Source organism: Heterodontus francisci, chromosome 9 (genome assembly GCF_036365525.1).
Source record: "Heterodontus francisci isolate sHetFra1 chromosome 9, sHetFra1.hap1, whole genome shotgun sequence".
Lineage (NCBI taxonomy): Eukaryota > Metazoa > Chordata > Chondrichthyes > Heterodontiformes > Heterodontidae > Heterodontus > Heterodontus francisci.
In genome coordinates, this window is record NC_090379.1 from 6260471 (window position 1) to 6548828 (window position 288358).

A 288358-nucleotide genomic window follows, 5' to 3' on the forward strand; every position below is an offset into this window, starting at 1 on the left:
CAAAAAATACAGACACACTGTGGGCTGAAATAGAGTCTGTTCCGGCAGTGCCAAAGAGGATGTCCTGGAGTTTCCTCCGTGCTTGCACCCAGAGAGAGACCCGTAATCTTGGCACAAGCCAACAATTACGTGGCTTAGATGATCATGGAGTTTGGGGGCAAAGTGATTTATCTGCATTACTACAGTATGCCTGAGACTCCTCAATCTTTCACATCCATCTATCAAACCCTTCGCCTGAACGATCAGGTTGATTTTTTTAATCAGTTCTTGGGATATGCACATCACTAGCAAGGTCAGTATTTATTGCTCATCCCTAATTGCCCTTGAGGAGATGGTGGTGAGACCTGGAAGATCAAGGTCAGCAGATACATGGGAACACGACCACCTGCAAGTTCTCATCCAAGTCACACACCATCTACAAGGCACAAGTCAGGAGTGTGATGGAATACTCTCCACTTGCCTGGATGGGTGCAGCTCCAACAACACTCAATAAGCTCGACACCATCCAGAACAAAGCAGCCCGCTTGATTTGCACCCCATCTACAAACATTCACTCCCTCCACCACCAATGCACAGTTGCAGCAGTGTGTCCCATCTACAAGATGCACTGCAGCAATGCGCCAAGGCTCCTTCGACAGCACCTTCCAAACCTGCGACCTTTACCACCTAAAAGGACAAGGGCAGTAGATGCATGGGAACACCACCACCTGCAAGTTCCCCTCCAAGTCACACACCATCCTGACTTGGAACTATATCGCCATTCCTTCGCTGTCGCTGGGTCAAAATCCTGGAACTCCCTTCCTAACAGCACTGTGGGTGTACCTACCTCACATGGACTGCAGCGGTTCAAAAAAGCAGCTCACCACCTTCTCAAGGGCAATTAGGGATGGTTAAAAATGGCAGCCTTGAAAAGATTACCTATTGAAAGAAAAACTGTCACCCATGTAACTAGTACCCGACCAAATTCACGGCCATGAAATCTGTGTCACGGACCGTGAAATCCCGGGCGCTCCATGAAGTCAGTCATTTTGCGAACATTGTGCATTTTACTGGTTGACACAAGGCTGAACGCGCTGATTGCTGGACATGTTGCAAACATCAAGTGTTTTAGTGATTGACACACGTCTCAACTTGCTGATTGCTAGATGATGGGGGGCTACCAGTGCAGTTTTAAGAGGAGTGGTCTGAAGTATTAGCAGACAAGTGAGAATTTCAGAATGAGTAAAATCAAAAACGTCCATAACTATTACTGCAGCACTTCAAGTGAAAGAATTTGGAAGCCACATTCTGCGTGCCGATGGTTTGTACAAGCTGAAATGTTTCGTTGGATCACACATGGCGGGCAACGGTTCACCAGCACCTAGAGTTTGAAAGCCATCGTGGCAGAACGTGAGCAACTAACACTGTACTACGAAAACAAACATGCAAAAAGCAAGCAATGATTTCATCTCTTCTTAAGAAGTTGACAGAGAGTTTAGAAAATCGTCAGTTGGTTACAATGGAACTTGTGAATGCTTTTGCAATCACAACAAACCATTGGAAAAACTTGATCACCCAAGGCTGTGGGTATCCATTCAACATAATGTGCAAAATGCTGTTGCTTGCCAAGTGCAAATGAACTAGGACAGGACTACCTACTGAAGGTTTTAGCGACACATTGTGAGGAGATGAAGTCTCAGATTGACGCATGTGAATCTTTTGTAATTATTTGTGATGGGTTCACCGATGAGCAAGACAGGGAATGAAGAAAGAGACAATTGAAGATTGCTCCATGCTCACATTCAACCACTAACTTCAGTGAGTAAAGAATGTGACCTGTTTATAGTCATCTTTTTAAAATCGTTTTTGAGTATACATTAAATGCCATTTGAAACCAGAAATCCCCTTTGTCTTTTTTTTTGTTTTAAATAGATAATTTTCTTGGTTTGTTGCAACACCGTGAAATTTATGATTTAAATATGTGAAATTCATGATTCTTAAAATGCTGTGAGCGTGAAATCTGTAAAATTTGACCATGAATTTAATAGGGTCTTACTTATGACTGTAGCCCAGTGATTCAGAATAAGAAAGGAGAAAAACAGAGGAAAGGCAGCGACAGACACAATGGAGTATTTCCTGGGACTCTTCCCCATTCATCCGCTGTAACCCATCCTGCCCCCAGTACAGGTGGTGTAAGCTGGGGGAATGTACTCCAGCTGTTAACACTGTTACTATATACCGTTACACTGCACCTTCCTCCTCATCCCAGTGACATTCTTGTTACCGGAACCTATGTACAAATGGCTTCTGGGAGACACAGAGGTTTTATTAAAATTGCCAATTTTTTAAAAATTCAAACAAAAAAGTTTTTGTTTTAAAAAAAGCGGTTGATACAATTAGCATTAAACTGTTTGTACAAAGAACTACTGCGAATTACGTCACATGAGCTCCCTCACACAGAATTGCGTCAGTTTTACAGCACAGAAACAGGCCATTCAACCCAACTGATCTATGCTGGTGTTTATTCTTTATACGGGCCTCCTCCCACCCTCTTCATCTAACCCTACCGGCACAACCATCTATTCCTTTGTCCATCATTTATTTAGTTAGTTTCCCCCTGAAATGCATCTATGCTATTCGCCTCAGTTACTCTTTGTAGTTAATTCTGCATTCTCAGCACTCTCTGGTGAAAGAAGTTTCTCCTAAATTCCCGATTGGATTTATTAATGACTGTCTTATATTTATGGCCCCTTGTTTTGTTCTCCCCCACAAGAGAAAACATCTTCCCTAGGTCTAATGCTATCAAACCCCTTCATAATCTTAAAGACCTCTATCAGTTCAGCCCTCAGCCTTCTCTCTTCTTCAGCAAACAGGCCCAGCCTTTAACCTTTAATCTTTCCTGACAGTTAAAACCTTTCAGTTCTGGTATCATCCTCGTAAATCTCTTCTGCACCTTCTTTGGAGAGGTAATATTCACTGTAGACTCACTCCCACATGCTGTCCTTTGATGAAATTTGCCATAACCCCACCACGTTCTCTCTCCCTCTAATGGGTAAATGCCCTTTGCATACTGAGTCACATGCACCAGCTAGATCCCAGGGTTGATGCCCGGTATGTGTTGAGGTAGCTATACTCAATTGTCCTCAATTCCCTGGGCTGAAGGAGGGGGCGGTCAGTCAGGATTCCAGCCGCTGACCCTGTTGAACATGTGGGTGTCAGTTGAGGTGAGGACATGGTTCAGCTGGGATCCACAGTCCAACAGTCTCACTGGTTGGGCAAAGGTAGAGAATTCAGACATGTTACACAAACTGATTGATTTCTTTCAGAAAATAACATTTTGGGACACTATGTGAGTAATTTGAGACATGATGTGTGGTGAGGGTCACAGACTCGGGAGGAGCAGGTGAGTTTCAACCTATGGTTCCCAAACAAAAACAAGAAATGCTGGATTCACTCAGCAGGTCTGGCAGCATCTGTGGAAAGAGAAGCAGAGTTAACGTTTCGGGTCAGTGACCCTTCTTCGGAACCCGAAACGTTAACTCTGCTTCTCTTTCCACAGATGCTGCCAGACCTGCTGAGTGAATCCAGCATTTCTTGTTTTTGTTTCAGATTTCCAGCATCCGCAGTATTTTGCTTTTATTTATGGTTCCCAAAGCTCTCCACCACTGGGGGTTTTCCTCACTGTATGTCTGGGTCTGTTATAAACTCATTGATAGAGATTGTGATTAGTCAATAACTCCATTATCATTGTAGCATGTAATACCAGGAGGGTCGAAGGCAAACTTTATGGACCTTAGTCTTTTATCATTAGCAATTCCTATATTAACAAGCACTCACTGAAACAGTCGCAAAAATGAGCGCACATGTGACGCACATAGACATGCACTTATGCAGAGAGACACTTGTGCATGGACACATACGTCAGGGGAGTGACTGGAGGGGAAGATTTGGGGTATAGAGGTGTGAACCACGTTGTGAAGATATTCACTGGGCAGCCCTGCTGTAATTCCTGAGTGGAGAGCTGGGTTGAGACCTGCGCTGGTCCCAGTCGGGAGGAGGGCTGTGTGATGGCCAGGATCCCACATATCTGACCCCAAATCCATTGGCAATCCCTTGCTGCAAGCTGTCTGAGTGAAGTGCTGTCGGGCTGCGGCTTCGCTGAGTCTGCACGAGGCCCTTCAACTGAAGGTAGATCCTCTCATCAGGAACTGCCATGCTGTTTGTGTCGAATCCCAGAGCTCTTGTTACAAACTCGCGGAAATGCACCAACTGCAAAAACAAACATTGACATCAGTCTTGGTCGAAGGACCGCAGACATCATAACTGTTTATAACTCATTCTCGGGATGTGGGCATTGCTGACAAGGACAACATTTATTAAAATACAAAATTGGCTGGCCCATAGAAGACAGAGGGTGGTAGTAGATGGAAAGTATTCAGCCTGGAGCTCGGTGACCAGTGGTGTTCCGCAGGGATCTGTTCTGGGACCTCTGCTCTTTGTGATTTTTATAAATGACTTGGATGAGGAAGTGGAAGGCTGGGTTAGCAAGTTTGCTGATGACACGAAGGTTGCTGGAGTTGTGGATAGTGTGGAAGGCTGTTGTAGGTTGCAGCGGGACATTGACAGGATGCAGAGCTGGGCTGAGAAGTGGCAGATGGAGTTCAACCTGGAAAAGTGTGAAGTGATTCATTTTGGAAGGTCGAATTTGAATGCAGAATACAAGCTTAAAGACAGGATTCTTGGTAGTGTGGAGGAACAGAGGGATCTTGGGGTCCACGTCCATAGATCCCTCAAAGTTGCCACCCAAGTTGATAGGGTTGTTAAGAAGGCGTATGGAGTGTTGGCTTTCATTAACAGGGGGATTGAGTTTAAGAGCCGCGAGGTTATGCTGCAGCTCTATAAGGCCCTGGTTCGACCACACTTGGAATATTGTGTTCAGTTCTGGTCGCCTCATTATAGGAAGGATGTGGACGCTTTAGAGAGGGTGCAGAGGAGATTTACCAGGATGCTGCCTGGACTGGAGGGCATGTCCTACGAAGAAAGATTGAGGGAGCTAGGGCTTTTCTCATTGGAGCGAAGAAGGATGAGAGGTGACTTGATAGAGGGGTACAAGATGATGAGAGGCATAGATAGAGTGGATAGTCAGAGACTTTTTCCCAGGGTGGAAAGGGCTATCACCAGGGGGCATAATTTTAAGGTGATTGGAGGAAGGTTTCGGGGAGATGTCAGAGGTAGGTTCTTTACACAGAGAGTGGTGGGTGCGTGGAATGCACTGCCAGCGGTGGTAGTAGAAGCAGATACATTAGGGGCATTTAAGCGACTCTCAGATAGGTACATGGATGATAGTAGAATGAAGGGTAGGTAGTTAGTTTGATCTTAGAGTAGGTTAAAGGTTCGGCACAACATCATGGGCCAAAGGGACTGTACTGTGCTGTACTGTTCTATGTTCCATGTTCTATGTTCTAAAAGGAGGTGGCGGTGGGCCTTCATCTTGAACTGTGCAGCTTATGTGATCTTGTTATTCTGTGAAGCGTTTCTTTTGATACAACTGTGTGGCCACTTCACAGGGGAATTAAGTCAACCACATTGCTCCAGACCATAGGTCTGGAGTTACATACAGGGCCATACCAGGTAAGGGCAGCAGATTTACTTCCCTAAAGGACATTGGTGAACCAGTTGGGTTTTTACGACAATCCGACAGATTAATGGTCACCATTACTGTCACCAGCAGCTCGTTGAAAAGCCTCAGCAAAATCCAACCCTTTGACATCTGGGCTCTAACAACAACAACTTGTATTTATATAACGCCTTTAACATAGTAAAGCATCTCAAGGCGCTTCACAGGAGCGATTTCAAACAATATTTGACAGGGAGCCACTTAGGGAGCAAATGGACAGATGACCTGAAGCTGGGTCAAAGAAGTCAGTTTTAAGGAGAATCTTAAAGCAGGAAAGAGAGGTAGAGAGGTGGAGAGATGATGACTTGGTGTGTGTTAATGTAGGTCAGTGAGTACAGGGGTGATAGGGGAACAGGACTTGGTGTGTGTTAATGTAGGTCAGTGAGTACCGAGGTGATAGGGGAATGGGACTTGGTGTGTGTTAATGTAGGTCAGTGAGTACAGGGGGGTGATAGAGGAACGGGACTTGGTGTGTATTAATGCAGGTCAGTGAGTACAGGGGTGATAGGAGAATGGGACTTGGTGTGTGTTAATGTAGGTCAGTGAATACAGGGGTGATAGGAGAATGGGACTTGGTGTGTGTTAATGTAGGTCGGTGAGTACCGAGGTGATAGGGGAATGGGACTTGGTGTGTGTTAATGTAGGTCAGTGAGTACAGGGGTGATAGGGGAACAGGACTTGGTGTGTGTTAATGTAGGTCAGTGAGTACAGGGGTGATAGGGGAACAGGACTTGGTGTGTGTTAATGTAGGTCAGTGAGTACAGGGGTGATAGGGGAACAGGACTTGGTGTGTGTTAATGTAGGTCAGTGAGTACCGAGGTGATGTGGGAATGGGACTTGGTGTGTGTTAATGTAGGTCAGTGAGTACAGGGGGGTGATAGAGGAACGGGACTTGGTGTGTGTTAATGTAGGTCAGTGAGTACAGGGGGGTGATAGAGGAACGGGACTTGGTGTGTGTTAATGTAGGTCAGTGAGTACAGGGGTGATAGAGGAACGGGACTTGGTGTGTGTTAATGTAGGTCAGTGAGTACAGGGGGGTGATAGAGGAACGGGACTTGGTGTGTGTTAATGTAGGTCAGTGAGTACAGGGGTGATAGGGGAACGGGACTTGGTGTGTGTTAATGTAGGTCAGTGAGTACAGGGGTGATAGGGGAACAGGACTTGGTGTGTGTTAATGTAGGTCAGTGATTAAAGGGGTGATAGGGAAACAGGACTTGGTGTGTGTTAATGTAGGTCAGTGAGTACAGGGGTGATAGGAGAAGAGGACTTGGTGTGTGTTAATGTAGGTCAGTGAGTAAAGGGGTGATAGGGGAACGGGACTTGGTGCATGTTAATGTAGGTCAGTGAGTACAGGGGTGATAGGGGAACACGACTTGGTGTGTGTTCATGTAGGTCGGTGAGTACAGGGGTGAGAGGGGAACACGACTTGGTGTGTGTTAATGTAGGTCAGTGAGTACAGGGGTGATAGGGGAACACGACTTGGTGTGTGTTCATGTAGGTCGGTGAGTACAGGGGTGAGAGGGGAACACGACTTGGTGTGTGCTAATGTAGGTCAGTGAGTACAGGGGTGATAGGGGAACGGGACTTGGTGTGTGTTAATGTAGGTCAGTGAGTACAGGGGTGAGAGGGGAACGGGACTTGGTGTGTGTTAATGTAGGACAGTGAGTACAGGGGTGATAGAGGAACGGGACCTGGTGTGTGTTAATGGAGGTCAGTGAGTACAGGGGTGATAGAGGAACGGGACTTGGTGTGTGTTAATGTAGGTCAGTGAGTACAGGGGTGATAGAGGAACGGGACTTGGTGTGTGTTGATGTAGGTCAGTGAGTACAAGGGTGATAGAGAAACGGAACTTGGTGTGTGTTGATGTAGGTCAGTGAGTACAGGGGTGATAGAGGAACGGGACTTGGTGTATATGAATGTAGGTCAGTGGGTACAGGGTGATAGGGGAATGGGACTTGGTGTGTGTTAATGTAGGTCAGTGGGTACAGGGTGATAGGGGAATGGGACTTGGTGTGTGTTAATGTAGGTCAGTGGGTACAGGGTGATAGGGGAATGGGACTTGGTGTGTGTTAATGTAGGTCAGTGGGTACAGGGGTGATAGGGGAACGGGACTTGGTGTGTGTTAATGTAGGTCAGTGGGTACAGGGTGATAGGGGAATGGGACTTGGTGTGTGTTAATGTAGGTCAGTGGGTACAGGGTGATAGGGGAACGGGACTTGGTGTGTGTTAATGTAGGTCAGTGAGTACAGGGGTGATAGGGGAACGGGACTTGGGGTGTGTTAATGTAGGTCAGTGGGTACAGGGTGATAGGGGAATGGGACTTGGTGTGTGTTAATGTAGATCAGTGAGTACAGGGGTGATAGGGAATGGGACTTGGTGTGTGTTAATGTAGGTCAGTGAGTACAGGGGTGATAGGGGAATGGGACTTGGTGTGTGTTAATGTAGATCAGTGAGTACAGGGGTGATAGGGGAATGGGACTTGGTGTGTGTTAATGTAGGTCAGTGAGTACAGAGGTGATACGGGAACTCGGATTGTTTTCATAAACTCGGATTCTTTTCACTGGAACGACGGAGGTGGAGGGGTGACATGATAGAGGTTTACAAAGTTATGAGCAGCCTGGACAGAGTGGATAGTCAGAAGCTTTTTCCCAGGGCCGAAAGGTCAGTTTCATGGGGACATAGGTTTAAGATGAGAGGGGCAAAGTTTAGAGGGGATGTGCGAGGCAAGTTCTTTACACAGAGGGTGGTGAGTGCCTGGACTTGCTGCCGGGGAAGTGGTGGAAGCAGGTACGATAATGACATTTAACAGGCATCTTGACAAATACATGAATAGAATTAGAACATTACAGCGCAGTAAAGGCCCTTCGGCCCTCGATGTTGCGCCGACCTGTGAAACCATCTGACCTACACTATTCCATTTTCATCCATATGTCTATCCAATGACCACTTAAATGCCCTTAAAGTTGGCGAGTCTACTACTGTTGCAGGCAGGGCGTTCCACGTCCCTACTACTCTCTGAGTAAAGAAACTACCTCTGACATATGTCCTATATCTATCACCCCTCAACTTAAAGCTATGTCCACTCGTGTTTGCCATCACCATCCGAGGAAAAAGACTCTCACTATCCACCCTATCTAACCCTCTGATTATCTTATATGTCTCTATTAAGTCACCTCTCCTCCTCCTTCTCTCCAACGAAAACAACTTCAAGTCCCTCAGCCTTTCCTCGTAAGACCTTCCCTCCAGACCAGGCAACATCCTAGTAAATCTCCTCTTCACCCTTTCCATAGCTTCCACATCCTTCCTTTAATGCGGTGACCAGAACTGCACGCAATACTCCAGGTGCGGTCTCACCAGAGTTTTGTACAGCTGCAGCATTACCTCGTGGCTCCGAAACTCGATCCCCCTACTAATAAAAGCTAACACACCATATGCCTTCTTAACAGCCCTATTAACCTGGGTAGCAACCTTCAGGGATTTATGCACCTGGACACCAAGATCTCTCTGTTCATCTACACTACCAAGAATCTTCCCATTAGCCCAGTACTCTGCATTCCTGTTACTCCTTCCAAAGTGAATCACCTCACACTTTTCCGCATTAAACTCCATTTGCCATCTCTCAGCCCAGCTCTGCAGCCTATCTATGTCCCTCTGTAACCTACAACATCCTTCGGCACTATCCACAACTCCACCGACCTTAGTGTCATCCGCAAATTTACTAACCCACCCTTCTACACCCTCTTCCAGGTCATTTATAAAAATGACAAACAGCAGTGGCCCCAAAACAGATCCTTGCGGTACACCACTAGTAACTAAACTCCAGGATGAATATTTGCCATCAACCACCACCCTCTGTCTTCTTTCAGCTAGCCAATTTCTGATCCAAAGCTCTAAATCACCTTCAACCCCATACTTCCGTATTTTCTGCAATAGCCTACCATGGGGAACCTTATCAAACGCCTTACTGAAATCCATATACACCACATCCACTGCTTTACCCTCATCCACCTGTTTGGTCACCTTCTCGAAAAACTCAATAAGGTTTGTGAGGCACGACCTACCCGTCACAAAACCGTGCTGACTATCGCTAATGAACTTATTCTTTTCAAGATGATTATAAATCCTGTCTCTTATAACCTTTTCCAACATTTTACCCACAACCGAAGTAAGGCTCACAGGTCTATAATTACCAGGGCTGTCTCTACTCCCCTTCTTGTCAAGGGGACAACATTTGCTATCCTCCAGTCTTCCGGCACTATTCCTGTCGACAATGACGACATAAAGATCAAGGACAAAGGCTCTGCAATCTCCTCCCTAGCTTCCCAGAGAATCCTAGGATAAATCCCATCTGGCCCAGGGGACTTATCTATTTTCACACTTTCCAAAATTGATAACACCTCCTCCTTGTGAACCTCAATCCCATCTAGCCTAGTAGCCTGAATCTCAGTATTCTCCTCGACAACATTTTCTTTCTCTACTGTAAATACTGACGCAAAATATTCATTTAACACTTCCCCTACCTCCTCTGATTCCACACACAACTTCCCACTACTATCCTTGACTGGCCCTAATCTAACTCTAGTCATTCTTTTATTCCTGATATACCTATAGAAAGCCTTAGGGTTTTTCCCTGATCCTATCCGCCAATGACTTCTCGTGTCCTCTCCTTGCTCTTCTTAGCTCTCCCTTTCGATCCTTCCTGGCTAGCTTGTAACTCTCAGGTGCCCTAACTGAGCCTTCATGTCTCATCCTAACATAAGCCTTCTTCTTCCTCTTGACAAGCGCTTCAACTTCTTTAGTAAACCACGGCTCCCTCGCTCGACAACTTCCTCCCTGCCTCACAGGTACATACTTATCAAGGACACGCAGTAGCTGCTCCTTGAATAAGCTCCACATTTCGATTGTTCCCATCCCCTGCAGTTTCCTTCCCCATCCTACGCATCCTAAATCTTGCCTAATCGCATCATAATTTCCTTTCCCCCAGCTATAATTTTTGCCCTGCGGAATAGGATGGGAATAGAGGGATACGGTCCCCAGAAGTGCAGAAGGATTTAGTTTAGGCAGGCATCAAGATTGGCGCAGGCTTGGAGGGCCGAGTGGCCTGTTCCTGTGCTGTAATGTTCTTTGTTCTTTGTTCCAGGACTTGGTGTGTGATAATGTAGGTCAGTGAGTACAGGGGTGATAGGGAAATGGGATTTGGTGTGTGTTAATGTCGGTCAGTGAGTACCGAGGTGATAGGGGAATGGGACTTAGTGTGTGTTAATGTAGATCAGTGAGTACAGGGGGTGATAGGGGAACGGGACTTGGTGTGTGTTAATGCAGGTCAGTGAGTCGAGGGGTGATAGGGTAACAGGACTTGGTGTCTGTTAATGTACTTCAGTGAGTACAGGGGGGTGATAGGGGAACGGGACTTGGTGTGTGTTAATGTACGTCAGTGAGTACAGGGGTGATAGGGGAACGGGACTTGGTGTGTGTTAATGTAGGTCACTGAGTACAAGGGGGTGATAGGGGAACGGGACTTGGTGTGTGTTAATGTACGTCAGTGAGTACAGGAGTGATAGGGGAACGGGACTTGGTGTGTGTTAATGTACGTCAGTGAGTACAGGAGTGATAGGGGAACGGGACTTGGTGTGTGTTAATGTAGTTCAGTGAGTACAGGAGTGATAGGGGAACGGGACTTGGTGTGTGTTAATGTAGGTCAGTGAGTACAGGAGTGATAGGGGAACGGGACTTGGTGTGTGTTAATGTACGTCAGTGAGTACAGGAGTGATAGGGGAACGGGACTTGGTGTGTGTTAATGTAGGTCAGTGAGTACAGGGGTGATAGGGGAACGGGACTTGGTGTGTGTTAATGTAGGTCAGTGAGTACAGGAGTGATAGAGGAACGGGACTTGGTGTGTGTTAATGTAGGTCAGTGAGTACAGGAGTGATAGAGGAACGGGACTTGGTGTGTGTTAATGTACGTCAGTGAGCACAGGGGGTGATAGGGGAACAGGACTTGGTGTCTGTTAATGTACTTTAGTGAGTACAGTGGGGTGATAGGGGAACGGGACTTGGTGTGCGTTAATGTAGATCAGTGAGCACAGGGGTGATAGGGGAACGGGAGTGGTGTGTGTTAATATAGGTCAATGAGTACAGGGGTGATAGGGGAACGGGAGTGGTGTGTGTTAATATAGGTCAATGAGTACAGGGGTGATAGGGGAACGGGATTGGTGTGTGTTAATATAGGTCAATGAGTACAGGGGTGATAGGGGAACGGGATTGGTGTGTGTTAATGTAGGTCAATGAGTACAGGGGTGATAGGGGAAAGGGACTTGGTGTGCGTTAATGTAGATCTGTGAGTACAGGGGTGATTGGGGAACGGGACTTGGTGTCTGTTAATGTAGTTCAGTGAGCACAGGGGTGATAGGGGAACAGGACTTGGTGTGTGATAATGTAGGTCAGTGAGTACAGGGGTGATAGGGGAACGGGATTGGTGTGTGTTAATATAGGTCAATGAGTACAGGGGTGATAGGGGAAAGGGACTTGGTGTGTGTTAATGTAGGTCACTGAGTACAGGGGTGATAGGGGAACGGGATTGGTGTGTGTTAATATAGGTCAGTGAGTACAGGTGTGATAGGGGAACAGGACTTGGAGTGAGTAAATGTAGATCCATTCGTACAGGGGGTGACAGGGGAATGGGACTTGGTGTGTGTTAATGCAGGTCAGTGAGTACAGCGGTGATAGGGGAACAGGACTTGGGGTGTGTTGATGTAGATCTGTGAGTACAGGGGTGATAGGGGAACAGGACTTGGTGTGTGTTAATGTAGGTCAGTGAGTACAGGGGTGATAGGGGAACAGGACTTGGTGTGTTTTAATGTAGGTCAGTGAGCACAGGGGTGATAGGGGAATGGGACTTGGTGTGTGTTGATGTAGGTCAGTGAGCGCAGGGGGGTGAAACGGGAACGGGACTTGGTGTGCGTTAATGTAGATCTGTGAGTACAGGGGTGATAGGGGAACAGGACTTGGTGTGTGTTAATGTAGGTCAGTGAGTACAGGGGTGATAGGGGAACGGGACTTGATGTGTGTTAATGTACATCAGTGAGCACAGGGGTGATAGGGGAACGGGTGTAGGTTTGTGTTAATGTAGGTTAGTGGGCACAGGAGTGATAGGGGAACGGGACTTGGTGTGTGTTAATGTAGGTCAGTGAGTACAGGGGTGATAGGGGAACGGGACTTGATGTGTGTTAATGTACATCAGTGAGTACAGGGGTGATAGGGGAATGGGACTTGGTGTGTGTTAATGTAGTTCAGTGAGTACAGGGGTGATAGGGGAACAGGACGTGGTGTGTGTTAATGTAGGCCAGTGAGCACAGGGGTGATAGGGGAACAGCACTTTATGTCTGTTAATGTAGGTCAGTGAGCACAGGGGTGATAGGGGAACGGGACTTGGTGTGTGTTAATGTAGGTCAGTGAGTACAAGGGTGATAGGGGAATGGGACTTGATGTGTGTTAATGTAGGTCAGTGAGTACAAGGGTGATAGGGGAATGGGACTTGGTGTGTGTTATTGTAGGTCAGTGAGTACAAGGGTGATAGGGGAATGGGACTTGGTGTGTGTTAATGTAGGTCAGTGAGTACAGGGGTAAAAGGGGAATGGGACTTGGTGTGTGTTAATGCAGGTCAATGTGTACAGGGGTGATAGGGGAACAGGACTTGATGTGTGTTAATGTAGGTCATTGAGTACAGGGGTGATAGTTGAATGGGACTTGGTGTGTTAATGGGACAGTGCGTGTTAAGATTGGACAGCTGGGTTTTGGATGATGTGAAGTTTACAGAGGGCTGAAGGTGGGAGGTACGTTGGCCAGGAGAATATTGGAAAAGTTAAATCTGGAGGTAATGAAGATAACAGAAACTCCCCCTCGCAGACCCACCTGTCTCTCTCTCCGTGCCACCTCCTGTAGCACTCTCTTTGTGGAGCAGAGCTCATTACTAAGAGCTGTCAGCGTGTCCTGTGTCTGCTCATTCCTCTCCCAAGCCCCATGCTCTGCCTGGTCCAGCTCTGATTTCAGGGTCACCACCTTCTGAGCTGCTTTCTCCTTTATTGTTTCCAGTTTCTCCAGGGATTCGCTCAACTTCTCGATCGTCCTGTTCTGTTCCTTGGTCTTCGCCTTTGGGAAGATTACCAGTTGTAAGGAATTATTTGGAAACCAGCTTCCCTCCAGTGGTGCAGTGGGTTAATGTCCCTCGCCTGCCCAGCTCGGTACTGAATGATACAGCTTACAAAGGCTGCAGATTCACAGTGGCAGCACAGTCTATGCCATGTTAACCGGACATAGTTGGGCAGCATTTGATGATCCCCTCTGACCCCTGGTATGTGTTTCCGTGTGTGTATACACACATCTGTATGCATGCATGTACGTGTACATGTGTATGTTCTTATACTTGTGTGTGTGTGTGTGTGTATGTATATAAAAGAAATGTTTGCATTTCTTTGGCACCTTTCACAACTCCAGGAGGTCCCAAAGCACCAGTCAATCAAGTACATTTTGAAGTGTATTCATTGTTGTAATGTAGGAAACGGGGCTGCTCCCATATAAAGAAATGTGATAATGATCAGATCAGCTGTTTTTAGTGATATTGATTGATGGGTAAATATTGGCCAATCCACTGGGGAGAACTCGCCTGCTCCTCTTCAAAATAGCGGCTGTGGGCTCTTTTATGTCTTGAGAGGGAAGACTGGTTCTCGGTTTAACACCTCATTGGAAAGATGGCACCTCCAAGATTGCAGTACTCCCTCTGTACTGCACTGGAAGTATCAATCTGGATTTTTGTGCTCAAGTCTCTGGAATGGGACTAGACCTTCTGACTTGTGTGTGAGTGAATGTGTGTGAGATCATGGAGAGAAGCCAGACCCAGGGAATCCTATACAGGCCCCTCTCCCTGTAGGATTCCCTTTCCTGTATAGTTCCCTTTCCCTATGGGATCTCTTCTCCCTGTAGGATCCCATCTCCCTGTAGGGTCCCCTTTCCTTGTGGGCTCCCCGCTCCCTGTTGGATCCCTTCTCCCTCTAGGATCCCCCCCTCCCGGAAGGGTCGCCACTCCCTGAAGGCTCCCCACATCCCGTTGAATCCCTTCTCCCCATAGGATCCCATTTCCCTGTAGGGTCGCCTTTCCTGTCGGCTCTCCTGTCCCTGGAGGGGCCCCTAACCCCACACAGATGACACTCACTTTAAGAGTGATGATTTCTGCACACTTCGCTCTCAGACTCTGGTTGGTGATCTTCGTCTCACTCAGCTCCTCCTGCAACCTCTGCATTTTCTGCTGTAGTTTTGAAAGTGCCTTGTCCTTTTCCCTGTGTCCAGCCATCGTGTCCCAGGCTGGTGTCCTTGCTTCCAGCTGGCCCAGTTTGGCGGTCAGCAGCTCGATCTGTCGTTTGCTGCTCTTCAGCTTCTCCCTCTGAGATGTCACCTGTCAAAGAGAAAGGTGATGATGCAACTGAACCAGGCACAATATACTCAAAAAAATGACAACACGGCCATTTGCCATCTGGCATAACCAGTCCATGTTGGCATTTACCCTCCACACAAACAAATAGTCACAATCACGTCTACCCACCCTGATTCCAACTTTTTTTATTCATTCATGGGATATGGGCATCACTGGCTAGCCCAGCAATTATTGTCCATTCCTAATTTCCCCTGAGAAGGTGGTGGTGAGCTGCCTTCTTGAACCGCTGCAGTCCATGTGGGGTAGGTACACCCGCAGTGCTGTTAGGAAGGGAGTTCCAGGATTTTGACCCAGCGACAGTGAAGGAACGGCGATATAGTTCCAAGTCAGGATGGTGTGTGACTTGGAGGGGAACTTGCAGGTGGTGGTGTTCCCATGTATCTGCTGCCCTTGTCCTTCTAGTTGGTAGAGGTCGTGCGTTTGGAAGGTGCTGTTGAAGGAGGCTTGGCGAGTTGAAGTGCATCTTGTACATACTGCTGCCATTGTGCACTGGTTGTGGAGGGAGTGAATGTTTCAGGTGGGCTGCTTTGCCTTGGATGGTGTTGAACTTCTTGAGTGTTGTTGGAACTGCACCGATTCAGGCAAGTTCATCACACTCCTGACTTGTGCTTTTTAGATCATGGACATGCTTTGGGGAGTCAGGAGGTGACTTACCCGCCTCAGAATTCCCAGCTTCTGATCTGCTATAGGCACAATATTTATGTGGCTGATCCAGTTAAGTTCTGGTCAATGGTAACCCCAAGGATGTTGGTGGTGGGGATTCAGTGATGGTAATACCGTTGATTGTCAAGGGTCAAGGGGAGATGGTTAGGTTCACTCTTGTTGGAGATGGTCATTGCCTAGCACTTGTATGGCACAAAAGTTACTTGCCACTTATCAGCCTGAGCCTGAATGTTGCCCAGATCTTGCAGCATGTGGACACAGACTGCTTCAGTATCTGAGGAGAAACGAATGGTGCTGAACATTGTGCAATCATCAGCGAACATCTCCACTTCTGACCTTATGATGCAGGGAAGGTCATTGATGAAACAGCTGAAGATGGTTGGGCCGAGGACACTACCCAGAGGAACTCCTGCAGTGATGTACTGGGCTGAGATGAGCGGCCTCCAACAACCACAACCATCTTCCTTCGTGCTAGCTATAACTCCAACCAGTGGAGAGTTTTCCCCCTGATTCCCATTGATTTTAATTTTCTGAGTGCTTCTTGATGCCATACTTGGTAAAATGTTTTCTTGGAGTCAAGAGCAATCACTCTCATCTCACCTCTGGAATTCAGCTGGTTGGTCCATGTTTGTACCTAGGTTTTAATGAGGCCTGGAGCTGAGCATTTCTGGTGGAATCAAAATTGGGCATTGGTAATCAGGTTATTGCTGAGTAAGGGCTCCTCGATAGCACTGTCAATGGCATCTTCCATCACTTTACTGAAGGGTCAATAATTGGCCGAATTGGATTTTTCCTGCTTTTTGTGGACAGGACTTACCTTGGCAATTTTCCACCCTGTTGGGTAGATGCCAGTTTAGCTGGGGACGCAGCTAGTTCTGAAACACAAGTCTTCAACAGTACAGCCAGGATGTTGTCATAACCCATAGCCTTTACTGTAACCAGTGCCTTCAGCCGTTTCTTAATATCACATGGAGAGAATTGAATTGTCTGAAGACTGGCATCTGTGATGCTGGGGACTTCAGGAGGAGGCCGAGATGGATCATCCACTCAGCACTTCTGGCTGAAGATCACTGCAAACCTTGTCTTTTGCACTGATTGCTGCACTCCACCATCGTTGAGGATGGGGATATTCGTGAAGCCTCCTCCTCCTGTCAGTACATACATACATGTAGCATGTATACATGTATGCATGTACCTCCATACATGTAGCGTCACCAGGTTGGCACCTTATTTTTAGCTATGACTGGTGCTGCTCCTGACATGCTCTCCTACATTTCTCATTAAACTAGAATTGGTCCCGTGGTTTGATGGTAATAGGAACATAGGAGCAACGGTAGGCCATTCAGCCCATCAGGCCTGCTCTGCCATTCTATGATCATGGCTGATCATCCACATCAATGCCTTTTTCCCACAGTATCCCCATATCCCCTTAGGTCATTTGAATTTAGAAATCTGTCAATCTCTGCTTTAAACATACTCAATGACTGAGCTTCCACAGCCCTCTGGGGTAGAGAATTCCAAAGTTTCACAACCCTCTGAGAGTAAAGAAATTTCTCCTCATCTCGGTCCTAAGTGGCTTCCCCCTTATTTTGAAATTGTGTCCCCTGGATCTAGACTCCCCAACCAGGGGAAACATCTTAGCTGCATCTACCCTATAAGTATTTTGTATGTTTCAATGAGATCACCTCTCATTCTTTGAAACTCTACAGAATACAGGCCCAGTTTCCCCAAGCTTTCTCCCGCCATCCCGGGAACAAGTCTAGTGAACTTTCGCTGCACTCCCTCTTTGGCAATCATATCCTTCCTAAGGTAAGGGGACCAAAACTGCACACAGTACTCCAGGTGTGGTCTAACCAAGGTTTTATACAATTGAAGCAAGACTTCACTACTCCTGTACTCAAATCCTCTTGCGATAAAGGCTAACATACCATTAGCCTTCTTAATTGCTTGCTGCACCTGCATGTTAGTTTTCGATGACATATTGACAAGGACTTCCAGGTCCCTTTGTACTTCTGCACTTTCTAATCTCTTAGCATTTAAGAAATACTCTGCACATCAATTCCTCCTACCAAAGTGGATAACCTCACATTTTTCCACATTACATTCCATCTGTAATGTTCTTGCCCACTCACTAAGTCTGTCCAAATCCCCTTGAAGCCACTTTGCATCTTCCTCACAACACGCATTCCACCTAGTTTTTTGTCATCCACGAACTTGGAAATATTACATACGAACAAACGAATTAAGAGCAGAAGTAGGCTATTCGGCCCCTCGAGCCTGCTCTATCATTCAATAAGATCATGGCTGATCTGTTTGTGTCTCAAATTCCACACTCCCATCTACCCCCCATAACCTTTGATTTCCTTGCCTAATGAGAATCCATCTACCTCCACCTTAAAAATATTCAATGACCCTGCCTCTACTACCTTCTGAAGCAGAGTTCCAAAGTCACATAACACTCTGAGAGAAAAAATTTCTCCTCATCTTTGTCCTAAAACGCTCCCCCACTAATTTTAAAATAGTGCCCCCTAGTTCTGGACTCACCCACAAGAGGAAACATCCCTTCCACATCCACCTTGTCAAGACCATTCAGGATCTTATATACTTCAATCAAGTCTCCCCTCACTCTTCTAAACTTCAGTGAAAACAAGCCCAGTCTGTCCAACCTTTCCTCATAAGACAACCCGCTCATTCCAGGTATCAATCTAATAAACCTTCTCTGAACCGCCTCCAACGTATTTACTTCCTTCCTTAAATATGGAGACCAAAACTGCACACAGTATTCGAGATGTGGTCTCACCGATGCCCTGTATAACTGAAGCATAACATCCTTACTTTTATTTTCAATTCCTCTGGTAATAAAGGATAGCATTCCATTAGCCTTCTTTATTACTTGCTGTACCTGCATACTGTGACTCATGCACTATTTTATCTAGATCTCTCTGCACTCAGAATTCTGCACTTGTTCTCTGTTTATTCTTTTTTATTCTTCCTGCAAAAGTGAACAACTTCACATTTTCCTACATTGTACTCCATCTGCCAGATTTTTGCCCACTCACTGAACCTATCTATATCAGTCTGCAATCTCCTTATGTCCTCTTCACAACATACTTTCCTACCTATCTTTGTTTCATCTGTAAATTTAGCTACCACGCCATCGCTCCCCTCATCTAAGTCATTGATATAAATTGTAAAAAGTTGAGGCCGCAGCACAGACCCCTGCGGGACTCCACCCGCCACATCCTGCTACTCAGTAAAGGACCCATTTATGCATACTCTCTGTTTTCTGCCAGCCAGCCAATCTTCTATCCATGCTAATATGTTATCCCCTATACCCTGAGCTCCTACTTTGCACAATAACCTTTTATCTGGCACCTTGTCAAATGCCTTCTGGAAATCCAAGTACTGTACGTCAACAGGCTCCCCTTTATCCACAGCGCATGTTACTCCTTCAAAGAACTCCAATAAATTAGTTAAACATGATTTCCCTTTCACAAAACCATGCTGACTATTCGCAATTACCTTGAGTTTTCTAAGTGCCCAGCTATAGCCCCCTTAATGATCAATTCTAACACCTTCCCCACAACAGACATCGAGCTAACTGGCCTATAATGACTTGTTTTCTTTCTCCCCCCCGCCCTCCACTTCTTGAATAGAGGGGTTATATTTGCTACTTTCCAGTCTGATTGAACCTTTCGAGAATCCAGCGAATTTTGAAAAACTAACACCAACGCATCTACTACCTCATTATGTCAGCCCACAGCTCCATCAGTTCGCTCAGCACTGTATCCCTGGTATTTGTAATTTCACCAAGTTCCTCTCTTCTTTCCACCTCCTGATTTACAGTTATTCCTGGAATGTTTTTTGTATCCTCTATAGTGAAGACAGAAGCAAAATATCTATGCATTTCATTCGCCATTTCCTTATTATCTACTATTAACTCTTCATGCTCACTCTCTAGAGGACCAACACTCTCTTTACTTACTCTTTTCCTTTTTAAATACCTGTAGAAACTCTTGCTATCTGTTTTGAACATTTCTAGCTAGCTTCCTCTCATACTCTAATTTCTTTCTCCTAATTAATCTTTTAGTCATTCTCTGCTGCTCTTTACATTCTGACCAATCATCAGAACTGCCACTCATCTTTGTGCAGTTATTAGAATTTTTTTTTTTTTAGAATTAGAATATTACAGCGCAGTACAGGCCCTTCGGCCCTCGATGTTGCGCCGATCATCTGACCTACACTATTCCATTTACATCCATATGTCTATCCAATGACCACTTAAATGCCCTTAAAGTTGGCGAGTCTACTACTGTTGCAGGCAGGGCGTTCCACGCCCCTACTACTCTCTGCGTAAAGAAACTACCTCTGACATCTGTCCTATATCTTTCACCCCTCAACTTAAAGCTATGTCCCCTCGTGTTTGCCATCCTCATCCGAGGAAAAAGACTCTCACTATCCACCCTATCTAACCCACTGATTATCTTATATGTCTCTATTAAGTCACCTCTCCTCCTCCTTCTCTCTAACGAAAACAACCCCAAGTCCCTCAGCCTTTCCTCGTAAGACCTTCCTTCCATACCAGGCAACATCCTAGTAAATCTCCTCTGCACCCTTTCCAAAGCTTCCACATCCTTCCTATAATGTGGTGACCAGAACTGCACGCAATACTCAAGGTGCGGCGTCACCAGAGTTTTGTACAGCTGCATGATGACCTCGTGGCTCCGAAACTCGATCCCCCTACTAATAAAAGCTAACACACCATATGCCTTCTTAACAGCCCTATTAACCTGGGTAGCAACTTTCAGGGATTTATGTACCTGGATACCAAGATCTCTCTGCTCATCTACACTACCAAGAATCTTCCCATGAGCCCAGTACTCTGCATTGCTGTTACTCCTTCCAAAGTGAATCACCTCACACTTCTCCGCATTAAACTCCATTTGCCATCTCTCAGCCCAGCTCTGCAGCCTATCTATGTCCCTCTGTACCCTACAACACCCTTCGACACTATCCACAACTCCACCGACCTTCGTGTCATCCGCAAATTTACTAACCCACCCTTCTACACCCTCATCCAGGTCATTGATAAAAATGACAAACAGCAGTGGCCCCAAAACAGAACATTGCGGTACACCACTAGTAACTAAACTCCAGGATGAACATTTGCCATCAACCACCACCCTCTGTCTTCTTTCAGCTAGCCAATTTCTGATCCAAAGCTCTAAATCACCTTCAACCCCATACTTCCGTATTTTCTGCAATAGCCTACCGTGGGGAACCTTATCAAACGCCTTACTGAAATCCATATACACCACATCCACGGCTTTACCCTCATCCACCTGTTTGGTCACCTTCTCGAAAAACTCAATAAGGTTTGTGAGGCACGACCTACCTTTCACAAAACCGTGCTGACTATCGCAAATGAACTTATTCTTTTCAAGATGATTATAAATCCTGTCTCTTATAACCTTTTCCAACATTTTACCCACAACCGAAGTAAGGCTCACAGGTCTATAATTACCAGGGCTGTCTCTACTCCCCTTCTTGAACAAGGGGACAACATTTGCTATCCTCCAGTCCTCCGGCACTACTCCTGTCGACAATGACGACATAAAGATCAACAACAACGGCTCTGCAATCTCCTCCCTGGCTTCCCAGAGAATCCTAGGATAAATCCCATCTGGCCCAGGGGACTTATCTATTTTCACTCTTTCCAAAATTGCTAACACCTCCTCCTTGTGAATCTCAATCCCATCTAGCCTAGTAGGCTGTATCTCAGTAATCTCCTCAGCAACATTTTCTTTTTCTACTGTAAATACTGACGAAAAATATTCATTTAACGTTTCCCCTATCTCCTCTGATTCCGCACACAACTTCCCACTACTATCCTTGATTGGCCCTGTTCTAACTCTTATCATTCGTTTATTCCTGATATACCTATAGAAAGCCTTAGGGTTTTCTTTGATCCTATCCGCCAATGACTTCTCGTGTCCTCTCCTTGCTCTTCTTAGCCCTCCCTTTAGATCCTTCCTGGCTAGCTTGTAACTCTCAAGCGCCCTAACTGAGCCTTCACGTCTCATCCTAACATAAGCCGCCCTCTTCCTCTTGACAAGCGCTTCAACTTCTTGAGTAAACCACGGCTCCCTCGCTCGACAACTTCCTCCCTGCCTGACAGGTACATACTTATCAAGGACACGCATTAGCTGCTCCTTGAATAAGCTCCACATTTCGTTTGTGCCCATCCCCTGCAGTTTCCTTCCCCATCCTACACATCCTAAATCTTGCCTAATCGCGTCATAATTTCCTTTCCCCCAGCTATAATTCTTGCCCTGCGGTATATACCTGTCCCTGCCCATCGCTAAGGTAAACCTAACCGAATTGTGATCACTATCGCCAAAGTGCTCACCTACATCTAAATTGAACACCTGGCCGGGTTCATTACCCAGTACCAAATCCAATGTGGCATCGCCCCTGGTTGGCCTGTCCACATACTGTGTCAGAAAACCCTCCTGCACACACTGGACAAAAACAGACCCATCTAAAGTACTCGAACTATAGTATTTCCAGTCAATATTTGGAAAGTTAAAGTCCCCCATAACCACTACCCTGTTACTCTCGCTCCTGTCGAGAATCATCTTCGCTATCCTTTCCTCTACATCTCTGGAACTATTTGGAGGTCTATAAAAGACTCCCAACAGGGTGACCTCACCTCTCCTGTTTCTAACCTCGGCCCATACTACCTCAGTGGACGAGTCCTCAAACGTCCTTTCTGCCGCTGTAATACTTTCCTTGATTAACAATGCCACACCCCCCCCCTCTTTTACCCTCTTCTCTGTTCTTACTGAAACATCTAAATCCCGGAACCTGCAACATCCATTCCTGCCCCTGCTCTACCCATGTCTCTGAAATGGCCACAACATCAGGATCCCAGGTACCAACCCATGCTGCAAGCTCACCCACCTTATTCCGGATGCTCCTGGCGTTGAAGTAGACACACTTTAAACCAAGTTCTTGCTTGCCAGTGCCCTCTTGCGTCCCTGTAACCTTATCCCCTACCTCACTACTCTCAACAGCCTGTACACTGGAACTACAATTTAGGTTCCCATTCCCCTGCTGATTTAGTTTAAACCCCCCCGAAGAGCACTAACAAATCTCCCCCCCAGGATATTGGTACCCCTCTGGTTCAGGTGAAGACCATCCTGTTTGTAGAGGTCCCACCTACCCCAGAAAGAGCCCAATTATCCAGGAAACCAAAACCCTCCCTCCTACACCATCCCTGCAGCCACGTGTTCAACTCCTCTCTCTCCCTATTCCTCTCTTCGCTAGCACGTGGCACAGGCAACAACCCAGAGATAACAACTCTGGTTGTTCTCGCTCTAAGCTTCCACCCTAGCTCCCTGAATTTCTGCCTTAAATCCCCATCTCTCTTCCTACCTATGTCGTTGGTGCCTATGTGGACCACGACTTGGGGGGAAGTTATATGCCTTTTCCTTAAGTTTGATGCTTTCCTTAACTTCTTTAGTTAACCATGGATGGTGGGTCCTCCCCTTAGAATTTTTCTTCATAGTAGGAATATACTTTTCTGAGTATTCTGAAATATCCCCTTAAATGTCTGCCACTGCTTCTCTATTGATCTATCTCCGAGCCTAGTAACCCAGTTCACTTCAGTTAGCTCAGCTTTCATGCCCACATAGTTGCCCTTATTGAAGTTTAAAATACTAGTCTTAGACCCACTCTTTTCTCTTTCAAACTGGATGTAAAATTCAATCGTATTGTTGTCGCTGCTACCTACAGGTCATTAATTAATCCTGTCAACATTACACAATACCAAAATAAAAGCAAAATACTGCGGATGCTGGAAATCTGAAATAAAAACAAGAAATGCTGGAACCACTCAGCAGGTCTGGCAGCATCTGTGGAAAGAGAAGCAGAGTTAACGTTTCGGGTCAGTGACCCTTCTTCGGAACTAGCAAATATTAGAAATGTCAAAGGTTATAAGCAAGTGAACCGGGGGTGGGGCAAGAGATAACAAAGGAGAAGGTGTAGATTGGACAAGGTCACATAGCTGACCAAGGGGGTCATGGAGCAAAGGCAAACAATATGTTAATGGTGTGTTGAAAGACAATTAGTACAGGTAGGATGTTAACGAACTGAAGAATGAGCAGCAGCAAGTACAAACATGAAAAAAAACGGTGGGTAAGCAAACTGAACAAACTACAATGAAATGAAATAAACAAAAGAAAAAAAATTGTAAAAAATGTAAAAAAGAAAAAATAACTAAAAATAAAAGTAAAATGGGGGGCCCGTCATGCTCTGAAATTATTGAACTCAATGTTCAGTCCGGCAGGCTGTAGTGTGCCTAATCGGAAAATGAGATGCTGTTCCTCGAGCTTGCGTTGATGTTCACTGGAACACTGCAGCAAGCCCAGGATAGAGATGTGAGCATGAGAGCAGGGGGGAGTGTTGAAATGGCAAGCAACCGGAAGCTCAGGGTCCTGCTTGCTGACTGAGCGGAGGTGTTCCGCAAAGCGTTCACCCAGTCTGCGTTTGGTCTCCCCAATGTAGAGGAGACCACATTGTGAGCAGCGAATACAGTATACTATATTGAAAGAAGTACAAGTAAATCACTGCTTCACCTGAAAGGGGTGTTTGGGGCCTGGGATAGTGAGGAGAGAGGAGGTAAATATGCAGGTATTACACCTCCTGCGATTGCAGGGGAAGGTGCCATGGGACGGGGATGAGGTGGTGGGAGTAATGGAGGAGTGGACCAGGGTTTCACGGAGGGAATGATCCCTTCGGAATGCTGACAGGGGAAGGGAGGGGAAGATGTGTTTGGTAGTGGCATCATGCTGGAGGTGGCGGAAATGGCGGAGGATGGTCCTTTGGATATGGAGGCTGATGGGGTGGAAAGTGAGGACAAGGGGAACCCTGTCACGGTTCTGGGAGGGATGGGAAGGGGTGAGGGTAGAGGTGCGGGAAATGGGCCGGACACGGTTGAGGGCCCTGTCAACAACAGTGGGGGGGAGTCCTCGGTTGAGGAAAAAGGAGGTCATATCAGAAGCACCGTCATGGAAGGTAGCATCATCAGAGCAGATGCGTCAGAGATGGAGAAACTGGGAGAATGGAATGGAGTCCTTACAGGAGGTAGGGTGTGAAGAAGTGTAGTCGAGGTAGCTGTGGGAGTCGGTGGGCTTATAATGGATATTAGTAGACAACCTATCCCCAGAGATCGAGACAGAGAAGTCGAAGAAGGGAAGGGAAGTGTCAGAGATGGACCAATACCAAGTTACACAATACCAAGTCTAATATAACCTGTGCTTTGGTTGGTTCCAGAACGTGCTGCTCTAAGAAACTATCTTGAAAGCATTATATGAACTCCTCATCCAGGCTATTATTGCCAGTCTGATTTTTCCAGTTTATATGTAGATTAAGATCACCCATGATTACTGCCATCCCTTTATCACAAGCATCCAATATTTCTTGATGTATACTTCGTCCTACATTATGGTTACTGTTAGCGGGCCTGTAGACCACTCCCACTAGTGACTTCTTTCTCCTACTATTCCTCATCTCTGAACTGATTCTACATCCTGATCTCCTGAACCAAGGTCATCTCTAACTATTGCACCAATGCCATTCTAGATTAGCAGTGCTACCCCTCTACCTTTATCTAGCTTTCTATCCTTCTTGAATGTCATAAACCTCTCAATATTCAGGACCCAATCCTTGTCATCGTGCAGCCACGTCTCCGTAATGGCTATCAGATCATATTTACTTACTTCAATGTCCGCTATCAGTTCATCTACTTTGTTATGAATACTACGTGCATTCAGATACAGAGCCTTTAGTTTTGTCTTTTTGTTATCTTTGTAACATCTAGTCTTGACTACATTTGGTCCCCATATCCAAATCATTGATATATATTGTGAACAGCTGGGCCCCAAGTACTGATCCTTGCGGTACCCCACTAGTCACAGCTTGCCAACGCGAGAATGGCCCGTTTATTCCGACTCCCTATTTTCTGCCTGTTAACGAATCCTTAATCCATGCCAGTATTTTACCTCCTTAATGGTAGAGTGAGGGATATGCCAGGCCATGAGGTTACAGATTGTGAGTGAATACAATGCTGCTGCTGCTGCTGCTGATGACCCACAGCGCATCATGGATGCCCAGTTTTCAGCTTCTAGATCTGTTCTGACCCTATCCCATTGAGCACAGTGGTAGTGCCACACAACTCAATGGAGGGTATCCTCAGTGTGAAGACGGGACTTCGTCGCAATTACCTTGTGGTGCGGTGGTCACTCCGACCAATACTGTCATGGACAAATGCATCTCTGACAGGTAGCTCGGTGAGGACGAGGTCATGTAGGTTTTTACCTTGTGTTGCTTCCCTCACCACCTGCTGCAGACCCAGCCTGGCAGATATGTCCTTCAGGATTCGGCCAGCTCGGTCAGTAGTGGTGCTACTGAGCCATTCTTGGTGATGGACATTGAAGTCTCCCACACAGAGTACATTTTTCTGTGCCCTTGCTACCCCAGTGCTTCTTTCAAGTGCTGTTCAACATGGAGGAGTACTGATTCATCAACTGAGGGTGGGCGGTAGGTGGTAATCAGCAGGAGGTTTCCCTGGCCATGTTTGACCTGATGCCATGAGACTTCATGAGTCAATGACTTCACCCTCTCGACTGTGTACCACTGTGCCTGCCTCTACTAGTTCTGTCCAGGATGTACCCAAGAATGATGATAGAGGAGCCTGGGACATTGTCGGTAAGATATGATTTGGTGAGTATGACTATGTCAGGCTGTTGCTTGATGAGTCTGTGAGACAGCTCTCCCAATTTTGGCACAAGTCTGCAGATATTAGTGAGGAAGACTTTGCAGGGTTGACTGGGCAGGGCGTGCCTTTATTATGTCCTGTGTCTAGGTCAATGCCGGGTGGTCCATCCTGTTTTATTCTTATTAGACTTTTTCAGTACTAGGTCTTCAACTTTTTACAATTTATATAAATGACTTGGATGAAGGGACGGAAGGTATGGTTGCTAAATTTGTTGATGACACAAAGATAGGATGGAAAGTAAGTCATGAAGTGGACATAAGGGGGCTACAAAGGGAAATAGATAGGTTAACTGAGTGGGCAAAGACCTGGCAAATGGAGTATAATGTGGGAAAATGGGAAATTGTCCACTTTCACAGGAAGAATAAAAAAGAAGCATATTATCGAAATGGTGAGAGATTGCAGAGCTCTGATGCAGAGGGATCTGGCTGTCCCAGTGCATGAATCGCAAAAGGTTAGTATGAAGATACAGCAAGTAATTAGGAAAGCTAATAAAATGTTATTGTTTGCTGCAAGGGAAATTGAATACAAAAGTCGGGAGGTTATGCTTCAGTTATACAGAGCATTGGTGAGATCACATCTGGAGTACTGTGTACAGTATTTAAGGAAAGATGGAAATGCGTTGGAAGCAGTTCAGGGAAGGTTTACTAGACTAATACCTGGAATGGGCGGGTTGTCTTATGAGGAAAGATTGGACAGGATAGGCTTGTATCCGCTGGAGTTTAAAAGAGTAAGAGGCGACTTGATTGAAACATATAAGATTCTGAGGGGTCTCGACATGGTGGATGTGGAAAGAATGTTTCCTCTTGTGGGAGAATGTCGAACTAGGGGTCACTGTTTAAAAATAAGGAGTCGCCCATTTAAGACAGAGATGAGGAGAAATTTTTTCTCTCAGAGGTTCGTGAGTCTTTGGAATTCTCTTCCTCAAAAGGCAGTGGAAGCAGAGACTTTGAATATTTTTAAGGCAGAGGTAGATAGATTCTTGATAAGCAAAGGGGTGAAAAGTTACCGGGGGTAGGCGGTAATGTGGAGTCGAAGTTACAATCAGATCAGGGGCCGAGTAGCCTACTCCTGCTACGTATGTTCATATGTTTGTTCGTATGGCTTGCAAGGCCGTTTCAGAGAGCAGTTAAGAGTCAACCACATTGTTCTGGGCCTGGAGTCACATGTAGGCCAGACTGGGTAAGGAAAATAGATTTCCTTCCCTAAAGGATGTTAGTGAATCAGATGGGTTCACACTCAGCACCTCATACTTTGGTACAGGTACAAATCAGTCTTTTAAAGTAAATTTTTATCTTTAAGCGAGGAAAACCAGTAATTCCCGGTTGGTTTTTCGAATCTTGATGCCTGGCTCATCCCCAAAGGCAGGAGACCTCAGAACCTCAGCAACAGCAAAATTTAAATGTGTTATTTGCTTCACATCAACCAGTGACTTGATAGACCTGAACACTATGGATATAGAAACCAGAGACCAGAGACCTTTATCAGTGATATCTATCCTCTGCCCACCAATTACTCAGAAAATGCAATGATATTTTCATTCTGTGGTCAATAGAGTGTATTAAATGTCACACCTGCAGCTGTCGCACTGTATGTGACCTTTTCAGGAAGGAATAACACTGCCCCCACCCTCGATACAGACTGTGGACCAGACAGGCTAAAAGGAATCAACTCAGATCAGGAATAATCCTGTTCAAACTACACAGCAAGAATTGAAAATGAGACATAGTAATGAGGTACATGAAGGGGAAAATAATTATTTTTAAAAGTACTCAATGTTCTTGTGCCCATTGTGAGCCCACTGTCTGTAGAAAATGAGAAAAGTATTTCATTCTTCACAGGCCAGCTAACTGCTGTAAATTGGATTGTCCTGGTGAAACCTCTGCTCAGGTATTTTGTGTTGCTAATTGCCCAAACTGACACATCCTGCAGTCAAGTGGAGAGTTAATAGTGAGAGAGGTTTCTGGATCTGAGCAGAAAGTTGTTAATCTGTATGGCTGATATCGCCAAGAGAATCACACTCCCTGCTACGAGCCAAATTTTGCGGCCAATGTTTTCAGTGTGGATCCTTCATCAGAAGTTATAACTTGTTCTAATGTTTGAAGAGAACATTTGAAGCACATCAGGAGACTTTCTGAGACACATTGTCAAGACTTTACCAACACTCAATCAACATCTACTCTGGAAATTCTCTGAGGACTTCACCTAAAACGAACGAACCTCGCCAGTGTCACTGCCCCTGCTGGAGTTCGGAACACATCCCGTGCTGAAGGTACCATTGCCAGATGGCGAAGATGTATCATCAATAAGTCTTCCTTTCATCAAGATGGAACACCTATGACTAGATTCGCTGTTTGTACCCCTCATGGTGTTAGGTGGCACAAGTGTACCCCCTCGTTCTGCTCAGTATGCTGCTTGGTCGAACAGCTGTGAAGGATGTGACCCACCAGCCTGTCAATAGCTGGTCAGATAGTGCCCACACTGTTAATAACATATTGTCTCTGCCGCTGTACCATGAAGATAATTTTAAAACATCCAACAGGAAAGATGTAATAAACTCATCAATAAAAAAAAACGGGGTTAGGTACAAAGTAAAGCTCCCTCTACACTGTCCCCGTCAAATACTCCTAGGGCAGATACAGCACGAGTTAGATACACAGTAGAGTTCCTTCTACACTGTCCCCATCAAACACTCCCAAGACAGGTACAGCACGGGGTTAAATACAGAGTAAAGCTCCCTCTACACTGTCCCCATCAAACACTCCCAGGACAGGTACAGCACGGGGTTAAATACAGAGTAAAGCTCCCTCTACACTGTCCCCATCAAACACTCCCAGGACAGGTACAGCATGGGTTCGCGCCCGGGTGTCCCTGGAAAAGGAGCATGCGGTGTCCGCCGGTACACTTGAGGCCTTCCGTGACCGGAGGGCACCGCAGGGACTGAAGTGCATTGTCGACGCCGAGAATGGCATTTTAATTTGAGTCTTTGTTTATTTCTGTTTTTAATAAAGTTATTTTAAAAATATAAGTATGTATATAAAGGGGGCCTGAGCAATAAAGGCCCCCTCGACATGAAAAATATAAAAGGGGCCTGGGGTATAAAGGCCACCTTAAAAACAAACCGGGGTTAGATACAAAGTAAAGCTCCGTCTATACTGTCCCCATCAAACACTCCCAGGACAGGTACAGCACAGGTGTTAGATACAGAGTAAAGCTCCCTCTACACTGTCCCCCAGCAAACACTCCCAGGACAGGTACAGTACAGGTTAGATCCAGAGTAAAGCTCCCTCTACACTGTCCCCATCAAACTCTCCCAGGACAGGTACAGCACAGGTGTTAGATACAGAGTAAAGCTCCCTCTACACTGTCCCCATCAAACTCTCCCAGGACAGGTACAACACAGGTGTTAGATCCAGAGTAAAGCTCCCTCTACACTGTCCCCATCAAACTCTCCCAGGACAGGTACAGCACAGGTGTTAGATACAGAGTAAAGCTCCCTCTACACTGTCCCATCAAACACTCCCAGGACAGATACAGTACAGGTGTTAGATACAGAGTAAAGCTCCCTCTACACTGTCCCCATCAAAAACTCCCAGGACAGGTACAGTACAGGTTAGATCCAGAGTAAAGCTCCCTCTACACTGTCCCCATCAAACTCTCCCAGGACAGGTACAGCACAGGTGTTAGATACAGAGTAAAGCTCCCTCTACACTGTCCCATCAAACACTCCCAGGACAGATACAGTACAGGTGTTAGATACAGAGTAAAGCTCCCTCTACACTGTCCCCATCAAAAACTCCCAGGACAGGTACAGTACAGGTTAGATCCAGAGTAAAGCTCCCTCTACACTGTCCCCATCAAACTCTCCCAGGACAGGTACAGCACAGGTGTTAGATACAGATTAAAGCTCCCTCTACACTGTCCCATCAAACACTCCCAGGACAGATACAGTACAGGTGTTAGATACAGAGTAAAGCTCCCTCTACACTGTCCCCATCAAAAACTCCCAGGACAGGTACAGTACAGGTTAGATCCAGAGTAAAGCTCCCTCTACACTGTCCCCATCAAACTCTCCCAGGACAGGTACAGCACAGGTGTTAGATACAGATTAAAGCTCCCTCTACACTGTCCCCATCAAACTCTCCCAGGACAGGTACAGCACAGGTGTTAGATACAGAGTAAAGCTCCCTCTACACTGTCCCCCATCAAACTCTCCCAGGACAGGTACAGTACAGGTTAGATCCAGAGTAAAGCTCCCTCTACACTGTAAAGAAAAAAGAAAAAAAAATGGGTTAGATACAGAGTAAAGCTCTTGCTGAATCAGTCTAAATCTATGAATAAAGTTTATTCCCTATTGGGATCACTTTTATGACATGATTCTCAATGGAGTTCAGATGCTCATTTCATGTAGAGCTCTTAGAGTGCGGGATATTCTGTGACCTCTTAAGTCCTTACGATGTCCTAGTGCATTCTAAAGCTGCACTTTACAGTGCCACACCATCAGTGAAACTCCAGGTAGTGCGTTACGACCAACACAGACCTTGTTTTGTAAAGTGTGCAGGAGCTCCTGGTTGCCACTGAGCCCCTCGACTTCCAACCCTGTGAGCTGCTGAGCCCTTGCCAACAGCCTCTGGCTCTGAGACTCCCAGTCATCTGCCAACGTGTCCTGCTCAACCTTCATACTCTCTGCCAGCTGTTGCAGGAAATTCACGTGCTGAAACAAAACAAAGTAAAAAAGGAAATAAAAACAGAAAGTGCTGGAAATACTCAGCAGGTCTGGCAGCATCTGCAGAGAGTGAAACAGAGTTAATGTTTCAGATCGATAGCCTTTCATCAGTTCCAACATTTTTTGTTTTTGTTTCAGATTTCCAGCATCTGTGGTATTTTGCTTTTGTACAGGACAAAGTAAAACATGTCTGAGGTTTCAGGCAAAGAGCATAGAAAAATAAATAATGAGGAGAGCCAACGGACAGTGGCTCAGTCTGATGTGGTATTAGAAAATACAGCACAGTAACAGGCCATTTGGCCCAACTGGTCTATGCCAATGTTTATGATCTCCATGAACCTCCTCCCACCCTACTTCATCTCATCCTATCAATATATCCTTCTGTTCCTTTCTCCCTCATGTGATTATCTACCTTACCCTAAAATGCATCTGTGCTATTCGCCTCCACAGAGACTACCACACTCTAAACACACTCTGGGTAAAGAAGTTTCTCCTGAATTTCCGATTGGATTTATGAGTAACTGTCTTACATTTATGACCCCTAGTTCTGGTCTCCCCCACAAGTGGAAACATATTCTCTATGTCTGCCCGATCAAACACTTTTATAAGAGTAAAGCTCTCACTACACTGTCCCATCAAACACTCCCAGGGCAGATGGCACAGGATAGATACAGAGTAAAGTGTCTTACCAGAAGCTTGACCAATTCACCACACCAACTGAGTGTCCCAATCGAGAAGGGCGGCCAGTCGCTGGTGTGATTCTCCGCCTTCGGACCCTGCAGAGATACCCGTACGTCAAGCGTCCTCCCATCCTCCAAGATGGTGTGCGCTGGTGACATATTTTTTCCACCAGTTTCACAGCCTTCAAGACGACACTCAGCTCCTGGCGGAGACCGTTAGCCGTGCCTCTCTGAGGGAGTTGCCTGTCCTTTACCGGGATCTATTCAGAGTCTAGAACATGGTCACCTCCAGTCAGGGCACTCCCCCGCCGGCAGAGGAGAACGCCTCAGTTGTCCAGGCAGCCGGCTCCGGGGATGGACCGGCGGGCGGTGGAGTAGCCGAAGCCCCTCACTGACCCCCCGCTCGACCGGAACTGCTCATTGGACCCAGGCCCCGAAACCCTCCTTGGGAGCCGGTCCCGCACAATCCAAGCCGCATCTCGGAAATGCCCTCTGTGCCATTCCAATCAGCATGGAACGATTTCCTGTAAGGGCTGCTCCTGTACATTCTGCACTTTCTCGCCCTCGTCAGCCGGCCGGACACGCCCTGGCGTTCCGCGTTGCCATCTGGCGGCAAGGGGAAACCCCAGTGGAGATCTCTCTACGTGGAAGTCCTCCCCCTTTACATCGGGGACTTGGGGTGGAAGGTGTTGCACAGGGCAGTCCCGTGCAATAGACTTTTAAGTAGGTTCACAGAGTCCCAGGCCGCCAGTAATTTCTGTGGCCTGGACGAGTCCGTGTTCCACGTGTATACAGAGTATGTGAGGTTGCAGTCCCTGTTTACATATTTAAAAGGGCTGCTCCTCAGGTTTTGGCTGCACTTCAGCCCCACGCTCCTGATCTTTGGGCACCCGATGCAGATGGTCATGGGCCGGGAGGAGGATCTCCTCATCGGTCTGTTCCTGGGCCTTGCCAAGGTGGCAATTCACAGGTCCAGGATGTGGGCCGTCGGGAGGTCCGTGCTCCCTGATTGCCTGCCCCTCTTCTGCGATTACATTCGTGCCCGGGTGTCCCTGGAGAAGGAGCATGCGGTGTCTGCCGGTACGCTTGAGGCCTTCTGCGACCGGTGGACACCGCAGGGACTGGAGTGCATCGTTGACACCGAGAATGGCATTTTAATTTGAATTTTTTGTTTATTTTTTGGATTTTAATAAAGTTATTTTAAAAATGTACACAAAGGGGGCCTGAGGAATAAAGGCCCCCTCGACATAAAATACATAAAAGGGGCCTGGGGTATAAAGGCCACAACAAAAAGAGAAAAAAAAGAAAAAGAAAACAAAAACAACAACTGAGTGAGTAAAAAAACACCATCACAACAATAATTCTGTCCCTGTACATGAATGCTTTACCTTCAGATGGGGGAGATGGTGGTGCAGTGGTAATGTTATTGAACTAGTAATCCAGAGACCTAGACCAATGCCCTGGGAGCATGGGTTCAAATCCCACCACAGAAGCTGGTGGAATTTAAATTCAATTGATTAATTTAAAAAATCTGGAATTGAAGGCTATTCTCAGTCATAGTGCCTTAAAACTATCATAGGTTGTTGTAAAAACTCATCTGGTTCACTAATGCCCTTCAGGGAAGGAAATCTGCTGTCCTTACCTGGTCTGGCCTACCTGTGACTCCAGACCCACAGCAATGTGGTTGGCTCTGAATTGGCCTAGCAAGCTATTCATTTGTCAAGGGCAATTAGGGATGGGCAACAAATGCTGGCCTTGCCAGTGACACCCACATCCCATGTAAGAATTAAAAAACAGAATCCATTGTTCTCTCATCTTACCTATTAGGATCATTTCTCTTTCAATTTGCTAAAACACAGTCTGTATGAGCTTTGTTTATGGAAATACAGGGTACACAATGTGACAAAGTTAAGTTCCAAGTTACTACAATAGAAATTGCCCAGATAAATTTTAGGGTTGAGGGAGTGGTGTCGGATGGGGAAGAAGATTTGATCTACAAAAGTCTGGTCAGTTAGTTTATGAAAATGTTCAAAGCAGCAGAGGGACTAGGGGGCTGGATTTAACCAAGCCCATGACTTTGGGCTCCGTGGCGGGGGGGTGCTGGGGGTGGTGGTGAGCAGAAGATGGTTGCGGCAGAGGCCCGCCATGGAGCTCAACGCCTGGAGGGCCCAGCCCGATCCTCCTGGCAGCGGCAAGGCTCTGTGGCGCACCCCCCACCTCCGCCACCGCCGCTGGGCGATGGGACCTGCATTTACATATTTCAACCAATGAAATTAATAAATTTAAATGAACTTACACGCAATCTTCTGGGCTCGCCGCGATCTTCAGTGCAGCGGTCGGCACTCCCGCGCCTTCAATTCCCCGTCCAGGAAAGCCGGCGTGACACTGGTGGGGAGGGGGGGGAGGAGTGAAGATTTCCACTGCGGGAGGGGGGAACGGGATCAAATAAACGTAATGAGTGTAGGGGATGGTGGGAAGGGGTGACCTTTAAACTTTGTGCAGTCTGGAGGGGAGGCGGGGGCGAAGGTCAGATTTAAAAGGTGAATGTTTTGTGGGGGGAAGGACAAATAGTTAATGTAATTGTTAGTGGGGGGTGGGAAAGGAACGTTAGAATTTTATTTGATAAATTTGGGGGGGTGTATCTTTAAAAATTTGAATATGCCGCAGGGCTGGCTGCACTTTAAAAATGGCGCCTGATTTCATACAGGCAGCTGATTTCATTGCGGGCATTGGACAGCCCACACCTCCATGTGACTGGGGGGTGGGTGGTGCTGGCCCGCACGTGCAGGCTGCCATTTTCGATCTCGCCGGAAGTGAAGGCGGGCTCTTAAAATCCAGCCCTAGATGTCTCAAAGTCACCATCTAAATTTTCTGCCATGTTTGGGTTGACATAGCCCTAACTTAACATTTAGGTTTTGGACATGGCTCAGTGGGTAAGTCTCTCACCTCTGAATTAGAAGCTTGTGGGTTCAAATCCCACTGCAGAGACTTGAGCACAAAATCATCGTCTTTCTGATGAAATCTTAAACTAAGGTCCCCTTAGGTGCTCATAAAAGATATTGTGGAACTATTTCAAAGAAGAGCAAGGGAGTTCTCCCCAGTGTTCAGGCCACCAGGCTCACTACCACCTTTTCAAGGGCAATTAGGGATCAGCAACAAATGTTGGCCTTGCCAACGATGCCCACATCCCATGAAAAAAAAAACTTATCCCTCTAAACCCAGATTGCTAAAAACAGATTATCTGGTCATTTGCTGTTTGTGGGATCTTGCTGTGCACACATTAGCTGCCACTTTTTTTGCATTACAACACTGACTACACTCCAAAAGTACTTCATTGGCTGTAAAGTGCTTTGGGACATCCTGAAGTCAAGAAAGGTGCTACATAAATGCAAGTCGTTCCTTCTATCTTTTCTCATTTTAACCCCTTCATATTCTTAAAGACCTCTATTAGCCTTTTCTTTTCTAGAGAAAAGAGCCCCAGCCTGTTCAGCCTTTCCTGGTACTTATAAACTCTCACTTCCTGTATCAACCTTGTACATCTTTTTTGCACCTTCTTCAGTGACTCTATATCCTTTCGATAAGAACTATGCACGGTACTCCAAGTATGGTCTAACCAAGGTTCTGTACAAGTTGAAAATAAATTCTCTGTTTTTCATTTATATTGCTCTAGAAATGTACCCCAGTTACTGAGACACACAGAGCAGAGGGTATAGGACAGGGGTTGGCAACCTGTGGCTCATTATGGACTCGTATGGCACCCGACCTTAAGCAATCGAACTCATTTTTTTCATTATCAATTTTTAGAAAATAGTTATCTCAATGTGTTTCTAATTTTAAAAATTATCAGATATCTAATTAATGATACATTAATGATTTAGACGTGAATATAGGAGGTATGATCAGCAAGTTCACAAATGACACCAAAATTGGTGGTGTCATAAATAGTAAGGAGGAAAGCCTTAGATTACAGGAGGATATAGATGGGCTGGTAAGATGGGCGGAACAGTGGCAAATGGAATTTAATCCTGAGAAGTGTGAGGTGATGCATTTTGGGAGGACGAACAAGGCAAGGGAATATACAATGGATGGTAGGACCCTAGGAAGTACAGAGGGTCAGAGGGACCTTGGTGTACTTGTCCATAGATTACTGAGGGCAGCAGCATAGGCAGATAAGGTGGTTAGGAAGGTATATGGGATACTTGCCTTTATTAGCCGAGGCATAGAATATAAGAGCAGGGAGGTTATGATGGAGCTGTATAAAACACTAGTTAGGCCACAGCTGGAGTACTGTGTACAGTTCTGGTCGCCACACTATAGGAAGGATGTGACTGCACTGGAGAGAGTGCAGAGAAGATTCACCAGGATGTTGCCTGGGCTGGAGCATTTCAGCTGTGAAGAGAGACTGAAAAGGCTAGGGTTGTTTTCCTTAGAGCAGAGAAGGCTGAGTGGGGTCTGATTGAGGTATACAAAATTATGAGGGGCATAGATAGGGTAGATAGGAAGAAACTTTTTCCCTTAGCGGAGGTGTCAATAACCAGGGGGCATAGATTTAAGGTAAGGGGCAGGAGGTTTAGAGGGGATTTGAGGAAATTCTTTTTCACCCAGAGGGTGGTTGGAATCTGGAACACACTGTCTGAAGGGGTGGTAGAGGCAGGAACCTTCACAACATTTAAGTAGTATTTAGATGAGCACTTGAAACACCATAGCATACAAGGCTATGGGCCAAGTGCTGGAAAATGGGATTAGAATAGATAGGCTTGACAGCCGGCGCGGACATGGTGGGCCGAAGGGCCTGTTTCTGTGCTGTATAACTCTATGACTCTATGACTCCTTAGCAATGGATATTTTGAAAGATAAAGTCTGGAACTTGTGACATATTTAATCATAAAAATCAGAAATTCTATCAAAAACCTGCTTGCATCAAAAATCTTAACAAGTTACAGTTGCACGGTTTTGCCAAGCAAAATGACGTCATGTACCATTGCGTTAATGACTTACGTATCATCCACTAGCTGATCACACGAGTCTCTCACAGACGTATACATTCATAAAGAAACTAACTGTGGCCTTTGTTTTGAGGCTGTTCTGCTAAAGTTTAATTTATTATAAGCAGAAGTTTGCGACATTCATCAGTAGTACTGTGTGGATTATTTAGGTCACCAGACATTTTTTTAAACTGATAAGTGTTTTACTTTAATTTGAAAAAAGATGGCATAATTAGAGGCTGAAATGGCGACAAGTAAGAGAAAAATCATAGTTGAAAATTGAGAATTTCAAAAGGTGTTGCATAGAAATCCATTAGTGTGTCTCTGTCTTGTTTGTCATTATTATTGGCAAGTGAGTAACAGCATTACAGCACTTAAGATATTACTTTTTTGACTAAATTTTAAAAATGGCTCTTCTTGTGATTAAGGTTGTCGACCCCTTGTCCTGTCCAGTATGTAGTTACGAGGAATGCCCTTACACCCTTTCTTGAATAAGGGTGTTGCATTTGCAACTCTATAATCCTTTGCCACCCCCCCCATATCTCGGGAAGATTGGAAGATTATGACAAGCCCTTCCACTATCTCACCTCCACTTCCTTTAGCAACCTGGGATGCAAACTATCTGGACCAGTTGACTTATCCAGTCACTCTAAGCATAGCCAGTCTTTCCAGTACACCATCATTACCTCTACCATCTCCGCCTCTACCGATATTTTGTCAGCATCCTTTTCCTTAGTAAACACCGATACAAAGTACTCATGATGTATTTTAGCCTTGCCCTGCACCTTTAAGCATATATCACCTTTGTTGTCCTGAATACGCCCCACCTCACCTCTTACTATCCACTTACTATTTACATGCCAGTAGAAGATTTTTGGGTTCTCTTTTATGTTAGCTGCCATTCTATTCTCATTTTCCCTTTGCCAGTCTTATTTTCCTCTTCAGCTCACCTCTCAACTTATTGTATTTGACTGGTTCTCACTTGGAAGAATTCACCTGACATGCAACATGCACTCTTTTTTCAGTTTCATCATTTTCTCTATTTCCTTGTCATCCAAGGAGCCCTGGCTTTGGTTCCCTTATCTTTCATTCTTGTTGAAATATCACCTCCTTAAAGATCACCCATTATTCCATACTGTTTTTCCGATCAGTCTTTGGTTCCATTTTACTCTGGTGAGATCCCTTCTCATCCCATTGAAGTTAGCCTTCCAATTTAGAAGTTCTACTTTAGATTGTTCCTTACTCTTCTCCATAACTAATCTAAACCTTATGATACTATGATCACTGTTACCCAATTGATCCCCACAGACACTTGGTCCATTTGGCCCACCTCATTCCCCAGCACCAGATGCAGAAATGCCTGCTTTCTAGTTAGACTGAAAACATACTGGTCAAGGGAACTTCCCCTGAATAGGCAGAAAAAGGCAGCATTTTACCAAGTATGGCATCAAAAAGCCCTAGCAAAATTGGAGTCAATGGGAATCAGGGAAAACTCTCCGCTGGTTGGAGTCGTACCTAGCGCAAAGGTAGATGGTTGTGGTTGTTGGAGGTCAATCATCTCAGCTTCAGGACATCACTGCAGGAGTTCCGCAGGGCAGTGTCCTAGGCTCAACCATCTTCAGCTGCTTCATCAATGACCTTCCTTCAATCATAAGGTCAGAAGTGGGGATGTTCACTGATGATTGCACAATGTTCAGTACCATTCGCAACTCCTCAGATACTGAAGCAGTCCGTGTAGAAATGCAGCAAGACCTGGACAATATGCAGGCTTGGGCTGATAGGTGACAAGTAACATTTGCACCGCACACGTGCCAGGCAATGACCATTTCCCCTTGACGTTCAATGGCATCAATTGGGATCAAGGGATATGGGAAGAAAGCGGGAACAGGGTACTGAATTAGCAATCAGCCATGCTATTTTTTGAATGGTGGAGCAGGCCCGAAGGACTGAATGGCCTACTCCTGCTCCTATTTTTCTATGTTTCTATTACCATCGCTGAATCGCCCATTATCAACATCCATTGACCAGAAACTGAACTGGAGTAGCCATATAAATACCATGGCTACAAGAGCTGTTCAGAGGCTAGGAATCCTGCGGCGAGTAACTCACCTCCTGACTCCCAAAGCCTGTCCATCATCTACAAGGCACAAGTCAGGAGTGTGATGGAATACTCTACACTTGTCTGGATGTCTTCCAACAACACTCAAGAAGCTCGACACCATCCAGGACAAAGCAGCCCACTTGATTGGCACCCCATTCACAAACATTCACTCCCTCTCCCACCGACGCACAGTAGCAGCACTGTACAAGATGCACTGCAGCAACTCACCAAGGCTCCTTCGACAGCACCTTCCAAACCCGCGGCCTCTACCACCTAGAATGACAAGGGCAGCAGATGCATGGGAACACCACTACCTGCAAGTTCCCCTCCAAGCCACACACCATCCTGCTTTGGAACCATATCGCCATTCCTTCACTGTTGCTGGGTCAAAATCTTGGAATTCCCGTCCTAACAGCACTGTGGGTGTACCTACCCCCATGGACTGCAGCAGTTCAAGAAGGCAGCTCATCACCACTTTCTCAAGGGCAATTAGGGATGGGCAATAAATGCTGGCCTGGCCAGTGACACCCACATCCCAGGAATGAATAAAAAACAACACATTTCAGAAATTCCTTCCTCTCCTTTCCCTTTACTCTAATATTATCCAAATCAATAATTAAAGTCCCCCAATATCATCACTCTACAGTTCTTGCACATCTCATGATTTCCCTGCAGATTTGCTCCTCTATCTCTCTCTCACTATTTGCAGGCCTATAGAATACTCCCAGTAGCATGATCATATCCTTTTTGCTTCTCAACTCTAACCAAATGGATTCTGTCTTTGCCCCCTCAAGGACATCCTCTCTTTCCAACACTACAATGTCATCCCTAATCAGTACTGCCAAACCAGCTCCCTTTTTTTCCTTCCCAATCTTTTCTGAACACTTGGCATCCTTGAATATTAAGCATCCAGTCCTCACCGTTTTTAAGTCACGTTTCCATTATTGCCACATCATATTCCCATAAAGTTATTTATTTTATTCTTTCATGGGGTGTGGGCATCGCTGGTAGGCCAGCAGTTGTTGCCCATCCCTAATTGCCCTTGAACTGAGTGGCTTGCTAGGCCATTTCAGAGGGCAGTTAAGGGTCAATGACATTGCTGTGGATCTGGAGTCACATATGGACCAGACCAAGAAAGGATGGTAGATTTTCTTCCCTAAAGGATATTAGTGAACCAGATGGGTTTGTGCTTGTAGCTCACCAACTTTATTTACCATACTTTGTGCATTTACATACATGCAGTGTAAACTTGCCTTTGTATTGTACCGTTGTTCAAAAAAAAATGTAAAGAGTGTCATAATCCTATCTTTTTTTTCTTCCAGGAAATATGCTGTGTGCCTTTAAGGCTGGAAAAGAGCTGTACTGCTTTAAGGCAGCAAGCTGTAAAGACTGAGTCAAAGAATGCATTCTCGTTGCCTTGGATACAGCCATTCGAAAACCGCAATTCAAAGGGTGCATTCTCATTACCTTGGATACAACCACTTGGACTGAGCATCGAAAGATACATTTGTTACAATTTAATTCTGAACTGGCTTATAGTGCAAACAGACAGTTATAACAGAGGACACAGACAGGCAGCTGTGTGTTAGCACCTGAAAGAAGAGCTCAGACCATTAAAACTGAAGGAAGAGAATTTAGTCTGTTTATTTATTATTCTCTCTCAAAATTCTAAAAAGGTCAAGCCAAAACAGAGATCTCTGATAATTTAAACTGAAGGAAGGGAAGTTAGACTGACAATCTTTTATCCCTCAAAACTTCTAAAGCCAAATTGATTCATTTAAAAACTGTTTGCAAGTTGTTAATTGTTGAAATTCATCGCTGGAGAAGGAAAGCATCACTTACTGCTGGACTGTTCTACTGTGAAGATCCTTTTTTCCCCATCAGACAGCTGTGTGGACTTCGAGCAATATTGGGCTGTAAATTTGCAAGGACTCTAATTTTTTCTATTTTAAATGTTGTTTATATCTTAGTAGTGTTTTAAGAATTTAGTTTTTCTAATTAAATAGCTAATTTGTTGATTTAAAGACACCTGGTTTGGTTAGCCTCATTCGTGGGTTAATAGATGGTACAATTTGGCTGAGTGACAGGAAACAGAGAGTAGTAGTTAATGGATATTCTTCGGGCTAGAGGAAGGTTTGTAGTGGAGTTTGCCAGGGGTCGGTGTTGGCACCCTAGCTCTTCCTGATATATATTAATGACCTAGATCTTGATGTACAGGGCACAATTTCAAAATTTACAGATGATACAAAATTTGGAACAATTGTGAACTGTGAGGAGTGTCATGCAGGCCCCCACCTGCCAAGAATGAGGCACATATATTTCGCCACATGGACATTAAATTTTAAAATTGTTGCTGGAAAGAAAAGAAGATCTATTACAAGAGGTTGCCAAGCCCCTGTCTGGAAAGACTTTTTTTGCATACTAGCAGACAGTGTTGGAACAAAGGAACCAGTCCCTGTCCCAACACATAAAAGAGACCTGGTCAAACCAGTCAGTCACGTGACCACCTGCTGGCCAACTAGGAGAGCTTTAAATTGAAGAAACAGTGTTTGAAGACAGAAAGCTGTTTGCTCCTGGACTAACAGGACCTCTCATGGCTGGCATGCTGCAGCATCTCTCCTGTCTGCTCTCATCTCTCTCACCAGCTTCGGAAACCATTGAAGACATATGAATCCCAAGAGAGAAATGTCTCCTACAGTGAACAAGGTTTAAGAAGAATACTGGGCCCCAACGAAAAGCAAGACCTATCGACAAGCAAGGACTACAGCGAGCTCAAAGCACAGTAACAAACACCCGTCTTCAGAGATTGTCTCAAATCTCTCCACTTTATTTCTTTCAGCTCTATTTGCATGTGCATATTGCATATGTATGCTAACGTGGGGTGAGGCGTTAACCGAATTAGTTTAAGTTTTAATAAATTTCACTTTTCTTCTTTAAACCTGAGAAAGCCTGTTTGTGCTGGTTTCTTTGCCTTATAATTGGAAAGCGGTGAACAAGGATTCACCAAGGGGCAGCTAAAAACACAGTGTGTTTAAAAACAAAAACTCTGTTACAATAAGACCAGGTGAAGCCTGAAAGAAGACCCCTAGACACCTTTCTCACCCAGTCGTAACAGGAGGATAGTGTAGAACCTCAAAAGGACAAAGACATGTTGGTGGAAACGCTCATTCTCTCTGATGCAGAAATCCTGAGCTCGAGCTCAAGCAGCTGGAGACACGTCCTACACACGTGGTTCCCAAAGAAAAATTAAGTGTTCTGAAGTTCCCACATGGCATAGGAATTGCAAGCAACTGGTCTCAGCTCTCCATCTATGATCTAAGAAAAAAAATCTCAATTTTTCTTTTACAATCTAATTAATACCTTGTATAAATTGGCGCAGTGCTAATATTCTTAATACTAAGTCCCTTACTGATATACAATTGAAATGTTATTAATTAGTTTAATTAGTTAAGCTCTAAATTTAATACAGTTGTTACAACCAGGTGAGAAAGGGGTCTAGGGGTCCCTTTCAGCCTTCCCCTGGTCTTACTGTAACAGGGTTTAATTTTAAACACACCATGTTTTTAGCCCCCCTTGGTGAATCCTTGTTCACCGCTTTCCAATTATAAGGCACAAACAGGCTTGCTCAGGTTTAAAGAACAAAAGTTGAAATTGATTAAACTTAAACTCTAATTCGGTTAATGCCTAAGGATACACAACGCGCCCCACGCTAGTATGCATACGTGATACGCACATGCAGATAGAGACAGAACAGAGCAGATGAAATAAAGTGGAAATGTTTGCTGTTACAGTTCTTCGAGCTCACTGTAAAGTCCTTGACTGTAGGTAGATCTTGCTTTTCATTGGGGCCCAGTGTTCTTCTTAAACCTTGTTCATTGTAGGAGGCTTTTCTCTCTTGGGGTTCATGTGTCTTCAGTGTATTCAAAGGCGTGTGAGAAAGAGATGGGAGCAGACAGGAGAGAGATCTTCTCAGTCCAAGAGCAAACAGCTTTCTGCCCAAACTCTTTGTACAATTCGGGCTGCCCAGCAGGTTAGTTATGTGGCTAGCTGATTTGACCATGTACGTTTGTGTATTTGGCCATCTTTGGAATGCGAGCTCCCCCAGCTTCAACGTCTGGTGATCAGAAGTCCATTGTGGGTTGAATGTGTCAGGGAATGGCTGCTTTGTCCTTCCAAACACTGTCTGTTAATATGCAGATGTCTTTTCAAGCCACGGCTGATCTGTTTAACAAGTCTTCTTCACTCCGTCACAGATTAAAATCAATGTTCATGACAAAATTAATGTGCCTTGTTCTTGGCAAGTGGGGCCTAACATGACACAGTACTATATAGTTTCCCGGTCCCAGTTTAAACCACTGCCCTAGTTTGTAAAAATAGCCAATACTTACCAACCAGTACTTATCTGCTGCCCTCTGATGTCTCACTTTTGCTTTTTTGGAAATACACTGATCAGGTCTATGCTGTTACTAACCCCGCCCCTCTTTTATCCTCCTCCGCCGCTGCTGGTGCCTCCAATTAGGTATTTTGACATCAGATTTTTCCTTGTCCTTTTCCATAACTATTTTAAACCTGATGATATTATGATCACTGTTGGAAATACGGCAGAAAATTTGCACAATTACAGCATGGGTTAGATACAAAGTAAAGCGCCCTCTACACTGTCCCATCAAACACTCCCAGGACAGGTATAGCACGGGGTTAGATACAGTGTAAATCTCCCTCTACACTGTCCCATCAAACACTCCCAGGACAGGTATAGCACGGGGTTAGATACAGTGTAAATCTCCCTCTACACTGTCCCCATCAAACACTCCCAGGACAGGCACAGCATGGGGTTAGATACCCTTCCGCAACCGGTGGGCATCGCAGGGACTGGAGTGCATCGTCAACGCCGAGAATGGCATTTTAATTTGAGTTTTTTGTTTATTTGATTTTCATAAAGTTATTTTAAAAGTATGTATATAAAGAGGGCCTGAGGAATAAAGGCCCCCTCGACATAAAATATATAAAAGGGGCCTGGAGTATAAAGGCCACCTTAAAAAGAAAAAAAAAACGGGGTTAGATACAGAGTAAAAGTTTGCTCTACACTGTTCCATTATTTTAGTTTCAAGTCCCACCCCAGACATGTCAGCACATAATCAAGGCTGACACTCTAGTGCAGTACTGAAGGAGTATTGCACTGTTTTGGAGGAGACATTAAACTGAGTCCCTATCTTCCTTCTCAGGTAGATGTAAAATATTCCACTATTTTAAGAAGAACAGGTGAGTTCTCACCGGTGTCCTGGGCCAATATTTATCCTTCAACCAACATGAGTCAAACCAGATTAATTGGTCATTATCTGGCTGATGTTGGTGGGCCCTTAATGTTGTGTTTGCATTATAAATACCAAGGTGACTGTGCTTTGGGATGCTGTACAATTGCTTTGAGATGTCCAATGAGTGTGAATGGAACTCATTCTCATTCTTTATCAAATTCGGCAAAGCACAGTATTCAGACTACCTCAGAAACCCCCGGAAGCGCTTGTAGATTTCGAGAATCTCCCCACAGACATCCTTGGCTGAATTTAATGGCTCTGCCTCTGGTCCCAGCAGTGGGCCTGAAACAGGCGTCATTCCCATCCATCATGTGAGCGACCACCCACCGCGATCACGCAGAGGGCGGCCATTTTCCATATGGGAGGTGCGGGTCCCACCCAATCAGGGTATTGGGGGTGGGAAGTGAATCACTGATTACAATGTCAGATGACTGGAGCAGGTGCTAGTGCCATATTTAAAGGCTTGCCAGCCCTGCACCTTCTCCTGCCTTAGAGTCACTGGGAGCTATCATTCGAATGGTGAAAACGTTGTGAAACTGATTCATGGACCCCCCCCCCAAAACCCTCAAGGAGGACAGCAAAGGTTGGCCGAGGCAAGACACAGGGTGGCCCATGGTTCAGTGATGCCTCCCTGCAGATTCTCCTGCAGGCTGCAAGAGAAAGGCAGGTAGTTCTCTTCCCCGGCGGTGGCAAGAAAAGGTCCTCCCACCTGACCAAGAAAGGCTGTGTGGAGATTGCAGAAGAGCTCAGCAGCCATGGGGCCACCTGCCAAACTGAGTGCAGTGCTGAAAGAGGGTCACCAACCTCCTGCGTTCAGCCAAGGTGAGTGCTCCATACCATTCTCCTTTTTGGAGATTGCATGTGACTGTGTGGGAGGGTGTGTGACATGGGCAGGGTGACCCTACCATGCCGATGGCAGAGAGGCTAAGGCATCACCTCATCCTGACAGTTGCATGGCTGTATATCTCAGCCACAGACAATCTTCCTTCATAGCTCAACCCCCATTAACTCCCCTGACAGTCTGTGTCAGCATGATATGTATTAGAACCCCCAGTAGGGGACAAGGGGCTGTCATTACCAGAGCTGTCATTTTGATCTCTCTGCAAATTTTTACTATCTCCATCCTTCCTCTTTCAGGACAAGAGGGCCCACAACAGCAGGAAGACATCCCGAATAGGCTGAGGACTCCCGGATGAGCATCCTCTCATCCCTGCCGGTGAAGAGGCCTTGGGAGTGGCAGGGACACAGGGTGGCTGCGTAATTTCAGATGAAGAGACTGGAGTCTCTGTGCAAGAGAGTGAGGATTGGCTTCCATCGACATATACATCACTTCTGGAGACCCACATCACGTACGGTTGCCACGAGGAGATCTGCACAGCCTAACCCATACATTTGTATTCTTTCATTCAGGTTGTCGTGCGCAGGAGACTGCAGATGAAAGGGGGACACCCATCCACGTCTATAGAGGAGGACCACTCAGAGAATGCACATTCAATGACTCATCTGTGCCTTTCACCAAAGCAGATACTTTCACCTTGGTGGGTAACCACTTGGCTTTAGAGTCAGGGTCACAAGCTGGTGACAGTGACGCACATGCACCCGAGCAGCTGGCTGAGGCTGAGACAGTTGGAGGACGGTGGGTGGCCAAGCCCATGCTGAGTCCCAAGCTGATGACGAGCATCTGGTGTCGACAGCACAGGGCATGCTGGAGTTGCAGCAGGGTAAGGCAATATCTGGCAGAGGCGTCAGAGGTCATGTGCAGCCAAGAGTGTATGATGAAGGAATCCATCCATTGCTTGGCAACCTGGGGGTTTCTGAATTGTACAGCTTAAACTGAGAGCCTGCAGAAAGCAGGGCGTCTGTTTTCTCCTGGACGGAGAAGAACTCTCCTGTCTGCTCCCATCTCTTTCTCACAAGCCTCTGAATCCACTGAAGACACATGAACCCCAAGAGAGAAAAGTCTCCAACAGTGAACAAGGTTGAAGAAGAATACTGGGCCTCAACGAAAAGCAAGATCTACCTTCAATCAAGAACTCTACAGTGAGCTCGAAGACCCGTAACAACAACTCTTCAGATATTGCCTCAAACCTTTCCACTTTATTTTTTTTTTTTAGATTAGAGATTAGAGATACAACACTGAAACAGGCCCTTCGGCCCACCGAGTCTGTGCCGAACATCAACCACCCATTTATACTAATCCTACACTAATCCCATATTCCTACCAAACATCCCCACCTGTCCCTATATTTCCCTACCACCTACCTATACTAGTGACAATTTATACTGGCCAATTTACCTATCAACCTGCAAGTCTTTTGGCTTGTGGGAGGAAACCGGAGCACCCGGAGGAAACCCACGCAGACACAGGGAGAACTTGCAAACTCCACACAGGCAGTACCCGGAATCGAACCCGGGTCCCTGGAGCTGTGAGGCTGCGGTGCTAACCACTGCGCTCTTTTCTGTCTCTATTTGCATGTGTGTATCGCATATGCATGCTAGCGTGTGCTGCGTCATGTATCCGTAGGCGTTAACCGAATTATAGTTTAAGTTTAATAAATTTCAACTTTTGTTCTTTAAACCTAAGAAAGCCTGTTTGTGCTGGTTTCTTTGCCTTATAATTGGAAAGCAGTGAACGAGGATTCACCAAGGGGGAGCTAAAAACACGGTGTGTTTAAAATTAAACCCTGTTACAGTAAGACCAGGTGAAGGCTGAAAGGGAACCCTAGACCTCTTTCTCACCTGGTCGTAACAGACTTGTTTACACTGGAAGCAATTAAAAGGCATGAAGGTTCAACACGGTAAAAGAGCAAGTGGATTAGCTTATTTTTAAAAACAGGATTTCAATATGATATTCCTGGAACTCATTTAAAAAGAAAAACACTGCTTACTGCGTGTAGGCAGTCAATGGAAACTGTGCCTGACAGCCAGCACTGTAATGCTGTCGTGATCGGAATCAGACAGTTACTACATTTGTGTTGGGATCAATTTCACAGTCTGCAACAAAATGATGGTTCCCTAATTCACCCAGCATTCAGAGAATCTTTCGGCACAGATGAGGCCATTTTGCCCATGTTGCCTGTGCCAGCTCTTTGAAAGAGCCATCAATTGGTCCCACTACCCTCGTACTCTTATCCCATAGGCCTGCAAATTGTTCCTGTTGAGAATCGAAACTCACCTTTCAAAGAAACTCGCACCATCCACAATCCGCTTAAGAAGCAAGTCTCTCCACCCTACTCCCTTTCTTAAAGAAGATTCTCTCCTTCACAACTTCTTTTAAACATGGAAGGTTGCCATTAATCCCACTTTTAGCAAAGGGGCAACAAATGTCATTTTTTTTCAACTAAGTCACGAGGAGTCACATTTAAGCAACCTGGTGTGACTTTCCATTAAATTTTGCTGTAGTTCAATGGGTAGCACTCTTGCCTCGGAGCCAGAAGACCATGGGTTCAAGTCCCACTCCAGAGACTTGAGCCCAGAATCCAGGCTGACACTCCATTGCAGTACTGAGGAGTGTTGCACTGTCAGAGGTGCCGTTTTTTGGATGAGGCGTTGAACCAATGTTCCATCTGTTCCCGCAAATGGATGTAAAAGAGCCCACCGCACTATTGGAAGAAGAGCAGGAGAGTTCTCTCTAGTGTCCTGGTCAATATTTATCTCATAACAATCAGTAACAGTGATTATCTGATCATTATCACTGTTTGGGAGAGCTTGCTGTGTGCAAATTGGCTTCTGTGTTTCCTGTATTACAACAGTGACCACATGTCAAAAGTACTTCATTGACTGTAAAGCGCTTTGAGATGTCCTGAGGTTGTAAAGGCTCTATAGAAATGCAAAATCTTTCTTGAAAGTTAAGGGGAGATTTAATAGAGGCATTCAAAATTATGAGGGTAGGGAGAAACTGTTTCCAAAGACAGGAGAATAGATAACTAGAGATAAAAGGTATTTGGCAAAAGAACCAAGAGGGGAGACGAGGAGATTTGGGAATTGGATAAATACATGAAAAGGAAGTATTTTCAGGGCTATGGGGAAAGAACAGGGGAGTGGGTCTAATTGGATAGACCATTCAAAAACCCAGCACAGAAACAACGGGCTGAATGGCCTCTTTCTTCACTGTAAGAATCTATGATTCTATAGGACAGTGCCAAGCTTGACTTCAACTCCTGGGGAATTTAAATTCAGTTAATTAAATAAATCTGGAATAAAAAAGCTAGTTTCAGTAACGGTGACCATGAAACCACTGGATTGTCGTTCAAACTGATTTGTTTCACTAATGTCCTTTAGGGAAGGTATCTGCTGTGTGACCCCAGACCCACAGCAATGTGGTTGCCTCTTAGTTGCCCTCTGAAATGGCCTGGCAAGCCACTGAGTTGTATTAAAAGAACTATGACCCACACAGACTGCAGCAGTTCAAGAAAGTGGTTCACCAACACCTTCCCAAGCACAAGTAGGGATGGAAATAAATGCTGGGCTTGTCAGCAATGCCCACATCTCAAGTCTGAATAAAAAAAAACTTCCCACCAGCAGAAATAGCTTCTCTCTATCTACCCTATCCAATCCTTTAATCATCTTAATCACCTCAATTAGATTACCCCTTCATCTTCTATATTCGAAGGAATACAAGCCTCTTTTATGCAACCTGTCCTCTTTTAACCCCGGGATTCATTCTGGTGAATCTGCACTGCATCCCCTCCAAGGCCAATATATCTTTCATGAGGTGCGGTGCCCAGAACTGAAGAGACTTTGATCAGTAAAGCCTCACACAAGCTTACCTTCTGCCGTTCGAACTGGCGGCCACCTTTCAGTAGGTCCTCAGCAGCGAGCTGTCCTTCAAGGTGCCTGAGGGCCTCTTCCCGTTCATTTAGCTTTTCCTCCGCCCTCCGAGCACGGCCCAGCATCCGGTGGTACAGCTCACCCTGATGCTCCAACTGTTCATTCACCTTTGTGATCTGCTCCTCGAGCTCCTTCACTTTCTTTCAACAAAAATAACCTGTATTTATATAGCTCCTTGAACATAGTAAAATGTTCCATGGCACTTCACAAGAGCGTTATCAAATAAAGTTTGAGATCAATCGAGCACATAAGGAGATATTAGGACAGGTGACCAAAAGCTTAGTCAAGGAGGTAGGTTTTAAGGAGCATCTTAAAGGAGGAGAGAGAGGTAGCGAAGCAGTGAGGTCTAGAGAGGGAATTCCAGAGCTTAGGGCCCAGGTAGCTGACGGCAGGGCCACCAATGGGGATGCTCAAGAGGCCAGATTGGAGGAGCGTAGCTATCTCCATGGGGCTGGAGGAGATAACAGCGATAGGGAGGGGTGAGGCCCCAGAGAGATTTAAGTCTGTGAAAGAACAATTTTAATTTGAGTCATTTGGAGACCGGAGACAAGTGTAGGTTGCATGTGATGAGAAAGCAGGACATGGTGCGGGATAGGATAAAGACGGCAGCTTTAAAGAAAGCCCTCAGAACTCCTTAATTAGGTACCAGCCTATAATTTACTCCCAGGTGTCTGTTATCCTATACATAAACTCCTCCCAAACCCCTCAATTAGATTCCAGTCTGTAACTCACTCCCGGCTGCCTGTTACTCTATATATAAACCACCCAAGCCCCTTAATTAGATTCCAGTCTGAAATTCACTCCCACGTACCTGTTATTCTATTTTTAAAGTACCTGAACCCCTCGATTAGATTCCAGCCTGTAACTCACTTCCAGGTATCTGTTATTCCATATATAAACACCCGTGAATACCTTGATTAGATTCTAGACTGTAAGAAACTCCTGGGTATCTGTTATTTTACATATAAACCCCCCAAACCCCTTTATTAGATTCCAGTCTGTAACTCACTCCTGGGAATCTGTCATTCTATATATAAACTCCCTGAACCCCTCAATTTGATTCCAGTCTGTAATTCACTCCTGGGTATCTGTCATTCTATGTATAAATGCCCCCGATCCCCTAGATTAGATTCCAGCCTGTAACTCACTCCCGGGTATCCGATGTACTGTATAAAACCACCTAAGTCTCTCGATTGGGCTCCAGCCTGTAAATTACTAATCAATGAAAGTATTAGTTTGATTTTTAATCCCACATTATTATTGTATGAATGATGTTAGACTCAGGAGGTGATTGAGTCACTCGATACTAAATTTGCAGTATTTGTAGGAAAGATCCATTACAGTTTTGTTGCAGAGCTGTTTCCTTGGTTACTTGCCAATCTGCCTCCTGCAGTCATTAAACTGGGAGTTAGACACCAACCACCTTTTGGTCTTTCTAAGACTTTTTAACAATGCTAAAGCTGGGACCCCAGGGTTGCACCAGCATTGCTATCACTTAACATGTTCGTTAAGTGGCATCAGAAGACTCTGGTTGGATCAGTGTGTACTCTCAGTGTTTGGAGGGCATCCCATAATTTTGAGTTTGAAAAGAGAAAAAGGGGAAAGTGCTTATTCACAAAGACCTGATAGAAAAATGATTTGGTTAATACTTCACTGGAGACCACGCAGCCTACGCTGATCGCTTTACTATACATTATCAGCATCCTCTGCTTTTATTGAGGGAGATGATCATGCTGCCTATTCCTCCATTGTGCCGCCTTGTGTTTAGTGAGACACCTGACAGTGCTGTCTTGAGATTGCTATCTGCAGAGTGCTCCTTGCTGGTAGGACCCAGCCCACTGAAGCACAGGCAGGCAGTTTCTGCAGCGACAAAGTTCACCTTGGAGTATTTATTTTGGATTGGTACAGACTAACGTGATTGAATAGTTCATGAGACACGGTGTCTATTGTGGAGGGCAGCAAATATTGTTGGAGAGTAGAGATGTGAAAATGGAGGAATATTCTGGAGTTCCCTTCAAACCCCTTTGGATATAAGGAAGTATTCCATGGTGAATATCAATGGGTGGGGAGAATGTACGTGGGCTGAGGAAGGAGATTGAAAGGCCATGAATTCCTGATTTGAACCCAATACAACAGTGAACAATTTGGATCAAATTTGTAAATCCTCGTCAGTCACATTACCTTGAAGTTTTCTCTTTTTCAAAGAAAACAAACCAATCTTCCTTAATCCTTCCTCAGAACTGAAAGTCCTGATAACTGGAATCAGCTCCTCTCTTGTACAACTTGAGACAATAATATAATTCTGAAGATTATCTGACCTGAATGGTCCATAGTTCTCTGAATGGGACACCCAAAATGGGGGTTCATGAGCCTTTGAGAGCCTGATGGAGGTTTCTATATTACAGATGGTGGCAGGGGAGTGCAGAGAACGATACCTGCACTTAAATCATCAGACCTGATAGGCTACCAAAATTGGGCCTTGGGCCAATCAGCTGCAGACAGTAACAGGCAGCTCCCTTTCGAAGCAAAATTGAAGCCTGGGCCATGCGTAGCAGTTAAAGGGAGACTATAATAGTTAAAGGATGAAAATTGGGCTCAGAGTTAGCAGTGGTGCGGGTGGGTGTAGTGGCAGCGACAAGGAAGAGGGGCACAGAGGCTGTTGACAGTTAAAGAGGTGGAGGTGAATGGGTACGGAGGTAGTGTTGACTGGGGTGGGGGAAGTGGGATTGGGAGTGGGATGGCAGTGTGGATCAATGGAAGTTGGGGGAGGGAGTGAGGAGCACAAAGATTGCTAATGTGGAGTAATCAGTTCAGCCATGACCTTATTGAACGGCGGAGCAGGCTCGAAGGGCCGAGTAGCCTACTCCTCCTAATTTGTATGTTCATATGTTCAGTAGCGGCCCACAAAGTTTTAATGTGGAGCCGGTTGGGAGGGGCACTCCTGCTCCTGCCCATTCCACATTCAGGTAGGTCTGCATTAAACGCTTAGCTTATTGGTTCTGGCCTGCACCGTCCCTCTAAGGACCACCTTTCAGGCCATAAGTAGACCTGGTTTCCTGGAGTGTAGCCCATGGTATCTACCTCTGGGAAAACCATGCAGTCGTGGCTGATTGAAGCATAAGGCTCCTTATTTCCAAATGAAAAGGGTGTAATGCCTGCTTCGGGCCTGGTCACTGCATGTCGATTTTGTGACCTATATCAATATGGCAGGTGCACTTCTCGTAATGATTATGCGCTTCCTGCCTGCCATATTGGGGGCTGAGGAGGCCAGATTTTGAGACCAATTACTTTTGATCTGGAATGCGCTGCTTGAAAGTGGTGAAAGCAGTTTCAAATAGGAATTGGACGAATACTAGAAGGGGAAAAATTTGCAGGGCTACGGGAAAAGCACAGGGCAGTGGGACTAATTGGATAGCTCTGCCAAAGAGTCGACACATGCATAATGGGTCGAATGGCCTGCTCTTGTTATATTATTCCCTGATTCTATGTATCCTGGGAGCACTTTACGTTGACCTTTTGGTACTCACAGCTATATGGGTCCGGTCATTGCCGCAGATTTCCTTCACTTTATTTTTGATAGCTTCCTCTGTGGCAGGTACGCTGATATACCCATTACTCAGCAGTGCAGCCAGCTGGTCAATGAAACTCTGGTGCAGCACATTGGAAGCTCTGGTTTGATACGTGCTGCTGCGCAAACGGTCATCCAAATCGCTCACATGTTTCTCATTGAAGGCCTGTGCCTGGCAAGCAGTGCCCAAAGCTCGCTGGCAGTCCTCCAGCCTCTCATGGAGGAGTTTGTTCTCCTGCTCCACACTCTTCTTCAGAAGCAAAGCTTCATTCCTCTCCTGGGCACAGAGAACAAAGAACAAGTGACAGTCATGGCTCAGTGCAGAGCACTTCATGTAAATGTTTTCTTTCTGAATATCAACTGCATCACATTTTGGGAAAGCTTGGTTTGGTTTGGGGTGGCACAGTGGCGCAGTGGTTAGCACCGCAGCCTCACAGCTCCAGCAACCCGGGTTCAGTTCTGGGTACTGCCTGTGCGGAGTTTGCAAGTTCTCCCTGTGATCGTGTGGGTTTCCGCCGGGTGCTCCGGTTTCCTCCCACAGCCAAAGACTTGCAGGTTGATAGGTAAATTGGCCATTGTAAATTGCCCCTAGTATAGGTAGGTGGTAGGGGAATTGAGGGAAGTTGGGGATGTGGTAGGAATATGGGATTAATGTAGGATTAGTATAAATGGGTGGTTGATGGTCAGCACAGACTCAGTGGGCCGAAGGGCCTGTTTCAGTGCTGTATCTCTAAATAAAATTTTAAAAAATTTTAAAAGGCCAATAGTAGAGTGTAACTTCAAGATTCGAAAGAACCCACCTATCCACCCCTGGGTTCCAAGTATTATTCTCTCAGTATCTTATGGCTCACTGTATGAATTTTCAAACTATGAATAAATCTGACTGGGGAAAAAGACGAGGTAAATCAAAATAAAGAACAAAAATGATTTTCATAAATAAATGACCCAAAGTATTTCACAAATAAATGAAGGGAATGGATGCTGATTCATGTCAGGGCTGGTAGTCAGAGGGATGGGTTTTGAGAAGGCTGCTAAATATGGAGACAGAAGAGAAGAGGCAACATAATGTAAATGGTCTCTTTTACCTTGTTCACCTTCATTGCTTTCTATTTCCCTCCTGGTGTTTGATAAGGTATCTACCAAAACTCGATATTCACACCTAATCTGTACTAATGCTTTGTCTTTCAAAACACCATTAACATATTGTTTGCCTTTGCTCCGTGACCTTTTGGTCAGCTATGTGGCCTGGTCCAATCTGCACCTTCTCCTTTGTTATCTCTTGCCCAACCCCCACCTCACTTGTTTATAATCTGTGACTTTTCTAATATTTGTCAGTTCCGAAGAAGGGTCACTGACCCGAAACGTTAACTCTGCTTCTCTTTCCACAGATGCTGCCAGACCTGCTGAGTGAATCCAGCATTTCTTGTTTTTGTTTCAGATTTCCAGCATCCGCAGTATTTTGCTTTTATTTTAGTGTTTAATTCACTGCCACTTCTCTTCCAGGAATGCCTACCTTGAAGAAGTTCTGCTCTTCTCTCCGACGGGATTTTCGTTTGTCTCTTTTACCTTGTTCACCTTCATTGCTTTCTATTTCCCTCCTGGTGTTTGATAAGGTATCTACCAAAACTCGATATTCACACCTAATCTGTACTAATGCTTTGTCTTTCAAAACACCACTAACATATTGTTTGCCTTTGCTCCGTGACCTTTTGGTCAGCTATGTGGCCTGGTCCAATCTGCACCTTCTCCTTTGTTATCTCTTGCCCAACCCCCACCTCACTTGTTTATAATCTGTGACTTTTCTAATATTTGTCAGTTCCGAAGAAGGGTCACTGACCCGAAACGTTAACTCTGCTTCTCTTTCCACAGATGCTGCCAGACCTGCTGAGTGAATCCAGCATTTCTTGTTTTTGTTTCAGATTTCCAGCATCCGCAGTATTTTGCTTTTATTTTAGTGTTTAATTCACTGCCACTTCTCTTCCAGGAATGCCTACCTTGAAGAAGTTCTGCTCTTCTCTCCGACGGGATTTTCGTTTGTCTCTTTTACCTTGTTCACCTTCATTGCTTTCTATTTCCCTCCTGGTGTTTGATAAGGTATCTACCAAAACTCGATATTCACACCTAATCTGTACTAATGCTTTGTCTTTCAAAACACCATTAACATATTGTTTGCCTTTGCTCCGTGACCTTTTGGTCAGCTATGTGGCCTGGTCCAATCTGCACCTTCTCCTTTGTTATCTCTTGCCCAACCCCCACCTCACTTGTTTATAATCTGTGACTTTTCTAATATTTGTCAGTTCCGAAGAAGGGTCACTGACCCGAAACGTTAACTCTGCTTCTCTTTCCACAGATGCTGCCAGACCTGCTGAGTGAATCCAGCATTTCTTGTTTTTGTTTCAGATTTCCAGCATCCGCAGTATTTTGCTTTTATTTTAGTGTTTAATTCACTGCCACTTCTCTTCCAGGAATGCCTACCTTGAAGAAGTTCTGCTCTTCTCTCCGACGGGATTTTCGTTTGTCTCTTTTACCTTGTTCACCTTCATTGCTTTCTATTTCCCTCCTGGTGTTTGATAAGGTATCTACCAAAACTCGATATTCACACCTAATCTGTACTAATGCTTTGTCTTTCAAAACACCATTAACATATTGTTTGCCTTTGCTCCGTGACCTTTTGGTCAGCTATGTGACAGAGGCGCAAGGGGAGAGCCAACTGTGCAACAGCCCCAACAAACAAATTTCTCTGCAGCACCTGTGGAAGAGCCTGTCACTCCAGAATTGGCCTTTATAGCCACTCCAGGCGCTGCTTCACAAACCACTGACCACCTCCAGGCGCGTATCCATTGTCTCTCGAGATAAGGAGGCCCAAAAGAAGATGTGGCCTGGTCCAATCTGCACCTTCTCCTTTGTTATCTCTTGCCCAACCCCCACCTCACTTGTTTATAATCTGTGACTTTTCTAATATTTGTCAGTTCCGAAGAAGGGTCACTGACCCGAAACGTTAACTCTGCTTCTCTTTCCACAGATGCTGCCAGACCTGCTGAGTGAATCCAGCATTTCTTGTTTTTGTTTCAGATTTCCAGCATCCGCAGTATTTTGCTTTTATTATAATGTAAATGGTACTATGTTGAGGAGGATGCAAGAGCAGAGGGATCCGAGGAAGTGTATTCACAAATCTTTGAAGGTGACAGGGCAAGATGAAAAGGCAGTTAAGAAAGTGTATGAGATACTTGACTGTGGAACTAGGGGAATTCAATATAAATTTAGGGATGGCCAATAAATTCTGGCCTTGCCAGTGATGCACACCCCACCGGAATGAATTTAAAAGAACAAGGAAGTCAAGCTAAATCTTTACAAATCTCTGGTTAGGCCTCAACTGGAGCATTGTGTAAAATTCAGGGAACCAAACATTAGGAAGGATGTCAAGGCCTTGGAGAGGGTGCAGAGGTAGATTTGCCAGGATGATACCTGGGATCAGGGACTTCAATTATGATGAGAGACACTACCTGAAAGGCTTGTGGAATCAGATTCCAGAGGAACTTTCAAACAACAATTGGAAATGTACTTAAAGAAGACTAATTTGCAAGTTTTGGCAAAGTAACTGGGGAGTGGGACTAAACTGGACTGCTCTTTCAAAAAGCTGACATGGGTTGAAGGGTTATGGAGAACGAGCAGGAAAGTGGAGTTTTTTGATTTGATTTTGAGTTAGAGATACGGCACTGAAACAGGCCCTTCGGCCCACCGAGTCTGTGCCGACCATTAACCACCCATTTATACCAATCCTACACTAATCCCAAGTCAATATCTACCCCTCAACCAACATCACTAAAACAGATCATCAGCTCAGTTATTTCATTGCTGCCTGTGGGACCTTGCTTTTCATGAATTGGCTGCCGCATTTCTGTCGATGACCACACTGACTATATTTCAAGTCTACTTAACTGATTGTAAAGTGCTTTGAGACATCGGAGGTTGTGAAAGGCACTATACCCTTTTCTATTCACAAATATCAGAATTTGGATCCATGTCTGTTTCCAATCCCTCATTGTCACTATTACTATTACTGACCTCACTGGAAAAGAAGTTAAAAAGAGAGACGTCGGTTATGAGGAGAAACTAGAAAAACTGGAACTCTCTTCATTAGAACAGAGAAGGATAAGAAGGAAGCCGATGAAGGTGTTCAAAATTATAGAGGGCTTTGATAAATAGGCAAAGCTATTTCTGTTGGTCAGTGAGTTGATAACGCTAAGTTGATAAGTGCCAGGTGTGGCTCAGAAGGTTGTGGGGTTTAGGTCCTACTCTGGAGACTCGAGCACAAAATCCAGGCTGACACTCCCAAGACAGGATTGAGGGTGAACTGCGCTGCGGCAGGTGCCGACTTTCGAATGAGACATTAACCCAAAGTCCCTCTCAGGTGGGCATATTCGAAGAAGGGCAGGGAGTTACCCCAGTGAACTGGCCAATATCTATCCCTCAATCCACATTCACTAAAAAAAAAACACACATATTACCTGGACCTTATCACATTGCTATTTGTGAGGGCTTGCTGTGTGCTGTGTGCAAATTGGCTAATGTGTTTCCTGCATTACACCGGTGACTACATTAATTTCGGTAGCTGTAAAGGTCCTGAGGTTGTGAAAGGTGCTACATAAATGCAAGTCTTTCTTTCTTTATAAAGGTAAGATTATAAGCAAAAGAACAAATGGAGAGGTTGGAAGAATTTACATAGAATATATAGCATAGGAACAGGTCATTTGGTTCAACTATTTCTTACACAGAGGGCTGTTGAGACATGGAATGTGCAAGCAGGAACAGTGACAGATGCAGAATCCACAACAGTTTTTTTTTTAAATGTAGAAGGGAAGGGGACGAATTGGATAATTCTTTCAGAGAGCCAGCACAGGTGCGATGGGCCGAAGAGCCTTCTACCATGCTGTGAATGTCTATTAATGTATGAAATTTGAGTGGACAGCTATTCAAGAAGGAGCAAGTCCCAGTAACATCTCTCTTGGATGTGACTGGATCACTCTGCTCTGTTTGAATCAGAAAGACAATTTGACAATCTCTGAGAGAAGGAATCAGTCAGTTTACACTCGAAGAGATAATTATCCTTCTCCTCTATCTGCCCTGTGCATTGATAAGAATTTTAAGCAAAGAAAGACTGGCTAATATAAAAGTTACTTCGAAAAGGTTAGCTTATTTCTGTTGCAGTTATTTTCATTTTGATCCTGTTTGGAAGGATTTCTATTGGAAATATATAACTATTTGACAGAGCTCAGTTGCCTTCAATTAAATAAATGTGCTTCACAGTTTTGAACAGGCTTCAAAGATGCAATGCAGTATTAACTCATCAAAGAGATGAAAAGTCCTACGCAGATATAAGTCCAGTAGCTAAACGTAATGAGCAGACAGCATTTGTTATTTCTTATCCCAGGCGCTTTATGAAGTAGATCCCAAAGCTAGGTTACACTCTCTCAAAGGTATGCCCAGGACAGTGCTCCAACATACAAGAGTGAAAATAAAATAGGGTCAGAAGATTAGAAAAGTCCAAAAACATGACACCTGTAGATGATGTCCCAGTGGTGGGGTTGGTGCGGAGAGGGAGGTGGGAGGGGGTGGGTGGGGGTGATGTTGTGGGGTGGTAGCGTATAGATTAGAAAGAAAGAGTGAGGTCCAGAATAAATTAATCTCCGGAAGCCAGTGATGATTTATTAAAGGAAAGTTGTGTTTGATAGGCTTGATAGAATTTTCTAAAGAAGTGACCAATCAGATTGATAAAGGGAATGCAGTAGATGTCATGTGTAAAGATGTTAATAAGGTGTCTCACAAGAGGCATTTTTTAAATATGCAGGGTTATGGTATACGGAGAAATTTGTAAAGATGGAGAGAAAGTTAGGCGGGTTGAATTGAGAACAAAGAACAAAGAGAACAAAGAACAGTACAGCACAGGAACAGGCCATTCGGCCCTCCAAGCCTGCGCCGATCTTGATGTCTGTCTAAACTAAAACCTTCTGCACTTCCAGGGACCGTATCCCTCTATTCCCTTCCTATTCATGTATTTGTCAAGATGCATCTTAAGCGTCGCTATCGGACCTGCTTCCACCACCTCCCCCGGCAGCAAGTTCCAGGCACTCACCACCCTCTGTGTAAAGAACTTGCCTCGCACATCTCTAAAACTTGCCCCTCGCACCTTAAACCTATGTCCCCTAGTAACTGACTCTTCCACCCTGGGAAAAAGCTTCTGACTATCCACTCTGTCCATGCCACTAATAACTTTGTAAACCTCTATCATGTCGCCCCTCCACCTCCGTCGTTCCAGTGAAAACAATCCGAGTTTATCCAACCTCTCCTCATAGCTAATGCCCTCCAGACCAGGCAACATCCTGGTAAACCTCTTCTGTACCCTCTCCAAAGCCTCCACGTCCTTCTAGTAGTGTGGCGACCAGAATTGCACGCAATATTCTAAGTGTGGCCTAACTAAGATTCTGTACAGCTGTGCAGCATGACTTGCCAATTTTTATACTCTATGCCCCGACCGATGAAGGCAAGCATGCCGTATGCCTTCTTGACTACCTTATCTACCTGCGTTGCCACTTTCAGTGACCTGTGGACCTGTACGCCCAGATCTCTCTGCCTGTCAATACTCCTCAGGGTTCTGCCACTTACTGTATACTTCCCACCTGCATTAGACCTTCCAAAATGCATTACCTCACATTTGTCCGGATTAAACTCCATCTGCCATTTCTCCGCCCAAGTCTCCAACCGATCTATATCCTGCTGTATCCTCTGACAATCCTCATCACTATCCACAACTACTCCAACCTTTGTGTCGTCCGCAAACTTACTAATCAGACCAGCTACATTTTCCTCCAAATCATTTATATATACTACAAAGAGTAAAGGTCCCAGCACTGATCCCTGCGGAACACCACTAGTCACAGCCCTCAATTCAGAAAAGCACCCATCCACTGATACACTCTGTCTTCTGTGACAGAGCCAGTTCTGTATCCATCTTTCCAGCTCACCTCTGATCCCGTGTGACTTCACCTTTTGTACCAGTCTGCCATGAGGGACCTTTTCAAAGGCAGATCGGAGGGGTTGGGAGTACCCCAGGGATCAGGGCTGGGTCCACTTTTGCCCTTGGAATATATGGATGATTTGGATTTGTGCACAGGGAATATAACATCGAAATTTGCTGATGTTACTTAAAAAAGAAAGAACTTTGCATTTCTATAGCACCTTTCACAACCCCAAAGCGCTTTACAGCCAATGAAGTATTTTTGATGTGTAGTCACTTGTTGTAATGTCGGAAAGGGCAGATAATTTTCATACAGGAAGAACTCACAAACAGCAATGTAATAAATGTTTGGAAAATAATGAGGAGGACTATAAAAGATTTCAAGAAGACAGACAGGTTAGATCAGGGTCTGCAACCTGCAGCTCCAGAGCAGCACGGGGCTCATTATGGACTCATGTGCTGCTCCTGACCTTGAATGATCAAACCCATTTTGATGGCAATTAAATAGCTTTTTTTGTTTTTTAAACTTTTAACATATTTATGAGAAATCATAATTCAATTCACAACTTGTTGTAAAAACCTTTAAAATGTATTTGCCTTGTTTTTTAGTATTATTTGGTAACAGCATTGCAGCTCTTAAGATATTGCATTTTTGACTACATTTTTTTAAAAGGCTCTTTTTGTTATTAAAGTTGCCGACTGCTGGGTTAGATTGTGCAAAATGGCTGCCCTTTATTTTGTCTTGATAATAAGTCATTGCCTTTCAAAGTAATTCATTGTGTGAAATGCTTTGGAACATGTTTTAAAGACTAAGATTACTTCCTAGGCCCAGGATCTCTACCACTGCAAAGGACAAGAGCAACAATGTCAAGGGAACACCACCACCTTTGAGATCACTTCTCAGTCACACAACAACTTGGCTAGGACACATATCATCCATTCCTTGATCACTGTTGGATCCCTAATGACACCTTCACCACACGGACTGCAGCAGATAAAAGGAGAATGCCCGCCACCATCTTCTCAAGGCAACGAAGGATGGGAATAAATGCTGGCCTTGCCAGTGGCATCAGCATCCCAATAATAAAGAACACAAGCTGATATAAACAATGGGTCATTGTTGTGTAGACTGCCATAACACAAGAACTTGTGAAAATTCTGCTGGATTCAATAAAGACTTTAACACACAAGAGTGGTAATGCAGTGTAGCAATTCTGCTCCTGCATTGGAAATCCAACTTCTTGGACTAATAATCCAGGGAACGTGAGTCCAAATCCCACCATGGGCAGTTTAAGAATTTCAATTCAATTAAAAATCTGGAAGCAAAGAACTGGCATTGGTAAGAGTGATCATGAAGCTGTCAGATTGACGTGAAAATCCAGCCGATTCACTATTGTCCTTTCGGGAAAGAAACCTGCCGTCCTTACCCAGTTTGGGCCTATATATGAGCCCAGTTGCACAGCAAAGAGGTTGACTCTTAACTGCCTTCTGAAGTAACCTAACAAGTCACTCAGTTGTATCAAAACCATTATGAAAAATGTCAAGAATGAATAAACGCAAGTTAATAAGGCCATTAAAAAAGCAAGCAAAGCACAGGAGTTCATTTCTCGAGGAATAGAATTGCATTGCAGAGAAGTTATGTATAAAACTGAGTGAACATTTCTGGTCTCCTTCCATATTGGAGGCACTGGAGAAGGTGCAAAAAGGATTGATAAGGATGATAACAGAACTGAGAGGTTATACCTATCAGGGAAGATTGAACAGGCTGGGGCTTTATTTCTCTAGAAATGAGAAGACTGAGGCTGAAATAATAGAGATCTGTATGATAATAAAAGGCTTTGTTAAGATGTTCCCACTTGTGGGGGTGTCCAGAACTAGAGGTCATAAAAAATGAAAGACTTGCATTTATATAGCACTTTTCATGCCCACCAGACGCCTCAAAGTGCTTTACAGACAAGGACATACTTTTGATGCGCAGTCACTGTTGTAATGTCGGAAATGCAGCAGCCAATTTGTGCACAGCAAGCTCCCACAAACAGCAATGTGATAATGACCAAATAACCTGTTTTTGTGATGTTGATTAAGGAATAGATATTGCCAGGACACCAGGGAGAACTCCCCTGCTCTTCTTTGAAATAGTGGCCATTGGACTTTTACATCCACCTGAGCAGGCAGATGGGGCCTCGATTTAACGTCCCATCCAAAAAATGGCACCGCCAACAGTTCAGCACTCCTTCAGTACTGTACTGGAGTGTTCAGCTTGATCTTTGTGCTCAAGCCCTGGAGTGGGACTTGAACCCAGAACCTTGTAACACAGAGGTGAGCGTGCACCCAACTGAACCACAGCTGACAACGATATATTGATACATCTGATACAAACATAAGATAGTCAAAAATAAATCCAACAGGGAATTCAAGAGAAAATTCTTTAACCAGAGTGGTGAGAATGTGGAACTTGCTTCCTCAAGGAGTAGTTGAGGCAAATAGCAAAGATGCATTTAAAGGGAAGCTGGATAAACACATGAGGGAGATGGGAATAGCAGGATATGTTGAAAGGGTGAGCTAAGGTAAGGTGAGAGGAAACTTATTTGGAGCATAAACCCTGGCATACACCTGTTGGGCCCAATGGCCAGTTATTTTTAATTCATTCATGGGATGTGGGCGTCGCTGGCCAGGCCAGCATTTATTGCCCATCCCTAATTGCCCTTGAGAAGGTGGTGGTGAGCTGCCTTCTTGAACCGCTGCAGTCCATGTGGGGTAGGTACTCCCACAGTGCTGTTAGGAAGGGATGCAGACTCCATTTAATTCTACGTAAAAAAAAAGTTAAAAAGACTCAGTCTTTTACCTTTCTGATAGAATTCATGTCCTCACTGTATGAGGCTGCCATCTGCTGTGCCTTCCCCGCATCAGAGACTAGCTTCATTAGTGTTTGGCGACTGGCCTTGAACTCCAGCTCCTGATTGGCCAATGTTTCCTCCAGCGTCACCATCTTCGTCTCCCATAGAAGGTGCTCCTGGAACAGCTTGGAAGCCTGGATCCAAAGAACATCCACACCATTTATTAAAAACATGAAAGGTACAGCACAGAAACAAGCCCTTCAGGCTCAGAATCTGGAAAGTGTCATCGGCAAAGTATTGAAGCCAGTTGGGACCAGAGACGCCACAACTCATAATGTGTGTGGTCCCATTCAAATTGAGTTATAGCAACAAATGTGAAGTGCCTTGGGACGTTTTACTTTGTTGAAGGTGCGATATAAATACAAGTTGTTGTAAGACAATTAAAATCTGACAAATTACTTTTATTGTGTTTGACCAAGTCTTTGACACACACCATGGCCCCAATATTAGCAGGGGCAGGTTTCCTGATAGGGGCCGGGAGGAGGTGGAATGCGGCAGAGTTAAACTCCACACAGTGCATATATTCTCTGACAGGATCCCCGCACAAAAGGCAGACTGCAGTCCCAAGTAAGGAGCCTACAGCTGCTAGTGAGAGTGTGTTACATTCCTGACCTCAGGGGGTCTTTGGATTTTTTTTTATTCATTCATGGGATGTGAGCGTCGCTGGATAGCCCAGCATTTATTGCCCATCCTTAATTGCCTTTGAGAAGGTGGTGATGAGCTGCCTTCTTGAACCGCTGCAGTCCATGGGGGGAGGTACACCCACAGTGCTGTTAGGAAGGGAGTTCCAGGATTTTGACCCAGCGACAGTGAAGGAATGGCGATATAGTTCCAGGTCAGGATAATGTGTGATTTGGAGGATTGGGAGGGTCTTGGGGGAGGCGTAGGGGGTAGGTGGGGGGCGGGGGGGGGGAATGGAATCCCAATCCCAGGAAGCAGCAGGTAAGCTTGGGGATCCAGGAGGAAGCACTCCTGCTCCTCCTGGCCCAAAGCTGTCATCGCCTCCCTTCAGCTGCCGGGTTTCCTGAAGCTAGAGTTAAATCTGTAAGACCGGTTAAATGTGAGGCAGTGAACCTCATCACATTATTTAAATAGCCAAGTTGCCTCCTGAGAGTGGGCTGGTTGCCCACTCCTTGTCCCTACTTCGGTTAAACCTGCAAGTGGGTGGTTTGCGGCCGGGTTTGACATTTTTAAAACTTTTACATTTCACCCGATCCCAACTCATGCATTTTTGGGGATTAAAATTACCCGCACCTCCCAGCCCCCACGTCTCTAAGCATTAGACAAATGGAGAAATAAAAACAACAACTCAATTTTCCCCCAGATAGAAATGTGACCTTGGTTGGTCGTTTTGGTTCTCAGTTCCTCTACAAATTCACAGAACCATAAAATGGTTACAGCACAGAAAGAGGCCATTCGGCCAGTCGTGTCCATGCCAGCTATCTGCAAGAGTAACTGACCTAGTCCCATTCCCCTGCCTTTTTCCAGTAGGCCTGCATATTTTTTCTCTTCAGATAGCTATGCAGTTTTCTTCTGAAGGCCTCAATTGAATCTGCCTCCACCACACTCTCAGGCAGTGCATTCCAGATCCAAACCTCTCGCTGCGTAAAAAAGTTTTTCCTCATGTCACTGTTGCTTCTTTTACCAATCATCTTAAATCGGTGTTCTCTGGTTCTGGATCCTTCAGCCAATGGGAACAGTTTCACCCTGTCTGCTCTGTCCAGACCCCTCACGATTTTGAACACCTCTATCAAATCTGCTCTCAAGTTTCTCTAAGGAGAACAGCCCTTGCTTCGCCAATCGTTCTATGTAACTGAATTCCCTTATTCCTGGAACCATTCTCGTAAATCTTTTCTGAATTCTATCCAATGCCTTCACGTCTTTCCTAAATTGTGGTGCCCAGAATTGGACCCAACATTCCAGTTGAGGCTGAACCAGGGTATTTTAAAGGTTTATCATAACTTCCTTGCTTTTGTATGCTATGCCCCTATTTGTAAAGCCCAGGGTCTCCCAGCCTTACAACAACTTTCTCAACCTGCCCTGTCACCTTCAATGATTTATGCACATACACCCCCATGTCCTCTGCTCTTACACTGCCTTTAGAATTGTACCTTTTGATTTATATATGCCTCTTGTTATGATCCTGTAGTTTTTTTGGGGAAGAATGCGGTGTGCCTTTAAGGCTAGGAAAAGGAACCATACTGCTTTAAGGCAGCAGGCTCCAGAAGCTCCAAAGAATGCATTTTTGTTGCCCCGGGATACAGCCATTCGGAGACTGCGATTCAAAGGGTGCATTCTCGTTACCTTGGATATAGCCACTCAGACTGAGGATCGAGAGATTCATTTGTTACAATTTAATTTTGAACTGGCTTATAGTGCAAACAGAACAGGAGAAACAGACAGACAGCTGTACGTTAGCACCTGAAAGGAGTGCTCTCAGACCATTTAAACTGAAGGAAGAGAATTTAGTCTGTTTATTTATTATTCTCTCTCAAAATTTTAAAAGGTCAAGCCAAAAAAGAGATCTCTGATAATTTAAAGTGAAGGAAGGGAAGTTACACTGTGACAATCTTTTATCCCTCAAAAATTCTAAAGCCAAATTGATTCATTAAAAAATGTGTTTGCATGTTATTAATTGTTAATACCAAAGGGATCAAGGGATATGGGGGAAAGCGGGAACAGGGTACTGAATTAGACCATCAGCCATGTTCCTTTTTGAATGGCGGAGCAGGCCCAAAGGGCCGAATGGCCTACTCCTGCTCCTATTTTCTATGTTTCCATGTTGAAATTCATCGCTGGAGAAGGAAAGCAACAATTTTGACTTCTGGATTAGACTACGGACTGTTCTACTGTTGAAGAACCTTTTTTCCCCATTGGATAGCTCCAGCAGGTTTGGTTAGCCTCATTCAGGGGTTTGGTTAGCCTCATTCAGGGGTTAATAGATGGTACAATTTGTTTGGGTCTTTCTTTAATTTGGAAAGTTTAAAATGATATGTTAGGTGATTTGTGGAGGGATGGGATTGAATTAACAGTGTGTTTCTCGAACCACAATCAGAATCGTATATTTTGATTGGTAGCTTTGACTGCAGTGGTCAGTCGTAACACTCTCCCCATTCTTCCTATCAAAATGAATCACTTCACACTTTTCTGCATTAAATTTCATCTGTCACTTGTCCACCCATTCCGCCAGCCTGTCTATGTCCTCTTGAAATTGCCAAGGAAAGCTCAAGTTCTTTATGGCTGTCTAGCCATGCACACTGTCCTTGCTGATTCATTACACCATGACAAGTGTTATTGAGATAGTTCCTAGAAAACACCAGATGCCAATTTGTTTACCATCCTGGCCTATTGTCCCACTTCCTATCTCAAGATGTCTTGGCTATCTCCTTTAACAATGTGGCGACAAAAAGTAGTCAGTAGGCACGGATCATACATTCTACACTTTCAGCAGAAGTTAGACAGCATTGTCAGTTAAATTGTACCCTGACACCTTAAACCCCAAACCATCCTGGGAATAAACAACATTAACCATTCCATTATTGCTAGATACTGTGCCAATCCATAATCCATTTACCAGTAAAATGAAAGCAAAAACCTTAATCATGAGATTAAATCAAATCCTAATGCTATGCACTTATGTATGCATGACTAGGGTATCTTATACAAGTTATAATGAATTTCAATTACAGGGATCAAGCGTGTTTACATAGGGTGTACCACAGAGGCAGTGCACAGAATTCCTTGGAATGTTTGATCGCTAATGCTGGAACTATTGGAATAAAATGTTAGAATTCTAGACATTGGTTGCAAAATCATAAAATCTTACAGTACATTAGGAAGCCATTCTGCCCATCGTGACTGTGCCGGCTCTTTGAATCAGCCATTCAATTAGGTCCACTCCCCTATAGCCCGGTAGATTAGTTCCCTTCAAATACATGTCCAATTGCCTTTTGAAAGTTGCTATAGAATCTGATTCCACCACCCTTTCAGGTAGTGTGATCCAGGTCACAACAAGCCTATGTTTAGAAATTTCTCTTCATTTCCCTGAATGGAATTTTGCTACAATTGGTGCCTCCCAAAAGCTGATTAGATAATATTGATGGATTGGAAGCACAAGAATATGGTATAGCTTTATTTGTAAAAGAGGACTTGGCTGCAATTGAGAAGCAGGAAACTGGTCAAGAGGTGGGGGGGATGTGAAATGGTTTGGGAGCCTGGCACTGGCGTATAGTTGTTTCTTGGCTCATGTCAATTTTTATCTGGTTTTGGCCAACTAAACATTGCAAAGCTTGAAAACATTATCTTCATTATCCCTGCTACAATCCATCTCCACTCCATCCCTTTCCCTGGCAACTTTCAGAGGCTGAACTGTCCACACCTTGCTCACCTCGCACTACATAACCGCGCCATCACTAAGGCCTCCTATTTCACCTCCGTAACATCATCCAACTCCATCCCTGCATCAGATCATCTGCTTCTGAAACCCTCATCCATGCCTCTGTTGCCTCTAGACTTGACTATTCCAACGCACTCTTGGCTGGCTCCCACATTCTACCCTGGCCTGGCATATCTCTCACTCTACCGTTATCATCAAGCCAGGTCACCAACCCTGGTTCAATGGAGAGTGTAGGGGGGCATGCCAGGAGCAACATCAGGCATACCTAAAAATGAGGTGCAACCTGGTGAAGTTACAGCACAGGACTACATGCATGCCAAACAGCAAAAGCAGCATGCTAGACAGAGTTAAGTGATCCCAGAATCAACAGTTCAGATCAAAATGCTGCAGTCCTGCCACATCCAGTCATGAACGATGGTGAGCAATTAAACAACTAACCAGAGGAGGAGGTTCCAAAAACATTCCCTTCCTCAATGATGGGGGAGCCCAGCACCGCAGTACAAAAGACAAAGCTGAAGCATTTGCATCCATCTTCAGCCAGAAGTGCCAAGTGGATGATCCATCTCGGCCTCCTCAGGTTCCCAGCATCACAGATGCCAGTCTTCAGACAGTCCGATTTACTCCATATGATATCAAAAAAATGGCTGAAGGCACTGGATACAGCAAAGGCTATGGGCCCTGACAGCATCCCAGCTGCAGTTCCAAAGATTTGTGCTCCAGAACGAGACATGCACTTAACTGAGCTGTTCCAGTACAGCTATAATACTGGCATCTACCTGACAATGCGGAAAATATTGCAAGTATGTCCTGTCCACAAAGACAGGACAAATCCGATCTGGCCAATTACCACCCCATCAGTCTACTCTCGATCATCAGCAAAGTGATGGAAGGCGTTGATGACAGTGCTATCAAGTGGCACATACTCAGCAACAACCTGCTCACTGACGCTCAGTTTGTAATCTACCAGGGCCACTCAGCTCCTGACCTCATGACAGCCTTGGTCCAAACATGGACAAAAGAGCTGAACTCCAGAGGTGAGGTGAGAGTGACCGCTCTTGATACCAAGGCAGCATTTGATCAGCTGTGACATCAAGGAGCCCTAGCAAAACTGGAGTCAATGGGAATCGGGCAAAACTCTCTGCTGGATGGAGTCATACCTAGCACAAAGGAAGATGGTTGTGATTGTTGGAGGTCAATCATCTCAGTCCCAGGACTTAACTGCAGGAGTTCTTCGGGGTAGTGTCCGAGGCCCAACAATCTTCAGCTCCTTCATCAATGACCTTCCCTCCATTATAAAGTCAGAAGTGGGGATGTTTGCTGATGATTGCACAATGTTCAGCACCATTCGTGACTCCTCAGATTCTGAAGCAGCCCGTGTCCATATGCAGCAAGACCTGGACAATATCCAGGATTGGTCTGATAAGTGGCAAGTAACATTTGTGCCACACAAGTGCCAGGCAATGACCATCTCCAACAAAGGAGAATCTAGCCGTCTCCTCTTAACACTCAGTGGCATTGCCATCGCTGAATCCCCCCACTATCAACACCATTGACCAGAAACTGGACCAGCCACATAAATGCTGTGGCTACAAGAGCAGGTCAGAGATTGAGAATTCTGCGGCGAGTAACTCACCTCCTGACTCCCCAGTGCCTGTCCACCATCTACAAGGCACAAGTCAGGAGTGTGATGGAATACTCTCCACTTGCCTGGATGGGTGCAGCTCCAACAACATTCAAGAGGCTCGACACCATCCAGGATAAAGCAGCCCGCTTGACTGGCACCCCATCTACAAACATTCACTCCCTCCACCACCGGCGCACAGTGGCAGCAGTGTGTACCATCTACAAGATGCAATGCAGCAACTCGCCAAGGCTCCTTTGACAACACCTTCTAAACCCACGACCTCTACCACCTACAAGGACAAGGGCAGCAGACGCATGGGAATATCACCACCTCCAGATACCCCTCCAAGCCACACACCATCCTGACTTGGAATTATATCGCCATTCCTTCACCGCCACTGGATCAAAATCCTGGATCTCCCTCTCTAACAGCACTGTTGGTGAACCTATATCACATGGACTGCAGCAGTTCAAGAAGGCAGCTCACTACCACCTTCGCAAGGGCAATTAAGGATGGGCAATAAATGCTGGCATAGCCAGCGATGTGCACATCCCATGAACGAAGAAAAGAAAACCTCCTTAAACCTGAGGTCATGTAAAACTCTGCTGCCTGTACCAAGTCCCATTCACCCATCAGCCCTGTGCTTGCTGAACTATACTGGCTCCTAGTTACATATTCCAGTTTTCAAATCCCTCCATGGCATTACCTCTTCCTATCTCTGTAACCTCCTCTAGCCCCACACTGAGACATCTGCGGTCATCTAATTCTGGCCTCTTGAGCATCTGGATTTTAATCACTGGATCAAATGCAGCCGTGCCTTCAGCTGCCTGTGCCCTAAGTTCTGGAATTTTCTCCTTAAACTTCTCCACCTCTCTTACCTCCTTTAAGATGCCCATTAAAACCTATCGCTCACCTGCCGTCATAGCAACTTATGTGGCTCAGTGTCAAATTTTGTTTGATAATGCTCCTGTGAAGCATTTGGGACATTTTTTACTTCGTTAAAGGTGCTACAGTAATACAAATTTTGTTGTGTGTGTCTGTATCTGTGTGTGTGTGTATGTGTGGTTGTGTGTGTGTGCGTGTGCGTAGATGTGTGTGTGTGTGTGTGTCTGTATCTGTGTGTGTGTGTCTGTGTGGTTGTGTGTGTGTGTGTGTGTGTGTGCGTGTGTGTGTGTGTAGATGTGTGTCTGTCTGTGTTTGTTTGTGTGGCTCTGGGGTGTGCATTTTTAAGTGTGTGTGTGTGTGTAGATGTGTGTGTGTGTCTGTGTGGTTGTGCGTGTGTGTGTCTGCGTGTGTGTGTGTGTAGATGTGTGTCTGTCTGTGTTTGTTTGTGTGGCTCTGGGGTGTGCATTTCTAAGTGTGTGTGTGTGTGTGTGTATCTGCATCTTTGTGTGGGTGTGTGCTTCTGTAAATGTGGGCAGCTGGGCATTCAGGCTTAGCTGTGAGGTTCACGTAGTCGGATAGCTGGAAATACCCTGTCAGTGCAGTCAGGCAGATAGATGACTCCAGGGTGGAGGTGCCAGAGGTCAGGCACAATATCCCGTGTGTCTCCAGCAGATGGAGGGAAGTGCCAGAATGCTGAAGCAATGACCTGGAACGCTGGACTTGTGAAGTTTAAGAAGAAGTGAACTTCCTTACTCCACTCATTGCTGAATTTCCTGCTGCCCTCACCTCTACCATCTTGCTTACAGGAAAGGGTTAAATTACAGGGATGGGCTACACAAACGAGGCTTATTATATTCCCATGAATAATGAAGATTAATGAATGATCGAATGGAGATGATTAAAAGGGTTTGATGGGGTAGATAGAGAGAAGCTATGTCTTCTGGTGAAGGAGTCCAGAACAAAGGGGCATAACCTTAAAATTCAAGCCAGGCCATTCAGGGGTGATGTCAGGAAACACTTCTTCACTGAAAGGATAGTTGGAACTCTCTCCCAAAAAGCTGTTGAGACTGGGGGACAATACAAAATGTCAAGAATGAGAATGATAGATTTTTCTGGGCAAGGGTATCAAGGATATGGAAACAAGGTGGGTAGATAGAGTTAAGATACAGATCAGCCACAATCTAGTTGCATGGCAGAACACGTTCGAGGGGCTGAATGGCCTCCTCCCGTTCCTGTAGGTAAAGACTCTGTCTGAGGCTGCAGTACGTTTATCATTTCACTGCAGTGACTGTCTCACCTTGCTAGTCAGGTAGTCAAGCGGATCACGCTGCCCCTTGGGGTCAATATTCAGGCTGTGGGCGAGTTTCTCGATGCCAGTGGTCAGTCTCCTCTCAATACACACTGCCTTCTGCTCACTCTGCTCTCTCTCTCTCAGGTGCAGCCTGTGTGGGTAATCAGCAACAGTGTCACATTGGCAGGATACACACTGGCACAAGAGACAAGAGTCCACATCCACCTGCCCCTTCCTTCTCAAACTACAGTGTTCCAATTCTTATCCCATGCAGCAATCCTACTGATTCCCAGAAACCCTGGACACAATATTAAACCCCTCATGACTGTCAGGAGAGAGTCTGGGGGAAGGAGAAAAGGCTTAAAAGAAGTTAATCAGGCTCCCACATGGCTCAGGTAGCACAGCAATGAAAGGGATGTGGGACCTGCCAGCTCCAGAGGGTAATTGTCTTTTCCAGCACTCCAAGTGGAGCAGGTGTTCTCCCACACCTACCGAGCCCCTCACGCAAAGGTCTGGCCTCCTCCTCTGCCGATTGTGGACTCTCTCTCTCCCCACTCCAGCCCCCATCTCACACTCCTTCCTGATTGCCAAGAAACGTCCCTAAAGGTCCCCGGAATGGAGCCTTCTGCCGCAGTTTCCAAGCTCGCCGGCTCATGGATGGGAAATGGAGGAAAGAAATTATAATAAAATCCTGCCATTACATTTGGCCGGTCCTCTGTGCACCCTCCCCACACCCCCATGAGAGTCAGCACCTTCAGGAGAGGAGAGGACCCGTACCCCCATTAGAGTCAGCACCTTCAGGAAAGGAGGGGACCCGTACCCCAGTGAGAGTCAGCACCTTCAGGAGAGGAGGGGACCCATACCCCAGTGAGAGTCAGCACTTTCAGGAGAGGAGGGGACCCGTACCCCACTGAGAGTCAGCACCTTCACGAGAGGAGGGGGACCCGTATCCCAGTGAGAGTCAGCACTTTCAGGAGAGGAGGGGACCCATACCCCAGTGAGAGTCAGAACCTTCAGGAGAGGAGGGGACCCACATCCCAGTGAGAGTCAGCACTTTCAGGAGAGGAGGGGACCTGTACCCCAGTGAGAGTCAGCACCTTCAGGAGAGGAGGGGACCCGTACCCCAGTGAGAGTCAGCACTTTCAGGAGAGGAGGGGACCCGTACCCCAGTGAGAGTCAGCACTTTCAGGAGAGGAGGGGACCCGTACCCCAGTGAGAGTCAGCACCTTCAGGAGAGGAGGGGACCCGTACCCCAGTGAGAGTCAGCACCTTCAGGAGAGGAGGGGATCCGTACCCCAATGAGAGTCAGCACCTTCAGGAGAGGAGGGGACCCGTACCCCAGTGAGAGTCAGCACTTTCAGGAGAGGAGGGGACCCGCACCCCAGTGAGAGTCAGCACTTTCAGGAGAGGAGGGGACCCGTACCCCAGTGAGAGTCAGCACCTTCAGGAGAGGAGGGGACCCGCACCCCAGTGAGAGTCAGCACCTTCAGGAGAGGAGGGGACCTGTACCCCAGTGAGAGACAGCACCTTCAGGAGAGGAGGGGACCCGTACCCCAGTGAGAGTCAGCACCTTCAGGAGAGGAGGGGACCCGTACCCCAGTGAGAGTCAGCACCTTCAGGAGTGAATAAATTTGAAATTCCTTTGACCTTCGGTGTGTACCTGAGTCGTTCCTCCAGTTCGGATATTCTCTCTCTCAGCTCCTGGTTCTCGCCCTGCAGGCTGCGGATGCTGCAGTTTTCCTGGGTCTTCACACTCGCCACAGTGTCTGACAATTCCTGGGTGTGTCTCATGCGATCATTCAGAGACTGGATGAGCGAGGCTTGTCGAGCATTGTTCTCCTTGTACCTCTCCAGCTCTCCCTTCAGTTGCAGCAATGAAACCTCTTTGGCTGACAGCCTATCTCGAAGCTCCGTGACCTGCACCGAACATTGAATAGGAGTCAACACCGGCCCGACAGTCATCCGGTATCCTATATTACAGCTGACCTTATACTTTACAACATACTTCATTGGCTGTGAAGCACAACTAGAGTATTGTGTCCCGTTCTGGTCACCACACTTTAGGAACGTTGTGAGGGTCCTTGAGAGGGTGCAGAGGAGATTAACCAGAATGTTTCCAGGGATGGGGGATTTTAGTTACAAGATTAGGTTGGAGAAGCTGGGGTTGTTTTCCTTGGAGCAAAGGAGATTGAGAGGAGATTTGATAGAGGTGTACGAGATTATGACAGGTTTCGATAAGGTAGACAAAGAAAAGCTGTTCCCATTAGCTGATGGTTACAAGGACTACAGGACACAGATTGAAGGTTTTGGGTGAGAGATGCAGAGGGGGATGGGAGGAAGAACGTTTTTAGGCAGTGAGTGGCAATGACCTGGAATTTGCTGCTTACGAAGATGGTGGAAGCGGAGACAATGAATGATTGCAAAAGGAAGCTGGATGAGCACTTGAGGGAAAGAAACTTGCAGGGCTACGGGATAGAATGTGGGACTGGGACTGACAGGCTCTACGGAGAGCCAGCATAGACTCGATGGGCTGAATGGCCTCATTCTCTGCCTTGATGACTCTACAACTTTGGGACTTCCAGAGGTCGTGCAAGGGAGTAAAGAAAGGCAAGTTCTTATTTTTGTAAATTTCAAAGGGGGAAGGATCCTGTACCCCAGTGAGAGTCAGCACCTTCAGGAGAGGAGGGGACCCGTACTCCAGTGAGAGTCAGCACCTTTAGGAGAGGAGGGGACCCGTACCCCAGTGAGAGTCAGCACCTTCAGGAGAGGAGTGGACCCGTACCCCAGTGAGAGTCAGCACCTTCAGGAGAGGAAGGGACCCGTACCCCAGTGAGAGTCAGCACCTTCAGGAGAGGAGGGGACCCGTACCCCAGTGAGAGTCAGCACCTTCAGGAGAGGAGGGGATCCGTACCCCAGTGAGAGTCAGCACCTTCAGGAGAGGAGGGGACCCGTACCCCAGTGAGAGTGAGCACCTTCAGGAGAGGAGGGGACCTGTACCCCAGTGAGAGTCGGCACCTTCAGAAGAGGAGGGGACCCATACCCCAGTGAGAGTCAGCAACTTCGGGAGAGGAGGGGACCCGTACCCCAGTGAGAGTCAGCACCTTCAGGAGAGGAGGGGATCTGTACCCCAGTGAGAGTCAGCACCTTCAGGAGAGGAGGGGATCCGTACCCCAGTGAGAGTCAGCACCTTCAGGAGAGGAGGGGACCTGTACCCCAGTGAGAGTCAGCACCTTCAGAAGAGGAGGGGACCCGTACCCCAGTGAGAGTCAGCACCTTCAGGAGAGGAGGGGACCTGTACCCCAGTGACAGTGAGCACCTTCAGGAGAGGAGGGGACCTGTACCCCAGTGAGAGTCGGCACCTTCAGAAGAGGAGGGGACCCATACCCCAGTGAGAGTCAGCAACTTCGGGAGAGGAGGGGACCCGTACCCCAGTGAGAGTCAGCACCTTCAGGAGAGGAGGGGACCTGTACCCCAGTGAGAGTCAGCACCTTCAGGAGAGGAGGGGACCCGTACCCCACTGAGAGTCAGCACCTTCACGAGAGGAGGGGACCAGTACCCCACTGAGAGTCAGCACCTTCAGAAGAGGAGGGGACCCATACCCCAGTGAAAGTCAGCAACTTCAGGAGAGGAGGGGACCCGTACCCCAGTGAGAGTCAGCACCTTCAGGAGAGGAGGGGACCCGTACCCCAGTGAGAGTCAGCACCTTCACGAGAGGAGGGGACCCGTACCCCACTGAGAGTCAGCACCTTCACGAGTGGAGGGGACTGGAAAAAGAAGGGAAGGGAAGGGAAATGAGATGATCTCCCCTGTAGGATTACTCTTCCCTCTGAGCCTTAACTGCTGTTTTATTCTAAATCGAATAGAACAATGCAGGGAATGCTGTAAGGTTCCTGATAGTGTCTGCCAGTGTGCTTCAGCTTCTATTTGAAATTTCAGATTCTGTTGCAGAGTTGGTATCAAAAATATTGGTGCTCGATTGATTCAGTCAATGTACACAGTGGATATGAGCCAAGGGAGGCCTCTCTCTCCACTGCAGCCTCTCCAGTCCAAGCTTTGTCTGTATTAAAAACAGAAAGTGCTGGAAATACACAGCTGGTCAGGCAGCATCTGTGGAGAGAGAAACAGGGTTAACGTTTCAGGTGCGTAACCTTGCATCAGGACTGGCGACGTTTCGCTGGCACTCCACTCTGCTGGTGTTCTGTGCAAGACAGCAACAGGCAATAAAGAACTCAATGTAAGGCTGGGACAGTGATCCTGTTTGACTGCAATCAGCTAGAGGTTTGCACCCTCTCCTTATAGCCGGACAGAAACTCGTTCAGAAAGAAACGTTTAGTCAACCGTGTTCAGTGTTGTGGAAACTTTACTCTGCATCTTACCCAGGCTGTACCTGCCGTCGGAGTTTTTTGATGGGACACTGTAGAAGAAGCTTTGCTCTGTATCAGAATGTTTCTGTCAATGATGGTGCGATTAAAATCAGGATGTGCAACAGGCCAGCTTTGGAGAAGTGCAGGGATCTCGTCGGGTTGTTGGGTTGGAGCAAGTTACAGAGATAGGAAGGGGGTAAGGTCATGGAGGGATTTGAACATTTTAAAATCAGCTGTTGCCAGATCAGGAGGCAATATGCTGAGCACAGAGGTGATGGATGAATGGGACTTGGCGGGAGTGTTTTATGATGATACTGGATGTGTTCCATTCTGCAGCATTGCTATTCCTAACCTTGATTAAATGCAATATTCAGCAAGAAAATATAATATGTTAAGTAAAACATGTTTCCTCTCAACCACAAAAGCAGTACAACTAAACCATGGAGACACAGAGAATGTGAAGGGACAGAGAGAGTTTGTTACCTCATTCTCCGAATCCTTGTACTTTACCAGCAGAGCAGTGTACTCAGAGTGTAGCGTATCCACTGACTGGCCATAGTACGGCAGCGGGTCTCTGGGGGGAGATGCCCCCAGCACAGGAGGGACAAAGGTCACCTGCAAGAGATGCGGTTCTCATCAGTGACTGGTCAGTCAGCTGCAGTGTGTCAATATAAATGTGTCAGCAAACTTTCACCTGCACTAAACCAAGTTACCAATTATGTTACCTTCAAAAGCTCACCAGTTCAGATCGCTTTGCAGACGTGCATATACTGACTGAAAGGTGCGCTACACCACAATCATTTATTATTCTAACCCACTCACCCTCACCACTGGTTCAAGTATCTGAACCATTACTGAAGCACCCGAAAAGCCTCCCCAAAGGTTGGAATTCACCAATATGCCTCGTTCGCACGCCAGAAATTTGAGTTCAGAATCCAGGCTGACTCTCCCAGTGCAGTACTGAGGGACTGCTGCACTGTCAGAGGTGCTGTCTTTTGGATGAGACATTAAACCGAGGCACTGTGTACCCTCTCAGGTGGACGTAAAAGATCCCACGGCACTATTCGAAGAAGAGCAGGGGAGTTCTCCCCAGTGCCCTGGCCAATATTTATCCCTCAGTGAACATCACTATTTGATCATTATCACATTGCCTCTGTGGGAGCTTGCTGTGCACAGATTGGCTGCTGTGTTTCCTACATTACAACAGTGACGACACTTCGAAAAGTACTTCACTTGCTGGAAAGTGCTTTGGGATATCCTGAGGCTGCTCACCATCTCAAGGGCAAGTACGGATGGGCAATAAATGCTGCCTTTGCCAGCGACAGTCACATCCCATGAAGGAGTAAATTAAAAAAAGGAAAGGCGCTCCAGAAATGCAAGTCTTTTTTGTGTTACTTTTGATTGCATCAGAACTGAAACATCATGAACACCTATTGACATTGGTCACATGGTGGCCCTCCAGTTTAAGCACTGCCACAGAGATCTCAATAGTCACATGGCACCTTGCACTATGGGGAAACTGGCCCATGTGTTGAGGCAAAAGGGGAGGTACACTGAAGATCAGAGTTAGGGGACTGAAGGGTGCAAGAAGAAGTCACTTATTTATTTAGAGATACAGCACTGAAACAGGCCCTTCGGCCCACCGAGTCTGTGCCGACCAACAACCACCCATTTATACTAACCCTACAGTAATCCCATATTCCCTACCACCTACCTACACTAGGGGCAATTTACTATGGCCAATTTACCTATCACCTGCAAGTCTTTGGCAGTGGGAGGAAACCGGAGCACCCGGAGAAAAACCACCCGGTCACAGGGCGATTTTGCAAACTCTGCACAGGCAGTACCCAGAACTGAACCCGGGTCCCTGGAGATGTGAGGCTGCGGTGCTAATCACTGCGCCGCTGTGCCGCCCCATGCACCACTGTGCCGGGAGGCAGGGAGCCAGATTACTGCCTGTGTTTGTCTGAAGAGGTAAGTGAATGGGTAAATGGGCTGAGATATAAAGATTTTAAAATTGGTAATTTTACACCCAACATTTAAAGAAATCTTTGCAAACTGCAAGAAGCCAGCCACACTTTGATTAGCTTCCCAAAACTTTCTCTCACAACTCCTGAGAGGAATGAGGATCTGTCTTGACATTAACAGTGCACAAATTCATGACGTGAAAGACAGGGAGACAGACACAAAAACAAAGAAAGAAATAGTGATCCAAAATGTGAGAGAAAGAGAGAGCAGAGTGAAAGAGATAGAGCAAGGTAGAGAGAGATAGAGATAGAGTGAGAGATGGAGAGAGACAGAGAGACTGACAGAGAGAGAGAGAAGGACAGAAAAAACGAGAAAATACAGAGCAAGGAGACAGAAATCCAGACTGATCAAGAGAGACAGAGAAACTGTGTTTGATGGGACAGAGCTTTACTCTGTATCTAACCCCATTTTTCTTCTTTTCTTTTGACAGTGTAGAGGGAGCTTTAATCTGTATCTAATCCTGTGCCGTCTTCGCTGCCTCCGGAGAATACTTGGCATCAGGTGGCAGGACCGTATCTCCAACACAGAAGTCCTCCAGGCGACCAACATCCCCAGCTTATACACACTACTGAGTCAGCGGCGCTTGAGATGGCTTGGCCATGTGATCCGCATGGAAGATGGCAGGATCCCCAAAGACACATTGTACAGCGAGCTCGCCACTGGTATCAGACCCACCGGCCATCCATGTCTCCGCTTTAAAGACGTCTGCAAACGCGACATGAAATCCTGTGACATTGATAACAGGTCGTGGGAGTCAGTTGCCAGCGTTCGCCAGAGTTGGTGGGCAGCCATAAAGACAGGGCTAAAGTGTGGCGAGTCGAAGAGACTTAGCAGTTGGCAGGAAAAAAGACAGAGGCGCAAGGGGAGAGCCAACTGTGTAACAGCCCCGACAAACAAATTTCTCTGCAGCACCTGTGGAAGAGCCTGTCACTCTAGAATTGGCCTTTATAGCCACTGCTCCACACATCACTGACCACCTCCAGGCACTTACCCATTGTCTCTCGAGATAAGGAGGCCAAAGAAGAAGAAGAATCCTGTGCCGTACCTGCCCTGGGAGTGTTTGATGGGATAGTGTAGAGGGAACTTTATTCTGCATCTAACCCCGTGCTGAACCTGCCCTGGGGGGTGTTTAATGGGACAGTGTAGAGGGAGCTTTACTGTGTATTTAACCCCGTGCTGTATCTGGCCTGGGAGTGTTTGATGGGATAGTGTAGAGGGAACTTTATTCTGTATCTAACCCCGTGCTGAACCTGCCCTGGGGGGTGTTTAATGGGACAGTGTAGAGGGAGCTTTACTCTATCTAACCTTGTGTTTTATCTGCCCTAGGAATGTTTAACAGGACAGTGTGGAAAAGTGCAATTTTAACAAAATATAATGAAAAATGATTAGCATCAGGTGAGCAGAGTATGGACCCTCTAAATCTGGAAAATTTAGCCTGGAGAGAAAGTGAAGCAATTTGTATAAGTGCTGTGTTAAGAGCGCAATGATGCACTTCATGTTGAGTCTGCTACATGTGTGGATCTACTTATGATGAAACAGTGTCTCCTGGTGGTTAAAGTGGAAAACAACTGCTCAAATTTGGGATTTCAGCTGAAATTTCACCCTTCCTGTTTCTGATCTACCCACTATTACAGATGTCTCCCAGTTTTACTCTCATTTTCCCTTGTTTTTGCTTGTGAACAGCAGCTGTTCATCTTTCTGCAATTTCAACCTCCTCCAGACACATCTTTTGTTTCTTTGATTGTCCCATTACCACTCCCTTTGGCCCTACACCACCAACTCTTTTGTCATTTAATCTTGTCTGTTTTACACCCTATCACAGACCTTTCCCTTTGTTCTTATTCTACCCTCCCCCATTTTCCTTGCTTAAGAGCTATTACATTTCTAACTTTTCTCAGTTCTGATGAAAGGTCACTGACCTGAAGCAGTAACTCTGCTTCTCTCTCCACAGATGCTGCCATCCCTGCCGAGCATTTCATAGAATCATACAGCGGCACAGAAGGAGGCCATTCGACCCATCATATCTGTGTTAACTCTCTGTAAGAGTAATTCAGCTTGTCCCACACCCCTGCCTTTTCCCTGTAGCCCTGCAATCTTTTTTCTCTTCCAGTGTTTACCCAATTCCATTTTGAAAGCCATGATTGAATCTGTCTCTAACACGCTCTCAGGCAGTGCATTCCAGATCCTAACCCGTCACTGTGTAAAAAGGTTTTTCCTCATGTCGCCTTTGGTTCTTTTGCTAATCACTTTAAATCAGTGTCGTCCGGTTCTTGACCCTTCCAATGGGAACAGTTTCTCTCTATCTACTCTGTCCAGACACCTCATGATTTTGAAAACTTCTATCAAATCTCCTCTCAACCCTCTTTAAGGATAGGCAAAGAATCGATGGAAAAGGAGGTGGGGTATCTATGATTTCCAACATTTTCTGCCTTAATGCTCAAAATTGGGGTCCATTTTAGTCCAGCTTGTCTGTTTTTGCTTTAAACTGCATTGCATTCCAGCTATCTCTTCAAGTTTGCATTTGCCTCCAGCCAGGGAAAACGTGTTCTAATCATACAGAATGAGCAGTGGATCCCTGAGGCACATTCTTAGGAACTGTGTTAGATCAGGTGAGAATCTCTCAGCTGGCATTTACATTCAACGGAATTCATCGTAGGAATTCCCTTTATGGGTAGTTTATTCACAGCAAGCTGTTCCACTTACGGAAACAAGAGAGGCTGGACTTAATGGGGAGCACAGCAATAGCAGGAACTCTTTTCATAGAATCATAGAATGGTTACAGCACAGAAGGAGGCTAATCAGCCCATTGTGTCTATGCTGGCTCTCTGCAAGAGCAAATCAGCTACTCCCACTCCCCTGTCTTTTCCCTGTCGCCCTGAAAATTTATCTCTTCAGATAATTATCCAATTATTCCAGATCCTAACTACTTGCTGCGTATCTAAAATTTTTCCTCATGTCACCTTTGGTTCCTTTGCCATTCAAATTAATTGGTGTCTTCTGGTTCTCAACCCTTCCATTAATGGGAACAGTTTTCTCCCTATCCACTTTGTCCAGACCCCTCATGATTTTGAACACCTCTATCATATCTCCTCTCAACCTAGTCTTCTAAGAAGGACAGCCCTAGCTTCGCTAATCTATCCATGTGACTGAATTCCTTCATTCCTAAAATTATTCTCGTGAATCTTTTCTGCACCTTCTCCAATGCCTTCACATCCTTCCTAAAGTGTAGTGCCCAAAATTGGAAACAATACTCCAGTTGAGGCTGAACCAGTGTTTTGAAAAGGTTCACTATAACTTCCTTGCTTTTGTACTCTATGCCTCTCTTTATAAAGCCCAGGATCTCGAATGCCTTATTAGCCACTTCCTCAACTCACCCTGCAACTTTCAACAATTTGTGCACATATACCCCCAGGTCCCTCTGCTCTTGAACCCCTTTTAGAATTGTACCCTTTATTTTTTATTACCTCTCCTTGTTCTTCCTAACAAAATATATCACTTCACACTTCCCTGCACTAAATTTCATCTGCCTGGTGGTATTGCACTGTTGATCAAGGAGTCAATTACTGCAAATAAGGAGGGATGATATCTTAGAAGGTTCCTCAAATGAGGCCATATGGGTAGAACTTTAAAAAAAAGGGGGCAATCACTTGGTTGGGAGTGTACTACAGGCCTCCAAACAGGAAGTAATAAAGGAGCAAATATGTAGGCAAATCTCAGAGAGGTGTAAAAATAATAAGGTAATAATAGTAGGGAATTTCAACTTCCCCAATATCAACTGGGATAGTCTTAGTGCAAAAGGCTTAAAGGGGGCGGAATTCTTAAAATGCATACAGGAGAGCTTTTTGAGCCAGTATGTAGAAAGTCCTACTAGAGAAGGGGCAGTACTGGACCTAATCCTCGGGAATGAAGCTGGACAAGTGGTGGGAGTGTCAGTGGGGGAGCATTTCGGGGATAGTGACCATAACGCTGTAAGATTTAAGGTAGTTATGGAAAAGAACAAAGATGGACTGGAAATAAAGGTACTGAATTGGGGGAAGGCCGATTTCAATATGATAAAATAGGATCTGGCCAAAGTGGACTGGGAGCAGCTACTTGTAGGAAAGTCCAGTGGGAGTCATTCAAAGAGGAAATAGTGAGAGTTCAGAGCCAACATGTACCCGTTAAGGTGAAGGGAACCCTGGATGTCAAGTGATAGAGGATTGGATCAGGAAAAAAAAAGGAGGCTTATGGCAGATTCAGAGTGCTGAAAACAGCAGAGGCCCTAGAGGAATATAGAAAGTGTAGGGGGGTACTTAAAAAAGTAATTAGGAGAGCGACGAAGGGGCATGAAAAAACACTGGCAGGCAAGATAAAGGATTGAATTTTGATTGAATTTTTCGAGGCAGTGACTAGATATGTCGATGAGGGTAAAGCAGTTGATGTAGTCTACATGGACTTCAGTAAGGCTTTGATAACTTCCCGCATGGGAGATTGGTTAAGAAGGTAAGAGCCCATGGGATCCAGTGCAATTTGGCAAATTGGATCCAAAATTGGCTTAGTGGCAGGAGGCAGAGGGTGATGGTCGAGGTTTGTTTTTGTGAGTGGAAGCCTGTGACCAGTGCTGTACCACAGGAATTGGTGCTGGGACCCTTGCTGTTTGTAGTGTACATTAATGATTTAGACGTGAATATAGGAGGTATGATCAGTAAGTTCGCAGATGACACATAATTTGCTGGTGTCGTAAATAGTGAGGAGGAAAGCCTTAAATTACAGGCGGATATAGATGGGCTGGTAAGGTGGGCGGAGCAGTGGCAAATGGAATTTAATCCTGGGAATTGTGAGGTGATGCATTTTGGGAGGACTAACAAGGCAAGGGAACATACAATGGATGGTAGGACACGAGGAAGTACAGAAGGTCAGAGGAACCTTGGTCTACTTGTCCATAGATCACTGAAGGCAGCAGCACAGGTAGATAAGGTGGTTAGGAAGACATATGGGATACTTGCTTTTATTAGCCGAGGCATAGAATATAAGAGCAGGGAGGTTATGATGGAGCTATATAAAACGCAAGTTAGGCCACTGCTGGAGTACTGTGTACAGTTCTGGTCACCACACTATAGAAAGGATGTGATTGCACTGGAGAGGGTGCAGAGGAGATTCACCAGGATGTTGCCTGGGCTGGAGCATTTCAGCTATGAAGAGAAATTGAAACGGCTAGGGTTGTTTTCCTTGGAGCAGGGAAGGCTGAGGGGGGATATGATTGAGGTATACAAAATTATGAGGGGCATTGATAGGTTAGATAGGAAGAAACTTTTTCCCTTAGCGGAGGGGTTAATAACCAGAGGGCATAGAAGGTAAGGGGCAGGAGGTTTAGAGGGGATTTGAGGAAAAATGTTTTCGCCCAGAGGGTGGTTGGAATCTGGAACACACTGCCTGAAGAGGTGGTAGAGGCAGGAACCCTCACAACATTCAAGAAGTATTTAGATGAGCACTTGAAATGCCGTAGCATACAAGGCTACGGGCCAAGTGCTGGAAAATGGGATTAGAATAGTTCGGTGCTTGATGGCCTGCACAGACACGATGGGCCGAAGGGCCTGTTTCTGTGCTGTATAACTCTATGACTCTATGACTAGGTGTCCGTCCATTCCACCAACCTCTCTATGTCCTATTGAAGTCTATCACCATCCTCCTCACAGTTCACAATACTTCCAAGGTTTGTGCCATCAGCAAGTTTTGAAATTGTGCCCTGTACACCCAAGTCTAGGTCATTACTGTAGATCAAGAAAAACATTCGTCTTAGTACCTGGGGAACCCCACTATATAATAAAAACAAAATACTGCGGATGCTGGAAATCTGAAATAAAAACAAGAAATGCTGGAACCACTCAGCAGGTCTGGCAGCATCTATGGAAAGAGAAACAGAGTTAACGTTTCGGGTCAGTGACCCTTCATCAGAACCCCACTATATACCTTCCTCCAGACCGAAAAACAACCGTTCATCATTACTCTCGGTTTCCTGTCACTCAGCCAACTTCGTATCTATGCTGCCACTGTCCCTTTTATTCAATAGCCTTTAACTTTGCTGACAAGCCTGTTAGGTGGCACTTTATCAAATGCTTTTGTAAGTCCATGTACCCCACATCAACCACATTACCCTGATCAACCCATTATGTTACCTCATCAAAAAGCTCAATCAAATTAGCTAAACATGATTTACCTTTGCTGACTTTCCTTTCTCCAGTCCTCTGCCATCACCTTTGTATCTGAGGAGGATTGGAAGATTATGGCCAGTGCCTCCACAATTTCCACCCTTACTTCCCTCAGTATCCTGGGATGCATTTCATCTGGTCCTGGTGACTTATCAACTTTAAGTACAGCCAGACTTTCTAATATCTCCTCTTTTTCAATTTTTAGCCCATCCGGTGCCTCAACTACCTCTTCTTTCACTATGACTTTGGCAGCATCTTCTTCCTTGGTAAAGGCAGATGCAAAATACTCATTTAGTACCTCAGCCATTCCCTCTGCCTCCATGTGTAAATCCCGTTTTTGGTCCCCAGTAAGCCTCACCCCTCCTTTTACTATTACCACCCTTTTACTATTTATACGCCTATAGAAGACTTTTGAATTCCCTTTTATATTAGCTGCCAGTCTCTTCTCAAACTCCTTCTTTGTGCTTCTCTTACTAGTTTTTTTCCCTCTGAACCTTCTATATTCAGCCTGATTCTCACTTGCATTATCAACCTGACATCTGTCATTGGCAACCTTTTCCTGCTTCATCTTATTCTCTATCTCTTTCAGGGAGATCTGGCTCTCTTTGTCTTACCTTTCCCCTTCGTGGGAATGTGCCTTGATTCTACCTGAACTATATCCTCTTAAAAGGCAGCACATTGTTCCATTACAGTTTTACCTGCTGATCTATATCATTCCACTTTACTTGGGACAGATTCCATTCTCACCCGATTGAAATTGGCTCTCTCCCAATTAATTATTTTTTACTCTGGATTGCTCCTTGTCCTTTTACATTACTAACTGTCCCTTAAATGTTCCCCTACTGACACTTGATCCACTTGACCCACCTCATTACCCAAGAGCCAGATCCAGCAATGCCTCATTGCACCAGAAACATACTGATCAAGAACATTCTCCTGACCACACTGCAGAAACTCTTCCCCCTCTCTGCCCTCTACACTATTACTATCCCAGTCTATATTAGGATAACTAAAGTCTCCTATTATAACTATTCTATAGTGTTGCACCTCTCTGGAATTTCCTTACAAATTTATTCCTCGATATCTTTCTCACTAGTTGGTGGCCTATCGGATACATCCAGCAGTGCAATGATAGCTCTACTTTTTCTTAGCACTAACCCTTGCTGTCCAGCATTATATATTCTCCAGAAATCAATGCTGCTACCCCTCCTCCTTTCTTTCCTTCCCTATCTTTCCTGAAGCTGATTCAGTAGAACTCAGGCCTCTTAGTCAGAAGATCCCACTCCAGAGCCTTCAGCCCTATAATCTAGGCTGACACTCCAGCATCAGTACTGAAGGAGTGACACACTGTCGGAGGGGCAGTACTGAGGAAGAGCTGCACTGTCGGAGGAGTAGTACTAAGTCTTTCAGATACAACGTTAAACCAAACTCCCATCTGCCCTCTCAGGTGGAAGTAAAAGATCCCGTGGCATTATTTTGAAGAAAAGCAGGGGAGTTCACCAAGTGTCCTGGTCAATATTTATCCATGAACAACATGATTAAAAACATAGATGATCTGGTCTTATCACAGTGCTGTTTATGGTAGCTCACTGTGTGCTGATTGGCTGCCAGGTCTCCTACATTACAACTGACTTCAAAAGTATTTTATTGGCTGTGAAAAGCCAATGGGACATCCTGAGGTGGTGAAAGGTGGTCAGAGCTAAGTGAGGGAGACCAATCAGTGAGGGAGAAATGTGAGGCAAAGGATTTGGGGAGGGAAAACAAGACAATAATTGGTAGGATATTGAGAGTATAAAGGAATAGAGGGATCTCGGAGTGCATGTCCACAGATCCCTGAAGGTAGCAGGACAGGTAGATAAAGTGGTTAAGAGGGCATACAGGATACTATCCTTTATTAGCCAAGGTATAGAACATAAGAGCAAGGAGGTTATATGAGAACTGTATAAAACACCAGATAGGCCACAGCTAGAGTTATGCATACAGTTCTGGTCACCGTATTACAGGAAGGAAGGGATCGAACAAAAGAGGGTACAGAGAAGATTTACGAGGATGTTGCCAGGAATGGAGAATTTTAGCTGTGAGGAAAATTGGATAGTCTGTTTGTTTCCTTTGGAACAGAGGAAGTTGACAGGAGATTTAGTTGAAGTGAATAAAATTATGAGAGGCCTAGGTAGAGTGGATAGGAAGGACCTATTTCTGTTAGCAGAGAGGCCAATAACCAGGGGGCAAAGATTTAAAGTAATTGCAGAAGGATTAGAGGGGAGTTGAGGAGAATTATTTCCACCCAGAGGGTGGTGGTTTCTTGCCTGAAAGGGTGGTAGAGCCAGGAATCTTCATCGCATTTAAAAAACACTTGCATGTGCACTTGAAATGCTGTAAACTACAAGACTACAGACCAAGAGTTGGAAAGTAGGATTAGCTGGATGACTCTTTTTCCAGGTGCATGCACACGATGGGCCAAGTTGCCTCCTTCTGTGATTCTATGTTACTGGTGGGAATGTGCTACATCCATCAACTACCATTCAGGGGAGGCAGAGAAGCACCCAGCAGAGCAATTGTTTTGATGAGCGGGCATTTTACCCACTGGCTGGGATCCTCACCTTATTGGAACTGATCCAACAGGATGGGCCTTCCCCACATCCCGCCATGATCCGTCCTGACCCCATCCCGTTTTCTGGATCACCAGTATGTGTGCACAGTGGGATTCATGGCTGTCAAGAAGGGAGCCTGCCAGTGCAGTGTGGAGCCTCCCAGCAACAATATACGGGGAAGGGGAGGGGGTGGGGGAAAGATGTCCCCCCAACGTCAGATTCATGACTCGCACCGAGAGTTGAGAATTTATGCAGAGAGGAGGAAAAGAACATAATAAACAGGAGCAGGAGTAGGCCATATAGTTCCTCACATCTGCTCTGCCATTCAGCAAGATCATGGCTGAACTTTTAAATCTACTCCACTTTCCCACCCTATCCTCATATCCATCAATTCCCAAAAATCTATCGATCTCTGTCTTGAATATATTCAACAATGAAGCATCCACAGCCCTCTGGGGTAGAGAATTCCAAAGATTCACAACTGTCTCAGTGAAGAAATTCCTCCTCATCTCAGTCCTAAATGATCGGCTCGCCAACAAAGGGAACCGGCCTTTCAGCATCTACCCTGTCAAGCCCCCTGTAGGATTATGATAAATTGCAATGAGATTTAACCCTTCTAAACTCCAGAGAATATAGGCTGATATAGGGTGGAAGGATAACGCTAGAGGAATAAAGTCTGGAAGACATGGATAATTAATTTCGCAGCAGCAGGAATGAGGAGGCTGAGCCAAAGGACTGAGGGGCCCAATGTTGGAGATCTTTGCGAGGGATTCAAGGCCCAGCTCGGGTTGAATGGGCCTCCCAGTCAGGAAGAGCAATCAATTGCAAGGGAGTGGAATTTGTGACAGGATCAGAAGAGCACGGCTTTAGTCGTCCCAATGCTAAGCTGGAGAAAGACCATGCTTAGGGATTGTGTGCGACACGCACACAAGGGGAGGAGCCTCAGAGTGGTATGGGATGTGATGCCACAGGGGAGGAGGCTCAGACTAAGGGTGGGCTTTGCTCCTGTGACGCTATAACGATATGACGATATACACCTACCTTCGATAGGCCTGGGTTACTTGTAATGCCTGATGTTGTATCATTAGTTCCCCTGTGAATAGATACAGACAAATCATTAATGCTGACACCTGGAGAACATTGGAGAATAATCTCTGGGTCATGGGATTTATCCTCTGCAGTGACTATATCAGTATGGGCTATTCCACTATTCATTCTCCTCCTTCCAAGACACTGATTCTTTTCTGGGGAATCAGAATCCACAGGCACTGATCAGCCTCCAGCATCTCACCCAATGAGTGAGACTTGAAGACAATAGGAATCGAGGGGGGAAACTCTCCACTGGTTTGAGGTGATACCTAGCATAAAGGAATATGGTTGTGGTTATTAGAGGCCAATCATCTCAGCCCCAGAACATTGCTGCAGGAGTTCCTCAGGGTAGTATCCTAGCCCAACCATCTTCAGCTGCTTCATCAATGATTTCAATACAAAAGCAAAATACTGCAGATGCTGGATATCTGAAATAAACACAGAAAATGCCAGACGTACTCAGCATGTCTGGCAGCATCTGTGGAGAAAGAAACAAAGTTAACATTTATGGTCTGTGACGTTTCATTTCTGTATCAGCTGTGGCTCAGTTGGTAGCACGCTCAACTGAGTCACAAGGTTCTGAATTCAAGCTCCACTCCAGAATTTGAGCACAAAAATCAAGGCTGACACTCCAGTGCAGTACTGAGGGAGCGCTACACTGTTGGAGGTGCTGTTTTTCAGATGAGATCTAAACTGAGGCCCCATCTGTCTGTTCGGGTGAATATAAAAGATCCCATAGCACTATTTCGAAGAAGAGCAGGGGAGTTATTCTGGGTTGCCCGGCCAAAATTCATCCCTCAATCAACATTACAAAAACAGATAATCTGGTCATTATCACATTGCTGTTTATGGGAGCTTCCTGTGTGGAAATCAGCTGCTGCACGTCCTACCTTTCAACAGTGGCTACACTTCAAAAATACTTCATTGGCTATAAAGCATTTCGAGACATCTGGTGGGTCGTGAAAGGTGCTATAGAAATGCAAGTCTTTTCTTTCTTTCATCAGGATATCTGATGAAAAGTCACAGACCTGAAACGTCACCTCTGTTTCTCTCTCCACAGATGCTGCCAGAGCTGCTGGGTATTTCCAGCACTTTCCGCTTTTATTTCATCAATGACCTTCGTTCCAACCTAAGGTCAGAAGTGGGGATGTTCATGATGATTGCACAGCATTCAGTACCATTCACAACTCCTCAGATACTGAATCAGTCCATGCCCGTAAGCAGCAAGACCTGGACAATATTCAGGCTTGGGCCAATAAGTAGCAAGTGACACCCGGGCCACACAAGTGCCAGGCAATGACCATCTCCAACACGAGAGAATCTAACCATCTCCCCTTGATGTTCAACGGCATTACCATCACTGAATCTCCCATCATCAACATCCTGGGGAGGGTCACATTGAACAGAAACTTAACTGGACCAGCCATATAAATACTGTGGCTACAAGAGCAAAGGAGAGGCTGGAATTCTGCGGCAAACAAATCACCTCCTGACTCCCTAAAGCCTGTCCACCATCTAGGAGCTTAGCCTGGGTGAGCCATGGACACTTGCAGTGTCACGGCTGAGAATCGCCAACTCAGCATGGGCCAGGTATGGAACCTGGGCCCTCCCAGCTCTGAAAGCTCAGTTCCACACCAGGAATCACACCCTCTGCCTGGAGGACTGGGCAGAGAGTGAGGAAGTTGGGTGGGCTGGGAATGCTGCCTGAGAGGTTTTTTTTGGACAATGGCTCACTCACTGGCAGTTCTCCAACTCTCACCTCAGCCGGGTCAGTGTTCTGATCACCTCATCCTTCTTCGCCAGTTCCCTCTGATTGATCTTCAGTTGTTCTTCTAGCTGTGAATGGAAGAAAGATAAATTCAACTGTTAACATCTGACATGTAATGCAAAGGGCAACATTGCCTGCTGGGATCTCTCCATGCAGCACACTGCATGCTGCAGCCCACCCAGGCATCGCATTGTGGGTAACACAGCACTCTGGAGTCCCCGTGCATTACACCATGTGTAACTCTGCATGTTGGGGTCTCCAATAGGCCAGTTGCATTGCATCAATAAGAGACTTGAAGGTGTTGATGGAGACAGAGGTTGCAGAGAAAGCTTGTTACGTGCCTGATAAACTTACTGTCAACACTTACATCCATTAGTTTTGCACTGGTTGAATAATCCAATGATCTATAGCTGTTCAACATTTTGAGGTTTCACCTTTGTAAGTAGAAAATATATATCAAAATATCAAAACTGCATTTCAATGTGGGGGTCACCACGGTCTGTACTTGCACTCCCTAGCAACTGAGCTCCAATACTACAAAGTACCTGCGGCCTTCAGATACATCATCCTGCCCCGCCCCGTCCTGACTCCCACTTCCTCCCAAGCTTGCTTTTGTGTTCAGGGAAAACAAGTGGCTGTCTGTGATGCCAGTCAAAGAGTCTCTATGCAGAGGTTTGCTGAAGGTGTTGTGACAAGTGTTGCTGAGACAGAGAGGTGGAGTGTTTTGTCATGTCACTACAGAAACTGCACAAACAGACTGTCACCGGAGAGCTAGGCAATTATACTGACAATGGCCAGGCTCCATTCTGTGCACAGTCACCACCCTCGTCCTGAAACCTTGGTAGTTAATTACACTTCAGTGATATTTAATTCAGTTACGTTGCACCTGGACACTCCTGACCTCAAAGGGTGAGGACAATTGGACCTTACTGTGTGGAGTTTGCAAGTTCTCCCTGTGTCTGCATGGGTTTCCTCCGGGTGTTCCGGTTTCCTCCCACATGCCAAAGACTTGCAGGTTGATAGGTAAATTGGCCATTAGCAATTGCCCCTAGTATAGGTAGGTGGTATGGAAATATAGGGACAGGTGGGGATGTGGTAGGAATATGGAATTAGTGTAGGATTATGGTGGTTGATGGTCGGCACAGACTCGGTGGGCCGAAGGGCCTGTTTCAGTGCTGTATCTCTAAACTAAACTAAACTAAACGTGACTCCATCCCTAGTTTAAAGTCATGCATTCGTTATTTTTATCATCATAAATTTCTCTTCATGTATCATGGACAGTTGCCACATTGTAGCCCCTCCACTGGCGGGATGACATAATGGCAGTGTGATTTGTTTACATAGGTAGTTATTATAGATGTGAATGCAGGAACAAAGAACAAAGAACAAAGATAATTACAGCACAGGAACAGGCCCTTCGGCCCTCCAAGCCTGCGCCGATCCAGATCCTCTCTCTAAACATGTCGCCTATTTTCTAAGGTTCTGTATCTCTTTTCTTCCTGCCCATTCATGTATCTGTCTAGATACATCTTAAAAGACGCCATCGTGCCCGCATCTACCACCTCCGCTGGCAACGCGTTCCAGGCACCCACCACCCTCTCCGTAAAGAACTTTCCACGCATATCCCCCCTAAACTTTTCTCCTTTCACTTTGAACTCGTGTCCTCTAGTAATTGAATCCCCCACTCTGGGAAAAAGCCTCTTGCTATCCACCCTGTCTATACCTCTCATGATTTTGTACACCTCAATCAGGTCCCCCCTCAACCTCCGTCTTTCTAATTATAAAGGAAATTATAAAGGAAAATATGTTGACAGGAAGTGTGCTTAGATATAAGTTTTTTTTAACATATAACGAGTCAATCTGCTCTGCTGTTGAACATAGTAAGTCAGAGAATATAGTCTCTCTTTTACCTGCCTCTACTGTGTTCATTTCATTCCTGCGTAGGTCTTTGTTAGCATCTCATATTTTCCCTTCTTTCCTTTCAGGTGGGTGGGAGGGTGCAGAGTGGCAGGGAAAGGAGTCACTAATGGCTTCAGCTGCATTTGGGGTGGGGGTTGGGGGAGAGGCTTTCCTATCCCTCCGCAAATCGCATTTCCCCCACCCACCTCGCACTCATTGTATCTCCTACCTCTTCCTGCCATCACCTGACTTGTATTACTGCCGCTATAGATTTTCCTTTGAGCAACCCACTCAAATCCCACTCCTTGTTCTGCTGTCACTCACCTCACCCTTAATCCATTATTCACCCTAAACCTCGACAACCTAGAATAACAAGGGCAGTGGATGCATGGGAACACCACCACCTGCAAGTTCCCCCCCAAGTCACACACCATCCTGACTTGGAACTATATCGCCGTTCCTTCACTGTCGCTGGGTCAAAATCCTGGAACTCCCTTCCTAACAGCACTGTGTGTATACCTACCCGAAATGGACTGCAGCGGTTCAAGAAGGCAGCTCACCACCACCTTCTCAAGGGCAATAAATACTGGCTAAGCGAGCAACATTCACATCTCATAAACAAATGAAAAAAAGGCCTTTTCCCAAAGGCAGGGGACAGGTGACATGAGCCCAGAAACTTTCCTGCCTTCAACCAGTTTCCCTCCTGCTCCACATCTCCACCTTCCTTTTTGATCCATTTCCCTTCAAAAAACTTTGAAATTTCAACTCCTTTATTTAAACAGAAAAATCAGAAAATGGGGAATGAAATTTTCTGTCTGCCTTTCTCTCTATTTGTATCTTTCTCTCTATCTCTCTTTCTCTCCCATTAGAAATTGGAACCTCAATCTCCGTTTAAAACTGTTAGCATTGATCTTTTCTGTTAACAGCAAGTGGAGATAATCCTACATTGCAACAACAACTTGCATTTATATAGTGCCTTTAATATAGTAAAATGTCTCAAAGCACTACACAGGAATGTAATCAAACAAAAATTTAACACTGAGCAACAACCGTGACTACACTTCAAAAGTACTTAATTGGCTTAATTGGTCATGAAAGGTGCTATAGAAAGGCAAGTCTTTCTTTATAGAAGCAAAATACAGCAGATGCTGGAAATCTGAAATAAAAACAGGAAGTGTTGGAAATACTCAGCAAGTCTGGCAGCCTTTCTTTACAGAATCAGATAGCACAGAAGGAGGCCATTTGGCCCCAGTGCCTGTGCTGCCTTCTTTGGTAGATCTATCCAATTAGTTCCATCTTTTGTTCCTTCCTCATATTCCTGCAAATCTTTTCCCTTAAGTATATATCCAATCCCTTTTGAAAGCTACTATTGAATCTGCTTCCAGCACCCTTTCAGGCAGCGCATTCCAAATCATAACAACTCACTGTGTAAAAAAATTTCTGCTCATGTCACCTCTGGTTCTTTTGCCAACCACCTTAAATCTGTGTCACCCTTGATTACAAAGAATCACAGAATTGTTACAGTGCAGAAGGAGGCCATTCAGTCCATCGTGTCCACACTGGCTCTCTGAAAGAGCAATTCACTCAGTTCCATTCCCCTGCCTTCTCCCCATAACCCTGCACATTCTTCCTTTTCATATAACTGTCTAATTCCCTTTTGAATGCTTCGATTGAACCTGCCTCCACCACGTTCTCAGGCAGCGCATTCCAGACCTTAACCACTCGCTGCAGGAAAAAGTTTTTCCTCATGTCACTTTTGCTTCTCTTACCAAATACTTTAAATCTGTGCCCTCTCATTCTCGATCCTTTCACGAGTGGGAACAATTTCTCTCTATCTACTCTCTCCAGACCCCTCATGATTTTGAATACCTCTATCAAATCACCTCTCAGCCTTCTCTTCTCTAAGGAAAACAGTCCTAATTTCTCCAATCTATCTTCATAACTGAAGTTGCTCATCCCTGGAACCATTCTCGTGAATCTTTTCTGCACTCTCTCCAATGCCCTCACATCTTTCCTAAAGTGCAGTGCCCAGAACTGGACGCAATACTCCAGCTGAGGCCAAACTAGTGTCTTATACAAGTTCAAAATAACTTTCTTGCTCTTGTACTCTATGTCCCTATTAATAAAGCCCAGGATACTGTATGCTTTATTAACCACTCTCTCAACCTGTCCTGCCACCTTCAAGGACTTATGTAAATATACACCCAGATCCCTCTGCTCCTGCACCCCCTTTAGAATTGTACCCTTTATTTTATGTTGTCTCTCCACGTTCTTCCTACCAAAATGAATCACTTCACATTTCTCTGCATTGAACTTCATCTGCCACCTGTCTGCCCATTCCACCAACTTGTCTATGTCATTTTGGAGTTCTACACTATTCTCATCACAGTTCACAATGCTTCCAAGTTTCATAGCATCTGCAAACTTTGAAATTGTGCCCTGTACACCAAGGTCTAGGTCATTAATATATATCAGGAAAAGTAAGGGTCCCAACTCTGACAAAGAAAGGAAACTCAGCAGGGAATGTTTACATAATGAGTGATACTAATCAAACAAATGCAGCAATACTAGGCTTTGTCTACAAAGAGCAGCGTCAAATTTATAGCAAAAACATACATTTATACAGCGCCTTCAACATAATAAAACATCCCAAGGTGCTTCACAGGAGCATTATAAAACAAAGTATGACACTGAGCCACAAAAGGAGATATTAGGTCAGGTGACCAAAAGCTTGGTCGAACAGGTAGGTTTAAGGAGTGTCTTAAAGGAAGAAAGCAAGGCAGAGAAGTGGAGAGGTTTAGGGAGGGAATTCCAGAGCTTGGGGCCTAGGCAACTGAAGGCACGGCCACCAATGGTGGAGCGATTAAATTCGGGGATGCTCAAAAGGCCAGGATTAGAGGAGCGCAGATATCTTGGAGGGTTGTGGGGCTGGAGGAGATTACAGATATTTACGAGCACTGCAGTTAATTAACCAGTCAACTTCATGAGCTGTGTATATGTTATCAATATAAGTATTATGCATTGTGCTTATTGTACTTGTCTCAAATGATCTTTCATTACATATACTATAATGCTACAATGGACTGCAAATTGAAAATATATTTGCACTGTCCACAATAAGAGCTTTAGAAGTTAAATCCTTGGGAAATTAACTTTCTTATTTTCCAATTTGGCTTCAAAGTTCCGAAATTACCACAGTGACTACACTTCAAAAAGTACTTCATTGGCTGCAAAAAAAATTTTTTATTCATTCATGGGATGTGGGCATCACTGGCCAGCATTTATTGCCCATCCCTAATTGCCCTTGAGAATGTGGTGCTGCGCTGCCTTCTTGAACCACTGCAGTCCATGTGGGGTAGGTACACCCACAGTGCTAGCGGTTAGATACAACTGAGTGGCTTGCTCGGCCACTTCAGAGGGCATGTAAGAGTCAACCACATTGCTGTGGATCTGGAGTCACATGTAGGCCTGACCAGGTAAGGACAGCAGATTTCCTTCCCTAAAGGACATTAGTGAATCAGATGGGTTTTTACAACAACCGACAATGGTTTCATGGCCATCATTAGACTAGTTTTTTAATTCCAGCTTTATTAATTGAATTCAAATTCCACCTTCTTCTGTGGTGGGATTTGAACCCATGTCCCCAGAGCAATACCCTGGGCCTCTGGGTTACTAGTCCAGTGACAATACCACTACGCCACCGCCTCCCCAAATCATTTTGGGAGTCTGGTGGTCATGCAAAGTGCTCCATAAATGCAAGTCTTTCTTTTTAATTGTAAAATTGGGCAGGCTTTCTGTTAAATTTGGAATTCACATGAAATATAATTCCTTCCAAAGTCTGGACTATGCCACTGACTTCAATTTTCTGACTTACAGCAAGTCAATTGGTGCATTTTATGGTATTTTGGAATCTACCTTAATTCTGCCTTTCAAGCAAACAACTGTGCCTCTTGGAAAGGTTACAGATTTTTTTTTTAAACTTAAGTACAGTTAAGTTGTTGGAGGCACTTCAATTCAACATTCCTGGGGCTTTTATTGGGTATCTAACCACAGACACAGCATGTTAATTTGAGAAAATACAAGATAATACTGTCTCATATCAGATCTGGCCTTATCTCAAATTATATGGGAGCCCAGAGACACACGAAGAATTATCAAGATGGAGATGTACTGAATTAACCATTCTCAAGAAACAAGTTTTATTTTTATAGCCTTCAGAAGGACAAAGAGTGAGGCAATACCATCACAAAGGACTCAAGGATCAAGGTCCAGTGCATACCACTCCCTAAAGTTTAGACATTCACTAACCTAAATATACAATCATAGAAATTTACAGCACAGTAGGAGGCCATTCTACCCATCGAATCTGTGTCAGCCAAATAACAGCGATCCAGCCTAATATCACTTCCCAGCCCTTGGGCCATAACCTTGTTGGTTACAACAATTCAAGTGCATATCTAAATACTTCTTAAATGCAATGAGGGTTTTTGCCTCTACCTCTGAGTTCCAGAAACCATCACCCTCTGGGTAAAATAATCTATCCTAAACTCCCCTCTAATCCGTCTACCAAATACATTAAATCTATTCCCCCAGGAAATAGGTCCTTCCTATCCACTCTATCTAGGCCCCTCATAATTTTGCACACATCAATTAACCCTCCTTTCAGCCTCCTCTGTTCCAAAGAAAAAAATCCAGCCTATCCAATCTTTCCTATAGCTAAAATTCTCCAGTTCTGGCAACACCTTCATAAATCTCCTCTGTACCCTCTCTAGTGCAATCACATCTTTCCTGTAATGTAGGAACCAGAATTTTACACAGTACTCTAGCAGTGGCATAATTAGCATTTAAGGGGAAGTGGTGGCACAGTGGTAATAAGCCCATGACAGATGGTAAAAGTTGAATTCCATTAATAAATCTGGAATTGAAAAGTTAGTCTAATGGTGACCATGAAACCATTGTCGATTGTTGTAAAAACCCATTTGGTTCACTAATGTCCTTTAGGGAAGGAAATCTGCCATCCTTACCTAGTCTGGCCTACATGTGACTGCAGAGCCACAACAATGTGATTGATTCTTAAAAAGCCACTCAGGTCAAGGGCAATTAGGGATGGGCAATAAATGCTGGCCGAGCCAGTGATGCCCACGTCCCACGAACAAATAAAAAAAAATACAGTTCTAGCATAACCTCCCTGCTCTTATATTCAATGCCGCAGCTAATAAAGAAAAGTATCCCGTTTACCTCCTTAACTGCCTTATCTACTTGTCCTGCTACCTTCAGCGATCTGTGGACATGAACTCCAAAGTTCCTCTGCACCTCCCTGGATCCTACCATTTATTGCGCATACCCTTGCCTTCCTTTCCTGCTTCAAATGCATTAACTTATAATTCCAAAGATTGAATTCCATTTGCAACTTTTCAGTCCACCTGACTGGTCCATTGATATCTTCTTGCAGCCTACAGTTTTATTCCTCACTATCAACAACATGGTGAATTTTCATATCATCTGCAAACTTCTCAATCATGTTCCCTACATTTAATTCTAAACCAATGATATCTATAAGGGCCCAATACTGAGCCCTGCGGAACCCCAGTAGAAACAGCCTTCCAGTCACAAAACAACTGTCGACCATTACCCTTTGCTTCCTGCAACTGAGCCAATTTTGGTTCCAAATTGCACTTTCCCTTGCATCCCATGGGGTTTTACTTTTTTGACTGGTCTGCCATGTGAGACCTTGTCAAATGCTTTGCCAAAATCCACGTAAACTAGTCATTACAGCACAGAATGAGGCCATTCAGCCCATCTAGTCCATGCCAGTTCTCCGTAGAGCAACGAGGTCAGTTCCATTACTCCACTCTATCCCTGTAATGCTGCAAGTTTATTGCCCATCCAATTCCCTGATGTAATTATTCATCATCTCCGCTTTCACCTCTTTCATAGGCAGCAAGTTCCAGGTCATTATCACTCACTGCATAAAAAAAGTTCTTCCTAACATCCCCCTCTGCATCTCTTGTCCAAAACCTTAAACATGTGTCCCCAAGTTGTTGTATCATCAGCTAATGGGAATATCTTTTCCTTGTCGACCTTATAAACTTGTCATAATCTTGTACACCCCTATCAGATCTCCCCTCAATCTCCTCTACTTCAAGGAATCAACTCCAGCTTCTCCAACCTAACCTTGTAGCTAAAATCCCCCATCCCTGGAATCATTCTGGTAAATCTCCTCTGCACCCTCTCAAGGACCCTCACATCCTTCCTAAAGTGTTATGACAAGAACTGGCCACGATACTCTAGTTGCAGTCTAACCAGAGCTTTATAAAGGTTCAGCATAGGCTCCCTCTTTTGTTATTAATTCTGTTCTGTTCTGATGAAAGGTCACTGACCTGAAACGTTAACTCTGCTTCTCTCTCCACAGATGCTGCCAGACCTGCTGAGTATTTCCAGCATTTCTTGTTTTTCTTTCATATTTCCAGCATCTGAGGTATTTTGCTTTTATATTTGTTATTAATACCTCTATTTATGAAGCTCAAGATCACATATGCTTTGCTAATTACTCTCTCAATATGTCTTGCCATCTTCAAAGATCTATGCACATGAGCCCCAGGTCCCTCTGTCCCTGCACACTCTTTAGAATTGTGCCATTACGTCTCTATCACCTCTCCTCATCCCTTCTGCCAAAATGCATCACCTCTTACTTCTCTCTATTAAATTCCATCTGCCACTTGTCTGCCCACTCTGCTAGCTTATCTATGCCCTTTTGAAGTTGATTTGTATGGTCCTCACAGTTTACCACACCTCCAAGTTTGGTATCATTGGCAAAGTTTGAAATTTTACTCTGTATTCCAATAGCCAAGTCACTGGACCTGGCACTGACCCTTGGAGAACACCACTGTCTACCATCCTCCAGTCTGAAAAATAACCATTTACCACAACTTGCTGGTTTCTGCCCTCAAGCCAATTTTTTATCCAAGCTGACACTGACCCTCCTATTCCGTGAGCCGAAATTTTGCTAACCAGCCTTTTATGTGGTAATTTGTCTAAATGCTTTCTTAAAATCCATATACACAACATCCATTGCATTGCCTTCATCAAAAATTTCAATTGGATTAGTCAAGCACGATCTGCCTTTACAAATCCATGCTGGTTCTCCTTAAGTAACTCAAACCTCTCCAAGTGCCTGTAGATTTTTTCCCTGCATAGTGCTTCTAAAACCTTAAACCACTGATGTTAAACTGACTGGACTGTAGCTACTAGGAATCTCCTTCCACTCTTTCTTGAATAAGAGTGTCACATTTGCCACTCTCCAATCCTCTGGCACTTCCCCCATATCTAGGGAAGATTGGAAGAATATGAGAAGCCTGTCCGCTATCTCCACCCCAACTTCCTTTAGTAACCTGGGATGTAAATCATCCAGACCAGGCAACTTATCCACTCTAAGCATAGCTGCCTTTCCAGTACATTCTGCCCATCAATTTTCACACCATCCATTCCCTCTTCCATCTCTGCCTCTACCGATATTTTGTCAGCATCCTCTTCCTTAGTAAATACTGATACAAAGTACTCATTAAGTATTCTAACCTTGCCCTTCGCTTCTAAGCATATATCACCCTCTTTGTCCTTAGTAGGCCCCACCTTGTCTTTCACAACCTGTTTACAATTTACATACCAGTAGAAAATTTTTGGGCTCTCTTTTATGTTAACAGTCATTCTATTCTCATATTCCCTCTATGCCAGTTTTATTTTCCTCTTCACTTCCCCTCACAACTTATTGTATTTGGCCTGGTTCTCAGTTGAAGAATTCAGCTGGCATGTTTCATACACCCTCTTTTTGCCTTTCATTGTATACTCTATCTCTCTCATCATCCAAGGAGTCCTGGTTTTGCTTCAGGCACCTTCTGCCCTTGTTGGAATGTACCTAGTGTCATGATACCTGTGGAGGTCAACAAACCAACAAAACGAATTTACCGAACAACCCCAAGTAGAAAAAAATGGCTCAGTTTTATCCCCTTACGTCCCCATCTCAATGAATTTCGTGCTCGGCATGATGTTGAGCTCTTCTTCCATCAGTTTCACCTCCGGGCCCACTTCTTTGGCCAGGAGTCCTCCCCTCCGACCAGCGAAGTCATTCACCCTCCTCCAGTATTCCACCTCCACCTGGACCCTTCCCTCTAGTCTCTTACCTGCTCTTGATCTTTTTATTGAGAACTGTCGGCGTCACATCGGCCGTCTTAATTTCTCTGATGCCCTCACTCACTCTAACCTGTCGCCCTCTGAACTTGCTGCACTCCATTCTCTCCAGTCTAACCCTGCCATTGTGATCAAACCTGATGACAAGGGTTGTTGTCTGGCATACCGAGCTCTACCTTGCAGAGGCTGAGCGCCAGTTCTCAGACATTTCTTCCAACCTCCCTCTGGACCAAGACCCCAGCACCGAACAGCAAGCCACAGTCTCTAGGACTGTCACTGACCTCATCTCCTCTGGAGATCTTCCCTCGACAGCTTCCAACCTCATAGTCCCGCAACCTCGGACAGCCCGCTTCCACCTCCTTCCCAAAATCCACAAACATAACTGTCCTGATACACCCATCATTTCAGCCTGTTCCTGCCCCACTGAAATTATTTCTTCCTATCTTGACTCTATCTTTTTTGCACTGGTCCAGTCTCTTCCCACCTACATCCGTGACCTTTCGGACACCCTACGCCATTTTGACAATTTCCAGTTTCCTGGCCCTAACTGCCTCTTCTCCACTATGGACGTCCAATCTCTCTACACCTCTATCCCCCACCAGGATGGTCTGAGGGCTCTCCACTTCTTGCTTGAACAGAGGCCCAACTAGTCCCCATCCACCACCACCCTCCTCCACCTGGCTGAACTTGTTCTCACATTGAACAACTTCTCCTTCAACTCCACTTCCTCCAACTAAAAGATGTTTCTATGGGTACCCACATGGGTCCAATTAAGCCTGTCTTTTTGTGGAGTATGTCAAACATTCCTTGTTCCAGTCCTACTCAGGCCACCTCCCCCAACTCTTTTTCCCGTAAATTTATGACTATATTGGTGCCATTTCCTGCTCTCACCCCGAACTGGAAAACTTTATCAACTTTGCTTCCAATTTCCACCCGTCTCTCACCTTCATATGGTCCATCTCCGACACTTCCCTTCCTCAACTACTCTGTCTCCATCTCTGGGGATAGGCTGTCTACTAATATTCATTATAAGCCAACCGACGCTCATAGCTACCTCGACTACACTTCATCACACCCTGCCTCCTGTAAGGACTCCATTCCATTCTCCAGTTTCTCGGTCACATCTGTTCTGATGATGCAACCTTCCACACAGCACTTCTATGTCTTCCTTTTTCTGAACCGATTCCCCCGCTGCATTGTGGTTTACAGGGCCCTCGACCAGGTTTGACCCATTTCCCACACTTCTGCTTTCACCTGTTCCCTTCCCTCTCAGAACCTCGACAGGGTTCCTTTTGTTTAAAAGCAAAATACTGCAGATGCTGGAAATCTGAAATAAAAACAAAAAGTGCTGGAAATACTCAGCAGGTCTTGGATAAGAGAGAAGCAGAGTTAACGTTTCAGGTCAGTTCAGATGAAAGGTCACTGACCTGAAACGTTAACTCTGCTTTTCGCTCCACAGATGCTGCCAGACCTGCTGAATATTTCCAGCAATTTTTGTTTTAATTTCAGGGTTCCTCTTGTCCTCATTTTTCACCCCATCAGCCTCCACATCCAAAGGATCATTGTCCACCATTTCCACCACGTCCAGCGTGATGCCACCAAATACATCTTCCCTTCCCCTCCTGTCAGCATTCCAAAAAGACCGTCCCCTCTGTGAGAACTTGGTCCACTCCTCCATCTTGACACCTCGTCCTCTTCCCACGGCACCATCCCGTGCAATTGCAGGAGGTGTGACACCGGCCCTTTTACCTCCTCTCTCCTCACTCCCAGGCCCTAAACACTCCTTCCGGGTGAAAAGCAGCAACTTACTTGTACTTCTTTCAATTTAGTATACTGTATTTGCTGCTCACAATGCAGTCTCTTCTACACTGAGGAGACCAATGCAGACGGGCTGACCGCTTTGTGGAATACCTCCGCTCAGTCCATAAGCATGGCCCCAAGCTTCCGGTTGCTCGCCATTTTAATTCATCACCCTGCTCCCACGCCCACAAATCTGTCCTTCGCCTGCTGTAGTGTTCAACACAAGCTCGAGGAACAACACTTCTTCTGAATTAACACTTCACTTCTGGACTCAACATTGAGTTCAACAAACTCAGACAATGACAGCATTTTGATTGTTTTTTTTTATCATGTCTGAAACTTGTTTTTCATGTTTTTGCTTTTGGACAGAGCTGTTCATTATTCTGCCATTAACACTCTGGACAAATGCTTTGTCTTTTACTAACATACGAATTAAGAGCAGAAGTAGGCCATTCGGCCCCTCAAGCCTGCTCTACCATTCAATAAGATCATGGCTGATGTTTGTGTCTCGAATTTCACACTCCCATCGACCCCGATAACCTTTGATTCCCTTGCCTAACAAAAATGTATCTCCGCCTTAAAAATATTCAATGACCCTGCCTCCACCACCTTCTGAAGCAGAGAGTTCCAAAGTCGCACAACCCTCTGAGAGAAAAAATTTCTCCTCATCTGTCCTAAAAGGGCGACCCCTAATTTTAAACAGTGCCCTCTAGTTCTGGACTCAACCAGAAGAGGAAACATCCTTTCCATATCCACCTTGTCAAGACCATTCAGGATCTTATATACTTCAAACAAGTCTCCCCTCACTCTTCTAAACGTCAGTGAAAACAAGCCCAGTCTGTCCAATCTTTCCTCCTAAGACAACCTGCTCATTCCAGGTATCAATCTATTAAACCTCCTCTGAACCGCCTCCAACGCATTTACATCCTTCCTTAAATAAGGAGACCAAAACTGCACACAGTATTCGAGATGTGGTCTCACCAATGCCCTGTATAACTGAAGCATAACATCCTTACTTTTATTTTCAATTCCTCTGGTAATAAAGGATGGCATTCCATTAGCCTTCTTTATTACTCGCCGTACCTGCATACTAACTTTTGGTGACTCATGCACTAGATCCCTCTACACCTCAGAATTCTGCAGTCGTTCTCCATTTAAGTAATACTCTACTTTTTTATTCTTCCTGTCAAAGTGAACAACTTCCCATTTTCCTATATTATACTCCATCTGCCAGACTTTTGTCCATTTACTCAACCTATCTATATCAGTCAGCAACCTCCCTATGTCCTCTTCACAACATACTTTCCTACCTATCTTTGTGCCATCTGCAAATTTATGCATAAGCTCTGCTTTCTACCAGCAATCCAAACTTCTATCCATGCTAATATGTTACCATGAGCTCCTACTATGTGCAATAACCTTTTATGTGGCACCTTGTCAAACGCCTTCTGGAAATCCAAGTACAGTATGTCAATGGGCTCCCCTTTATCCACAACGCATGTTACTGCTTCAAAGAACTCCAAAAAATTGGTTAAACGTGATTTCTCTTTCACAAAACCATGTTGACCATTCCCAATTACCTCGAGTTTTTCCAGCTGCCCAGCTAAAACCTCCTTAATGATCGATTCTAACACTTACCCCATGACAGACATCAAGCTAACTGGCCTATCGTTACCTGGTTTCTGCCTCGGCTATTACAACTCCTTTTGCCTTTTGTTCCATGACATCTTTGTCATTTAATCTCTGCTGCCCTCCGCCCCATCACAGACCTTCCCTTTGGTTCTTCTTCCCACCCTCCCTTTCATTTGCTTAAAGCCTATTACATTTCTAACATTTGTCAGTTCTGATGAAAGGTCACAGACCTGAAACGTTAACTCTGTTTCTCACTCCACAAATGCTGCCAGACCTGCTGAGTATTTCCAGCGCTTTCTGTTTTTATTTCAGATTACCAGCACTGCAGTATTTTGTTTCCATGCACATAAAAAAAGGGACAAAATTTCATTTTTATAACTTATACTTTATCAAACCAAAATCAACATAAATTAAACAGGAATTAACAGACAAATCAGTCAATATATATATTCCAAATTACAAAGTAACTATCAGATACAACAAAGATAGATTTAATGGATTTACTGGGCAGTCGCTCAGTATATATGACACAAATTACAGTCATAAAACACCTTCAAAGCTCTGAACTTCCTCGGGTAGATCTCCAGCCTCTTTCTTCCAAGATGCAGCCATCAATTCCCATCAGACAGCAGTTCCCCCTTTAACCCAAACCCCACGGGTACTGTCTTCACTCAAAACGGTGCACTTCTCCAGGACTTCTCGGCTCTGCTCCCGATAGGCATATGGCGTGGATCCACCAGTTCTACCTTTATCCGAGCCCTTCAGTGACAACTCTGTGCACTGTATGGCCTGGTTTGACTAATCAGTTACTCTAAGTAACAGAAACAGCTCCTGGATCCAGCCTTCACTTTCTTCAACCTGCGTGAACCGCACACTCCTGCTATCTGAACTCTGATGGCTCTGTGTTTCTTTTTTATCTGGCTTCAACCAATTTCAGTTTCCCCAGAAACCATAGGTTTTTGTTTCAGTTTCGCTTAGGACAGTCTTTCCCACTTCCTCAGACTGTTCCAGTACCTCACAGTCTGCCTCAAAAAAAAAGAGACAAGCTTTTCAGCAAGTGTCAGTGCACCCAGAAAAGAACATTTGATAAGTCATCTGTTCAGGCAATACCTCGCACACACTCCCCCATGGGTCCCGCTGACCGCAGATTTCATGAAACTAGCCTGTACCTGAAACAGCGCCTTCTTAAAGATCACCCGTTGTTCCATTACAGTTTTTTTTGCCAGTCTTTGGTTCCATTCTACCCTGGCTAGATCCCCTCTCATTCCACTGAAGTTAGCCCTCTTCCAATTTAGATGTTCTACTTTAGATTGTTCCTTACTCTGTGCTGGTCTACGGTGGTGTAGTGGTAATGTCCACTGAACTAGTAATCCAGAGTCCCAGGCTAATATCCTAGGAACACGGGTTCAAATCCCACCACAGCAGCTGCTGGAATTCAAATTCAATCAATAATTAATTAATAAAAATCTGGAATTGAAAGTTAGTCTCCGTAATGATGCCATGAAACTATCAATTGTTGTAAAAACCCATCTGGTTCACTAATTTCCTTCAGGGAAGGAAATCTGCCGTCCTTACCTGGTCCAGCCTCTATGTGACTCCAGACCCACAGCAATGTGATTGACTCTTAACTGCCCTCTGAAATGGCCGAGCAGCCAAGCAGTTATCAAGGGCAATTAGGGATGAGCAACAAATGCTAACCTTGCCAGCAATGTCCACATCCCATGAAAAAATGAAAAAAATTATGACTCCAAATTATGATATGATGATCACTTGCACCCAAGTGTTCCCCCACAGACACCTGGCCCACCTCATTCCCCACCACCAGATTCCTGCAATGCCTCCTTCCTAGTCGGACCGAGAACATACTGATCAAGGAAGTTCTCCTGAACACATTTCAGAAATTCCTCCCTCTTCTTACCCTTTACTGTAACATTATCCCAATCAATATTTGGGTAATAAAGTCCCTAATATCACCACTCTATAGTTCTTGCACATCTCTGTGATTTCCCTGCAGATTTGCTCCTCTATCTCTCTTTTACTCACTATTTGGAGGCCTATAAAATACCCGCAGCAGTGTGATCATACCCTTTTTGCTTCTCAACTCTAACCAAATTGATTCTATCTTTTCCTCCTCAAGGACATCATTTCTTTGCAACACTACAATGTCTTCCCTAATCAGTACTGCCACCCTTTTTTCCTGTCCTATCTTTTCTGAATACTTTGTACCCTTGAAAATTAAGAGCCCAGTACCCACCATTTTTAAGCCACGTTTCCATTATTACATCATATTCCCACAAGGTTATTTGAGCTTGTAGCTCACCAACCCTATTCACCATGCTTTGTGCGTTTACAACCATGCATTCTTATCTAGACCTTGTATTCCTCGTAGTCCTTCTTACTGTGCTCCTATCTAACTGGTACTATTTCCTTCTCTAGGACTATCAGACTTCCCTGCCAGTTTAGTTTAAACCCTCCCCAACCACACTAGTGAACCTCCCCATGAGGATATTGGTTCCAATCCTGTTGACATGCAACCCATCCCTTTTGAATAGGTGCCTCCTGCCACAGAACTGGTCCTAATGCCCCAAGAATCTGCAGCCCTCCCTCCTGCACCATGCCTCAAGCCATGCACTGACTACCTTTGACATCCTACTTTTTAACTTCCTCCCTAGCTCCTGAATATTTGACCGTAGGGCCTCAATACCTGCCCTCTCCATGTTGTTGGTACCAACATGTAGCACAACTCCTGGCTCACTCCCTTCCCCCTGCAGAATACTTCACACTCTCTCTGTGATGTCCCTTACCCTGGCACCAGGGAGGCAACACTCCATGCGGGACTCACAATGATGGTTATAGAAATGCCTGTCTGTCCCTCTAACTATGGAATCTCCTATAATGACTGCATTTCTACTCTTTGCTGTTCCATCCTGCGCAATCTCTTGCCCATTAGTGTTATGGTCTGGACATCACTCCTTCAAGGTTTCGTCACTCCCAGCAGTCTCCAATATTGAGAACCGGTTTGAAAGTGGCACACACCCCGAAGACTCCTGCAGTTCCTGCCTCTTCCTACTCTTTCAGATGGCCATCCACCTACTATCCTGAACTCTCACTTCCTGCCTCTTTCTACTCTTCAGGCAGGACATCCATCTATATGCTGAACTCTCACTGCCTGTGAGGTGGCCACCTTCTGGAACACACGTTCCAGGAAACGCTCATCCTCCCTGATGCTCCGCATTGACTCCAGCTGCCCCTCATGCTCAGAAATCCTGAGTTTGAGCTCAACAGCTGGAGACGCTTCCAACACACATGGTGCCCCAGGACACATGAAGGGCTGCATTTTGTATTCCCGCCACTGAGAGTGGCGGCATGGCACGGAACATGGCGGCCGTCCCCCACGGGACCCACGCCACCGCGATTACGTGGCGGGTGGTCATTTTACATAATCACGGCAGCCGTACCCCCCACCCCCAATTACGTGGCAGGGACATCAGCGGTCTCGGCAACACCGTGAACAGTGTCACATGATGCAGGAGCAGGAGCCATCTTTAAAAGGTTGCCAGTCCTGCATTTCCTCTCTGCATTCTTTCAGCATCAGGTTCTTGAGGCTAAAAGTCTGTGCTCTTAAAAAACATTATTTTATCTTCAAGCAGCGCCCCCTCCCCACCACCCCGGGCATCGTTACAACAATGGCAGATGGACGATCGACGGTGGCCCCACAGTTCAGTGATGCCTCCCTGCTTATTCTCCTCCAGGCTGCAAGTGAACATCGGGAGGTCCTTTTCTCCAGTGATGAGAAGAAGAGGTCCTCCCGCCTGACCAAGCAAGTCTGGACGGAGATTGCAGAGGAAGCGAGCAGCCGTGGGGGGGGGGTCACCTGACAAGACTGGGTGCTGTGTTGTAAGAGGGTGAATGACCTCCTTTGTTCAGCCAAGGTAAGTGGCACGTTTCCAAATTGCTCGGTGTGATTCGATTACCTGGTATGCCACATGGGTGCCATTGCCATTTCAGAGGCAGGGAGATCAGGGAGGACTGATGGCATGACTGGCTGCAGGTATGAATCATGTCTCCCTCATTAGTACCTCACAGCATGTCAGACCAATGGCAGGATGAGTCTGTATGTCAGACCAAGCATCCCCTAGATGCTGATGAAGGGCCCATGTTAGTACAACTGTGATGTTGATGTTTGCCAATGTTCAATATCAGCATCCTTGCTCTTCCAGGTGAAGAGGGCCCACAGCAGCAGGGAGGTGTCCAGGACCAGAGGCGGGGTGCCCGCCCTGAGGCCACTATCACAGGCTGAAGAGGCACTGGAGCTAGCTGGGAGACAAGGGGCATGTGTCATTTTGGACAGGGCGCTCAGGGTCCCAGTTGATGAGAATGATTGTTGCCAAACACAGAATGATTCAAAATTTCATCTCCTATGCTGTCATCATTGTGACATGTGTACCATAACACCTAAATGTCTGTTCTGCTCATTGTATCTTTCACGGCAATGCTCGCCAACGTTCCCAGGGACCGAGGGAATGAGGATCACCTCTGAGGACGACACAACACTTAGAGGATGCACCGTCCTGCACTTTCCACCAGCGCAGATACTCTCACCTTGGTGAGTATCCAATCAGCAATAGAATTAGGGTCACAAGCTGGTGAGAGCACCACACATGTGCCCGAGCAGCTGGCTGAGGCTGAGACAGCCCAGGCCTCTGAGGATTGTCTGTGTCCAGGCCCATGCTGAGCCTCAGGCTGATGGATGAGCCTCTGGTGTGGGCAGCACAAGGTATGCTGGAGTTGCACAGAGGGGTAAGGCAACATCTAGCAAAGATGCCAGAGGCCATGCGCAACCTTGAGCGGACGGTAGGGAAGTCCATCCATGCCATGAGTGCTTCCGTGTCCCAGATGTATGAGCGCATGGCTTCCTCCATGGAGAGGATGGTAACCCTCATGGAAAGTCACGTTCCACAGATGCTCAATCACCTCCAAACCCTCATGTCAGGCATGACTGCAATGCAGCAGTAGCTGGGCAAGAGAAGGACCAAGAGCATGGAGAGTGTTCCTGCTCCTGGTCCTTTTCCAGAGTTTCAACGAGACTTGAGTGGGAGGAGCAGAGGCTGCGCACCACATCTGGGGTCTCCCCTTAGGGCGATCAGAGTGTGGACACTGGCTCCTCAGTCCCTCTGCCAGTGAGTCCAGCTCCAGCGGCTGTGATGCCCGAGGACAGCCCTGCACTGCTGCAGAAGGCCCTTAGGTCAGCCCTTCCAGGCCTCAGGCTCACAGAGGACCACCACCCAAGTCATCCCAGGCCAAGGGGCAGCCTGATCAGCAGCCTGCCTCCAGTCCAGCCACCAGCACAGGGGTTACACCACAAAACAGCACCCGCAAACGTTTTAGAAAGACACCTTGACATGTATGAGTATTCACGTGTGAGACGAATATGTCATTTGTAGTTTAACTAAATGCATTGTCCCAACAATCATCAGCCTTCATTGCCTGAATAACACACGCCACAATGGATTATGTGTTTTTCCATTACATTATGAGCCTGACTGTCTTCTTTGGCCTCCATGTCTCGGAAGACAATTGGTAAGCGCCTGGAGGTGGTCAGTGGTTTGTGGAGCAGCGCCTGGAGTGGCTATAAAGGCCAATTCTGGAGTGACAGACTCTTCCACAGGTGCTGCAGATAAAATTGATTGTCGGGGCTGTTACACAGTTGGCTCTCCCCTTGCGCTTCTGTCTTTTTTCCTGCCAACTGCTAAGTCTCTTCGACTCGCCACACTTTAGCCCCGCCTTTATGACTGCCCGCCAGCTCTGGCGACTGTACTGCCATTGTAAGCTATATCATCGCTATGCCAACTGCACGATGTGACACTGCACAGATGAAGTCACATGGGCAATGGCTCAGTTAGCTGCTGCCAGTCATGCTGGAGAGATGGACATTACAGAGTCAGAAGACTTCAGATGAGATGTGGGATGGTGCTTTGTGCTCTGCAGAACATGTGTGGAACTTCAGGGTTTGTGGAAGTGCTCAGTTATCAGTCGTTGCCTTGCCTCCCTTGCTCGTTGCTCACCATGTTAGCCCTCCATCACTGCTCTGTGCTCCTATGAGTGGTTGTCTTTGGTTGCCCTCTGTGTCCTCAGCGTTGGAGGATGTGTCCTGCTCCTGCTCTTCATCCTGCAAAGCCTCCCCCCTCTGTACTGCGATGTTGTGCAGAACGCAGCAGACTTCAACGATGCACCCAATCCTGTCTAGTGCTTATTATAGGGCTCCACCAGATCTATCGAGGCAGCGGAAGCACATCTTCAGCATACTGATGGCCTGCTCGATGGTAGCTCAGGTGGAGCTGTGGCAGGCTTTATAAAAACAAAAGAACAAGGAGCAGGGAGTAGGCAATTCAGCCCCTCGAGCCTGCTCCGCCATTCAATACGATCATGGCTGATCTCATCTCGGCCTCAATTCCATTTTCCTGCCCGTTCTCGATAACCCTTCAACCCATTTCTAATTAAAAAATCTATCTCCTCCTTAAATTTACTCAATGTCCCGGCATCCACCGCACTCTGGGGTACTGAATTCCACAGATTCACGACCCTTTGAGAGAAGTAATTTCTCATCATCTCTGTCTTAAATCTGCTACCCCTTATCCTAAAACTATGACCTCTCATTCTAGATTGTTCCACCAGAGGAAACATTCTCTCTACGTCTACTTTGTCAATCCCCTTAATCATCTTATATACCTCAATTAAATCTCCTCCAATTCTTCTAAACTCTAGACAGTAAAGGCCTAAACTGCTCAATCTCTCTTCATAAGACAAACCCCTCATCTCTGGAATCAATCTAGTGAACCTCCTCTGAACTGCCTCCAATGCAACTACATCCCTCCTCAGGTAAGGGCACCAAAACTATACGCAATACTCCAGGTGCAGTCTCACTAATGCCTCGTACAGTTGCAGCAACACTTCCCTACTTTTATACTCTATTCCTTCAGCAATAAATGCCAAAATTCCATTTGCCTTCCTTATTACCTGCTGTACCTGCATACTAGTTTTCTGCGACTCATGCACGAGGCCACCCAGATCCCTCTGCACCGAAGCACTCTGAAGTTTCTCTCTGAAGCATTGTAGCACTCTTCAGCATCATTGCTGGGGTTCCTCACCGGCGTCAGAAGCTATGTCATTAAGGGGTAGCCCTTATCCCCAAGAAGCCATCCCTCAGCGGCACCTGAGACTGGTGCAGTATGAACGAGTCATGGCAGCTGCCTGGGAAGCGGGCACACACTTGCAGGAAGTGCTTCCTGTGGTCACACACGAGTTGGACATTGAGGAGCGATAGCCCTTTCTGAAGGCAACTGGTTGTTCAGTGGGAGCCTTGATGGCCACATGCGTGCAGTCAATGACACCCTGCACCCTGTGGAGAACCCCACAATGGCCTCAAATCCACCAGCCATCTCAGCCTGAGTCTCAGGGTCCGTCCCGAAGCGGACATAGTCGGCGGCCCTCCTGTATGAAGCATCAGTGACCTCCTTTATGCAGCTCTGTAGTGCGGATCGAGAGACCCCACACATTGTCGGTTGATTCCTGGAATGAGACACAGGCATAGATGTTTAGGGCCAGTCACTTTGAGGATCACAGGCATAGGGTGACCACCAAAGCCCATTGGTTGAAGGTCATTATTCAGCAGTGCGCATAGCTGTGTGACGGTCTCTCTTCTCATCCGCAGTCCTATAGACTCGCTGGTGTGTGTGGGCTACTCTGAGCCTTGGTGGCTGCTGCTGCTCACATCTGGGAGGTTCCTCGTGGGCCACAACTATCTCTTGGGCCTGCCTCCAACAGAGATGCCTCATCATGGCAAGGGGATCTCGGAAGATAGGATGGATCATATCCATCTCTATGCTCTTAGTCACTTCAGGTTCCTTCAAAAGGTCACTCTCACCAATCTGGGCAGAGATTTGCGTTAATTCCTGCTTCAGCAGTGCTCCAGCATGAGGTGAATCTGATGGCATGACACTTCATGATCAAACTTCAGATAAATGTGAGCCAATCATTTCATGTGCCTGCACTGGAACACCGACAACAGCAAACTGAACAGTTTCCCAGCTGTCCCCCTCCAAACCTTTTACCCCTCCCCGTCCCGACAGACAATTGCAGAGTGGACCCTTCCCCTTCACCCTCCCGACAGACAAATGCAGAGTGGACCCTTCCCCTTCACCCTCCCGACAGACAAATGCAGAGTGGACCCTTCCCCTTCACCCTCCCGACAGACAGATGCAGAGTGGACCCTTTCCCCCCCTCCCCTTGCTGATACACGAAAAACAGAGGCAGAGTTCCAACCCCCTCATGTCTGGCAATTTAGCTTCACTGCAAGTGCCTGAGTTCGCTACAGGAAAGAATATGAGCAGGGCATTACTTACCCACTTTTACTGGCACCGAGGACTCTTATCTTGGTGGCGCAGCTTTGCAAGGACGGGAAAGTGAAGACACGTGAGAGCCGCACATCAAGCTCAAGATTGGAAACGGATGGTAGGATCACGGGGAATTCCATTTAATGAATGAAGAAAGATAATTTAAATATACTAAGTCGGGTCCCGTCCCAGAGGGGCCCGTCACGAAGATCGGTTCCGGCAATCCCGGCATCGGGTTCCATGGCAGTTGCTGCAGCTCTGATTTTCCGCCCCATACCCACCCCCAGCCATGGAACCCAACATTGGCCTGGAACAAAATCCAGCCTGAAGTGTGCTAAGGTTTGCACATTGCAAGCAACAGATATGAGCTTGCCATGCATGATATAAAGAAATCTCTATTCCTTCTGTTAGAGTGTAGTTGGTACCTTGTTTAAACTGTGCTAGTATTCTTATTAATTCACTTACTGTTATAGTTAAACGAACTGAAATTTTTAATTTCCCAGCTCCTACTTTAACCGAATGCCCTAATTTACAGAGGGAAAAAGAGAAATACTCACCAACCAATTGCTTACCTACTTTCCTGTGACGCCACACTTTGATTTTTTTGTTCTTTTTTTGAACACACATGCTCTGACTCCCAGCCACCACTTTTACACTATGGGCCTCCGGCACTGTTCTCTCTCACACTTACTCTCCTCTGACTCCCACAAACTCCCCGTTGCCGCTTTTAACTCTGGGTCTCTGGCACTGCTCTCTCTCAGGCACACTCTCTCTGACTCCCCGCTGATGCTTTTAACTCTGGGTCCTCGGCACTCTTTTCTCTCAGGCTCGCTCTCTCGGTCTCCTGCTGACTCCCCCACAACCGCTTTTAACTCTGGGTCTCCGGCGCTGTTCTCTCTCAGGCTTGCTCTCTTTCTCTCTTTCTCAGGTGTTTATGCTTTCACCCTACTTCATCTCATTCTATCAGCATATCCTTCTATTCCTTTCTCTCTCATGTGCTTATCTAGATTCCCCTTAAATATATCTATGCTATTCACCTCAACCACTCCCTGTCGTAGTGAGTTCCACATTCTCACCACTCTGTCGGCGAGGAATTTCTCCTGAACTCCCCATTTTTATCAGTGACTATCTCATATTTATGGCCCCCAGTTTTGGGCTCCCCCGCAAGTGGAACCATCTTTTCTACTCTATCAAACCCTTTCATAATCTTGAAGACCCCTATCAGGTCACTCTCAGACTTTTTTTTAAAGAGAAAAGAGCCCCAGCCCATTCAACCTTTCCTTTTTAAATTCATTCATAGGATGTGTTGCTGGCAAGGCCAGCTTTTATTGCTCATCCTTCATTTTCCTTGAGAAGGTGGTGCAGAGCTGCCTTCTTGTACCGCTGTAGTCCATGTGAGGTAGGTACACCCACAGTGCTGTTAGGGAGTTCCAGGATTTTGACCGACAGTGAAGGAACGGCGATACAGTTCCAAATCAGGATGGTGTGTAACTTGGAGGGGAACTTGCAGGTGGTGGTGTTCCCATGCATTTGCTACCCTTGTCCTTCTAGTTGGTAGTGGTCACGCGTTTGGATTTGCTGTCCAAGGAGTCTTGGTGTGTTGCTGCAGTGCATCTTGTAGATGGTGCACACTGCTGCCACTGTGCTTGATCTTGGATGGTGTTGAGCTTCTTGTGTTGTTGGAGCTGCACCCATCCAGACAAGTGGAGAGTATTCCATCACTCTCCTGACTTGTGCCTTGTAGATGGTGGAAAGGCTTTGGAAAGACAGGAGGTGAGCTAATTGTTGCAGAATTCCCAGCCTCTGTCCTGCTCTTGTAGCCACAGTATTTATATGGCTGGTCCAGTTCAGTTTCTAATCAATATTGACCCCCAGGAATGTTAATCGTCTGGGATTCAGCTACGGTAATGCTGTTGAATGGCAGAGTGGTGATTAGACATTCTCTTCCAAGCCTGCTATACTCTCAGCACTACATGAACTGCTTTGCCTGTGCTGGGACGATGGAGCAGTACCTCAGGACATGCGCGATGCCAATATCATCACCCTCTATAAAAACAAAGGTGACCGCGGTGACTGCAACAACTACCGTGGAATCTCCCTGCTCAGCATAGTGGGGAAAGTCTTTGCTCGAGTCGCTTTAAACAGGCTCCAGAAGCTGGCCGAGCGCGTCTACCCTGAGGCACAGTGTGGCTTTCATGCAGAGAATTCGACCATTGACATGCTGTTCTCCCTTCGTCAGATACAGGAGAAATGCTGCGAACAACAGATGCCCCTCTACATTGCTTTTACTGATCTCACCAAAGCCTCTGACCTCGTCAGCAGACGTGGTGTCTTCAGACTACTAGATAAGATTGGATGTCCACCAAAGCTACTAAGTATCATCACCTCATTCCATGACAATATGAAAGGCACAATTCAACATAGCGGCACCTCATTTTCTATCCTGACCCCTTTCCTATCCTGAGTGGCGTGAAACAGGGTTGTGTTCTCGCACCCACACTTTTTGGGATTTTCTTCTCCCTGCTGCTCTCACACGCGTTCAAGTCTTCAGAAGAAGGAATTTTCCTCCACACAAGATCAGGGGGCAGGTTGTTCAACCTTGCCCGTCTAAGAGCGAAGTCCAAAGTACGGAAAGTCCTCATCAGGGAACTTCTCTTTGCTGACGATGCTGCTTTAACATCTCACACTGAAGAGTGTCTGCAGAGTCTCATCGACAGGTTTGCGGCTGCCTGCAACGAATTTGGCCTAACCATCAGCGTCAAGAAAACGAACATCATGGGACAGGACGTCAGAAATGCTCCATCCATCAATATCGCCGACCACGTTCTGGAAGTGGTTGAAGAGTTCACCTACCTAGGCTCAACTATCACCAGTAACTTGTCTCTCGATGCAGAAATCAATAAGCGCATGGGAAAGGCTTCCACTGCTATGTCCAGACTGGCCAAGAGAGTGTGGGAAAATGGCGCACTGACAGGGAACACAAAAGTCCGAGTGTATCAAGCCTGTGTCCTCAGTACCTTGCTCTATGGCAGCGAGGCCTGGACAACGTATGTCAGCCAAGAGTGACGTCTCAATTCATTCCATCTTTGCTGCCTCCGGAGAATACTTGGCATCAGGTGGCAGGACCGTATCTCCAACACAGAAGTCCTCGAGGCGGCCAACACCCCCAGCTTATACACACTACTGAGTCAGCGGCGCTTGAGATGGCTTGGCCATGTGAGCCGCATGGAAGATGGCAGGATCCCCAAAGATACATTGTACAGCGAGCTCGCCACTGGTATCAGACCCACCGGCCGTCCATGTCTCCGCTTTAAAGACGTCTGAAAACGCGACATGAAGTCCTGTGACATTGTTCACAAGTCGTGGGAGTCAGTCGCCAGCGTTCGCCAGAGCTGGCGGGCAGCCATAAAGGTGGGGCTAAAGTGTGGCGAGTCGAAGAGACTTAGCAGTTGGCAGGAAAAAAGACAGAAACGCAAGGGGAGAGCCAACTGTGTAACAGCCCCGACAAACAAATTTTTCTGCAGCACCTGTGGAAGAGCCTGTCACTCTAGAATTGGCCTTTATAGCCACTCCAGGCACTGCTCCACACACCACTGACCACCTCCAGGCGCTTACCCATTGTCTCTCGAGATAAGGAGGCCAAAGAAGTAGAAGAAGTATGTTAGAGATGACCTTTACCTGATAGGTATAACCTCACAGTTCCGATATTATTCTAGAAAACATATTTTCACCTTTCCCGATGCCTCTATATTCTTTTTAGAATATTGTTTGTCCACAGAGTTTTAGAATTCAATGAGATTGCACAGACCATTACTGGTCCTTATTATATAGAGTAATGAAGAGACTGTGCACCTTTTTTGGGCGATATAAGACTCACGAGATATGGGGTTAGGAATGAAAAGTGGAAGTAAGTTAGAAGATCAGCCAAGATCTTACTGAATGACAGAGCAGGCTTGACGGGTCATATGGCCTCTCCTGCCCCTATCTTTTTTTTTTGCACTGACCATTGCTGGACCCTATAATACACGGAGACTGTGTAGTCTTGGAGATTACATAATAACGTATGAGGGCAAGTGGAGCCTCAATTTAATGCCTCAGCCAAAAGATGGAACCTCTAACAATGCAGCACTCCCCCAGTATTGCACCATGAATGTCACCCTAAATCGTGTGTTCAAGTGTCTGGAGTGGGACCTGACAGAGGTAAAGGTCAGGAAGGTCTTGCGACAGTGAAAAGTGAGGACTACACTCCCAAGATGGTATAAAGTACAGACAGCTAAAGGCACTATAACACAGGAACTGGACAGATGGACAATTCATCCGTTTTGAGTTCAGAGGAAAATGGGGACAGGCCAAGATTTGCAGGAGTGATGTACCATTAATACCAGGTAAATTAGAGTCTAAAGATACCACCGTTCAGGTGTCATTTACGATCCAGTTGTACTGGTAACAACAGCAGAAGCAGCAAAACCTGAAATGGCAAAGCTACTAATGGCGGGAGTGTGTTGAAAAACAATTCATTAAAAAGACGAGTGACAGAAAACTGCCACAGAGGTAGAATAATCTCTTGGTGTGTTGTCAGAGCTAAAGTAATTTACCTGAAGCCCAGTTAGTTTGTGTTAGCTTCCCTAGTTCAAAAGAAGGGAAATGTAATTCCACTTTAAGAGGTCACATGGCGACAACAGACAACAGACTGTTTACACAAGAAGTTGCACAATTCTGGCGACTTGCTGCTACAACAAATACAAGTCAAATGCTGTAAACAAGAAGCTTTAGTTTAGCCATATGATGCCCACACACCCCAGTGCACCCCATTGTCTGTCTCCCTCAGACCCTTCTTGAAGGCCTGTAGCCTTAAAGATGGGACATCAAACCGAAGCCCTGTTTGTCCTTTCAGGTGAATGTAACAAATCCCAGGGCACAATTTCAAAGAGCAGCAGGGGAGTTATTTACAGAAGCAAAATACTGGGGTTGCGAGAAATCTGAAATAAATGCAGAAATGCTGGAAATACACAACAGGTTTGGAAGAATCGGTGGAGAAAGAAAAAGAGTTAACATTTCAGGTTTCAGGAAACTGTTTCTCTCTCCAGGGGATTTATTTAGTTATGGCCAATAGTAACCCCTTAACCAATATCACTAAAAAACAGATTATCTGGTCATTTATCACATTGCTGTTTGTGGGAGCTTGCTGTGCACAAATTAGCTGTCGTGTTTCCGACATTGCAACATTGACTTCACTTCAAAAGTACTTCATTGGTTGTAAAATACATTGGGACATACTACATTGAAACATAGAAAATAGGAGCAGGAGTAGACCATTCGAGCCTGCTCCGCCATTCATTACGATCATGGTTGATCATCTAACTCAGTAACCTGTTCCCACTTTCGCCCTATATCCTTTGATCCCTTTAAACCCAAGAGCTATATCTAACATAAATAAAAAAAAAGAAATGCTGGAACCACTCAGCAGGTCTGGCAGCATCTGTGGAAAGAGAAGCAGAGTTAAGGTTTCGGGTCAGTGACCCTTCTTCAGAACTGTCTCCAGCTATATCTATCTCCTTCTTGAAAACTAACAATGTTTTGGCCTCAACTACTTTCTGTGGTAGTGAATTCCACAGGTCCACCACACTCTGGGTGAAGAAATTTCTTCTCATCTCAGTCCTGAATGGTTTACCCCGTATCCTCAGACTATGACCCCTGGTTCTGGACTCCCCCACCATCGGGAACATCCTTCCTGCATCCACCCTGTCAAGTTCTGTTAGAATTTTATAACTTTCTATGAGATCCCCCCTCACTCTTCTGAACTCAAGCGAATATAATGCTAACCGACTCAATCTCTCCTCATACGTCAGTCCCGCCATCCCAGGAATCAGTCTGGTAAACCTTCGCTGCACTCCCTCTGTAGCAAGAACATCCTTCCTCAGATAAGGAGACAAAAACTGCACACAATATTCCAGGTATGGCCTCACCAAGGCCCTGTATAATTGCAGCAAGACATCCCTGCTCCTGTACTCGAATCCTTTCGAAGGCCAACGTACCATTTGCCCTTTTTACCGCCTGTTGCACTGTATGCTTACCTTCAGCGACTGCTGTACGAGAACACCCAGGTCTCGTTGCATATTCCCGTCTCTCAGTTTATAGCCGTTCAGATAATAATCTGCCTTCCTGTTTTTGCTACCTCACATTTATCCACATTATACTGCATCTGCCATGCATTTGCCCACTCACTCAACTTGTCCAAATCACCCTGAAGCCTCTCTGCATCCTCCTCACAACTCACCCTCCCATCCAGTTCTGTGTCATCTGCAAATTTGGAGATATTACATTTAGTTCCCTCATCTAAATCATTAATATATATTGTGACTAGCTGGGGTCCTAGCACCGATCGCTGCGATACCCAACTAGTCACAGCCTGCCATTCGGAAAAAGAACCATTTATCAATACTCTTTGTTTCCTGTCCGCCAACCAATTTTCTGTCCATCGCAATACACTCCCCCCCAATCCCATGCGCTTTAATTTTACACGGTAATCTCTTATGTGGGACTTTGTCAAAAGTCCAAATAAACCACATCCACTGGCTCCCCCTCATCAACTCTACTAGTTACATCCTCGAAGAATTCTAGTAGATTTGTCAAGCATGATTTCCCTTTTGTAAATCCATGCTGACTCTGTCCGATTCTACCACTGTTCTCTAAGTGCTCTGAGGTCATGAAAGGCGCTAGATAAACGCAAGTTTCTCCTTCCTTGTGTAACCATCCCATACTTACCATGACCCACCGTTCCAAAGGTGGATAACCCTCCGACAATCTATAAACTTCCTGGAATCCAACTTCACTGCTCATGTTTTTCCAGGCACGTCCTTTAGTCCTGATAATCACTGCCAATTGGATTATGGCCACGAAATTAGACTCTGTAGCATAGCTGGTGATAGCGCTATGGAAACCCCGTAGTGAAATAATGGAAGCTGGAATACATCTGGCCACCTCCAGCACAGCCCACATGGCACACCACAACTGACAGGACACTGGCACGGCATTGCTATGAGTGCACCGGAAACATGTAGAGTGGGTGGATTGTGCCGTCAATCAGCCATTTTGTACCGTATAGGTCCAGTTAACACCCTCTCATAATCACTCCCAGCTGAATATGTGTTCAGCTGCACAAGGGATTCCCCCATTGCCCACTAATGCTATTTAAAAGGATAACCAACCAAGTTACAGATGAGGTGCTTTTGACTGGTGGCCTAGCAAGCCACTCAGTTCAAGGGCAATTAGGGATGGGCAACAAATGTTGGCTCTGCCAGTGATGCTCACATCCCATGAAAGAGTAAAAGGTTAGTGGAAGTTCCATGTTCTGTGTTATTGGAGGAATTTTGCAAATGTATTGGATTTTCCAAGGAGTGGATCTGGATCAGAGGAGTTTTCTGAAGTCAGGAGAAAGTCTGCTTTAGTAATGGGGGCGAGAATTGCTATAGCATGACATGGAAATGGAGCTCAGCTCAGGGAGGGGAAGCTATGTGCAGAGGGAAGAACAGGAGGGCTCTCAAAAGGAGGCCCTACCCACCAAGAGTCTTCAGGGAGCACTTCTCCTACCTCCACCTCAGCTTGAAGCAGGTTGTGAGGCGCCTGCATTTCAACAAGCAGGTGGTCACTGAACTCTGCCATCTTCTATAACCAGACATGCAGCTACAAAGCATGGCGAGAATGGCTCTGACTGTGGCCACGAGATCACTGTCATCCTCAATTTCTATGCCAGTGGATCCTTCCATGCGGGAGCAGGCAACATCTCAGTTTGCCATCCATTGCTGCATCAAGGAGGTGATAGACACACTGTATAGAAGGAGAGGGGACTTCATCATCTTCTCACTGACCAGAGAAGTAGGAGGAGAGAGCATGTGGATTTGTCAAGTTGATGGGACTCCCGTGGTGCAGGGTGCAATGTGGCTCTGTGGGCTTCACACATTAACAGGGCGATGTTCCATAATTGCAAGGGCTACCACACTACTAACATTTAGTTGGTGCATGACCATGAGCGGAGGATGCTCTCAGTCGATGCCTGCATTGCTGGCAGCAGCCACAACGCCTTCATTCTGCGCCAGTCAGCCATACCTGCCATAGTTGGGCCACCACGATGAATCAGATATGGTTACTGGGAAACAAGGACACTCTTGGCTGATGACTCCCCTCTGTTACCCAACGATGCGAGGATTCCGCACCTATAATGAAAGCCATGCAGCAACATGGAACATCGTGGAGCAAACCACTGATGCCCTGAAGCAGCGCTTCCGCTGCCTGGACCACTCACAGGGGGCCCTCCAGAACTCACCAGAGCATGCATCAATATTTATGATGGTCTGTTGCATCTTCCATAACCCAGTTATCATGAGGACATAGCCCTTGACAGCAGGGATTCTGAGGCTACCTTGGGATGAGGACCCCTTCGCTCCGCACGGGCTGTCCATGAGCAGGTACCGGGATTCCAGTTCCCTAAGATCCTACCTTTCAATCCATCTGCTGCACACCAAAGCAACATCCTCTTGAACAAAATCCTGAAATAAAAATCCACCAACAAAAACCATTCCAACTTTAGCCAACAACACTGAACTATTCACCCTTGAGCCTTCCCTTAGTGCCTGTCTTGTGGGTGTCTTTGCCTGACCCAGTGGATGGAGAATGTCTGGTGGAAGGCTGCTGACTTTCATTGGGAGAGACTGCAGATGGCCTGGCAGCATAACCTCAAGCCACTCTCCGCCTGGAGGGCTCGGCTTTTGCACTGCTCCACCTTCGCATGGGAGGCAGCAGTCTAAGCTGGCCGGCAGAAAGGTAGCAGCAGGGCTACTGTCAGACAGCGGTTGGAGGATGAATGCTGTCATCCTGAGAGAGGACATCAGGTTCGTGCACCACGGAGCCACTGCCATTCCCTTGAGGCAGCACCTCTGTAATCCTAATAATCTGTTGGAGGATAGATTTCTGGACTGCTGTGAAAGCCTGAATGCCCCTTTGAACACTGGGATCCACAGCCATGATGGCCGCAGACTGTGCCTGCGTGGTACCAAGCTGGGTTTGCATAGCAACAAACTGAGATTTCATGACCTCAGTCTGAGCTTCCATTGTAGCAATCAGATGTTGTGTGACTTCTGCTGGTGTTGCAATGGAAGCTGCGAAATCGGCCACCAGATGCTGCATCACAGGTGTGTCCACAACTGTTTTATGGAGTTGGCCACCACTTCCACACTGGAAAGGTTGGGCTCCAAACTCTGCATGAAACTCTCTGCCAAGTTGGAGCTGGTGTCCTCATGCTCCTGTCAACAGCTTGTCTGGCAGGCCTGCAAATGCACCAAGTATCTCGGTATGCTTGCCCAATCGCCTTCTCCTTTATGCCACCTTATCATAGTGCTTATCTGAGTCCCCTGCAACAGACCCTTTATGCAACCTCACCCTCCAATGAGCTGGCATACAAATTATCCTTTCCCCCAGCCTTGCTGATGCCCACTCACACCTGGTGACTCACCACGAGCTGATCCCAACTCGATACTAGCCTCTACAGTTCATGCAGTGCCAGTATCTGAGCTGCTGGCTGCGATTATCAGGTCAAGTGACAATGCTTCTTCATCAGAGGTCAGGTGTAGATGTCAGCCTTCCTCGGGAGGCTGCAGTAGCTGGCCAGGCGGCAGTTGTTGGGTATCTGAAAGCATAAAAGCAGAAGGGGAGGGTTGGGTGAGGGAAAGGGGGTTGGATGGAAAATAAAAGATCCATGGTCACACCATGCCAGAGAGCAAGATGAGGGGGAGGTGGAATTTGAGAAGCATAAGGCCGGAACATACCTATCGGTAAGTAAAAAGGAAATATTTGGCTAAGACAAATGTGGGTCCATTACAGGCAGTGTCAGGAGAATTTATAATGGGAATAGAGAAATGGCAAAGAAGCTAAATGATTACTTTGTGCCTATCTTCACTGAAGAAGATACAAGAAATCTCCAGAATTAGAGATCCAAGGGACCAGGGGGAAAATGAGGAATTGAAGGAAATTAGTATTAGTAAGAAGGTTGTATTGGAAAAATTAATGGGGCTGAAGGTTGATAAGTCCTCAGGACCTGATATTCTACATCCCAGAGTGTTGAAAGAGGTAGCTGTGGAGATAGTGTATGCATTGGTGATCATCTTCCAAACTTTTGTAGATTCTGGAATGGGGAAGCCACTGAGGACAGAGATGAGGAGAAATTTCTTTACTGTGAATGTTTGGAATTCTCTACCCCAGAGGGCTGTGGAAGCTCAGTCATTGAGTATGTTTAAAGCAGAGATTGACAGATTTCTAAATACCAATGACATAAAGGGATATGGAGATATGGGGAAAAAGGTATTGAAGTGGATGATCAGCCATGATCATATTGAGTGGCAGTGCAGGCTCGATGGGCTGAATGGCCTACTCCTGCTCCTACATTCCTACCATTGTTATGAATATTCTTGGTGACGTTGGATGCAACGGCCTCAGTCATTGGATGATAGCCCAGGATGCGGAGCACCATTTGCTCCAGTGCTCAGGTGCCTGTTCTCTGCTGGTTCTGCTCTGCTAAATGCGGTTATGGGTCACCTGATCCTGCAAGACAGGAAAGAATGTCAGTGAGTGTATCACAGTTTGTGTTTGGGTGATGTGCTTGCCATCATTGAATATACATGGAAGCAATGAGAGGTGTGTGAGTTTGGCAGCATGGTATGTGTGTGAGGGTGAGATGGAGTATCTGGAGGTTAGGCATGAGTTCTGATTGCTAGAGATTGTTGATGGGTTGTGATAACTCTGTATTGCATTGAGCAATCCTTGGGACCATGTTCTGGGTGTTGACCTCCCTGGCCACCTGCTCCTACGCTCTTCTCACGAGGTACCTGGAGGACCTCCTGGCATTTCCTCCTTTTCACCTCCTGCACTAAAGCCTCCAGCGTCACATCTGATAACCTGGGAGCCTGCTCTCTTTGCCAGTTGCTCCATTTGGTGTGTTTCTCCTTCTATCCAGGATCCACGTCTTCCACGGACAGTTTGAACCAGCTTCTGTCTATCGATGAAGCTCCCACTTAGGAGGGGAAGACTAGACTGTCGTGCTAGCCACGGGCAATGCTTGTTGAGCGTGCAGCCTGTTCCACACTGGGCTCCATGCTGAAATCATTGGAATGAAGAGCTAAGTGGAATGGATTTCAAACAGATCTAGCAACTCAAAACTAGGCATCAGCAGAAAAACTGTGGTCAACCACAATCTGTAACCGCATGGTCCAGCATATCCCCCACTCTACCATTACCACCAACCCGGAGAAACCAATCCTGGCTCAATGAACAGTGCAGGTGGGTAGCCAGGAGCAGCAGCAGGCATACCTAAAAATGAAATGTCAGCCTGGTGAAGCTACAACACAGGACTATTTGCATGTCAAACAGCAGAAGCAGCAAGCAATGGTCAGGGCTAAGTGATCCCACAATCAACGGATCAGATCTAAGCTCTGCAGTGATGCAACATCAAGTCATGAATGGTGGTCGATTATTAAACAACTGATAGGAGGAGGCTCCACAAATTTCCCCATTCTCTATAATGGGGGAGCCCAGCACATCAGTGCAAAAGACAAGGTTAAAGCATTTGCAACCATCTTCAGCCTGAAGTGCCAAGTGGATGACCCAACTCGGCCTCTTCCTGAGGTCCCCAGCATCACAGATGCCAGTCTTCAGCCAATCTGATTCACTCCACGTGAATCAAGAAACGACTAAAGGCATTGGATACTGCAAAGGCTATGGGTCCTGACAACATTCTGGCAATAGTACTGAAGACTTGTGCTGCTCCAGAACTAGCCACGCCCCTAGCCAAGCTGTTCCAGTGCAGCTACAACAATGGCATATACCCGGCAATATGGAAAATTGCCCAGGTATGTCCTGTGCACAAAAAGCAGGACAAGTCCAACCCGGCCAATTACCGCCCTATCAGTCTATTCTCAATCATCAGCAAAGTGATGGAGGGGTCTGCTTGGAGCCCTCGACCAATCATAAGGTCAGATACTGCTATCAAGCAGCACGTGCTCAGCAATAACCTGCTCAATGATGCTCAGTTTGGGTTCTGCCAGGATCACTCAGCTCCTGACCTCATTACAGCCTTGGTTCAAACATGGACAAAAGAGCTGAACTCAAGAGGTGAGATGAGAGTGACTGCTCTTGACATCAAGGCAGTATTTGACCGAGTATGGCATCAAGGAGCCCTAGAAAAACTGGAATCGGGGGAATCGACACCAATGGTTGGAGTCATACCGAGCACAAAGGAAGATGGTTGTGGTTGCTGAAGGTCAATCATCTCAGCTCCAGGACATCACTGCAGGAGTTTCTCAGGGTAGTGTCCTGGGCCCAACCATCTTCAGCTGCTTCATCAATGATCTTCCTTTAATCATAAGGTCAGAAGTGGGGATGTTCACTGATTATTGTAGAATGTTCAGTACCATTCGCGACTGCTCAGATACTGAAGCAGTCTGTGTAAAAATGAAGGAAGACAAGGACAATATCCAGGCTTGGGCTGAGAAGTGGCAAGTAACATTCGTGCCACACAAGTGCCACAAATGACCATCTCCAACAAAAGAGAATCTAACCTTCTGCCCTCGACATTCAACGGCGTTACGATCGCTGAATCCCCCACTTTCAGGTCAGAGGCTAGGAATTCTGTGGCGAATAACTCACCTCCTGACTCCCCAAAGCCTGTCCATCATCTACAAGGCACAAGTCAGGAGCGTGATGGAGTACTCTCAACTTTCCTGGATGGGTGCAGCTCCGACAACATTCAAGAAACTTGACACCTTCCAGGACAAAGCAGCCCGCTTGATTGGCATCCCATCCACAAACATTCACTCCCTCCACCACCGACGCACAGTGGCAGCAGTGTGTACCATCTACAAGATGCACCGCAGTAACGCACCAAGGCTCCTTAGACAGCACCTTCCAAACCCGCGACCTCTACCAACTAGAAGGACAAGGGCAGCAGATGCATGGGAACACCACCACCTGCAAGTTCCCCTCCAAGTCACACACCATCCTGACTTGGAACTATATCGCCGTTCCTTCACGGTCGCTGGGTCAAAATCCTGGAACTCCCTTCCTAACAGCACTGTGGGTTTACCTACCCCACATGGACTGCAGCGGTTCAAGAAGGCAGCTCACCACCACCTTCTCGAGGGCAATTATGGATGGGCAATAAATGCTGGCCTGGCCAGCGATGCCAACATCCCATGAATGAATAAAAAAAGCACAAAGTTTACATGCTGCTTGCCCCATATTTGCAAGACAAATATTTCCCATCTCTTCTCCAAATGGGACTTTTAAAATCCCCCCAATTATATCGACCCTTCCCCACCCGGGGCAGTGTTTTTCCATCCTGAGAGGCTTTAATTGCACCCCTGCCCGTGACTCTGCAAAACTATTGGCGAGGTATTGTGAAATAAAAGTTAGTCAGCATCTGAAAAGGTGATTTACTGGTCAAGACTATTGACCTTTCACTGAAGACAGAGATGAACTGCCAAGTGATCAGAAGAGGGGGCGGACATGGGAGGAGCGAGTAGCCAAGGTACGACAAAAGTTGGGCATGTGGGGGCAGCGATCTCTCTCCATTGTGGGTAAGAACCTAGTCATCAGGTGCGAGGCGCTCACGTTGTTGCTCTACGTGGCGCAGGTCTGGCCCATACCCCACTCCTGCGCCGTGGCAGTCACCCGAGCCATTTTCCGCTTCGTCTGGGGATCTAAAATGGACCGGGTCCAGAGGGACACGATGTTCAAATCTCTGGACATGGGCGGGAAAAATGTACCCAACGTGGCCCTCATCCTGATGACCACCTTCGTGTGCGGCTGCATCAAGCTATGTGTAGATCCCCAGTACGCAAACTCCAAGTGTCACTACGTGCTGAGGTTCTATCTGTCCCCGGTGTTGCGAAGGATGGGCCTGGTCACATTGCCGCGGAACGCACCATGCAGTTGGGCGGCGCCGTACCACCTATCCTTCGTGGAGCAGTTTCTGCGGAAAAACACCTTTGACCACCGGTCCATCAGGCAGTGGTCTGCACGGAATGTCCTCAAGGCCCTACGGGAAAAGGAAACGGTGGATCCTGTCGGATGGTTCCCCGAGCAGACCGTCAAAGTCATTTGGCGGAATGCCTCATCACCAGAACTTTCAAACAAGCACCAAGACGTAGCTTGGCTGGTGGTGAGAAGGGCCCTCCCCGTCAGATCCTTCATGCACACCCGAAGTCTCGCCCCCTCCGCACAGTGCCCCCGCGTTGGCTGTGGTGGGGAAGAGACGGTCGCCCACCTCCTCCTGGAATGTGCCTTTGCAAAGCAGGTGTGGAAAGAGATGCAGTGGTTTTTGTCGAGGTTCATCCCAAGCAGCTCTGTAACACAGGAGTCTGTGCTCTACGGGCTGTTCCCAGGGACGCACACCGAGACAAACATCAACTGCTGCTGGAGGGCTATCAATTCGGTGAAAGACGCCCTTTGGTCTGCCCGAAACCTGCTGGTCTTCCAGCACAAAGAGTTGTCCACCACTGAATGTTGCAGACTGGCACATTCCAAGGTCCAGGACTACGTGCTGAGGGACGCACTAAAGCTTGGGGCAGCCGCAGCAAAGGCTCAATGGGGAAAGACCACAGTGTAAGGTTCCCCCACCAAGCTGGACTGAGGGGCTGGATCCATGGAAACCCCTCGAACTGTATCGTTAATATTCTCAATTGCTGTAAATGTAAAACAGTAATTGACATGACAATTGTGAAACGGAAGGGTTGGGAAGAAACTCATGACAGAATTGAAGGAAACTGATCTCCCTTGCAATGTTTGTATTTTTTGGTGCTGTTTGGAAACTGTTTGGCAATGTAATTTTTACAGATTTTTATGAATAAAGTATATTTTGGAAATTAAAAAAAAATCGGGAGAGGGGGCGGGGCCCACAGGCGGAGGGGGCGGGGTTTCATCACAGGCTGGACAGGGATTGGGCGCGGGGGGGGGCGGTTTACTGCTCTCTGGGCATCGATTGGTGGAGAGCAGAGTGGGCGGGGTTGAGTTGCGTGCAGGCCGTTGGCGCCTCTCGCGTGCTGGTTGCTGCTCAGTCTCAGCGGCAGCGCAATCCGACATGGAGGCGACGGTCCTGAGGGGCAAGGATCTGGCGGCGTAAGTGCGCACTGAGGGAAGCGGGGGAGCAATAAAGAGCGCGTGATGTGCCTGGGCTTTCCCCCTCCCCATCAATATAACTGCATTTAATGTCGAGTTTTACCTCGGCGGGAAAATTGAAGTCGCGCAAGAGCTGTGCTTTTACTGCTTCAGTCGCTTCTTCTCCTTCCCGGCCATATGCGGCGCTTTGCCGACAATATCGCGCTCCAAGCGTGTGACTGACAGTGACTGGACCTCGCGCCCGAGACTGGCCCCGCCTCCTTTTTCCGCGCGTGGACGCTGGCTCCTCCCCTGCCTTGAGCGGGCACTGGCCCCGCCCCCTGTCACCGTCAATGGACTAACCCCGCCCCCTTCCCCGAAGGTGCTTCCGAATCACTGGCCACGCACATGTCATGTGGGTGTAGCAGCTACATTGGAAAGAAAACATTTGCATTTAGTTAGTGTTTTTCTCATCCCCAGGAGGTAACAACGCGCTCTGCATTCTCAAATGAATTGCATTTTAAATGTTAGGTAAAACCAGAAACTGCTGGAGATACTCAGCAGGTCTGGCAGTATCTGTGGAGAGAGAAGCAGTTAACGTTTCAGGTTTGTGACATTTCATCAGTGAGCTGAAACATTAACTTTTTATTTCTCCCTCCACAGATGCTGAGTATTTCCAGCACTTTGTGTTTTTATTTCAGATTTCCACCACCCACAGTATTTTGCTTGTATTTTATTGCTTTTTAAATGCAGCTAAGTATTGTGTTGTAGTCTGCCACGTTATGCATAGCAAGATCTCACAAACAGCAAATGAGGAGTTGGTCTGTTTTTGCTGGTGTTGGTTGAGGGAGGAATGTTGTCCAGGAGGACCTGGTGAATGGTGCCGCAGGAAACCTTTGCCTCTTGCTGTACAGGCAGAACTTTGGTCTAAAGACGCTGCAGGCATTGCAGCACCCTCCTCAGTTCTGCAGTGAGGAAATCAGCCTAGATTCTGGAGTGAGACTTAACCCCATGGTGTTCAGATGCAGAGGTGAGCAAGTGACTGTTGATTCTAGCTGACGTGTGTTCGGAGTGGTTGCAGCTCAAATTTTGCTCCCATAAGTATTGGGTAGAGATAGAATAATTTATTACTGCTCAGAATCCAGGCTTGAGTTAGTTTGAAGTTGACACTCTTATTTTTGATGTAAATTGGCTGAGTGGCCCTTGTTCATCTGTCCGATGACTGACTGACCTTTTGTATGTGAGGCATTGGCCTGTTCAGCCATACTCATCCCTTTACTTTCTCTGAGCTGAGAGATATTGAAGTAGGTCCATCGTGCAGGGCACTACTAAAATTAAACAGACCAAATAAATACAAAAACAACAAGCATTTTTATAGTGCCTTTATCATAGAAAAAAGGCCTAAAGTGCTTAGCAAACAAAATCTGATACCAAACCACATGAATTTAGGACAGGTAACCAAAACCTTGGTCAGAGACCTGGGTTTAAGGAGCATCATAAAGTCAGGGTGGGGGGATGTGGGGAGGGAAGAGAGAGATATTTAGGGAGAAAGTTCTAGAACTGAGGGCCCAGGCAGCTGAAGGCATGACCGTCAATGCTGGAGCGATTAAAATTGGGGATGTGCAAGAGACCAGAATTGGAGAAATGCAGAGATCTAGGAGAGTTGTGGGGCTGGAGAAGATTAGAGGTAGGGAGGGCTGAGACCATAGAAATATTTATAAACAAGGATGAGATTTTTAGCTCTGATGATGCTACCTTCCATGACAGCGCTTCTGATATGTCTTCCTTTTTCCTCAACCGAGGATTCCCCCCCCACTGTGGTTGACACGGCCCTCGACTGTGTCCGGCCCATTTCCCGCACCTCTACCCTCACCCCTGCCCCTCCCTCCCAGAACCGCGACAGGGTTCCCCTTGCCCTCACTTTTCACCCCATCGGTCTCCATATCCAAAGGATCATCCTCCGCCACCTCCAGCGTGATGCCACTACCAAACACATCTTCCCCTCCCTTCCCCTGTCAGCATTATGAAGGGATCGTTCCCTCCGTGACACCCTGGTCCACTCCTCCATTACTCCCACCACTTTGTCCCCTTCCCATGGCACCTTCCCCTGCAATCGCAGGAGGTGTAATACCTGCCCATTTACCTCCTCACTCCTCACTATCCCAGGCCCCAAACACTCCTTTCAGGTGAAGCAGCGATTTACTTGTACTTCTTTCAATATAGTATACTGTATTCGCTGCTCACAATGTGGTCTCCTCTACATTGGGGACGCCAAACGCAGACTGGGTGACCGCTTTGTAGAACACCTCCGCTCAGTCCGCAAGCAGGACCCCGAGCTTCCGGTTGCTTGCCATTTCAACACTCCCCCCTGCTCTCATGCTCACATCTCTGTCCTGGGATTGCTGCAGTGTTCTAGTGAACATCAACGCAAGCTCGAGGAACAGCATCTCATTTACCGATTAGGCACACTACAGCCTGCCGGACTGAACATTGAGTTCAATAATTTCAGAGCGTGACGGGGCCCCCCCATTTTACTTTTATTTTTAGTTATTTTTTTCTTTTTCCTTTTTAAAATATTTTTTTCTGTGTTTAAAATGTTTTTTTCTGTTTGTTTTATTTCATCTTAGTTTGTTCAGTTTGCTTACCCACTGTTTGTTTTCATGTTGTACTTGCGGCTGTTCAATTTTCAGTCCATTAACACCCTATCTGTACTAATGCTTTGTCTTTCAACACACCATTAGCATATTGTTTGCCTTTGCTCCATGACCTTCTGGTGAGCTATTCTGTGACCTTGACCTATTTACACCTTCTCGTTTGTTATCTCTTGCCCCACCCCCGCTTTACTTGCTTATAAGCTTTTACATTTCTAATATTTGCTAGTTCTGAAGAAGGGTCACTGACCGGAAACGTTAACTCTGCTTCTCTTTCCACAGATGCTGCCAGACCTGCTGGGTGGTTCCAGCATTTCTTGTTTTTATTTTAGATTTCCAGCATCCGCAGTATTTTGCTTTTATTATTCTGCAGTATTTTGCTTTTACTTATGAGAATTTTAGAATTGAGGTGTTACCTGACCAGAAGCCAATTAAGTTAGTGAGCACAGGGATGATGGGTGAATTGGACTTGTTTTGGGTAAGGTCACAGGGAGCACAGTTTAAGATAAACTCAAGTTTGCCGAAGGTGAAGATGCGAGGCTAATCGGGAGAGCATTGGGATATTCAATTCTAGAAGGGATGGATGAAGGTTTCAGCAGCAGAAGAGCATAGGCAGGGATTAAGATGGGTAATATTACAGAGGAGGAAGTAAGTGGATTTGTTGATGAAATTTTGCTGATTACACCAAACTTTGAGGTGTGGAAAATAGTGATGATGATATCATTATGTGAGGCAAGGGAGGAGATTGCAGGGGCTTTAATACAAATTTTCAAATCCTCTCTGGCCACAGGAGTGGTACCAGAGGACTGGAGGACAGCGAATGTGGTACTATTATTCAAGAAGGGTAGCAGGGATAAACCAGGTAATTACAGGCCGGTGAGTCTAACATCAGTAGTAGGGAAAATATTGGAAAAAATTCTGAGGGACAGGATTAATTTCCACTTGGAGAGGCAGAGATTAATCAGGTATAGTCAGCATGGCTTTGTCAGGGGGAGATCGTGTCTAACTAATTTGATTGAATTTTTTGAGGAGGTGACTAGATGTGTAGATGAGGGTAAAGCAGTAGATATAGTATACATGGATTTCATTAAGACTTTTGATAAGGTCCCGCATAGGAGATTGGTTAAGAAGGTAAAAGCCCATGGGATCCAGGGCAATTTGGCAAATTGGATCCAAAATTGGCTTAGTGGCAGGAGGCACAGGGCAATGGTCAGGGCTGCTTTTGCAATTGGAAGCCTGTGACCAGTGGTGTACCACAGGGATCGGTGCTGGGACCCTTGCTGTTTTTAGTGTACATTAATGATTTAGACGTGAATATAGGAGGTATGATCGGTAAGTTCGCAGATGACGTGAAAATTTGTGGTGTTGTAAATAGTGAGGAGGAAATCCTTAGATTACAGGGAGATATCGATGGGCTGGTAAGATGGACGGTGAAGAGGACGGTGTGAAACAGACTGGTAAGCTCGAGGAAGTGCTCGTTAGGAGGGAGGATGTGTTGGGGTTTTTGAATAACTTGAAGATAGACAAGTCTCCCGGGCCTGACGGGGTATATCCAAGGATGTTATGGGAAGCAAGGGATGAAATTGCAGAGCCGCTGGCAATGATCTTTTCATCTTCTCTGCTGACGGGGGTGGTACCAGGTGATTGGAGGGTGGCAAATGTTGTGCCCCTGTTCAAGAAAGGGAATAGGAACAACCCTGGGAATTACAGGCCAGTTAGTCTTACTTCGGTGGTAGGCAAGTTGATGGAAAAGGTGCTGAGGGATAGGATTTCTGAGCATCTGGAAAGACACTGCTTGATTCGGGACAGTCAGCACGGTTTTGTGAGGGGTAGGTCTTGCCTCACAAGCCTGATTGAATTCTTTGAGCAGGTGACCAAGCAAGTGGATGAGGGTAAACCAGTGGATGTGGTGTACATGGATTTTAGTAAGGCATTTGATAAGGTCCCCCATGGTAGACTTATGGAGAAAGTCAGGAGGCATGGGATAGTGGGGAATGTGGCCAGTTGGATTAAGAATTGGCTAACTGATAGAAGGCAGAGAGTGGTCTTAGATGGTAAATACTCAGCCTGGAGCCCAGTTACCAGTGGCGTGCCGCAGGGATCAGTTCTGGGTCCTCTCCTGTTTGTGATTTTTATTAACGACTTGGATGAGGAAGTCGAAGGGTGGGTCAGTAAATTTGCAGATGATACAAAGGTTGGTGGAGTTGTGGATACCGAGGAGGGCTATTGTCGTCTGCAAAGGGACTTGGATAGGTTGCAGTGCTGGGCTGAAAAGTGGCAGATGGAGTTTAACCCTGAAAAGTGTGAGGTCGTCCATTTTGGAAGGACAAACACGAATGCAAAATACTGGGTTAACGGTAGGGTTCTTGGGCATGTGGAGGAGCAGAGAGACCTTGGGGTCTATGTGCATAGATCATTGAAAGTTGCAACTCAAGTGGATAGGGCTGTGAAGAAGGCATATGGGGTGTTAGCGTTCATTAGCAGAGGGATTGAATTTAAGAGCCGTGAGGTGATGATGCAGCTGTACAGGACCTTGGTAAGGCCTCATTTGGAGTACTGTGTGCAGTTCTGGTCGCCTCATTTTAGGAAGGATGTGGAAGCCTTGGAGAGGGTGCAGAGGAGATTTACCAGGATGTTGCCTGGAATGGAGAATAAGTCTTACGAGGAAAGGCTGAACATTCTAGGCCTCTTCTCATTAGAAAGGAGAAGGATGAGGGGTGACATGATAGAGGTTTATAAGATGATCAGGGGAATAGATAGGGTAGACAGTCAGAAACTTTTTCCCCGGGTGGAGCAAAGCGTTACAAGGGGTCATAAATTTAAGGTGAAGGGTGGGAGATATAAGGGGGATGTCAGGGGAAGGTTCTTTACCCAGAGAGTGGTCGAGGCATGGAATGCCTTGCCCGGGGAAGTTGTTGAGTCAGAAACTTTAGGGACTTTCAAAAGGCTTTTGGATAGGTATATGGATAAAGGAGAATGATGGGGTATAGATTAAATTGTCCTTGACAGAGGACAAAGGATCGGCACAACATTGTGGGCCGAAGGGCCTGTTCTGTGCTGTATGTTCTATGTTCTATGTTCTATGGGCAGAGCAGTGGCAAATGGAATTTAATCCTGAAAAGTGTGAGGTGATGCATTTTGGGAGGACTAACAAGACCAGGGAATATACAATGGATGGTAGGACCTAAGGAAGTACAGAGGGACCTTGGTGCACTTGTCCATAGATCACAGAAGACAGCAGCACAGGTAGATAAGGTGGTTAGGAAGGCATGTGGGATACTTGCCTTTATTAGCTGAGGCATAGAATATAGCACAGCACCTTTCAAGCCCGCAACCTCTACCACCTAGAAGGACAAGGGCAACAGGTACGTGGGAATACCACCACCTGCAAGTTCTCTTCCAAGTCACACCATCCTTACATGAAACTAAGTCACTGGGTCAAAATCCTGGAGCACCCTCCCTATCAACACTGTGGGTATACCTACTGCACATGGACTGCAGTGGTTCAAGGCAACAGCTCATCACCACCTTTTCCAGGGCAATTAGGGATGGGCAATAATTTCTGGCCTAGCTAGTGACATCCACATCCTGTGAAAGAATAAAAAAAAGAGTGTATAAGGGCAGATGGCCAAATGCTTGGTCAAGGAGGTAGGTTATAAGGATCATCTTTAAAGGAGGAGAGATAGATGGAGAGGTTTAGGGAGGAATTCCAGAAAGACAGCTGCATCTTACAATTTAGTCCAGTGGGGAAGCATTATCTTAACATCCAGGAATTTGGAAGTCAAATTTGAGCATAGATTCTGTGCTCACTGATGGACATAGATGTTTAACAGATGGACAGTGGGCCCAGCTAACATTAAACTTGCAGCTTGAACTTGTAGTTCAGGATGCACCCACTATTTGAGCCGGGGAACTTCACAGGGTGGAAGCGAAGAGACTGTGGGAGAAAGGACAATGGATGGTCAAGGACAGAGGTGCACAGCAAAGGAACTTATTCGGGAACTGCCAGCATAGGAGCCATCTTGTAATTCAGGTGTACTGACAAGCAACTCCACAGTGCATCTGTTGTGCCTCCCTTCACTCTACCGTTAGCACCCTTGCTTTGAGAAATGCAAGTTACGCTCTCTGTAAAATACATCTCTTGGACCAAGCCAAATTAACCACTGGTTAATTTACGAGGAGAGCTTATACAAACTCGGGCTGTATTTCTTGGAATTTAGAAGGTTAAGGGGTGATTTGATTGAAGCTTTCAAGATATTAAGGGGAAAAGATAGGGTAGATGGATAGAAATTATTTCCGCTGGTTGGGATGTCTAGGACTAGGGGGCAGAATCTAAAAATTAGAGCCAGACCTTTCAGGAGTGAAATTACACAAAGGGTGGTAGAAGTTTTTAATTCTCTTCTACAATGGCAATTGTTGCTAGATCAATTAATTTTAAATCTGAGATTGATAGATTTTTGTGAAAAGATATTAAGGGATATGGGCAAAGGTGAGTATGGAGTTAGATTACATATCAGCTCTGATCTGATTGAATGGTGGAACGGGCTCGAGGGGCTAAATTCTGTTCCGTTCCTCAGCCACTTGCTCCTCATCTCTCATGTTTTCTCCAGCCCTCTGAGGTACCTTAGGATATTTTCCCATGTTTTATAAATGCAACTTATTCAACTGGACATTGTGGAATACCCTCTATTTAACTTCTCATCTGAAGGATAGTATAGTCTGCACCACTTGCTCTGTGTCTATATCAGGAAAATGATGCTGAGCTTTTGCTGTTATCATAGGCATCAATTATAAAGACACTGCTTAAACCACGTTAAGCATACCAACTATTTCAGGCAGTTCAAGTGACAGGTCAGGGTAACCCCCCCTACCCCTCCCCAATCCACCACTGTCTGCTGCTGTGTGCCTTGCAGCACTGTTCACAGTTCAGAGGATAGGGTTGGACATGGAGAGTCTGGGGGCAAGAAAAGCATAAATGATGGTTTCATCAGTGATTTAACAAGGTAAAGTTAAGTTGGGAGTGCATCCAGCCAGGTTCTGATTAGAGATACAGCACTGAAACAGGCCCTTCGGCCCACCGAGTCTGTGCCGAACATCAACCACCCATTTATACTAATCCTACACTAATCCCATATTCCTACCAAACATCCCCACCTGTCCCTACACTTCCCTACCACCTACCTATACTAGTGACAATTTATAATGGCCAATTTACCTATCAACCTGCAAGTCTTTTGGATTGTGGGAGGAAACCGGAGCACCCGGAGAAAACCCACGCAGACACAGGGAGAACTTGCAAACTCCACACAGGCAGTACCCGGAATCGAACCCGGGTCCCTGGAGCTGTGAGGCTGCGGTGCTAACCACTGCGCCGCCCTATTCTCTTACACTTCAGGTTATCACTAGGTTTTGGATCATGTTTAATGGTCGGATTGAGTCACTAGCTAGTTTGTTAAATAATTTTTTTTAACTTCAGGATTTTTAGTTATGCCAGTTTGGTAATGATGGAGGAGCAGCTTAACCATAGTACTTAGCAAGAGTGAATCTGCTCTCCTGTGAGTATAGGTGAACTCTGCCATCAGTAAGACAGAACTCTTCTTGAACTTGCACCTGTAGCAGGAATACCACATGGCTGCAGATGTGTGTCGATGATGCACTCTCCATGTCCATCCCCATTCTCCATTCTATTTAGGCCCATGCTCTGGAATTCTATCCCTAAACCCAGCAGCCTGTCCAATTCTGTCTGGCAGCATCTGTGGAGAGAGAAACAGAGTTAATGTTTCAGGTCAGTGACCTTTCATCAGAATGTTCTGATGAAAGAATACAGACCTGAAACGTTAACCGCTTCTCTTTCTCCACAGATGCTGCCAGACCTACTGAGTATTTCCAGCACTTTCTGTTTTTATTTCAGATTTCCAGCATCTGCAGTATTTTGCTTTTATCTCCAATTCTGTCTACATCTTTTAGACCTTCCAGAAAACAATGGCGAGCCAAATAATCCACCCATTGCTGTTCTCTCTCTCACACTGCTTTCTCAACTCATCCATCATCTTCCCCTCTTCAAATAGTCAAAATAGTCACAAAAGACTAGTGTGTTTTGCCTGATATATGTTGGTATATAGGTTTCAATCTCACTTTGAAGAGCTGGAACCTGTTATAGCCACTAATCGCATTGCACTGCTGAACTACAAGAAAGCCCCCAGCAAGTTAACATCCGTAGCACTTAAAGCAGCCAGAAGCGCTGCACAAAGAACAGCCAGGCGCTGCGCAAATGACTACTGGCAACACCTATGCAGTCATATTCAGCTGGCCTCTGACACCGGAAACATCAGAGGAATGTATGATGGCATTAAGAGAGCTTTTGGGCCAACCATCAAGAAGATCGCCCCCCCCCCCCCAAATCTAAATCAGGGGACACAATCACTGACCAACGCAAGAAAATGGACCGCTGGGTGGAACACTACCTAGAACTGTACTCCAGGGAAAATGTTGTTACTGAGACCGCCCTCAATGCAGCCCAGTCTCTGCCAGTCATGGATAAGCTGGACGAACAGCCAACAAAATCGGAACTCAGTGATGCCATTGATTCTCTAGATAGCGGAAAAGCCCCTGGGAAGGCCAGCATTAACCCTGAAATAATCAAGAGTGCCAAGCCTGCTATACTCTCAGCACTGTACGAACTGCTTTGCCTGTGCTGGGACAAGGGAGCAGTACCACAGGACATGCGCAATGCCAATATCATCACCCTCTATAAGAACAAGGGGGACCGCGGTGACTGCAACAACTACCGTGGAATCTCCCTGCTGAGCATCGTGGGGAAAGTCTTTGCTCGAGTCGTTTTAAACAGGCTCCAGAAGCTGGCTGAGCGTGTCTACCCTAAGGCACAGCGTGGCTTTCGAGCAGAGAGATCCACCATTGACATGCTGTTCTCCCTATGCCAGGGAGAAATGCTGCGAACAACAGATGCCCCTCTACGTTGCTTTCATTGATCTCACCAATACGATGAGCTTTTCTGCCTCTGCCACCCTTTCCGCAGCGGGTTCCAGTCACACCATGGCTGGAAACAAAACTTTGCAACTCTCCCTAATGTTTCTACAAATTACATTAAATCTATGCCCCTGATCACCTTGCAACCACTTTATACTTATTTATTTCTATTTGTGCCATCAATTCATCTATCTTGTTATGATGGTTGTATGTATTCAGATAAAAACCTTTAATTCTGCTTTTTTACCATTTTCCATATCCTGACCTTGTTTGCTGGTGCAGTTACATTTGTCAGCTCTGTCCCTTCCTGTCACACCCTGGTTATCATTGTCCATATTGCAATGCTCCACTATTGCCTTATGCTTTCTCTTTAACTTTCCAAATCTCCCCTCACATGGACCCTCCAGCTCCCCACCCCCCACCATGTAGTTTAAAGCCCTAGTTATACTGTTTGCCAGGACATTGGTCCCACTGTGGTTCAGGTGAAGGCTGTCACAAAGGCACAGATCTCTCATTTCCCATTACTGGTGCCAGTGCCCCCTGAATCATAACCCATTTCTCTCAATATTTGAGCCATGCATTCAACTCTGACCTTATTTACTCAGAATCACAGAATTGTTGCAGTGCAGAAGGCCATTCAGCTCATCATATCTGCACCAGCTCTCCGAAAGAGCAATTCACTCAGTTCCATTCCCCCACCTTCTCCCCATAACCCTGCACATTCTTCCTTTTCATATAACAGTCTAATTCTCTTTTGAATGCTTCAATTGAACCTGCCTCCACCACGCTTTCTGGCAGTGCATTCCAGACCTTAACCCCACGCTGTGTGAAAAGATTTTCCCCATGTCGTCGTTGCTTCTTTTGCCAATTACCTTATATCTGTGCCCTTTTGTTCTCCATCCTTCCAACAATCTACTTTGTCCAGACCCCTCATGATTTTGAATACCTCTATCAAATCTCCACTCAGCCTTCTCTTCAAGAGAAACAGTCCCAAGTTTTCCAATCCATCTTCGTAAATTAAGTTCCTTATCCCTAGAACCATTCCCATGAATCTTTTCTGCATTCTCTCCAATACCTTCACATCTTTCCTAAATTGTGGTGCCTAGAACTGGGCACAATACTGCAATTGAGGCCAGACCAGTTCTTTATGCAAGTTTAACATAACCTTGCTGTTGTATTCAAGGCCCCATTAATAAAGCCTAGGGTACTGTATGCTTTGTTAACCGCTCTCTCAACCTGTCCTGCCACCTTCAATGACTTATGCACATATACACACACCAGGGTCCCTCTGCTCTGTTTTTTTATTCTATCATGGGATGTGGGCGTCACTGGCTAGGCCAGCATTTATTGCCCATCCCTAATTGCCATTGAGAAGGTAGTGGTGAGCTGCCTTCTTGAACCGCTGTAGTCCATCTGGTGCAGGTACACCCACAGTGCTGTTAGGGAGGGAGTTCCAGGAGTTTGACCGAGTGACAGTGAAGGAACAGTGATATAGTTCCAAGTCAGGATGGTATGTGACTTGGAGGAGAACTTGCAGGTGGTGGTGTTCCATGCTCTCCTTTAGAAATAAATAAACAACCACAACCATCTTCCTTTGCACTAGGTATGACTCCCAATTTTACCCAATTCTCAGATTTCAATTTTGCTCCGGCTTCTTGATGCTACCTTCGGTAAAATGCTGCCTTGATGTCACTCTCACCTTACCTCTGGAATTCAGCTGTTTTGTCCATGTTTAGACCACGGCTATAATGAGGTCAGGAGCCAAGTGCCCCTGGCAGAACTTGCTATCTGCCCTTGGATCCCATGGGCTTGCACTTTTCAAATCAGCCTGCCATGTGAGATCTTGTCAAAAGCTTGTGCTAAAATCCATATCGACTATATCAAACACGCTACCCTCATGGATCCTCCTTGTTACCCTCTCAAAAATTTGATCCAAGTTAGTCAGACACGACCTTCCTTTAACAAATCCATGCAGACTGTCCTTGATTAATCCATGCCTTTCTAAATGGTGATTTTGTGTCTCAAAATTTTTTTCCAATAATTTTCCGACCACCAAGGTCAGGCTGACTGTCATGTAAATATTCGGTCTATCCTTTCCTCCCTTTTTAAACAACGGTATAAGATTAGCTGTCCACCAGTCCTCTGGCACTATGCTTGTCGCCAGAGAGGATTGGAAAATGATGTAGATATGGGATTAGGATGCAACTTGAATACCATGTTTTAAGGTGCATTCTCTGAGTGAGCGGGTGTGGGTGGGGTTGTGGTAGTAATGCGTTAACAGTGCTCACGTCAGTACCAGTGAGGGCGATGAGAGCACTAGAGAGGGTACAGAGGAGATTTACAAGGATGTTGCCAGGACTGGAAAAATGCAGCTATGAGGAAAGATTGGATAGGCTGGGGTTGTTCTCCTTGGAACAGAGAAGGCTGAGGGGAGATCTGATACAAATGTACAAAGTTTTGATGGGCCTGGATAGAGTGGAGGTGAAGGGTATGATTCACCTTAGCAGAGAGTTCCTTGACGAGGGGGCATAGATTTAAAGTGATTGGTAGAAAGGTTAGCGCGGAGATAAGGAAAAGAATTTTCACCCAGCGGGTGGTGGGGGTCTGGAACCCACTGCCTGAAAGGGTAGTTGAGGCAGAAACCCTCAACTCATTCAAAAGGAGTCTGGATATGCACCTCAAGTGCCGTAATCTGCAGGACTATGGACCAAATGCTGGAAGGTGGGATTTGACTGGGTGGATCGTTTTCCGGCCGGCACAGACACGATGGGCCAAGTGGCCTCTTTCTGTGCCTTAAACTTTCTGTGCTTCTATGATACAGATCTAACTGCCAGGACTATCCATTCAAGGCTAGTTAGATTTAGATTTTTTAGATTTAGAGATACAGCACTGAAACAGGCCCTTCGGCCCACCGAGTCTGTGCCGACCATTAAACACCCTTTTATACTAATCCTACACTAATCCCATATTCCTACCACATCCTCACCTGTCCCTATATTCCCCTACCACCTACCTATACTAGTGGCAATTTATAATAGCAAATTAACCTATCAACCTGCAAGTCTTTTGGTTGTGGGAGGAAACCGGAGCACCCGGAGGAAACCCACGCAGACACAGGGAGAACTTGCAAACTCCACACAGGCAGTACCCAGAATTGAACCCGGGTCGCTGGAGCTGTGAGGCTGCAGTGCTAACCACTGCGTCACTGTGCCGCCCTGTGCACTGTGAGCCTCTATTCTACAGAAGATGCATTTCTATGTTGGGAAAAGCCAAGTAGGAGCAATTTTGTTGAGCTCGAAGTTGTTTGGCAGCTCAGATTTTCTTGTGACCTGACGACATGGTGATTGCTTAATGCGTGTTTAGGCTCACCTGACTTGTGATCAGATGAGTATGGTGTGACCTTACTCTATTTCTCAAAAGTCCCTACAGATAAGGAATTAAATATTCAAGTATGTGTGTGTGTGTGTGTGTGTGTGCCTTGATCACAGTAGGGCTACAGCATAAATCTCTTGTTTTGAAAAGATGTGGGGATTGTCCATAGAAGTCATTAAGCTTCTATGTGTGAAGTATACAATCATAATATTAGTGCAATGAGTGCTCGGCTATGGGGTGCATGTGGGTGAATAACTTTGCTGAATAACGATCGAGTGCTGCCCTGGAGGGGTTGCTGTGCAGAAATGCCGTCCTCTGAAATTATAACACCCCAGGGCAGCTGCTGCTCAAAGTCAGTGGCATATCACACGGACTTTCAAAAGGATGACCTTGAGTTGATCAGTGGTATGAAGGAGATTGGGAGCAGTCATGAAGCAGGCTCGAGTCCCAGAGAGACCACGAGAGACAAAGTCTACACTCTGTACGTGGGGGTGGGTGCACGGTGCCAGACAGCCTGCTCCTTGTTTTCCAGCAATTTAACTATAAAATAGTCGCATGATGGTTATAAAATTATATCAGCAAATTTAATCACATGATGTGTTTATTTACGGATCACAAGAGTAGGCACGTTCTATGAATTTTTCATTTCATTTAAAAGTGTTTTAAATTCCTAATTTTTAATATTCTTTGTTCCCCTTCTTCAAAGACCATGGAGACCAAGCACCCTTTCTCCATCTCTAGTTTTCTCCTTACTGATCTTGAAGGTATTGACTCTTGCTGGGGTACAGTTCCATGGCAGTAGCCAATTCTCTGGCGTTTCACCCATCTGTGACCATGCACATGAGAGTGGAGACAGTGCAGCTCCTGACTGAGATCAGCCAGTGTGGCATAAAGCAGCAATAAGGCCCCTGCAACCTTCTTGGGCTGTTTGCTACCACACTAGTGAATTGAAATGTGGCCTTGGACATTTTTAATAGGAAGAGTGTCTTACATTTTTATAGCACCTTTCACAATCTCAGGACATTTCAAAGTGCTTTACAGCCAATGAAGTACTTCTGAAGTGAAATCACTATTGTAATGTAGGAAACACAGCAGCCAATTTGTGCACAGCAAGCTCCCACAAACAGCAATTTGATAATCACCAGATAATCTGTTTTAATGATGTTGGTTGAGGGATAAATATTGGGCAGGTCGCCGGGGAGAGCTCCCCTGCTCTTCAAACTCTTTATGTTTATCTGAGAGGGCAGAAGGAGCCTCGGTTCAACGACTCATCCAAAAGATAGCACCTCTGACAGATCAGCCTTCCTCAGTACTGCATTGGATTGTCAGCCTGGATTATTGGCTCAAGTCTTTGGAGTGTGACTTAAACCCACGACACAAGAACACAACACAAAAACTCACTATGTTCTGGTTCAGTGTCTCTATTCAAGCAGAATTGCCTAAAATAAATGCTTTTATTTGTGATCCTATTAGGCTTTTACAGTGTTTAGAATTATGGTAAAAGGGGAAATGAACTGCCCTGCAGTTTCTGAATGTTACAGTGGACATTCCTGTAGCCTTTTTCACCTTTCGGTACCGCATTGGTCAGAAGCCAAATGTGTGGGAGCAGACAGATGTGTAGAATTTCATCTGTGTGGTAAAGTGAGTGGAGAGTGCAGCCCTTTGATCCTCTTCGTCTGAAAAGAGAGGGAGTTCAGCATGAAATACCCTGTTTCTAACCAACAGTTAAACTCTAGGGTAACTACAGGTAACAACCAGATGAATAAGCAGATTATCCTTCCTGCTGCCTTCAGAGGAAGGGATCAGGTGAGAGAAGTAAATATCACTTTATGAAATTCTCCTCCTCTTGTTCCCTTTTCCTCTGTTTGTTTAATTGCTCGTCTGTTAACGTTCAACCATAAGTACAGCTGTAATAGGGGAATTTGGACCTATTCCTGGTTGTGTGGCCTTGACTGTGCAAAACCTTCATTAAAAGACAGAAAGTAATTCTAATACGTGCAGGATTCCAGCCTATACTTAAGTATTCCTTGTACCCTAATCAATGGTGCGATAGGCGGCTGAAGGATTTGTGTGGGAGGGAGGTGGGGGACTAGGGGCAAGCCAGAGAGGAACACATCTGAAAATTGTAACTGAATTCACAGGCAATGACCAAGCAAACAAGTAATGCTATCACTATTCCAACAAGCACGACGTTCCAGTATACTCCGGTTTTTTGGGCTCAATTTTGGCACTTGTAGCTGTTTTACTCCACCGTTTCCTTTGGAAATGCACAGGGCAACTCTCTCTCTCACTGCCCGGCGTTGCTTGGGCTCCAGGCCGACTGGCATGTTTTCCTATCTCGTAAACCCATTGAAGAATTTGGGTACAGTGAGAACTTTAGCAAGTGTTGTGTCCGGAGTTAAAACTTCAGTGTAAGAACTGCAATGTTTATACAAGCTTTTTGTTTTGCTTTGAATCCTGTCTGAAGGAATCAGTGCTTAAACCTCCAGTGAACAAGTGAGTGATCCTCCTCCTCTTCTCCACAGACAAGTCAGGGAACGATTGAAGAATGAAGTGATTCAGATGAAGGAACAGGTTCCTGGCTTTCGGCCTGGGTTGGCTATTCTGCAGGTCAGTATCAAATCTTGATTGCTTGGAGAGAGATATGGAGAAACAGTTTGACTCATGTCTGTTTCAGTATTCCAGATGTCTTTTGAATTCATTTTACATGTATAGCAGAGTACAGCAGATGCGCCAGTCAGCTTTAAAGTTGTACTGTAAAACGCAAAACAGCTGCTAACATATCCTTTGCCAGTAAAACTGTCAAAAGTTCTACCTGAGGAAAGAAATCTTTGGAAAAGTAGCAAAGCTTCCAGACTGGGAGCATGTTGGTGGGAGAGGGAGCAACAGTGATCAAACGCACAAGTCTTCTTCAAGGAGAAAATGAGCCTGGCTGACAGGGAGGAGGAGGTGTGTTACTGTAATATTGAAATTGAGCCCGCAGCCCAAACAGCGAATTGAGCTGCAGTTCCCCACCATTGGGCAGCTGTGTGGGAGTGTTTATACGGTCATTGGCACATTTGATGTAACCTGCAAGCATTAATTTGATGTAATGCTGTTGTGAATAAAGCAGTGAGTTGTGTGTGCAAAAAATGGGAGATCAGCTAGGTCCCAGTTCCATTAGTTCCAAAGTGCCAGGTTAAGGAAAGGATGATTTGCATTGATAGTATGTCTCAAACCACCCCAAAGTATATCACACAGTAAATGGCATCGTGCCGTCGCTGTTGCTATCTGGGTAAAATGCTAGCAACCATATTGCACACAAATTGTAAATGAAATGAACAAGCAGTTACCATTTTTCTTTTGATGTTGGTGGGGGGGATGTTGTCAAGGACACCACAACAGCTTGCACTGAGCTGCTTATGATATAGTAACTTCCCCTCTATCCCTACAGTAAATAAAATAGGCAGACATCTGCAGGAGGGCCTGGCTGAAAGCATTGAGACACAATCTATTCATGGATATTGTGTGTTTGCAGCATTATCTGTCCTGGTGCAGATGCCTGACTGGTGTTCTGATGGGCCAGTTAGATTGCCCCGCAGTCCAAGTTAACCATGTAGGATGTTTGCATACCGGATAGCAGAATCAGTGGTTGGCTGCCTCTTGGGATGCAATGTTTAAACATTTACTGACATTTTTGTTTGTGAACTGTGTGCCCGAGGTGTGGAGATGCCATTCTGAGGACACTCACGAACCAGAACCAAACAGTTCCAGCTCTGGTGTAGTATGGTTAGATGCTGTGGGCACAAACCTGCTTGTTAACTGACTTGAGACACCAAATCTTCTTTCACAAGGGACTTAACAAGCAACAGATGGGGAAAGTTTCATCCCATCAATCTGGCCTTGATTTGAACCCAGGTCCTGAAAGGTGAAGAACCAGTGGTATCAATGCGTCCCATCGCCCTATTCTTTAAATTTGTTTTATTTTCAGGTTCTAATTAATATTTCTATTGCTCCTTTTCAATTCTTTCTCACATCCCCCCCTCCCCGCTCTCTGTGCCTCTCGCACTCTGCCCCATCCCCCAACCCTCTCTGTATTCTCCCTCTAGGTTGGAGACAGGGATGATTCTAACCTGTACATCAGTATGAAGCTGAAGGCTGCAGCTGAGGTATGAATCCATATTAACTATTATACATTCTACATATAACTAGCTTTAATTACAGTGTGTTTGCTGTTTAATGAAACCAAAAGCAACTGACATAAATATTGATTCTAGTGTCAATGATCTGCCTCTGTATATGAATCCCTCTTTTTCCACCTCTCTTCTGCTACCACATAATCCAATTCCCTTTCCTGTAACTCTAACTTGAATAGCAGAGATAAAACCTTTATAGAATCTTGGTTAGACTACACTTAGAGTACTGTCCAATTCTGGTCTGCATATTCTAAAAAGGATATAGAGGCACTGGAGCAGATGCAAAAAGAAGAATGATACCTGAACTGAGAGATTATAACTATCAGGAAAGGCTGAAAAGACCGGGGCATTTTTCTCTAGAAAAGAGAAAGCTGACGGGTGACCTGATAGATGTCTTCACAACTATGAATGGGTTTGATAGGGTAGATGTAGAGGAGATGTTGCCACTCACAGGGGGCACCAAAACTAAAGGTCATAAATATTGATCACTAATAAATCCATTCAGGAATTCAGGAGAGACTTCTTTACCTAGAGAGAGATGAGAATTTGGAATAAAAACAGGAAATGTGGAAATACTCAGCAGGTCTGGCAGCATCTGTGGAGAGAGAAGCAGAGTTAACATTTCAGGTCAGTGACCCTTCTTTAGAACTGGCAAATATTAGAAATGTGAAAGGTTTTAAGCAAGTAAAGCTGGGGTGGGGCAAGAGATAACAAAGGAGAAGGTGTAGATAGGACAAGATCACAGAGAATAACTGACCAGAAGGTCCTAGAGCAAAGGCAGACAATATGTTAATGGTGTGCTGAAAGACAAAGCATTAGTACAGAGAGGGTGTTAATGGACTGAAAACTGAACAGCCACAAATACAAACATGAAAAAAACAGTGGGTAGGCAAACTGAGCAAACTAAGATAAAACAAAATAAACACAAAAAATTTATAAAAAAGAAAAAAATAACTAAAAATAAAAGTAAAATGGGGGACTCATCATGCTCTGAAATTATTGAACTCAATGTTCAGTCCGATGGGTTGTAGTGTGCCTAATCGGTAAATGAGATGCTGTTCCTCGAGCTTGTGTTCATGTTCACTGGAACACTGCAGCATCCCAGGACAGAGATGAGAGCAGGGGGGAGTGTTGAAATGGCAAGCAACCGGAAGCTCGGGATCATGCTTTTGGACGAAGCGAAGGTGTTCCGCAAAGCGTTCACCTAGTCTGCGTTTGGCCTCCCCATTGTAGAGGGACCACATTGTGAGCAGCGAATACAGTATACTACACTGAAAGAAGTACAAGTACATCGCTGCTTCACCTGAAAGGAGTGTTTGGGGCCTGGGATAGTGAGGAGAGAGGAGGTAAATGGGCAGGTATTCCACCTCCTGCGATTGCAGGGGAAGGTGCCGTGGGAAGGGGACGAGGTGGTGGGAGTAATGGGGGAGTGGACCAGAGTGTCACGGAGGGAACGATCCCTTCGGAATGCTCACAGGGAAGGGGAGGGGAAGATGCGTTTGGTAGTGGCATCACGCTGGAGGTGGCGGAAATGGAGGAGGATGATCCTTTGGATGTGGAGACTGATGGGGTGGAAAGTGAGGACAAGGAGAACCCTGTCATGGTTCTGGGAGGGAGAGGAAGGGTTGAGGGCAGAGGTACGGGAAATGGGCCGGACACGGTTGAGGGCCCTGTCAACCACAGTGGGGGGAAATCCTTGGTTCAGGAAGAAGAAAGACATATCAGAAGTGCTGTCATGGAAGGTAGCATCATCAGAGCAGATGCGTCGGAGACAGAGAAACTGGGAGCATGGAATGGAGTCCTTACAGGAGGCAGGGTGTGAAGAAGTGTAGTTGAGGTAGCTGTGGGAGACAGTGGTCTTATAATGGATATTAGTAGACAGTCTATCCCCAGAGATGGAGACAGAGAAGTCGAGGAAGGGCAAAGATGTGTCAGAGATGGACCATGTAAAGGTGAGAGAAGGGTGGAAATTAGAAGCAAAGTTGATAAAGTTTTCTAGTTCCGGACAGGAGCAGGAAACGGCACCGATATAGTCATCAATGTACCGGAAAAAGAGTTGGGGGAGGGGGCCTGAGTAGGACTGGAACAAGAATGTTTGCCATATCCCACAAAAAAGCAGGCGTAACTAGGACCCATGCGGGTACCCATAGCAGCACCTTTTACTTGAAGGAGGTGAGTGGAGTTGAAGGACAAGTTGTTCAATGTGAGATCAAGTTCAGCCAGGCGGAGGAGAGCAGCGGTGGATGGGGACTGGTTGGGCCTCTGTTCCAGGATGAAGTGGAGAGCCCTCAAACCATCCTGGTGGGGGATGGAGGTGTAGAGAGATTGGACGTCCATAGTGAAGAGGAGGCGGTTGGGACCAGGAAACTGGAAATTGTCAAAATGACATAGGGCGTCAGAAGAGTCACAGATGTAGATGGGAAGAGACTGGACCAGCGGAGAAAAGATAGAGTCAAGATAGGAAGAAATAAGTTCAGTGGGGCAGGAGCAGGCTGATACAATGGGTCTGCCAGGACAGTCCTGTTTGTGAATTTTGGGAAGGACGTGAGAGTGGGCTGTCCGGGGTTGCAGGACTATGAGGTTGGAAGCTGTGGAGGGAAGATCTCTAGAGGAGATGAGGTCAGTGACAGTCCTGTGGACAATCGCTTGATGTTCGGTGGTGGGGTCATGGTCCAGGGGGAGGTAGGAAAAAGTGTCTGAAAGTTGGCGCTGAGCCTCTACAACAACGGCACCACCCTTGTCTGCAGATTTGATGACGATGTCAGGGTTAGACCTGAGAGAACAGAGTGCCTCAAGTTCAGAGGGGGACAGGTTAGAGTGAGTGAGGGGGGCAGAGAAATTGAGATGACCAATGTCTCGCCGACAGTTTTCAATGAAAAGATCAAGAGCGGGTAAGAGGCCAGGGGGAGGGGTCCAGGTAGAGGGAGAATGCTGGAGGCGGATGAATGGGTCTGCTGATCGGGGGGGAGGACTCCTGGTCAACTAAGTGAGCCCGGAGGCGGAGGCAACAGAAGAAGAGCTCAACGTCATGCCGAGCGCGAAATTCATTGAGGCGGGGGCTCAATGAGAATGTGGAACTCGCTACCACACAGAATGGTGTAAATGAACAGCATAGATGCATTTAAGAGGATGCTGGATATGAGTGAGAAAGGAATAGGAAGTTATACTGAGAGGATGAGATGAATAGGGGTGAGAGGAGGCTCGTGGAGCATAAACACCAGCATGGACTAGTTGAGCCAAATGGCCTGCTTTGCATTCTATGCATTCTCCAAATGCTGCTTCTCAGCTGACATGGTCCGAAGTGCATGGCAGAAACCCAGCCAGTGTCTGTCTCTCTATCTCGCTTTGCATTCTATGCAGTCTCCAAATGCTGCTTCTCAGCTGACATGGTCCGAAGTGCATGGCAGAAACCCAGCCAGTGTCTGTCTCTCTATCTCCCCATCTCCAGCCTCTGGCCAATATTTATTTAAGTGCTGAGTTTGGGTGAGGCTCATCTTGGCAACCTTGAGTGCAAACCCAGGCCCTGCTGCTTTGTGATACAGTACATCAAGATGATCGTAAACTGTAAATGCAGCATTTGCGTTTTATCAGTGAAATTCCACTATTCTGTATTGCTGTTCATTCTAGTGCTGATGCTTATTTCTCCCTGTAGATCGGGATGAATGCCAACCATTTGAAGCTGCCAAAAGCTGCCACCGAAGACGAGGCAAGTACAATTCCTGCTTTCTTTTTCTCCAACAAATGTTTCTCTCCTCCCATCCTTGAAGGCTCTGACTTCTTGGGGTAGGGTTCCACAAACCTTGACCACGTACTTCTCCCCCACAGCATGTTTTACAAGTGTCTGCTCTTCATGTGTGAGTTCAGATCTTGAACATCAGTAGAAAAAGTGCTGGAAATATTCAACAGGTCAGGCAGCATCTGTGGGGAGAGAAGCAGAGTTAACGTTTCAGGTCTGTGACCTTTCATCAGAACTGGCAAAGGTTAGAAAAGAAATAGGTTTTAAGCAAGGGGAGGGGGTGGGGGAGAGAACAAAGGGGAAGATGTTTGATAGGGCAGAGGGTCATTAAATAACAAAGCTGTCCTGGGACAAAGGCAAAGCATGTGTTAATGCATTAGTCCAGAGAGACTGTTAATAGCGGAATAATGAGCATCTCTGACTACATGAAAAGCAGGTACGTGGTTCAAAAATAAAATATTTAATTAAAAAGTGACTCCTGACAACGCAGTGGCCCGCTGACGTCATCATAGCGCTCCAAGATGCTCACACGCGCAGCCTACGTCTAACTGGCGCATGCACAGGAAAATGCTTCTCCCCCTCAGCCTCTCATTCCAGGCTGCTCTCTTCCTGCCTTCCCTATCCCCCGGCTGCTCGCTCCCCACTTCCCCTTACCGGCGACTTGCTCCCCGCCTCTCCCCTCATCCTGCTCTCCAGCCGCACAGGTGCTTTGAGGCAAAGAACAAAGATAATTACAGCACAGGAACAGGCCCTTCGGCCCTCCAAGCCTGCGCCGATCCAGATCCTCTCTCTAAACATGTCGCCTATTTTCTAAGCTTCTGTATCTCTTTTCTTCCTGCCCATTCATGTATCTGTCCAGATACATCTTAAAAGACTCCATCGTGCCCGCATCTACCACCTCCGCTGGCAATGCGTTCCAGGTGCCCACCACCCTCTGCGTAAAGAACTTTCCACGCATATCCCCCCTAAACTTTTCCCCTTTCACTTTGAACTCGTGTCCTCTAGTAATTGAAACCCCCACTCTGGGAAAAAGCTTCTTGCTATCCACCCTGTCTATACCTCTCATGATTTTGTACACCTCAATCAGGTCCCCCCCTCAACCTCCGTCTTTCTAATGAAAATAATCCTAATCTACTCAACCTCTCTTCATAGCTAGCGCCCTCCATACCAGGCAACATCCTGGTGAACCTCCTCTGCACCCTCTCCAAAGCATCCACATCCTTTTGATAATGTGGCGACCAGAACTGTACGCAGTATTCCAAATGTGGCCGAACCAAAGTCCTATACAACTGTAACATGACCTGCCAACTCTTGTACTCAATGCCCCGTCCGATGAAGGAAAGCATGCCGTATGCCTTCTTGACCACTCTATTTACCTGCGTTGCCACCTTCAGGGAACAGTGGACCTGAACACCCAAATCTCTCTGGACATCAATCTTCCCCAGGACTTTTCCATTTACTGTATAGTTCACTCTTGAATTGGATCTTCCAAAATGCATCACCTCGCATTTGCCCTGATTGAACTCCATCTGCCATTTCTCTGCCCAACTCTCCAATCTATCTATATTCTGCTGTATTCTCTGACAGTCCCCTTCACTATCTGCTACTCCACCAATCTTAGTGTCGTCTGCAAATTTGCTAATCAGTCCACCTATACTTTCCTCCAAATCATTAATGTATATCACATTGTATAGGCACATTGTTTATTTCCAGGGAAAAGAATCCTCTTTATCTACTGCTGCTTACTTTTAAGACACTAGGGAGCACTGAAGTGATGATTGGAGTGGCAGGTCCAAGGCAGGACTCCCCTGGGACAGTGATCCTGTTCGGAGTGTGTTTGGTTATCCTGCAGGAGCAGTGATCGTATTCAGAGTCATAGAGTTATACAGCACAGAAACAGGCCCTTCGGCCCGTCGTGTCTGTGTCGGCCATCCAGCACCCAGCTATTTTAATCTCATATTCCTGCACTTGACCCGTAGCCTTGTATGTTATGGCGTTTCAAGTGCTCATCTAAGTACTTTTTAAATGTTGTGAGGGTTCCTGCCTCCACCACCTCTTCAGGCAGTGCGTTCCAGATTCCAACCACCCTCTGGGTGAAAATGTTTTTCCTCAGATCCCCCTTAAACCTCCTTCCCCTTACCCTAAAACCATGCCCCCTGTTTCTTGACCCATCTGCTAAAGAGAAAAAATTTATTCCTATGGAACCTATCAATGCCTCATAATCTTGTACACCTCAATCATGTCCCCTCTCAGCCTTCTCGCTCCAAGAAAAATAACCCTAGTCTCTTCAATCTCTCTTCATAGCTGAAATGCTCCAGCCCAGGCAACATCCTGGTGAATCTCCTCTGCAGCCTCTCCAGTGCAATCACATCCTTCCTATAGTGTAGTGCCCAGAACTGTACACAGTACTCCAGCTGTAGCCTAACTAGTGTTTTATACAGCTTCATCATAACTTCCCTGCTCTTATATTATATGCCTCGGCTAATAAAGGCAAGTATCCCATATGCCTTCCTAACCACCTTATCTACCTGTGCTGCTGCCTTCAGTGATCTATGGACAAGTACACCAAGATCCTTCTGTACTTCCTAGGGTCCAACCATCCATTGCATATTCCCTTGCCTTGTTAGTCCTCCCAAAATGCATTACCTCACACTTTTCAGGATTAAATTCCATTTGCCACTGCTCCGCCCATCTTACCAGCCCATCTATACCTCCCTGTAATCTAAGGATTTCCTCCTCACTATTTACAACAGCACCAATTTTCATGTCATCTGCGAACTTCCTGATCGTACCCGCTATATTCATGTCGAAATCATTAATGTACACTACAAACAGCAAGGGTCCCAGCACTGATCCCTGTGGTACAGCACTGGTAACAGGCTTCCAATTCCAAAAACAGCCCTCAACCATTACCCTCTGCCTCCTTCCACTGAGCCAATTTTGGATCCAATTTGCCAAATTGCCCTGGATCCCATGGGCTCATACCTTCTTAACCAATCTCCCATGTGGGACCTTATCAAACGCCTTACTGAAATCCATGTATATGTATTAGCATCCATCTACTGCTTTACCCTCATCGACACATTTAGTCACCTCCTCAAAAAATTCAATCAATCAATCTCTCCCTGACAAAGCCATACTGACTATCCCTGATTAATCCCTGCCTCTCCAAGTAGAGATTAATCCTGTCCCTCAGAATTTTTTCCAATAGTTTCCCAACCACTGATGTTAGACTCACCGGCCTGCAATTGCCTGGTTTATCCCTGCTACCCTTCTTGAATAATGGTACCACATTCGCTGTCCTCCAGTCCTCTGGTACCTCTCCTGTGGCCAGAGAGGATTTGAAAATTTGTGCCAGGGCCCCTGCTATCTCCTCCCTTGCCTCACATAACAGCCTGGGATACACATCTCATCTGGGCCTGGGTTTTATCCACTTTTAAGCCCACTAAAACAGCTAATATTTCTTCCCTTTCAATGCTAATATGTTCAAGCATATCACAGTCCCCTTTACTGATCTCTACACCTACATTGTCCTTCTCCATAGTGAACACTGATGAAAAGTAATCATTTAAAACATCATCGATGTCCTCCGGCTCCAGACAAAGATTGCCACTTTGGTCCCTAATGGGCCCTACTCTTTCCCTGGTCATCCTCTTACCCTTAATATACTTATAAAACGCCTTAGGATTTTCCTTTATCTTGCCTGCCAGTGTTTTTTCATGTCCCCTCTTCACTCTCCTAATTACCTTTTTAAGTGCCACCCTACACTTTCTATACACCTGTAGTGCCTCCGCTGTTTTCAGCACTTGGGATCTGCCGTAAGCCTCCTTTTTTTTCCCTGATACAATCCTCTATATCCCTTGACATCCAGAGTTCCCTGGGCCTGTTAGTCCTACCCTTCACCTTAACGGGTACATGTTGGCTTTGAACTCTCACAATTTCCTCTTTGAATAACTCCCGCTGATGTGATGTAGACTTTCCTACAAGTAGCTGCTCCCAATCCACTTTGGCCAGATTCTGTTTTATCATACTGAAATCGGCCTTCCCCCAATTCAGTACCTTTATTTCTGGTCCATCTGTGTCCTTTTACATAACTACCTTAAAACGTACAGAGTTATGGTCACTATCCCCGAAATGCTTCTCCACTGACACTTCTACCACTTGTCTGGCTTCATTCCCTTGTGACACATCTGCTCCTCTATCTCTTCCTGTCTGTTTGGAGGCCTGGAGTATACTCCCAGCCATGTGATTGCCCCCTTTTTGATTTTAAGTTCTTTTGAGGAACCTTCTAAGATGTCATCCCTCCTTACTGCAGTAATTGATTCCTTGATCAACAGTGCAATGCCACCTCCTCTTTTATCCCCTCCCCTGTCACGCCTGAAGATTCTATTCCCTGGAATATTGAGCTGCTTGTCCTGTCCCTCCCTCAACCATGTCTCTCTGATAGCAATAATATCATAATTGCATGTGCTAATCAACGCCCTCAATTCATCTGCCTTACTAGTAAGACTCCTTGCATTGAAATAGATGCAATCCAACCTTGCATTTTTCCCTTGTGCCTTACCAGGTCTATATTTGCTCTGCCTTCTAGGCAGACTCACTTTCTGTTCTATATTACCCTTCACTGTATCTCCACTCTGTATCCCATCCCCCTGCCAAATTAGTTTTAAACCTCCCCCAACAGCACTAGCAAATCTCCCTGCAAGGATGCTTGTCCCATTCCAGTTGAGGTGCAACCCGTCCAACTTGTACAGGCCCCACCTTTGCCAGAAACAGACCCAGTGATCCAGGAAACTAAAGCCCTCCCTCCTGCACCATCTCCTCAACCACGCATTCATCTGCTTTATCCTCTATTCTAAACTCACTAACACGTGGCACCGGGAATAATCCAGAGATTAGGGGCGGTGCAGTGGTTAGCACCGCAGCCTCACAGCTCCAGCGGCCCGGGTTCAATTCTGGGTACTGCCTGTGCGGAGTTTGCAAGTTCTCCCTGTGAACCGCGTGGGTTTTCACCGGGTGCTCTGGTTTCCTTGCAGGTTGATAGGTGAATTGGCCATTATAAATTGCCCCTAGTATAGGTAGGTGGTAGGGGAATATAGGGAAGGTGGGGATGTGGTAGGAATATGGGATTAGTGTAGGGTTAGTATAAATGGGTGGTTGATGGTCAGCACAGACTCGGTGGGCCGAAGGGCCTGTTTCTGTGCTGTATCTCTAAATAAATAAATAAATACTAAATAAATTACAACCTCAGAGGTCCTGCATTTTAATCTGCTACCTAGCTCCCTAAATTCTCGTTGCAGGACCTCATCCCTTTTTCTACCTATGTCGTTGGTACCAATGTGTACCACGACCTCTGGCTGCTCACCCTCCCCCTTAAGAATGTCCTGCACCCACTCCGTGACATTCTTGACCCTAGCACCAGGGAGGCACGTTTGTGCCAACAGAAACGCCTATCTGTACCCCTTATGATAGAATCCCCCATCACTATCTCTTCCACTCCTTTTTACCGCCCTACTGTGCAGCAGAGCCATCCATGGTGCCATGGACCTGGCTGTTGCTGCTTTCCCTTGGGAGGCCATTCTCCCCCAACAGTATCCAAAACGGTAGATCTGTTTGAGCGGGGGATGGCCACAGGGGACTCCTGTACTATCTGCCTGCGCCTACTACTCCGCCTGGTGGTCACCCATCCCTTTTCTGCCTGTGCTGCCATTACCTGTGGTGTGACCACCTCACTGAACGTGCTATCCACGAGGTCCTCAGCATCACGGATGCTCCACAGTGAATCCATCCTCAGCTCCAGCTCCGTAATGCAAGTAGTCAGTAGTTGCAGATGGGTACACTTCCTTCACACATGGTTGTCAGGGACACTGGAAGCATCCCTGATTTCCCACATAGCACAGGAGGCGCATATCACGGGTGCGAGCTCGTAATTTAGTTACTCCCTTTAAGAAATACTAATTACACTCACGGTGGTGTTCTGCTCCAAACACTACCCAGTACAATCTAAAGTCCTTAATAAATTACACTAATTTGAGTAGTATCTTATCACTTGAGGGTTTTTTAAAAAAACCTTCCCCTTTTTTAAGCAATTTAAATGCACTAACAGCTGTTACTTACCCAACCAATCACCTTGCAGAATTTCCGTGATGTGTTTGGGTATCCTGTGGGAGCAGTGATCCTATTCGAGTGTGTTTGGGTATTCTGCGGGAGCAGTGATCCTATTCAGAGTGTATTTTGCTACCCTGCGGGAGCAGTGATCCTGGTTGTGGTGCATTCCAGATTCCACGCTCTGTTGGTGAGATTTGGGTCATCTTGCTAATTGGCCTGTTCTTGACCTGTACAGGTGCTGAGTTACATCACCCACATTAATGAGGACCCAACTGTGCATGGACTCATTATTCAGCTCCCACTGGACTCCATTAACCCGATTGATGTTGAAAAAGTAACAAATGCAGTCGCCCCCGAGAAAGATGTTGATGGGTAAGGATCGAGTGTTTATATTTTAGTTGTGGGACACCCTCTAGATTGTGTGCTTTCCTACTGCGGTCAGTGAACAGTAATCCCAGAGTGAGCACACCCTCCCTGACCCCTCGACCATTTGTTGTGCCCCAATCGCTACCCCAGATGGGGTGCATTGACTTGAGCATAAACTGGGGGTCGACCCAGGATTTTCCTTTTTGTCTCTGTGCCAAGCTGGGTGCCATAATTACCCCCTCAGCTAGCTGATAATGAGGAAGTAAAGTCCTGGTTTGTGGGCGCAGGGGGAAGCCGTTCTGGTGCGAAACGCTCCCCATTCTTAGAGAAAAATTAAGTGCTTGCAAGAATCCAGTTTTATTTTAAAACTAGAACGGCTGCTCCGTTATGACAGAGAAAAGAAAGACTTGCATTTCTGTTGCGCCTTTTGCAACTTGGGATGTCCTAAAGTGCTTTACAGCCAACGAAGGTATTCAAGATCAAGCGGGGTTTGGACAAAGTAGATAGGGAGAAACTGTTCTTATTGCTGGAAGGATCGCGAGCAAGAGGACACCAATTAAAGGTGATTGGCAGAAGAATTAGGTGCAATGTAGGAAACGTGGGATCCAATTTGCGCACAGCAAGTTCCCACAAACTGCAATATAATATTGACCAGATAATTTTTTTTAAGTGACATTGGTTGAGGGATAATTAGCAGGGCATAGAGGAGAACTCTCCCATTCCTTTTCGAAATGGTGCCATGGGATCTATTCTGTCCACCTGAGCAACAAGGGCCATGGTTGTAGTCTGAGCTAACAGTTTTGGCAGAATGCTGTCAGTCTGGATCAGCTTTCAGACTAGTTTAAAGTTGCGGTCACTGATGCTTAAATAGAGAAGATCCAGGAATGTTTCTGATTGACGCATTATGAACGACCTGGCTTAATTTCATTTTCAGGATGTGGGTGTCGCTGGTGAGGCTGACATTTGTTGGCTATCCCCCTAGTTGCCCCGAGAAGGTGGTATTGGGGGGGTCAGTTCTCTATACAGAATAGTATGTTCGGAAGAAAAGAGATGGTACGTGTGCCTGAGTTTTGATCGCACATTCTAGTGTATTGCCAAGAACTTCTAACTGTTCCAACAAGGTTGGATGATGTGTATTGCGAGTGTGCCTGTATGGGGGGTATTTTGTGAGGTGTTTTTAGGGTGGTCTAGTGGATTGGATTGACAGATGCAGTTTTTTTTTTAACACCCATTTTAACTAACTGTTCCTTCCAGATTAACCAGCATTAACGCAGGAAAGCTGGCTCGAGGTGACTTGGGTGATTGCTTCATCCCCTGTACTCCCAATGGCTGCCTGGAGTTGATCAAACAGACTGGTAGGAACAGCATTCGATAGTGGAACATATGGAATATGAGCAGGCGTAGGCCACATGTCTGTTTGAGTCTGCTCTGACATTCAGTCAGATCATGGCTGAACGTGCTCATTAACTCTGCTTTCACACCTGATCCCCAGATGCCTCAATTCCCTTAGTCTCCAAAAATCTGTTGATCTTCGTCTTGAATATACTAAACAACTGAGCATCTACAGCCCTCTGGAATAGAGAATTCCAAAGATTAATAGCACTGAGTGAAGAAATTTATCCTCATCTCAGTCCTGATTGTGACCCCTAGTTCTAGACTCTTCACTTGCATCTCCTCCGTCCTTCCTCATCAACATAACCCTCTAGTGATAGACTTCAAGAGGACATAGACAGGCTGGTGGAATGGGCGGACACATGGCACACATGAAATTTAATGCGGAGAAGTGTGAAGTGATACATTTTGGTTGGAAGGGTAAGGAGAGGCAATATATAATGAAGGGTACAATTCTAAAAGGGGTGCAGGAACAGAGGAACCTGGGGTATAAGTGCACAAATTGTTGAAGGTGGCAGGGTAGGTTGAGAAAGTGGTAAATAAAGCATATAGGATCCTGGGCTTTATAAATAGAGGCACAGAGTACAAAAGCAAGGAAGTTATGATGAACCTTTATAATTCACTGGCTCGGCCTCAGCTGGAGCACTGTATCTAATTCTGGGCATCTCACTTCAGGAAAGATGTGAAGGCATTGGAGAGGGTGCAGAAAAGTTTTACGAGAATTGTTCCAGGGATGAGAGGCTTCAGTTATGAGGATAAATTGGAGAAGCTGGGGTTTTGTCTCCTTAGAGAAGAGGAGGTTGAGAGGAGATATGATGGAGGTATTCAAAATCAAGAGGAGTTTGGACAGAGTAGATAAGGAGAAACTGTTCTTATTGCTGGAAGGATCGAGAGCAAGGGGACACCAATTAAAGGTGATTGGCAAAAGAATTAGGTGCAACATGAAAACATTGGTGGAGGCTGATTCAATGGTGGCTATCAAAAGGGAATTGGGTAATTACCTGAAGAAAAAAGATTTGCAGGGCTATGGGAAAAGGCGAGGGAGTGGGACTAGATGAGTTGCTCTCGCAGAGAGCTGGCACAGACACAATGGGCTGAATGACCTCCTTCTGTGTTGTAGCCATTCTATGATTCTATGACTTCCTTCTCACACACATGCTTATCCTCTTAAATGCATCTATGCTATTCGCTTCAACCACTCTGTGTGGAAACAGGTTCCACATTCTCACCACTCTCTGGGTAAAGAGGTTTCTCCTGAATTCACTATTTGATTTCTTGGTGACGCTCTTGTCACGATGACCTTTAGTTTTTGATTCCCCTACAAGTGAAAGCATTTTCTCTACACCTACCCTGTCGAACCCTTTCATAATCTTGATCTCTATCACATCACATCTCAGCCTTCTCTTTTCGAGAGAAAAGAGCCCCAGCCTGTTCATCCTTTTTTGATTGGTATTCTCTATCAGTTCTGGTATCATCCTTCAAACTTTTTTGTACTTCCCCAGTGCCTCTAACCTTTTCTATAACATGGAGACCAGAATTATTGACAGGACGTTTTTATTTGATGAGATTGGGGCAACTCATGGTCTCCTAATCATTTATTAAGAAATGACACACTGCTAATGATCTGTCTCCCATACAGTGTTGCTCCCTTGGGTTTCGCTCTGTACGCCGGATTATATTGCCAACTGCCTCTTGCTGAGGCATTTTTGCCCTCAGACAGTTGCGCTCCAATAATTCACCCAAGTAGCCATTGTGGGCTATAATGATTATATTTTGAGGACAGGTTGCATAGACCAGCCTGTTAAACAGGTAGATATCCAGTTACAAAATGAGGAAGCCAATGACATTCTCTGATCCTCAACTGTTTTATTGTCAATTCACAGTTCAGTCCAAATATCAGTTCCCACGCTTCCTTTCTGGACTGACTGTCTGTCCAGAGGGAACTCCCTGACTGGGGAAAAACCCAGCCCTTAAATACAAACTGCAATGAGCATCACCTGCTCTCTATTAATACTGAATTAAGTCCTGTTTCATTAAAGGGTCCAGCATTTCAATATAGACACAGCCTTGTATTCCTTGAATTTAAAATATTAAGGATAATCTAGTTGTTTAACTAGAGGTGTTTGATGTTTAAAGAAATTGAATAGGTAGATAGAGAGAAGCTATTTTCCTCTGGTCTGGTGTCCAGAACAAGATGTTTAGAGTTAGGCTGTTAGGGATGAAGTCAGAAAGCACTTCTTCACACAAAGGATAGTGGAAATCTCTCCCAAACGTTGTGGCTGTTAAAAATTTCCAAACTGAGATTGATAGATTTTCATTCAGGGTTACAAGGCAGGCAGATGGAATTCAGATACAGATCAGCCATGATCTAATTCAAATGTCAGAACAGGCCCTCAGGCCTGAATGTTCTTGTTCCTATGTTCTTAATGCTTGATGCTGGATGTTTTGTGCGCAGACCATTCAAACCTGGGGAGAATTATTCTAGCCCAATCCTCACCTTCCCCGTTCTCCACATGGGCACGTTGCAGCAGAGGTCATGGGACAGTGGTGACTGTAGTTGGTTATAATACTTCCCTAACCCCTATTAAATCTGTGAGCAAAAAATATACAGGAAAGTATTTCGTACTGAGAAGAGTACAATCCCAAGCGCACACACACAAGATTAAAAATGAAAAACTTGGATTTATACAGCACCTTTCACTACCTCAGGATACCCCAAAGCACCTTACAGCCAAAGAAATACTTTTTGAAGTGTACAAGGTAGAACAAAGGACGTGTCACACTATTTTTGCTGGAAGATCACCTTCCGAATAAACTTTCAGAAGGCTTTTGATAAAGTCCCCCACAGGAGGCTGGTTAGCAAAATTAAAGCACGTGGAATAGGATGTAATATACTGACATGGATTAAGGATTGGTTAACAGGCGGAAAGCAGAGAGTAGGAATAAATGTGTCATTCTCGCGTTGGCTGTGACTAGTGGGGTACCGCAGGGATCAATGCTTGGGCCCCAGCTGTTCACAATATGTACCAATGATTTCTATATGGGGACCAAATGTAGTATCTCCAAGTTCGCGAATGGCACAAAACTACGTGGGAATGTGTGCTATGAGGAAGATGCAAAGCAGCTTCAAGGGGATTTGGACAGACTTAGTATCATGCTAGGCCCTCACCTGCCAAGAATGAGGCACATCAATGTCATGAACATTGATTTTAAATTGCTACTGGAGTGAAGAAAGGACTTGTTAAACAGATCAGCCGTGGCTGGAAAAGACATTTGCATTATTACAGACTGTGTTTGGAAGGATAAAACAGCCATTCCCTGACACATTCAACCCACAACAGACTTTTGATCACCAGATGTTGAAGGTGGGGGAGCTTGCATTCCAGCTTGACTGCTAAGATGGCCGAATACACAAACGGACATGGTCAAACCAGCTAGTCACATGACTAACCTGCTGGGCAACCTGAGTTTTTTGAATTTGTACAAACAGTTTGGACAAAAAGTCTGTTTGCTCCTGGGCTGAGAAGATCTCTCCTGTCTGCTCCCATCCCTTTCTCACAAACCATTGAATCCACTGAAGACACATGAACCCCAAGAGAGAAAAGTCTCCTACAGTGAACAAGGTTTAAGAAGAAGACTGGGCCCCAACGAAAAGCAAGATCTACCTACAATCAAGAACTCTACAGTGAGCTTGAAGAACTGTAACAACAACTCTTCAGATATTGCCTATTTGTATTATTTTTCTTCTGCTCTGTTCTGTCTCTATTTGCATGTGTGTATCGCATATGCATGTTAGTGAGGGCGCGTCGTGTATCCGTAGGTGTCAACCGAATTAAAGTTCAACTTTCCTTCTTTAAATCTGCTGGTTTCTTTGCCGTGTAATTGGAAAGCGGTGAACAAGGATTCACCAAGGGGGAGCTAAAAACACGGTGTGTTTAAATTTAACCACTTTGGTAGGAGGAACAGATGTGCAGAGTATTTCTTAAATGGTAAGAGATTAGAAAGTGTAGATGTTTAAAGGGAGCTGGGTGTCATCGTCACTAAGTCGCTGAAAGCTAACATGCAGGTGCAGCAAGCAATTAGGAAGGCTAATGGTATGTTAGCCTTTATCGCAAGAGGATTTGAGTACAGGAGTAGTGAAGTGTTGCGTCAATTGTATAGAATTACACCTGGAGTACTGTGTGCAGTTTTGTCCCCTTATCTTAGGATATTATTGCCATAGAGGGAGTGCAACAAAGGTTCACCAGACTTGCTCCCGGGATGGCGGGACTGTTCTGTGAAGAGAGATTGGGAAACTGGGCCTGTATTCTCTAGAATTTCGAAGAATGAGAGGTGATCTCATTGAAATGTACAAAATATTTAAAGAGATAGACAGGGTAGATGCAGGTAAGATGTTTCCCCTGGTTGGGGAGTCTAAAACCAGGGGCACAATTTCAAAATAAGGGGGAAGCCACTTAGGATAAAGATGAGGAGAAATTTCTTTACTCCGAGGGTTGTGAATCTTTGGAATTCTCTACCCCAGAGGGCTGTGGAAGCTCAGTCACTGTGTATGTTTTAAGTAGAGATTGACAGATTTCTAAATACCATGACATAAAGGGATATGGGGATAGTGTGGGAAAAAGGCATTAAAGTGGATGATCAGCCATGTTCATATTGGATGGCAGAGCAGGCTTGATGGGCTGAATGGCCTACTTCTGTTCCTGTGAAACTGTAGATCTGCTATTAGAATACACTTAACATTTATCTAAGAACCATTGCACCCGCTTGACTGGCACCCCATCCACCACCTTCAAAATTCATTCCCTCCACCATTGATGCACAGTGGCAGCAGTGTGTACCATCTACAAGATGCACTGCAGCAACTCACCAAGGCTGCTGAAACAGCACCTTCGAAACACGCGACCTTTACCACCTAGAAGGACAAGGGCAGCAGATGCATGGGAACACCACCACCTGCAAGTTCACCTCCAAATCACACATCATCCTGACTTGGAACTATATCGCCGTTCCTTTACTGTCACTGGGTCAAAATCCTGGAGCTCCCTTCCTAACGGCACTGTGGATGTACGTACCCCACGTGGACTGCAGATGTTCAAGAAGGCAGCTCAGCACCACCTTGTCAAGGACAATTAGGGATGGGCAATAAATGCTGGCCTATCCAGCGACGCCCACGTCCCATGAATGAATTTTTTAAAAAGGGAGATGTCTGGGAACATTTCTAAGCTGCTTTACTTCAAAGCTCCCTGTGTCTACTTCGGGTTAATACTGCTCGTGCGAGCCAGAAATGTCCAGATAAAGTTCGACTGATAACTGTGTCTCAAGAATTATAGAAAGATCAATGCCTAACAATCAAACAATTTCGGTGCTGCTGAGACTAAGCTAGGCAATATTGGTCCAGCAGCCACTTGTAAAATAGCAGTCATATACCTGGAAAAGTTTGCGTACCTTAGTACTGGCAGCCTCAGATATATACACATTAATAGGAGCGCTCATTCTAACTTTGTATGTGGATCACAGAGCTCTGTGATGTAGATGACTAGGAACAGAGTTTTGACACTTGCTATAGCGTTTTTTTAAAATTCATTCTCGGGATATGGTTGAGACACTGTTAACGCCAGCATTTATTGCCCATCCCTAACTGCCCTTGAGAAGGTGGTGGTGAGTCGCCTTCTTGAACTGCTGCAGTCCATGTGGAGTAGGTACACACACAGTGCTGTTAGGAAGGGAGTTCCTGGATTTTGATCCAGCAACAGTGAAGCAACAGACAATATATGTCCAAGTCAGGATAGTGTGTGACTTGGAGCTGGTGATATTCCTATGCACTTGCTGTCCTTTTACTTCTAGGTAGTGGGGGTTGCAGGTTTGGGAGATATTGCTGCAAAAAGCTTGGCAAGTTTCTGCAGTGCATCCTGTGGATAGTGTACACTGTGCACCCCTGTGAGTGTTTAAGGAGCTGGATGGAATAGTCGTCAAGTGGACTGCTTTGTCCTGGATGGTGTTGAGTTTCTTGTGTATTATTGGAGCTGCACTCATCCATCACTCCTGAATTGTGCCTTGATGATGGTGGAGAGGCTTTAGCGAATCAGTGCGTGAGCCAGCCCCTCACCTCTTAGTAAGTGTGGTATTTATGTTTTTAAACTTGGGCAGCACTGCAGTTGTGAGTGGTGTGTGATCAAAGCCATTCGAATATGACCTCGAGTAGGATTTCAGGTTTACTATGAAGCGATGAGCAGTCTTTGCCCTGCTTTTTTGGGAGGGCAGATGAGCAATTTACTCATGGGCCTCTTTATCAGTGGGTGTTGGTGGGGCGGGGTAAGTGGGGACGAAATAACAAGTCGGTTAGGGAGAGATTTAATGGCAGTGTTATGAGAAGTTTTTCTAGAGCAGATAGGGAGAAACTGTTTCCACTGACAGGAGAGTTGGTTACCAGAGGACACAGATTTAAAATATTTGGCAAAAAAGCCAGAGGGAGGTGAGGAGAAATGTTTTTCCTCAGTGAGTTAGGATCTGGAATTCACTGCTTGAAAGGGTGGTGGAAGCAGATTCAATCATAACTTTCAAAAGGAAATTGGATAAATAGTTAGAAAAATTTGCAGGGGAGTGGGATTAATCAGATAGTTCTTTCAAAGAGCTGGCACAAGCACAGTGGGCCGAATGGCTGCTTCCTGTGCTATATGATCTAAGTTTTTAGATTTTTGTGCCGAACTACTGCTGTGATTTAACACTTCTGGCACTGAATACTTTTTGTCTTTGTTGTTGCAGGTGTGAAGATGGCGGGCTCCCGGGCTGTCGTTATCGGAAGAAGCAAGATTGTTGGTGCTCCCATGCGTGATCTGCTGGTTTGGAACAATGCCACTGTAACCACGTGCCATTCTAAGACGGCTGACCTCCAGGGAGAGGTACGGGAGTCCGCTGCCATCAGAGATAGCGGGAACCAATTTAACTTGCTTGGAAAAGATCTTCGGTTCTTAGCTGAGCAGGAAAGGAAGGTGGTGAAGCTCAGTTGTAGAAGGGAAGGGAGGGGAGCAGAGTGGAGCAAAGAGTCTAGCCTTGGAAGAGCTGATGAGGTTGTCAGTGACCCTGATGAGCTCGTTGGGGTAAGGGGTTCAAAGAAAAAAAGGTTATGGATGATGTAGGCAAAGGCCATATTTCTTGCCCATTGCTGGTTGCCCTGAGAAGGTGGTGATCGGCCTTCTTGAGTCGCTGCTATCTTTATGGTAATGGTGTCTCCGTGATTAGAGTTGGGTAGAGAAATGTGCCTGTGTCTATAAACAGTGCAGAGTAATGAGAAAAATTTAACTCTTAGTTCCACCATGAGGTGGCATCAGCAAGCTGGTTTCCGTGCATCACCAAATAGAACTGTTAAAGGATTAATTTTGTACTTCATTTGTATTCCCCCCTTCCAGCCCACCGTCTCACTTAACAAACCTCCTCAAATACAGGAAATGTGCCTCTCGGCCCACCAATGCCTTGATTTTAAAATTTTACATCCTCGTGTTCAGATTCCTCCATGGCCTTGCACCCTTCCTATCTCTGTAACCACCTCAAGTCCAATCACCCCGAGATCTCTATGCCCCTCCAATTCTCTTGTGCATCCCCCACTTCCTTCATCCTGCCTTTGGCAGCTGTGCCTTCAGCTGCCTAACCCTGAACCTCTGGAATTCCCTTCCCAAACCTCTCCATCCCTCTTTGCTCTTTTAAGACACTCCTTAAAACCTACCTCTTTAACCAAGCTTTTGGTCACCTGCCCTAATATCTCTTTATGTGGCTCAGTGCAAAGCATTTTCTGGTAACACTCCTGTGAAGTGCCTTGAAACATTTTACTATGTTAAAGGTGCTATATAAATGCAAGTTTTTATTGAAGCTGAGAATGGGCAGGCAGCAAATTATTGTCCATTTCTACCTGTGCAAGGCCGCATTTGATAAGAGCCAGCTGCATCAGATCAATGGTTCAGCTAGAATTGACAGAAAAACAATAGGAGAAGGAGTAGGCCATTCGGCCCTTTGAGCCTGCTCGCCATTCATTATGATCATGGCTGATCATCCAACTCAGTAACCTGTTCCCGCTTTCTCCCCATACCTTTTGATCCCTTTAGACCCAAGAGCTAACTCTAGCTCCTTCTTGAAAACATACAATGTTTTGGCCTCATTCGCTTTATGTGGTAGCAGTTTCCACAGGCTCACCATTCTCTGGGTGAAGAAATTTCTCCTCATCTCTGTCCTGAAAGGTTTACCCCGTATCCTTACACTATGACCCCTGGTTCTGGACTCCCCCACCATCGGGAACATCCTTCCTGCATCTACCCTGTCAAGTCCTGTTAGAATTTTATAGGTTTCTATGAGATCCTCCCTCACTCTTCGGAACTCCAGCGAATCAATCTCTCCTCATACGTTAGTCCTGCCATCCCAGGAATCAGTCTGGTAAACCTTCGCTGCATTCCCTCTATAGCAAGAACATCCTTCCTCAGATAAGGAGACCAAAACTGCACACAATATTCCAGGTGTGGCCTCACCAAGGCCCTGTATAATTGCAGCAAGACATCCCTGTTTCTGTACTCGAATCCTCTCGCTATGAAGGCCAACATACCATTTGCCTTTTTTACCGCCTGTTGCACCTGCATGCTTACCTTCAGCGACTGGTGTACGAGAAGGCGTTTGAAAAGGTTCCCCACGGTAGGCTATTGCAGAAAATACGGAAGTATGGGGTTGAAGGTGATTTAGAGCTTTGGATCAGAAATTGGCTAGCTGAAAGAAGACAGAGGGTGGTGGTTGATGGCAAATGTTCATCCTGGAGTTTAGTTACTAGTGGTTTTTAGATTAGAGATACAGCACTGAAACAGGCCCTTCGGCCCACCGAGTCTGTGCCGACCATCAACCACCCATTTATACTAATCCTACACTAATCCCATATTCCTACCAAACATCCCCACCTGTCCCTATATTTCCCTACCACCTACCTATACTAGTGACAATTTATAATGGCCAATTTACCTATCAACCTGCAAGTCTTTTGGCTTGTGGGAGGAAACCGGAGCACCCGGAGAAAACCCATGCAGACACAGGGAGAACTTGCAAACTCCACACAGAATCGAACCCGGGTCCCTGGAGCTGTGAGGCTGCAGTGCTAACCACTGCGCCACTGTACCGCAAGGATCTGTTTTGGGGCCACTGCTGTTTGTCATTTTTATAAATGACCTGGAAGAGGATGTAGAAGGGTGGGTTAGTAAATTTGCGGATGACAGTAAGGTCGGTGGAGTTGTGGATAGTGCCGAAGGATGTTGTAGGGTACGGAGGGACATAGACAGGCTGCAGAGCTGGGCTGAGAGATGGCAAATGGAGTTTAATGCGGAAAAGTGTGAGGTGATTCACTTTGGAAGGAGTAACAGGAATGCAGAGTACTGGGCTAATGGGAAGATTCTTGGTAGTGTAGATGAACAGAGAGATCTTGGTGTCCAGGTACATAAATCCCTGAAAGTTGCTACCCAGGTTAATAGGGCTGTTAAGAAGGCATATGGTGTGTTAGCTTTTATTAGTAGGGGGATCGAGTTTCGGAGCCACGAGGTCATGCTGCAGCTGTGCAAAACTCTGGTGAGACCGCACCTGGAGTATTGCGTGCAGTTCTGGTCACCGCATTATAGGAAGGATGTGGAAGCTTTGGAAAGGGTGCAGAGGAGATTTACTAGGATGTTGCCTGGTATGGAGGGAAGGTCTTACGAGGAAAGGCTGAGGGACTTGAGGTTGTTTTCGTTGGAGAGAAGGAGGAGGAGAGGTGACTTAATAGAGACATATAAGATAATCAGTGGGTTAGATAGGGTTTCCTCGGATGGTGATGGCAAACACGAGGGGACATAGCTTTAAGTTGAGGGGTGATAGATATAGGACAGATGTTAGAGGTAGTTTCTTTACTCAGGGAGTAGTAGGGGCGTGGAACGCCCTGCCTGCAACAGTAGTAGACTCGCCAACTTTAAGGGCATTTAAGTGGTCATTGGATAGACATATGGATGAAAATGGAATAGTGTAGGTCAGATGGTTTCACAGGTCGGCGCAACATCGAGGGCCGAAGGGCCTGTACTGTGCTGTAATGTTCTAATTCTAATTCTAACACCTAGGTCCTGCTGCGTATTCCCCTCTCTGTTTATAGCCATTCAGATAATCTGCCTTCCTGTTTTTGCTACCAAAGTGGATAACCTCACATTTATCCACATTAAACTGCATCTGCCATGCATTAGCCCACTCACTCAACTTGTCCAAGTCACCCTGAATCCTCTCTGCATCCTCCTCACAACTCACCCTCCCACCCAGTTTTGTGATCTGCAAATTTGGAGATATTACATTTAGTTACCTCATCTAAATCATTAATGTATATTGTGAATAGCTGGGGTCCTAGCACCAATCCCTGTGGTACCCCACTTGTCACTGCCTGCCCTAATTCCCTAATGTTTTGACCCCATGCTCCCAATTTAAATGTGTGTCCCCCATTGCATCCACTTTCCTCTTGTGGGTGGGATGAAGTCAATTGTAGAACATTATGGTCTTGGAAAACAGGATTTCTTTTCATCCTTTTTTGTTTGTGTGGGTGTGAAGTTGTGTTTTGTTTTTCAAACTTCGTACAGTGTCCATTGACAGCAGTATCCTGTCTCTAACTGCTGGGCAGGTGCCACCCACATGTGCCACTTGCCTTTTACATAGAATTTACATTCAGTACAACTCGTTCCTCTCACCCCATCAAAATAGCCTTCCATTCCTAAGAAGCTTCCCCTGAAGTGCACCTATACTATTCACCGCAATTATGAGTTCCACGTTCTCACCACTCAGTGCAAACAAGTTCTCCTGATTTCCATATTGGATTTATTAGTGACTATCTTCTATTTATGGCTCCTAGTTTTGGTCTCCTCCCCAAGTGGAAACACCTTCTCCATGTCTATCCTATTGAACCCCTTCACAATTTAAAGACCTCTATTGGCTTACCTCCCTTACCTAGGGAACTGAGCCCCAGTTGTTTTGTTTTTCATCTTGTCTCTTTGTGCTGATGTAAATCTTGAGGCATTGTCTTTGTCTTTAGGTTGGGAGGGCTGACATTCTGGTGGTTGGAGCTGGCAAAGCTGAAATGGTGAAAGGAAATTGGATCAAACCTGGAGCTGTCGTTATCGACTGTGGAATAAACTACATTCCCGGTAAGAGAAACTCAATTAGAAAATGATTTGCGGGCCTTTTTTGCTGGTTCCTCCCTTTGGTGATGTGATGAGAGCCGGCTAGCTCCGACTGTAAACTACAGTCAACCCTGTTGCTTCATAGTACTCTCAGAAAGAAAGAACTTGCGTTTCTATAATGGGAACAAATTGCTTAACAGCCAATGAAGTATTTCTGAAGTGTTGTAATGTAGGAAATGCAGCAGCCACTTTGCACACAGCAAGCTCCCACATATAGCAATGTGGTAATGACCAGATAAATCTGTTGTAGTGATGTTGATTGAGGAATTGGCCAGGACACCAGAGGTTCTCCCCTGCTCTTCATGAATATTGGCCATGGAATCTTACATCCTTGTAACCCTCATCCACGCTTTTCTTACCGCTGGGCTTGAGCTCCTGCTGCCCATGTCTGTGATGTCTTCGGGACTGGAGTGAGATTTAGCTGGGTTTGGTATAAGATATATGAGACCGGCTTTTTCTTTTATTCTATTTTAGTTTCACTTCCCCTTTGCTAGTTTGTGTGTTCTACAGCTGCCTCTAGAGTGCACAATGCAATTGCAATTTCAAAACAATACAGCACTAGTGTCTTAATTCACACTAAGTCCCATTCACACCACCCCGTGCTTGCATTCTTGCTACATTGGCTCCAGCAATGTCGCAATTTTTAACATTCTCATTCCTGTTCTCAAATCCTTTCATTGCATTGCCTCTGTAACCTCCTCCAACCCCACAACCCTCCATGATATCTATGCTCCTGCACTTCTGGCTTCTTAAGCACCCTGATTTTAATCGCTCCACCATTGGCGACCTCGGCCCTAAGCTCTGGAATTCCCTCCCTAAACCTCTCCACCTCTCTTTCCCTCTTTAAGACATTCCTTACAGCTTACCTCTTTGACCAAGCTTTTGGTCACCTAACCTAATAATTCTGTTCGATATTCGCTCCCTTGAAGCATTTTGGAATGTTTTACTAAGTTAACAACACTATATAAATTTACGTAGTTGTTACATAGAATAACCTAGAAACGGGCCATTCGGCCCAACAGGTCTATACTGGTGTTTATGCTCCACATAAACTTCCCCCCACTCCTCTTCATCTCACCCTATCAGCACATCCTATGCTTTTCTCCCTCATGTACTTATTTAGCTTCCTCTTAAATGCACCTAAGCTATCCACCTCAACTACACCATGTGGTAGCAACCAGGTAAATTGCTTCTTCAGAGAGCCAGCGCAGACACGACAGGCCTAATGGCCTCTTCCTGTGTATAACGATTCTGTGAAGATCTGCAGTCTCACAACTCTGGGTAAGGAAGTATATTTATGGCCCCTAGTTCTGGTCTCCCCCAGAAATGAAAATATCTCCTCTCCATCTATCCTATCAAGCTCCTTCACAATTTTACATATCAGGTCACCCCTCAGCCTTCTCTTTTCTAGAGGAAAAAACTCCAGCTTTTTGTTGAGTGCAATAGGATTGGGTCAAATATGCCAATGGATTTATTTATCCAAGTGGCTTTGTGCGAATGGGAGGTGTTGTAGGTGTGCCCTCTGATCCACTGAGCCTGCCGCACCTTCTGTGTTTTATTTCCCTCAAACTGCTTATCTCAATGGCCCTTGTTGCTGATTCTGTTCTCAGTCCTATCGATTGATGGGGAAGCAGTTGAGACTAACTTTGGGAGGAAGGCATAAAGATTGCAGGTGGCAGTATATGTGTTGCTGTAATTTTGCACGCTGCTTTGTTTTAGACAGCACAAAGTCAAGTGGAAAGCGTGTGGTTGGTGATGTGGCTTACAACGAGGCCAAGCAGGTGGCTTCCTACATCACTCCTGTGCCTGGTGGCGTGGGACCCATGACTGTCTGCATGCTTATGGCGGTGAGTTTGCCCATCTTATACTGTAACTCTACCAACTTCACTGCTGTTTTGGAAGAGATTGGTTCAGTGAGAAAGTCTTTCATAGAGAGAGGTTTTTCATAGAGAGATACAGCACTGAAACAGGCCCTTCGGCCCACCGAGTCTGTGCCGACCAATAACCACCCATTTATACTAATCCTACATTAATCCCATATTCCCTACTACATCCCCACCATTCTCCTACCACCTACCTACACTAGGGGCAATTTACAATGGCCAAATTACCTATCAACCTGCAAGTCTTTGGCTGTGAAAGGAAACTGGAGCACCCGGTGGAAACCCACGCGGTCACAGGGAGAACTTGCAAACTCCGCACAGGCAGTACCCAGAACCGAACCCGGGTCACTGGAGCTGTGAGGCTGCGGTGCTAACCACTGCGCCACTGTGCCGCCCCCCCGTCTTGCGAGGGTCTTTGAGCTGGAGTGCACATCCTGAATGAAATCCATGGTTTGCTCATGCACTTGCATAGCCTCTTCATGGAGACTGTATGAGACACTATGGGGAGACATTGGTGCAGTGGTAATGTCATTGAACTAGTGATCCAGAGGCCCAGGTTGATGTCCTGGGGATATGTGATGAAATCCCACCATAGCAGCTGGTGGAATTTAAATTCAATTAATTCATCAATTCAGTTAATTCATATAAATCTGGAATTGAAAGCTAGTCTTAGTTTTATGGCACCATTACTATTATAGATTGTCGTGAGCATACGAATTAGGAGCAGGAGTAGGCCGCTCGGCCCCTCGAGCCTGCTCCGCCATTCAATAAGTTAATGGCTGAACTGATCACTCCACATTCCCGCCGACCCCCGATAAATACATGAGGGAGAAAGGAATAGAAGGTTTTGCTGATAGGGTTAGCTGAATTAAATAGAGTGGAAGGAGTCTCGTGTGGAGCATAAGGTCCAACATTGACCATTTAGCCCAGGTGGCCTGTTTCTGTGCTGTAGTTGCGATGAAAGCTAAGCGGTACAGATGAGGTCCCCTGCACAGTACAACAGTGTGTCCTGAATAAAGCCACAGCCTATTCCAAACATTATCCTGCCTGATGGTCTGCATCCCAGAATACTTAAGCAAGTGGCCGTAGAAATAGTGGATGCATTGGTGGTCATCTTCCAAGATTCTATAGACTCTGGAACAGTTCCTACAGATTGGAGGGTAGCTAATGTAACCCCAATAAAAAGGGAGGTAGAGAGAAAGCAGGGAATTATAGACCAGTCAGCCTGATGTCGGTAGTGGGAAGAATTCTGGAGTCCATTATCAAAGATTTTATAGCAGAACACTTGGAGAACAGTGGTAGAATCAGACAGAGTCAGCATGGATTTACGAAGGAAACGGCTATATCTGAACAGCTAGAAACTGAGAGAGGGGAATATGCAGCGAGACCTGGGTATTCGCGTACACCGGTCGCTGAAGGTAAGCATGCAGGTCCAACAGGCGGTTAAAAAGGCAAATGGTATGTTGGCCTTCATAGCGAGAGGATTCGAGTACAGGAGCAGGGATGACTTGCTGCAATTATACAGGGCCTTGGTGAGGCCACACCTGGAATATTGTGTACAGTTTTGTTCTCATCTGAGAAAGTATGTTCTTGCTATAGAGGGAGTGCAGCGAAGGTTTACCAGACTGATTCCTGGGATGACGGGACTGACATGAGGAGAGATTGAGTCGGTTAGGATTATATTCGCTGGAGTTCAGAAGAGTGAGAGGGGATCTCATAGAAACCTATAAAATTCTAACAGGACTTGACAGGGTAGATGCAGGAAGGATGTTCCCGATGGTGGGGGAGTCCAGAACCAGGGGTCATAGTCTAAGGCTACGGGGTAAACCTTTCAGGACTGAGATGAGGAGAAATTTCTTCACCCAGAGTGTGGTGAACCTGTGGAATTCGCTACCAGAGAAAGCAGTTGAGGCCAAAACATTGTATGTTTTCCAGAAGCAGTTAGATATAGCTCTTGGGTTTAAAGGGATCAAAGGATATGGGGCGAAAGCGGGAACAGGTTACTGCGTTGGATGATCAGCCATGTTCATAATGAATGGCGGAGCAGGCGCGAAGGGCCGAATGGCCTACTCCTTCTCCTATTTTCTATGTTTGGGGAAGGCTGCTGTATCCTGTGGAACCAGGTGATACCATCAGAAGAATAGAGAAGAAAAATGGAGAAAAAAGGAAAAACATAGGATGCTATGGGGAGCAAGGTAGGAGATTGCTGGGGCCCTGGCAGAGATTTTTGTATCATCGTTAGCCACGGGTGAGGTACCAGAAGACTGGAGGATAGATAATGTTGTGCCTTTATTTAGGAAGGGCAACAGGGGTAAACCAGGGAACTACAGGCCGGTGAGCCTTACATCAGTGGTGGGAAAGTTATTGGAAGGGATTCTGAGAGACAGGATTTATAAGCATCTGGAAAGGCATGGTCTGATTAGGGATAGTCAGCATGGCTTTGTGAGTGGGAAATCATGTCTCACGAATTCAATTGAGTTTTTTGAGGTGGTGACCAAGAGGATTGACGAGGGCAGGGTGATGGACGTTGTCTACATAGACTTTAGTAAGGACTTTGACAAGGTCCCGCATGGTAGACTGGTCCAGAAGGTTTGAACAAATGGGATCCAGGGTGAGCTAGCAAATTGGATACAAAATTGGCTTGGTGATAGGAGGCAGAGGATGGTAGTGGAGGGTTGTTTTTCAGATTGGAGGCCGGTGACCAGTGGTGTGCCGCAGGGATTGGTGCTGGGCCCTCTGTTGTTTGTCATATATATTAATGACTTGGATGTGAATGTAAGGGGCATGATTCGTAAATTTGCAGATGACACCAAAATTAGTGGTATAGTGGACAGTGAAGAAGGTTGTCTAAGGTTACAACAGGATATAGATCAACTGGGAAAGTGGGCAAGGGAGTGGCAAATGGAATTTACGCAGACAAGTGTGAAGTGATGCATTTTGGGAAGTTAAACCAGGGCAGGACATATACAGTGAATGGCAGGGCCCCGGGGAGTGTTCTTGAGCAGAGAGACCTCGGGGTGCAAGTACATAGTTCCCTGAAAGTGGCAACACAGGTAGACAGGATGGTGAAGAAGGTGTATGGCATGCTTGCCTTTATCGGCCGAGGCATTGAGTACAAGAGTTGGGACGTTACATTACAGTTGTACATAACGTTGGTTAGGCTGCATTTGGAGTACTGTGTGCAGTTTTGGTCGCCGCAAAGGTAAGATGTGATTAAGCTAGAGAGGGTGCAGAAAAGATTCACAAGGATGTTGCCTGGTTTGGAGGGCTTGAGTTATAAAGCGAGATTGGATAGGCTGGGTCTATTTTCCCTGGAGCGAAGGAGGCTGAGAGGGGACATGATAGAGGTATATAAAATTATGAGAGGCATAGATAGGGTAGATAGCCAGAGTCTGTTTCCCATGGTAGGGGTGACTAAAACTAGGGGGCATAGATTTAAGGTGAGAGGGAGGAGGTTTAAAGGGGATCAAAGGGGTAAATTTTTCACACAAAGTATTGTGGGTATCTGGAATGAGCTGCCAGAGGAGGTGGTGGAAGCAGGAACAGTAGCAACATTTAAGAGGCATCTGGACAGGTACTTGAATGAGCAAGGCATAGAGGGATATGGAATTAATGCAGGCAGGTGGGATTAGTATAGATCGGCATGATGGTCGGCATGATGGTCGGCATGGACGCGGTGGGCCGAAGGGCCTGTTTCTATGCTGTATGACTCTTAAAAAAAAACACAGCATGGAACTGCATTGTGTTGATGGAAATTTTATTCTTGACCTTTTGCGTTCTCTGTGACAGAATACCATTGAGGGTGCAAAACGTTATTTGGAGAACTGCAAGCCAGGCAAGTGGCCCATTCACTACACGAAGCTTAAACGTGTGGAGCCAGTCCCGAGGTAGGTGTATGAGCTCTCTGCATCCTTTTTTTTTGTTATTCATTCACAGGATGTGAGTGTCGCTGGCAAGCTCAGGATTTGTTGCCCCTTTTGACAAGGTGGTGATGAGGCGCCTTCTTGAACCACTGCAGTCCATGTGACAATATTGAAAATGCTGGTCCCTTTAACTAAACAGGACTCATTTCAGTGTTTATAGAGAGCAGGTGATGCTCATTATAGTTTTGTATTTAAGGACTGGGTTTTTGCCCAGTTGGGGAATTTCCTCTGGACAGAGTTAGTCCAGAAGGAAAGAGTGGAAACTGATGTTTGGACTGAACTGTGAATTGCCAATAAAACAGTTGTGGATTAGAGACGGTCATTTGCTTCTTAATTTTGGTGACTGGACATCTGCCTGTTTAACATGGTAGTAGAGGATTAACTTCAATCTCTTCAGGTGGGAATATAAAGAAAAACATAGTTCCTTTCTCTAACCAAAGCAAGGCTCCTGGTGGCTTTAGGGGTGAAATGGCTGGGTCACGCTGTAGGCTCTCGAACTGGTCTTTTAATGTGGACTCGGGTCACTTCCCTAACCAAGAGGAAGCAAGGTATGGCCTTGGCTTTGTCTTTACCAGGAAAAAGCAAGATTAGAAATTAAGTATTTTTGGAACTGAACGTTACTGACTTGGATACTGAAGAGGGATTGCCAATTCTAATACAATTTATGGACAGGATCGACAAAAAAGATGATTTGTTGGAAGCCTATGAGGCACAGTCGACTTTTGATAAATTCAAGAAGACGGACAATCAGTCCATGGACGAATGTGTCATGGAATTTGATGGGTTATATAACAGACTAAAAAAATTCAGTCGAGAAATTCTTGAGTCTGTGCTTGCGTGCAAATTGTTAGATTGTGCACAGGTCTCTCCTCTAAATAGACTTTTGGTTTCGACAGGGGTGCACTTCCATGGTAAAGATTCTCTTTTTAAGCAAATGACTGCAGCCCTAAAGAAATTGTTGGGAAAACAATCATTTCCGGATACCTTTATGTCACAAATTGGAAATTCTGCAGTGAGACAGAGAATGGAGGACTCCATGATTACTGGCTCTCAAAATCGACGGGGGACCTAGTCGTGGGCGCTTGTACAGAGAGAGAGTTGCTGACAGACCTTTTGAAGTGGGTCGCACTTATGATAGATCTATGGATCAAAACAGAAGGCAAGGTTGGGATGATAACCGGCGAACGAATCCCAGAGATGCGCAGGGAGTGGTTAATAAGTTAAATATGTGAGTCTAAGTATCACAATGCAAGGAATTGTCCTAGAACCAGGAATTGAGTATTTGAAGTGACTCATGAGATGGACAGTTCTGATGATGAATATGATAATAATGAACGACATGGCAATATCATATTGGTGACCGAAAACATGAGTCGGGCCATGAGCATTTTGGTTGCCGATTCATTCAGTTGTGCGATATTAGATAGTGGCTGTCCCTCAATAGTGTGTGGAGTCGATTGGCTGAACTGTTACTTGGAATCCCTTGACAAGGCAGATGGAAGTAAAGATAGAGAAGATGAAAGTGATACTTGCTTTAGGTTTGGAGACGATAATACGTTAACGTCTTTAAAGAGAGTGGTCCTCCCATGTGAAATAGCAGGAATGCGTCATTTCGTCAGCACTGATGTGGTCCAGAGTGACATACCACTGTTGATGAGTAAATCTTTGATGAAAAAAGCAAAGATGAGTTTGGACATGGAGAATGACAAAGCGTTTGTCTTTGGTAAATTTACAATTCACTGGATCAGGACATTGTTTTCTCAAAGGAATACAATAGAGTGTTTCTCGCTGAGAAGTTCAAGAAGTATTATTGACGTCTGGAGACAAGAGTCTGTCTAATGAGGAGGATTATCTGGAAGTTGCACAGACAATTTTCCCATCCTTCATCGCAGAAATTAAAGCTACTACTAAAGGATGGCGGAGTTATGGATAAAGAATACGACTCCCTTGTTGAACAAATCACATCTCAATGTGACATATGTATTAAATATCGGAAGACACCACCGCGCCCGGTTGTGAGTGTCCCATTAGCTCGGGAATTTAATGAAGTGGTGGCTATGGACCTGAAAGTGTGGGGCAGAAATCATGGGATAATCGATGACATGTTACACAAAATACTGGCGGATCAACCGAACTGTTAAGCTACAAACGGCTCTGGCATGGGCAGTACATGCAAAAAAAACTCTACAAATGGTGGGGGGGTGGTGTAGCCCTTACCAATTGGTATACGGCCGTAATCCAAAATTGCCTTCCATACTATGTGACGATCCTCCGGCCCTGGAGGGAACGATTATTAGCTGTACTTTCTCCGCTTACCTAAATGCGCTACATGCTGGCAGGAGAGCGTTTATCCAAGCTGAAGCATCAGAAAAAATTCAGAGAGCATTAAGACATTGCATAAGACGGTCTGGGGAAGACTTTAGTTCTGGCGATCTTGTTTATTATAAGAGAGAAGGGCATAGGGAACGGAAAGGTCCGGGAAAAGTCATTGGACATGATGGGAAAATTTTAGTAATACAACATGGGACTCAAACCATAACAGCACATTGTTTGCGGGTTCTAGGGATGCGTTATGAATTTTCCAACACCGAGAACATGGGAGAAGGTGATGATCATGAGGCACCATCTACATCGTATACCCTTGCATTCTGTGATTTTGAGCCAGAGGGGTGGGATCTGAGAGATCAAGAAATAGATACTGATACCCGTACTGTCCGGGAAAAACAAAAAGAAGCCATCTCAGTTGCCCAAAGTAGGTTCTGGGGTGGTGTACCAGCTAGCCAGTTCCAATAACAGGAGGGACGAGCAGGGAAGTTTACAGGAAAATACAAAAATCGGTTAAATGTCCAAGAAAGAGGGACCAGAAGTGAAGGGCATGGATTGGCAAACAGGTGTTCAAGAATGGAGAATGAGAAAACGTAGCTCGAGTTCAGATAATGATTCAGGAGATGCGTCTGGGAGGAGAAAAAGGTCGCGTACAGTTGAAAGGACCTCTAGTAGACATTTTGATAGGGGTAGTACAGAGAGAACTCAATGTGAGAGAGGCCGCATCCTGATGAGGCAACGGTGTAGCCTAGATAGTGGAGAAACTTCTGTGGATATGGTCAGAAGCAGAAGTCCCCATGTTCGTGAAACATTCATAGCCGCTAATAGGTTAGAAGATCGGGCAATAAGAGAGAGTTAGATAGTTGGAGAGAATTTGGGGTATAATCAGAGGCTGTGGATAGGGGCCAACCTGCTCTATCACACAGATGGATTTGTACAGAAAAAGTCCTACCAGATGGGACCTGCAAGGCCAAGGCTCGGTTGGTGGCCAGAGGTTTTGAGGAGTGCTTGGGGCATAAAGATATCAGGGTAGATTCTCCAACCGTGGGAAAGGTGATTGAGAGTCTTTTTGGCTATTTTAGCAACTTATCCTTGGAGGTGCAATTCCATAGATATCAAAGCAGCTTTCCTTCAGGGTGACCTGCATCAGAGGGAAGTGTTTCTCCAGTCTCCGAAGGAAACATCAAACATAGAGGGGAAGTTCTGGAAGTTGAATGAATGTGTTTATGGGTTGAATAATGCTTCCCGGGTATGGTATTTTTCGGTGAGAGCAATTCTGTTACAGTTAGGGTGTTTACAACTGCAGGCGGATCATGCAATGTTTTATTGGCACTATAATGGAAAACTTTTGGGTATCTTTATGATGCATGTGGACGATTTTTTGTGGGGTGGTACTAATGAGTTTGAAAAGAATGTTATTCATCGAATTATGACAATTAAAAATTGGCAGTCAAGCTCCTGGGGCTTTTAAATATATGGGTTTGGAGATAAAACAGGGTGAGTCGGATGTAGTTTTACATCAACGTTCTTACTTGCAAAATGTCACTCCCATCACATTGGGCGCACCAGATCGGGACAGAAAGTCGCAGCTACGTCTAAGGATGAAATGGAACAGTTGAGGAGTCTTGTCGGAGAGCTCAATTGGTTAGCCTCACAGACGAGACCGGATGCAAGTTTTGATGTGTTAGAACATAGTCTTGTGATGAAACATCCTAAGGTTGAAGACATCCTGAGGGTGAACAAAACATTAAAAATAGACAAGCATATGCTGAAGTTCCCTGTTTTGGGTGATTTCAAAAATATGAAATTAATAATTTTTAGTGATGCCTCACATGTAAACCTTGGTGATGGATTTTCCAGTGCAGGAGGGTTTGTGATATTCCTTGTGGGAGAGAATGGTAAAAGTTGCCCACTGGCATGGGAGGCCAAGAAAATAAGAAGAATGGTGAAGAGCACACTAGCTGCTGAAACTCTTGTACTCGTGGATTCTGTTGATAAGGCGCTATATTTGTCCAAGATTTTGGAAGAAATGTTATATAAAAGTGAGACTGAAAAGACAATACAAATTGAATGTTACATAGATAATAGATCTCTGGGATAATATACATTCAATATACAGGGCGGCGCAGTGGTTAGCACCGCAGCCTCACAGCTCCAGGGACCCGGGTTCGATTCCGGGTACTGCCTGTGTGGAGTTTGCAAGTTCTCCCTGTGTCTGCGTGGGTTTCCTCCGGGTGCTCCGGAGGATAGACATAGCCAGTTTGAAGCAAATATTGGAAAGGAAGGAAATCTCTAAGCTGAGATGGGTGGATTCTAGTCATCAACTATCAGACTGTTTTACTAAGAGGAATGCCTGTTCTGAAAAGCTATTGACGGTTCTAGAAGGAGGATATCTCGCTATGTAATGTTTGGGAATCTAAAATTTTTATATATATACTTATCTGTACATATGGCTTTTTTCTTAAAAGAAAGGGAATCTGACTATTGAAAATGCTGGTGCCTTTAATTAACAGGGCTCATTTCAGTATTAATAGAGAGCAGGTGATGCTTATTATAGTTATGCATTTAAGGGCTGGGTTTTTGCCCAGTTGGGGAGTTACCTCTGGACAGAGTTAGTCCAGAAGGAAAGAGTGGAAACTGATGTTTGGACTGAGCTGTGAATTGCCAATAAAACAGTTGTGGATTAGAGACGGTCATTTGCTTCCTCATTTTGGTGACTGGACATCCGGTGTAGGTACCTCTACAGTGCTGTTAGGGAGAAAGTTCCAGGTTTTTGACTAGTGACAGTGAAGGAATAGCGATATAGTTCCAAGCCAGGATAGTGTGTGTCTCGGAACTTGCAGGTGGTGGTGTTCCCGTGCATCTGCTGCCCTTGTCCTTCCAGGTGATAGAGATTTGCATCTCAGATCAAAATTGAAGTAGAAGCAGTGAATTCTGTACAAACAAAAAAATATATAGGGACAGAGTAGATAGGGGAAAAAACTGTCCCCATTGGCGGAAGGGTCAAGAACCAGAGGACTCCGATTTAAGGTGATTGGCAAAAGAACCAACGACGACATGAGGAACAGCTTTTTTCTGCAGCAAGTGGTTAGAATCTGGAATGCACTGTATGAGATTGTGGTGGAGGCAGATTCAATCAGGGCTTTCCGTAGGGAATTGGATAAGCACCTGAAGACAAAAATAATTTCAGGCCTACAGGGAAAGTGGAGGAGTAGGACTAGCTGAGTTACTCTTGCAGAGAGCTGGCATAGACATGACTGGCTGGCCTTATGTGCTTTAACCATTCTCTGATTCATGCAGAACTCTTGGATAGAGGCACCATCAAAGTTGATATTTTGTGTAAAACCCTTTCCCCCTTTCCCACCATCCAGTGTGACGTAGAGTGATGCTCCGATGTCATCCCAGTGGTACTGTTCGTCATGCCATCTAAATAGGAGCTCCGTAGTCATTCATCTGCTTCTAGCTCTCTGGAGGGTTTGCTCGATAACTGCACTGCCCAATGTGATACTCGTACTGACGATGGAAGGTTCCGGTACAATTCCTGATTTGTGCTGGGTTGGCTGCAGTTGACCTCAATACCTCGGGGATAGCATTCTCATTCCTGATCATTATACAGGCCTTTGCTGTAAAGTGTGCCTGCCTGGGTACAGATACAGATCAGCCATGATCTCATTGAATGGCAGAACAAGCTGAATGGCCTCCTCCTATTCCTGTGGGTGACTGACAATCCAATGAACCTCGGTGTTTAAAGCTTATATAGCACGGTTTCAGGATGTCTCAAAGCACTTTACAGCCATTTAAGTAGTTTTAAGGTATTGTCACTGTTGTAATGTAGGAAACACAGTAGCCAATTTGTGCACAGCTAGATCCCACAATCAGCAACATAATAATTGCCAGTTTATCCATTTTTAGTAACGTTGGTTGGGGGATAAATATTGGCCAGGATGCCAGAGAGAACTTCTCCACTCTTCCAAGGTGGTCGTGGAATCTTTTTACGTCTAACTGAGAGGGCAAACAGGGCCTCGGTTTAATGTCTCATCTGAAAATGGAACCTCCAACGGAGCAGCACTCCCTCAGTACTGCACGGAGTGTCAGCCTTCGGAGTGGGACTTGAACCTATGGCCTTCTGACTCAGAGGCGGGAGAGTTCTGCCCACTGAGCCATGGTTGTTATGAATTATATCACTTAGGTGATGAGCTGGAGGGCTGCCACTAGCCACCAGCATGCATTAGGGCTTTATGAGAGGTGGTGAAAATCTGAGCTCAATGCAGTGGTGCTGGGTGTCTTGTGTACTAAATGTTTGGGTTTATTTTAATTATAAAAAATATTATTTCCCACCAGTGACATTGTGATTTCACGGTCTTGCACACCAAAGCACATCAGCCGCATGGCTAAGGAGGTTGGTTTGTTATCCGATGAAGTGGAGCTCTATGGGAAGTCGAAGGCAAAGGTGCTTCTGTCCACATTCGAACGCCTGAAGGACCAACCAGATGGGAAATATGTAGTCGTCACGGGGTATGGCTGGCCTTTCTTTCTTAGAGTCAAGCTTTTATTGTGGAGAGGGAAGGGGAGAAAAAGACTGGTGTATTTCTAAAATAACGATAATGGTTTGTATTGTAGTATCACCCCCACACCTCTCGGCGAAGGCAAGAGTACCACCACGATCGGCTTGGCACAGGCCATTGGCGCTCACCTGGACATTAATGTTTTTGCTTGTGTTCGGCAGCCATCTCAGGGCCCAACCTTTGGGATTAAAGGTAACCTCCATCGTAATCTCCAACCTCCATTTCATTTATGACTGGCTCTTAAATTTGAATCTACTGAGTATCCATCAGATTATTCCAAGCACAGTGCATGTTGGGCTTGTAAATTGCATTATTATTGATTTGTGTAATCAGAAACACCTCTGGATCCCTGCCCTAGACATTCCAAAGCAAGAGAACTGTAAACTCACTCAAGTCTTGCACTCATCCTTTGAGCTACTTCCGATTACGCCTCTGTGAAACGCTTTGGAATGTTTTTCTACAGGAAAGGCTCAATAGAAATGCAAGTTGTTACTGATTGGGGCAATCTGTGAACAGTCATTTTGTGTAGAATCCCTTTTGCATGACATGACTTTTCACTCCAGCATTGTTTCAACAGGGAGAGTTCTGTACAGCATGGGTTAGCAAACTGAGGTCCAGCTAAACCCTAGACAATTCATGAGGGGGGTCCCAAAGGGTCTGCGAGATCATAGGAACAGGAATAGCCATTCAGCCATTTGAGCCTGTTCCTCCGTTCAACTATATCATGGTTGTCTCTATATCTTACAAGGATAAGGGTCGGTCATTTAAAACTGAGATGAGGAGAAATTTCTTCACTCGGAGGGTGGAATTCTCTACCCCAGAGAGCTGTAGATACTCAGTCATTATATGAAAGCTAGATCGATGCTAAGGGAATCGGCAGATATGAGTGTAGGTTGGGAAAGTGGTGTTGAGATAGACCAGTTGTGATCGTATTGAATGGCCAAGCAGGCTCGAGGGGCTGTGTGGCCTACTCGTGCTCCTATTTCTTGTGTTCTTATATATACAAGTCCTTTCCTTTTTAATATAATATTCTCAGGGCTACAAAACCAATGGAAGTGCCTCTAGTTCCATGTGCAGTGACTCCAATCTGTCTGTTGCTATGTTCCAGGTGGAGCAGCAGGGGGTGGATATTCCCAGGTTATCCCGATGGAAGAGGTAATGTATCACTGTGGTAGGATGCTGATTCAGAGCTTGCCTTGTCTTGTACTCGCTCAGGCATCCTACCTAGAACTGACAATTTCACGATTCAAGTTTGTTTTGTAAATTACTATAATATTTACAGTAAATGAAAGGCTTTTGACTTTTCTAAAACGTTTTTCGTATTTTTGACATTTGTGTCTGTCTCTGTATAGATGTAACTCCTTTCTTTTTTCTTTTCACACACATTTCACACACCAACAGATAGTAATGAGTTAAACTGGTTGCAGGACTTGTCCCAATGATGCTCTGAGTAACCCCTGAGAGAGTTGCTCTTTCCCACCCGCCTTTCATCTTTTTGGTTGGGTGGGGGTGGGTGGGCGTGTGTCGAGCATCTCGTGTAGCCAGTGAGAGGTAGCAGCTTAATCACAAGCCTGTAACTGCTGCCAATCTTGACCCTCTGTAAACCCCTTCTCTATTTTCCCCCGTATGGAGTCACCCGGCATTCTCCATCCTCACCATTGAAATCTCTCCCCAAGTATTGTCTCCTTATGATCAGTCTCCGTTTTCCTCCTACTTCAAGTTGTGTCCTTTTTTTAACCTTCCCCCGCCCCCATTTGCCATTCAGCTTTTTAACCAGTGATGCGCTCTGAAACGCTTCTGATCGAGGGCCGCTGGATAAATCCAATTGCTGCCTCCCAGCAGCTGTGCAACTGAGAACAGGAACACTGTTGGAAGGTTGAGGGAAGGGAGGAGTGCATACCCTGTCTCAGGCATGCTTCCAATTTTTCTTCCTGGCAAAGCTCTCTGATGGTGCCCTTGTTCTTGCAGTTCAATCTTCATCTGACGGGCGACATCCACGCCATCACTGCCGCCAACAATCTGGTTGCCGCCGCCATTGACGCTCGTATGTTCCATGAAGCCACGCAATCTGACAAGGTATCATCTTCAAAGAATCTGTCTACCAGCAGTAGGGTAATAAATAAATACGGCCTGATGATCTCACTTTCTTTTGTTGCAGGCTCTATATGATCGTCTGGTGCCTTCCAATAAAGGAGTTAGGTCATTCAGCAAGATTCAACTAAAGAGATTGCAGGTGCGAGTCCAGTATAGGAACAGGAGTAAGCTATTTAGCCCCTCAGGCCTGTACTTCTATTCAATGAGATCGTGGCTGATCTGTGACCTAACTCCACATACCCACATTTGCCCCGTATCCCTTAATACCTGAGGTTAACAAAAATCTATCAATCTCAGATTTAAAATTAAACTTGCATTAATTTCCAAACTTCTGCCACCTTTTTATGTATAGAGTGTTTCCTAATTTTACTCCTGAAAGGTCTGGCTCTGTCTTTTAGGTTATGTCGCCCAGTCCTAGACTCCCAACCAGTGGATCTTCTATCTCAGCTACACCTTCTTACAGTATCCCCATATCCCTTGACTACCTTAGTGTCTAAAAATCTATCAATCTCTGACTTGAATATATTCAATGACTGTCCACAGCTCTCTGGGGTAGAGAATACCAGAGGTTTTGAAGAAATGTCTTCTCATCTCAGTCCATTCAGACAAGGTACTGCCATGCATGGCCTTCTGGTCATGGGCAGTAGCCCCTCAGTTAACAGTGCCTTCGCAATGATTCACCACCTGCCTGGCTTAGCTGGTTTTCTATGAATTATGCTTCCTAATCTGCAATTTCTCTTCTCTTCAGAAACTTGGAATTAACAAAACTGACCCCACTTCCTTAACTGATGAAGAAATAAATCGCTTTGTGAGGCTGGACATTGAACCTGATACTATCACGTGGCAAAGAGGTATCAATCCACTTTGAATCTGCTGTGCATTACAGTGCAACCCTATCGATACGGTTCACGGTAGTGTATATGATGGCTATGTAATAGTTTTCTCTCTCCCTGAGGCACTATCACCACTACACAACCCTTCTTTATCTGCATTCATGTTCACCCATGGTCCATGCTGACATCGCTATTGCACCACAGGACTTCTGACTTTAACTCTGGAGTTCTTCCTATTATCCCTATTTCCTACTTCCCATTTACTATTGGGTTTTTGTGGATCCTAATTTTTTTTTTTTACATAGCTAGCCCTTGGAAATAGAGCCTTTCCTGTATCCATTCAAACGCGTATTTTGGCTACCGCTCTTGACCCAATCCCATCACTTCTATTTTTTTTACAGGGGAAAGGGCAGTGGAGTAGGACTAGGTAAGTTGCCTTTGCAGAGATCCAGCATGGACTCAACAGGTCGAATGTCCTCCTTCCGTGCTGTAATTATTCTGTGATTCTATGCCTAGGCTCTAAGCTCTGGAATTCTCTCCCTAAACCTCTCCACCTCTTACCTCTCTCTCTTTTAAGATGCTCCTTAAAACCTATCTCTTTCACCAAGCTCTTAGCCATATGTCCTAATGTCTCCTTACGTGGCTCGGTATCAGATTTTTCTTTATAATGCTTCTGTGAAGCACCTTGGGTCTGAAACTAGTGTCTTAAACTTCAGTAAAGGCAATTACAAAGTTATGAAGACAGAGTTGGCTACAGTGGACTGGAAGAATGGGTTAAAAGGTAACATAAAAGCAAAATACTGCAGATGCTGTAAATCTGAAATAGAAACAAGAAATGCTGGAAATACTCAGCAGGTCTGGCACCATCTGTGGAGAGAGAAGCAGAGTTAGCGTTTCAGGACCTGAAACGTTAACTCTGCTTCTCTCTCAACAGATGTTGCCAGACCTGCTGAGTATTTCCAGCATTTCTTGTTTCTATATTAAAAGTAAATATGATAGAGAAGCAGTGACAGACATTTAAGGTGATGTTTCATAACTCCCAACAATGATATATATCATTGAGAAAGAAAGACTCTAAGAAGGATGCACTATCTGTGACTAACTAAGGAAATTAAGGATGGTATCAAATTGAAAGAAAAGGCATACAATGCTGTGGAGACTAGTGATAAGCTAGAAGCTTGGGAAAATTTTGAAAAACCAGCAAAGGATGACTTGGGGGAAAAAAAGGGAGAAATTAGAAAAGGAGATTGGACTGGGAAGCAATCTAAAATCGGACAGTAAAAGCTTCTTCAAATGTATAAAAAGGAAGAGAGTAGCTAAAGTAAATATTGGTCCCTTAGCGGATGAGACTGGGCAATTAATAATGGGAAACAAGGAAATGACAGTGAATTTGAACAAGTATTTTATATCTGTCTTCGCTTAGTGCCTGACCGAGGGATCGGGCATCGGGAATTGGTGGGGCGGTGGGGGGCCACTGAGGGCCACCCCCACGAGACCCGTTCTGCTCTCGCCTACTTTAAGCCTGGTTCCAGTGCCACTCCTCGGTGTCTGGTTGCCGATTGGCCAGCAGCTCTGCAAGGCAGGAACTTTCAGTGACGGGGTCCTTAATCCTATGGAAGGCCCGCCGTTGTCCAGTTAAGTGCTCGATTGGCACTAAATTCGGTGGGCTTCCTCTAGAAGAGGGGACACGGGGAACTCGCTGTCGATTTCCCCCGAAGACAAGACCTCTGCTGCGATCATACAATTCCCCCCACCCTCCCTTGGTGTCCTCCTCACAACTTGCTTTCCTACCTATCTTTGTATCACCTGCAAATTTGACTCCAATACACTCAGTCCCTTTGTTCAAGTCATTAATATAGATCGTAAATAGTTGAGGCCCCAGCACTGATCCATGTGGCACTCCACTAGTTACAGCTTGCCAACCTGAAAATGACCCATTTATCCTGACTCTCTGTTTCCTGTTAATTAGCAAGCAACCTAGTTGTTATCAAACCCCTACCGAAAAGCTTAAAAGGAATAAGACTACCCGGCATCAACCTAGACACTGGAACAGCTCTGTGGGTGTACCTACACCACATGGACTGCATCTGTTCAAGGCAATTAGGGATAAGCAACAAATGCTGGCCTAGCCAGTCACACCCACATCCCATGAAACAAATAATAAAAAAAAGGAAATACAGCAGGTCTGCCTGGCAGCATCTGTGGAGAGAGACAGAGCTAACGTCTTAGGTCAATAACCTTTTGTCAGAACTGTCATTCACCTTGTTAGTGTCTCTCATACATATTTTATGTTTTAAAGTGATGGATACGAACGACAGGTTCCTGAGGAAGATAACGATTGGCCAGTCCAGCACTGAGAAGGGATACACCAGAACAGTAAGCCTTTCATTTTCTTTCCTCTTTCTCCTCACCCTGCGCCCACAGTCTGAAAGGAGACTGAACTATTCCTTGGGTCGGGAGCCTTGCCCCGAACCAGAGGGCACCCAAATTATCTGGTTGAGTTATGGCTGGAGCATTTCGGGAAGGTGAAGTGTCCCAACATACATCAAATCAACAGCACAGGTCTATGCTGGTGTTTATGCTCCACCCGAGCTTTCTCCCACCCAACTTTATCTCATATCATCTATTCCTTTCTCTTCCACGAGTTTATCTAGCTTCCGCTTAAATGCATCTTTGCTTCACCTCAACTACTCCTTGTGGTATCAAGTTCCACATTCTCTCCACTGTTCAGTAAAGAAGTTCCTCCTGAATTCCCTATTGGATTTATTGGTGACTATCTTGTATTTTATGGTTCTGGACTCTCCCACAAGTGGGAACATTTTCTCTACATCTTACGCGATCAAAACCTTCATAATTTTAAACCCCTCAGTCCTCTCTTTTCTAGAGAAAAGAGCCCCAGCCTGTTCAACCTTTTCCTGCTGAGTATAATCTGTCAGTTTCATGGGTAAAAGTGACAGAGTGAGAGGGAGAACCTGTGCAAGTTGCCTCCACCATGAAGAACTGCATCTCCCAAATTTCCAAGTTGATGGGGGTTTGCAGAGTTGCCTGTGATATCGTTTAGGAGAGTAAGCGAGATCATTGGAACTTCCAGTAGGTGTAATTTGTCTCTAGTTTGAAAGAAGAATCATAAACAATTAGCAACAAACAAAATAGCAGTGCTTTTGCACATTGGTGGATTTTTGTTTGTGTTTGGGGAGAGTGACTTAATGCACAGCTTTCCCCCATTACACTGCATCTCAGGGGCTGGTCTCCAGTGTGCCGGGTTCTGCTATGCAAAGATATCCCAGGCATGAATATGTGATTACAGGGACAGGCAGTCTCAGTCTAGTTTGGTAGGTCCACAGTGGTGTAAGTACCCTGAGCATCAGGTCACTTGCACCTAAGTGGAAATGAAAGAAGAAGCCATACATGTCTGATAGCAGCTACAAATCTCAGCACCATTCATCACAGTCCGCAAAGCAATTCCTGCGTGGCTGAGAGTCTCAGCCTTACACCTTAGTTATTATTTATCATCAGATTTGGAATTAACTAGTAATTGCATCTGGTCACTCACTAGGAATACTTGCATGAATGTGTCCTTCCTTCCCTGCTGCCTGTTCCCTGTAATGTCGCAATATAGAGTGGCTGCAATCAGAATCTTGCATGTGGACAATAGTTCATCTCTACCTCGCACCTTTTAAAGATCTAGTTTGAATACAGAGAGTGATATTGTTAGCGCACACTTTCACAAAGTACATGGAACTGTCCTATGCTTTTCCAAGGATGGAGTTAAGACATGTTGGGATAGTGAATGGGAAACTTTACTCTGTATCTGGCCTGTACTGTACCTCCCCTGCAAGTGTTTGATGGAGACAGTGTAGAGATAGCTTCACTCTGTAACCTGTGCTGTGCCTTCCCTGGGAGTGTTTGGGGACAGTGTAGAGGGAGCTTTACTCTGTATCTAAGCCATGCTGTTCCTGCCCTGGGAGTATGATCTTGGCACGAATAAGAGAGAATTTGTTTGAAAATAAAAATCTGCTCCAAGAATCGAGATGTGCAGGTTTATTGTGATAATGTTCATTGTGGTTTTTTTTGTCTTGACTGTGGAGCTTGTGTGTAATGAAAAACCTGAGTTATTTGAATGCAATGGATTGGGTAAGTCAGGAGGATTGAAGAATGGCTGCTCATCATGTTGATCTTTTTAGGCGCAGTTTGACATCACAGTGGCAAGTGAGATAATGGCGGTGCTGGCTCTGACCGATAGTTTGAAGGACATGAGAGCCCGGCTGGGGAAGATGGTGGTTGCTTCCAGTAGGAAAGGAGAGCCGGTCACCACAGACGATTTGGTAAGTCAGGTCTTTATGCCAGTGATCGAATCAGAAACTGGTCACCTTCGTGCAAGAACCTCTCACCATTTCATGGAAACATAGAAAATAAGAGCAGGAGTAGGCCATTCGCCCCTTCGAGTCTGCTCCGCCATTCATCATGATCATGGCTGATCATCCAACTCCATAGCCTGTTCTGGCTTTTGCCCCATACCCTTTGATCCCTTTAAACCCAAGAGCTATATTTAACTCCTTTTTGAAAACATACAATGTTTTGGCCTTAACTGCTTTCTGTGGTAGCGAATTTCACAGGCTCACCACGATCTGGGTGATGAAACCTCTCCTTATCTCAGTCGTTAAAGGTTTACCCCGTATCCTTAGGCTGTGACCCCTGGTTCTGGACTCCCCACCATTGGGAACATCCTTCCTGCATCTACCCTGTCAAGTGCTGTTAGAATTTTATAGGTTTCTATGAGATCCCCCCTCACTCTTCTGAATTCCAGCGAATTTAATCCTAACCGACTCAATCTCTCCTCATACGTCAGTCCCGCCATCCCAGGAATCAGTCTGGTAAACCTTCGCTGCACTCCCTCTATAGCAAGAACTTCCTTCCTCCGATAAGGAGACCAAAACTGCACATAATATTCCAGGTGTGGCCTCACCAAGGCCCTGTATAATTGCAGCAAGACATCCCTGCTCCTGTACTCGAATCCTCTCGCTATGAAGGCCAACATACCATTTGCCTTTTTTTACTGCTTGTTGCACCTGCATGCTTATCTTCAGCGACTGGTGTACGAGAACACCCAGGTTTCGCTGCATATTCTCCTCTTTCAGTTTATAGCCATTCAGATAATCTGCCTTCCTGTTTTTGCTACCAAAGTGGATAACCTCACATTTATCCACATTATACTGCATCTGCCATGCATTAGCCCACTCATTCAACTTGTCCAAATCACCCTGAAGCCTCTCTGCATCCTCCTCACAACTCACCCTCCCACCCAGTTTTGTGTCATCTGCAAATTTGGAGATATTACATTTAGTCCCCTCATCTAAATCATTAATGTATATTGTGAATAACTGGGGTCCCAGCACCGATCCCTGCAGTACCCCACTAGTCACTGCCTGCCATTTGGAAAATGACCCATTTATCCCTTTTGTTTTTTTTGTATACTCTTTTGTTTCCTGTCTACCAATCAATTTTTTATCCATCGCAATAGACTACCCCCATTTAATTTTACATGCAAATCTCTTATGTGGGACTTTAGTTTAGTTTAGAGATACAGCACTGAAACAGGCCCTTCAGCCCACCAAGTCATTGCCGACCATCAACCACCCATTTATACTAATGCTACACTAATCCCATATACCTACCACATCCCCACCTGTCCCTATATTTCCCTACCACCTACCTATACTAGGGGAAATTGCTAATGGCCAATTTACCTATCAACCTGCAAGTCTTTGGCATGTGGGAGGAAACCGGAGCACCCGGCGAAAACCCACGCAGACACAGGGGGAACTTGCAAACTCCACACAGGCAGTACCCAGAATTGAACCCGGGTCACTGGAGCTGTGAGGCTGCGGTGCTAACCACAGTGCCGCCTTCTGAAATCCAAATAAATCACATCCATTGGCTCCCCCTCATCAATTCTATTAGTTACAACCTCGAAGAATTCTAGTAGATTTGTCAAGTCTGATTTCCCTTTTGTAAATCCATGCTGACTCTGCCCGATTCTACCACTGTTCTCTAAGTGCTCTGCTATAAAATCTTTGATAATGGACTCTAGAATTTTCCCCACTACTGACGTCAGGCTGACTGGTCTATAATTCCCTGCTTTCTCTCTACCTCCTTTTTTAAATAGTGGGGTTACATTAGCGACCCTCCAATCTGTAGGAACTGTTCCAGAATCTATAGATGACCACCAATGCATCCACTATTTCTAGGGCCACTTCCTTAAGTACTCTGGGATGCATGCCATCAGGCCCTGGGGATTTATCGGCCTTCAATCCCATCAATTTCCCCAACACCATTTCTGTACTAACACTGATTTCATTCAGTTCCTCTCTCTCAGTAAGCCCTGTGTTCCCTGACACTTCTGGTATGATATTTCTGTCCTCCTTTGTGAAGACAGAACCAAAGTATGCATTTAGTTGGTCAGCCATTTCTTTATTCCCCATAATAAATTCCCCTGCTTCTGACTATACGGGACCTACATTTGTCTTCACCAATCTTTTTCTCTTCACATACCTATAGAAACTTTTACAGTCAGTTTTTATGTTCTCTGCAAGCTTGCTCTCGTACTCTATTTTCCCCTTCTTAATCAATCCCTTGGTCCTCCTTTGCTGAATTCTAAACTGCTCCCAATCCTCAGGTCTGTTGATTTTCCTGGCAAATTTATACGCCTGTTCCTTGGATCAAATGCTATCTCTGATTTCCCTTGTAAGCCAAGGTTTGGCTACCTTTCCCGTTTTACATTTGCGCCAGACAGGGATAAACAATTGTTGCAGTTCATCCATGCGCTCTTTAAATGTTTGTCATTGCCTATCCACCATCATCCTTTTAATTAACGTTTCCCAATCCGTCATGGCCAACTCGCATCTCATACCTTCGTTGTTTCCTTTATTAAGATTCAGGACCCTTGTCTCAGAATCAACTACATCACTCTCCGTCTTGATGAAGAATTCTATCATATTATGGTCACTCGTCCCCAAGGAGTCTCGCACCACTAGACTATCAATTATTTCACATGCGACAAATTACGTTGAAGCAGAGTAACTGCCATTTTATACACAGCAGGCAGTACATGATCAATTAATCTGTTTTTTGTTAGTTGAGGAAGGAATGTTGACCAGGACACTGGAAGAAGTTCCTGCTCCTGAAGCATTGTCATAGGATCTTTAATGTCCACCAGACACGAGACCTTGGATTAACCTCCCATACAAAGGCCAGTACCTTGACTAAAGTATCAGTCTCGCAGCCGCTGTGGCAGGAGAGTCTTGCAGCCTTTGCCCACTCCAGACAGGAGACTCGTGGCCCCTACACTGAGGGAGGAGCACACCCTTGCAAAAGGTGGAAGAGAAATCGGGGGAGAGGCAGGGATCCAACAGTTGCTGCTGATTCATCCACCAAATGGGCTGCAAGAGCTCAAAGCAGGTCACTCATCTGATTTTTCCAGGAAAAGGCTTGTAGTTTTGGTAGGTGGAGAAATGAACGGTATTTGTGGAGGGAGCCCTCTGTGCTTTTGGAAGAGGTTGAAGAGGAGGCATTGCTGCTTAGTTTTGTGAATCATGTGGGGAAAGGGAAAGATAATAGATGGATTCTAGATGGAAGGTGCTTGATGGGCTGAATGTGCCATTAAAAGGCCAAACATTGTCTGTTCCCCAACTCTCCCTAAAATTATTAGTACACTCGTTCTCCTATAACGCCCTCCTGAAGAAACTCGAATTCTGCGCCTGTTAATTGTCACTCCAGAGTCATTCATTGTGTGGAGCACTTTGAGAGAGATGATACCACATTATATCAATTCTGGTCTGTGTGCCTGGCAGCCTATTTGAAGGATGCGGAGGGATTGCGGTGTCCTAGTTTGATCTTGGGTTTGCTCATCAACTGCAGTCGATAGGGTGGGTATTTAAGCTAACATACGAATTAGGATTTGGAGTGGGCCACTCGGCCCCTCGAGCCTGCTCTGCCATTCAATAAGATCATGGCTGAACTGATTGTAACCTCAACACCACATTCCCGCCTACTCCCCATCACCTTTCACCCCCTTGCTTATCAAGAATCTATCTATCTCTGCCTTAAAAATGTTCGAAGACTCTGCTTCCACTGCCTTTTGAGGAAGAGAATTCCAAAGACTCACAACCCTCAGAAAAAATTTCTCTTCATCTCTTGTCGTAAATGGGCGACCCTTTATTTTTAAATAGTGTCCCCTAGTTCTAGATTCTCCCACAAGAGGAAACATCCTTTCCACATCCACCCTATCAAGAGCCCTCAGAATCTTATATGTTTCAATCAAATCGCCTCTTACTCTTCTAAATTGCAGCGGTTACAAGTGTAGGCTGACCAACCTTTCCTTATAAAACAACCTGCCCATTCCAGGTATTAGTCTAGTAAACCTTCTCTGAACTGCTTCCAACGCATTTACATCCTTCCTTAAATAGGGGCGGCACAGTGGCGCAGTGGTTAGCACCGCAGCCTCACAGCTCCAGCGACCCGGGTTCAATTCTGGGTACTGCCTGTGTGGAGTTTGCAAGTTCTCCCTGTGTCTGCGTGAGTTTCCTCTGGGTGCTCCGGTTTCCTCCCACATGCCAAAGACTTGCAGGCTGATGGGTAAATTGGCCATTATAAATTGCCCCGAGTATAGGTAGGTGGTAGGGAAATATAGGGAAGGTGGGGATGTGGTAGGAATATGGAATTAGTGTAGGATTAGTATAAATGGGTGGTTGATGGTCCGCACAGACTCGGTGGGCCGAGGGGCCTGTTTCAGTGCTGTATCTCTAAACTAAACATAAACTAAACTAAGGAGAACAATATTGTACGCAGTACTCCAGATGTGGTCTCACCAATGCCCTGTATAGCTGAAGCAAAACCTCCCTACTTTTGTTATTCCTCTCGCAATAAATGATAGCATTCTATTAGCTTTCCTAATTACTTACTTATAGCTGCATACTAACCTCTTGCGGTTCATGCACTAGGACATCCAATCCCTCTGCATCTCAGAGCTCTGCAATCTGTCTCACCATTTAGATAATATGCTTGCAATTAAACTTGTTCTGTAATAGCAGAACTGATGTCTTATTGCCACTGCATCTCAATAGTCTGATTTGATTTTTGCATCTGCAGCTTTTTAGCCTGAGAGAGAGGAAAAGAGACTGTCAAAATCAATTACCTTTGACAAAATGTAATTTTGGGGGCGATGTTCTTATTTATGACGTTTCTGCAGGCTCGGGAACACTGTGTTCAGAAAGTGAAACATAATTGAAAGCAAATGCATTCTGTGTATAATTTTTTTTAACACAATTCTCTGATACAATTGGTAAATTGTTCTATTTTTTTGAAGAGTTGAAACTTAATTACAAAGCAGCAGCTAACCCCTGTACAATGACGTTGCTAAATAACTGCTTATGGACAGGTGTCTAGTGTATCTGTCTGAATATGTGAGCCTGTATATGTACAGATTGTGAAATGGGATCACTGCCCCATTCTCACCACTGTGGCCTACAATGTGTTTTTTCATGGAAACTCACAGCACAAAAGGAGGCCATTCGGCCCATCTTGTCTGTGCTGGTTCTTTGAAAGAGTCCCACAACTCTGCTTTTCTTTTATCGAAACCTTGTAAAAATGTCCTTAGTGCTCCGAGTTCATCATTTTGCACAGGCATCAGGGGACCGATGGATAAGAGCTGGGCTGTGATGTCACTGGCAAAGGAATAGCCACTTTGTGTTACTATTCATGGTTCACACATGAAGAACAGACCATGAGGTGAGGTGCATCACAGCATGAGTGTACCAATAGGAGATAAGAGGAGGAAATAGGTTTCTCCACACTGAAGCTGGATTTAAGAGACAAATAGGTGTGTTTAGTAACAGGAGGAGGCCATTCATCTCCTTGAGCCTGTTCCACCTCTGTTAATCAAAGCTGGTCGCCACGGGTGACGGTTCCATAGGAATGACAGGAGGTATCATGCTTGTCCTCGTTCCTGTAACCCAAGATCCCATTCCTGACAAGACATTGATCCAGTGAATGGACTGGGATAAAAACAAAGACTGCTGGAAATACTCAGCAGGTCTGGCAGCATCTGTGGAGAGAGAAGCAGAGTTAACGTTTCAGATCTGTGACCTTTCATCAGAACTGGCAAAGGTTAGAAAAGAATTAGGTTTTAAGTGAATGAAGGGGAAGGGGGGTGGGGTGGAGTGGAGAACAATGGGGAAGGTGTTTGATATGGCAGAGGGCATGAGAGATTAAATAACAAAGTTGTCCTGGGGCAAAGGCAAAGAGTGTGTTAATGTTTATGAAAGACAAGGCATTAGTCCAGAGAGAGTGTTAATAGCAGAATAATGAGCAGCTCTGACTACATGAAAAGCAGGCACATGGTTAAAATAAAATATTTCGCCCACCAGGACGATTTGAGGGCTCTCCGCTTCTTCCTTGAACAGAGACCCAACCAGTCCCCATCCACCACCACCCTCCTGACTGAACTTGTTCTCACATTGAACTTCTCCTTCAACTCCTCTCATTTCCTTCAAGTAAAAGGTGTTGATATGGGTACCCGCATCGGTCCTAGTTATGCCAGTCTTTTTGTGGGATATGTCGAACATTCCTTGTTCCAGTCCTACTTAGGCCCCCTCCCCCAACTCTTTTTCCAGTACATTGATGACTGTGTCGATGCCATTTTGCTCCCACCCCGAACTGGAAAACTTTATCAACTTTGCTTCCAATTTCCAACCTTCTCTCATCTTTTGGTCCACCTCTGACATTTCCCTTCCCTTCCTCGACTTCCCTGTCTCCATCTCTGGAGATAGGCCGTCCACTAATATTCATTATAAGCCCACTGACTCCCACAGCTACCTCGACTATACTACTTCACACCCTGCCTCCTGTAAGGACTCCATTCCATTTTCCAGTTTTCCGTCTCCGACACATCTGCTCTGATGATGCAACCTTCCACAACAGCATTTCTGATATGTCTTCCTTTTTCCTCAATTGGGGATTGCCAACCCACTGCTGTGGTTGACAGGGCCTTCAACCGTGTCTGGCCCATTTCCCGCACTTCTACCCTCACCCTTTCCCCTCCCTCCGAGAACCACGACAGGGTTCCCCTTGTCCTCACTTTCCATCCCACCAGCCTCCACATCCAGAGGATCATCCTCCACCATTTCCGCCACCTCCAGTGTGATGCCAGCACCAAACTTCCTCTCCCCTTTCCTGTCAGCATTCTGAAGAGATCGTTCCCTCAGTGACACCCTGGACCACTCCTCATTACCCCCGACACCTCGTCCCCTTCCCACAGCACCTTCCCATGCAATCGCAGTAGGTGTAATACCTGCCCTTTTACCTCCTCTCCTCACTATCCCAGGCCCCAAACACTCCTTTCAGGTGAAGCAGTGATTTACTTGTACTTCTTTCAATGCCGTATACTGTATTTGCTGCTCACGATGCAGCCTCCTCTACACTGGGGAGACCAAACGCAGATTGAGTGACTGCTTTGCGGAACACCTCCACTCAGTCCAAAAGCATGATCCCAAGCTTCTGGTTGCTTGCCATTTCAACACTCCCCCCTGTTCTCATGTCAATATTTCTGTCTTTTGGCCTGCTCCAGTGTTCCAGTGAACATCAACGCAAGCTCGAGGAGCAGTACCTGATCTTTTGATTAGGCACTCTACAGCCTTGCAGACTGAACATTAAGTTCAATAACTTCAGAGCATCACTGGCCTTTTTTTAATATTTTATTTTTTAACTACGTGCCTGCTTTTCATGTAGTCAGAGCTGTTCATTATTCCACTATTAACAGTCTCATTGGACTAATGCTTTGTCTTTCACCACAAGAATTAACACTCTTTGCCTTTGTCCCAGGACTACTTAGTTATTTAATCTCTCCTACCCTCTGCCATATCAAACACCTTCCCCTTTGTTCTCCCCCCAACCCCCCCAACCCCTCCCCTTCACTTGCTTAAAAACTAATTCTTTTCTAACCTTTGCAGTTCTGATGAAAGGTCACAGACCTGAAACGTTAACTTTGCTTCTCTCTCCACAGATGCTGCCTGACCTGCTGGGTATTCCCAGCATTTTTGTTTTTATTTCAAATTTCCAGCATCTGCAGTATTTTGCTTTTACATTTGTTGGGAGCTCATTCCATGTAACCACTACTCTAATCTCTGCACTCGCAATCCAAGTTAAATAGCCAGCTTGTGTTTACATCATCTGTGACTCCAGTTGTTGTCAACTGTCAGTAGTTCCATACAGCTGCAGGAGTTGGAGGCTGTATCACAATAAAATGTTTAAAAAAAAGTTCTGATATAGGGTCACAGACCTGAAACGTTAACTGTTTTTCCCTGCACAGATGCTGCCTGACCTGAGTATTTCTAGCATTTTCTGTTTTTATTATAATACAAAGTAAATCTGTTTCTAAGTAATAGTGAAAGTTAGTGTTACGGACAGGTGGGAAATGGTGTGCGGGGCTTCCATTTTTCAGCTATCAACTGATTACAGCTAGTATTTTAAATATAGTGTTTTAGTCCGAGTGTTTAAGAGCCAAATAAACACAAAAATAAAAAGAAAAATAACTATTTATTAAAACTATACCTGAAAATGTTCACAACCTCACCCACTTGCGCATTCATGCACTCAAGAAAAGATAGAGTAGACGGTAGCATGCCGTTAGAGTTCAATTGTTGTAAAGGGAGTTCATTTTGAAACCTTCTGGATTTTCCAGGAGGAATTTTTTTTAACAGCATTGCAGAGCTGAATGTTCCTTGTCTTAGAATTATGACCTGTCACAGATTGCTTTAGTTAAACACAGTCCAAGTTGGTGGTTCAATTCCTCAGATGAGAAGTTTTCAAAGTCACCTTGTAATCTCTCTGCCTCGGTAGTTTAAAGATGGTGCTGGCAGGGCTTGTGCTTTGGTGGATCAATCTCTCAGTTTCTCTGGCTAGATTGGTCTTCTGTCTCTTTCTCTCTCTCTCTCTCTCTCTCTCTCTCTCCTAGAGCTACTTCTTTTACGGTAAAACCTATCAGGTTTAGGTTTTAGTCACGTGACTGAAGATACTCTCCCCTGGGGTGTTCATGCAATGTCCCAGGATGTGGAGTAAAGCCTGGCTACCTGATCCAAACCCAACTACGTGTGTCCGGTTCGGTTCGCGTCAGGTCTGTATTCTGCATCCAGCATTCGGGGTCGAGTCGGGCATTAAAAAAAATTAAAGGACTCTGGCCTGGTTTGGGTTGGCTGTTGTCGAGTCAGGCCCAGGTCGGGTTTTAATTTTGTACGCGAACCAGCATTAATGTGGGGATCATCGCTACATAATGCGGCCTGAATGTGGTCCATTTTGATAAATAGGTGTTATTTCACACATATTATGTTGGCTTTGGAGTCAGTCTGTTTTCAAAAGCCTCTGGTAGCCCAGTTTTTGATAATAGGAGTCGTTAGCATGAAATGGACTGTTTTACATTTCAACGTGCCTCCTCCTCCAGACATTTATAATGGTCCCATCGTCAACAGACAAATGTGTTGATTGGCAAGATTGAAAAGTATAAATAATTTCATACGGGCAGCCGTTTTACCATCACAGTTATAGTTCACCAGTACTTTCTGTTTTGTTATTTGATAAATTGTTTTAGTCTACCTCCAATTGTGTGCAAGTGATCTGGTGGTGAGTTGTGGGATTCAGCAGTTCTGTATTTGGTGTCAGTCGATCCACGATCAATTGGTACAGAAGACTCGTTTAAAATGTGCATATCATTTAATCATGTTTTTACGTGTGTTTGTGAATCAGTGTATTTCTCAAATGATTGATATTTTATGAATTATGATGTGTTGCTGTACTCAGTAGCAGGTTTTTTTGTATAATAGTGGCCCCTCCCTCCATGTTGCCAGGTAGCAAAGTGTCTATTTTCTTGTAGCTTAGTTCAACAGTGTACTTATATTTCATAATTCTTCCAGTTCATTTCATATTTCATCACTGTTCCCTCCGTGAGCGAGACATTAGTTCCCACTTTCCGAGTTGTAGATCTGGCCCATGCTGATGACGATCCTAATCAATTGTTTTTCTCTCTAGGGTATCAGTGGAGCTCTAGCTGTGCTGATGAAGGATGCCATTAAACCCAACCTCATGCAGACATTGGAGGTTTGTGCTGTTTCATTAACATCCACGAGCATATTTGTTTTGTTAAATCTGCTAATTTTGCATTTGTGGGGAGGGGATGAGGGCAACATTATTAAAATTCCAAGTAATGTGTGACTTCTTCTGTTTTGAGTGTAGCTGCTTCTAATATGAACTGGATAGAAAAGGCAAATTTTACCATCAATCAATATGGAATAATCCTTTTAATGATTGTTTGTTGAGGATGTGGGCTAGCGACACCATATTTACTAATAAAAAAGAGAAAGCATTTTTCATGATATCAGGACGTTCCAAACTGCTTTACAGCTAATGATGTACTTCTGAAAAATAGTTACTGTTGTAGGAAACACGGCAGCCAATTTACACACAGCAAGCTCCCACAGTTATGTGAATGACCAGATGAGGGATAAATATTCGCCAGGGCACCAGAGAGAACTCTCTGCCCTTTTTCAAAATAGTGGCCGTAGGATCTTTTGCTTCCACCTGAGAGGGCAGACAGGGCTTTGGTTTAACATCTCCACTGAAAGATGGCACCTCTGTCATTGCAGTACTCCCTCAGGACCGCACTGGGAGAGTCAGCCTAGATTAGTGCTCAAGTGGGACTTGAAATTACGACATTCTGACTCTGGTGTGAGTGCTACCCACTGATCCACAGCTGGCACCATGAGCACAAAGTAACACAGGGCTACTAATACATGATGTCGGGGTAGTGGGATAGGTAGATTAGAACAGAAGGAATAGGAGCAGGAGTAGGCTATTCAACCCCTCAAGTCTGCTCTGCCGTTTGATAAGATCATGGCTGATCTGATTGTGGCCTCTTTTATACTCCATCCCCCTTGCAATAAACGCCAACATTCCATTTGCTTTCCTGATTACTTACTATACCTGCATGCTAACCTTTTGTGGTTCATGTACAAGGACACCCAGATCCCTCTGCACTGCAGCATTCTGCAGTCTCTCTCCATTTAAATAATATTCTGCTTTTCTATACTTCCTGCCAAAATGGACAACCTCACATTTTCCCACATTATAATCCATCTGCCAAATTTTTGCCCAGTCACTTCACCTATTTATATCCCTTTGCAGACTTTTTGTATCCTCCTCACAATTTGCTTTCCTACCTATCTTCGTATCATCAGCAAATTGGATTGTGAATAGTTGAGGCCCCAGCATGGATTCATGTGGCACTCTACTAGTTACAGTTTGCCATATTGAAAATGGCCCATTTATCCCAACTGTCTCTCTTCCTGTCCCTCCTTTCCATATGTTGAAATTTCAGTTCATTGCTCTGTATCACTATTTGAAAGATGAGAGTAGTTTGCTAACTAGTTTTACAAATGCACAAGTCCAGTAAAGTCTTTCAGGATTTCACAACAGTGTTTGTTGTTGATGTTGTTGGTGATCTGGATTTCTGGGTTAGTTACAGAAGGAACCCTTCACCTCCTGGGCGACGTGTTGTCAAACTTCAGAAACAGGCCATTCAGCCCACTGCTCATTTCTTTAGGAGAAATAGTTAGTTGATCAAGGCTCTCCCAGACATGGAAATCTGTGTTTTCAGTCCAGGTGCTGACCTGATTTATTTGTGTTGTTCACAGGGGACCCCAGTGTTTGTCCATGCTGGACCTTTCGCCAATATCGCGCATGGAAATTCCTCCATCCTAGCCGACAAAATAGCATTGAAACTAGTTGGGCCCGGTGGTTTTGTAGGTGAGTAATGGGATAATTCTTGCTTGAGCATTTTTATTCTTTATAAATCAATTTGAAACTTGTCTTGTTGAGTGATCCTAGACTTTGCAAAACCAATCACATTTTCCACAAGAGTTCTCCTGGTATTAAAACAAGAAATGCTGGAAATACTCAGCAGGTCTGGCAGCATCTGGCGAGAGAAGCAGAGTTAACGTTTCAGGTCAGTGACCCTTCATCAGAACATGACCTGAAACGTTAACTCTGCTTCTCTCTCCATAGATGCTGCCAGACCTGCTGAGTATTTCCAGCATTTCTTGTTTTTATTTCAGATTTCCAGCATCTGCGGTATTTTGTGTTTATTATCCTGAGTTTCTGCCGCTAGAGGCCCTCCATGAGCTTTGGAAACACAGGAACATGAAGGAACCAGTCAGCCCCTTGAACCTGTTCGCCATTCAATTAGATCATGACTGATCTGTATTTTAACTACCATCAACCTGCCTTGGCTCCATAAACCCCTTAACTATCAAAAATCTCATCAATCTCAGTTTTGAAATTTTCAATTGATTCCCAGTCTCAACAGCTTTTTGGGGGAGACGGGAGCATAAAATTACAAAGGAACATTGATAGTTTTGTCCGTGCACTCAATCTGTCAGAAGGATTTCAACGCGGTTCTGAGTATTTTGTAAATGGTGAAAAGTTAGGAGCAGTGGAGGCCCAATGAGATTTAGGAGCCCAATTACACTGATCACCAAAATGCAGTAATCAGTATGCAAAATAATTAAAGCTCATGGAATGTTAGCCTTTCTGACTCGAGGGATAGAATATAAAGCAGATGAAGTCATGCTACACAAAGCCCTAGTTAGACCATTTCTGTGCACCACACCTTAGGATATATTGACCTTGGAAGAGGTGCAGCGCAAATTTAAAAAAAAAAAATTTTTTTTTAAACTTTCAATCACAAGATGTGGGTGATGCTGACAAGGCCAACATTTACTACGCATCCCTATACAACTGAGTGTCTTGCTAGGCCATTGCAGAGGGCAGTTAAGAGTCAACCACATCGCTGTGGGTTGGAGTCACATGTAGGCCAGACCCGGTAAGGACGGCAGATTTCCTTCCCTAAAGGGCATTCGTGAACCAAGTTTTTATAACAATCTGGTAGTTTCGTGATCACCATAATTCCAGATTTATTTAATTAACTGAATTTAGATTCTTCAGCTGCCGTGGTGAGATTTGAACTCGTGTCTCTGTGTCATTAGTCCAAGACTTTGGATTATTAGTCCAGTAACATAACCGCAAAGCTACTGTACCAGTATACTCCAGAATATTACCAGCGCTCTAAGAGTTAGATTATGGGGAGAGATTTCATAAATTAGACTTGTATTCCCTGGAATATAGAATGTTAAGGGTAGATTGATTGAGGTTTTAGGATTTTGAAGGTTATTGATAGCGTAGATAGAGAGATATTAGTCCCGTCCATGTAGCGGAGCCTGGTCTCCAATCATCTTGGCCATCCCTGTCATGGGACAATGATCTTGCTTCGCTCAGAACATGTGGTAGTCGTCGGTGTGTAACGGACACCCCATGTTAAAAGATCCCATGCACAGGCATCTTCCACCCCCTCAAAATGAAGCTTGGGACCTGGAATATCAGGATTGGATATTTCAGTCACCTAAGGATCACTCTGGAGTGGAAGAAAGTCATCCTCGTTCCTGAGGGACTGCCTAAGCAGAAGAGGAGAAGATGATAGAGAGAAACTTGTCCTGCTGGTAAGGGAGTTTAAGACAAGGAGACATAACCTTGCAACCAGAGCCAAGCCATTCAGTAGAAAAATTAGGAAACATGACTTCAGACAAAGGGCAGTGGCAGTGAGGCTCTCTCTCCCACAAAAAGCAATGGATACCAACTCAATTAATAATTTTAAATCTGAGATCGATGGTTTCTTGCCAGACAAAGGTATAACCGGGAGCAGGACAGTGTGAGGCTCGGGGTCTTCACTTACCTTCATGGAGCGGAGAGGGGCTGGACCTGCATGGGAGCACCTAGAACTGTGAGCGGATAAATACAGGGTGAGGCTCAGGGCCTTCATTTACCTACAGGGAGCAGTGAGGGGCCGGACCTGCATGGGAACAGCTAAATAGCGGGAGCGGATAAATACAGGGTGAGGCTCAGGGCCTTCATTTACCTACAGGGAGCAGTGAGGGGCCGGACCTAAACAGCTTTGGGAGTCGGCACGCACTGACTGACTTTGCAAAAAATTCAAACAGTGACATCACAGGAAAGCTGTAAGTTGATTGGTTGGTGAGTAACTGCTGTTAGGAAGTATCATTAAATAGCTAGGTTAGAGCACTGCTGTTAGGGTGCATGTGTTAATTGTGTTAATAGCTGGAAACTAGAAAAACGTAAAATTAAAATTTACATAGCTACCTTATAATTAATTAAGACAGACAAGCAGAAGGGAAGTAAGAAGCTGGTAAGTCTACTTTTCTGTTCTATTTTAAACAGTAAGGGTTATTGTATTGCCAAGGTTTAAATTAGTGTAGTAGGTACTGGTAAGGAGAAGCATTAATTAAAAAGTGAATTAAGTAAATAATTAATTAGTTATTTAAAACACAATCAGGCTGACAGGGCAGGTGATGTGCAGCTGCAGTATGTGGGAGCTCGTGGACATCAGTGTGATTCACAGCAGCCACATCTGCAGTTAATGTCTACAGCTCGAGGAGCTGCCTTTGCCTTTGCTCCATGACCTTTTGGTCAGCTGTGTGGCCTTGTCCAATCTACACATTCTCCTTTGTTATCTCTTGCCCCACCCCCGCCTCACTTGCTATAACCTTTTACATTTCTGATATTTGTCAGTTCCGAAGAAGGGTCACTGACCCGAAACGTTAACTCTGCTTCTCTTTCCACAGATGCTGCCAGACCTGCTGAGTGGTTCCAGCATTTCTTGTTTTTATTACAGCTCGAGGAGCTTCGGCTCAGAGTTGATGAGCTGGAAGCTGAGCTACAGACACTGTGATGCATCAGGGAGAGGGAAAGTTACCTGGACACTTTGTTCCAGAAGGCAGTCACGCCCCTTAGGATAGGGTCTTCTGATTTGATGAGTGGTCAGGGACAGGAGGATGTGACTGTGAGTAAGGCAGGTAAGGGGATCGAGAAGGCAGAAGTGGAGGAGGATCAGTCTTTGTAATTGTCTAACAGATCTGAGGTTCTTTCAGCTTGGTTGAGAGAGCTACAGGCTGAGCAAACTGACCCCAGCACCATGGTACAAGAAACTGTTCAAGGGTGTGGAGTAAATAGGAATGTAGTGGTAGTAGGGGACAGTACAGTCAGGGGGATAGGCACTGTTTTCTGCAGCCAAGAGCGAGAGTCCAGAAGGCTATGTTGCTTGCCCAGTGCTAGGGTTTGGAACATTGTCTGAGAGCTGGAGAGGAACTTGTAGTGAGAGGGGCAGGATCCAGTTGTCATGGTCCACATGGGTACCAATAACATAGCTAGGACTAGGAAAGAGGTTCTGCATGCAGAGTATGAGCAGCTAGGGAGTTAAGTTAAAAAGCAGAGCCTCAAAAGTAATGATCTCTGAATTATTACCTGAGGTGTGAGAAAATTGGAGTAGGCTAAATAAGATTAGAGAGTTAATGTGTTGCTCAAAGATTCATGCGGGAGAAGTGGGTTTCGATTCATGGGGCACTAGCACCGGTACTGGGGAAAGTGGGAGCTGTATCGTTGGGACACCCTTCACCCGAACTGTGCTGGGACCTGTGTTCTGGCAAGTCGTATAATTAAGGTAGTAGAGAGGGCTTTAAACTAAATAGTGGGGGCGAGGGATCAATGGAGAGAAGATGTGATAAATTGAAGAGAGAGGACAAGGCAAGAGAGCAAGGCAGCAATAAGGGAAATAATAATCAGCATGGCAGGAAGGGACAGAATGAAGAGTGTGCAAGCAGCTAAGGCTAGAAGTTGCGTAAATAGTAAAAGGACAGAACTAAAGGCTCTGTATTTGAATGCACATAGCATTCATAACAAAATAAATGAATTGATAGCTCAAATAGAAATAAATATGTATGATGTGATAGCCATTGCAGATATATGGCTGCAAGATGACAAAGGCTAGGATACATGGCATTTCGGAAGACAGGAAGTTAGGAAAAGTTGGGGGTTAGCTCTGTTAATTAAGGATGACCGTACAATGGAGAGAAGTGACCTTCGTTCTAAAAATCAAGATGCAGAATTAGATAAGAAATAGTAAAGGTAGGAAGTCACTTGTGGGAGTAGTTTATAGGCCCCCTAACAGTAACCACACTGTAGGACAGGATATACAGGAAAAAATAATGGGGGCTTGTGAGAAAGATATGGCGATAATCAAGGGTCACTTTATTCTACAGATAGATTGGACAAATCAGATTGGCGAAGGTAGCCTGGAAGATGAGTTCATGGAGTGTTTTTGGGACAGTTTCTTAGAGCAGCACGTTCCAGAGCCAACCAGAGAGCAGGCCACTCTAGATTTGGTAATGTGTGAGACAGGATTAATTAATAACCTCATAGTAAAGGCGCCTCTAGGTAGCAGTGATCACAACATGATTAAATTTTGCATTCAGTTTGAGGGTGAAAAGAGTGGATCTAAGACTAGTGTTTTAAATTTAAATAAGGGTTTGAAGACCGAGCTGGCTAAAGTAAACTGGGAAATTAGATTAGGGGATAGGTCAGTAGAGATGCTTTGGCAGACATTTAAGGGGATATTTCATAACACTCAGCAAAGATACATTCCAGTGAGAAAGAAAGACTCTAGGGAAAGAACGCACCATCCATGGCTAACTAGGGAAGTTAAAAGTAATATCAGATTGAAAGAAAAAGTATACAATTCAGCTAAGAGTAGTGGCAGGTCAGAAGATTGGACAGAATATAAAAAAACAGCAAAGAATGACTAAAAGATTAATGAGAGAGAAATTAGAGTATGAGAGAAAGTAAGCTAGAAATATAAAACAGATGGTAAGCGTTTCTACAGGTATTTAAAAATGAGAAGAGAAAGAGTCTGGGGAGTTAATAATAGAAAAGAAGGAACTGGCGAAGGAATTGAACAAATTTTTTGCATCTGTCTGCACTGTAGAGGATACAAAATAAGATCCCAGAAATAATTGTGATTCAAGAGTTGAAAGAGAGGGAGGAACTTACAACAATTACCATCACTAGGGAAAGGATACTGAGAAAATTATTAGAACTAAAAGCTGACAAGTCCCCCCGGACTTCATCCTAGGGTCTTAAAAGAAGCGGCTACTGAGATAGTAGGTTTTAAATTTCCAACATTCCCTAGATTCTGGAAAGGTCCCATCAGATTGGAAAATAGCAAATGTAACTCCACTGTTGGTAATGTGAGGTAATGCATTTTGGAAGATCTAACGCAGGTGGGAAGTATACAGTAAATGGCAGAACCCTTGGGAGTATTGATGGGCAGAGAGATCTGGGCGTACGGGTCCACAGGTCACTGAAAGTGGCAACGCAGGTGGATAAGGTAGTCAAGAAGGCATACGGCATGCTTGCCTTCATCGGTCAGGGCAGAGAGCATAAAAATTGGCAAGTCATGCTGCAGCTGTACAGAACTTTAGTTAGGCCACACTTAGAATATTGCGTGCAATTTAGGTCGCCACACTACCAGAAGGACGTGGAGGCTTTGGAGAGGGTATAGAAGAGGTTTACCAGGATGTTGCCTGGTCTGGAGAGCATTAGCTATGAGGAGAGGTTGGATAAACTCGGATTGTTTTCACTGGAACGACAGAGGTCGTGATAGAGGTTTACAAAGTTATAAGCGGCATGGACAGAGTGGATAGTCAGAAGCTTTTTCCCAGGGTGGAAGAGTCAGTTACTAGGGGACATAGGTTTAAGGTGAGAGGGGCAAAGTTTAGAGGGGATGTGCGAGGCAAGTTCTTTACACAGAGGGCGGTGAGTGCCTGGAACTTGCTGCCGGGGGAGGTGGTGGAAGCAGGTACGATAATGACGTTTAAGAGGCATCTTGACAAATACATGAATAAGATGGGAACAGAGGGATACGGACCGCGGAAGTGCAGAAAGTTTTAGTTTAGGCAGTCTTCAAGATCGGCGCAGGCTTGGAGGGCCAAATGGCCTGTTCCTGTGCTGTACTGTTCTTTGTTCAAGAAAGGAGGAAGACAGAAAGCAGGAAACAACCAGTTAGCTTAACATTTGTCATAGGAAAAATACTAGAACCTATTATTAAGGAGGTCATAGCAGGTCATTTAGAAAATCTCAACACAATCAGGCAGCGTCAACATGGTTTTGTGAAGGGGAAATCGTATTTGACTAATTTATTAGAACTCTTTGAGGAAGTAACAAGCAATGTGGATGAAGGGGAACCTGTAGACGTGGTGTACTTGGCTTTCCAGAAGGCATTTGACAAAGTGCCACATCAAAGGTTACAAAACAAAATAAGAGCCCATGGTATAGGGAGAGTAACATATTAGCATGGATAGAGGATTGGTTAGCTAACAGGAAAGAGAGTAGGCATAAATGGGTCGTTTTCAGGTTGGCAAGCTTTAACTATTTGAGTGCCACAGGGATCAGTGCTGGGGCCTCAACTATTTACAATCTATATCAGTGACTTGGATGAAGGATCAAAATGTATGGTTGCTAAATTTGTAGATGACACAAAGATAGGTGGGAGGGTAAGTTGTGAAGCGAATATAAGGAGTCTGCAAAAGGATATAGATAGGTTAAGTGAGCAAAGATTTGGCAGATGGAGTATAAAGTGGGAAAGTGTGAACTTGTCCACCTTGGCCGAAGAAATAGAAACGCAACATATTATTTAAATGGGGAGAGATTGCAGAACTCTGGGGTGTAGAGGGATCTCTGGGGTGTAGAGGGATCTGGGTTTCGTAGTACACAAAACACAAAAACTTCGTATGCAAGTACAGCAAGTGATTAAGAAGGCAAATACAATGTTGTTTATTGCAAGGGGAATGGAATATAAAGGTAGAGATGTTTTGTTAGAATCGTACAGGGCATTGGTGAGACCACATCTGGAGTATGGTGTACAGATTTGGGCTCCTTATTTCAGAAAGGATATAATTGCATTGGAAGCAATTCAGAGAAGCTTCACTCAACTGATTCCTGGGATGCGAGGGTTATCTTGAGGAAAGGTTAGATAGGTTGAGTCTGTATTCATTGGAGTTTAGAAGGATGAGAGGTGATCTTATTGAAACATATAAGATCCTGAGGGGACTTGACAGGGTGGATGTTGAAAGGACGTTTCCCCTTGTGGGAGAGACTAAAACTAGGGAGCACAGTGTAAAAATAAATAATGAGAAAAAAACATTTCTCTTGAGGGTTGAGAGTCTGTGGGACTCACTTCCCTGGAGAGCGGCGGAGGCAGGGTCATTGAATGTTTTTAAGACGAGGTAGACAGATTCTTGACAAACAAGGAAATCAAAGGTTATGGGGGTAGATAGGAGAGTGGAGTTGAGTCCACAAACAGATCAGGCATGATCTTATTGAATGGCGGAGCAGGCTCGAGGGGCCGAACGGCCTACTCCTGCTCCTAGTTCCTACGTTTGTATGATGGGATATGGAACCAAGGCAGGTGTGGAGTATAAACACTGGCACGGACCAGTTGGGCCAAATGGCTTGTTTCTGTGCTGTAAAATTCTATCTAAGTAGCTAATCTCATGAGGGGGGCAGGAGTTGGTCCTGTACTTTGCCCCTCTGTAGCCCTGGGTTAGAGAAGGGTAAACCAGCCATGTCTGTTTTTTTAGTATTAGAATTAGAACATTACAGCGCAGTACAGGCCCTTCAGCCCTCGATGTTGCGCCGACCTGTGAAACCATCTGACCTACACTATTCCATTTTCATACATATGTCTATCCAATGACCACTTAAATGCCCTTAAAGTTGGCGAGTCTACTACTGTTGCAGGCAGGGCGTTCCACGCCCCTACTACTCTCTGAGTAAAGAAACTACCTCTAACATCTGTCCTATATCTATCACCCCTCAACTTAAAGCTATGTGCCCTCGTGTTTGCCATCACCATCCGAGGAAAAAGACTCTCACTATCCATCCTATCTAACCCTCTGATTATCTTATATGTCTCTATTAAGTCACCTCTCCTCCTCCTCCTCTCCAACGAAAACAACCTCAAGTCCCTCAGCCGTTCCTCGTAAGACCTTCCCTCCATACCAGGCAACATCCTAGTAAATCTCCTCTGCACCCTTTCCAAAGCTTCCACATCCTTCCGATAATGCGGTGACCAGAACTGCACGCAATACTCCAGGTGCGGCCTCACCAGAGTTTTGTACAGCTGCAGCATGACCTCGTGGCTCCGAAACTCGATCCCCCTACTAATAAAAGCTAACACACCATATGCCTTCTTAACAGCCCTATTAACCTGGGTAGCAACTTTCAGGGATTTATGTACCTGGACACCAAGATCTCTCTGTTCATCTACACTACCAAGAATCTTCCCATTAGCCCAGTACTCTGCATTCCTGTTACTCCTTCCAAAGTGAATCACCTCACACTTTTCCGCATTAAACTCCATTTGCCATCTCTTAGCCCTGCTCTGCAGCATATCTATGTCCCTCTGTACCCTACAACATCCTTCGGCACTATCCACAACTCCACCGACCTTCGTGTCATCCGCAAATTTACTAACCCACCCTTCTACACCCTCATCCAGGTCATTTATAAAAATGAAAAACAGCAGTGGCCCCAGAACAGATCCTTGCGGTACACCACTAGTAACTAAACTCCAGGATGAACTTTTGCCATCAACCACCACCCTCTGTCTTCTTTCAGCTAGCCAATTTCTGATCCAAAGCTCTAAATCACCTTCAACCCCTTACTTCCGTATTTTCTGCAATAGCCTACCGTGGGGAACTTTATCAAACGCCTTACTGAAATCCATATACACCACATCCACTGCTTTACCCTCATCCACCTGTTTGGTCACCTTCTCGAAAAACTCAATGAGGTTTGTGAGGCACGACCTACCCTTCACAAAACCGTGCTGACTATCGCTAATGAACTTATTCTTTTCAAGATGATTATAAATCCTATCTCTTATAACCTTTTCCAACATTTTACCCACAACCGAAGTAAGGCTCACAGGTCTATAATTACCAGGGCTGTCTCTACTCCCCTTCTTGAACTAGGGGACAACATTTGCTATCCTCCAGTCTTCCGGCACTATTCCTGTCGACAATGACGACATAAACAGGCTGTATTTTACAGCCTGTTTCATGCTACAGAACACAATCATTGCTATTAGAGACCCTCCGAGGGCCATTCAAACAGCCCTACCCAGTGGCATTGTTGTTTGCTGCACAGGTCTGAGATATTAGCACAAAGAACCTTTAACACATACTATTATTGATTTATAAATTCAACTATATCCATGAATGTACCTTCCCATTTATGGTGCAGTTGGTGTATTTCTCACTGTACATAGCCATATTTAATTTTCTGTCCTGTTTAAATGTAGTGACAGAGGCGGGATTTGGAGCTGACATTGGAATGGAAAAGTTCTTCAACATCAAGTGCAGGTACTCGGGTCTGCGCCCCCACGTGGTCGTCCTGGTTGCCACTGTAAGGGCTCTGAAAATGCACGGTGGTGGCCCCACGGTAAGAATGACAAGACACTATTTATACTACGTCTTTAACAAAGGTTTATGTACCCGAGCGTGTCACAGAGGCGTAAGGGAAATGGTCAGCAAGCCAACGCAGGAGATACTGACCATTACACTCAGCCTCTTACAGGGCAGGGTCATTTCAGACAGCCACGTGAGATCTCTGCAACATCAGGTACATAGCAATGTGAGCCTGCATACTCCAAGTCACTGATGCCTTTTACAGTCGATCAGCCCGATTCAGAAGCTTTGGCGTGGCAGCAGGAGTAGGGCTCTACAGTTTTATGGGGTTGTTGGCTTTCCCCTAGATCCAGGGTGCAATCTTGAGCGTCCACAGATAACTTGGTCACAGAGGTGGGTTATACCTGCCTTAAAGTGGGAGAGGGGGCTGAAGGGGCTTGAGGAGGGAATACCAGAGTGTGGAGCCCAGGCATGACTGCCATTGGTGGGTGAAGGGAGCATGGCAGGTTGCTCAATGCGAAGTCAGAGGAGTGGAGCATTTGGGAGGGGTATTGTAGAGCTGGAGGAGGCCGCAGAGGAAGGTGAGGGGGTGAGCCAATGGAGGGAATTGAACAGGATTGAATATTTTAAAATCGAGGCATTGCCAGACTAGGAGCCAATGTAGGTCAGCAAGGGTGATGAAAGAGTGGGATATGGTGCAGGAAAGCAGAGTTTTGGATGAGCTTTATGGAGGGATGAAGATGAGAGACTAGCCAGGAAAGCATTAGAATAGTCAAGTCTGGTGGTGACAAAGGCATGAATGAGGGTTTCTGCAGCAGATAAGCTGAAGCAGGGGCGGAAGCAGGCAATTATCATGCAGGTGGAAGCTAGCGATCCTTATGATTGAGGCTGTGGGGTCGGAAAGCCAGCTTGCGATTCAGCCTGCTTCAGACTGAGGCAGTTAACTGAGCAAGGTGACAGAATCGATGGTGAGGTGGTGATCGATAGTTTATGGCAGGTTCTGAAGTGCCTCTTTTTCGGAAAGGCAATTTCAATGAGGCTTATAGATGTGTCAGTCTTAGCTAAGTTAATAGCACTCTTGTCTCTGAGTCAGGAGGTCATGGGTTCAAGTCCCATTCCAGAGACATGAGCACAAAGTCTAGGTTGACACTTCAGTGCAGATACAAAGGTGCTGTTTTTGCAGATGAAATAAAGTAAGTGAATATAAAAGATTCCATTGTTCTATTTTGAAGAAGTAACGGGGTGTTCTCCCTAGTCTTCTGGCCACTGTTCATCCCTGAGCATTAGTAAAAACCAGGTGATATGGTTATTGTCTCATTGCTGTTTTGGAATCTTGCTGTGTGCAAATTGGCTGCTGTTTTTCTGACATTACAATAGTGATTACATTTTTTTTTAAAGTCCTTCATTGACAGCAAAGCTGTTTGGGTTGTTCTGAGGTCATGAAAGGCACGATAGAAATGCAAGTCTTTCTTTCATGGCCCTATTTAAATACAAGTTTTAACACTTCTTTTCTGTGATTTTATTGTAGGTGACGGCAGGTGTTCCACTGCCAAAGGAATATGTCGAAGAGGTAAATTCTGATGGGTTGTATTTCTCTCTCTAGGTTTGCTGTCTCTCTGTGAATGGGGTGAACAGATTGAAGTTCTTAGGATAGACAAAGAGATTTGGGACAGTTTGAAGTAGGAATGGGTTTAGATGTTTAAACATTCTTGAGGCTTTACTATCTGTGAATTATGATAAACAAAAGGGCTTGAACCTTAAACAGAGACAGAGGAATAATCGAAAATTGCAGACAGCCACAGAACTGCTGATAAATTCACTTTCGATCATGTTCTGAGAAACAAAATTACTTGATGAATGTCTTGCGCAGGCTTTGGTTTACTGAACTGCACATTAGGGTTGGTTGCTCCCTGTGTTTGTATGCATTTGACCCTTACTGTGATCACTCTTCTGTTTTGTGTAGAACCTTGACTTGTTGGAGAAGGGCTGCAGTAATCTCCGTAAACAGATCGAGAATGCAAACATGTTTGGAGTTGCAGTGGTTGTAGCGGTCAATGCCTTCAAGTAAGCAGTCATCCTTTTATCAGCGCGTCTCAGGCCAGAGATTGTGTGAGTTTGAAATTTGCTGTAGAATTTGAGCACTGATCTGGATGGACTTCCAACTGCAGTGCTAAATGAGTTGCTGCATTGTTAGAGACGCTGTCCTCAAATGATGTCCTGTCTGCCTGTTCGAGTGTAGTGGTTGTCAACCCTTTTCATCTGCAGACCATTCAGACAGGGCAAAAGACTCCTCGGTCCCCCAGCTGGTCCTACCCAACCCCATTTTCTTACCACCGCAAAAATACTCACCAGAATTAATGGGAAGAATGGGGCTGCTTTTGATGAGACAGCAATGGGGTGATGAGTGATTCCAAGCTGGAGAATTTCATTCTCATGTCAGGCTCTATGGTCAATCAGTTCCTGCTCTTTGTTTTCAGCCCCACAAGTGTTGAAAATGTGATCTGTCAGTTGTACGTTGTTGGGAATGACGGCAGGTGCTTCAGAGCTGTGTTGGCACGTCCAGGATACTTCAACCATATATTGAACCAAAAGTCCATCAAACCGTTCTCACGTGTACTCGTGTATGACACTGCTCTGGGGGTGTACTCGTGTCTCGCACTGCTCTGGAGGGTGTATTCGTGTATGGTGCTGTTCTGGGGGAATGTGTACTCGTGTATGACGGTGCTCTGGGATGTGTACTCATGTATGACGCAGCTCTGGGATGTGTATTCGTGTATGACTCTGCTCTGGGGGGTTGGGGGTGTACTGTTGTCCTGTGTATATCATGTTTATTTGTTATCTTGCTACTCCAGGAGTCAGACTTGTAATATCCAATTGCTTGACCTTTTATATTTTGAGCTGGGTTGGTCTGTGTTACCAGCAGTTTCTTCTGTCCTACAGAACAGACACCGAGGCTGAGCTCAACCTGGTGTGCAGCACGGCCAAGGAAATGGGTGCATTTGACGCTGTGAAGTGCACTCACTGGGCTGAGGGAGGACAGGGAGCTGTCGAACTGGCCAAAGCTGTACAGAGAGCTTCTCAACTGGAGAGTGACTTCAAATTCCTCTACCCTTTGGAGGTAAGAATTCATTTTGCTACTTCCTGTTGAGCTCGACAGGAAAACATCACTCACTGCAAAGTGTATCCAGGTGGAATTTTAATAGGAAAATACAAATTAGGAACAGGAGGAAGTCATTCTGCCCCGTGAGCCTGTTCCACCATTCAGTTAGATGATGGCTGACCTGCATCTTAATTCCATCTACCCGCCTTGGTTCCATAATCCTCAATACACTGACCCAACAAAAACCTGTCCATCTCAGTTTGGAAATTTTCACTTGACCTCACCTTTGTTCCCCCAGTCTCAATAGCTTTTTGGGTGATATAGTACCAGATTTCCATTACCCTTTATGTGAAGAAGTGCTTCCTGACATCACCCCTGAACAGCCTAGGTCTAATTTTAAGGTTATTCCCTCTTGTTCTGGACTTCATGGCCACCACCCGCCAGAAGAAATAGTTTCTCTCTGTCAATTCCTTTAATCATCTTAAAAATCTCAATTAGATCACCCCTTAACCTCTATACTCGAGACATACAAGCAACCTATCCTTGTAATTTTATCCTTTTAGCCCAGTTCTGTGGCTTGAGCTAATTCTTAGTCTTGACTGTTATGCTCCAGAAGGATAGAACTGGAGCCAATCTTTACACACTTTTATAAGTATTTATTTACAGAAATACACATTACAAGCATGTACTTCCTAGCCCAACAACCACAGTTTCAGTTTGTTGCCTATTTATAGGGGAACAAGTGAATCCCTAGTTAATGCCCACCACCTGCATACAATTAAACACAATATGCAATTAACATTGACTTAATCATGGAAAGGATATTGTCTTTATGTTTATTTGTCCTCTGGAAATTTGTGATAGGGAGTCCAGGGGCAGCTGTTGTGCTAAGTGCTCAGTCCTGGATGATGTCAAGCTTCTTCAGTGTTGCAGCTGTACCTATCCAGGCTCAAAGAGCAAATAAAACTTTTTGAGAAAACAAATAAACGAGGAAAAGGAAGATGCTGATAATCAGAGAATATTCTATCCGTAACGTGATAAAGCCAGGCGGCAGTGTTCAAAAGGAACAGTTCAGCCCTAATAGCAAGAAGGGCTTCTGAATAATCTGCGCCTTATTTCATATTTAATGCTGTCTCCCAAGCAATAATGTAAGTGTTCCATTGCACTCCTGACTTGAGTCTTGCCGATGGTGGAGAGGTTTGGGGGGGGTGGGGGGTGCGGTCAGGAGATGGACCACTCATCACAGAGTACCCAGCCTCTGTCCTACTCTTGTTGGCATGGCTAGTGATGTTAATGAGGTAGGATTCAGTGATGCTATTGATATTGCTGAAGATCAAGGAAAGATGCCTGGGTTCTCTCTTTCCTTCGAATTTCCTTCAGCTAATATTGGCATGAGGGATGGCATTGTCTTTGATCTCTGCCATAGATTTTGTTAAAATGAGGAAGTTAGGAGTAAGATGTGAAGTCATCGGGAACTTTTTCAGTTGTAGGGTAAAGGAATAGTTAAGTTACCAGGGAAGATCGGTGGATTCACTGCACAAAGGATCGGAGCGGTGTGGGGAGATTGACCCAACTGATGATTTGTTAAAGTATTTATGTGTTGGGACTAATGTTGCTTTTGCATTTAGTGCGTCCTGGCAAAGGAGTTGTCAGAGGTGTTCAATAATCGCTGTCTCTCTAAGTATTTTAAAATCTCTGTCTTTTTATTGCAAGGGATTTTGACTCTTCTGTTTCTCTTATAAAGCTCCCTATTGTGGACAAAATCCGTACCATTGCCCAGAAAATATATGGTGCGGCTGATGTGGAGCTCAGCCCTGACGCGCAGCAGAAAGTGGAGATTTACACGAAACAGGTAACGACAGCTGGTCACACACAGTCTGCATACACCTGCCACACTCAGAATATAGTAGGTTGATCAAACATATTACCAAGTACAGTTCCCAACCATTCATGAAGCCTCCTCACAACCCAGGGAAAAGTCCCTGGTAGAATTAGCAGCATTTCTTGTCTTGGTGATTCAGTGATTGATTCTGGTCTGTTCTTCCCAGGGCTGATCCAAACTCTATTTGCTATCCAAGCCAGTGTAGTGTCTTTTAGAGGGAACAGGAATGGAGAAGGAAACAGCTGGACCAAATAGTTTCCACTTCAACCACCCCTGGTTACAGCTCGATCAGTTAACCAGTTGACTGCCGGCACACCACTTTTAACACAGCCTTGACACTGCCTGAAATAGACCATGTGCTTAACATGTTAAAAGTGGTGCCATTGTAATTGACCCCTATGGTCCTGCCGAATGGTTAGAGCTGTTTCCCTGATATGGGTAGCTGCCTGTATTGAGCATGGACGATGTAAATGCTGGGGTGTGTATTTAGATCAGCAGTGAAGGTGTGGATGGTGTAAGTGGTGGGGTCTGTATTTAGATCGGCAGTGCGTGAGTGAAGGTGTGGTTGGTGTAAGTGGCGGGGTCTATATTTAGATTGATGGTGAGTGAGTGAAGGTGTGAATGGTGTAAGTGGCGGGGTCTGTATTTAGATTGATGGTGAGTGAGTGAAGGTGTGAATGGTGTAAGTGGCGGGGTCTGTATTTAGATTGATAGTGAGTGAAAGTGTGAATGGTGTCAATGGCAGGGTCTGTATTTAGATCGATAGTGAGTGAGAAGGTTGTAAGTGGTGAGGTCTGTATTTAGATTGGCAGTGAATGAGTGAAGGTTGTAAGTGGTGGGGTCTGTATTTAGATCGGCAGTGAGTGAGTGAGGGTGTAAATGGCGGAGTCTATATTCAGATTGATGGTGTAAGTGGCGGGGGTCTGTATTTAGATTGGCAGCGAGTGAGGGTATAAATGGTGTAAATCGCAGGATCCATATTTAGATTGATAGTGAGTGAGTGAAGGTGTGAATGGTGTAAGTGGCGGGGTCTGTATTTAGATTGATGGTGAGTGAGTGAAGGTGTGAATGGTGTAAGTGGCGGGGTCTGTATTTAGATTGATAGTGAGTGAAAGTGTGAATGGTGTCAATGGCAGGGTCTGTATTTAGATCGATAGTGAGTGAGAAGGTTGTAAGTGGTGAGGTCTGTATTTAGATTGGCAGTGAATGAGTGAAGGTTGTAAGTGGTGGGGTCTGTATTTAGATCAGCAGTGAGTGAGTGAGGGTGTAAATGGCAGTGTCTATATTTAGATTGATGATGTGAATGGTGTAAGTGGTGGGGTCTGTATTTAGATCAGCAGTGAGTGAGTAAAAGGGATTCCTCCTCCCTCCCTCTCTCTATAACTGGCCTTCTGTCCTTTTTCACTCAGGGGTTTGCTGATCTGCCCATCTGCATGGCCAAGACTCATCTGTCTTTATCCCACATGCCAGAGAAGAAGGGAGCTCCAACTGGATTCGTTCTGCCAATCCGGGACATCCGGGCAAGTGTTGGTTCAGGATTCCTGTACCCACTAGTGGGCACGGTGAGTGTTGGACAGGCTTAAAGGGTTAAATCACAGGGACAGGTTGCATAGACATGGCTTTTATTCCCTCAAGTTTAAAAAGTTAAGGGGTGATCTATTTCAAGCTGTTGAAAATGTTAAAGGGTTTTGTTAGAGTATACACAGAGAGAAATTATTTCCTCAGGTGGGGAATCTGGAATATGGGGGCATAACCTTAAAATTAGAGCCAGGCCATTCAGAAGCAAAATCAGGAAGCACTCCATCATACAAAGGGGCAGTGATAACCTGGAAGTCTCTCCCTAAAAGGCTGAGGAGGCTGGGGCACAGTTGAAACTCTCAAGCTGAGACTGATCGACTTTGTTGGGTAAGGGTGTGAAATGGACTTGAGATACAGAACAGTGTTACAACCCGGTGAGATAGTGGTCTCGGGGTCCCTCTCAGCCTTCACCTGGTCTTACCGTAACAGAGTTTTATTTTAAACACACCATGTTTTTAGCTGCCCCTTAGTGAATCCGTGTTCACCGCCTTCCAATTCTCAGGCATAGAAACCAGCACAAACAGGCTTTCTTAGGTTTAAAGAAGAAAAGTTGAAATTTATTAAACTTGAACTCTAATTCGGTTGACGCCTACAGATACACGACACGCCCACGCTAGCATGCATACGTGATACACACGTGCAAATAGAGACAGAAAAGAGCAGAAGGAAAAAAATAAAGTGGAAATGTTTGAGGCAATATCTGAAGAGTTTTTGTTACGATTCTTCAAGCTAACTTTAGAGTGCTTGATTGTGGGTCGATCTTGCTTTTCGTTGGGGCCCAATATTCTTCTTAAACCTTGTTCACTGTAGGCGACTTTTCTCTCTTGGGGTTCATGTGTCTTCAGAGGCTTATGAGAAAGAGATGGGAGCAGACAGGAGAGATTGTCTCAATCCCGGAGCAAACAGTCTTTCTCAGTTCAAACTGTCCTGTGGCTAGTTCAAAAACCTGGTATAGCCAGTTAGTCATGTGACCAGCTGGTTTAACCAGTCCTGGATTGTATCACCTTAGCAGTCTCTGGAATGCTCCTCTTACACACAATACCTGGTGATCAAGGTCCATTGTGGGTTGAATGTGTCAGGGAATGGTCCTTTGCCCTTCCAAGCACTGTCTTATTATGCAAATGTCTTTTCCAGCCATGGCTGATCTGTTTAACAAGTCCTTTCTTCACTCCAGTAACAGTTTCAAATCAATGTTCATGACAAAATTAATGTGCCTCATTCTTGGCAGGTGGGGCCTAGCATGACAACAGCCATAACTTAATAGAATGGCTGAACAGGATGAAGTGGCTGAATTACCTACTCCTGTTGCTATGTATGCAGCGTGATTTGATTTGAGGGGATGTTTGTGCAGTCAGGTTTTACCACTTACAACAGAGAGGGAGGAGCAGTGCTCATCCAGAAGTGTGTTGCTCCACTTCCATTTTATCTGCAACTCAATCTGACTGAGGTCTGAAACCCACAGTAGTGGAGGATCACCATGAACCACTGCGTGGGAGGGTTGGGGTAGGACTGAGGAGAAAACATTGATTGCACGAGGCAGATGTTTGGGGTTGAGAGAAGGGTTTAGTTTCTGAAGTTGATGCTGTAGTAATAGCAACAGCTTAACAAAATCAAACGGTCGTCATCCTTTCAGACACGACAGGAGATCTTTCTCGTGAGCTGGAGCTGCCAGGTTGTGGGGAATCTGTAGATTTCTCCTGTGGGTTACATCTAGGTGTGATAGCCTCCTGTGTATTACAAATTTATGTAAAATTATCCACTTTGGTAGGCAGAATAGAAAAGCAGAATACTCTTTAAAAGATGAAGTACTAGTAAATGTTGGTATGCAGAAGAATTTTGGGGGTCTTTGTACATGAATCACCAGAATGTTAACATGCCAGTACAGCAAGAAATTTGAAAATCAAATGGTATGCTAGCCTTTATTACAAGAAAGGGCTTTGGTGAAACCATACATGGAATACTATGTACAGTTTCGGACTCCTTATCAAAGGAAGGATTGGAAGTGGTACAATGAAGATTCTCTAGGTTCCTGGGATGAGAACCCTGTCCTATGAGGAGAGATGAAGTAGAATGGGCCTATATTCTCTGGAGCTTAGCAGAATTAGAGGCGATCTCATCGAAACTTAAACTCTTAACATCTACCCTGTCAAGCCCTCTGAGAGGCTGTTTCCCCTGGCTGGAGAGTGTTGAACGTGGGGCATAGTCTCAGGATAAGGGGTTGGCCAGTCAAGATTGGGATGAGATATTTCTTCTCTCAAAGGAATATGAATCTTTGGAATTCCCTATCCCAGAGGGTTGTGGATGCTCAGCAATTGACTGTAATCAACGCTGAGATCGATAGACTTTTGCATGCTAAAGAAAACAGAGGAATATAGAGATAGTGCGGGAAAGGTGGTGTTGAGATAGAAGATCAGCCATGATCTTATTGAATAGAACTTGCAGGCTCGAGGGGCCTAATGGCCTACTCCTGCTCCTATTTCTTGTGTTATTATGTGTGCACTATAGCAGGAAGTGGAGCGTAGTCCTGTCAGTGCACCATCTCCCTTCAGTCTGCCGTTTTTTATTCTACCACCTCTCCGCCCTTATGCCCACTCCCACCCACCCCATTGCAGTCTGTGTGTTATTGTGTAACTAGTAAGGAAAGTAGCTGGTGAATCGCAGATGCTGTTGACGTTAAAATAATATTAGCTGTGTTAGGGTGGGCCTTTTGTCTTTAGATGCAGAGAAACGTGCAACTCAGACCGAATATCTGGCATCCGAGGGTGTTCACTGGTAACCTAATCCTCAGCAGCTAGATAGCAGGGCAGAAAGGAAATACAAGCAGCCGGTTGCAAGTTCCTGAAATTTATGTATAAAATGGATGTAGTGGCACAAAGTCAGAAGCAGCAGCTGGCATGATGCAGAGGAGGCTGTTACACCTGGCTCACTGCCACCTACTCGAGGGCAGTTCGGGTTGGGCAATAAATGTTGGCCTTGACACCGATGCTCACGTCCCAAGAACGAATAAAAAAAGCCTGATCAAGAAAGTGTCCTAATTCTAATGTGTCCCTGGCAGTATGCAGCTTATCGTGTGGGCATGTGTGAGTGCTGTCCTCGAGTAGGATTTGTGCAAATATATACATTTGTTTCTTCATTATTTATTCTTGGGATGTGGGCATCGCTGGCAAGGCCAGCATTTGTTGACTATCCCTAATCGCTCTTCAAACTGGCTTGCTAAGTCATTTCGGAGGGCAGTTAAGAGTCAAGCACATTGCTGTGGGTCTCGAGTCGCATGTAGGCCAGACCAGATAAGGACGGCAGATTTCCTTCCCTAAAGGACGTTAGTGAACCAGATGGGTTTTTATGACAATCCGGTAGCTTCATGATCATTATTAATGAGACTAGCATTTCTTCCAGATTTATTAATTAATTGAATTTAAATTCCCCCAGCTGCCATTGTTGGTCTCCAGAGCAGTAGTCCAGGCCTCTGGATTACTAGTCCAGTAACATTGCCACTATGCTACCATTCCCTGTTTATTCCCTGCATAGAAGTTTGTGGTATTCCCCCTGTATCTGCAACCTGTAACCAGAAACCACTCGCTTTATTTTCCTACTCCTTCCCTCTCCCATAATGTCACAATGGCTCTGGTACTGCCAGTACACGCTGAAGCAAACAGCAGGAACATCCCAGGCTTGTTCCATGGTCAGTGGAATCTCTGCAGGATCTGCAGTGAAGGGGAGCTGGAATAAGCCTCTGTCCTGTGGGGAGGGAATCCACCAGAATCCCCATTCCAACTCTGGGTGGGAACAGGATATCTCCCACAGTTGAAATACCATGCCGACCATCGCTGTCTCAGTTTACATGGGAATAATCTGTGGAGGGTACACTAGCGTAGTGGTTCCAACACTGGACTAATAATCCAGAGAATGTGAGCTCAAATCCCAGCATGGGAAGTTTGAGAATTTGAATTTGCCTTCACAAAAAACATGTGGAGATGAAAAGCTGGTCCCCGTAGAAGTGATCGTGAAGCTGTTGGATTGTTGTAAAAACCCAACTGGTTCACTAATGTCCTTTCAGGAGGGAAACCTGTCCTGCTTACCTGATCTGAACCTATATGTGACTCCAGTCCCTAAACCAACGTGGTGGATTTGTTAATTGCTCTCTAAAGTGGCTGAGCAAGACAATTAGGGTTGGGCAATCGGCCACAAAGAATTGTTTTTTTTTAATTGGGTGAATTAGTGAAGGATGGCTGGAGCTGGTGGACTTGTATCTCAATTTGGTTGAGCTTCTTGTGGAGAGGGGGCAAGGAGGAATGTTTTTTTTAAAAAAAATAGATTTCATGTTTGAAATGTAGACGGCATATTTTAGTTAGTTTTCCCAATGTCTTTTTTTAAAGTCTGTTTAAAGACTAATTTTCTCTGATTCCCCGCTCTTAATGGCAAGCCACCATTTCATGGAATCTTCACATTTGTGGCACATCAGAGGCCATTTGGCCCACTGTGCTTGTGCCAGCTTTCAGAAAGGACCATGCACTGAGTCCCTGCCTGACTGCTTTTCAAGGTTTTCCATCCCTCCACGGGTGGCTGCACTGGACTTCCCTGACTGCAGAGGAGGTTTTCTGGGGTCCTGGGATGGCTCTGAACATTTGAGTGGGTGGTTGTAAATGTGGACTGGTCCGGAGCATCCCAAATCTGGGAGGTTGTGTGGGTGGAGTATGTGACACGGGTTACCTTTATAAGCATTTCTCTCGTAGGTGGGAAGCTGTGTATTTTCCTCCCTGTGCTTGGGGTGTGTCACATCTGCTCTGCCCCCTTCACACATGCTGCTGATGGATCCCAGGTAGAAAACTTAAGTTGATTAGCCTTGATTTATCCCAGCTGTCTCCATCATCCCTCCCCACCTCCCCTTCCTCTTTCTCTGTTCTCCTAAAGGCAGTGACTTGCTCTTCAGATATGGTTCCTTGCCTTTATTAGCCGAGGCATAGAATATAAGAGCAGGGAAGTTATGATGGAGCTGAATAAAACGCTAGTTAAGCCACAACTGGAGTACTGTGTACAGTTCTGGTCACCACACTATAGGAAGGATGTGATTGCAATGGAGAGGGTGCAGAGGAGATTCACCAGGATGTTGCCTGGGCTGGAGCGTTTCAGCTATGAAGAGAGACTGGATAGGCTTGGGTTGTTTTCCTTAGAGCAGAAACGGCTGAGGGGGCACCTGATTGAGGTATACAAAATTATGAGGGGCGTAGATAGGAAGAAACTTTTTCCCTCGCAGAAGTGTCAATAACTAGGGGGCATAGATTTAAGGTAAGGGGCAGGAGGAAAAATATTTTTACCCAGAGGGTGGTTGGAATCTGGCACACATTGCCTGAAGGGGTGGTAGAGGCAGGAACCCTCACGACATTTAAGAAGTATTTAGATGAGCACTTGAAATGCCATAGCATACAAGGCTACGGGCCAATTGATGGAATATGGGATTAGAATAAATAGGTGCTTGATAGCCAGGACGGACACGATGGGCCGAAGGGCCTGTTTCTGTGCTGTATAACACTATGACTCGATGACTTGCTCAATCAGCTATTCGACTCATAGAAACATAGAAAATAGGAGCAGGAGTAGGCCATTCGGCCCTTTGAGCCTGCTCCGCCATTCATTCTGATTATGGCTGATCATCCAACGCAGTAACCTGTTCCCACTTTCCACCCATATCCTTTGATCCCTTTCACCCCAAGAGCTATATCTAACTCCTTCTTGAAAACATACAATGTTTTGGCCTCAAATGCTTTCTGTGGTAGCGAATTCCACAGGTTCACCATTCTCTGGGTGAAGTAGTTTCTCCTCATCTCAGTCCTGAAAGGTTTACCCCGTATCCATGGACTATGACCCCTGGTTCTGGACTCCCCCACTGGGAACATCCTTCCTGCATCTACCCTGTCAACTCCTGTTAGAATTTTATAGCTTTTTGAGATCCCCCCTCACTCTTCTGAACTCAAGCGAATATAATCCTAACCGACTCAATCTCTTCTCATATGTCAGTCCCGCCATCCCAGGAATCAGTCTGGTAAACCTTCGCTGCACTCTCTCTATAACAAGACCATCCTTCCTCAGATAAGGAGACCAAAACTACACACAATATTCCAGGTGTGGCCTCACCAAGGCCCTGTATAATTGCAGCAAGACATCCCTGCTCCTGTACTCGAAACCTCTCTCTATGAAGGCCTGTTGCACCTGCATGCTTACCTACAGTGACTTGTGTACAAGACCACCCAGGTCTCGTTGCATATTCCCCTCTCTCAGTTTATAGCCATTCAGATAATCTGCCTTCCTGTTTTTGCTACCAAAGTGGATAACCTCACATTTATCCACATTATACTGCATCTGCCATGCATTAGCCCACTCACTCAACTTGTGCAAATCACCCTGAAGCCTCTCTGCATCCTCCTCACAACTCACCCTCCCACCCAGTTTTGTGTCATCTGCAAATTTGGAGATATTACATTTAGTTCCCTCATTTAAATCATTAATATATATTGTGAATAGCTGGGGTCCTAGCACCGATCCCTGCGGTACCCCACTAGTCACTACCTGCCATTCGGAAAAAGACCCATTTATTCCTGCTCTTTGATCCTGTCTGCCAACCAATTTTCTATCCATCGCAATACACTACCCCAAATCGCACGCGCTTTAATTTTACACACTAATCTCTTATGTGGGACTTTGTCGAAAGCCTTCTGAAAGTCCAAATAAACCACATCCACTGGCTGTCCATCATCAGCTCTAGTCACAGGTGATGCAGGCAGCATTACTCAACCCGTCCTGTTGGGATAGCAGCCAGCAGCTGTAAATGATGCTGCTCTCCTCTCTCACCCACTATTCCAAGCCCAGTGCATTGTGTGCAATCCCAGGGATGATATCTGGGACTCCTGGTTTGTAAGGCTCAGAACCACATTACAAGATGCACCGTTCTCTCATATCACTCGTCTCCATCCCGCCTCAGTTCACCTGCTGCTGAAACCCTCCTCCATATTTTTGTTACCTCCGGACATGACTATTCTAACACTCTCCTGGCCACCTCCATACCCTTCAGCTGATCCTAAACTCTGTTGCCCATATCTTAACCTGCACCAAGTTCAGTTCACGAATAACCCCTGTGCTCACTGACACTGGTTTCCAGCCTGGCAACGTCTCAATTTTAAAATTTTCATCCTTCTTTTCAAATCCCTTCATGACTCTGCTCCTCCCTATCTGTATAACCTCCTTCGCCATTCTTCAGCTGCCTAGCCTCTCCACCGAAACTATTCTCTATCCTCTTTAAGATGTTCCTTAAAATTTTAATTAATCTTTTGTTCATCTGTCCCAATATCATCTTATGTTACTCAGTCATTTCTCTGATAACACTCCTGTGACGAGCTTTGGGTTGTTTTTACTACATTACAGGTGGTATATAAATACAAATTGTTGTATTGAATTTGAAATTATTTTGAATTTGTACTGAGCTTGTATTGAAAGCAGCGACTGTGAGGGATGAGCTGATTTAATAGTCTGACTGTAGTGGGCGGTTTGGGAGCTGATGATGAGAGTTCTGTACTGCTATCGGTATTAATTAACACACAAAGAAGAGAGAAAGCAAACTTGTTAATTGGCCTAGCACAGCACTGTTGTGCTTGTCCCCCTGGGGAAGAGAGCTGCAAATTAAATGGCATGAAACATCAGGTTAAGTTACAGTATAAATGTCACTGCACAAATGGATCTGAACCAGGGCTCCTGTTACTCTGTGACAGCCAGGCAGTGGCTCGAGCAGAGATGCTGAAAGGCTTGGCACACTCACCTTGCTGGAGGCGATTGTTGAAGCCCGAGAAAGCGAGGGAGCCAGCTGCCTGGACAGTGGCGCGTTCCACACAGATCTTTTAAAGGCTGGGTGTCCTCTTACTCATGGTTGATCAAGGAAGTCATGCTCTCTGTTTAAGAGACGTAGTTTAAACTTGATGCCACTTATTCCATAAGATTCGCTATTCATCCCAGCCTTCAGCCAGGGAAACCAGATCCACTGTTCAAAACTGTCATTACACCTTTTAATTTTTCATCAGGCATGGGCAGAGCTAATTGCATAATGGACTCCTGCTTGTTGTGAGTGTTGTGTATTAAATAGAGTGGTGCTTTTCAATATCCAGTTCGGTTCCTGTGTTTGACCCTCACCTATGTGACCAAAGGTGTGAGACATTTAGTGAAGTGATGATTCGACAGGTGAGGCCAAGATTACATTTGATTTATTATATGTATTTGATCTTTATTGTCCTATTTATGGTTAATTGTTAAGCTAGCGGAAGACTAGGTATACCTGTTCCTCTGCCTCTTTCCCTCCCCTCCCTCCCTCCCCGCAATCCTGCCCTAAGAAGTGGGTGGGGGGGGGGGGGAAGTCATCCCAAGACACTGTTGAACGATTTGCTGACAGCTGCCATTGACTTACCAGGTAGCTTACCTGCCTTTAGCCTGTGGCTAAAGCCTCTGGCTTCCCAGCGTCGAAGCATAGGGTCAAATTACCACCTCTCCCTCCGTCAAGAACAATGTATGTTTGGAGGCAGGAGGAATGAGGGGAGAGAAGCAGGACGCGATAAGAAAATGTTCCGAAGAAGGGTCACTGACCCGAAACGTTAACTCTGTTTCTCTTTCCACAGATGCTGCCAGAGCTGCTGAGTGGTTCCAGCATTTCTTGTTTTTATTTAAGAAAATGTTTTGTTTTGTTACCTCTGTGAGATTACATGGCTATGGGAGAGGAATCAGAAAGCGTCTAGTCATGATGCTGCAGCCATGATAGTATGTGGGGCAGGTTTGATGAACCACTGGACGTTTCCTGCCCATTAGTTTTTTATGTTTGTACCACATTATTTACTAAGCCAGTCTGTGTTTGTGATACAGATGAGCACCATGCCAGGATTGCCAACTAGACCCTGCTTTTATGACATTGATTTGGATCCAGAGACGGAAGAGGTGAATGGACTCTTCTAACCACTGAAACCATGATGACAGGTAAGGGTTAACATCACGAACCACCCCCCACTCATTCCCTCTTTCTGGGCATCGGATTCCAGACGGGCAGAGCTGCTGATTCTTCCAAATGTTTTTGGTGTTTAGATTCAGTGCAACTTTCAGAGAGATTAGATTCCTGTGGTTTGTGCTGATGGAGAGCTACATTGGAGCTCTCAAGCAATGGATTTGCATTTCTATAGCATCTTTCACAATCTCAGTACGTCCCAAAGAGCTTCATAGCCAATCAATTACTTTTAAAGTATAATTTATGTTGTAATATAGTAACCGCAGCATTCAGTTTATCACAGCATGCTCCCACAAACAGTACTAAATAAAATCCTAAAACCCACCTGGTTCACTCATGTCCTTTAGGGAAGGAAATCTGCTGTCTTTACCTGGTCTGGCCTATATGTGACTCCAGACCCACAGCAATGTGGTTGACTCTTAACTGCCTTCTAAAATGACCTAGCAAGCCACTCAGTTGTACTAACCGCTATGAAGTCAATAAAAAAAGAATTAAACTGGATGGACTACCCAGCATCAACCTAGGAACTGGAAATGACAACGGCAAACCCAGCCCTGTCGACCCTGCAAAGTCCTCCTTACTAATATCTGGGGGTTTGTGCCAAAGTTGGGAGAGCTGTCCCACAGACTAGTCAAGCAACCTAGCCTGACATAGTCATAATCACGGAATCGTACCTTGCAGACGATGTCCCAGACACCACCATCACCATCCCTGGTTATGTCCTGTCCCACCGGCAGGACAGACCCACCAGAGGTGATCGCACAGTGGTATATAGACGGAAGTCCTCAACATTGATTCCGGACCCCGTGAAGTCTTATGGCATGCGGTCAAACATGGGCAAGGAAACCTCCTGCTGATTGCCACCTACCGCCCCACCAACCCACCCCCTCCCCCAACTAGTCCCCCCCCCCCCCCGCCTCTAGCACTTCAGCTGATGAATCAGTGCTTCTCCATGTTGAACAGCAATTGGAAGAAGCATTGAGGGCGGCAGGTGGTGAGGGAACCAACAAGAGGGGAAAAGCTACTTGACCTCGTCTCCACCAATCCACGTGTCACAGCTGCATCTGTCCATGATAGTATTGGGAGGAGTGACCACCGCACAGTCCTTATGAAGACGAAGTCCCATCTTCACGCTGAGGGTACCCACCATCGTGTTGTGTGGCACTACCACTGTGCTAAATGGGATAGATTTCAAATAGCTCTATCAATTCAAAACTGAGCATCCATGAGGTGATGTGGGCCATCAGCAGCAGCAGAACTGTATTCAACCACAATCTGTAACTTTGTGGCCCGACGTATCCCCCACTCTACCATTACCATCAAGCGGGGGGACCAACCCTGGTTCAATGAACAGTGCAGGAGGGCATGCCAGGATCAGCACTAGGCATACCTAAAATGAGGTGTCAGCATGGTGAAGCTACAACGCGGAACTACCTGCATGCCAATCGTTGAAAGCAGCATGCAATCGACAGGGCTAAGCGATCCCACAACCAACAGATCAGATCTAAGCTCTGCAGTCCAGCCACATCCAGTCATGAATGATGGTGGACAATTAAACAATTGACAGGAGGAGGAGGCTCCACAAATATCCCCATCCTCAACGATGGGGAAGGCCCAGCACATCAGTGCAAAAGACAAGGCTGAAGCATTTACATCCATCTTCAGTCAGAAGAGCCAAGTGGATGCTATCAAGCGGCATTTGCTCAGCAATAATCTGCTCACTGACATTCAGTTTGGGTTCCGCCAGGGTCACGCAGCTCCTGACCTCATTACAGCCTTGGTCCACTCCACAGGTGAGGTGAGAGTGACTGCCCTTGACATCAAGGTAGCATTTGACTGAGTATGGCATCAAGGAGCCCGAGCAAAACTGGAGTCAATGAGAATCGGGCAAAACTCTCCGCTGGCTCCAGAACGAGACATGCACTTAGCTGTGCTGTTCCAGTACAGCTATAATACTGGCATCTACCTGACAATGCAAAAACATTTCCAAGTATGTCCTGTCCACAAAGACAGGACAAATCCGATCTGGCCAATTACCACCCCATCAGTCTACTCTCGATCATCAGCAAAGTGATGGAAGGCGTTGATGACAGTGCTATCAAGTGGCACATACTCAGCAACAACCTGCTCACTGACGCTCAGTTTGTAATCTACCAAAGCCACTCAGCTCCTGACCTCATGACAGCCTTGGTCCAAACATGGACAAAAGAGCTGAACTCCAGAGGTGAGGTAAGAGTGACCGCTCTTGATACCAAGGCAGCATTTGATCAGCTGTGACATCAAGGAGCCCTAGCAAAACTGGAGTCAATGGGAATCGGGCAAAACTCTCCGCTGGATGGAGTCATACCTAGCACAAAGGAAGATGGTTGTGATTGTTGGAGGTCAATCATCTCAGTCCCAGGGCTTCACTGCAGGAGTTCTTCGGGGTAGTGTCCGAGGCCCAACAATCTTCAGCTCCTTCATCAATGACCTTCCCTCCATTATAAAGTCAGAAGTGGGGATGTTTGCTGATGATTGCACAATGTTCAGCACCATTCGTGACTCCTCAGATTCTGAAGCAGCCCGTGTCCATATGCAGCGAGACCTTGACAATATCCAGGATTGGTCTGATTAGTGGCAAGTAACATTTGTGCCACACAAGTGCCAGGCAATGACCATCTCCAACAAAGGAGAATCTAGCCGTCTCCTCTTAATGCTCAGTGGCATTGCCATCGCTGAATCCCCCCACTATCAACACCATTGACCAGAAACTGGACCAGCCACATAAATGCTGTGGCTACAAGAGCAGGTCAGAGATTGAGAATTCTGCGGCGAGTAACTCACCTCCTGACTCCCCAGTGCCTGTCCACCATCTACAAGGCACAAGTCAGGAGTGTGATGGAATACTCTCCACTTGCATGGACAGGTACAGCTCCAATAACACTCAAGAAGCTCGACACCATCCAGGACAAAGCAGCCCGCTTGATTGGCACCCCATCCACCTCCTTCAATATTCACTCCCTTCACCGCCAATGCACAGTGACAGCAGTGTACCATCTACAAGATGCAATGCAGCAATGCACCAAGGCTCCTTCGACAGCACCTTCCAAACCCAAGACCTCTACCAACTAGAAGGACAAGGGCAGCAAATGCATGGGAACACCACCACCTACAAGTTCCCCTCCAAGCCACACACCATCCTGACTTGGAACTATATCACCGTTCCTTCACTGTCACTAGATCAAAATTCTGGAACTCCCTTCCTAACAGCACTGTTGGTGTACCTACACCCCAAGGAATGCAGTGGTTCAAGAAGGCAGCTCACCACCACCTTCGCAAGAGCAATTGGGGATGGGCAATAAATGCTGGCCTGGCCAGTGATGCCCACATCCCCCAAACAGCTTTAAAAAAAAAAAATGACAAGATCCACTGTTTTTAGTGGTTGGTTGATGGATCATTATTGGCCAGGACACTGGGGAAAATTTCCCTGCTCTTTCAATAGTCTATGGGCACTTCTACATCCACTTTAGAGGGCAGACGCAGCCTCAGTTTAACCTCTCATCTGAAAGATGACACCTCCAACAGTCCAGCACTCCCTCAGAATCGCACTGAATTGTAGATCTAAATTGTGCACTTAAGTCATGCAGTGGGGCTCGAACCCACATCTTGTAACTTCAGAAACAAAAGTTCTATGAAGCAGACAAAATGAAGGTTTGCATTTGTTTCTCTTGATCCAAATGAATCTTTAGTTGTCCTGTTGTGTGGCCTCCTCAGCAATTCTTCACTGTGAACAGAGAGAGCATCAGAGGCAACCTCCAGATATTTGATTCAAGCAATGCTTGGAAAAGTATTAGGGCTAGAGGATGAAAAGGGTAATGGGCTGAATTAATGTTTTGCTGTCAATAGCTTTAGTTACCATCTTTGGCCTCCTTCTAATTTTATTTTGCTGGGGTGTCAAGCCCATAGTGTTCGGTGTTTTTTTTTTCTTCTTGAGATGAGGTGGCAAGGCCAGCTGTTATTGCCCACCCCTAGTTGCCCTAAGAAGGTGGTGGGCTGCCTTCTTGAACTGCTGGTAATGGTTTTATGCAAACTGAGTGGTTTGCTAGGGCATTTCAGAGGCAGTTAAGAGCCAACCACATTGGTGTGAGACTGGAGACCCAGGTCGGGTAAGAACAGCAGGCTTCCTTCCAGAAAGGACATTAGTGAACCATAGAATCATATTTATACAGCATAGAAACAGGCCCTTGGGCCCGCTGTGTCCGCACCAGCCATCAAGCCTATCTATTCTAATCCCATTTTCCAGCACTTGGCCCGTAGCCTTGTATGCTATGGCGTTTCAAGTGTTCATCTAAATACTTCTTAAATGTTGTGAGGGTTCCTGCCTCTACCACCCCTCCAGGCAGTGTGTTCCAGATTCCAACCACCCTCTGGGTAAAAACATTTTTCCTCCAATCCCCACTAAACCTCCTGCCCCTTACCTTAAATCTATGCCCCTGGTTATTAACCCCTCCGCTAAGGGAAAAGATGTCTTCCTATCTGTCCCCCTCATAATTTTATATACCTCAATCAGGTCCCTCCTCAGCCTTCTCTGCTCTAAGGAAAGCAACCTTAGCCTATCCAGTCTCTCTTCATAGCTGAAATGCTCCAGCCCAGGCAACATCCTGGTGAATCTCCTCTGCACCCTCTCCAGTGCAATCACATCCTTCCTATAGTGTGGTGACCAGAATGGTACACAGTACTCCAGCTGTGGCCTAACTAGCGTTTTATACAGCTCCATCATAACCTCCCTGCTCTTATATTCTATGCCTCGGCTAATAAAGGCGAGTATCCCATATGCCTTCCTAACCACCTTATCTACCTGTGCTGCTGCCTTCAGTGATCTATGGACAAGTACACCAAGGTCCCTTTGACCCTCTGTACTTTCTAGGGTCCTACCATTCATTGTATATTCCCTTGCCTTGTTAGTCGTCCCAAAATGCATCACCTCACACTTCTCAGGACTAAATTCCATTTGCCACAGCTCTGCCCATCTTACCAGCCCATCTATATCGTCCTGTAATCTAAGGCTTTCCTCCTCACTGTTTACGACACCACGAATTTTCGTGTCATCTGCAAACTTACTGATCATACCTCCTATATTCACGTCTAAATCATTAATGTACACTACAAACAGCAAGGGTCCCAGCACCGATCCCTGCGGCACACCACTGGTCACAGGCTTCCACTAGCAGTTGGGTTTTTGCAACAATCCAATAGCTTCACAGTCACTTTTACAGAGACCAGCTTTTTATTTCCAGTTTTGTAAAAATTGAATCAGATTCTCAAACTTCGATGGTGGGATCTGGCCTCGTGTTCTCTGGATTGCTAGTTCATGAGACAGGGCAATGGGTCTGTATCTCTGCCAATAGAGACTCAGCAGACCTCCGAGCTCTGTTCCACCCTGCAATGTGTTAATAAACAATCTTTTGAGCCATCTTACCACTATTTGGCATTCTCCTCTGGTTCCCCACTATGTGCAGCTTCCTCAGCCAGTAGCACAGCCTGCTCCCAGGCCAGTTTGTAGCTGGCGCACAAGTATGGACTACCAATGAGACGCCATCTGGTTGGTTGATTGATTTTTCCTGTCACGGTCCTCACTGGAACAGTGCAGGTGAGAGGGTAATTAAATCTTCAGACCTCACCCTACCCTACCCTAATACTGTGCATCTAATGCAGCACCCCTCCTGTCGTCAAAAAATGAATCTATGGGGTAGAGAACGCAAGGCAATACTTTCAGATTCACCAGGGCTACTAAACATAAAGGCACAGTGGCAAGTGTTGTGAAGGCTATGGAACTGTTTGTCCAAGTAACTGAGCTCACTTCAGAAGTAATGAGGTACCGGAATTGGGAGATTGGTCGAGTTGATATTCTAGAACCATGTGATCGAATTATATGGCACAGAAGGGAGGTAAGTTGGCCCATTGCGCCTATGCTGGCTCTTTGATCAGGGGCCTTTTGCATCCAAACCAACCTTCAGAGTTAAGCATCGAATGCTGTAATCAGGGCCAGCTTGGCTCAGTCAAAAAGTTCTGGGTTCAAGCCCCACTCAGGGACATGCACACACAATCTAAGCAAAGACTTCAGCACAGTACTGAGGGAGTGCTGCACCGTCTGAGGTCCTGTATTTCAGATGAGATATTAAACCGAGGCCCCACCTTGTTTGTTCCAGTAATTCAAGCGTGTGTTAAAGACTCCATGCCACTATTTGACGTTCTTCCCTGAACCAACATCACCAGAAACCTTGATGGCTCTTCAAAAAGTAAGTCATTGATTGACAAAGTGCTCTGGGATTCTCTGAGATGTGTGAATCAGAGAATAATACAGCACAGAAAGAGGACATTCGGCCCATTGTGTCTGTGCTGGCTCTTAGAAAGAGCCAGCACAATCAGGCAGCGCATTCCAGATCACAACAATTTATATTTTTTGGCAAAGTCCCTTCATGTCACCTCAGGTTCTTCTGTACCTTAAATCTGTGCCCTCTGTTTACTGATCCTTCTGTCACTGGAAACAATTCCTCCATATTTACTGTAACATAAACCCTTCATGATTCTAAACATCTCTATCCAGTCTTAACCTTCTTTGCACAAAGGAGAGCAAATATAAATTCAAGTCGTTTAACTACTATTATATAATAACATTATTTTAAGTGTAACCGATTCTATAATATGAAAGAAAATTCAAGTATTTAAACTCCAGAGCTAGGATACTTTCTTGGTAAGTTAGCTGTTGCTGCAGGTGGTAACTTTCACACTTCTTGTCTGCCTTACAGTGTCCAAAGGTTGAAAATCTTCCCAACGGTGTGATGGGCTGCAGCTAGACCCAGAGGGCGGTTGATTTATTTGACTGATGTCTATACCGAGATCATAGTTGCAGTACGAGCCATGTGTGATATCAAACTCTGCCTTACCATGTTACCTCTGATCGATCATGCGCAAGGAAAATCAGTAACAGAAATTCTAAATCACATGCTGACAATCGATGTGTTGTGGGTAAAATTCATGTTGCTGTTCTAATTTTTCAAACTCTGAATAAACTACTGGTTTCCTAGCTTGCCCCTACCTGTTGGTTTCATTACCTACAGCCCACCCATACCCATGTGTTTTTGTTAGTTTCAAAGCCAGTAGAGTTTAGAGAACTGTGTTCAGTTCTGGGTACTGCACCTTAGGAAGGATGTATTGTCCTTGGAGGGGGTGTAATGCAGATTCAACAGAATAATACTGGCTAAAAGGGTTGAATCACGAGGACAGGTTGCATAGACTAGGCTTGTATTCCCTAGAGTATAGAAGATTAAGGGGTGATCTAATTGATGTGTTTAAGAAGTTGATAAAGTAGACAGAGAAAATCTTCCTCTGATGGAGGAGTCCAGAACAAGGGGGCATAATCATAAAATTAGAGCCAGGCCATTTTAGGGGTAATATCAGAAAACATGTCTTCACACAAAGGGTAGTGCGAAATCCAGAACACACTCCATCAAAAACCTGTTGAGACTAGGGGTGAATATAAAATTTCAAAACTGAGATTGATAGATTTTTGTTAGGCAACAATATTAAGGGTAACAGAATCAACATGGGTACCTGGAATTGAGATACAGAACAGCCATGATCTACTTGAATGGCAGAACAGGTTTAAGGGCAGAGAGACCTCCTATGTTTCAATAGCAATTTGTCTCTGCAAACAGTGTCTCTTCACTCCTGCCCTTGGAAGGGCACCTCAGCAATAGTGCCCTATCTGACAAAATCTCCCTGCTTTACAGAGGCATGATTCTGTACTGTGGACTGACCCCACCTACTGAGGAAACACTGTCCGAAACTCACCTTTGGGTATGAGGGAACGGAAGGGAGCAAATAATGGAAGGAGTATAGAAGTTTTTTTTGTTTGTTCATGGGATATGGACGTCGCTGGCAAAGTTATTACCCTTTTCTAATTGCTAGCATGGGTTAAGTTATTAGAGGTGCAAAGGGGCCCAAGACAATGGAATGCAGGAGAGTACTGGATCGCAAGAGACCACTAGTCCATCTGATTGATTCCAGAGTTTAACAAAAACTGCTCTACCTTTCAGAACCCTCGCTCTCTTTATCTGCCAAATATCTACATAACCATCGATTCCCTTCTCCCTTGTGTTTGTCTAGCTTCCCCTTGAATACAAAAACAACTTATTACATTAAATTGGTTATATAAATATATAAGACTTATAAAACAAAGTAGGACGAGGAGCCACAAAAGGAGATATTAGGTCACATGACCAAAAACTTGGTCAAAGAGGTAGGTTTTAACAAGTGTCTTAAAGGTGGAAAGAGAAGTGGAGAGGGAGGGAGGTTTAGGGAGGGAATTCCAGAGCTCAGGGCCTAGGCAGCAGAAGGCACAGTCACCTTTGGTGGAGTAATCAAAATCAGAGATACACAAGAGGCCAGAATTAGAGGAGTGCTGATTTCTCAGAGGGTTGTGGGGTTGGAGGAGATTACAGAGATATGGAGGGGTGAGGACATGGAGGGATTTGAAAATAAGGTTGAGAATTTTAAAATGTTTAACCAGGAGCCAATGTAGGTCTGTGTGCACAGGAGTGATAGGGGAACGGGACTTGGTGCAAGTTAAGACATGGGCAGCAGAGGTGTGGATAACCTCAAGTTTACGGAGGGTAGAATGTGGGCAACCAGCCAGCAGTGCATTGGAATCGTCAAGTCTAGAGGTAACAAAAGGACGAATGAGGGTTTCAGCAGTAGATATATCTATAGTACTTGCCTCAAACACTCCTTGTGCTAGTCTTCAGCACAGTGGAAAGATTTGGGAATAACAGCCTGTGACTTCCCTGAGCATGCATGTTGTAGATACCTGAGGTCCAATGACACATACTAGACATTCTCACCATTGACTGCTTTATCCAGATCTTCATGTCAGAGTCTGCTGGCAAAGGGGTGTACCCACTGAGAGCTGTCTCTGAATATTTAGACTAAAACCCTCCACTTTTGCCACACTACTGGGTCCTGGATCTTCCACATGAGCTAGACAAAGACCTCCATTGCATGCATCAGAGTTCTAAACCATGAAAGAGGACTGTTGGGACATGTCTTCAATGTCACAAGCCAAACCTGAATTGGAACTTTACTCTTTCTTATCTTTTGTCAATGACAACAAAATCCCCTCTGCTTCTCCTCAAGATATTCTTGGGTGACTGGTGTCTGGATAGATTTGGATCAACAATTCACATCCCCCAAATAACCATACCAAGCAACAACTGGGATAGATATACTTTCCAATCAATACCTGTTGATATCTGCTTCAGAGCCATGCGGCAGCACTTATGAGTATCCGCCACCATAACCCACTGGCTCGCCCAATGTTGAAGATGGTGTGTCGAACACAGTAGTTCTGCCACTAATACGATGGGCTCTAAAATGGAATGTTTTCAGAAATGCCTGGAGCAGACACTCCACTTCTGTCTCTTACAGTGCCATTCAACACATCATTTTGTCAACATTAAATGGGAGAGATAGGTGAACTTTGCTTCCTTTGTTAAGATAGGTTCTGCAAGTCTCTTAGGGAAGGCAACCTGCCATCCTTACCCAGTGTGGGCCGATCTCTGGCTCCAGTCCCCACACCAGCATGCTTGAATTCTAACAGCCCTCTGAAGTAGCCTAGAAAGCCACTCCATTATATCAAACCATTACAAACATGGATGGCTGTAGTTCTAAAAGAAGAACTACCACCACCACCTCAAGACAACTAGGAATGGACAGTCAGTGCGAACCCTGCCAGTCACGCCCGAGTCCCAAGAATGATTTTTTTTAAAAAGAAGTCTTGTCTCTCTGAGCTAAAGTACACGTCCCAGAGAAAATCACATTTGACCATGTACTCCCATAGCCACTCCATGAGAACTGCCAAGAGTCATTAGGTTGAAAGCCTTAAAAAAAAAAATCAGATGAGATTCCCCAAGCTTTACAACCCGAACGTCCCCATGCAGGTGGCGTACAAGTCGGCCCCCTTAAATTACGAGGTGTGCTTCGCAAAAATATTCAGAAAGGGCAGGCTCATAAGTCACTGGCACACTCTGTTACGACCAAGGCAGGAGGAGGGCACTGTCTTTCTCTAGTCCACTTCTCCACAGGTCACAACATATATTTGAATATTTATCCAGTTACCGATGTGGCCAATTATATACTCTATTTTAGTTTTAGAATTAAATCCACCAGCCAGGTTTCTATAATAAAGAATAAAAGTATTAATTTATTATAAAACCCAGACTTAGTCAACAAAGATGCAAAGCTTTAACACAGTTTGCAATATGACAGTAACTATATATATTCCCTTCTAAGTACCCAACACATATACACCCGTTAAAGGAAATATAAAGATGCTTTGGCCAAAGTACTTGTTAATTCTTGAAGAAAAAGGATAAGATATGTTATCTTCCAGATGGCAGATAGTCTGGTGTCCGAGATGGGTCACTGGGATCTTTTCAGAAGCAGTTCGTTCAGGAGATGTTGAGAGAAGTCTTCCAAAAGCTTCTCAGGAGAAATGTGGCATCAGTCGTTACAGCTATCACACACTGGATTTTTTTGCAGGGTTTCTCAGAGAGGTGGAGAATCGATGAGCTGGGTGTTTCTTTCAGCAGGTTACAAACCCAATTGACTCAAAACAGTATTCAAAAATGCAACCCAGTCTTGAGCATCATAAATTTTGATATGTCACTTCTCTTGTAAACAACTCCCATAGTCAGAAGGCACCTGTTGTTTACTTAGCTGAAGACATGTGACATCCAGTAAATGTTTTTAAACAGTCCTTCCAGTGACCCTTTTAAAAAACAAAGTTCAGCATCTATGGCATCACTTCAGTCCTCCAATGAATCCATCTCCACAATTCTAAAACACGAGTCCTCAAAAAATGTTTAAAAAAGCACTTTCATAGCACCTCTACCCTTGGAGGAATGAAATGCCATTTTTAAATGCGTTTCATTACAAAATGTATAAAAAAACAGAAGATGAAAAGATATTAAAACACCTTTATGCACTCATTCTCATTCACTCCTTACATGTAACTAATACAGTTCTGCTTTGGGTAGCATCTTTGTACTCATAATTCAAGGTAAAGTTAAATTCTAGACAAAGCATCAGCAATTACATTGTTTCCCCACCCCCCCCCCCCCCCCCCCCCCCCGCAATGTGGATAATCTTTAAGTTATAGGGCTGCAATAGTAAACTCCATCGGAATTGTCTGGCATTCTGGTTTTTGAATTTTTCCATAAAGGTTAGGGGTTATGATCAGTATATACTAGTGTCTCTCTGTAGTTCTGGCGGACATAGACTTCAAAATGCTTAAGAGCTAGTAATAAGCCCAAGGTTTCTTTTTCCACTGTTAAATATCTTTTTTGGTATTGATTTAGCTTTTTGGAAAAGTATCCCACTGGCCTTTCTATGCCTGATTCATTGTCTTGTAACACGACTGCACCGACCCCCAGGTCACTAGCATTAATTGCTACCTTGAAGGGCTTAGTGAAATTTGGAGCAGCCAACACTGGTTCATTGATCAAAATGGCTTTCAGCCTCTCAATAGATGCTTGGCACTCTCCTGACCACATTATCTTGGCTTTCTTTTTTGTAGCAAGTGGAGCAGCTATAGTACTAAAATTTGGTACAAACTTGCAGTAGAAACCGCACCTCCCAAAAATCCTCATGATTTCTCATTTAGTCTTAGGGGCAGGGAGTTCCACCAATGCTTGTACTTTTTCTGTTCTTGGCAACACTTGTCCTTGCCCTACTATATGCCCGAGGTAGGTTACCTGCACTTTTGCAAGTTCACTTTTGGCAAGGTTTATCACCAAATCAGCCGACTGTAATTTTCCAAACAGAGTTTCCAGTTGTTTCAAGTGGTCCTTCCATAGAACCATAACCATAGAAAAATTACGGCACAGAAGGATGCCATTCAGCCCATCGTGTCTGCGCCGGCATGTGTCACTGTATACCAGCACATCATCAAGGTAAACCACACAGTTAGGATCACTGGCTACCACTTGGTTCATGAGTCTCTGAAAAGTTGCTGAGGCATTTTTAGCCTGAATGGAATCCCTCGGCACTGGGAAAGACCGTCTGGTGTGACAAAGGCCGATTCTTCTTTAGCTTGGGGTGTTAAAGGAACTTGCCAGTATCCCTTTAACAAATCTAATTTTGTAAGAAACATGGCACTGCCAACTCTGTCAATGCAGTCTTCCAAGCGAGGAATTGGGTCGGAGTCTGCCTCTGTTACTGCATTAACCTTTCTGTAGTCTGGACAAAATCTAATTGAACCATCAGGCTTAGGCATTAATATGACTGGGGAGCTCCAGTTGCTTTGATTGGGTTCAATTTAGGTGGTTTTCCAATATGTATTGGATTTCTGCTTTCACCTGGGCCTGTTTCTCTGGACTTAAGAAATAAGGATGCTGTTTTATAGGAGAGGATTCTCCTTCATCCACATCATGTGTGGCTAAGGTTGTACATCCTGGCTTATCCCTACAGACTCCTTTAAATGCTGTGAGTAGCCTTGTTAGGTCTTCTCGTTCTGCAGCTATATATGAAAGCATAGCGTCTAATCTCTCTAACAATTCAGTGTTAGCTAACCGGATAGTAGGTGGTTCAATTTAAGAATTGTCTAGGCCTCCTTCTGCCTCCTCCTCACTATCCCTTTCATCCTTCACTGTCCCTACTACCAGACATACTTGTACTTGCTTATCCTCCTCCTGGCGATAATGTTGTTTTCACATTTTGATATGACATAGCCGATTCTTTTTCCGGTGATCTGGGGTGTCAATCAAATAGTTTACTAATCCTTTTGACTACTTTATATGGTCCACTGAACCGTGCTTTCAGCAGTACACACTGTAATGGCAGTAATACTAACACTTCATCCCCTGGTTTAAATGTTCGGGACTTAGCATGCTTGTCTGCCTATTTCTTCGTGGTTGTTTGGGAAGCTTTTAGGTGTTCCTGAGCCACTTTGCAGGCTCGTGAGCCATTGTCAGAACACAGATAAATAAACTAACACAGAACATTTGTCTCTCTGTTCTATAAACTTTTCTTTGATTAGTTTTAGAGGACCTCTTACCTCATGTCCATAAACTAATTCAAAAGGACTAAAACCGGTAAACTCATTAGGTGAATCCCTAATGGCAAACAGAAGAGGTTCTTGTACTTCTTTCAATGTAGTATACTGTATTCGCTGCTCACAATGTGGTCTCCTCTACATTGGGGAGATGAAACGCAGACTGGGTGACCGCTTTGCGAAACACCTCTGCTCAGTCTGCAAGCATAACCCCGAGCTTCCGGTTGCTTGCCATTTTAACACTCCCCCGCCCCCTGCACTCATGCTCACATCTCTGTCCTGGGATTGCTGCAATGTTCCAGTGAACATCAACACAAGCTCGAGGAACAGCATCTCATTTACCGATTAGGCACACTGAACATTGAGTTCAATAATTTCAGAGCATGACGGGCCCCCCATTTTACTTTCATTTTGAGTAATTTTATATATTTTTTGCGTGTTTATTTTATTTTATTTCATCTTAGTTTGTTCAGTTTGCTTACCCACTGTTTTTTTCATGTTTGTACTTGCTGCTGTTCAATTTTAAGTCCGTTAACACCCTCTCTGTACTAATGCTTTGTCTTTCAACACACCATTAACATATTGTTTGCCTTTGCTCCATGACCTCCTGGTCAGCTATTCTGTGACCTTGTCCTATCTACACCTTCTCCTTTGTTATCTCTTGCCCCACCCCGGCTTTACTTGCTCATAACCTTTTACATTTCTAATATTTGCCAGTTCTGATGAAGGGTCACTGACCTGAAATGTTAACTCTGCTTCTCTCTCCACAGATGCTGCCAGACCTGCTGAGTATTTCCAGTGTTTCTTGTTTTTATTTCAAGTTCCAAACCTTTATCCCCATCATGGGGATACTCATGACAGTATGCCCTGATCATCGTTTTGAGGGTCTGATGGTACCATTCTAAAGCTCCTCATGTCTGTGGGTGGTTTGCTGAGAACTTTAATTGTATTCTTCTTTCTTCTTTGGCCTCCTTATCTCGAGAGACAATGGGTAAGCGCCTGGAGGTGGTCAGTGGTGTGTGGAGCAGCGCCTGGAGTGGCTATAAAGGCCAATTCTAGAGTGACAGGCTCTTCCACAGGTGCTGCAGAAAAATTTGTTTGTCTGGGCTGTTACACAGTTGGCTCTCCCCTTGCGCTTTTGTCTTTTTTCCTGCCAACTGCTAAGTCTCTTCGACTCGCCACACTTTAGCCCCGCCTTTATGGCTGCCCGCCAGCTCTGGCGAACGCTGGCAACTGACTCCCACGACTTGTGATCAATGTCACAGGACTTCATGTCACGTTTGCAGACGTCTTTAAAGCGGAGACATGGACGGCCAGTGGGTCTGATACCAGTGGCGAGCTCGCTGTACAATGTGTCTTTGGGGATCCTGCCATCTTCCATGAGGCTCACATGGCCAAGCCATCTCAAGCGCCGCTGACACAGTAGCGTGTATAAGCTGGGGATGTTGGCCGCCTCGAGGACTTCTGTGTTGGAGATACGGTCCTGCCACCTGATGCCAAGTATTCTCCGGAGGCAGCGAAGATGGAATGAATTGAGACGTCGCTCTTGGCTGACATACGTTGTCCAGGCCTCACTGCCATAGAGCAAGGTACTGAGGACACAGGCTTGATACACTTGGACTTTTGTGTTAATTGTATTATACCCAAATTATTCATAACTTCCTGAAAAACCTTAGACATAACATTGGAACCTTGACCTGACTGAATCTCAATCGGTAATCCATATCTAGTGAAGAACTGGGTTAACTTCTCTACCACTATCTTAACAGAAATTGTTCTCAAGGGAATGGCCTCTGGGAAACGAGTAGCCATATAATATTGATGTCCTGCATTTGTTTTTGCTTAAGGTCCTGCACAGTCTACCAACACCCTACTAAATGGTTCCCCAAGAACTGGTATGGGAATTAGAGATGCTGGTTTTATGGCAGGTTTTCCCACAATGTGGCATATATGGCACATTTTACAAAACTGCACCCTGTCCTTGGAAAGACCTAGCCAGTAAAAATGTTGACTTATACGTGATTGGTTCTTCCGGATCTCCACATGTCCTGCTATAGGAATTTCATGGGCTATCCTTAATATTTCCCGGCAATACTTGGGCGGTACCACTATCTGATGAACAACCATCCAATCTTCATCCGCAGGTCTGTGAGGAGGTCTCCACTTCCTCATCAGAATCCCACTTTTAATATAGTAGCCTTCTGGAACTCCCTTTGCTTCAGCTTCAGTTAGAGCTGATTGTGCCACTTTACCTAACTCTGGATTGGCTTGCTGAGCCTTGATCAGAGAAGACTTGCTGAACATTTCCTTCAGATTATCCAAGTCCCCAAAGAAAGTTTCAGATATTTGGCTATCAATCTGTGGTGCCAATTTGACCTCTGACAATGGAACTTTGTTTAGTCATTGCTCGGGTCACTTCATGAAGGAAAAATTCCTGGAACCTTTTCCTGCAACTGTTCTGTCTCCTTAACTTCACTTGTTCTTCCGTAACTGCTGGAGAAGCTACTACCTTCCCTCTAGCCAAATCATTCCCCCAGGAGTAGGTCAACTCTGTCTACAAGCAAACTATGGACAACTCCTACTGTTACCATTCCAGACATTCGGTCACACTCTAGGTGCACCTGATACAAAGGTACGGGTATATACTCCCCACCAATACCATTCACTAAAACCTTGGCATTCAGTGCGCTCTCTGGTGGGAAAGTCGTGCATCACCTCAGCAAAAGAGTTTGGGTGGCTCTTGTATCTCTAAGTATAACTATAGGTTTACCTGCCTCACTTGAGGGATAAGGGGTTACTTTTCCTTTTGACAAGAATTCCCGATAACTCTCAGGTGTCTTGTTCACGTCCCCTGTCCTCACAGTGGTTTTTGTATTTAGCCTTACAGCTGCAGTCAGAGCTACAGCCTGATCTGTTGTACTCTCGGTCAAGGCCCCTTTCTCTGCATTGGCCTTATGTACCGCAATAAGTCCCATGGGTTTACCCTGCAACTTCCAGCATTCTGCACGAAGGTGTCCCACCTTGTGACAATGGAGACCTCACTTCCACCCTCAGCATCTTCCTTTCTGGCCTGGGGGGAGGGGATCCTAGGGCATTCCCAGCTATCTCTTCTTGTCCCCAGCTACTTGCCTTCCTTTCACCCTCCCACTTTCTATCCTTCTTGGGTTTGTGGGGTTGATGGACAAAGGGTTTGAGCTTGTAAAACAAGCTCATAATCATCAGTGATCTCAGCTGCCTGTCTGGCTGTTGAAACCGTCTGGTTCTCTACATGGATTGTTACGAACAGAGGGAGTGAATTTTTAAATTCTTCCAGGAGAATTATTTCCCTAAGAGTCTCGTACTTGGCCTCTACCTTTAGCACCCGTATCCAACAATCAAAGTTAATTTGCTTTATCCTCTCAAATTCTAGATAAGTCTGCCCAGGCTGTTTCCAGAGGCTCTGAAATTTCTGCATGTAAGCTTCAGGGATGAACTCATCAGCAGCAAAAATAGCTTTTTTTGTCACCTCATAATCTGCAGAAGTCTGCTCAGAAAGCATGGTATAAACTTTGAGCTCTGCCCATCTGCATAAACAGTGTCCAGCTTTCCTACAACCACTTCATCTTTCTAGCTATCTTTTCAAAAGAAATTTAAAATGCCTCTACGTTACTTCCCTCAAACTTTGAGAGAGCTTGCACAAATTTAAACAGCTCTCCACTGGGTCCTGGGCTGGAGTCAGTTCTTTCCTCACCAGAATTTTCACTGGAGTCAAGGCTACCCTTTTTTTTAGTTCTCGCTTTTATAATTTGAATACCCTTTCTTGCTCCCTTTCTTTTTTTCTTTCTTTCTCTCTCCTGCCTCTCATCTTTCATTTTGAAATTGTAGTTCATTTTTTCATTTCTTTTTCCTGTTCAAGCCGAAGTTCTTTTGTTTCCAATTCTTTTTCCTGTTCAAGCTACTTCATCTGTAATTGAATCCTAGCTAATTCAACTGAATTATCATCTGAATCGCCTTTTCATTCTTTAAATTTCAAATGCTGTGCCATTACTTCAATTATGTTTGCTTTCTTAGCTCCTGCTTTTAACTCTAACTCCAACTTTTCTGCCATTTCCTTTAGCCTAGCCTTGGTTAAGATTTGCAAATCACTTAGGGATAAGTCCTCCCTCCCCAGAAAGCAGCAATTGACAAAGTCATTCTGGTAGTGTAAACTTTACTCGAATGCACAAGAAAGCTGGTGTTTTCCTTTTCCCCTTTTCAATTATTCTTACCCCACGTACAATTGCACGTTGTTGGCTTTGGGTTATCCCCCACAGAGCCTCCTATTATATGTTATGACCAAGGTGGGAGGATTGCACTGTCTTTCTCTAGTTCCACTTCTCCACAGGTCACAGCATATAAATGTTTACCCAGTTACCGATCCGGCCAATTATATACTCTATTTTAGTTTCAGAATAAAATCCACCAACCAGGTTTCTTTAATAAACAACAAAAGTATTAATTTATTATAAAACAAGACTTAGTCAACAAAGATGCAAAGCTTTAACACAAAATTTGAAATAAGACAGTGTTACAACAAAGTGAGAAAGGTGTCTAGGGGTTTGTTACTGTCTTCACCGTTACACCAAAGTAACATTCACGCCACACAAGTGCCAGGCAATGACCATCTCCAACAAGAGAGAATCTAACCATCTCCCCTTGACATTCAACAGCATTACCATTGCTGAATCCCCCACTATCAACATCCTAGGGGTCACCATTGACCAGAAACTGAACTGGAGTAGCCATATAAATACCGTGGCTACAAGAGCAGGTCAGAGGCTAGGAATCCTGCGGTGAGTAACTCACCTCCTGACTCCCCAAAGCCTGCCCACAAGGCACAAGTCAGGAGTGTGATGGAATACTTTCCACTTGCCTGGATGGGTGCAGCTCCAACAACACTCAAGAAGCTCGACACCATCCAGGACAAAGCAGCCTGCTTGATTGGCACCCCATCTACAAACATTCACTCCATCTACCACCGACGCACAGTGGCAGCAGTGTGTACCATCTACAAGATGCACTGCAGCAATGCACCAAGGTTCCTTAGACAGCACCTTCCAAACCCGCGAACAAGGGCAGCAAATACATGGGAACACCACCACCTGCAAGTTCCCCTCCAAGTCACACACCATCCTGACTTGGAACTATATCACCGTTCCTTCACTGTCGCTGGGTCAAAATCCTGGAACTCCCTTCCTAACAGCACTGTGGGTGTACCTACCCCAAATGGACTGCAGCGGTTCAAGAAGGCAGCTCACCACCACCTTCTCAAGGGCAATTAGGAATGGGCAATAAATGCTGGCCTGGCCAGTGACGCCCACATCCCATGAATGAATTTTTAAAAACCTGGTCTTATTGTAACAGGGTATTATTTTTTAACACACTCTATTTTGAGTTCCTCCTTTGTGAATCCTTGTTCACAGTTTTCCAATTATAAGGCAAAGAAATGAGCATAAACAGGCTTTCTTAGATTAGATTAGATTAGATTAGATTAGAGATACAGCACTGAAACAGGCCCTTCGGCCCACCGAGTCTGTGCCGAACATCAACCACCCATTTATACTAATCCTACACTAATCCCATATTACTACCAAACATCCCCACCTGTCCCTATATTTCCCTACCACCTACCTAGACTAGTGACAATTTTATAATGGCCAATTTACCTATCAACCTGCAAGTCTTTTGGCTTGTGGGAGGAAACCGGAGCACCCGGAGAAAACCCACGCAGACACAGGGAGAACTTGCAAACTCCACACAGGCAGTACCCGGAATCGAACCCAGGTCCCTGGAGCTGTGAGGCTGCGGTGCTAACCACTGCGCCGCCCTGTATATTGAATGTATATTATCCCAGAGATCTATTATCTATGTAACATTCAATTTGTATTGTCTTTTCAGTCTCACTTTTATATCTTAGGTTTAAAGAAGAAATTTACTGAAACTTAAACTCTAATAAGGTTAATGCCGATGGATATATGACGCGCCCACGGTAGCATGCATACGCGACACACACATGCAAATAGGGACAGAAATGGGGAGAGGAAAATATAGTAGAGAGGAGTTTGAGGCAATGTTAGAAGAGTTTCTTGTTTACTGTGCTTCGAGCTCACTTGATTGTAGGTAGTCTTGCTGTTTGTCGGGGCCCAGTATTCTTCCTAAACCTTGTTCATGTTGGAGACCCTTCTCTCTTTGAGGTTCATGCATTTTCACAAGATTCAGTTCTGTGGGAAAGAGATGGAGGCAGGCAGTACTGGAAAGGAGGTTCTGTTTCAACCGGAAACGCACAGCTTTCTGAGTTCAAATCCTCTGTTGGAAGTTCAAATTCAAAAACTCCATCAGTCAGTCATGTGACCCGAAACTGGTCTGACCTCTTCTGTGTATTCGGCTTCTTAGTAGTTAACCTGGAATGCTTCAACATCTGGTAATCAAAAGTCCATTGTTGGTTGACTGTGTCAGGGCTTGGTCCTTTGTCTTTTATTCCAACACTACCTGTTACTATGCAAATGTCTTTCCACTCAGGGGCTTGCAATTTTAAGTTTTAATGTTCATGTGGTGAAATAGTGTCTGCCTCAGTCTTGGCAGGTGGGGGGCTTGCCTGGCAACAGTAACTATATATATTCCCTTCTAAATACCCAATACACAGGAAAAAGGAAAAATAAAGATGCTTTGGCCAAAGTACTTGTTAATTCTTGAAGAAAAAGGATAAGATATGTTATCTTCCAGATGGCAGATAGTCTGGTGTCTGAGTCCACGTAGACAGGTCACTGGGATCTTTTCAGAAGCAGTTCGTTCAGGAGATGTTGAGAGAAAGTCTTCCAAAAGCTCCTCAGGAGAAATGCGGCATCAGGCGGTACAGCTATCACACACTGGATTTTTTTGCAGGGTTTCTCAGAGAGGTAGAGAATCGATGAGCTGGGTGTTTCTTTCAGCAGGTTACAAACCCAACTGACTCAAAACAGTATTCAAAAATGCAACCCAGTCTTCAGCATCATAAATTTTGATATGTCACATCTCTTGTAAACAACTCCCATAGTCAGAAGGCACCTGTTGTTTACTTAGCTGAAGACTAAGCATTTCGACTATGTGGAGAGACTGGGTAGGCTGGGATTGTTTTCCTTGGAGCAGAGAAGGCTGAGGAGGGAACCTGATTGAGGTATACAAAATTATGAGGGGCATTGATAGGATAGATAGGAAGAAACGTTTTCCCTTAGCGGAGGGGTTAATAACTAGGGGGCATAGATTTAGAGTAAGGGACGGGAGGTTTAGAGGGGATTGGAAGAGAAATTTTTTCACCCAGAGGGTGGTTGGAATCTGGAACACGCTGCCTGAAGGGGTGGTAGAGACAGGAACCCTCACAACATTTAAGAAGTATTTAGATGAGCATTTGAAAAGCTATGGGCCAAGTGCGAAAAAATGGGATTCTTCAGTTCCGAAGAAGGGTCACTGACCCGAAACGTTAACTCTGCTTCTCTTTCCACAGATGCTGCCAGACCTGCTGAGTGAATCCAGCATTTCTTGTTTTTGTATTAGATTAGATAGGTGCTTGATGGTCAGCGTGGTCACAATGGACTGAAGGGCTTGTTTCTGTGCTGTGTAACTCCAAGACTCTAAGATTCTAAGACATGTGACATTCAGTAAATGTTTTTAAACAGAGTCCTTCCAGTGACCCTTTTAAAAAAATAAAGTCCTGCATCTATGGTATCACTTCAGTCCTCCAATGAAGCCATCTCCACAATTCTAAAACATACGTCCTCAAAAAGTGTTTAAAAATTAGAAGCACTTTCATAACACCTCCAAAAACAAATTAGAGGGAACTTTGCTTGCGATGCTCTGCAATTTTGTATAAAGAACAAACGTACATTTCTCTGGTGCCATTCATGACCTCAGAAAGTTCCAAAGTGCGTAATAGCCAAAGAAGTGTAGTCACCGTTGTAATGTAGGAAAAGTGGCAGTCAATTTGCGCACAGCAAGAGCCCACAAACAGCCATGAGGTAATGGCCAGATAATGTTTTTTTAAGTGATGTTGCTCAGGGATAAATTATTGGCCAGGACACCAGAAATAACTTCCCTGTTCCTCTTGAAATAGTGGCTGTGGGATCTTTTACGACCACCTGTGAGTAGACAGGGCTCCCGTTTTACACCGCTCTTGAAAGGCGATGCCACTGACAGTGCAGCACTCCCTCAGTACTGCACTATCTCATTTCTATTTGTGGGAGCTTGCTGTTTGCAAATTGGTTGCTGTGTTTCCTACACTTCATAAAGTACTTCAAAGAGTTTGGAATGTCCTGAGGTCCTGAAAGGTCTATAGAAATATAAGTTTTTCTTTTAGTTCTAACAAACCAGCTGCTTTTCAGCCACTTGTTTTTAGACGCGGTCATGTTTTCTAGAAAATCTGACTCACTAACTTGCATTTCACACTAAATGCTGCCTCCAGTCACAGTGTGTATTAATCTGAAATGTTGTCACTTCGCAACCAGAGAGCACAGCTGCCTCAGGTTATAATTTATGCCATGTAACTAAAGCCTTTGATTTAACTCCCATTAAATTATGTAAATAGATGACACTACAGCCATTTTCTACGCTGAACTTCAATTTGACTGCTTGAAAGTGATGTTGACAGCAGGTCACTCATAACATAAGAAATAGGAGCAGGAGTAGACCATTCCGCCCCTCAAGCCTGCTCCGCCGTTCAATACGATCATGGCTGATCTTCTGCCTCAATTCCACTTTCCCGTCCACTCCCCATATCCCTTGATTCCCGAGAGGCCACAAATCTGTCTACCTCAGCCTTAAATATGCTAAACGATGATGTATCCACAACCTTCTGGGGTAGTGAATTCCAAAGATTCTCAAACCTCTGAGTAAAGAAATTTCTCATCTCAGTCTTAAATAATTGACCCCTTATCCTGAGACTGTGCCCCCACATTCTAGATTCCCCTGCCAGGGGAAACAACCTCTCGGTGTCGACCCTGTCAAGCTCCTTCAGAATCTTGTACATTTCAATGAGATCACCTCTCATTCTTCTAAACTCCCGAGTGTAGACCGAATTAACTCAGCCTCTCATCACAGGACAACCTTCTCATCCCAGGGACCAATCTAATGAATGTTTGCTGTACTACCTCCAATGCAAGTATATCCTTTCTTAGATATGGGGACCAAAATTGCACACAGTATTCCGGATGTGGTCTCACCAAAGCCCTCTTGAATTTTTTTTATATTCTTTCATGGGATGTGGGTGTCACAGGCAAGGCCAGCATTTGTTGTCCATCCTTAACTGCCCTTGACAACTGAGTGGCTTGCTAGGCCATTTCAGAGGGCAGTTAAGAGTCAACCACATTGCTGTGGGTCTGGAGTCACATGTAGACCAGACCAGGTAAGGACAGCAGATTTCCTTCCCGAAAGGACATTAGTGAACCAGATGGGTTCTTATAACAATTGATGATAGCTTTATGGCACCCTTACTAAGACTAGCTTTCAATTCCAGATTTTTATTAATTAAATGTATTAATTAGTGGAGTTTAAATTCCACAAGCTGCCAGGGCTAGATTTGAACCCATGACCCCGTGGCATTAGCCTGGGTCTCTGAATTACTAGTTCAATGATATTACCACTACACCACCACCTCCTTTGTTGGAAAGCATCATTGCCTGGCACTTGTGTGGTGCGATTGTAGCAAAACTTCCTTATTCTTGTACTCCAATCCCCTTGCAATGAAGGCCAAAATGCCATTTACCTTCTTAATCTCTTGCTGTACCTGCATGCGAACCTTCTCTGTTCCTTGTGCAACTACACCCAAGTCTCTCTGAACTGCAACATTTAAAAGTTTCCAGCCTTTTAAAAAATATTCTGCTTTTCTATTCTTACTACCTTACACTTACCCACTCCTAGCACTGGGACTGTCTGCTGAGATGACCTATTTCATCCCTTCTCTCATAGACCGAGCATCGTGACTGAGGTCAGAATTGGATTGGGAATGTCCCAAAAGCATTTTGCAACATGAGATGTCTGGTCATCCTCTGTGAAACTGTTTACACTCAACTACACCTTGCATTGTAACCTGAAATAATGTCATGAACATTAGCAATCAGTTGCAGGCTTATGGCCGAATCCTGTTGCAACGATACTAAAAAAGGGTATCAATACAGGTTTGCTGTGGGTTTTACTTTAAATCAAAATCTTGAGTTAAAGAGAGTGATGGGTTTTTTTCCACCATACGCGGCTTTTTTGTTTTTCTGATTCAATTCTCATCACGTCTTTAGGACTCAATAGCATAGAAACAAGAGGAGGCCATTTGGCCCATCCTATTTGTGCCAGCTCTCCAAAATAGCAGTTTATCTACTGTCACTCCCCGGTCTTCTCCCCGTAACCCTGCACATTCTTCCTTTACAGATAACAATCCAATTCCCTCTTGAAAGCCTCGATTGAATCTGCCTCCACCACACTCTCAGACAGTGCATTCCAGATCCTAAACACTCACTGAACCTGCCTCCACCACACTCTCAGACAGTGCATTCCAGATCCTAAACACTGACTGAACCTGCCTCCACCACACTCTCAGGCAGTGCATTCCAGATCCTAAACACTGACTGAACCTGCCTCCACCACACTCTCAGACAGTGCATTCCAGATCCTAAACACTCACTGAACCTGCCTCCACCACACTCTCAGACAGTGCATTCCAGATCCTAAACACTCGCTGAACCTGCCTCCACCACACTCTCAGACAGTGCATTCCAGATCCTAAACACTCACTGAACCTGCCTCCACCACACTCTCAGACAGTGCATTCCAGATCCTAAACACTCGCTGAACCTGCCTCCACCACACTCTCAGACAGTGCATTCCAGATCCTAAACACTCACTGAACCTGCCTCCACCACACTCTCAGACAGTGCATTCCAGATCCTAAACACTCGCTGAACCTGCCTCCACCACACTCTCAGACAGTGCATTCCAGATCCTAAACACTTACTGAACCTGCCTCCACCGCACTCTCAGACAGTGCATTCCAGATCCTAACCACTCACTGAGTGAAAAAGTTTTTCCTCATGTCACTGTTGCTTCTTTTGCCAATTACCTTAAATCTGTGTCCTCTTGTTCTTGATTCTTCCACCAATAGGAACAGTTTCTCCCTATCTAACTTGTCCAGACCCCTCATGATTTTAAATATTAAATCTCCTCTCGACCTTCTGTTCTCCAAAGAAAACAGTCCTAACTTCTCCAATCTATCTTCATAACTGACGTTCCTCATCCCGAGAACCATGTTTGTGAATCTTTTCTGTATTCTCTCCAATGCCTTCGCATCTTTCCTCAAGTGCGGTGCCCAGAACTGGACACAATACTACAGCTGAGGCCGAATGAGTGTCTTATACAAGTTCAACATAACTTTCTTGCTGCATGCTCCTATTAATAAAGCCCAGGATACTGTATGCTTTATTAACCACTCTCTCAACCTGTCATGCCACCTTCAATGACTTATGTACATATACACCCAGGTCCCTCTGCTCCTGCACCCCCTTTAGAATTGTACCCTTTATTTTATGTTGTCTCTCCATGTTCTTCTACCAAAATGAATCACTTCACATTTCTCTGCATTGAACTTCATCTGCCACCTGTCTGCCCATTCCACCAACTTGTCTATATCCTTTGAAGTTCTACACTATCCTCCTCACAGTTCACAATGCTTCCAAGTTTCGCATCATCTGTAAACTTTGAAATTGTGCCCTGTACACCAAGGTCTAGGTCATTAATATATATCAGGAAAAGCAAGGGTCCCAACACTGATCCTTGGGGAACTCCACTACAAACCTTCCTCCAGCCCAAAAAACATCCATTAACCACTACTCTTTGTTTCCTGTTGCTCAGCCAATTTCGTAGCCATGTTGCTACCGTCACTTTTATTCCATGAGCTATAAGTTTGCTGTGCAGCACTTTATCAAAATCCTTTTGGAAGTCCATGGAAACCACATCAACAGCATCTCCCTCATCAACCCTCTCTGTTATCTCATCAAAAAACTCCAGCAAGTTAGTAAAACACGATTTGACCTTCACAAATCCGGACTGGCTTTCTTTAATTAACCCACATTTTTCCAAGTGACTATTAATTTTGTCCTGAATTATTGTTTCTAGAAGTTTCCCCACCACTGAGTTTAAACTGACTGGCCTTTTGTTACTGGGTTTATCTTTACACCCTTTTTTGAACAAAGGTATAACATTTGCAATTTTCCAGTCCTCTGGCCCGACCTCTGAACCTAAGGAAGACTGAAAAATTATGGCCAGTGTCTGCAATTTCCATTCAGAATCCTTGGATGCATCTCATCAGGCCCTGGTGCTTTATTAACTTTAAGTACAGATAGCCTATCCGGTACTACCTCCTCATCAATTTTAAACTCTTCAAGTGTCTGAACTACCTCCTCTTTCACCATGACTCGTGCAGTCACTTCTTCCTTGGTAAAGACAGATACAAAATATTCATTTAGTACCTCAGTCATGCCTCCTGCTTCCACATGTAAATTCCCTGTTTGGTCTCTAATCGGCTCCACTCCTCCTTTCATCACCCTTTTCCTATTAATATGCCCATAGAAGACTTTTGGATTCCCTTTATATTAGCTGCCAGTCTCTTTTCATACTCCTTCTTTGCTTCTCTTATTCGCTTTTTCACTTCCCCTTTGAACCTTCTATATTCACCCTGGTACTCGGTTGTAATATCTACCTAACATCTGTCCTTAGCACACTTTTTCTTCCTCATCTTAATCTCTATCTCTTTCATCATCCAGAGGGCTCTGGATTTGTTTGCCCTACATTTCCCCTTTGTGAGAGTAAAGCTTGACTCTGCCTGAACTATCTCTTTAAAGGCAGCCCATTGTTCAGTTACCATTTTTCCTGCCAACCTTTGACTCCAATTTATCTGGGTCAGATCCATTCTTACCCCATTGAAGTTTGCTTTCCCCCAGTTCATTATTCTTACTCTGAATTGTTCCTTGCCCTTTTCCATAGCTAACTTAAACCTATGATACAATGATCACTGTCCCCTAGTTGTTCCCCTACTGACTGATACTTGATCCACTTGGTCCACCTCATTCCCAAGAGCCAGGTCTGGCAGTGCCTCCTTTCTCGTTGAAACATAGTCTAGAAAAATTTCCTGAACACATTCTAGGAACTCTTGACCCTCTCTGCCCTTTACACTACTACAATCCAGTCTATATTTGAATAATTGAAGTGCCCATGATAACCATTCTATAATTCTTGCACCTTTCTGTAATTTCCTTGCAAATTTGATCCTCTGCATCTTTCCCACCAGTTGGTGACTATAGACTATACACCGAGCAATGTAATTGCACCTTTTGTTCCTCAGCTCTAGCCAAATAGATTCTGTCCTTGATCTCTCTGGGATATCCTCTCTCTCCAGCACTGCCACGCTCTCCTTAATCAATACTGCCACTCCTCCCCCTTTCATTCCTTTCCTATCTTTCCTGAACACCTTGTATCCAGGAATATTTAATACCCAGTCCTGCCCTTCTTTGAGCCAGGTCTCTGTTATGGTCACAACATCATATTTTCAGGTGATTATCTGCACCTGCAGCTCACCAACCTTATTTACCCACTCCCCGAATTCACACACATGCACAGCAAACCTAATTTATGCTTTATTACTTTCCCTCTTACTCCAACCCCATCAAATACTTTACTATTTCCTACTCTAGCACAATCTGTCTCTCCTAGTTCTCTGTGCACCTTGGTGTTCCTCTCAAGTATTATCTCCTGGTTTCCACACCCCTGCCAAGTTAGTTTAAACCCTCCCCAATAGCACTAGCAAATCAGCCCACATTGAAATTTGTCCCAGCTCTGTTCAGGTGCAGCCCATCCACCTGTACAGGTCCCACCTTCTCCAGAACTGGTCCTGGTGTCCCAGGAATCTAGAGCCCTCCCTCCTGTATCAACTTTCCATGCATTCATCTGCACTATCCTCCTGTTTCTATACTCACTTCCATGAGGTACTGGGAGTAATCCGGAGATTACTACTTTTGAGGTCCTGCTGGCTAATTTCTTACCGAGCTCCCTAACTGACTGCAAGACCACATCCCTCTTCCTACCTGTGTCATTGGCACCAATCCTGGCTGTGTTCCCTCCCCCCTCAGGGTGCTCTGCAGCAGTTTAGTGACATCCTTGAGTCTGGCAGCAGGGAGGCAGTGCACCACCCTGGATTCACATCTGGGCCACAGAAATACCTGTCTATTCCCCTGACTATCAAATCTCCTATCACTATCGCTCTTCCAGTCTTCTTTGTGCCCCCCTGTGCAGCTGAGTCAGTCATGGTGCCATGGCCCTGGCTCTGGCTGCACTCCCCAGATGAACCAGCACTTTCTTCAGTATTCAGAACTGAATACCGGTTGGACAGTGAGTCGCACTCTAGGGTCTCCTGCACTACCTGCCTGTTTCTTCTTGACTGTCTGGCAGTTATCCATTCCCTTTCTCTCTGCATACACTTGAGCTGTGGGTTGACCACATCTATAAATGTGCTATCCACAAAGCTGTGAACCTCACAGATGTGCTGCAGTGTCACCAGCTGCTGCTCAAGTTCCAAAACCCGGAGCTCAAGCTGCTGCAACTGACGACACTTCCTGCACATATGGTTATCCAGGGTACGGGCAGCTTCTTGGAGTTCCCACATAGCACAGGATGTGCATGCTCAAGGTTGGAGCAGCACTGCCATTCCCCTATCTATTCCTTCATTCTATTAGATCATGGCTAGACTGTGCCTCAACTCCATGAATTGGTCGATGCTCCATATCCCTTGATTCCCTTATCCAACAAAAAGTTATCGATCTCAGTCTTGAAAATTCCAGTTGTGCCCCCAACATCCACAGGCTTTTGCAGGAGAGAGTTCCAGATTTCCAGATTTCACCGCCCTTTGTCTGGAAAACATGCTTCCAGATTTCATTCCTGAATGGTGCAGCTCTAATTTTGCATCCTTGTTCTGGAGACCCCCCACCAGTGAAAATAGCTTCTCTGGATCTAGAAAAGCTTCCGTTTATATAGCGCCTTGCATGACTGCAGAACAATCCAAAGCATTTTGCAGTCAATGAAGTACCTTCGACATGTAGTCACAGTTGTAATGTAGGGAATTTACATTATAGATTGAAACAGATCTGTCCACGGAGATACATATCTCACCTGAAGTGCGAGTGCAACTTTCTCAAACTCAGCACTCTCAGAATTATAAAATGTATCGGCACAGGAGGCCATTCGGCCCATCGTGCCTGTGCAAATTGCTGGTAAATTGCACTGCAGACCAGAATGTGCCAATCGCTGAGTCTGAGCACTGCATTATCGACAGAATCTTTGGCTACTTGGCGGGAATTCACCCAGGATTTCCAATCCTCGGTGACTTTCATCAGAAAGACCACGACTGAAGGTAGAGTGTGGACTTGGCCCTTCACAGTCAAATAGGCTGCTGACACTCACCATCCAGGTAGAATAAGAATGGCTATTCTGGTGGGGTAGCAGACAGCCACCATCAGGGGACCCGTGGCCCAGTGAGAGTCAGCACCTTCAGGAGAGGAGGGGACCTGTACTCCAGTGAGAGTCGGCACCTTCAGGAGAGGAGGGGACCCGTACCCCAGTGAGAGTCAGCGCCTTCAGGAGAGGAGGGGACCCGTACCCCAGTGAGAGTCAGCACCTTCAGGAGAGGAGGGGACCTGTACCCCAGTGAGAGTCAGCACCTTCAGGAGAGGAGGGGACCCGTACCCCAGTGAGAGTCAGCACCTTCAGGAGAGGAGGGGACCCGTACCCCAGTGAGAGTCAGCACCTTCAGGAGAGGAGGGGACCTGTACCCCAGTGAGAGTCAGCACCTTCAGGAGAGGAGGGGACCCGTACCCCAGTGAGAGTCAGCACCTTCAGGAGAGGAGGGGACCCGTACCCCAGTGAGAGTCAGCACCTTCAGGAGAGAAGGGCACCCGCTCCCCAGTGAGAGTCAGCACCTTCAGGAGAGAAGGGCACCCGCTCCCCAGTGAGAGTCAGCACCTTCAGGAGAGAAGGGCACCCGCTCCCCAGTGAGAGTCAGCACCTTCAGGAGAGGAGGAGACCTGTGCCCCAGTGAGAGTCAGCACCTTCAGGAGAGGAGGAGACCTGTGCCCCAGTGAGAGTCAGCACCTTCAGGAGAGAAGGGGACCCGTACCCCAGTGAGAGTCAGCACCTTCAGGAGAGGAGGAGACCTGTGCCCCAGTGAGAGTCAGCACCTTCAGGAGAGAAGGGGACCCGTACCCCAGTGAGAGTCAGCACCTTCAGGAGAGGAGGAGACCTGTGCCCCAGTGAGAGTCAGCACCTTCAGGAGAGGAGGAGACCTGTGCCCCAGTGAGAGTCAGCACCTTCAGGAGAGAAGGGGACCCGTACCCCAGTGAGAGTCAGCACCTTCAGGAGAGGAGGGGACCCGTACCCCAGTGAGAGTCAGCACCTTCAGGAGAGGAGGGGACCCGTACCCCAGTGAGAGTCAGCACCTTCAGGAGAGGAGGGGACCCGTACCCCAGTGAGAGTCAGCACCTTCAGGAGAGGAGGGGACCCGTACCCCAGTGAGAGTCAGCACCTTCAGGAGAGGAGGGGACCCGTACCCCAGTGAGAGTCAGCACCTTCAGGAGAGGAGGGGACCCGTACCCCGGTGAGAGTCAGCACCTTCAGGAGAGAAGGGCACCCGCTCCCCAGTGAGAGTCAGCACCTTCAGGAGAGAAGGGCACCCGCTCCCCAGTGAGAGTCAGCACCTTCAGGAGAGAAGGGCACCCGCTCCCCAGTGAGAGTCAGCAATTTCAAGAAAGGAGGGGACCCGTACCCCAGTGAGAGTCAGCACCTTTAGGAGAGGAGGAGACCTGTGCCCCAGTGAGAGTCAGCACCTTCAGGAGAGGAGGAGACCTGTGCCCCAGTGAGAGTCAGCACCTTCAGGAGAGAAGGGGACCCGTACCCCAGTGAGAGTCAGCACCTTCAGGAGAGGAGGAGACCTGTGCCCCAGTGAGAGTCAGCACCTTCAGGAGAGAGGGGGACCCGTACCCCAGTGAGAGTCAGCACCTTCAGGAGAGGAGGAGACCTGTGCCCCAGTGAGAGTCTGCACCTTCAGGAGAGGAGGAGACCTGTGCCCCAGTGAGAGTCAGCACCTTCAGGAGAGAAGGGGACCCGTACCCCAGTGAGAGTCAGCACCTTCAGGAGAGAAGGGGACCCGTACCCCAGTGAGAGTCAGCACCTTCAGGAGAGAAGGGGACCCGTACCCCAGTGAGAGTCAGCACCTTCAGGAGAGGAGGGGACCCGTACCCCAGTGAGAGTCAGCACCTTCAGGAGAGAAGGGGACCCGTACCCCAGTGAGAGTCAGCATCTTCAGGAGAGGAGGGGACCCGTACCCCAGTGAGAGTCAGCACCTTCAGGAGAGGAGGGGACCCGTACCCCGGTGAGAGTCAGCACCTTCAGGAGAGAAGGGCACCCGCTCCCCAGTGAGAGTCAGCACCTTCAGGAGAGAAGGGCACCCGCTCCCCAGTGAGAGTCAGCACCTTCAGGAGAGAAGGGCACCCGCTCCCCAGTGAGAGTCAGCAATTTCAAGAAAGGAGGGGACCCGTACCCCAGTGAGAGTCAGCACCTTTAGGAGAGGAGGAGACCTGTGCCCCAGTGAGAGTCAGCACCTTCAGGAGAGGAGGAGACCTGTGCCCCAGTGAGAGTCAGCACCTTCAGGAGAGAAGGGGACCCGTACCCCAGTGAGAGTCAGCACCTTCAGGAGAGGAGGAGACCTGTGCCCCAGTGAGAGTCAGCACCTTCAGGAGAGAGGGGGACCCGTACCCCAGTGAGAGTCAGCACCTTCAGGAGAGGAGGAGACCTGTGCCCCAGTGAGAGTCAGCACCTTCAGGAGAGGAGGAGACCTGTGCCCCAGTGAGAGTCAGCACCTTCAGGAGAGAAGGGGACCCGTACCCCAGTGAGAGTCAGCACCTTCAGGAGAGAAGGGGACCCGTACCCCAGTGAGAGTCAGCACCTTCAGGAGAGGAGGGGACCCGTACCCCAGTGAGAGTCAGCACCTTCAGGAGAGGAGGGGACCCGTACCCCAGTGAGAGTCAGCACCTTCAGGAGAGGAGGGGACCCGTACCCCAGTGAGAGTCAGCACTTTCAGGAGAGGAGGGGACCCGTACCCCAGTGAGAGTCAGCACCTTCAGGAGAGGAGGGGACCCGTACCCCCGTGAGAGTCAGCACCTTCAGGAGAGAAGGGGACCCGTACCCCAGTGAGAGTCAGCACCTTCAGGAGAGAAGGGGACCCGTACCCCAGTGAGAGTCAGCACCTTCAGGAGAGAAGGGGACCCGTACCCCAGTGAGAGTCAGCACCTTCAGGAGAGGAGGGGACCCGTACCCCAGTGAGAGTCAGCACCTTCAGGAGAGAAGGGGACCCGTACCCCAGTGAGAGTCAGCACCTTCAGGAGAGGAGGGGACCCGTACCCCAGTTAGAGTCAGCACCTTCAGGAGAGAAGGGCACCCGCTCCCCAGTGAGAGTCAGCACCTTCAGGAGAGAAGGGCACCCGCTCCCCAGTGAGAGTCAGCACCTTCAGGAGAGAAGGGCACCCGCTCCCCAGTAAGAGTCAGCACCTTCAGGAGAGGAGGGGACCCGCTCCCCAGTAAGAGTCAGCACCTTCAGGAGAGGAGGGGACCCGTACCCCAGTGAGAGTCAGCACATTCAGGAGAGAAGTGGACCCGTACCCCAGTGACAGTCAGCACCTTCAGGAGAGAAGTGGACCCGTACCCCAGTGAGAGTCAGCAACTTCAAGAGAGGAGGGGACCCGTACCCCAGTAAGAGTCAGCAACTTCAAGAAAGGAGGGGACCCGTACCCCAGTGAGAGTCAGCACCTTCAGGAGAGGAGGGGACCCGTACCCCAGTGAGAGTCAGCAACTTCAAGAGAGGAGGGGACCCGTACCCCAGAGAGTCAGCACCTTCAGGAGAGAAGGGGACCCGTACCCCAGTGAGAGTCAGCACCATCAGGAGAGGAGGGGACACGTACCCCAGTGAGAGTCAGCACCTTCAGGAGAGGAGGGGACCCGTACCCCAGTGAGAGTCAGCACCTTCAGGAGAGGAGGGGACCCGTACCCCAGTGAGAGTCAGCACCTTCAGGAGAGGAGGGGACCCGTACCCCGGTGAGAGTCAGCACCTTCAGGAGAGAAGGGCACCCGCTCCCCAGTGAGAGTCAGCACCTTCAGGAGAGAAGGGCACCCGCTCCCCAGTGAGAGTCAGCACCTTCAGGAGAGAAGGGCACCCGCTCCCCAGTGAGAGTCAGCAATTTCAAGAAAGGAGGGGACCCGTACCCCAGTGAGAGTCAGCACCTTTAGGAGAGGAGGAGACCTGTGCCCCAGTGAGAGTCAGCACCTTCAGGAGAGAAGAGGACCCGTACCCCAGTGAGAGTCAGCACCTTCAGGAGAGGAGGAGACCTGTGCCCCAGTGAGAGTCAGCACCTTCAGGAGAGAGGGGGACCCGTACCCCAGTGAGAGTCAGCACCTTCAGGAGAGGAGGAGACCTGTGCCCCAGTGAGAGTCTGCACCTTCAGGAGAGAAGGGGACCCGTACCCCAGTGAGAGTCAGCACCATCAGGAGAGGAGGGGACACGTACCCCAGTGAGAGTCAGCACCTTCAGGAGAGGAGGGGACCCGTACCCCAGTGAGAGTCAGCACCTTCAGGAGAGGAGGGGACCCGTACCCCAGTGAGAGTCAGCACCTTCAGGAGAGGAGGGGACCCGTACCCCGGTGAGAGTCAGCACCTTCAGGAGAGAAGGGCACCCGCTCCCCAGTGAGAGTCAGCACCTTCAGGAGAGAAGGGCACCCGCTCCCCAGTGAGAGTCAGCACCTTCAGGAGAGAAGGGCACCCGCTCCCCAGTGAGAGTCAGCAATTTCAAGAAAGGAGGGGACCCGTACCCCAGTGAGAGTCAGCACCTTTAGGAGAGGAGGAGACCTGTGCCCCAGTGAGAGTCAGCACCTTCAGGAGAGAAGGGGACCCGTACCCCAGTGAGAGTCAGCACCTTCAGGAGAGGAGGAGACCTGTGCCCCAGTGAGAGTCAGCACCTTCAGGAGAGAGGGGGACCCGTACCCCAGTGAGAGTCAGCACCTTCAGGAGAGGAGGAGACCTGTGCCCCAGTGAGAGTCAGCACCTTCAGGAGAGGAGGAGACCTGTGCCCCAGTGAGAGTCAGCACCTTCAGGAGAGAAGGGGACCCGTACCCCAGTGAGAGTCAGCACCTTCAGGAGAGAAGGGGACCCGTACCCCAGTGAGAGTCAGCACCTTCAGGAGAGAAGGGGACCCGTACCCCAGTGAGAGTCAGCATCTTCAGGAGAGGAGGGGACCCGTACCCCAGTGAGAGTCAGCACCTTCAGGAGAGGAGGGGACCCGTACCCCGGTGAGAGTCAGCACCTTCAGGAGAGAAGGGCACCCGCTCCCCAGTGAGAGTCAGCACCTTCAGGAGAGAAGGGCACCCGCTCCCCAGTGAGAGTCAGCACCTTCAGGAGAGAAGGGCACCCGCTCCCCAGTGAGAGTCAGCAATTTCAAGAAAGGAGGGGACCCGTACCCCAGTGAGAGTCAGCACCTTTAGGAGAGGAGGAGACCTGTGCCCCAGTGAGAGTCAGCACCTTCAGGAGAGGAGGAGACCTGTGCCCCAGTGAGAGTCAGCACCTTCAGGAGAGAAGGGGACCCGTACCCCAGTGAGAGTCAGCACCTTCAGGAGAGGAGGAGACCTGTGCCCCAGTGAGAGTCAGCACCTTCAGGAGAGAGGGGGACCCGTACCCCAGTGAGAGTCAGCACCTTCAGGAGAGGAGGAGACCTGTGCCCCAGTGAGAGTCAGCACCTTCAGGAGAGGAGGAGACCTGTGCCCCAGTGAGAGTCAGCACCTTCAGGAGAGAAGGGGACCCGTACCCCAGTGAGAGTCAGCACCTTCAGGAGAGAAGGGGACCCGTACCCCAGTGAGAGTCAGCACCTTCAGGAGAGAAGGGGACCCGTACCCCAGTGAGAGTCAGCACCTTCAGGAGAGGAGGGGACCCGTACCCCAGTGAGAGTCAGCACCTTCAGGAGAGAAGGGGACCCGTACCCCAGTGAGAGTCAGCACCTTCAGGAGAGGAGGGGACCCGTACCCCAGTTAGAGTCAGCACCTTCAGGAGAGAAGGGCACCCGCTCCCCAGTGAGAGTCAGCACCTTCAGGAGAGAAGGGCACCCGCTCCCCAGTAAGAGTCAGCACCTTCAGGAGAGGAGGGGACCCGCTCCCCAGTAAGAGTCAGCACCTTCAGGAGAGGAGGGGACCCGTACCCCAGTGAGAGTCAGCACCTTCAGGAGAGAAGGGGACCCGTACCCCAGTGAGAGTCAGCACCTTCAGGAGAGAAGTGGACCCGTACCCCAGTGAGAGTCAGCAACTTCAAGAGAGGAGGGGACCCGTACCCCAGTAAGAGTCAGCAACTTCAAGAAAGGAGGGGACCCGTACCCCAGTGAGAGTCAGCACCTTCAGGAGAGGAGGGGACCCGTACCCCAGTGAGAGTCAGCAACTTCAAGAGAGGAGGGGACCCGTACCCCAGTGAGAGTCAGCACCTTCAGGAGAGAAGGGCACCCGCTCCCCAGTAAGAGTCAGCAACTTCAAGAGAGGAGGGGACCCGTACCCCAGAGAGTCAGCACCTTCAGGAGAGAAGGGGACCCGTACCCCAGTGAGAGTCAGCACCATCAGGAGAGGAGGGGACACGTACCCCAGTGAGAGTCAGCACCTTCAGGAGAGGAGGGGACCCGTACCCCAGTGAGAGTCAGCACCTTCAGGAGAGGAGGGGACCCGTACCCCAGTGAGAGTCAGCACCTTCAGGAGAGGAGGGGACCCGTACCCCGGTGAGAGTCAGCACCTTCAGGAGAGAAGGGCACCCGCTCCCCAGTGAGAGTCAGCACCTTCAGGAGAGAAGGGCACCCGCTCCCCAGTGAGAGTCAGCACCTTCAGGAGAGAAGGGCACCCGCTCCCCAGTGAGAGTCAGCAATTTCAAGAAAGGAGGGGACCCGTACCCCAGTGAGAGTCAGCACCTTTAGGAGAGGAGGAGACCTGTGCCCCAGTGAGAGTCAGCACCTTCAGGAGAGAAGGGGACCCGTACCCCAGTGAGAGTCAGCACCTTCAGGAGAGGAGGAGACCTGTGCCCCAGTGAGAGTCAGCACCTTCAGGAGAGAGGGGGACCCGTACCCCAGTGAGAGTCAGCACCTTCAGGAGAGGAGGAGACCTGTGCCCCAGTGAGAGTCTGCACCTTCAGGAGAGAAGGGGACCCGTACCCCAGTGAGAGTCAGCACCATCAGGAGAGGAGGGGACACGTACCCCAGTGAGAGTCAGCACCTTCAGGAGAGGAGGGGACCCGTACCCCAGTGAGAGTCAGCACCTTCAGGAGAGGAGGGGACCCGTACCCCGGTGAGAGTCAGCACCTTCAGGAGAGAAGGGCACCCGCTCCCCAGTGAGAGTCAGCACCTTCAGGAGAGAAGGGCACCCGCTCCCCAGTGAGAGTCAGCACCTTCAGGAGAGAAGGGCACCCGCTCCCCAGTGAGAGTCAGCAATTTCAAGAAAGGAGGGGACCCGTACCCCAGTGAGAGTCAGCACCTTTAGGAGAGGAGGAGACCTGTGCCCCAGTGAGAGTCAGCACCTTCAGGAGAGAAGGGGACCCGTACCCCAGTGAGAGTCAGCACCTTCAGGAGAGAAGGGGACCCGTACCCCAGTGAGAGTCAGCACCTTCAGGAGAGAAGGGGACCCGTACCCCAGTGAGAGTCAGCACCTTCAGGAGAGGAGGGGACCCGTACCCCAGTGAGAGTCAGCACCTTCAGGAGAGAAGGGGACCCGTACCCCAGTGAGAGTCAGCACCTTCAGGAGAGGAGGGGACCCGTACCCCAGTGAGAGTCAGCACCTTCAGGAGAGAAGGGCACCCGCTCCCCAGTGAGAGTCAGCACCTTCAGGAGAGAAGGGCACCCGCTCCCCAGTGAGAGTCAGCACCTTCAGGAGAGAAGGGCACCCGCTCCCCAGTAAGAGTCAGCACCTTCAGGAGAGGAGGGGACCCGTACCCCAGTGAGAGTCAGCACCTTCAGGAGAGAAGGGCACCCGCTCCCCAGTAAGAGTCAGCAACTGCAAGAGAGAAGTGGACCCGTACCCCAGTGAGAGTCAGCAAATTCAGGAGAGAAGTGGACCCGTACCCCAGTGACAGTCAGCACCTTCAGGAGAGAAGTGGACCCGTACCCCAGTGAGAGTCAGCAACTTCAAGAGAGGAGGGGACCCGTACCCCAGTAAGAGTCAGCAACTTCAAGAAAGGAGGGGACCCGTACCCCAGTGAGAGTCAGCACCTTCAGGAGAGGAGGGGACCCGTACCCCAGTGAGAGTCAGCACCTTCAGGAGAGGAGGGGACCCGTACCCCAGAGAGAGTCAGCACCTTCAGGAGAGGAGGGGACCCGTACCCCATAGAGAGTCAGCACCTTCAGGAGAGAAGGGGACCCGTACCCCAGTGAGAGTCAGCACCTTCAGGAGAGGAGGGGACCCGTACCCCAGTGAGAGTCAGCAACTTCAAGAGAGGAGGGGACCCGTACCCCAGTGAGAGTCAGCACCTTCAGGAGAGAAGGGCACCCGCTCCCCAGTAAGAGTCAGCAACTTCAAGAGAGGAGGGGACCCGTACCCCAGAGAGTCAGCACCTTCAGGAGAGAAGGGGACCCGTACCCCAGTGAGAGTCAGCACCTTCAGGAGAGAAGGGCACCCGCTCCCCAGTAAGAGTCAGCAACTTCAAGAAAGGAGGGGACCCGTACCCCAGTGAGAGTCAGCACCTTCAGGAGAGGAGGGGACCCGTACCCCAGTGAGAGTCAGCACCTTCAGGAGAGAAGGGCACCCGCTCCCAAGTAAGAGTCAGCAACTTCAAGAGAGGAGGGGACCCGAACCCCAGTGAGAGTCAGCACCTTCAGGAGAGGAGGGGACCCGTACCCCAGAGAGAGTCAGCACCTTCAGGAGAGGAGGGAACCTGTACCCCAGTGAGAGTCAGCACCTTCAGGAGAGGAGGGGACCCGTACCCCAGTGAGAGTCAGCACCTTCACGAGAGGAGGGGACCGGTACCCCAGTGAGAGTCAGCACCTTCAAGAGAGAAGGGGACCCGTACCCCAGTGAGAGTCAGCACCTTCAGAAGAGGAGGGACCCGTACCCCAGCGAAAGTCAGCACCTTCATGAGAGGAGGGGACCCCGAACCCCAGTGAGAGCCAGCACCTACAGGATAGGAGGGGACCAGTACCCCAGTGAGAGTCAGCACCTTCAGGAGAGGAGGGGGACCTGCACCCCAGTGAGAGTCAGCACCTTCAGGAGAGGAGGGGGACCTGCACCCCAGTGAGAGTCAGCACCTTCAGGAGAGGAGGGGGACCTGCACCCCAGTGAGAGTCAGCACATTCCGGAGATGAGGGGACCTGTACCCCAGTGAGAGACAGCACCTTCAGGAGAGGAGGGGGACCTGCACCCCAGTGAGAGTCAGCACATTCCGGAGATGAGGGGACCCATACCCCAGTGAGAGTCAGCACCTTCAGGATGGAGGGGACCCGTACCCCAGTGAGAGTCAGCACATTCAGGAGAGGAGGGGACCTGTACCCCAGTGAGTCAGCACCTTCACGAGAGGAGGGGACCAGTACCCCAGTGAGAGTCAGCACCTTCAAGAGAGAAGGGGACCTGTACCCCAGTGAGAGTCAGCACCTTCAGGAGAGGAGGGGACCCATACCCCAGAGAGAGTCAGCACCTTCAGGAGAGGAGGGGACACTGTACCCCAGTGAGAGTCAGCACCTTCGGAAGAAGACGGGCCCCGTACCCCAGTGCGTGTCAGCACCTACAGGAGAGATGGGGTCCCGTACCCCAGTGAGAGTCAGCACCTTCAGGAGAGGAGAGGACCCGTAGCCCAGTGAGAGTCAGCACCTTCAGGACAGGAGGGGACCCGTACCCCAGTGAGAGTCAGCACCTTCGGGAGAGGACGGGCTCCGTACCTCAGTGAGAGTCATCACCATCAGGAGAGGAGAGGACCTGTACCCCAGTGTGTCAGAACCTTCAGGAGAGGAGGGGACCTCTACCCCCGCGAGGGTCAGCACCTCCAGGAGAGGAGGGGACCCGTACCCCAGTGAGAGTCAGCACCTTCAGGTGAGGAAGGGACTTGTACCCTAGTGAGAGACAGCACCTTCAGGAGACGAGGGGACCTGTACCCCAGTGAGAGTCAGCACCTTCAGGAGGGGACCCGTTCCCCAGTGAGAGCCAGCACCTTCAGGAGAGGAAGGGACCCGTACCCCAGTGAGAGTCAGCACCGTCGGGAGAGGACAGGTCCTGTACCCCAGAGAGATTCAGCACCTTCAGGAGAGGAGGGGACCCGTACCCCAGTGAGAGGCAGCACCTACAGGAGAGATGGCGACCCGTAGCCCAGTGAGAGTCAGCACCATCAGGAGAGGAGAGGACCCGTACCCCAGTGAGAGTCAGAACCTTCAGGAGAGGTGGGGACCTGTACCCCAGTGAGAGACAGCACCTTCAGGAGAGGAGGGGGCCCGAACCCCAGTGAGAGTCAGCACCTTCAGGAGAGGAGGGGACCCGTACCCCAGTGAGAGTCAGCACCTTCAGGAGAGGAGTGGACCTGTACCCCAGTGAGAGTCAGAACCTTCAGGAGAGGAGGGGACCCGTACCCCAGTGAGAGTCAGCACCTTCATGAGAGGAGGGGACCCATACCCCAGTGAGAGGCAGCACCTACAGGAGAGATGGCGACCCGTACCCCAGTGAGAGTCAGAACCTTCAGGAGTGGAGGGGACCCATACCCCAGTGAGAGTCAGCACCTTCGGGAGAGGACGGGCCCCGTACCTCAGTGAGAGTCAGCACCTTCAGGAGAGGAGGGGACCCGTACCCCAGTGAGAGTCAGCACCTTCAGGAGAGGAGGACCCGTACCCCAGTGAGTGTCAGAACCTTCAGGAGAGGAGGGGACCTCTACCCCCGCGAGGGTCAGCACCTTCAGGAGAGGAGGGGACCCGTACCCCAGTGAGAGTCAGCACCTTCAGGTGAGGAAGGGACTTGTACCCTAGTGAGAGACAGCACCTTCAGGAGACGAGGGGACCTGTACCCCAGTGAGAGTCAGCACCTTCAGGAGAGGAGGGGACCCGTTCCCCAGTGAGAGCCAGCACCTTCAGGAGAGGAAGGGACCCGTACCCCAGTGAGAGTCAGCACCTTCAGGAGAGGAGGGGACCCGTACCCCAGTGAGAGTCAGCACCTTCATGAGAGGAGGGCACCCGTACCCCAGTGAGAGTCAGCACCTTCATGAGAGGAGGGCACCCGTACCCCAGTGAGAGACAGCACCTTCAGGAGAGGAGGGATCCCGAACCCTAGTGAGAGTCAGCACCTTCAGGAGAGGAGACCTGTACCCCAGTGAGAGTCAGCACCTTCAGGAGAGGAGGGGACCCATACTCCAGTGAGAGTCAGCACCTTCATGAGAGGAGGGGACCCGTACCCCAGTGAGAGGCAGCACCTACAGGAGAGATGGCGACCCGTAGCCCAGTGAGAGTCAGCACCTTCCGGAGAGGAGGGGACCCATACCCCAGAGAGAGTCAGCACCTTCAGGAGAGGAGGGGACCCGTTCCCCAGTGAGAGCCAGCACCTTCAGGAGAGGAAGGGACCCGTACCCCAGTGAGAGTCAGCACCTTCAGGAGAGGAGAGGACCCGTAGCCCAGTGAGAGTGAGCACCTTCGAGTGAGGAGGGGACCCGTACCCCAGTGAGAGTCAGCACCTTCAGGAGAGGAGGGGACCCGTACCCCAGTGAGAGTCAGCACCTTCGGGAGAGGACGGGCCCCGTACCTCAGTGAGAGTCAGCAACTTCAGGAGAGGAGGGGACCCGTATCCCAGTGAGAGTCAGCACCTTCGGGAGAGGACGGGCCCCATACCTCAGTGAGAGTCAGCACCTTCAGGAGAGGAGAGGACACGTACCCCAGTGAGTCAGAACCTTCAGGAGAGGAGAGGACACGTACCCCAGTGAGTGTCAGAACCTTCAGGAGAGGAGGGGACCTCTACCCCCGCGAGGGTCAGCACCTTCAGGAGAGGAGGGGACCCGTACCCCAGTGAGTGTCAGCACCTACAGGAGAGATGGGTTCCCGTACCCCAGTGAGAGTCAGCACCTTCAGGAGAGGAGAGGACCCGTAGCCCAGTGAGAGTGAGCACCTTCGAGTGAGGAGGGGACCCGTACCCCAGTGAGAGTCAGCACCTTCAGGTGAGGAAGGGACTTGTACCCTAGTGAGAGACAGCACCTTCAGGAGATGAGGGGACCTGTACCCCAGTGAGAGTCAGCACCTTCAGGAGAGGAGGGGACCCGTTCCCCAGTGAGAGCCAGCGCCTTCAGGAGAGGAAGGGACCCGTACCCCAGTGAGAGTCAGCACCGTCGGGAGAGGACAGGTCCTGTACCCCAGTGAGAGTCAGCACCTTCAGGAGAGGAGGGGACCCGTTCCCCAGTGAGAGCCAGCACCTTCAGGAGAGGAAGGGACCCGTACCCCAGTGAGAGTCAGCACCGTCGGGAGAGGACAGGTCCTGTACCCCAGTGAGAGTCAGCACCTTCATGAGAGGAGGGGACCCGTACCCCAGTGAGAGGCAGCACCTACAGGAGAGATGGCGACCCGTACCCCAGTGAGAGTCAGCACCATCAGGGGAGGAGGACCCGTACCCCAGTGAGTGTCAGAACCTTCAGGACTGGAGGGGACCTCTACCCCCGCGAGGGTCAGCACCTTCAGGTGAGGAAGGGACTTGTACCCTAGTGAGAGACAGCACCTTCAGGAGACGAGGGGACCTGTACCCCAGTGAGAGTCAGCACCTTCAGGAGAGGAGGGGACCCGTTCCCCAGTGAGAGTCAGCACCTTCAGGAGAGGAGGGGACCCGTACCCCAGTGAGAGTCAGCACCTTTAAGAGAGGAGGGGACCCATACCCCAGTGAGAGTCAGCACCTTTAAGAGAGGAGGGGACCCATACCCCAGTGAGAGTCAGAACCTTCAGGAGAGGAGGGGACCTGTACCCCAGTGAGAGACAGCACATTCAGGAGAGGAGGGATCCCGAAACCCAGTGAGAGTCAGCACCTTCAGGAGAGGAGGGGACCCGTACCCCAGTGAGAGTCAGCACCTTCAGGAGAGGAGTGGACCTGTACCCCAGTGAGAGTCAGCACCTTCAGGAGAGGAGGGGACCCATACTCCAGTGAGAGTCAGCACCTTCATGAGAGGAGGGGACCCGTACCCCAGTGAGAGGCAGCACCTACAGGAGAGATGGCGACCTGTAGCCCAGTGAGAGTCAGCACCTTCAGGAGAGGAGGGGACCCGTACCCCAGTGAGAGTCAGCACCTTCGGGAGAGGACGGGCCCCGTACCTCAGTGAGAGTCAGCAACTTCAGGAGAGCAGGGGACCCGTACCCCAGTGAGAGTCAGCACCTTCGGGAGAAGACGGGCCCCATACCTCAGTGAGAGTCAGCACCTTCAGGAGAGGAGAGGACCCGTACCCCAGTGAGTGTCAGAACCTTCAGGAGAGGAGGGGACCTCTACCCCCGCGAGGGTCAGCACCTTCAGGAGAGGAGGTGACCGGTACCCCAGTGAGAGTCAGCACCTTCAGGTGAGGAAGGGACTTTTACCCTAGTGAGAGACAGCACCTTCAGGAGACGAGGGGACCTGTACCCCAGTGAGAGTCAGCACCTTCAGGAGAGGAGGGGACCCGTTCCCCAGTTAGAGCCAGCACCTTCAGGAGAGGAAGGGACCCGTACCCCAGTGAGAGTCAGCACCGTCGGGAGAGGACAGGTCCTGTACCCCAGTGAGAGTCAGCACCTTCAGCAGAGGAGGGGACCCGTACCCCAGTGAGAGTCAGCACCTTCATGAGAGGAGGGGACCCGTACCCCAGTGAGAGGCAGCACCTACAGGAGAGATGGCGACCCGTAGCCCAGTGAGAGTCAGCACCATCAGGGGAGGAGAGGACCCGTACCCCAGTGAGAGCCAGAACCTTCAGGAGAGGTGGGGATCTGTACCCCCGTGAGAGACAGCACCTTCAGGAGAGGAGGGGGCCCGAACCGCAGTGAGAGTCAGCACCTTCAGGAGAGGAGTGGACCTGTACCCCAGTGAGAGTCAGCACCTTCAGGAGAGAAGGGGTCTCGAACCGCAGTGAGAGTCAGCACCTTCAGGAGAGGAGAGGACCTCTACCCCCGTGAGAGTCAGCACCTTCAGGAAAGGAGGGGACCTGTACCCCAGTGAGAGTCAGCACCTTCCGGAGAGGAGGGGACCCTTACCCCAGTGAGAGTCAGCACCTTCAGGAGAGGAGGGGACCCTTACCCCAGTGAGAGTCAGCACCTTCAGGTGAAGAAGGGACTTGTACCCTAGTGAGAGACAGCACCTTCAGGAGACGAGGGGACCCGTACCCCAGTGAGAGTCAGCACCTTCAGGAGAGGAGACCTGTACCCCAGTGAGAGTCAGCACCTTCAGGAGAGGAGACCTGTACCCCAGTGAGAGTCAGCACCTTCAGGAGAGGAGACCTGTACCCCAGTGAGAGTCAGCACCTTCAGGAGAGGAGGGGACCCATACTCCAAAGAGTCAGCACCTTCATGAGAGGAGGGGACCCGTAGCCCAGTGAGAGTCAGCACCTTCCGGAGAGGAGGGGACCCATACCCCAGTGAGAGTCAGCACCTTCAGGAGAGGAGAGGACCCGTAGCCCAGTGAGAGTGAGCACCTTCGAGTGAGGAGAGGACACGTACCCCAGTGAGTGTCAGAACCTTCAGGAGAGGAGGGGACCCGTACCCCAGTGAGAGTCAGCACCTTCAGGTGAGGAAGGGACTTGTACCCCAGTGAGAGTCAGCACCTTCAGGAGAGGAGGGGACCCGTTCCCCAGTTAGAGCCAGCACCTTCTGGAGAGGAGGGGACCCGTACCCCAGTGACAGTCAGCACCTTCATGAGAGGAGGGGACCCGTACCCCAGTGAGAGTCAGCACCTACAGGAGAGATGGGGTCCCGTACCCCAGTGAGAGTCAGCACCTTCAGGAGAGGAGAGGACCCGTACCCCAGTGAGAGTCAGCACCTTCAGGAGAGGAGGGGACCCGTACCCCAGTGAGAGTCAGCACCTTCGGGAGAGGACGGGCCCCGTACCTCAGTGAGAAACAGCACCTTCAGGAGAGGAGAGGACACGTACCCCAGAGAGAGTCAGAACCTTCGAGAGAGGAGGGGACCCGTACCCCAGTGAGAGTCAGCACCTTCAGGAGAGGAGGGGACCCGTACCCCAGTGAGAGTCAGCACCTTCGAGAGAGGAGGGGACCCGTACCCCAGTGAGAGTCAGCACCTTCAGGAGAGGAGGGGACCCGTACCCCAGTGAGAGTCAGCACCTTCGGGAGAGGACGGGCCCCGTACCCCCGTGAGAGTCAGCACCTTCAGGAGAGGAGGCGACCCGTACCTCAGTGAGAGTCAGCACCTTCGCGAGAGGACGGGCCCCGTACCCCAGTGAGAGGCAGCACATTCAGTAGAGGAGGGGACACGCACCCCAGTGAGAGGCAGCACCTTCGAGAGAGGAGGGGACCCGTACCCCAGTGAGAGTCAGCACCTTCAGGAGAGGAGGGGACCCGTACCCCAGTGAGAGTCAGCACCTTCGGGAGAGGACGGGCCCCGTACCCCCGTGAGAGTCAGCACCTTCAGGAGAGGAGGCGACCCGTACCTCAGTGAGAGTCAGCACCTTCGCGAGAGGACGGGCCCCGTACCCCAGTGAGAGGCAGCACATTCAGTAGAGGAGGGGACACGCACCCCAGTGAGAGGCAGCACCTTCAGGAGACGAGGGAACCTGTACCCCAGTGACAGTCAGCACCTTCAGGAGAGGAGGGGACCCGTACCCCAGTGAGAGTCAGCACCTTCAGGGGAGGAGGGGACCCGTACCCCAGTGAGAGTCAGCACCTTCAGGAGAGGAGGGGACCCTTACCCCAGTGAGAGTCAGCACCTTCAGGAGAGGAAGGGACCCGTACCCCAGTGAGAGTCAGCACCTTCAGGAGAGGAGGGGACCCGTACCCCAGTGAGAGTCAGCACCTTCAGGAGAGGAGACCTGTACCCCAGTGAGAGTCAGCACCTTCAGGAGAGGAGGGGACCCATACTCCAGTGAGAGTCAGCACCTTCTTGAGAGGAGGGGACCCGTACCCCAGTGAGAGGCAGCACCTACAGGAGAGATGGCGACCCGTAGCCCAGTGAGAGTCAGCACCTTCCGGAGAGGAGGGGACCCGTACCCCAGAGAGAGTCAGCACCTTCAGGAGAGGAGGGGACCCGTACCCCAGTGAGTGTCAGCACCTACAGGAGAGATGGCGACCCGTAGCCCAGTGAGAGTCAGCACCTTCCGGAGAGGAGGGGACCCGTACCCCAGTGAGAGTCAGCACCTTCGGGAGAGGACGGGCCCCGTACCCCAGTGAGAGTGAGCACCTTCGAGTGAGGAGGGGACCCGTACCCCAGTGAGAGTCAGCACCTTCGGGAGAGGACGGGCCCCGTACCTCAGTGAGAAACAGCACCTTCAGGAGAGGAGAGGACACGTACCCCAGTGAGTGTCAGAACCTTCAGGAGAGGAGGGGACCTCTACCCCCGCGAGGGTCAGCACCTTCAGGAGAGGAGGTGACCGGTACCCCAGTGAGAGTCAGCACCTTCAGGTGAGGAAGGGACTTGTACCCTAGTGAGAGTCAGCATCTTCAGGAGACGAGGGGACCTGTACCCCAGTGAGAGTCAGCACCTTCAGGAGAGGAGGGGACCCGTTCCCCAGTTAGAGCCAGCACCTTCAGGAGAGGAAGGGACCCGTACCCCAGTGAGAGTCAGCACCTTCATGAGAGGAGGGGACCCGTACCCCAGTGAGAGAGAGCACCTTCAGGAGAGGAGGGGACCCATACCCCAGAGAGTCAGCACCTTCAGGAGAGGAGGGGACCCGTACCCCAGTGAGAGTCAGCACCTTCGGGAGAGGAGGGGACCCGTACCCCAGTGAGAGTCAGCACCTTCGGGAGAGGACGGGCCCCGTACCCCAGTGAGAGTCAGCACCTTCAGGAGAGGAGGGGACCCGTACCCCAGTGAGAGTCAGCACCTTCAGGAGAGGAGGGGACCTGTACCCCAGTGAGAGTCAGCACCTTCGGGAGAGGACGGGCCCCGTACCCCCGTGAGAGTCGGCACCTTCGAGAGAGGAGGGGACCCGTACCCCAGTGAGAGTCAGCACCTTCAGGAGAGGAGGCGACCCGTACCTCAGTGAGAGTCAGCACCTTCAGGAGAGGAGGGGATCCGTACCCCAGTGAGAGTCAGCACCTTCAGGAGAGGAGGGGACCCGTACCCCAGTGAGAGTCAGCACCTTCAGGAGAGGAGGGGACCCGTACCCCAGTGAGAGTCAGCACCTTCAGGAGAGGAGGGGACCCGTACCCCAGTGAGAGTCAGCACCTTCAGGAGAGGAGGGGACCCGTACCCCAGTGAGAGTCAGCACCTTCAGGAGAGGAGGGGACCTGTACCCCAGTGAGAGTCAGCACCTTCAGGAGAGGAGGGGACCTGTACCCCAGTGAGAGTCAGCACCTTCAGGAGAGGAGGGGACCCGTACCCCAGTGAGAGTCAGCACCTTCAGGAGAGGAGGGAACCTGTACCCCAGTGAGAGTCAGCACCTTCAGGAGAGGAAGGGACCCGTACCCCAGTGACAGTCAGCACCTTCAGGAGAGGAGGGGACCCGTACCCCAGTGAGAGTCAGCACCTTCAGGAGAGGAGGGAACCTGTACCCCAGTGAGAGTCAGCACCTTCAGGAGAGGAAGGGACCCGTACCCCAGTGAGAGTCAGCACCTTCAGGAGAGGAGGGAACCTGTACCCCAGTGAGAGTCAGCACCTTCAGGAGAGGAGGGGACCCGTCCCCCAGTGAGAGTCAGCACCTTCAGGAGAGGAAGGGAGCCATACCCCAGTGAGAGTCAGCACCTTCAGGAGAGGAAGGGACCGGTACCCCAGTGAGAGTCAGCACCTTCAGGAGAGGAGGGGACCCGTTCCCCAGTTAGAGCCAGCACCTTCAGGAGAGGAAGGGACCCGTACCCCAGTGAGAGTCAGCACCGTCGGGAGAGGACAGGTCCTGTACCCCAGTGAGAGTCAGCACCTTCAGCAGAGGAGGGGACCCGTACCCCAGTGAGAGTCAGCACCTTCATGAGAGGAGGGGACCCGTACCCCAGTGAGAGGCAGCACCTACAGGAGAGATGGCGACCCGTAGCCCAGTGAGAGTCAGCACCATCAGGGGAGGAGAGGACCCGTACCCCAGTGAGAGCCAGAACCTTCAGGAGAGGTGGGGATCTGTACCCCCGTGAGAGACAGCACCTTCAGGAGAGGAGGGGGCCCGAACCGCAGTGAGAGTCAGCACCTTCAGGAGAGGAGTGGACCTGTACCCCAGTGAGAGTCAGCACCTTCAGGAGAGAAGGGGTCTCGAACCGCAGTGAGAGTCAGCACCTTCAGGAGAGGAGAGGACCTCTACCCCCGTGAGAGTCAGCACCTTCAGGAAAGGAGGGGACCTGTACCCCAGTGAGAGTCAGCACCTTCAGGAGAGGAGGGCACCCGTATCCCAGTGAGAGTCAGCACCTTCAAGAGAGAAGGGGACCCATACCCCAGTGAGAGTCAGCACCTTCCGGAGAGGAGGGGACCCTTACCCCAGTGAGAGTCAGCACCTTCAGGAGAGGAGGGGACCCTTACCCCAGTGAGAGTCAGCACCTTCAGGTGAAGAAGGGACTTGTACCCTAGTGAGAGACAGCACCTTCAGGAGACGAGGGGACCCGTACCCCAGTGAGAGTCAGCACCTTCAGGAGAGGAGACTTGTACCCCAGTGAGAGTCAGCACCTTCAGGAGAGGAGACCTGTACCCCAGTGAGAGTCAGCACCTTCAGGAGAGGAGACCTGTACCCCAGTGAGAGTCAGCACCTTCAGGAGAGGAGGGGACCCATACTCCAAAGAGTCAGCACCTTCATGAGAGGAGGGGACCCGTACCCCAGTGAGAGTCAGCACCTTCAGGAGAGGAGAGGACCCGTAGCCCAGTGAGAGTCAGCACCTTCAGGAGAGGAGGGGACCCATACTCCAAAGAGTCAGCACCTTCATGAGAGGAGGGGACCCGTACCCCAGTGAGAGTCAGCACCTTCAGGAGAGGAGAGGACCCGTAGCCCAGTGAGAGTCAGCACCTTCATGAGAGGAGGGGACCCGTACCCCAGTGAGAGTCAGCACCTTCAGGAGAGGAGAGGACCCGTACCCCAGTGAGAGTCAGCACCTTCGGGAGAGGACGGGCCCCGTACCTCAGTGAGAGTCAGCACCTTCAGGAGAGCAGGGGACCCGTACCCCAGTGAGAGTCAGCACCTTCAGGAGAGGAGGGGACCCGTACCTCAGTGAGAAACAGCACCTTCAGGAGAGGAGAGGACACGTACCCCAGTGAGTGTCAGAACCTTCAGGAGAGGAGGGGACCCGTACCCCAGTGAGAGTCAGCACCTTCAGGTGAGGAAGGGACTTGTACCCTAGTGAGAGACAGCACCTTCAGGAGACGAGGGGACCTGTACCCCAGTGAGAGTCAGCACCTTCAGGAGAGGAGGGGACTTGTACCCCAGTGAGAGTCAGCACCTTCAGGAGAGGAGGGGACTTGTACCCCAGTGAGAGTCGGCACCTTCAGGAGAGGAGGGGACTTGTACCCCAGTGACAGTCAGCACCTTCATGAGAGGAGGGGACCCGTACCCCAGTTAGAGCCAGCACCTTCTGGAGAGGAGGGGACCCGTACCCCAGTGACAGTCAGCACCTTCATGAGAGGAGGGGACCCGTACCCCAGTGAGAGTCAGCACCTACAGGAGAGATGGGGTCCCGTACCCCAGTGAGAGTCAGCACCTTCAGGAGAGGAGGGGACCCGTACCCCAGTGAGAGTCAGCACCTTCAGGAGAGGAGGGGACCCGTACCCCAGTGAGAGTCAGCACCTTCGAGAGAGGAGGGGACCCGTACCCCAGTGAGAGTCAGCACCTTCAGGAGAGGAGGGGACCCGTACCCCAGTGAGAGTCAGCACCTTCGGGAGAGGACGGGCCCCGTACCCCCGTGAGAGTCAGCACCTTCAGGAGAGGAGGCGACCCGTACCTCAGTGAGAGTCAGCACCTTCGCGAGAGGACGGGCCCCGTACCCCAGTGAGAGGCAGCACATTCAGTAGAGGAGGGGACACGCACCCCAGTGAGAGGCAGCACCTTCAGGAGACGAGGGAACCTGTACCCCAGTGACAGTCAGCACCTTCAGGAGAGGAGGGGACCCGTACCCCAGTGAGAGTCAGCACCTTCAGGGGAGGAGGGGACCCGTACCCCAGTGAGAGTCAGCACCTTCAGGAGAGGAGGGGACCCTTACCCCAGTGAGAGTCAGCACCTTCAGGAGAGGAAGGGACCCGTACCCCAGTGAGAGTCAGCACCTTCAGGAGAGGAGGGGACCCGTACCCCAGTGAGAGTCAGCACCTTCAGGAGAGGAGACCTGTACCCCAGTGAGAGTCAGCACCTTCAGGAGAGGAGGGGACCCATACTCCAGTGAGAGTCAGCACCTTCTTGAGAGGAGGGGACCCGTACCCCAGTGAGAGGCAGCACCTACAGGAGAGATGGCGACCCGTAGCCCAGTGAGAGTCAGCACCTTCCGGAGAGGAGGGGACCCGTACCCCAGAGAGAGTCAGCACCTTCAGGAGAGGAGGGGACCCGTACCCCAGTGAGTGTCAGCACCTACAGGAGAGATGGCGACCCGTAGCCCAGTGAGAGTCAGCACCTTCCGGAGAGGAGGGGACCCGTACCCCAGTGAGAGTCAGCACCTTCGGGAGAGGACGGGCCCCGTACCCCAGTGAGAGTGAGCACCTTCGAGTGAGGAGGGGACCCGTACCCCAGTGAGAGTCAGCACCTTCGGGAGAGGACGGGCCCCGTACCTCAGTGAGAAACAGCACCTTCAGGAGAGGAGAGGACACGTACCCCAGTGAGTGTCAGAACCTTCAGGAGAGGAGGGGACCTCTACCCCCGCGAGGGTCAGCACCTTCAGGAGAGGAGGTGACCGGTACCCCAGTGAGAGTCAGCACCTTCAGGTGAGGAAGGGACTTGTACCCTAGTGAGAGTCAGCATCTTCAGGAGACGAGGGGACCTGTACCCCAGTGAGAGTCAGCACCTTCAGGAGAGGAGGGGACCCGTTCCCCAGTTAGAGCCAGCACCTTCAGGAGAGGAAGGGACCCGTACCCCAGTGAGAGTCAGCACCTTCATGAGAGGAGGGGACCCGTACCCCAGTGAGAGAGAGCACCTTCAGGAGAGGAGGGGACCCGTACCCCAGTGAGAGTCAGCACCTTCGGGAGAGGACGGGCCCCGTACCCCAGTGAGAGTCAGCACCTTCAGGAGAGGAGGGGACCTGTACCCCAGTGAGAGTCAGCACCTTCGGGAGAGGACGGGCCCCGTACCCCCGTGAGAGTCGGCACCTTCGAGAGAGGAGGGGACCCGTACCCCAGTGAGAGTCAGCACCTTCAGGAGAGGAGGCGACCCGTACCTCAGTGAGAGTCAGCACCTTCAGGAGAGGAGGGGATCCGTACCCCAGTGAGAGTCAGCACCTTCAGGAGAGGAGGGGACCCGTACCCCAGTGAGAGTCAGCACCTTCAGGAGAGGAGGGGACCCGTACCCCAGTGAGAGTCAGCACCTTCAGGAGAGGAGGGGACCCGTACCCCAGTGAGAGTCAGCACCTTCAGGAGAGGAGGGGACCCGTACCCCAGTGAGAGTCAGCACCTTCAGGAGAGGAGGGGACCTGTACCCCAGTGAGAGTCAGCACCTTCAGGAGAGGAGGGGACCTGTACCCCAGTGAGAGTCAGCACCTTCAGGAGAGGAGGGGACCCGTACCCCAGTGAGAGTCAGCACCTTCAGGAGAGGAGGGAACCTGTACCCCAGTGAGAGTCAGCACCTTCAGGAGAGGAAGGGACCCGTACCCCAGTGACAGTCAGCACCTTCAGGAGAGGAGGGGACCCGTACCCCAGTGAGAGTCAGCACCTTCAGGAGAGGAGGGAACCTGTACCCCAGTGAGAGTCAGCACCTTCAGGAGAGGAAGGGACCCGTACCCCAGTGAGAGTCAGCACCTTCAGGAGAGGAGGGAACCTGTACCCCAGTGAGAGTCAGCACCTTCAGGAGAGGAGGGGACCCGTACCCCAGTGAGAGTCAGCACCTTCAGGAGAGGAAGGGAGCCATACCCCAGTGAGAGTCAGCACCTTCAGGAGAGGAAGGGACCGGTACCCCAGTGAGAGTCAGCACCTTCAGGAGAGGAAGGGACCCGTACCCCAGTGAGAGTCAGCACCTTCAGGAGAGGAAGGGACCCGTACCCCAGTGAGAGTCAGCACCTTCAGGAGAGGAAGGGACCCGTACCCCAGTGAGAGTCAGCACCTTCAGGAGAGGAAGGGACCCATACCCCAGTGAGAGTCAGCACCTTCAGGAGAGGAGGGGACCCGTACCCCAGTGAGAGTCAGCACCTTCAGGAGAGGAGGGGACCCGTACCCCATTGAGAGTCAGCACCTTCAGGAGAGGAGGGGAACCGTACCCCAGTGAGAGTCAGCACCTTCATGAGAGGAGAGGACCCGTACCCCAGTGACAGTCAGCACCTTCAGGAGAGGAGGGGACCCGTACCCCAGTGACAGTCAGCACCTTCGAGAGAGGAGGGGACCCGTACCCCAGTGAGAGTCAGCACCTTCAGGAGAGGAGGGGACCCGTACCCCAGTGAGAGTCAGCACCTTCAGGAGAGGAGGGGACCCGTACCCCAGTGAGAGGCAGCACCTTCAGGAGACGAGGGAACCCGTACCCCAGTGAGAGTCAGCACCTTCAGGAGAGGAGGGGACCCGTACCCCAGTGAGAGTCAGCACCTTCAGGAGAGGAGGGGACCCGTACCCCAGTGAGAGTCAGCACCTTCAGGAGAGGAAGGGACCCGTACCCCAGTGAGAGTCAGCACCTTCAGGAGACGAGGGAACCCGTACCCCAGTGAGAGTCAGCACCTTCAGGAGAGGAAGGGACCCGTACCCCAGTGAGAGGCAGCACCTTCAGGAGACGAGGGAACCCGTACCCCAGTGAGAGTCAGCACCTTCAGGAGAGGAGGGGACCCGTACCTCAGTGAGAGTCAGCATCTTCAGGAGAGGAGGGGACCTGTACCCCAGTGAGAGTCAGCATCTTCAGGAGAGGAGGGGACCCGTACCCCAGTGAGAGTCAGCACCTTCAGGAGAGGAAGGGACCCGTACCCCAGTGAGAGTCAGCACCTTCAGGAGAGGAGGGGACCTGTACCCCAGTGAGAGTCAGCACCTTCAGGAGAGGAAGGGACCCGTACCCCAGTGAGAGTCAGCACCTTCAGGAGAGGAGGGGACCCGTACCCCAGTGAGAGGCAGCACCTTCAGGAGACGAGGGGACCCGTACCTCAGTGAGAGTCTGCATCTTCAGGAGAGGAGGGGACCTGTACCCCAGTGAGAGTCAGCATCTTCAGGAGAGGAGGGGACCCATACCCCAGTGTGAGTCAGCACCTTCAGGAGAGGAGTGGACCCGTACCCCAGTGAGAGTCAGCATCTTCAGGAGAGGAGGGGACCCGTACCCCAGTGAGAGGCAGCACCTTCAGGAGACGAGGGAACCCGTACCCCAGTGAGAGTCAGCACCTTCAGAAGAGGAAGGGACCCATACCCCAGTGAGAGTCAGCACCTGCAGGAAGTGTCACTATTTCACTGTCGTTGGACAAGATTCAGTTCCATATTCATGAAATTGCCCATAAACATCCACAGAACAGATACACTGGAATTCAAACACTCATTGCAACCAATTCCTTAACAACCACCTCCCCACCCCACCTCCATAAAATTACCAATTAACAGTGGTTAATTAAGTGTAGAATTCTTTATGTGATCTTCAGCTTGGCTGCTAATGACATTGAAAGCTAGTGTGATCTCGTGAGGGTGCAAATGAAGAACTTACTGTTCCAAAAAATGGACTTGTTCAATGCTGTGGCTTCAGTTCCTGGATTGGAACAGAACAAACTTATATTTCTGGACTGCCTTTTATGACGTCAGGGTGTCCCAGAGTGTTGCACACCCAGTTGATTACTATTGAAGTGTAGTCACTGTTGTCATGTTGGAAATGCAGCAGCTAATTTGTGCACAGCAAGACTCCACAAACAGCCCTGTGATAATGACCAGATCATCTGTTTCAGTAATGTTGGTTGCAGGATAAATATTGACCAGGACACTGGGGAGAACTCCCCTGCTCTTTGAAATATTACCATGGGCTCTTTTACATCCACCTGAGAGGGCAGACAGGACATTGGTTTAAGATTGGAGCCAAATGACTCACTTCTGGCGGTGCAGCACTCCCTCAGTACTGCACTGGGAGCGTCAGCCCGGATTTTGTGCTCAAGTCTCCGGAGTGGGACTTGAACTGGTGATATTCTGACTCCGAGGCAAGAGGAGAAATGGGCCACGGTGGGTACCAGGCCTGAATCCAATAATTGGAACTATGCTCCTTGGTGAGGTGGGTCATGTAGTATGACTGGGCTGTGCGCTGTGACATTTATTGGACAATGCTTCTAGTTGGTTGAGGCTATTGTTTAGGTGCTTGTGATTGTGCTTGTAAATTATTGGGCCGGATATATTGTGAAGTTTTCTTGGGTTCTACGTCTCTGCTGCCACCTGTAACATAGGAGCAGAATTAAGACTACAAATGATTGGCTCAATAACTGACCTCAACTTTAACCTGTGGAGTTGGGAACATAGCGACTGGAGTGGACCATTCGACCCCTCAAGCCTGTTCCGTCATTCAATTATTACAGTTAATCTGTATCTTAACTCAATTTACCCACCTTAGTTCTGCAGTCCTTAGTATTCTTACTAACAAGAATTCATCAATCTCAGCTTTGAAATTTTCAATTGACACCCAGCATCAACAGTTTTTTAAGGGAGAGAGCTCTAAATTTCCAATAGCCTTTGTGTGAATCCTAGAATTATAGATTGATAAAAGTAAAGAGGCAGAGAGGGTTAGGGAAAGAATTCCAGAGCTTGGGGCCTAGACAGCTGAAGGCGCGGCCATCAATGGGCAAAGGCAGTGAAGGATGGGGTAGTCAACCATGTCAAAGGTGGCCAACAGGTTGGGAAGGATAAGTGGGGATAGTTTATCGTGGTCACACTCGCATGGCAGGTTATTTGTTACTTCGATAAGAGCTGTTACTGTACTGTGGCATGGACAGAATGCTGATTGGAGGGAGTTCCAGGAAGGGATTTGGGAGATAACAACAACTTCCAGGACTTTGGAGAGGAAAGGGAAGTTGGAGTTGGAGACGGTAGTTTGCAAGGTCGAAGAGTGAGTTTTCTGAGGATGGGGGTGATAATGGCAGCTCTGAAATGAAGGGAGAGCAATACCTGAGGAGAGACATGGCATTCTCTCCAACTTTGAGTTTGCCTAAACTGGTTGCAATTTTCTTTCATTAGCTCTTCCGAGAATCGGAGTGGTTGGTGTTGAGTGAACTGTGTAAGATGTTTTCCCGTTGACTGAGTGGGGCTGAGTCTCTGGGTTTTATCCTGTTCCTTTTTTGCATACTGTTACACTAGGTAAAGTGCAGCAGTTGAAAATACAAGAACCCAACCTGAAGGGTTATAAAAATTGGCTTTTCTTTTTAAAAAAGTGGACAATGTGCTTCAAAATGGCCACCGAAGGTCAAACGACCTGGACTCGTCTATTCAAACTGTCTTGCTATCTGGTAAGGACAGAAGAATACAAAACATTACGAAAACCAGTCCAGCTGAAAGCTGGGAGAAAATCCAGCAAGCCAAAAGGAAGGTGCCCTGCTGTGAATTTTACATTTCAACTTGTGCAGCAGAGAACTGGAAATAATTCCCTGTCTTCGAATTGAAATTTCAACAAACAGAGAAATCTATAAACAACCCAGGGCTGCAACTAAAGAGAAATTGGCCTCTGACAGAATTCAACAGGCTTACCATGAATCCTGAAAACTTACCTCACTTCAAACCACTTACCCCTTTTCCTCTCTGTCTCTTCTTGTATGTGTTTGTGCGTCACTGTGTGAGTGGATGCAGTTATAAAACAGGACCTCTAGGGTTGTAATCTCGGGATTACTCCCTGTGCCATGTGCCAGTGAGGAGAGAAATAGGAAGATAGTGCAGCTAAACACGTGGCTGAGCAGCTGGTGTAGAAGGGAGGGTTTCAGATATCTGGACCATTGGGCTCTCTTCAGGGACAGATGGGACCTGTACAAGAAGGACGGGTTGCATCTAAACTGGAAGGGCACTAATATCCTGGCTGCAAGGTTTGCTAGCGTCACTCGGGAGGGTTTAAACTAGTGTGGCAGGGGGGTTGGAACCAGAGCAATAGGACAGCTAGTGAAGTAAATGAGGAGGACATAGTAAGTAAGGCCAGTAGGACTAAGAGGAAGAGCAGGCAGGGAGATGTTGCTGAGCACAGCGGGACTGGTGGTCTGAAGTGCATTTGTTTCAATGCGAGAAGTATAACAGGTAAGGCAGATGAACTTGGAGCTTGGATTAGTACTTGGAAATATGATGTTGTTGCTATTACAGAGACTTGGTTGAGGGAAGGGCAGGATTGGCAGCTAAATGTTCCAGGCTTTAGAAGCTTCAGGCGGGATAGAGGGGGATGTAAAAGGGGTGGGGGAGTTGCATTACTGGTTAAGGAGAATATCACAGCTGTACTGCGGGAGGACACCTCGGAGGGGTCATGCAGCGAGGCAATATGGGTGGAGCTCAGGAATAGGAAGGGTGCAGTCACAATGTTGGGGGTTTACTACAGGCCTCCCAACAGCCAGCAGGAGGTAGAGGAGCAGATATGTAGACAGATTTTGGAAAGATGTAAAGGTAACAGGGTTGTAGTGGTGGGTGATTTTAACTTCCCCAATATTGACTGGGACTCACAGTGCTAGGGGCTTGGATGGGGCAGAATGTGTGAGGAGCATCCAGGAGGGCTTCTTGAAACAATATGTAGATAGTCCAACTAGGGATGGGGCCATTCTGGACCTGGTATTGGGGAATGAGCCCGGCCAGGTGGTCGAAGTTTCAGTGGGGGAGCATTTCGGGAGCAGTGACCATAATTCCATAAGTTTTAAGGTACTTGTGGATAAGGATAAGAGCAGTCCTCGGGTGAAGGTGCTAAATTGGGGGAAAGCTAATTATAACAATATTAGGCAGGAACTGAAGAATTTAGATTGGGGGCGGCTGTTTGAGGGTAAATCAACATCTGACATGTGGGAGTCTTTCAAAAGTCAGCTGATTAGAATCCAGGACCAGCATGTTCCTGTGAGGAAGAAGGATAAGTTTGGCAAGTTTCAGGAAGCTTGGATAACATGGGATATTGTGAGCCTAGTCAAAAAGAAAAAGGAAGCATTTGTAAGGGCTGGAAGGCTAGGAACAGATGAAGCACTTGAGGAATATAAAGACAGTAGGAAGGAACTTAAGCAAGGAGTTAGGAGGGCTAAAAGGGGTCATGAAAAGTCATTGGCAAACAGGATTAAGGAAAATCCCAAGGCTTTTTATACATATATAAAGAGCAAGAGGGTAACCAGGGAAAGGGTTGGCCCACTCAAGGACAGAGAAGGGAATCTATGCGTGGAGCCAGAGGAAATGGGCGAAGTGCTAAATGAGTACTTTGCATCAGTATTCACCAAGGAGAAGGACTTGGTGGATGATGAGCCTAGGGAAGGGAGTGCAGATAGTCTCAGTCATCTCATTATCAAAAAGGAGGAGGTGTTGGGTGTCTTGCAAAGCATTAAGGTAGATAAGTCCCCAGGGTCTGATGGGATCTACCCTAGAATACTGAGGGAGGCAAGGGAAGAAATTGCTGGGGCCTTGACAGAAATCTTTGCATCCTCATTGGCTACAGGTGAGGTCCCAGAGGACTGGAGAATAGCCAATGTTGTTCCTTTGTTTAAGAAGGGTGGCAAGGATAATCCAGGAAATTATAGGCCGGTGAGCCTTACGTCAGTGGTAGGGAAATTATTAGAGAGGATTCTTCGGGACAGGATTTACTCCCATTTGGAAACAAACGAACTTATTAGCGAGAGACAGCATGGTTTTGTAGAGGGGAGGTCGTGTCTTACTAATTTGATTGAGTTTTTTGAGGAAGTGACGAAGCTGATTGATGAGGGAAGGGCGGTGGATGTTGTCTATATGGACTTTAGTAAAGCCTTTGACAAGGTCCCTCATGGCAGACTGGTGCAAAAGGTGAAGTCACATGGGATCAGAGGTGAGCTGGCAAGATGGATACAGAACTGGCTCGGTCACAGAAGACAGAGGGTAGCAGTGGATGGGTGTTTTTCTGAATGGAGGGATGTGACTAGTGGTGTTCCGCAGGGATCAGTGCTGGGACCTTTGCTCTTTGTAGTATATATAAATGATTTGGAGGAAAATGTAGCTGGTCTGATTAGTAAGTTTGCGGACAACACAAAGGTTGGTGGAGTTGCAGATAATTGCAGATAGTTGCAGATTGTCAGAGGATACAACAGGATATAGATCGGTTGGAGACTTGGGCGGAGAAATGGCAGATGGAGTTTAATCCGGACAAATGTGAGGTAATGCATTTTGGAAGGTATAATGCAGGTGGGAGGTATACAGTAAATGGCAGAACCCTTAGGAGTATTGACAGGCAGAGAGATCTGGGCGTACAGGTCCACAGGTCACTGAAGGTGGCAACTCAGGTGGATAAGGTAGTCAAGAAGGCATACGGCATGCTTGCCTTCATCGGTCGGGGCATAGAGTATAAAAATTGGCAAGTCATGTTGCAGCTGTACAGAACTTTAGTTAGGCCACACTTAGAATATTGCGTGCAATTCTGATCGCCACACTACCAGAAGGACGTGGAGGCTTTGGAGAGGGTACAGAAGAGGTTTACCAGGATGTTGCCTGGTCTGGAGGGCATTAGCTATGAGGAGAGGTTGGAAAAACTCGGATTGTTTTCACTGGAACGACGGAGGTGGAGGGGCGACATGATAGAGGTTTACAAAGTTATGAGCGGCATGGACAGAGTGGATAGTCAGAAGCTTTTTCCCAGGGTGGAAGAGTCAGTTACTAGGGGACATAGGTTTAAGGTGCGAGGGGCAAAGTTTAGAGGGGATGTGCGAGGCAAGTTTTTTACACAGTGGGTGGTGAGTGCCTGGAACTTGCTGCCGGGGGAGGTGGTGGAAGCAGATACGATAGCGACGTTTAAGAGACATCTTGACAAATATATGAATAGGATGGGAATAGAGGGATATGGGCCCCGGAAGTGCAGAAGGGTTTAGTTTCGACAGGCATCAAGATCGGCGCAGGCTTGGAGGGCCGAATGGCCTGTTCCTGTGCTGTACTGTTCTTTGTTCTTTATGACAATTTTGGGAAAAGACATATTGCTCAATCAATAATTAATCTCCTGTTTTAAACCTATAAGAAAACCTGTCACTGTCTGTTTATTTACAAACATACCAATTAGGAGCAGGAGTAGGCCACTCGGCCCTTCGAGCCTGCTCTACCATTCAACAAGTTCATGGCTGAACTGATTTCTCCACATTTCCACCTACCCCCCGATAACCTTCCACCCCCTTCCTTATCAGGAATCTATCTACCTCTACCTTAAAAATATTCAAAGACTCTGCTTCCACCACCTTTTGAGGAAGAGAATTCCAAAGACTCACAACCCTCTGAGAGAAAAGATTTCTCCTCATCTCTGTCTTAAATGGGCGACCCCTTATTTTTAAACAGTGACCCCTAGTTCTAGATTCTCCCACAAGGGGAAACATCCTTTCCACATCCACCCTGTCAAGACCCCTCAGAATCTTATATGTTTCAATCAAGTCACCTCTTACTCTTCTAAATTCCAGCGGATACAAGCCTAAACTGTCCAATCTTTCCTCGTAAGACAGCCCGTCCATTCCAGGTATTAGTCTAGTAAACCTTCTCTGAACTGCCTCCAATGCATTTACATCCTTCCTTGACAAATAAAACACAAAGGGGTTAAAACCCAAATAACAAAACACACTTGCTGCAGTCACGTAGGAGTCGAACAGTGAGAACTATCGAAACCTCTTACCACGTGGGCGTAACAGTACATCTGTAAGGAGCATCACCAGAAGCAGAGTAACTGGTTATTCATCTTAGTGCTGGGATCCTGCTGTGCACAAAAATGGCAGCCACATTTACCTCCATATCAGCGATCATCGCATTTAAAATACATTCATTGTGTATATGAGGTGCTTTGAGCTGTTTCTGGGATGTAACAAACTTCTATATAAAAGCATGAACTTCTTGAATGCATTGGAAATGACATTTTGCAGCAAAGTATCTGCACGTGATTGTTTTTTTTTTAATAATCACGATACAGAACACTAAGTTACATAACACAACCAACATATCCAAGACTTGCACAGCGCATAATTAACAGGTTTTAATTTGTGCATGATTTTGCAGATTTTCTTCAGTTAAAGTGATGAAAGTTAGCAGAATGTTGAGAAGTCAGCTTGTCTGCTCAGACAGTGACTGTCCACTAGTACACATCTAGCCAGACACCATCTGCCTCACTCGTCCAAATGCCGGAGGTGCAGGACAATTAACTGCTGGTGGCACAGTTACAAATGCAGCAAAACTATCGTAACCAAGTGTTAATGCTTCCTCCTCCTGCAACTTGGTAACTCATTGATTGTTTCTTGAGTTTGCAAGTTTTGCAAATTTGTTTTTTCCCCTTATAAGTTGGATCTCGGTGCGAGAACGACATCAGAGCATTGCTCGAGCTTTTGGTATTTCACAAGCTGCCAGAGCACAGTCTGTGGCTCAGTGGGTAGCATTCCATGGGAGTCAGAAGGTTTTGGGTTCAAACCCACCAACCCCCCCCCCCACCCCACCCCCGCTTCCAGAGACTTGAGCACCTCATCCAGGCTGACACTCCAGTGCAGTACTGAAGGATTGCTGCATTGTCAGAGGTGCTATCTTTCAGAAGAGATATTAAACAGGGAGCCTATCTGCTCTTTCAGGTGGACATAAAATATCCCACAGCACTATTTTGAAGAAGTCCAGGAGAGTTGTCCCTGGTGTCCTGGCCAATATTTATGTGGCAAGCAACATCACTAAAAACAGATTATCTGGACATTTATCACATTACTGTTTGTGGGACCTTGCTGTGCACAAATTGGCTGCTGCGTTTCCTATAACAGTGACTACAGTTCACAAGTACTTCATTGATTGTGAAGCATTTTGAGAGGTCCAGAGCTGTTTAGTAGGAGAAACAAATGAATTCTCAAAAAAAGCTGATTGGGTAAATATACTGAGCCACAGCGCGAAGCAGAGTCCCAGCATTCATCTCGGGCCTGTGCTGAGATAGGCTGGAAAAGGTGGTACAGCATTTGCAGGGTTAGATTGAGCCAGTGCAGCCACTGTCTCTGGGCAATTGCCCATTCCCAATCACCGCCTGCACTCACCAGAATAAAGGGTCATCTGGGCGAGTTGGGCAGCACCAATTGAACTCCGTCCCAGCAGGAGTCAGCACCTTCAGGGGAGGGGGAGAGAGAGTCAGCAGCTTCAGGGGAGGGGGAGAGAGAGTCAGCAGCTTCAGGGGAGGGGGAGAGAGAGTCAGCAGCTTCAGGGGAGGGGGAGAGAGAGTCAGCAGCTTCAGGGGAGGGGGAGAGAGAGTCAGCACCTTCAGGAGAGGGGGAGAGAGAGTCAGCAGCTTCAGGGGAGGGGGAGAGAGAGTCAGCACCTTCAGGGGAGGGGGAGAGAGAGTCAGCACCTTCAGGGGAGGGGAGAGAGAGTCAGTACCTTCAGGGGAGGGGGAAAGAGTCAGTACCTTCAGGGGAGGGGGAGAGCGAGTAAGCACCTTCAGGGGAGGGGGAGAGAGAGTCAGCACCTTCAGGGGAGGGGGAGAGAGAGTCAGCAGCTTCAGGAGAGGGGGAGAGAGAGTCAGCAGCTTCAGGGGAGGGGGAGAGAGAGTCAGCACCTTCAGGGCAGGGGGAGAGAGAGTCAGCAGCTTCAGGGGAGGGGGAGAGAGAGTCAGCACCTTCAGGAGAGGGGGAGAGAGAGTCAGCAGCTTCAGGGCAGGGGGAGAGAGAGTCAGCACCTTCAGGAGAGGGGGAGAGAGAGTCAGCACCTTCAGGAGATGGGGAGAGAGAGTCAGCACCTTCAGGGGAGGGGGAGAGAGAGTCAGCACCTTCAGGGGAGGGGGAGAGAGAGTCAGCACCTTCAGGGGAGGGGGAGAGAGAGTCAGCACCTTCAGGGGAGGGGGAGAGAGAGTCAGCACCTTCAGGAGAGGGGGAGAGAGAGTCAGCACCTTCAGGGGAGGGGGAGAGAGAGTCAGCAGCTTCAGGGGAGGGGGAGAGAGAGTCAGCGCCTTCAGGGGAGGGGGAGAGAGAGTCAGCGCCTTCAGGGGAGGGGGAGAGAGAGTCAGCAGCTTCAGGAGAGGGGGAGAGAGAGTCAGCACCTTCAGGGGAGGGGGAGAGAGAGTCAGCACCTTCAGGGGAGGGGGAGAGAGTCAGTACCTTCAGGGGAGGGGGAGAGAGAGTCAGCAGCTTCAGGAGAGGGGGAGAGAGAGTCAGCACCTTCAGGAGAGGGGGAGAGAGAGTCAGCACCTTCAGGGGAGGGGGAGAGAGAGTCAGCACCAGGGGAGGGGGAGAGAGAGTCAGCAGCTTCAGGAGAGGGGGAGAGAGAGTCAGCACCTTCAGGAGAGGGGGAGAGAGAGTCAGCAGCTTCAGGGGAGGGGGAGAGAGAGTCAGCATCTTCAGGGCAGGGGGAGAGAGAGTCAGCAGCTTCAGGGGAGGGGGAGAGAGAGTCAGCACCTTCAGGAGAGGGGGAGAGAGAGTCAGCACCTTCAGGGGAGGGGGAGAGAGAGTCAGCAACTTCAGGGGAGGGGGAGAGAGAGTCAGCGCCTTCAGGGGAGGGGGAGAGAGAGTCAGCGCCTTCAGGGGAGGGGGAGAGAGAGTCAGTACGGTCAGGGGAGGAGGAGAGAGAGTCAGCACCTTCAGGGGAGGGGGAGAGAGAGTCAGCACCTTCAGGGGAGGGGAGAGTGTCAGCACCTTCAGGGTAGGGGGAGAGAGTCAGTACCTTCAGGGGAGGGGGAGAGAGAGTCAGCACCTTCAGGGGAGGGGGAGAGAGAGTCAGCACCTTCAGGGGAGGGGAGAGTGTCAGCACCTTCAGGGTAGGGGGAGAGAGATTCAGCACCTTCAGGGGAGGGGAGAGAGAGTCAGAACCTTCAGGGGAGGGGGAGAGAGAGTCAGCAACTTCAGGGGAGGGGGAGAGAGAGTCAGAACCTTCAGGGGAGGGGGAGAGAGTCAGCAGCTTCAGAGGAGGGAGAGAGAGAGTCAGCACCTTCAGGGGAGGGCGAGAGAGTCAGCACCTTCAGGGGAGGGGGAGAGAGAGTCAGCACCTTCAGGGGAGGGGGAGAGAGAGTCAGCACCTTCAGGGGAGGGGGAGAGAGAGTCAGCACCTTCAGGAGAGGGGGAGAGAGAGTCAGCACCTTCAGGGGAGGGGGAGAGAGAGTCAGCAGCTTCAGGGGAGGGGGAGAGAGAGTCAGCACCTTCAGGGGAGGGGGAGAGAGAGTCAGCGCCTTCAGGGGAGGGGGAGAGAGAGTCAGTACGGTCAGGGGAGGAGGAGAGAGAGTCAGCACCTTCAGGGGAGGGGGAGAGAGTCAGTACCTTCAGGGGAGGGGGAGAGAGAGTCAGCAGCTTCAGGAGAGGGGGAGAGAGAGTCAGCACCTTCAGGGGAGGGGGAGAGAGAGTCAGCACCTTCAGGGGAGGGGGAGAGAGTCAGTACCTTCAGGGGAGGGGGAGAGAGAGTCAGCAGCTTCAGGAGAGGGGGAGAGAGAGTCAGCACCTTCAGGAGAGGGGGAGAGAGAGTCAGCACCTTCAGGGGAGGGGGAGAGAGAGTCAGCACCTTCAGGGGAGGGGGAGAGAGAGTCAGCAGCTTCAGGAGAGGGGGAGAGAGAGTCAGCACCTTCAGGGGAGGGGGAGAGAGAGTCAGCACCTTCAGGAGAGGGGGAGAGAGAGTCAGCAGCTTCAGGGGAGGGGGAGAGAGAGTCAGCATCTTCAGGGCAGGGGGAGAGAGAGTCAGCAGCTTCAGGGGAGGGGGAGAGAGATTCAGCACCTTCAGGAGAGGGGGAGAGAGAGTCAGCACCTTCAGGGGAGGGGGAGAGAGAGTCAGCAACTTCAGGGGAGGGGGAGAGAGAGTCAGCGCCTTCAGGGGAGGGGGAGAGAGAGTCAGCGCCTTCAGGGGAGGGGGAGAGAGAGTCAGTACGGTCAGGGGAGGAGGAGAGAGAGTCAGCACCTTCAGGGGAGGGGGAGAGAGTCAGTACCTTCAGGGGAGGGGGAGAGAGAGTCAGCACCTTCAGGGGAGGGGGAGAGAGAGTCAGCACCTTCAGGGGAGGGGAGAGTGTCAGCACCTTCAGGGTAGGGGGAGAGAGATTCAGCACCTTCAGGGGAGGGGAGAGAGAGTCAGAACCTTCAGGGGAGGGGGAGAGAGAGTCAGCAACTTCAGGGGAGGGGGAGAGAGAGTCAGAACCTTCAGGGGAGGGGGAGAGAGTCAGCAGCTTCAGAGGAGGGAGAGAGAGAGTCAGCACCTTCAGGGGAGGGCGAGAGAGTCAGCACCTTCAGGGGAGGGGGAGAGAGAGTCAGCACCTTCAGGGGAGGGGGAGAGAGAGTCAGCACCTTCAGGGGAGGGGGAGAGAGAGTCAGTACCTTCAGGGGAGGGGGAGAGAGTCAGTACCTTCAGGGGAGGGGGAGAGCGAGTAAGCACCTTCAGGGGAGGGGGAGAGAGAGTCAGCACCTTCAGGGGAGGGCGAGAGAGTCAGTACCTTCAGGGGAGGGGGAGAGCGAGTAAGCACCTTCAGGGGAGGGGGCGAGAGAGTCAGCACCAGGGGAGGCGGAGAGAGAGTCAGCACCTTCAGGGGAGTGGGAGAGCGAGTAAGCACCTTCAGGGGAGGGGGCGAGAGAGTCAGTACCTTCAGGGGAGGGGGCGAGAGAGAGTCAGCACCTTCAGGGGAGGGGCCGAGAGAGTCAGCACCTTCAGGGGAGGGGGTGAGAGAGTCAGCATCTTCAGTGGGAGGGGGCGAGAGAGAGTCAGCACCTACAGGGGAGGGGGCGAGAGAGTCAGCACCTTCAGGGGAGGGGGCGAGAGAGTCAGTGCCTTCAGTGGAGGGGGCGAGAGAGAGTCAGCACCGTCAGGGGAGGGGGAGAGAGTCAGTACCTTCAGGGGAGGGGGCGAGAGTGTCAGCACCTTCAGGGGAGAGGGAGAGAGAGTCAGCACCTTCAGGGGAGGGGGCGAGAGAGAGTCAGCACCTTCAGGGGAGGGGGCGAGAGAGAGTCAGCACCTACAGGGGGGGCGAGAGAGTCAGCACCTTCAGGGGAGGGGGAGAGAGTCAACACCTTCAGGGGAGGGGGCGAGAGAGAGTCAGCACCTTCAGGGGAGGGGGCGAGAGAGAGTCAGCACCTTCAGGGGAGGGGGAGAGAGAGTCAGCACCTTCAGGGGAGGGGGAGAGAGTCAGCACCTTCAGGGGAGGGGGCGAGAGAGAGTCAGCACCTTCAGGGGAGGGGGAGAGAGAGTCAGCACCTTCAGGGGAGGGGGAGAGAGTGTCAGCACCTTCAGGGGAGGGGGAGAGAGAGTCAGCACCTTCAGGAGAGGGGGAGAGAGTCAGCATCTTCAGGGGAGGGGGAGAGAGAGTCAGCACCTTCAGGGGAGGGGGAGAGAGTGTCAGCACCTTCAGGGGAGGGGGAGAGAGAGTCAGCAACTTCAGGGGAGGGGGAGAGAGAGTCAGAACCTTCAGGGGAGGGGGAGAGAGTCAGCAGCTTCAGAGGAGGGAGAGAGAGAGTCAGCACCTTCAGGGGAGGGCGAGAGAGTCAGCACCTTCAGGGGAGGGGGAGAGAGAGTCAGCACCTTCAGGGGAGGGGGAGAGAGAGTCAGCACCTTCAGGGGAGGGGGAGAGAGAGTCAGCACCTTCAGGAGAGGGGGAGAGAGAGTCAGCACCTTCAGGGGAGGGGGAGAGAGAGTCAGCAGCTTCAGGGGAGGGGGAGAGAGAGTCAGCGCCTTCAGGGGAGGGGGAGAGAGAGTCAGCGCCTTCAGGGGAGGGGGAGAGAGAGTCAGTACGGTCAGGGGAGGAGGAGAGAGAGTCAGCACCTTCAGGGGAGGGGGAGAGAGTCAGTACCTTCAGGGGAGGGGGAGAGAGAGTCAGCAGCTTCAGGAGAGGGGGAGAGAGAGTCAGCACCTTCAGGGGAGGGGGAGAGAGAGTCAGCACCTTCAGGGGAGGGGGAGAGAGTCAGTACCTTCAGGGGAGGGGGAGAGAGAGTCAGCAGCTTCAGGAGAGGGGGAGAGAGAGTCAGCACCTTCAGGAGAGGGGGAGAGAGAGTCAGCACCTTCAGGGGAGGGGGAGAGAGAGTCAGCACCTTCAGGGGAGGGGGAGAGAGAGTCAGCAGCTTCAGGAGAGGGGGAGAGAGAGTCAGCACCTTCAGGGGAGGGGGAGAGAGAGTCAGCACCTTCAGGAGAGGGGGAGAGAGAGTCAGCAGCTTCAGGGGAGGGGGAGAGAGAGTCAGCATCTTCAGGGCAGGGGGAGAGAGAGTCAGCAGCTTCAGGGGAGGGGGAGAGAGATTCAGCACCTTCAGGAGAGGGGGAGAGAGAGTCAGCACCTTCAGGGGAGGGGGAGAGAGAGTCAGCAACTTCAGGGGAGGGGGAGAGAGAGTCAGCGCCTTCAGGGGAGGGGGAGAGAGAGTCAGCGCCTTCAGGGGAGGGGGAGAGAGAGTCAGTACGGTCAGGGGAGGAGGAGAGAGAGTCAGCACCTTCAGGGGAGGGGGAGAGAGTCAGTACCTTCAGGGGAGGGGGAGAGAGAGTCAGCACCTTCAGGGGAGGGGGAGAGAGAGTCAGCACCTTCAGGGGAGGGGAGAGTGTCAGCACCTTCAGGGTAGGGGGAGAGAGATTCAGCACCTTCAGGGGAGGGGAGAGAGAGTCAGAACCTTCAGGGGAGGGGGAGAGAGAGTCAGCAACTTCAGGGGAGGGGGAGAGAGAGTCAGAACCTTCAGGGGAGGGGGAGAGAGTCAGCAGCTTCAGAGGAGGGAGAGAGAGAGTCAGCACCTTCAGGGGAGGGCGAGAGAGTCAGCACCTTCAGGGGAGGGGGAGAGAGAGTCAGCACCTTCAGGGGAGGGGGAGAGAGAGTCAGCACCTTCAGGGGAGGGGGAGAGAGAGTCAGTACCTTCAGGGGAGGGGGAGAGAGTCAGTACCTTCAGGGGAGGGGGAGAGCGAGTAAGCACCTTCAGGGGAGGGGGAGAGAGAGTCAGCACCTTCAGGGGAGGGCGAGAGAGTCAGTACCTTCAGGGGAGGGGGAGAGCGAGTAAGCACCTTCAGGGGAGGGGGCGAGAGAGTCAGCACCAGGGGAGGCGGAGAGAGAGTCAGCACCTTCAGGGGAGTGGGAGAGCGAGTAAGCACCTTCAGGGGTGGGGGCGAGAGAGTCAGTACCTTCAGGGGAGGGGGCGAGAGAGAGTCAGCACCTTCAGGGGAGGGGCCGAGAGAGTCAGCACCTTCAGGGGAGGGGGTGAGAGAGTCAGCATCTTCAGTGGGAGGGGGCGAGAGAGAGTCAGCACCTACAGGGGAGGGGGCGAGAGAGTCAGCACCT

The 288358-nt window shown here is 46.9% G+C and overlaps 2 protein-coding genes and 1 long non-coding RNA gene across 6 annotated transcripts; 1 reads left to right on the forward strand and 2 right to left on the reverse strand.

The window, feature by feature from the left end:
- Window positions 1-3963: 3963 nt before the first annotated feature.
- LOC137374042 (coiled-coil domain-containing protein 170-like) lies at window positions 3964-98586 on the reverse strand. The gene is made up of 13 exons (XM_068039825.1): window positions 98338-98586; window positions 88975-89051; window positions 83544-83589; window positions 75803-75934; window positions 72616-72872; window positions 70962-71106; window positions 62708-62893; window positions 52807-53124; window positions 49219-49419; window positions 31183-31356; window positions 14864-15103; window positions 13567-13803; window positions 3964-4248 (listed from the first exon to the last, which is right to left on the reverse strand). Exons 1-13 carry the CDS (start codon window positions 98584-98586, stop codon window positions 3964-3966), a joined length of 2547 nt encoding a protein of 848 aa, XP_067895926.1.
- Window positions 98587-103081: 4495 nt separating this feature from the next.
- LOC137373556 (uncharacterized) lies at window positions 103082-126289 on the reverse strand. The gene is made up of 3 exons (XR_010975644.1): window positions 126157-126289; window positions 120400-120573; window positions 103082-103520 (listed from the first exon to the last, which is right to left on the reverse strand). It is a non-coding gene; the product is annotated as an uncharacterized lncRNA (long non-coding RNA).
- mthfd1b (methylenetetrahydrofolate dehydrogenase (NADP+ dependent) 1b) lies at window positions 125945-229724 on the forward strand. 4 transcript variants are annotated; one of them, XM_068038489.1, is made up of 28 exons: window positions 125945-126053; window positions 141568-141652; window positions 143131-143190; window positions 146870-146923; window positions 153297-153433; window positions 154682-154782; window positions 161582-161718; window positions 165882-165993; window positions 167749-167876; window positions 171702-171799; window positions 178502-178675; window positions 178781-178917; window positions 179834-179880; window positions 180694-180801; window positions 180884-180958; window positions 181568-181670; window positions 183952-184028; window positions 185837-185977; window positions 195729-195797; window positions 197390-197501; window positions 206962-207101; window positions 208596-208637; window positions 209031-209131; window positions 210008-210185; window positions 211912-212019; window positions 213459-213611; window positions 222523-222633; window positions 229447-229724. In XM_068038489.1, the coding sequence occupies exons 1-27, from the start codon at window positions 126016-126018 to the stop codon at window positions 222610-222612; spliced, it is 2805 nt and encodes a 934-aa protein (XP_067894590.1). In that variant the 5' UTR covers window positions 125945-126015; the 3' UTR covers window positions 222613-222633; window positions 229447-229724. The 4 variants fall into 4 exon arrangements, with proteins under 4 accessions (XP_067894590.1, XP_067894591.1, XP_067894592.1 ...); XM_068038490.1 differs by lacking the exon at window positions 125945-126053 and adding an exon at window positions 139788-139806; XM_068038491.1 differs by lacking the exon at window positions 125945-126053 and adding an exon at window positions 140959-141024.
- The last annotated feature ends 58634 nt before the right edge of the window (window positions 229725-288358 follow it).

Excerpts from the sequence above, each read along its gene's own strand:
- mthfd1b (XM_068038488.1), top strand. The coding sequence starts at position 141,308 with ATGCACAGGGCAACTCTCTCTCTCACTGCCCGGCGTTGCTTGGGCTCC. Across the intron at positions 181,671-183,951 it reads TACTATCACGTGGCAAAGAG|TGATGGATACGAACGACAGG; the intron begins GTATCAATCCAC and ends TATGTTTTAAAG. Across the intron at positions 207,102-208,595 it reads TGCACGGTGGTGGCCCCACG|GTGACGGCAGGTGTTCCACT; the intron begins GTAAGAATGACA and ends ATTTTATTGTAG.
- LOC137374042 (XM_068039825.1), bottom strand. The coding sequence starts at position 98,586 with ATGACTGTTAACATAAAAGAGAGCCCAAAAATTTTCTACTGGTATGTA. Across the intron at positions 49,420-52,806 it reads ATGACCGGACCCATATAGCT|AAAGTGAAGGAGCTCGAGGA; the intron begins GTGAGTACCAAA and ends TTTTGTTGAAAG. Across the intron at positions 31,357-49,218 it reads GCCAGTTCGAACGGCAGAAG|CACGTGAATTTCCTGCAACA; the intron begins GTAAGCTTGTGT and ends GTTTTGTTTCAG.